The 288,358-nt window shown below is 37.2% G+C and overlaps 15 protein-coding genes, 1 long non-coding RNA gene and 3 pseudogenes across 35 annotated transcripts in view; 12 read left to right on the forward strand and 7 right to left on the reverse strand.

The window, feature by feature from the left end:
- The first annotated feature begins 1,168 nt into the window (after window positions 1-1,168).
- rs1a (retinoschisin 1a) lies at window positions 1,169-7,453 on the forward strand. Its single transcript, XM_055185141.2, has 6 exons — window positions 1,169-1,406; window positions 2,247-2,272; window positions 2,362-2,476; window positions 4,610-4,751; window positions 4,844-5,039; window positions 6,478-7,453. Exons 1-6 carry the CDS (start codon window positions 1,352-1,354, stop codon window positions 6,628-6,630), a joined length of 687 nt encoding a protein of 228 aa, XP_055041116.2. The 5' UTR covers window positions 1,169-1,351; the 3' UTR covers window positions 6,631-7,453.
- LOC129428201 (uncharacterized) lies at window positions 2,325-8,287 on the reverse strand. The gene is made up of 3 exons (XR_012373236.1): window positions 8,212-8,287; window positions 4,621-4,714; window positions 2,325-2,915 (listed from the first exon to the last, which is right to left on the reverse strand). It is a non-coding gene; the product is annotated as an uncharacterized lncRNA (long non-coding RNA).
- ppef1 (protein phosphatase, EF-hand calcium binding domain 1) lies at window positions 7,624-27,295 on the forward strand. Of its 6 annotated transcripts, none has more exons than XM_073876140.1 (20): window positions 7,624-7,825; window positions 7,908-8,873; window positions 9,316-9,389; window positions 9,594-9,725; window positions 14,920-14,952; window positions 15,954-16,081; window positions 16,197-16,257; window positions 20,445-20,614; window positions 20,716-20,830; window positions 22,374-22,420; window positions 22,575-22,741; window positions 22,886-22,922; window positions 23,079-23,228; window positions 23,366-23,719; window positions 25,033-25,218; window positions 25,326-25,468; window positions 25,546-25,652; window positions 25,733-25,896; window positions 26,633-26,717; window positions 27,096-27,295. In XM_073876140.1, exons 3-20 carry the CDS (start codon window positions 9,380-9,382, stop codon window positions 27,293-27,295), a joined length of 2,289 nt encoding a protein of 762 aa, XP_073732241.1. In that variant the 5' UTR covers window positions 7,624-7,825; window positions 7,908-8,873; window positions 9,316-9,379. The 6 variants fall into 6 exon arrangements, with proteins under 6 accessions (XP_073732241.1, XP_055041102.2, XP_073732243.1 ...); XM_055185127.2 differs by having other exon boundaries at window positions 9,607-9,725; XM_073876142.1 differs by lacking the exon at window positions 14,920-14,952.
- Window positions 27,290-38,768, forward strand: LOC129428193 (uncharacterized). Its single transcript, XM_073876139.1, has 9 exons — window positions 27,290-27,430; window positions 29,041-29,200; window positions 29,340-29,513; window positions 30,173-30,328; window positions 31,220-32,596; window positions 34,192-34,317; window positions 37,212-37,334; window positions 37,514-37,648; window positions 37,875-38,768. The coding sequence occupies exons 2-9, from the start codon at window positions 29,137-29,139 to the stop codon at window positions 38,030-38,032; spliced, it is 2,313 nt and encodes a 770-aa protein (XP_073732240.1). The 5' UTR covers window positions 27,290-27,430; window positions 29,041-29,136; the 3' UTR covers window positions 38,033-38,768.
- Window positions 38,769-40,383: 1,615 nt separating this feature from the next.
- On the forward strand, window positions 40,384-41,840 carry LOC141369483 (UDP-glucuronosyltransferase 1A6-like). The gene is made up of 2 exons (XM_073876144.1): window positions 40,384-41,479; window positions 41,730-41,840. The coding sequence occupies exons 1-2, from the start codon at window positions 40,583-40,585 to the stop codon at window positions 41,823-41,825; spliced, it is 993 nt and encodes a 330-aa protein (XP_073732245.1). The 5' UTR covers window positions 40,384-40,582; the 3' UTR covers window positions 41,826-41,840.
- Window positions 41,841-42,148: 308 nt separating this feature from the next.
- Window positions 42,149-44,779, forward strand: LOC129428200 (UDP-glucuronosyltransferase 1A1 pseudogene; annotated as a pseudogene).
- Window positions 44,780-44,913: 134 nt separating this feature from the next.
- Window positions 44,914-65,125, forward strand: LOC129428195 (UDP-glucuronosyltransferase). 4 transcript variants are annotated; one of them, XM_055185134.2, is made up of 5 exons: window positions 44,914-45,880; window positions 60,496-60,627; window positions 61,057-61,144; window positions 63,715-63,934; window positions 64,018-65,125. In XM_055185134.2, the coding sequence occupies exons 1-5, from the start codon at window positions 44,960-44,962 to the stop codon at window positions 64,295-64,297; spliced, it is 1,641 nt and encodes a 546-aa protein (XP_055041109.2). In that variant the 5' UTR covers window positions 44,914-44,959; the 3' UTR covers window positions 64,298-65,125. The 4 variants fall into 4 exon arrangements, with proteins under 4 accessions (XP_055041109.2, XP_055041110.2, XP_073732244.1 ...); XM_055185135.2 differs by lacking the exon at window positions 44,914-45,880 and adding an exon at window positions 48,986-49,923; XM_073876143.1 differs by lacking the exon at window positions 44,914-45,880 and adding an exon at window positions 51,363-52,325.
- On the forward strand, window positions 45,913-48,008 carry LOC141369484 (UDP-glucuronosyltransferase 1A1 pseudogene; annotated as a pseudogene).
- LOC141369569 (UDP-glucuronosyltransferase 1A4-like) lies at window positions 54,512-55,643 on the forward strand (annotated as a pseudogene).
- Window positions 65,126-68,095: 2,970 nt separating the features above from the next.
- Window positions 68,096-76,255, reverse strand: cflara (CASP8 and FADD-like apoptosis regulator a). 2 transcript variants are annotated; one of them, XM_055184439.2, is made up of 12 exons: window positions 76,137-76,255; window positions 74,274-74,346; window positions 74,032-74,188; window positions 73,627-73,867; window positions 73,403-73,508; window positions 73,183-73,318; window positions 70,206-70,258; window positions 70,056-70,119; window positions 69,895-69,947; window positions 69,732-69,810; window positions 68,992-69,496; window positions 68,096-68,860 (listed from the first exon to the last, which is right to left on the reverse strand). In XM_055184439.2, the coding sequence occupies exons 3-12, from the start codon at window positions 74,066-74,068 to the stop codon at window positions 68,731-68,733; spliced, it is 1,404 nt and encodes a 467-aa protein (XP_055040414.2). In that variant the 5' UTR covers window positions 74,069-74,188; window positions 74,274-74,346; window positions 76,137-76,255; the 3' UTR covers window positions 68,096-68,730. The 2 variants fall into 2 exon arrangements, with proteins under 2 accessions (XP_055040414.2, XP_055040413.2); XM_055184438.2 differs by having other exon boundaries at window positions 73,627-74,188; window positions 76,137-76,254.
- A 2,016-nt stretch (window positions 76,256-78,271) lies between these two features.
- On the reverse strand, window positions 78,272-83,648 carry tmem169a (transmembrane protein 169a). Of its 2 annotated transcripts, none has more exons than XM_055183184.2 (3): window positions 83,296-83,648; window positions 82,771-83,095; window positions 78,272-80,147 (listed from the first exon to the last, which is right to left on the reverse strand). In XM_055183184.2, the coding sequence occupies exons 2-3, from the start codon at window positions 83,006-83,008 to the stop codon at window positions 79,513-79,515; spliced, it is 873 nt and encodes a 290-aa protein (XP_055039159.1). In that variant the 5' UTR covers window positions 83,009-83,095; window positions 83,296-83,648; the 3' UTR covers window positions 78,272-79,512. The 2 variants fall into 2 exon arrangements, with proteins under 2 accessions (XP_055039159.1, XP_055039160.1); XM_055183185.2 differs by lacking the exon at window positions 83,296-83,648 and adding an exon at window positions 83,187-83,288.
- A 124-nt stretch (window positions 83,649-83,772) lies between these two features.
- On the reverse strand, window positions 83,773-87,945 carry pecr (peroxisomal trans-2-enoyl-CoA reductase). The gene is made up of 8 exons (XM_055183182.2): window positions 87,771-87,945; window positions 87,367-87,500; window positions 85,901-86,066; window positions 85,597-85,678; window positions 85,287-85,383; window positions 84,866-84,976; window positions 84,343-84,454; window positions 83,773-84,189 (listed from the first exon to the last, which is right to left on the reverse strand). Exons 1-8 carry the CDS (start codon window positions 87,880-87,882, stop codon window positions 84,104-84,106), a joined length of 900 nt encoding a protein of 299 aa, XP_055039157.1. The 5' UTR covers window positions 87,883-87,945; the 3' UTR covers window positions 83,773-84,103.
- Window positions 87,946-88,396: 451 nt separating this feature from the next.
- On the reverse strand, window positions 88,397-172,953 carry map4k3a (mitogen-activated protein kinase kinase kinase kinase 3a). 4 transcript variants are annotated; one of them, XM_073876146.1, is made up of 34 exons: window positions 172,692-172,953; window positions 161,470-161,527; window positions 142,556-142,646; window positions 136,862-136,926; window positions 134,519-134,574; window positions 134,291-134,338; window positions 132,365-132,407; window positions 131,984-132,056; window positions 131,399-131,530; window positions 128,922-128,984; window positions 128,455-128,536; window positions 128,172-128,288; window positions 118,378-118,456; window positions 118,056-118,114; window positions 115,028-115,114; window positions 106,746-106,804; window positions 102,273-102,311; window positions 101,596-101,664; window positions 100,803-100,854; window positions 99,482-99,647; window positions 98,623-98,711; window positions 97,754-97,795; window positions 97,503-97,587; window positions 97,016-97,095; window positions 95,072-95,132; window positions 94,699-94,816; window positions 92,907-92,965; window positions 92,712-92,815; window positions 92,286-92,457; window positions 92,110-92,178; window positions 91,936-92,028; window positions 91,720-91,790; window positions 91,564-91,619; window positions 88,397-89,766 (listed from the first exon to the last, which is right to left on the reverse strand). In XM_073876146.1, the coding sequence occupies exons 1-34, from the start codon at window positions 172,779-172,781 to the stop codon at window positions 89,679-89,681; spliced, it is 2,715 nt and encodes a 904-aa protein (XP_073732247.1). In that variant the 5' UTR covers window positions 172,782-172,953; the 3' UTR covers window positions 88,397-89,678. The 4 variants fall into 4 exon arrangements, with proteins under 4 accessions (XP_073732247.1, XP_055039151.2, XP_055039155.2 ...); XM_055183176.2 differs by lacking the exon at window positions 115,028-115,114 and adding an exon at window positions 125,188-125,262; XM_055183180.2 differs by lacking the exon at window positions 115,028-115,114.
- Window positions 172,954-177,255: 4,302 nt separating this feature from the next.
- Window positions 177,256-187,668, forward strand: tmem178a (transmembrane protein 178a). 2 transcript variants are annotated; one of them, XM_055184788.2, is made up of 4 exons: window positions 177,256-178,123; window positions 181,203-181,316; window positions 184,478-184,615; window positions 185,303-187,668. In XM_055184788.2, the coding sequence occupies exons 1-4, from the start codon at window positions 177,712-177,714 to the stop codon at window positions 185,542-185,544; spliced, it is 906 nt and encodes a 301-aa protein (XP_055040763.1). In that variant the 5' UTR covers window positions 177,256-177,711; the 3' UTR covers window positions 185,545-187,668. The 2 variants fall into 2 exon arrangements, with proteins under 2 accessions (XP_055040763.1, XP_055040764.1); XM_055184789.2 differs by lacking the exons at window positions 177,256-178,123; window positions 181,203-181,316 and adding an exon at window positions 182,224-182,525.
- Window positions 187,669-191,180: 3,512 nt separating this feature from the next.
- slc8a1a (solute carrier family 8 member 1a) lies at window positions 191,181-238,754 on the reverse strand. Its single transcript, XM_055184484.2, has 10 exons — window positions 238,372-238,754; window positions 234,001-235,858; window positions 209,547-209,653; window positions 207,214-207,234; window positions 205,399-205,416; window positions 201,981-202,049; window positions 200,429-200,556; window positions 198,362-198,461; window positions 192,514-192,786; window positions 191,181-191,915 (listed from the first exon to the last, which is right to left on the reverse strand). The coding sequence occupies exons 2-10, from the start codon at window positions 235,818-235,820 to the stop codon at window positions 191,539-191,541; spliced, it is 2,913 nt and encodes a 970-aa protein (XP_055040459.2). The 5' UTR covers window positions 235,821-235,858; window positions 238,372-238,754; the 3' UTR covers window positions 191,181-191,538.
- Window positions 238,755-250,828: 12,074 nt separating this feature from the next.
- On the reverse strand, window positions 250,829-253,551 carry LOC129428245 (myelin and lymphocyte protein). Its single transcript, XM_055185226.2, has 5 exons — window positions 253,361-253,551; window positions 253,120-253,240; window positions 251,886-252,053; window positions 251,329-251,463; window positions 250,829-251,222 (listed from the first exon to the last, which is right to left on the reverse strand). Exons 2-5 carry the CDS (start codon window positions 253,207-253,209, stop codon window positions 251,148-251,150), a joined length of 468 nt encoding a protein of 155 aa, XP_055041201.2. The 5' UTR covers window positions 253,210-253,240; window positions 253,361-253,551; the 3' UTR covers window positions 250,829-251,147.
- Window positions 253,552-255,285: 1,734 nt separating this feature from the next.
- pgap4 (post-GPI attachment to proteins GalNAc transferase 4) lies at window positions 255,286-257,622 on the forward strand. The gene is made up of 2 exons (XM_055183542.2): window positions 255,286-255,445; window positions 255,644-257,622. The coding sequence occupies exon 2, from the start codon at window positions 255,823-255,825 to the stop codon at window positions 257,011-257,013; it is 1,191 nt and encodes a 396-aa protein (XP_055039517.1). The 5' UTR covers window positions 255,286-255,445; window positions 255,644-255,822; the 3' UTR covers window positions 257,014-257,622.
- Window positions 257,623-258,948: 1,326 nt separating this feature from the next.
- Window positions 258,949-270,392, forward strand: tpcn3 (two pore segment channel 3). The gene is made up of 19 exons (XM_055183540.2): window positions 258,949-259,518; window positions 259,912-259,994; window positions 260,087-260,201; window positions 260,588-260,716; window positions 261,671-261,787; window positions 262,217-262,335; window positions 262,750-262,851; window positions 262,981-263,107; window positions 263,245-263,452; window positions 263,562-263,706; window positions 263,844-264,029; window positions 264,723-264,787; window positions 264,955-265,042; window positions 266,112-266,181; window positions 267,726-267,945; window positions 268,079-268,169; window positions 268,269-268,382; window positions 270,024-270,136; window positions 270,267-270,392. The coding sequence occupies exons 1-19, from the start codon at window positions 259,405-259,407 to the stop codon at window positions 270,389-270,391; spliced, it is 2,331 nt and encodes a 776-aa protein (XP_055039515.2). The 5' UTR covers window positions 258,949-259,404; the 3' UTR covers window position 270,392.
- A 144-nt stretch (window positions 270,393-270,536) lies between these two features.
- ttbk1a (tau tubulin kinase 1a) overlaps window positions 270,537-288,358 on the forward strand; it is a 42,823-nt gene continuing 25,001 nt past the window's right edge. Inside the window, exons 1-8 of one of the 6 annotated variants that reach the window (XM_055183536.2) lie at window positions 270,537-270,959; window positions 272,005-272,263; window positions 273,007-273,098; window positions 279,240-279,392; window positions 282,190-282,337; window positions 285,009-285,082; window positions 285,832-285,972; window positions 286,597-286,701. In XM_055183536.2, coding sequence (XP_055039511.2) covers window positions 273,096-273,098; window positions 279,240-279,392; window positions 282,190-282,337; window positions 285,009-285,082; window positions 285,832-285,972; window positions 286,597-286,701 — 624 coding nt within the window. In that variant the 5' untranslated portion in view covers window positions 270,537-270,959; window positions 272,005-272,263; window positions 273,007-273,095. Of the gene's footprint in view, window positions 270,960-271,306; window positions 272,264-273,006; window positions 273,099-279,239; window positions 279,393-282,189; window positions 282,338-285,008; window positions 285,083-285,831; window positions 285,973-286,596; window positions 286,702-288,358 lie in introns of those variants that run through there. The other 5 variants (XM_055183534.2, XM_055183535.2, XM_055183538.2 and 2 more) reach the window with 5 other exon arrangements.

Consider the following 288,358-nt stretch of genomic DNA (forward strand, 5'->3'; position numbering starts at 1 on the left):
CACAGAATAGATTAAATGTATCAGATTTCTTCACAAACTGCTGCAGAAGATGTTTGGTTATTGATTATTATTGTTATTTAGCAATGACCAGAAGCTATAAGCTTTTGGTTTTGTAATATTGTCAGTTCACCATTGAATAAGACGTGTAGATATTTGCATAAGAATGTACGTCTCAACTTCAAACCACAAATAAGGCCCGAAGGTCAGTTTGCATTTAGTCTTTCATTGCCGTTGAAAACAGATCTCTTTTATTCCCAGTTAAACATTTTGTTCCAAAGCAGTTTTTGTGCCAACAAAAGTCATTGTGAAGTTGTGTGAGGTCAAAGTTGTATAATCTGTCAGGAACAAAAACGTATATTCTAGCAAATTAGAAAAAGATTTGTCTGTCCAAGGTTACAGAGATGTAGTTTTAAGGACGGACTCCTGAGTCTTTCATAGTTTGTTGTCAAAGAGAACTTTTTTATATTTAAGTTTCATTTTAAGATTCTTTGTTCCTTTAGGTGTTGGATCGAGTCACAAAGATTTGAAGTCAGTTCAAGTTGTTAAACCCGCGAGTCTCTTATTGCTGAACTGCCAACACAATTCGAAATGTGCAGATCCAACCCCTAACTCGTTGTTCTTGATATAATTGAAGTAAACAAAACTGTTTACTGTCCAAAAATGTAACCAATCAGGTTAAAGCACAACTCTTGCCCCAAGCCCTGATTGGAAGGATTATTTATCAAAATCCATTGCTTTGCTTATATATTGGCTCTGTGAAGTAAATTTGATTAGATTATTTTTTTCAAACAATGCGTTTTAAAGGGTATGAGTGGGAAACAGACTCTAATGTATGATTTCAGAGTCTGACACCAATATAATTTATATTTATATTCTAATTTATATTTAATAACAATTAAAATAATGTCTACCCAGCTATGTCCTGTTAAACAAAAAGCTGTTATTTTAGCAGTGATTACAATAGAAACTCTTTAAAAAGACAAACAACCAATAACGGTGACTAAAGGATTTGACTATTGAGACGTTGATCCTGTCCCAACAAATAACATACTGTATGTGATATCAACAGATTGGGATATTGAATTGAGTTAATTGCATTCATTGAACCATTAAGTGGGTCACAGAAGGTGACCACCCGGCTTTATGTAGTCTGGGATCATTTGGCTATTCCTCTCTTTTTAACAGACATGGTTTGAACTGGGATGTGAACGATGCCAAACTAGCTTTTTGCAGTATAAAAGGAGGAGCTTTGAGATAAAGAGTATTAGATGAGGCCATTAGTGCTCTGTGGATTACAGTAATCCAGCCCCTTTAATATCGGTGCGGTCCACCACTCGAAAAATAAATCATCATGGAGTTCAGACTGCAGCACATGTTACTGTTGGCCATCCTGCTGGTGACTAAAGGTATGTGCTATTGAGTTACGTTATTTTCAGCAACTCAACATTGTTGCATATAAAGAGTGTGTCAAATGAGTGATGAGCAGTGCATTAAAATGATAAAATATGAAAAGTAAATGTATATGTTTTGGTATACACTGTAAAAAAAATCTGTAGAAATTACAATGTTATTGCAGCTGAGTTGCCAGTAATTTACTGTAGATTTAAATTTATGTTATTTACTGGCAAGAGTCTGTTCAAAGTTAAATAAATTTTAAACATTAACAAGTTTTTATCTTTAAAGAATAAAACTATACAATAACATCGTCATGCAAAGCATTCTGGGAACCAGAAATCATCATCAACCTTTTTCTGTTTTTTTGCTTCAGATTTTGTTTCCCAGAATGTTTTGCTTGATGCTGTTTTTTTAGTTTTACTCTGTAAAGACAAAGACTTCAATGTTTAATGTTCATTTAACCTTGAACAAAATGTTGCCAGTAAAAAAACATAAATTTAAATCTACGGTAAGTTACCGGCAACCCAGCTGCAATTTCTACGGATATTTTTACAGTGTAAGCTTTGGAAATGATACTTCAGTTGTATTAATATTTTGTGTATGGTAAAAAATTTGCTGTAGTTATGCAGCTGGTTGCCAGTAACTTACTGTAGAAGATAAAGACTGAAAATGTTTCATGTTCATTTAACTTTGAACAAACTGTTGCCAGTAAATAACATAAATGTAAAATCTACAGTAAGTTACTGGCAGCTAGCTGCCAGTAATACTGTAATTTCTACAGATTTTTTTTACAGTGTACTTTAAAACATTACAGTGTTTCACCATATGTACATTTTCTGCATCTTGTCCAGGTTTTGTTGGGCTTCAGGCTCAAGAGGTAAATGTAAATATTTGATATTGCTACTATTGGTGACAAATAAAAAGGACAATTTTACCATAATTTACTCTTGTTTACTCTGCGTTCAGGATGGCAATGAGACATGGGCTGAAAAAACTTGCAAATGTGATTGTGATGAAGATTCCAAGCTGCTTTCTAAAGGTTTTAGATCCACCTGGGCACAGGGTATGGTCTGCATGCCAGGTGAGAAAGAATACTGTATATAGATTTTTCTAAATCAGACTTAGAAGCACATCACCAATTTCGTGTGAATAATGAGAGTAATTATGTAAATGAGATCCTGGTTTGTTTTGCACTCCATAGTATAAAACACAAACATCAGTTACACAACATCAGAATGAGACTTTGCTCCTCTTTTTGAAAAGAGATGGATTAGTTAGCACTAGCTGGTGCCCTTTGGAAACAAGATGGCAGGGCATGTGCGAATGAGCTGGCACCCGGACAAGCCCGTGCCTGCACCTGAGCACAAAGTCATTAATCATTTGGTTGCAGTTTCACCTGGGCCATGTGTGCCATCGCTGCGTCCCAATGGCTCACCACCACAGGGCAGACACGCTCCATTAACACAAAAACCGCTTGTGCTGAGAGTCCTCTGAGACAAATGTGGTACAATCAAATGAAACTGGAAAAAAGAGAGAGAGGGGAGAGCAAGAATGACAGAGCTGAACAGAGCGTGGGTTCATAATCCCATTAGTTCCAGTAGAAGGGGACTGTGATGTTAAGATTAGAAAGACAAGAATAGGTTCAAACTGTTATGAAATGTTAATGATAATTTATTACAATTAAAGGTTTTTTGTTATTTTAAAGGAACGGGGTATATAAACATAAGGGTCATACAGAAATGGTGGAATTCTGGTGATGGAAATCAGCTTATATTAAATTCTTTCAAAACACCAAAAACTTCTATAATAGAATGAATTAAGTTCTCAAATCTATGAATACTCAAAACGGGGGATCTTAATCTATGTTTATTTTTTATTAAATTTTAATAAAGAATCCATGATGTTGTATCTTCGATACCTGACAAAAAGAGAATATAATAATAATTAATAATAATGAATATGATAAAACTTATAAACTTAAACATTTTTCCATCTTGTTTTGTTTGTATGCTTTTATGTTGGTCAGTTAAAGGAATAGTGCTTAGGAAGTACTCATTAGAGAAGACACCAATGACGGTAACACCAATGACGGTAACACCAATGACAATTTACAGAAAAAAACAAACATTTTTAAAAAATGGCTGCAATTAGCCATGTGCTATTTCATCAGAGATGTAACAATCACATACTTATTCAGTATAATGTATTTATATTTACTCCAGCTATAAAAAAAGAGTAACACTAATGACATCCAAAAAATCTTATCTCAAAATTCTTAGATATATCATATTTTAGACAAATAAGGTAAGACATCTCACAAACCTTTTGCCTTCCTCCACTGCACTTCGTCCACTGACCTCTTGCCCCAAGAAAAACTTCAAGAGCTGATGCATTGTTTCAAAATAAAAGTGCTTTGGGTAGGGTAACACCAATGACATAAATTTGGGGACAAATATTTATTTGATATTATTCATATTAATAGTGTATTTTTTACCATTTCAGTGTTGTAGTAAATTCATACAGGGTTAAAGGTAAATGTAAATTAGATTTGTTTTATTAAAAACATGGTTTTAAATAATAAGTACACAGTTCAACTTCCATGTATGATCAAAGGGACAGGGCAATTTTCAGGACCGGACATTTAAAAAAAGTTTAAAAAAAGGAAAAAAAGAAAATTACATAAATAAACTCTCTCATCATGTTAAGGACAGTCTATATTTATTAAATATATATTATTATGGGATTATTGGGTCAAATTAAATGATTAGGGGGTCTGCAAAAGCAAGGGACAAGCATTTCCACCTTTTTTTGTAGAATGACCCATATATTAAAATGGTTAGAGATGGACTGTTATGTAAAATAAATGATAGGACTAGAGCTTAGGATGGAACGTAACCATCTGTCAACCTAAAGTCTTAACGGATGTTGTTCTTTCACTGTGTAAATTAAAGCTTGGCTTTTGGGATTGTAAGATAGATTTATTAAAGTCACAAACAGAACAGTTCTGGATTTAAAAAGCTCCTGGCTTAATGCTTTGTCCATTTCACCTTAACACAGCATGGTAGATAAATCTCTCTGATCCTGTGATTACTGTTTCATTAAGATGACTTTTGTTAAATACTTCTGTCCATAGAGTTTTGTAATTCAGAGCTGGCTTTATAGTGACAATGAAAACCTAGCTGATTTACATGACGCTGATTGATGTGATTTTCAGAGTGTCCTTACCATAAGCCCCTTGGGTTTGAGGAAGGGTCTGTGACATCAGATCAAATCAGCTCCTCCAATCAAGAGCAGTATACGGGCTGGTTCTCCTCCTGGACTGCAAACAAAGCGAGACTCAACAGTCAGGGATTTGGGTGAGTTGTTTTCATTTCTCTGTAAAGGGTTGCCTTTTTGTAAATGATGGATTTTTATAGTCTCTCTGTCACTCTTGTCCTTAATCTCTTAGGTGTGCCTGGCTGTCTAAATTTCAGGATACCAACCAGTGGCTGCAGATTGACCTGAAGGAAATCAAAGTGGTTTCTGGTATCCTGACCCAGGGGCGCTGTGACTCGGAGGAGTGGATGACTAAATATAGCGTGCAGTACCGCACCAATGAGAAACTCAACTGGATCTACTACAAGGACCAGACTGGAAACAACAGAGTATGAAAATAACCCTCCCCCATATATATATTTATACAGTGAGGAAAAAAAGTATATTTCTCCCATTTAGAAATCATGAAGGGGTCTGTGGTTGTCATCTTAGGTACATGTCCACTGTGAGAGACAATCTAAAAAAATTTTATCCAGAGGTCACAATGTATGATTTTTCAACCATTTATTTGTATGATACAGCTGCAAATAAGTATTTGAACACCTGAGAAAGTCAATGTTAATATTTGGTACATAGCCTTTGTTTGCAATTACAGAGGTCAAACATTTCCTGTAGTTTTTCAACAGGTTTGCACACACTGCACGAGGGATTTTGGCCCACTTCTCCACACAGATCTTCTCTAGATCAGTCAGGTTTTGGCCTGTCGCTGAGAAACACGGAATTTAAGCTCCCTCCAAGGATTCTCTATTGAGTTTAGGTCTGGAAACTGGCTAGGCCAAAAAAGTTCTATTTTGGTCTCATCTGACCATATGACTTTCTCCCATGACTCCTCTGGATCATTCAAATGGTCATTGGCAAAATTAAGACGGGCCTGGACATGTGCTGGTTTAAGCAGGGGAACCTTCCGTGCCATGCATGATTTCAAACCATGACATCTTAGTGTATTACCAACAGTAACCTTGGAAACGGTGGTCCCAGCTCTTTTCAGGTCATTGACCAGCTACTCCCGTGTAGTTCTGGGCTGATTTCTCACCTTTCCTATGATCATTGAGACCCCACGAGGTGAGATCTTGCATGGAGCCCCAGTCCAAGGGAGATTGACAGACATGTTTAGCTTCTTCCATTTTCTAATGATTGCTCCATCAGTGGACCTTTTCTCACCAAGCTGCTTGGCAATTTCCCCCTAGCCCTTTCCAGCCTTGTGGAGTTGTACAATTTTGTCTCTAGTGTCTTTGGACAGCTCTTTGGTCTTGGCTAGTAGTTGGATTCTTACTGATTGTATGGGGTGGACAGGTGTCTTTATGCAGCTAACGACCTCAAACAGGTGCATCTAATTTAGGATAATAAATGGAGTGGAGGTGGACGTTTTAAATGCAGACTAACAGGTATTTGAGTGTCAGAATTCTAGCTGATAGACAGGTGTTCAAATACTTATTTGCAGCTGTATCATGCAGATGGATGGTTGAAAAATCATACATTGTGATTTCTGGATTTTTTTTTTAATAGATTATATGTCTCTCGCAGTGGACATGTGCCTACGATGGCAATTTCATCCCCTCCATGATTTCTAGGTGGGAGAACTTGCAAAATGGAAGGGTGTTCAAATACTTATTTTCCTCAGTGTGTGTGTGGCAAATGGCAAGACCATCTATTGCAGCCTTACACTTTTTTGTCTTTGTATTTTAGTCCTTAAAATAAGAAAATGCTTGCTAAGTCATCCAGTTGCTTATAGTTTTTGGATTTTAGTTGATTGTCTCTTCTTTTCAGTTGTTCTATGGGAACTCTGACAGTTCATCAACAGTCCAGAACCTGCTGCGTCCACCTATCGTAGCGCGTTACATCCGTATCATACCACTGGGTTGGCACACCCGCATCGCTATCCGCCTGGAATTACTACTTTGCATGAATAAATGCACCTGATCCAGTGGATGCCAACAATGCAATACCCAACTATTCCCTGCACTGCCCCTTTTCTTATACTCCAACATGCCAAAGTGAAAACTACTGCCCTGTGTTCATTTTTTTATGAACAAACAATGTGTTACTTTATATGGAAGAAATAAGATGAATTAGAATATGTTAGACTTTCACTTTGTGATAATGATCTGTTTCATATATTCTACAACAAAAAATATTTCTTGCTATTCAGTTGCTATTTGGCAAATAGAAAGGGTACCCATTGTTAATAAAAAAACATATGCTGGGTTGTTTCAACTCATGGTTGGGTTAATAACAACCTAGGCTAGCATTGGTTTATTTATAACCCAACATGTGTGTTCTGTCCAATATATACCCAGCATTGGGTTAAAAATAACACATTGGGTGTGATATTTTTGTGTGGTTTGTAAAGGTAATGTAGAGTAGTTTATCCTCACTGTCACCAATTACCTGTTGCATTTATAAGCCTACTTTGTTTACCTGTGTTCATGGCTTACCTGAAAAGTTATGTCCTTGAATAAAGAAAGTCTTTGTCATATAAACACATATCTAAAGCGACATACATTCAATTTATGTTTCCCAAGTTTATGTTCCCAATAGTATATTTATTTAAACACAGAACACACCACTGCCTAGCCTATATCTTATGTTTTCTAGTAATAAATTCAACTGTAAGTATCTGATGTGAATGACTGGTTCACAAGGCTAACAAGAGTTATGATGTTTATTGAACAAACTGGATTAAAATGCTAAATAAATAATGCAAACAAAAAATGCTGATTTATTAACATGATAACTGGATTCTAGTATATAAAACATCATGTCTAATATGTATTACTCATTTCAACTGACTGCCAAAAGCATACATAAAATTTTAAAATAATAATTATTATTTGTTCATTGTTCATAATAATAATAGTTTAATTTATTAATTATTTAAAACTGGCATCTCCGTGGACAGGATGTGACGTCACAACATGAGCATACGCCAGCTTGTTAGTCATTAAAGAATTGATTACACATACTTTAAAATGCGAGGTTTTTATAGCATTATTTGTAGACTACTCCGACCATCATGAAAGCTCCTGGACTTACAACCAAACGGTGCACGGCATCAAGAAGCACGATTTCAAAACCCAGAGGCCATGCCACGTTCATGTACGCGATCCGACAACAGGTGTGTTTTAAGAACGTTCATGCTAGAGAAAATCCTTTCAACTTGAATACAAAGATTTATGTACAGTTTCTGTCATACACAGACTGACTCGACGGAAATGAGACGTGTAAATGACGGTGTAAGCAGATATTTTCTCCAGAGAGTGGGGTCGGAAGCGTCGCGCCTCTCTTGCTTTGGCCGCCACCGGACCGTCACGCGCCGGGAAGTTCAGCAGGCCTGGAATCAACTGAGACGCCGGAGAACTCCAGCCGCATTGGCTGGTGCTTGAACTTTTGTTTTAATTGATGATTTTACTGTTTTAACGTTTAAATATTTAACTATTAAAATAAACATTGTTTATAATCTGTGTTTTAAATTTTTTTAAGCTTGCCGCGTGCGTTACTCACGTGTTCATTTCAAATAGAAATAAGCATCCATGTGTCCTTTTTGATGGGAAAACTCATTCATCAAGTGTTTCCTTGACAACAGCGCGCATGCGCACGAATCCAGCACTACATTAGTTGTTAATCCAGCAGTGTATCAAATGTTAGTATTTTACGGCAGTTGTCTTAAAGTAAAATAGAAGCCGAAATACTTGCTTTCTTTTTTAAAATGCATTGCGAGAACTTTCCTTAAAGTGACAGCGCAGGAATCCAAGAGACATTTAACAAAAGCAAGTCATACGCAGTTCTTTATTTATTTTTTGGACCATAGTGTTGGAAGCTGAAAGAGTGAAATATCTGAGATAAACGAATGGCTATTTTTAACAATAAGCACCGCAAACAAATTCAGTGTTTTGTTTTGGGAAGACCCTAAGCCTTTTTTCTGTTAGTATAGGCTGGGCGTGACGATGCCTGGTGCCCACAGCTGATTCGCAAGCGTCAGTGAACGCGCAGGGTGCGCGTTTCAGTCACGAGCTCCATGACACCTGTGGTGCTTCATCGCATCCGTTCACGTGTATAAAAAAGACTGATTATTTGTTTTTATCTTCAGCATCTCATTCCATTACGTCGTTATTTCCTTACCTGTTTGCACGCGCCATCGATATTTATTGATGAATCACGGAAAGGTAACTTTTTTTGTTTAACTATGTATTCGTAGTTGTTGTATGTGGTTCATGATATTTAAGTTCCTGTTGAGGGGAATAAATGACGTTTTAGGTTTCTGTGTTTGTTAAAAAAACAAAGATATAACCGTGTTATTTGTAGTAAAACCATATATAGAAATCACTAGAAACCATATAACCACGTATGTGTCGTACCGATAATACTAATGTTAATCGATCCACAAAAACCCTGGTTACTATAATTTACTATAATGAAGCAATTGATAATTTTCATAAGGATATATATAGATGTAAACGATACATTTGGAGTTTGACACGCCTTAAAATTAAGCATCACAGCGGAGACAAGAGTTCAGTTAAGCTGATTTTAAAATACACAATGTACTATTTGCAAAGTAAATTTACTTAACGTTGTGAAGATGATATGCAACAATCTGTCTCCTAGAGAGATTGATCAGTGTTAAAAGGGTCTTTTGAATAGCTCTTAAGGAGGCAGATTAAAGTCCAGGATGATCTGCAGTATCTTCTGTTGCTTTATTCTAGAACAGACAGAATGTGACTGCTTTAATTCCCAAACAATGTGCCTTTTTTCTCCTGCCATTTCACTTCATTATGAATCTAGTATTAAAACTGGACTAATGGCACTTTTTAATTGGAATAAAATGTAAGGTTTATTTCATTCATATTAGCTAAGCTAATACAGTTTTGGAAACAACCATTTAGTGTTTTTGCACAGGTTTTTCTGGATGCTAAATGAAGAGGAAAACCAAAATAATTTGTCAGATTCAAGAAGTGGCATCATGGGATGTGGCACATCCATTGCTGTTGAGAGCCAAACACGACCCTCTGAGACGGGTAAATACAGATTTTTTTATGTTTCAAAGCTTTTATAGGCTTTCAAGTCCTTTGCACATAAAAACAAAGTTCACAAAAAAATAAAATAAAAATGGACACACTGTTGTGTTGTTCCAAACCTGTATGATTATCTTTTATGGAACACAGAGATATTTACAGAGGTTGTTTTTTAAGTCACCATGAAACGGAAGTAGCAATTGTATTTCAACATACAAGTTAAAGGCGGGGTGCACGATCTCTGAAAGCCAATCTCTGAAATCACCTAAACAAACATGCCCCTACCCCAAAAGAATCTGGACCTTCTTTTGATAGACCCGCCCGATACGCGACCCAGGCAACGATGTCGGTTAGTAGGCATACCCCTTACTTCTGATTGGCTACAAGTGTGTTTTGGTACCAAGCCCGACTCCCTTTTCCATAAAGTTTTTTTTTTTAATCGTGCACCCCTCCTTTAAAAGGTCTTCTGAAATTAGAAAAAATGTAGGTGGGAGTTAAATCTTGGTTTCGCCCATTGATAACTGATTGGATCGTTGGAAGTTGGGCCATGTTGCTAATTTGTAATCACCACAATTTTTCCCAGGCAGAAACAAGGCTGCGTTCCATTCCAAATTGTTATGCCTTTCACTCACAATCTTCTTGTTGACTCGTCCCTCGTTAAACTTTCCTCGTCCACTTCTTCACAAAGTGGAACACACTTTTACATGGTGGCGAGGGTTCCCTGAGGGAAAGTGCTTAGGGACGTTTGCAAAAGCCTGTCGAAAATTGAAGTGGACCGCACCCTGTGCTGTGTCCAAATACTCACACTTGTGATCTTTGCACTTGACTACTTGCTGTGCATGTTTCCTTCATTTGGCCCAAGTGTTCTAGTGGGTGTGAAGATCTCAAGCATGCATGTAAAATTATTCACCAAATGGTGCACACTTAGCCAGCGTAAAAATGTCAAACCAGGTAGCAGCAATTCAGCAATTTGCACTAAACATATTCATTTTTTATTTACTTTTAATTTATTTTTAACATTAAGTGTTTCTCTTGATGGGATGATGGGATACATTTTCCTTGAATACCCCTCTGAAGCGGTATTCAAGATAGTGTGGGTTTAGTGTGCGTTAAGGGCACTGCACTTTGCCAGTTTTAAGACATGGGACAGCCTTGCTCACTTACTTCCTGTCGCATCCACGCACTCTCAAGTTGCCAAGAACGCAAGTGTGGGTATTTGGACACAGCTCAAGTCTCTGATAGCCCTGTCCTTATGACAGGAAGGTAAAAGAGGGTGTTTCGAGGAGGGGAGGAGGTTAATGTTTTTGATGATAAATTAAGAGGCCACATGAATAAAAAAAAAAAAATGAAGCGCACAGAAAAGTCATTTATAAACAAGTACAATATTCCATAAAAACTTTTAAAGGGATAGTTCACCCAAAAATGAAAATAATGTCATTAATGACTCACCCCCATGTCGTTCCAAACTCAGAAGACCTCTGTTCATCTTCGGAACACAGTTTAAGATGTTTTATATTTAGTCCAAGAGCTTGTTGACCCTTCATTGAAAATCTACATACTGTATACTGTCCATGTCCAGAAAGGTAATAAAAACATCATCAAAGTAGTCCATAATGCATCACTGGGTCAATTAGAATCGGTTGAAGCATCGAAAATACATTTTGGTCAAAAAATACCAAAAATTACGACTTTATTCAGCATTGTCTTCTCTTCCTCAGTGTTATCCTCAGACATGTTTGCAAATGTTTTCTTTTCAAACTTACAGCGTGCGTCTCTCTCAGACTGTAAAAGAAGCTTGGGCGAACACAAACAAACAGCTGGGGCACACCAGTTAACACGTCAGCCACGTCGTACGTCAGCTACATCACTGCAGTCACGTGACTTCAGTCTCGTGCACGCGGTTCACAACAGAACTGAAAGAGAAGACAATGCTGAATAAAGTCGTAATTTTTGGTATTTTTGGACCAAAATGTACAGTTGAAAGAAAAAGTATGTGAACCCTTTGGGCTTACTTGGATTTCTTCATAAATTGGTCATAAAATGTGTTCTGATCTTCATCTAAGTCACAACAATAGAGAAAAACAATCTGCTTAAACTAATACCGCACAAACATTATATGTTTTTATTGAACACAACATGTAAACATTCATAGTGCAGGGTGGAAAAAGTATGTGAACCTTTGGGTTTAATAACTTGTTGACCCTCCTTTGGCAGCAATAACCTCAACCAAACGTTTCCTATAGTTGCAGATCAGACCTGCACAACAGTCAGGAGAAATTTTGGACCATTCCTCTTTACAAAAGTGTTTCATTTCAGCAATATTCTTGGGATGTCTGGTGTGAATCACTCTCTTGAGGTCATGCCACAGCATCTCAATCGGGTTGAGGTCAGGACTCTGACTGGGCCACTCCAGAAGGCGTATTTTCTTCTGTTGAAGCCATTCTGTTGTTGATTTACTTCTATGCTTTGGGTCGTTGTCCTGTTGCATTGTCCATCCTCTGTTAACTCTTTCCCCGCCATTGACAAGATATCTCGTCAATCAAGAGAAAACGCTTCCCCGCCAATGACGGAGGCCCTTCCGCAACTTTTTAAAACCGGAAGTATTGACCTATGGCAAGCTGCTGCATGTCCGTGTCTGTTTTAATGATCGCTCTGAATGGGATCTCTATGAAAAGTCCGTCACAAAAATGGAATTATATCTGCTTTTTGCTCAAAATGTGGTGTTTTTGCAGAAACCTACCCATATTCAAAAGCTGATTACAAAAGAACTACTGAAGGTAGGATGAAACGTTTTTTTTTGTTTGAAAGCAGAGGGTCTGTTCTTTCATTTGGTATATTGTATGTTTATATATTTGAAGAAGAACATTTTATGGAAGGCATTAAACTTTTGTGAAAATCATGAAAAACGCTGGCGCTGACTGGCAACTTTTATAAACTTTGGAATTCATTTTTCCATCGTAGACAATAATCCGTCCAGGGCCTGAGGCAGCAAAGCAGCCCCAAACCAGGATGCCCCCTCCACCATATTTCACAGTTGGGATGAGGTTTTGATGTTGGTGTGCTGTGCCTTTTGTTCTCCACACATAGCGTTGTGTGTTCTTTCCAAACAACTCAATTTTGGTTTCATCTGTCCACAGAATGTTTTGCCAGTAGTGCTGTGGAACATCCAGGTGCTCTTTTGCAAACTTCAAACGTGCTGCAATGTTTTTTTTTTGACAGCAGTGGCTTCCTCCGTGGTGTCCTCCCATGAAGTCCATTCTTGTTTAATGTTTAACTTATTGTAGATTTGTCAACAAAAATGTTAGCATGTGCCAGAGATTTCTGTAAGTCTTTAGCTGACACTCTAGGATTGTTCTTCACCTCATTGAGCATTCTGCGCTGTGCTCTTGCAGTCATCTTTACAGGACGACCACAGCTAGGGAGTGTAGCAACAGTGCTGAACTTACTCCATTTGTAGACAATCTGTCTTACCGTGGACACATGGACATCAAGGCTTTTAGAGATACTTTTGTAGCCCTTTCCAGCTTTATGTAAGTCAACAATTCTTGATCGTAGGTCTTCTGAGAGCTCTTTTGTGCGAGGCATGGTTCACATTAGACAATACTTCTTCAGAGCAGCAAACTCAAAACTGGTGTGTGTTTTTTATTGGACAGGGCAGCTTTAATCAACACATCCAATCTCATCAGATTGATTGGACCCCAGGTTGGAGAAGTCATTAGCCTAGGGTTTCACATACTTTTTCCACCCTGCACTATGAATGTTTACATGTTGTGTTCAATAAAAACATGGAAACGTATTATGTTTGTGCGGTATTAGTTTAAGCAGACTGTGTTTCTCTATTGTTGTGACTTAGATGAAGATCAGAACACATTTTATGACCAATTTATGAAGAAATCCAAGTAAGCCCAAAGGGTTCACATACTTTTTCTTTCAACTGTATTTTCGATGCTTCAACACATTGTAACTGATCCACTGATGCCACATGGACTACTTTGATGTTTTTAATACCTTTCTGGACATGGACAGTATACCGTACAAAGATTTTCAATGAAGGGTCAGCAAGCTCTCAAACTAAATATAAAATATCTTAAACTGTGTTCCGAAGATGAACAGAGGTCTAATGGTGCATTTACACCAACCGCGCTAGAGGCGTGAAGCGCGAGTGATTTCAATGTTAAGTCAATGTGGAGACGCGTTGACGCGCGTCAGGAGGTCCCGCGGCGCGGAATAGGCGTTCGGCGCGGAGCGGAAGACGCGTTTCCGCCTCATTCGCGCGTGAAGCTCGCGCGAAAGGCGCGAATTGAGCGTTGTGCGCGGTACGCGCGAATGGTGCTTTTGTGCATTTTGCGGTTCACGCGAATTTGCGGCTGACGCCCGAGTTGAAAAATTTGAACTTTGGCGGAATTTCGCGCCGCGTTAACCAATCAGGAGCCTGCCTGCTGCTGTGGTGGCAGCCCCGCCCAGAGTCACTCATTCAAGCAGTCACTCGGAGCTATATGACACAAGTTCTTATTTCTATAGGATACAGGAATAAAAAGGACCTCGCTTTGAAGAGTGTCAGTAAGGACTTTGGGCAACCTGGTAAGTTGTAATACACACTTTACTTTTGAGTTAGGTTACGTTTATCGACCCGCGCCGTTTTTTTCCCCCCTATAGTAAGGTTACCCAATACAAACTGGTAACTCAACATCATGCACAATCAACATCAGTCATCTTGCAAACAGACACTCGCACAGCAGTTGCCCCTCCCACAAGAAGAGGAGTTTGCCTCGGACGCGCGTCAAATGCTTGCTTTTTCCGCGCGTCTTCTCCGCTCTACACGCGCGAATGCATTCAAAGTGTTCAAGCTGCAAACTAGGCGCGGTAGACGCGATTTTGACGCCCAAAACGCGTTTGGTGTAAACCCTGCATTAGAGTTTGGAACGACATGAGGGTGAGTCGTTAATGACATTATTTTCATTTTTGGGTGAACTATCCCCTTAACTTACACTGCTTTCTGCAACTTTGCTCTCTTTATTTATGTTTTCCTATATTCTCCAATAACATTAGCCTGAGTTGATTCCTGCTCTCTTTATTTATGTTTTCCTATATTCTCCCATAACATTAGCCTGATTTGATTCCTGATTTTCGTCTTTATAACTTTCTGTACTTTTTAAGGCTTTACTCAAATTATTTAATTGAATTACCTCTTACACAGATCGCTCCATCAAGCAGTCCAGCCCAGCTCTGAGTAAGGCATTTCTTCAGCATCTGTCATCAATGTCTGTGACCCATTTGTGTTCATAGTCAAGTACTAGTTGACATGCACCATTTAACTATTCAAAACAACATTTTGTCACAGAAAGGAGTGGACATAGTGTAATTTGGGGGTGCAATTGTGTTGATGGTGGAATACAGAACTTAAAGGTGCTATAAGAAAAATTAAAACATTTGGACTAGAAAAACAAAATATTAACTGACAGATTTCACTGATTTAATTCAACTGATAAAATCTCACACCTGCTTCAAAGTGTACAAAAATGGACCAAATTTATATTCTGTGATTAGTTTAGATTTGCCAGAAATGTTGTATTTCACTACATATTTAAGTTCAGGTGCACAAATGTTCAGGTGTCCATTTGTTTAGATAAATGAATGAGCAAATCTCTTGATGTTCTCAAACCCAGCTCACAATTGCTCCATATGTTTGTATTTGTAAGTAAAGCATTGTCTTTGACGTCTATGCTCCGTTCATTCTCCTCATTTGCTCTTTGTACTTCTTTAATTAGCACCTGTGATATTGACCCCCTGAGATGAGGATTATTTTTAGCAGTGTCTTTGCACACAAGTGTTCTGGAAGGTGTAATTGTCCCTGTGCCAAGAGTCACTTAAGCATGATGTGCATTAAAGCATGATGTTAACATGGCAACTTGAATCTAATATGACAAACAAGAACAAGCATCAGTACGTTTTTGAGTTGATGCTTTGCTATTGTATTTTATTTTTTTAGATAATATACGCTCAAGACATTTCTGAATCCCTCTGGAACTAATGAGCAATTGCATACATAAAGTTAGATGATATAAATAGATATAAACTATTTGTAGTCTTATGCTGCTCAAACTGCTGTTTTGGTGAATCCACACCCCCATTGCATCATAAACATTCCAGTTATTCTTTAACAACTGTGGTTACACAGCTTATAGACATGTGTTCACACTAGCCACTTTTTTTGTATTGTATGATCTTTAGCTATAAAAGCTGCCAATTTGATCCAGCGTTGGTACAGACGGTATGTTGCTCGTCTGGAGATGAGAAGACGCTACACGTGGAACATCTTTCAGTCCATTGAGTATGCAGGTGAACAGGACCAGCTACAGGTATTGACATATGTGGACTGCCCACAAAAATATGAATTTTTGGAAAAATGCGTAGTCTTTGAAAAATGTTTGAAAATCAGTTTATCTGATTAAAACCTATTTTTAATATTTATAGCTGTCCAGTTTCTTCACTTTCATGTTGGACAACTTCACGCAGGTGAATGAAAATGGACCAGGTAACAAAATTGGAGTGTTCAAAATGTATCTTTTTTACAGGGAAATTTAAACCTATGGTTTATTTAACCCTCAAACAGTCCTTGGGTTCTAAATGACCCCAAACGACATTTCATTAGTTAAAAAGGTTCCCTTCATCTCAGAGATATACAAATTTTGTGACTTTTCCTAAATTATCTATATTTATTGGTACATACACAAAAACTGGGCTTGATTTGGTTGTTCTAAATGTGAAAATTTATTTTATAAATCTGTCCCTTGGGGTCAATATGACCCCAATTGAAAATGAATGGGAAATGCAAATAGACACAAACACTTACACTCAAATTTCTGTGGCATTTTGTAAAAACGGACATTTCAAAATGCATCAAAAACTACAAAAAAAATTACTATTTGAAATATTTATTTTTAATGTCCTTTCTAATATTTATATAAACATAAATTCACAAAATGTATCACTAAAGTAGTGATGTAAGCAGTTCCCCATATCCAGTCAAATGAATGGGTCTCTATGGGCATTTGCTTGTCGAAATGATTTAATTCCTAAACTGTAACTCTTTTATGTTTTTTTTTCTAAAAACCGGTGGCTGAATTCATCATCTAACACCTATATCAATAAAAAACAATTTAAATCAAATTTAGATCAAGTTTATGTGAATTTTCATAAAAATGTGAAATTTTTCAGGCAAGCAAATGGTGTAGTTGAGGAATTTAGGTACAAAAGTACTTCAAATCTCTCAAATCACAGCTTTATCATATAGATGAGAAGTAAACAAAAAAAGGATATATTATTTGTATTGTTGACAATGTATATTATTCTTAAAAATTATGCTTTCAATTTTGGGGTCATATAGACCTCAAGGGCCAGTAGTGTAAACAGAAAACGAAAAGCGTTTGAGGGTTAAAGTAGTGATGTAAGCAGTTCCCCATATCCAGTAAAATGAATGGGTCTCTATGGGCATCTGCTGGTCGAAATGATTTAATTCCTAAACTGTAATTCTTTTGTTTGTTTTTTCTAAAAACCGATAGCTGAATTCAACACCTAACACCTATATCAATATCTAAAAACTATTTAAATCAAATCCTGATCAAAATTCATGTGAATTTTCATAAAAAGTTGACATTTTTCAGGCAAGCAAATTGTATAGTTGGGGAATTTAGGTACACAAGGACTTTAAATCTCTCAAAACACAGCTTTATTGTATAGATGAGAAGTAAACAAAAAAAGGATATATTTGTATTATTGACAATGTAGATTTTTCTTAAAAATTATGCTTTCAATTTTGGGGTCATATAGACCCCAAGGGCCAGTAGTGTGAACAGAAAACAAGGAGCGTTTGAGGGTAAAAGTAGTGTCTGCATAATATAAAATAAAAAGATGGTTTATATATAATTTCATTGTTTTATTATCATTTCAATTTGGTTGTCCCTTATCACACTTTTAGAATGTCCACAGAGCATTTGATTTTGATCCAAACAGTCTCTCTCTCTGGACTGTTGTACACCCATCCTTTCAGTGATTCCAAAAACCTATGGATGCAGTTGCTTAGCAACCTTGGGAGATCCCCTTTTGAGTGCTGATAATGCAGAGAGAGAGAGAGAAAACGATGCAGCATCCAGCCTCCGCAGGCAGCTGCTAAAACTACAGAATTACAGAACACAATTAGTGCCAGCTTTAGTCAAGCAGAGAAACAAAACCCAAATGAGATCCGAGGGAAGCAGTAGACATCTCTCACGAGACAACACTCTCATATTGCAGAATGCATAGAATGTCAAGACAGTGGTTTTGAAGAGCACCCCTAGCACTGAAAACAACACTGCTGCAAATATTAAATTGTTTTACTCGACTGTGGCTTCTGTAAAGCTCCTCGCTTAATTGTGTGATAATGCTATGTTAACTGAAGCTACAGCAGGTTTAGTCATACTGATTGGACCTTAGGTGCCAGTTATTCATGTTGTTGGATATTTTTCACGTTCAAGCCACTGGTTCTTTTGCGTTTTCTTTAGTAAGAGTCTCAGTGAGGTTTATGAAGGTCTCAATGAATTATGGAGTGCTCCTGTAGTTTTATTAGTAGTGCATTGAGATGGCAGTGCAAAGGTCATGGATTTGATCCCACACTGTCAGCAAAAAGATACAAAAGCTGTCACTGCAATGGTACTCTTTAAAAAGATTCACTACGTATGTACAGCAATGTATCTTTGTATCTCTGATGTATTACTTTGCACCCTTTAGGTACAAATGTGTACTTTTTGAAAGGGAACCAACATCCCAGTGACAGCTTTTGGACATTTTGTCGAGAGTGCAGCGAATGAAGATACTGATTTAATGCATATATGGGTGATTCTCACGAAAACTTGGTTTTAAAAATGTCAAGCATGAAAATGTAAAAATTGCTTAAATTTACTTTTTTTCCCACCAGACATTGAAAAACAAAGTCTGGAGTAAATGGGAACATTAATTTAAAAACTTTTACTTATCATTTAACACTTTAACATAATTTAAAAAATTTGTATTAAAAATTTCATTACCGCAACAGTCAGAAAACATCAACACTGACTTATTTTCAAAATGACATGACAAACCTGAAAGAACATAATTTGGAGATTCTGCACATGCATTTAAAATCAAAGTATTATGCTTCTATTAATTAAATTAACATTTAATAAGCATCTGTTGCGGTAATGATAATCAAAATGTCGTGTAAGCATTCTGACAAGACAATATTTCAAGTTAACTGTAAAAAAATGATCTTACCTGGTAGCCATCTTGAAGTAACTGGTCCATGTGCTTGGTCACTCAAAATCAAACTTTATTAAAATTCTGTATGTGTGCTTAAACTGTTCTCAAAAAGTGTTGCGGAGGATGAGAACATCAGGTATGGACACATCATTTTCCTAATTTTTCTTCATTATTATTATACATGAATATTTAGTAAATATTTTTTCTGTCATCTAAAGTAGTCTAGCAAAACATCCATTTACTTTTTTTCTTAATATTTTTGTGTTAATTTGATTAAATTACAACATAACGCATGTTCAAACACAGCCGGACACATTGCGGTAATGAGAATTTCAGCAGAAAATGAGATAAAATTTACAATTATAAATTCTTATGTTGAAATCACAAATTGTGCAAGGTAGAACACAGTATTGTGTTAATTCTGATGCTTTTTAATGTTACTATATTACACATTTTAAAGCTAAAATCATTAGTGCCGTGGTGTTTCAATGGTTTCGTGAGAATCACCCATATAGATTTAATGCACTATAAGGCGCTTTGGATAAAAGCGTCTGCCAAATGCATAAATGTAAATGACGTATAGTGTAGAAGGGTACTTCTTTATTTTTGATATTCAAAATCTAAGTGGAGCAATCGTTGTATGTTGTGTGTACCGCATACGGCAATCAAGGCTTTGTATTAATATATTGTCTTGGTAGTATTTTGAGGGATGAAAGTATTTTGATACAGCCACAGACAAAATAAACAAAGTGCATACATTTTTTACATACTAGTAAAATGAATATTTAAGATATGTCCAGATTTGTGCGCTGTTTATGTGAGCCCAAATGGAGATCAGTACAGCTTGTTTATTTGTAACAGAGAATGATATCGGTCCAGGACGAGATGATGTTACATTTATTCTCTTTCAATACAAACATCTGTTTCTGAATTCAAGTCTGTCTGCATAAATTCACGGTCAACGCTGCAAATTTACATTTTCAATAATGACACAATAGGCAGGCAGTCCTCAAATCCCTGTGCAGGGCAAGACACTAGAACAATGTACCATTCCTAAATTTGCATTTTGTCCTGTGTGCTGGGTGTTTTGATGGGAAATGCTGATAAGCCTTTGATAATAGACTTTAGGTTGAGAATTAATCATTTATTTAATAACTATAAAATGGTTGATATTGGCTGTCCTCCTGTTTTCATGTTCTAGCCACATCCCCAGTACTGCCTAACAACACAAAACCTTTTGATGTTCTAATATGCGTTTTGTGATGCACATAATTTTTTTTATAAAGCTACTGTTTTTCTGTCTCATTTACTCTTACTGGTATAAGAGATTTAGTTGAAATAATTTAATGAAAACATTTTATTCAACAGGCTCCATTATGGGGATATTGGTATGGAAGATGCATTTAACCATTTATTCAATTATTTGAAGGCAACTATTTTTTCCCCCAGACTTAATCTCTCACCTTTTGGACTCTGTGGTCGACCCTTTAACTGAGGAGGTCAGACAGCTGAAGTACGAGCAGATTGTTGTGCCAGAGTCATACAGCGGTCCTCGTATCTCTTTCCCACTGAGTGTGACTGATACCAATGCCCTGCTTAGTGCCTTCAAAGAGGAGCAGGTACAACAGTATAAAACATTCACTAATATGAGCCAAAAGCTTAAATGATCTTTAAAATGCATTCTAAATTGTTCCATAATCTAAAACTTTCTCATTTTCAGACTCTTCATGGAAAATATGTGCTGCAGTTGCTATACGAAACAAAGAAGTTTTTAAAACAGATGCCGAATGTCATATACCTGTCGACGTCTTATGCAAAAGAGATTACTATCTGTGGTGAGATACTAGATGTTTTGTAAATTACTAGAATGGTTAACTAACCAAACTATACTTTAAAAAATGCTGGGTTATTTTCAACCTAGTTTGGGGTCAAAACGGGACAAACCCAGCCTTGTGGGGTGTAATTTAACCTTTGCCGAGTGGTTTAAAGGAAAACAATACCACTTTTCAATATTTTACTATGTTCTTACCCCAACTTAGACAAATTAATACATATCTGTTTTTTTCTTCAATGCATGCACTTAATCTTTGTACAGTGTGTTGTGAATGTGTTAGCATTTAGCTTAGCCCCATTCATTCCTTAGGATCCAAACAGGAATTAATTTATAAGCCACCATCTTAATCTTTACACGAGTAAGTATGGTGGCACAAAATAAGGTCAAAGTGCTGCAAAATAAGTGCTCTTCCACCATACAATATAGTTCTCATTTTTTATCCGCCACGTTTTGTTTTTGTGCCACCATACTTACTCGTGTAAAGCTTAAGTGGACGCATTGAATAAAGATGGGTATGTTTTAATTTGTCTAAGTTAGAGGTAAGAACATAGTAAAATATTGTTATTGTTTTCTTCCTTTAACTAATTGTATAGTATAATTTTTTTTTTGATTAATTTAACCCAACTGCTGGGTTGAAAATAACCTGTAAGTGTTTTTTTTTGTTTGTGTGTGTATATAAGGGAAAAGGGATAATCAGATTTCTTATGCAATATTGATTTAGGTTCAAATAAATGTATAATGTGATAAGAAAAAAATGAGAAAGGCTAAAATAGTGCACGAGTTTCAGATAAAATATACAGTTTATACAGTTTGACCCAGAGTTGGGTCAAAAAGGGAAGAGCCTAGCGGTTGGGTTAAATTATCCTGAAAATTGTATCCCAACATAGCTTAAATTGCAACCCATTGGGCTCGTTCCTTTTTGAGAGTACATTTATATTTTACATTTATGCTTTTGGCTGATGCTTTTATCCAAAGTGACATACAGTGCATTCAAGTTAGACATTATTATTACTATACATTTTATCAGTCTGTGTGTTCCTGGAATCAAACCCCAAACCTTTTGCGCTGCTAATGCAATGCTCTAACAATTAAGCTACAGAAACACTGTGTATATATCAAATATTTCAACAGAATGCTGTAATGAATCAAAATAAATATTTTATGATATTGCATATCAGTCAAAGCAATAAAGTTTAAAGAATCCCACCTAGGATGAATTGCAGCAGTTTGCGCTGTGTAATTAAGATTCTCAATATGTTTGAAATATTGCATGAGAAATAAAGATGGCAAAATGAATGTTCGAGTGCTTACTTATTTTGCACTTCATAAAGCTCTTCAGTTTACCTCAATGGGCTTTTTACAGACAACCTGCACCATTTCCGACTCAACAGCGCTCCAGATTCAATTAGTACAGAAAAACATGCATTAACAACTGAATGTTGGAAAACTCTGAAAGATCTGCACATCGTAACATTTTGAATGGTCTTATTTTGCTTTTTTAATCACTAATATCAACATCAGACTTCTCTTTTTTTCTCATTCAGGAGATCTTCATGGTAGACTGGATGACTTACTGCTTATATTTTACAAGGTAAATGCAGATTTATTCTACAACGGTAGAATATAATTTCTTTATATATCTTCAGGGGTAATTTACCTTTGAAATGCCAGGGGAATGAGTTCTTTAGTCGCCTATGACGTCCAAGGTTTTAATCACATTTAAGTTATATTGCCTTATTACCCAGAACGGTCTGCCCTCTGCTGAGAACCCCTACATATTCAATGGAGACTTTGTGGATCGAGGAAAGAAATCTATAGAGATTATCATCATACTATTTGCCTTCCTGCTGCTCTACCCAGATCACATGCATCTGAACCGAGGGAACCATGAGGACCATATCATGAACCTCAGGTAGCGTGCTAAATCTCCCGGTTAAACAGAAATACACTTCCTACATAAAGACATGGAGTACTGTGTAATGAGGCTTGTTTGTTGGGGTCTGTTCTGTACTGCATTAACACCAGAAATTGCATTATAAAATATATTTTCATGCAGATATGGATTCACAAGAGAAGTCATGCAGAAGTACAAGGTACCGTTTATCTGTGCAGTGCACATTAAACATTAAATCTCAAAATTAATGTGGAGTAATTTGTCAGTTGCTTGTAAATTGCACTTCTGGACGTATGACATCACTGCCCCCTTTTGGCCATTTATAGAAATGCATATTTTTTTGTTGTTTTGATAGAAACATGGCAGGGAAATCCTACAGCTTCTACAAGATGTATTCAGCTTACTTCCACTGGCAACTGTCATTGATAACAAAGTCCTTATAGTTCACGGTGGCATATCAGACACGACTGATCTGGACTTCCTGAGCACTGCAGAAAGACATAAAGTAAGGAATACTTCAAATTCTCATAATTTACTCACCCTCATGACATTCCAGATATGACTTTTTTTAGTTCAACACCGAGTACTAATACAATTTCTTCTTGAAGTCAGCAGTCCTGATAACATGTCTTAACTTTACAGGTAAAATCTGCTCTCAGGCTGCCCAAACGCAGCTTGGATCATCTGAACGTTCGGTCCTGCAGTCGCAGCAGCAGCAGACAGAGCGGCAGATCCAGGTTGGGCAGTCCCTGCTCCACAGGCCGAACCAGCCGCGCATCCCACAGGATGAAGAAGCGTTTCACCAAACAGGAGAGCTGTTCTTCATCATCTTCTTCTTCCTCCTCTTCTTCTTCTTCGTCATCTAGAAACACTCCTCGTCGTCTTCCTCCACCATCCCCCAGTCTTCCTTTGGAGGTGCTCCAGGTCCCTTTCCTGGACTCCTTTGTATCTTTAGAACCTCCTGAGCCACCCAGAGAGGAGCTGGAGTGGAAACAAGTAAGTTGAAACTGTTCCCAATATACCATTGTTTAAAAGTTTAGAAACATGTGACTGAAATTTTTCTCAAGATAAAAAAAATCAGATAATTTACTCACCCCCACGTCATCTAAGATTACCTTATACACTCACCTAAAGGATTATGAGGAACACCTGTTTAATTTCTTATTAATGCAATTATCTAATCAACCAATCACATAGCAGTTGCTTCAATGCATTTAGGGGTGTGGTCCTGGTTAAGACAATCTCCTGAACTCCAAACTGAATGTCAGAATAGGAAAGAAAGTGATTTAAGCAACTTTGAGCTTGGCATGGTTGTTGGTTCCAGATGGGCCGGGCTGAGTATTTCACAATCTGCTCAGTTACTGGGATTTTCACGCACTACCATTTCTAGGGTTTACAAAGAATGGTGTGAAAAGGGAAAAAAATCCAGTATGCAGCAGTCCTGTGGGTGAAAATGCCTTGTTGATGCTAGAGGTCAGAGGAGAATGGGCTGACTGATTCGAGCTGATAGAAGAGCAACTTTGACAGAAATAACCACTCGTTACAACCGAGGTATGCAGCAAAGCATTTGTGAAGCCACAACACGCACAACCTTGAGGCGGATGGGCTACAACAGCAGAAGACCCCACCGGGTACCACTACAATTTGCACGAGCTCACCAAAATTGGACAGATGAAGACTGGAAAAATGTTGCCTGGTCTGATGAGTCTCGATATCTGTTGAGACATTCAGATGGTAGAGTCAGAATTTGGCGTAAACAGAGTGAGAACATGGATCCATCCCTTGTTACTACTGTGTAGGCTGGTGGTGTAATGGTGTGGGGGATGTTTTCTTGGCACACTTTAGGCCCCTTAGTGCCAATTGGGCATGGTTTAATGCCACGGCCTATCTGAGCATTGTTTCTGACCATGTCCATCCCTTTATGACCACCGTGTTACCATCCTCTGATAATATCCTTCGGATAATGCACCATGTCACAAAGCTCGAATCATTTCAAATTGGTTTCTTGAACATGACAATGAGTTCACTGTACTAAAATGGCCCCCACAGTCACCTGATCTCAACCTAGTAGAGCATCTTTGGGATGTGGTGGAATGGTAGCTTCGTGTCCTGGATGTGCATCCCACAAATCTACATCAACTGCAAGATGCTATCCTATCAATATGGGCCAACATTTCTAAAGAATGCTTTCAGCACCTTGTTGAATCAATGCCATGTAGAATTAAAAGAGGGTCAAACACAGTATTAGTATGGTGTTCCTAATAATCCTTTAAATGAGTGTATGTAACATGTACTGTTTTTCTTTACAGATTGTGGATATCCTCTGGAGTGACCCTAAAAATCAAAATGGCTGCAGTCCAAACACCTTCCGTGGTGGGGGCTGTTACTTTGGGCCCGACGTGACGCAAGCACTTCTGCAAAAACACGGCCTCTGTCTGCTCATTAGATCACATGAGTGTAAACAAGAGGGCTATGAGCTCTGCCATAATGGACAGGTGAACACTAAAACCTTCTTGAAAACACATTTTGTGATCTCATTACACTGGACCACACGTCCTACGTATCTTTAGTTGTTATGATGCATGATATTTTTTTTTTTAAGGTTATCACTATTTTCTCTGCCTCTAACTACTATGAAGAGGGCAGCAACCGTGGAGCATACATCAAACTGGGGCCTGAAATCGTCCCTCGTTTCTTCCAATATCAAGTCAGTCGCTGCACCAGAAAACTGACTCTTCATCAGAGGTACTTCCACATCATTAGTCTGTCAAGTTTTTATGCAGAAGTATGCCATCTTGTGATAATGCCTGTATGTGTTTCAGAGTTCGTGCGGCGGAGGGATCTGCTCTTAGGGCTCTGAAAGAGAAGCTCTATGCTCACCGCTCTGAGCTGATAGCTGCCTTTCAACAGTATGACATAGACAACACAGGTAGGCTTTGTTTTCATTGCACCTGTGTGTCATTTGAGTGTTAAACTCGATTGTAATTTGTTTCTCTTTGTCTCCCGCAGGCCGTATCTCCATTAGCGAGTGGGCACAGGTGGTCGAGTCTATTTTGCGGTTGGATCTGCCATGGAGAACCCTGCGTCCTCGCCTGGCCCGTCTTGGGCCAGATGGTGACGTGGAGTATGAATCATGCTTTGAGGATATCAGCCCTGGAGAACCCATCCCTCCGGTTACTATCTTACTGTATTTTGGTCATATTTTCTACTGTTTAACTCTTTCCCCGCCATTGGCGAGAATCTCGGCAATTAAGAGAGAACATTTGCATTAAAAAAAATTCCTGATGAATTTTTATGTTAATCTGCAATACCGCGATTATCATAGATTTATGAAACTTACCCAATTTATGAAAAAACTGAAGCCAAAACGTTATTTACTCATTTTAAACTCTATCTATGTTTTGATAATGGTTCTGAATCTGATCTCTAACAAAATTTCTTCACAAAAATGCCATTATTTCTGCTTTTTGCTAAAAAAATATTTTTAAAGAAAAATACCCATAGTTTATAGGCAGAGAAAAAAAATGTGGATAGAATGAAATTTTTCTTTGTTCTTTCATTTGATATATTTGTATGTTTATATATTTTTAGGAGAAAATTTTCCTGGAAGGCATTTTGTGAAACTTTTGTGAAAAATCACAAAAAATGCTGGCGGGCCACTTTTCAAAAAATGGCTGGCGGGGAATGAGTTAAAAATACATGATGACCAAAATAGCAGATTTTTTAAAAACATTTTTAACATTATGAAGTATATTGTCATACTGCCTATAGATAAAGAAATCTCATATATTGCCATAAACGTGTGTTTTAAAGATGACAATATATCAGATTTATTTGAGTTAACATTCAATATTGTTTATCAGTTGTAATCACATTTTTGTTTTATATAATATTGATTTTTGGTTTTAGGTGACACCAAACCTGGCTGAAACTCTTTATAGGTACAGAACTGACCTGGAGATCATATTTAACATCATAGATAAGGATCATTCAGGTACTCAGCACTCTGTTTCTTATAATCTTACTTGTACTTTAAAGGGATAGTTCACCCCAAAATAAAAATGAATGTTGTTACAAACCTGTATACATTTCTTTATTCTGATGAATACAAAGACATTTATTTTGAGGATCGTTTGTATCCAAATCGATCATGAGCCCCATTCACTTTCATAATCGGAAAAGAATACTATTGAAGTGAATGGGGCTTCTGATTGTTTTTGTTTCAAACACTCCTCAAAATATTTTTCTTTGTATTCATCAGAACAAATGTATACAGATTTGAAGCAACATGAGATTGAGTATATAATTTTTGGGGGAACTATCCCTTTAAATATGCATGTGATCCAAACCTATTTTCCACCTGTATTTGTAGGTCAGATCTCCATCGAGGAGTTTCGTCAGACCTGGAAGCTCTTCAGTTCTCATTTGGGGGTGGCTGTGAATGACCAGTCCATAGATGACATGGCTAGAAGCATTGACTTCAATAAAGACGGCAGCATTGATTTTAATGAGTTCCTGGAGGCTTTCAGGCTTGTTCATAAACTGGATGTCAAAGAGCAACAGCAGGGTTAATACTGGATGCGCAGCTCACAAGGCAGACTCTACTAATCATCATCATCTTTATTTTCATCTTTAATCATAAAACCCTATGGACAAGATAGGCAGTTACTCATAGCATGACTTTCAAGGATTTGTGTTTTTCAAAAGGTAAAGAGTTTTAATCTTACTAGCTTGTGTGAATCAAATGTGAAAAGGCTTTAAAGGTGCACTAGATGTAGATTTTTTGCGGCATTTTCCCTCCCTTTTGAAATGCATAGTGAAGCTAAGGTAGCCGCCACAGGACAAACATGTCATCGTCTGAGAGAATGTAGTGACAAAACGTGCTATGTAGAGCAGTTTGTCCATTCAGGGCTACTGTAGAAACTAGGGTTGTGCTGATAGACGATAGTATCGCGTGTCGACAATGGACAGACATATCGCCAATAGCAGGCTTTCATGACGATAGTTGGCGATGGTTATTATTATTTATTATTATGATCATCATAGTTTCACATTAACATGCACAATGCATGCTTTTCCTCGCATGAAAAGGTTTGTGGGCTTCACTTTGCGCGAGAGAGTTTGTTGAGACGCGCGATCAGCGGATGCAGCGTTGCGGACCAAAGCGCAAGTATGCTCGTTGGCCTTTGCACATGAGCTCGTAATGCGCGCGCCTTGGACTCTTGCTCGGACCTGAATGCATTCGGCATGGACTTCTAGCGAAATAAACAAATAACACACAAATAAATGAGTAAACTACTATCTCACAGGCTGACGACAGGACGATCTTAAAATGGGGCATATCACCCAACACTAGTAGAAAGATGTCAGCGCAAAATGGCGAATTCCATGCAAGGGGACCCAAGGTGTATGTAGATAAAAACTGCTTATTTTAAGATAATAAAAACATAAGTTCATTATGTAAGGTCTTTATACACCACTGATAATATATTATATTGCATTTCTGTCAAGAGATCTTTGTAAAAGTTACACAATGCACCTTTAATCATAATATTTTTTGAGTGCCATGAAAGACGCCTATAAATAAAATGTATTATTATTATGTAAATATATGTTAAAGGTCCGTTCTTTCTGTGTTTTTAAAGCTTTGTTTGTGTTTACAGTGCGCAATATAACGTGTTCATGTTTCACTTGTAAAAAACGTTGTATTTTTCACACAATTTACTTATCTTTATAGCGCTGTTTTCACTGTCCTCAAAACGGGCTGATTTCTTTCTTGTTCTATGAAGTCCCTCCTTCAGAAATCGAGTATCGATTGTATTGAGTTCTGATTGTGTAGTTTGTTTAGTGTGTTGTGATTGGATAGCAGCTTAGCTTGCCGTTAGCTTAGCTGGCGACTGACGTATTCCTGTGGGCGGAGGTTAGTCAAAAACTGTTGTAGTGACGTCATTAAAGCAGGAAGTAGAGGGCTGTAGTCCAAACCGACCGTTCGCTGTAGGCTTTGAAAGGGGAATTCTGTTAAAGAAAATATATCGTCTGGCAGTGAACTTTGACCTTTATCATTTTACAAGTATTATTTATGGTATTATAGCAACATTACACACTAACTAGGGTTTAAAAAATGGGATCAGAAAGAACATGACCTTTTAATTTTACATTTCTTGACTACTTATGTGCTATAGTAAATTATATGATTTTTTATATACTCTGGTAAACAAGCACAGACTTTGCTGCTAACACACTCCTTGTGCCTGTGTCTCCTCCCTTTTCCCGTTCCCCTTCTCTCCCCTCTCATCCCTCAATTCCTTATATTGCAGACTTTCACTAGTGTCAGTGTGCCCGAGTGATCTTTACCTCCCGTCTGACACTCTGGATTTCAAAAGCCTCTTTTATGCAGTGAAACTTGCTCAATAATGCTGGCTTGGAGAGGTGTGGTGCTGTTTATATTTTTGATTCAGCTCTGGACATTAACTCCAGGTAGTATCACAATTTTTTTGCATATGGACTGATGGAGCTCCTAATGCTTTTACATGAATACAAAAGTAAATAATTTGCTTTTGCAGTCTTGAACCAAACCTGTAGTTTTAGGTTATTGTTTTGGTTATTCTTTTGTTAGGCTTTGCTGATAAAGGCTGCAGTGGTTTTCGGCATTTGGAAAATGGACGTACGTTTTTCCGGTACGGAGGACTGTATGTTACCTTCACTTGTAATCCAGGGTTCAGGATCCATGGTCATCGTACTAGCAGCTGTGTGTCTGGACAGTGGGCCAGAAACCCACCGCTGTGTGTGGGTCAGTGAATATTTGTGTTTGAACGATGTTTCAGCACTCAAGAAATATCTCACATTCACTGTATGAATGATTTTACAAAGAAATGTATACCAGTGTGACTGCAATAGTACCAAACTTTATATTAAGCTATAATTTAATATACAATGTAATACAATATTTGATTGCATGGTAAAGGTTGTGTGTAATGGTAACTAAGTTGACAGAAGCACTGTGCACCCAATTATAGCACTTATCATGAAAATCTGACTTTTTTCATGTTTATGTCCCCTTTAAAGATTCTGTGTTGATCTTTTTCACATTTTCTTAGTTTTGGTAAACCATTTTCTGCAAGCATGTGAAAAAATATCTCATTGAAATCTGGCTCCCTTTATGATGTCAAAAGGGCATAATCCACCAACTTAATCTGCACTATCCAACCACGACACTGCCATTTAGTGCAGAGATCAACTCATTTGTACTCTAAAGGACACACCCAAAAACGGCACTTACAAAGTGGCAATTTTAACATGTTATAATAAATTATCTATATGGTATTTTGAGCTACATTTTCACATACGTACTTTGGGGATACCAAAGATTTATTTTACATCTGTAAAAAGTCTTGTGAAATGTCCCCTTTAATACATTATTCTTATGCTATATATTCCTCCATACCCCAGCGCCAGGATGTTCCAGCCCTGGTGATCTCTTACATGGCAGTACTGTTGTGTCTCATGATGGATCTCTGGCCTTCTTCCGCTGTGATGCCGGATTTAATTTGTTTGGTTCTGCATTGCTCTACTGCAAAGGAAAAATCTGGAATGGCACCAAACCTGTCTGCAAGGGTATTGTCCGGTTTAATCTCTATGAATTCATAGAAATATCATATCAGTGGTGGCTCGTGACTGCTACTCCGAGGGTCGCTAATTCAAAATTGTTCGAAGTGTCATGTGTTGCTTGCATTTTCAAAATATGTGATTGTTGTGTGATGTAAACCATGTGTAGGGTGGCCATTCGTGCCAGTTCCGCCGGACACGTCCCGAACATGTTTTCGGGTTCGTTCTCCGGAAGTCGCGCGCATACGTCATCGAGGTTCTCAAATTTCAACTAAAATACATTAGAAAATTACGATTTATTTATTTTAAGACATACAATCATTGTAGTTTCATTCTTTCCTTGAAATGTAACGGTTGTTTTTCTGAAATTAAACCCGAAATATTAAACCTTGATGACGTATGCGGTCGACCAACGCGACTTCCGGAGAACGAACCCGAAAACGTGTTCGGGACGTGTCCGGCGGAACTGGCACGAATGGCCACCCTAACCATGTGCATCACGGGTTTTGTCAAAACAAGTGCCTGCTGCACACGCGTCAAAATGATAATGTGAGTATCTGGCAAACGCGAGCGTCTCTTTTTTCATAAACCCTTTAGATGCATCTGCAGCAGTCACTTATTTTGACAAGAAATGTGATACACACAGGATCACTCGACACGCAGAACACATTTTTTGAAAAAAGGAACCACACACGACGAGCTACATACATGTTGTGACGAACTTCGCATCGAGCGCCCTCGAAAAAAGTCACTGGCTGCCACTGTATCATATGACTTTTGTATAGTTAACCATAAGCCACCATATATTTTGACCTTCAAATAATAATTTCAATCATGCACTGGATTTGTTTTGTCCATTACCCTCATTAAATATGTCATTGCTTTTTGGTTTCTGCAAGGTTGCTGATATCATGAGTGTTCATCTGATGCAAGAGTCATTACATGAGGGCCTTGAAGCTCCTGTCAGCTTAAAAGTTCACTTGCATAGCCATTTAAACACACCTGCAGTCACTGCTCCCAAAGACGCCTTTCTCAAATCAGCATTGCTTGGTGTTCCTCACATCAAAGTTAGCTTTACAGGAGACAAGCAGGAAAGTATAAAGAAAACACTGGAGAAAAAGCCTTCAAAGAAGCTATGGTCTGACACAACCTTAAAAGGTGAGAAAGTAATGGTTGACATTCTTAAGGAACCAATTAGCAACCTTGAAAACGCTATGGATCCAATCAGGAATGTTAATCTTTCGAAATCTCCTCTGGTGGAATCTCCCAACGTGACCACAATCATCTCCTCTTATCTTGCAAGTACTTTTCATAAATCTTTATCATTAAACTCTGCACCCATGCCAACTGGATTCACTATTCCACTGATGGACACTCAAGAGTTAACAACAACTCTTACTGATGCACCATACATAGAAAATGAGAAAGACCTTCGGTCCACTTTTGGAACAGACAAACCATCTCAAAAACCATCAGTCATTTCATCTGTTGAGACTTTACCAACTAATTCTTACTGGACTGCATCTGCACCAAACATCAACACATTGGGCACAAATGTGTCCCCTACAGATACAATACAGTCTTCACATGAAGCCACCACTGAAGGTTCTCTTACTCCAAGCTCTCTAGGCTTTATGGTATCTAAACATGTTTCCTCCACACACTACCTCATGTCTACTGCCCAGAGCACTGTTTCATCCAGCTGCGGAGGACTCTGTGATCAAAGACCTGAGCTTCGGGGGACGCCTTCACCACTAAGATCCAGTGCACGTACATCACCCAGCCCAGAGGTGTTGACCATAACCACCCAGCTCGTGTCTAAGCTGCCCCTAAAGGTAGACACAACTGTGGATTCTGTAACAAATCATACAGAAATTTTCAAAAAAACTTTATCAACATTCCCTACTAAGCCTAATCTATTACGCCAATTTCTAAGAAACATTACTTCATTGACAAGCATCGTTTATCAGCAAGGAAATGAGAAAAGTAATCATAGTGACCCTAAACAGCTGATGCTTGATTCTCCATCATGGAAAGATCTCGAAATTCCAAGATTTCCAACCAGGAAGCTTCGGCCGGTGTGCCCGTACCCACCCTTGCCATCTCATGGAACATTTTACTTTCGGTCAATAAGGAATCCTACAGCGTTTCAATATAAGCATTATATCCAGTATGCCTGTTACCCTGGATATACTTTGACCAATGGTGACGTCTACAGCTACTGCCAGCGCAATGGAGAATGGAGCGGCAAAACACCTCTTTGCTTAGGTAAAATATGCCATTAATTAGATTTGACTATATGGAAATAAACAGGCTGTGTCCCAGTCCCAATTTACATACGGTCCGCCCTAAACATTCTCAAAATTATGTCTAAAAATCAACTATGTTGAAATGAGTATCCTTAAAGCACTTAAACAGTTTTTGCAAAAATATGTGATTTTGGAAATATTCAAAGGCTTTGAGCAACCTCTAGATATTGTAGGAACAATTTGCACAGTGTGTTTTTATTGATATCCTAACCAATGTTGGGGAAAGTTACTTTTAAAAGTAATGCATTACAATATTAAGTTACTCCCAAAAAAGTAACTAATTGCGTTACTTAGTTACTTTTCATGAAAAGTAATGCTTACGTTACTTTTTAGTTACTTTTGCGTTACTTTTTTTGGCTAAGTCTTGATCTCTTTCAGGCCTTGCAGGTGTTTTTATGACTGAAAAGTTCTGCATTCAGAAATTGCATATTTCATAACAAAACTGTCGAGCTCTTGCCTGACATCTCAGTTTCTGACTCAAACTGTTCCCACACAGGCGTGTACGCATAATGTGACTACGTTAAGTTTAATTTAGTACATTTTTTATCGATTTTAATTAAACAAAAATTTTTAGTTTAATTTTCACATTAATATTTGAGTTACCTTTTCAAAAATGTAATGCAAGTTACTGCATTACTTTTTCAAAAAAGTAACTCAAATATTAACGTGTACATTTAAAAAGTAATGCGTTACTTTACTCGTTACTTCAGAAAAGTAATATTATTACGTAATGCACGTTACTTGTAATGCGTTACCCCCAACACTGATCCTAACACATTTGGGGGTGAGAGTTAAACATAAAAAAATTGATCCATTATAAGGACCACCCTAAAGCAGATGAATTGTTTTGGTGTGTTTATTGTATTGAACTTCTCTGAATTGGGATGTTTAAAGGGTTAAAAATGCTTTAGCGCGTTTTCTGTTTCCTGTCTTTCAACTGCATGTTCATCTCTGTATCGTTCTACCAGGCTCATTTCCTCTCTGTGCAGGTGACAAATAGAAAGTTACATGACAACAAAATAGCTTTAAAGTGCATCAGACACATCTGGAAATTTGTTTTTACACTGATGGATGTTACTGTTTTGACCTCAGCTGGTCTGTTAAACACATTATCAGTTAAAAAATAAGCATGATAGCATCTTGGTATATTGAATCGGATATTAAGTACAGTTTTAGATACAGTAGCTTTCATTCACTGCTTTAGTTAGCTGTGTTTGTACGTTACAAAGTAATTTTAGGAATCTAGTAGGCCTACACGCTGTTTGTTGTCTACAAGGTTTATTCAGTAAATTGGAGAAGGATTCAGTCCCTAAAGACCACTGCGATTTCACTCTTAACAGTGAGCAAATCATGTACCGTCCATGTACAACCAGTACTAGGCCTTCTGTATACCCACAAACCATCAGTAAATCTCAAGACGCATTCATTGATACCAAACCAGAAACTTTACATTAAAATAAAAATATATAATGTAAATGCTGAATGATGTTTAATTTAATAGAAGTTTTAAAGTATGATGTCGCGTACTGACAGCTTCATTGTCTTTTGTTGCAGCATTGAGTCCTTGCTCCTTAAACAACGGAGGATGTTCTCAGATCTGTCAGGAGGATGGACAGAACCGAGCTCAGTGCCTTTGTAAACCAGGATTTCTCTTGCTGGAGGACCAGCGCACCTGTAGAGGTGAGAAAAGTCCCATATACACATTTAATCTGTTGGCTGTGTTATCAACATTACCACTGTACAGGGAAGTCTGACTTCAGAAAACCATTCAGACATCTAGACTCCACTGATTATAGGTTTTCTGTTTAAGAAATAGCGCATTTCTTTCTTCCTTTACAATATTATGGTCATGACACTGTGTTTAGGGTTTAAGTGTCTTTACTTTTGGTGGATATATGGTTCTGGTAACAAACCAGCTGTGTTGTGTGGATTCAGCCCTCAGTTCCTACAAGACACTCACGTATAACCCCAGGGCTTTGAATTCTTGACCTATAGCACGATATTGTTGTGTTTTTTGGGGTAAAAGACAAGCTACAGCATGTGTGAAAGATTTATACTGTTTTTTAAAGGTTATCCAGCATACACATGAGAATGAAAATAAAACTTGTATATGGTATAGACGGTTTCATCGGACGCACGTGCGTTGACGCGATACGCGTCGGGATCCGAACTTCCGGTTTCGTTTTTTTTAATGGTCTGACTAGTTGCTAAACTGATCTCTTGAACAAATGCCTCGTCGAAAATAACAAATGTTTTCTATGTGTAATCTCTTTGTTGTTTTTTTGCTTGTTATATAAATAAACTACGTTTAAAGAACTTTGTTGTTATTTATTCTTAGCGGAGTTTACCGGAAGTTACGTGCAGACCACGGCAGCCGCTTGTTTATGTTGTTACTGCTGAAACCGTCTATAGTTAAGAGTCATTTTATGATTACACTGTCAATTAGCTGTCAATGGGACAGTATCATGTACCTACCATTTAGGTACAGATATGTATATATTTGTTAACAATATGTGCCCCTAAGGTACTACTATGAACTCTATAGGTGCAAAGGTGTAGTCTTTGATGTGGTACTGCCCCAGTGACGGCTAGGGACCATTTTTTTGACCAGTTTTTCTGACAGTGTTTGGGTCTGATCATGTTTGTACTGCAAATACCATACATAGTCAAACTACACAGTCACAGAGCTGTATGTTCAGAACTGATACTGATAAAAATACATAATAATAAAAACTAGGGTTGCATAAGAATAAAGATTTTTTGTTCATGATATTTGTGTGTACTATGTATAATAACTGTATAAATAAATAACCACACACATGCATGTATATATTTAAGAAATGTTTACATGTGTATATACATGGGTGATTCTCGTGAAATTTGCGAGGTCATGAAACATTTTGATAATAAAAGTATATGCTATCAAAATAAGAAGCATACAGTTACAAACATTCTTCATGTACTATTTTGCACATGATTTCAAATGACATCATAAAACAACAATTTTGTTGTTTTTTTCCACATTTAAGGGGAAAATTTTCATTACTGCAACATGACTGGATTTGGGTTCTTTGACATGGAAATATTTATAATTAAAAAATCTAAAAAATTAAAAGCTTCAGTGCATGTTATACTATAAACATTTACAGTAAAGAAACATGTGGTATTTGATGATCATTGGTAAATGTAGTGACAATAATAAGGAATATAAATGTGTCCAAAACCAATTTTCTCATCCTCACTCATTGTTTAAGCTCTCAATGAACTAACATTTTCAAAAAAAAAAATTGTTGGAAAGGACATAATTGACTGTGACACTCAAGATGGCTACCAGTTCTTATTTTTTCTTTCCAGATAAAAGTAAAAAAAAAAATTGTCATGGTACCTAGGCAACTTTTTAGTTCTCATTACCGAAACATGAGTTTGTACATGCATATATTTAATGTAATATCATGTTGCGGTAATGATAATTTTTGATAATGATAATCTAAAAAAATGTAAATAATCCTATAGGAAATATTTTTTAAATCCTCTAAAATTAATGATTGTAGTAAGTTTATAAGTAGAAATATTATATGTGTGAAAATTGGCTTCTTAAAAGATCTGATGCATGGACACCTTCTAAATCTGGATTTCGTGAGAATCTGCCACATGTGTATATTTATATGTAATTTAAAGCCTATTGTATATAAATATAAATACTTAATATATAAATATATATATTTTTCTGAATTATACATGCATGTGGGCGTATTTATATACATAATTATTATTCACAGTTCACACAAATATATGACGTAAACAAAAACCTTTGTTCTGCAATAGATTAATTGTGATTAATCGTTATGCAACCCTAAAAAAAAAATTTAGACTTACACGGACATTTTTATGATCCATTTGAGTATGAGCATTTAATCTTTTGTCAACATTATCTGTATTTTATATGCAAGACATCTTAAATGCTTGTGTTTTTGTATGTCAGTGAAGAAGATTAGGCAGTTTATGGAATATTTGAAGGGATACGAATCTAAAGGAATATCATTTAAAATCCATAACTGCTTAAACAGATGCTTTATTTCCTGACAAACCGGATTTAAGTGCACTTAGTTGGACAACTGTGAAATATTATGGCCTTTACTTTATAGTGACTCTAACGTATCTTGTTCGGACATCTTTTCAAAAGTTCATGTACATAAAATCACACTCTCACTTTTGCCTGTGTTGCCGGTGTATGAATGTGTGAGTGAATGGGTGAATGTGAGGCAATATGTAAAGTGCCATAGGTCTATGAACGCGCTATATAAATGCAGTTCATTTACCATTTTACCGGTTGTAAACCACGCCACAGAGATAGAAACACGTTTTCCAATATTTAATTCCAATTTTATTGGTATAACTGTTACTGACGTGTAAATGCTACATTAGTGTGCATCAAAGAATCATACATCTGCATATTATTGACAGCCTTTGTCATTTTTTTGGAGTTGTCTGCAATGCATAAATGTGTTCATGTATGCACATGTTACTTTTTGTTGTGTGTGTGCATGACAAGTGTATGTCTGTGGTATTTTTAGATTTGGACGAGTGTGTAGAGCAGCTGCACCTGTGCCAGCAGGTCTGTGAAAACACATTGGGCTCCTACAGGTGTAGTTGTAATCCAGGGTTCCAGCTCTCTACAGACCAAACATCCTGTACTAGTGAGTAAATCGTTGTCTGGTGTGGTATGAGTTACAGGAGGATTACATGGTCTATTCATTTTAATAAAAAAAGGATGAAAATAAAATGTTTGCTCTAATAAGCTCTAAAGAAACTTCAGATCTGCATGGAACAGTTTTGTAGTGTACTGTTAAAAGTTTTTTGTGTGTTTTGGTTTTAGACATAAACGAATGTGAGGAGATGCATGAGGAAAAGTTGCATAGCTGTGAATGGAAGTGTGTGAATCTGCCAGGTGCACACAGGTGTATCTGTCCTAGGGGATATAGATTACATCTTAATGGATACCAGTGTGAAGGTCAGTGCACACATTCACGCTTACATAGAGTTTTCAAACACTGTCAGTTGAGCTATAGTAACACTGCTGTTATGGGTTTGTGTTTTGAAATTGGTGGAATAACGTAGGACATTTCAGATAAAAATGTCTGATAAATGCACAAATGTCATGCATACAAATATTTAAATGTTTACAGTACAGAAAACAGTTCTGTATGTTAATGTCTTTCTGCTTTGATCTCTGTCAGATATGAATGAGTGTGAACTGAACAACGGTGGTTGTTCGCACCACTGCATCAACAACAGAGGCAGCTACAAATGTACCTGCCCAGAAATGCACCGAATATACCCGTACAACCAGAAACGCTGCCAGCCAGTACAAACACAGACCAGCTCTTTACAGTAATAAGAGTTAAAGGCGGAGTGCACAATGTTTGAAAAACGCTATCGAAAAGGAGACGGCCGACTACCAAAACACACTTATAGCCAATCAGCAGTAAGGTGCGTGTCTACTTACCGACATCCTTGCCGGGTTGCGTATGTGTGGGGCGGGTCTTTTAAAAGAAGGTCCAGATGCTATTGGGGTAGGGGCGTGTTTGTTTAGGTGATTTCAAATATCAACATTGGCTTTCAAACATTGTGCACTCCGCCTTAAAACAAGATAAATCAGTATCTGTCCTTAAAGTATTTAACTTAAGTTATTATAAAAATAATACAATAATAAAATATATTGTAATTATTCACTTAGTTTTTATTAAAGTGATGTTGTTGTTTTTTATTTATGCACTGATGACTGAGAAAATCCTTGTTCTGCCTAATCATGTAAATTATATATATACATTTATAGTAATTAAAATGTCAATACCCAACCTTTGTTTTCTTTACATCTGTGATTTTTGTTTATTTTGTCTCCTCCTAATTTAAATTTATGAAAGAATTAGCTTTATGTCAGAAATGTACAATGTTATGGATGCTTTTAATGTAAAATACACCATCTGGCATATCGACTGAAAATAGGGCACCCATATAATTTTCAAACTTAAAATTACAAAGGGACACTGGACCTAACGGACGCGCGCACGCGTCTAAGACGGCAAGTCACATGGAGGACGTTTCTCAAATGAAAGGTTGCAACATTCGGAGGTCGCATTTGTCTTTATGCGTTATCAAAATTGTCTTACTTCAGAATATTATCAGTGATTAAGTTATTCTTACCTAATCGTAAATTATTGTAATATGCTTAACAATTGCGAATGTAATTATGCCGCAGCGCCTCAAGAACCGACAGGTGGATGACGTCAAAGTTCCGCGAGAGCAATTTAAAGCAACACCAAAGAGTTTTTGCTCTTTGCTCCCCCTACAGGTTAGAAGCGTAATTGTCCATTACCCACTGTCATAAATACTGAGCCATAGCTGGCTCTGATTGGATTGTAGGTCTGCCGTAAAGCAAGTTTTTGTAATATTCACTCGGACTACAGGACCGCTACCCGACGGTTGGAAACTTCTTTAGTGCGGTTTTGGCCGATAGAGGGCTGCAAAGCGAATGTGAAAGTGCTGTTCACCCTGTTTAGAGTGGATGAACGACTGAAAATGTTTTGGAAGCATTATTTTAAAGGTTAAAAAAAACTCTTACAAGAGTCCTACAGGACTATTTTAGTCACGTAACCGTTTGGCGGGCAAAAAAGCGGCAGTTGCTAAATGTCTCCCTAACAAGATGATTCGTTAAATCAGGTGTGTTAAATAAGGAGACATCTAAAACTGTTTGGGAGGGCGTCCTCGGACCAGGATTGGGAAACGCTGATTTAAATAATCCTAACTGGACAGAGGCACATATGTTTATGACACAAAGTTCACAAATTCCTCTTCCTTTGGGGTTCATCTTTGTAGAAGCATAGCCCTGGAGTATCTCCTCGTCGGTTAATGCATTTTATTGCGATTGTAACTCGACTCTACGCATGCTTTGGAGACAGATGTGACGCGCGCGTGCTCGAACAGGTGAGGCTTGCTGTGTGAACAATTGATTACTGGCATGCTGTGTCGTTAGAGGAATTGAGTTTAAAGCATGACTTTGCAAAACAGCATTGAGTTTGAAGCATGACTTAACAACACAGCTCAGTTAACTGCCCCTCTAACTTACCTGCTGAATACAAATTCTAATGGTTTCCATTACAGATATATATATATTTTTTTTTACAATAAAAAAACATTACAACATAACTTATTTTAGTACAACTTTGTTATCTGCTGGATGGGAACCAATAAAACATTCTGTACCAGAACCCAAACCCATTAACAGAATAACACCTAAACCAGCATAGTTTACATTAAAAACCAATATACAATTCCCATTTTAACCATTAAATCCATTAAACTTCGGTGATGGTTTCTGTTGGTTTTAGCAGGATTGTTGCTCACTTTTATTCAAACTGCTTGCTAAATTATAACAGAACAATGTGGCTTGATCCAATTTGTTTGCTTGTGTTATACAATGTATGTAATATATGAGAAAGTATGGGCAAAATCTGTTTAATTTGAAATGTGAAGACCACATATCCCCCCTTCTCTCTCTGCTTGTAGGCAAATTCAGGCTGGAGGTAAAACACGACAAAGGTCATGGATCTCAGCCAATAAGGCAAAAGATGAACAGGACTTTGTACCTAAATCCTTCAGTGCTAGGCTATGATTAGTCATTGTGATCACTGATTGTATTTATTGACACACTTCCCCTCCATCTCAGCTGAAGTGCCTACTGTAAGTGGTTACCAATGTACAAGTTGCCTGTTAACTTGTTTTTCTTATGTTTACTTTTTTGAATGGTCACTAAACTTGCAGATCTAAGTCTACTTTGGTAATCCTGCCTGGAATTCACTCAAGGCTTAATCTATTTATTTATTTTTGAAGCACATTGAAGGGGAAAGAAGCAAATAGATTACTGCAAGACCTGCACTCTTTAGTGATGTTTAAAACTGGTGGCGTGAAGATGAAATTGAAATTGGCTGTGTTTTTGGGGCACTTCTTGGTCGCCTTTGCATCTGTTGGAGAAAAGACACAGCCTGGAAAATCTGGTTGGACTGGTAAACTCTTAGTGGTTCCCATGGACGGAAGCCACTGGACTGGCGTCAAGGCTGTTGCAGAAGAGATGGGCCGCAGGGGTCACAAAGTGACGGTGGTCATTCCAGAGGTCAGTATACGACTTGGACCCGGAAAACACTACACTACCAAAATGTTCCCGGTTCCATATGGACAGGAAGAACTGAAGCAGCTCCAAGCCCGGAATGCTGCTGTGAGCAAAGAGCTACCTTTCATGGAGAAGATCACCACCAGAATCAGTAACATGATGAGCTTTGTGGATTTCCTAAGAGTCACAGCTGAGAGTCTCCTGTTTAACAAAGAGCTGGTCGATTACCTGAGAAAGCAGAACTTTGATGCCGTTCTCACCAGCCCAGCTGTGCCAACTGGTGCCATACTGGCTTATAATCTCTCTTTACCCGCCGTGTATATGCTACGAGGCCTACCCTGTGGACTAGACTCGACTGCCACGGCCTGTCCAGAACCTCTTTCTTACGTCCCACGGTTCTTTACAAAAAGCTCAGACCGGATGTCTTTCCGCCAACGTGTGCTAAACGCCTTAGTTAGCATTGTGGAACCTGTGCTTTGCAAAGTGACATACTGGTCTAGTGAGAACATGGCATCTCGTTTCCTACAGAGAGATGTGAGTATCACAGAGATCCTGCGCAGTGGTGCAATATGGCTAATGCGGTATGATTTCACCCTGGAGTTTCCTAAACCAATGATGCCCAACACGGTCCTAATAGGGGGAATTAACTGTGCAGTGAAAAGCTCTCTAACTAAGGTAAGTGCAAGAATAAATGCATACATTTTACAGCTAAAGTCATGATCTGTACATAATGTAAAGAACAATCTGAAAAAATATAACCTTGATATCTTTAATATTTGAGTAAGATCAGATTGAAATCAAACGTTGATGCTCCTGATGTAAGAATTAGATTGTGAGGCTCCTGTTGTGGAAGTCCCTGAACGGGTTGCTTTTAAACTTTATTAAATTTTCAAGTCAAAGCTAAAGTGGTGTCTTTTTCTTGTAGATAATTGGAAAGCTAGAAAATAGCTATGTTAGGGAAAAACTGCCGAATCATGCGTTGCAGGTTAGTTTTATCCTTGAACAAAGTTCAAACATATAGAACAAAGCCATGAGGGAATGGTGTCTTGTTTACATTGGCGTTATTGTAATCATTACCCTGACATGTCTTGCAGCGGACAACCAGTATATCGGTCAAAATTTTTTTTGACAGATTTACTTTGTACAAAGACATTTGCTTTCTTTTGAATAATGCATTTAAGCCTTTCTAATAATACTATAAAATTGTTCATTGGTTTAAAAGATCCCTCCCACCTTTCATAATAAGCCACTAACAGGTTGGAAGGCAGTCTATGTGCCATTGCTTTACTTGCGCTCCTTACGATAATAACTGTTTAAACATTCATTTAAACTTTTTGAACACACACTAGTAAGACAAACCAACAACACACAGATGTAAAGTTGCGCAGTGGCAGACGGACCTCTATGCTGAAAAGATGGACTACAGAGCATTTTTATATCTGGTGGTCAGTTTAATTTGTTTTGCGGCGCTGGAACAGACTCACGCTGCTGGGACGAATAATTGGACTGGGAAGCTATTAGTGGTTCCTCTAGATGGAAGTCATTGGACAGGGCTAAAGGCTGTGGCAGAAGAAATGGGCCGCAGGGGTCACACAGTAATCGTGGTGATGCCAGAGATCAGCATCCGTATGGGTCCAGGTAAACACTACATCACAAAAATGTTTCCTGTCCCTTACAGCCAGGATTTTTTCAATCAAATGATGGAAGAAAATTCTCATCATGTTACAACCTCAGAGGATTCCCTCCTGATGAGCGTTGTGTCAAAGGTGAACCAGATGAAGAAAATGTTTGAATTTGTGGCCTCTACAGCTGAAAGTCTCCTCAAGAACCAGGAGTTGATTGACTTCCTAAGAGAGCAAAAGTTTGATGCTGTTTTAACGGATCCAGTCTTGCCAATAGGGCCCATACTGGCGTATAATCTTTCAGTACCGGTGGTGAACATGTTAAGGGGGATGCCGTGTGGCCTTGATCCTAGAGTTATATCTTGCCCCAGCCCTCCGTCTTATGTCCCACGCTTCCATACACGAAACATAGATCGTATGACCTTTGGTCAGCGTGTGGTTAACATGCTAGTAACTATGCTGGAAGTGCCGCTCTGTAAGATTGTGTACGGACTCTTTGAGGAAATACAATCCAACTTTATTCAGAGAGATGTGAGCTTGATGGAGATCCTGAGCAGTGCTGCTGTTTGGCTGATGCGGTATGATTTCGCCCTGGACTTCCCCAAACCATTGATGCCCAATATGGTGCTTATAGGGGGAATTAACTGTGACATTAGAAATCCACTGACAAAGGTAGGCTACATTGTGAAGATCAATCACTATTAAATTATCACCTGATTTCCCTTAAAACCATTACAACATTTCTTTATGTAGTGTGCTTTGGGTCTTATTTCCATAGGATTTAAGTATGGTCCCATCCACCAGATAAGATCCCGTTAATAGAACCCAACACATTACCAGTAAAGTTTCATCAATTGTGCATAATGACATGTGCAGCAACTGCATAGAGTTAAGTCTATTTCGTATTTTTCAGTAATAGTTATTTTGGGAAAAATGGGAATAATTGCACTGCAGGCTGATTTTAGGTATGCCCTAAATTTTTTGCTTGCACTCCTAAAATTTTCAGTCAGGGGCTACAGTGCTCCTAATAACAAAAGTTTGTCTGGAGCCCTGAATGACTAGACTTTTAAAATATTTTTTGGGGGGGCAACTAAACACCAATTTTTCAATTTGAACGAAGGCATTTGAGAGCTGTTTCGAAATATGTTTCCGGACTCCGACATAGCAAAATCCTTAGCTTTAGGCAAGGATAAGACCGCTTACATTATCAATTATTTGGTATGGAACCTCTTTTTTGAATGCTCACACACATCAGACGGCCGCACAGCCTCAAGCACCGACAGGCGTATGACGTCAAAGTTCCGCGAGAGCAATTTAAAGCAGACTCCTCCGTATGATTTCTCGAATCGCTCTCGCAGTGTTTGACGCCATCCGGCTGTCGTTTCCTGCGGCGCCGCATAAAGTCCTACAAGCCTATTTTAGTCACGTAACTGTTTGGCGGGCAAAAAAGCGGCAGTTTACATTGCGCTTTCCAAATGTCTCCCTAACAAGGTTAAATCAGGTGCGTTAAATAAGGAGACATCTAAAACTTTTTGGGAGGGACCAGGTTTGGGAAACACTGATTTAAATAACCCTAACTGGGGACAGAGGCACCTATGTTTTTTTAAAATTCCTCTTCTTTAGGGGTTCGTCTCTGTAGAAGCATAGCCCTGGAGTACCTCCTCGTCGGTTACTGCATTTTATTGCGATTGTAACTCGACTATCTACGCATGCTTTGGAGATAGATGTGACGCGCGCATGCTCGGGAACAGGTGAGGCGTGATGTGTTAACAATGGATTACTACTAGCATGCTGTGTCATTAGAGAAATTGAGTTTGAAGCATGACTTTGCAAAACAGCATTGAGTTTGAAGCATGACTTAACAACACAGCTCAGTTAACTGCCCCTCTAACTTACTTGCAGAAATAACTCCTACAAATTCTAAGGGTTTCCATTACAGATCGTATTGTTGTTTACAATAAAAACCATTACAACATTACTTATTTTAGTAGCTTACAAATTTATGTTATCTGCTGGATGGGAACCAATAAAACATTCTGTAACAGAACCCAACCCATTAACAGAATAACACCTAAACCAGAGTATAGTTTACATTAAAACCCAATATAAAATTCCCATTTTAACCATTAAATCCATTAAACTTCGGTGATGGTTTCTGTTGGTTTTAACAGGATTGTTTCTCACTTTTATTCAAACTGCTTGCTAAATTATAACAGAACAATGTGGCTTGATCCAATTTGTTTGATTGTGTTATACAATGTATGTAATATATGAGAAAGTATGGGCAAAATGCTGTTTAATTTGAAATGTGAAGACCACATATCCCCCCTTCACTCTCAGCTTGTAGGCAAATTCAGGCTGGAGGTAAAACGAGACAAAGGTCATGGATCTTAGCCAATAAGGCAAAAGATGGGCAGGACTTTGTACACAAAGTCTACATTGGTAATCCTGCATGGAATTCATTCAAAATACAAGGCTTAATCAATTTATTTATTTTTGAAGCACATTGAAGGGGAAAGATGCAAATAGATTAATGCAAGACCTGCACTCTTTAGAAATTTTTAAAACTGGTGGCGTGAAGATGAAATGGACATTGGCTGTGTTTTTGGGGCACTTCATGGTCACCTTTGCATCTGTGGGAGAAAAGACACAGCCTGAAAAAACTGGTTGGACTGGTAAACTCTTAGTGGTTCCCATGGACGGAAGCCACTGGACTGGCGTCAAGGCTGTTGCAGAGGAGATGGGCCGCAGGGGTCACAAAGTGACGGTGGTCATTCCAGAGGTCAGTATACGACTTGGACCCGGAAAACACTACACGACCAAAATGTTCCCGGTTCCGTATGGACAGGAAGAACTGGAGGAGCTCCCAGCCCGGAATGCTGTTGTGAACAAAGAGCTACCATTGTTGGAGAAGATCAGCACCAAAATTAGTAACATAAGGAAATTTGTGAACTTCCAAATAGTCACAGCTGAGAGTCTCCTGTTTAACAAAGAGCTGGTCGATTACCTGAGAAAGCAGAACTTTGATGCCGTTCTCACCAGCCCAACTGTGCCAACTGGTGCCATACTGGCTTATAATCTCTCTTTACCCGCCGTATATATGCTACGAGGCCTACCCTGTGGACTAGACTCGACTGCCACGGCCTGTCCAGAACCTCTTTCTTACGTCCCACGGTTCTTTACAAAAAACTCAGACCGTATGTCTTTCCACCAGCGTGTGCTAAACGCCTTAGTTAGCATTGTGGAACCTGTTGTCTGCAAAGTGTCATACTGGTCTAGTGAGAACGTGGCGTCTCGTTTCCTACAGAGAGATGTGAGTCTGACAGAGATTCTGCGCAGTGGTGCAATATGGCTTATGCGGTATGATTTCACCCTGGAGTTTCCTAAACCAAGGATGCCCAACACGGTCCTAATAGGGGGAATTAACTGTGCAGTGAAAAGCTCTCTAACTAAGGTACGTGCAAGAATAAATGCATACATTTTACAGCTAAAGTCATGATCTGTACATAATGTAAAGAACAATCTGTAAAAATATAACCTTGATATCTTTAATATTTGAGTAAGATCAGATTGAAATCAAACGCTGATGCTCCTGATGTAAGAATTAGATTGTGAGGCTCCTGTTGTGGAAGTCCCTGAACAAGTTGCTTTTAAACTTTATTAAATTTTCAAGTCAAAGATAAAGTGGTATCTTTATCTTGTAAATAATGGGAAAACTAGAAAACAGCTGTTAGGGAAAAACTGCTGAATCATGCGTTGCAGGTTAGTTTTATCCTTGAACAAAGTTCAAACATCTAGAACAAAGCCATGAGGGAATGGTGTCTTGTTTACATTGGCGTTATTGTGATCATTACCCTGACATGTCTTGCAGGGGACAACCAGTATATCGGTCAAATTTTTTTTTGACAGATTTACTTTGTACAAAGACATTTGCTTTCTTTTGAATAATACATTTAAGCTTTTCTAATAATACTAATTGTTCATTGGTTTAAAAGATCCCTCCCACCTTTCATAATAAGCCACTAACAGGCTTGAAGGCAGTCCATGTGCCTTTGCTTTACTTGCTCTCCTTACGATAATAACTATTTAAACATCCATTTAAACTTTTGAACACACAGCAGTAAGACAAACCAACACACAAATGTAAAGTTGCGCAGTGGCACACAGACATCTATGCTTAAAAGATGGACTACAAAGCATTATTATATCTGGTGGTCAGTTTAATTTGTTTTGCGGGCCTGGAACAGACTTACGCTGCCGGGACGAATAATTGGACTGGGAAACTATTAGTGGTTCCTCTAGATGGAAGTCACTGGACAGGGCTAAAGGCTGTGGCAGAAGAAATGGGCCGCAGGGGTCACACAGTAATCGTGGTGATGCCAGAGATCAGCATGCGTATGGGTCCAGGTAAACATTACATCACAAAAATGTTTCCTGTCCCATACAGCCGGGATTTTTTCAATCAAATGATGTCAGAAAGCTCTCATCATGTTACAACCTCAGAGGATTCCCTCTTGATGAGCGTCGTGTCAAAAGTGAACCAGATGAAGAAAATGTTTGAATTTGTGGCCTCTACAGCTGAAAGTCTCCTCAAGAACCAGGAGTTGATTGACTTCCTAAGAGAGCAAAAGTTTAATGCTGTTTTAACGGATCCAGTCTTGCCAATAGGGCCCATACTAGCGTATAATCTTTCAGTTCCGGTGGTGAACATGTTAAGGGGGATGCCGTGTGGCCTTGATCCTAGAGTTATATCTTGCCCCAGCCCTCCGTCTTATGTCCCACGCTTCCATACACGAAACATAGATCGTATGACCTTTGGTCAGCGTGTGGTTAACATGCTAGTAACTATGCTGGAAGTGCCGATCTGTAAGATTGTGTACGGACTCTTTGAGGAAATACAATCCAACTTTATTCAGAGAGATGTGAGCTTGATGGAGATCCTGAGCAGTGCTGCTGTTTGGCTGATGCGGTATGATTTCACCCTGGACTTCCCCAAACCATTGATGCCCAATATGGTGCTTATAGGGGGAATTAACTGTGACATTAGAAATCCACTGACAAAGGTAGGCTACATTGTAAAGATTTAATTTGTTTTTATAGTAGAAAAATTAAACGGGTGATTGGTGCATAAATAAAAATAATTACAGTGTTTGTAACTTAAAGACACAATAGAAAACCAGTATCAATAAAATCCAGTTTAGAAGTAAATGTTGTTCCAGAAAAATCTCAACGGGGGTCACTGTTGTCTCTCTTATAATTGTGGTTTCCTGATGGTGAACATCAGCCTAGTTCAGTGTTGCATCTGGCAGAGAGGGTTTGAGGAAAATAAGATATTTGTGACCCTGTCTGTGAAATGCAGACTAAAGTCTTATAATCTAATTCTGAGATTAAGAGCATAAAAATTTGATTCCAAGGTTATGCTTTCACAGAATGTTCTTTATATTATTATTTCTATGTAAAATAAAGTTTTTATGTAGAAAACTGTAAATCTAAAAAAATGTCTTTAGCTGGGTTTTCACACGCAGGGTCACGTTAAAACCCACACTCTCTTTTGCAGTTTTGCTTTGACCGGGTCACTGGCCTTATTGGGTTATAAAACATATATTGTTGTATTTTGGCTCTAGTTTTAGTTGTGCTTAACATTTGTGTGTGTGTGTGTGTGTGTGTGTGTGTGTGTGTGTGTGTGTGTGTGTGTGTGTGTGTGTGTGTGTGTGTGTGTGTGTGTGTGTGTGTGTACTTATCTATACTTTTAATACAAATTGATTTCTTTATGTAGTGTGCTTTGGGTCTGTATATACTCTGTAGGAGGTTAAAACAAGCAAATAAATCTCCCAATGGGGTAAAAAAATAAGAAGATTTTTTAAGAAAATGTTACTTATTTCAAGATTATTTTTATACCCCATTGATTTAATAATTTTTAGATATTTGTACTGACAACAAGACAAAAATACAATGTAAGAGAGTCATTTTTTTAAGATCAGATTGAAATCAAATTTTGATGTTCTTGAGGTCAGAATTAGATGATGAGACGTAAGCCTGGATTTCACAGACAGGGTAAAAATAATTTTACAATCTGAAATGTAAACTATTTGTGCAGACACTTCCTGGTGTGGAAGTGGCCGAAAGGGTTGCTTTTAAACTTTTATTAAATTTTCAAGTCAAAGCTAAAGTGGTATCTTTATCTTGTAAATCATGAGAAAACTAGAAAACAGCTCTGTTAGAGAAAAACTGCTGCATCATGGTGTTGCAGTTTAGTTTTTCCTTGAACAAAGTTCAAACATCTAGAACAAAGCATTGAGGTGCAGCAGACAACCAGTATATTCGTCTTTTTTTTTGACAGATTTACTTTGTACAAAGACATTTGCTTCCTTTGTATACTTTTGAATAATCAATTTAAGCTTTCTAATACTAGAAAATTGTTTATTGGTTTAAAAGATCCCTCCCACCTTTCATAATAAGCCACTAACAGGCTGGAAAGCAATCTATATGCCATTGCTTTACTTGCTATCTTTATGATAATAACTAGTAAAGCAACCATTTGAACTTTTGTACACAGTAAGACAAACCGACACACAGATGTAAAGTTGTGCAGTGGCAGGCGGATAGCTAAGCGAAAAGATGGACTACAGAGCATTTTTATATCTGGTGGTCAGTTTAATTTGTTTTGCGGCCATGGAACAGACTCGCGCTGCTGGGACGAATAATTGGACTGGGAAGCTATTAGTGGTTCCTCTAGATGGAAGTCACTGGACAGGGCTAAAGGCTGTGGCAGAAGAAATGGGCCGCAGGGGTCACACAGTAATCGTGGTGATGCCAGAGATCAGCATGCGTATGGGTCCAGGTAAACATTACATCACAAAAATGTTTCCTGTCCCATTCAGCCGGGATTTTTTCAATCAAATGATGCAAGTAAATTCTCATGATGTTACAACCTCAGAGGATTCCCTCCTGATAAGCGTCGTGTCAAAGGTGAACCAGATGAAGAAGATGTTTGAATTTGTGGCCTCTATAGCGGAAAATCTCTTCAATAACCAGGAGTTGATTGACTTCCTAAGAGAGCAAAAGTTTGATGCAGTTTTAACGGATCCAGCTTTGCCGATAGGGCCCATACTGGCGTATAATCTTTCAGTACCGGTGGTGAACATGTTAAGGGGGATGCCGTGTGGCCTTGATACTACAGCTACAGCTTGCCCCAACCCTCCGTCTTATGTCCCACGCTTCCTTACACGAAACATAGATCGTATGACCTTTGGTCAGCGTGTGGTTAACATGCTAGTAACTATGCTGGAAGTGCCGCTCTGTAAGATGATGTACGGACCCTTTGAGGAATTAAAATCCAACTTTATTCAGAGAGATGTGAGCTTGATGGAGATCCTGAGCAGTGCTGCTGTTTGGCTGATGCGGTATGATTTCACCCTGGAGTTCCCCAAACCAATGATGCCCAATATGGTGCTTATAGGAGGAATTAACTGTGACATTAGAAATCCACTGACAAAGGTACATTGTAAGGATTTACTTTGTTTTTATAGTAAAGAAATGAAAGAAGGGATTGGTGCTTATATGAAAATAATTACAGTTTTTTACATAAAGACAAAAATAGAAAACATGAAAAAAATGATATCAAGAAAATTCAGTTAAATAAATAAAATCCAGTTTATTGGTAAATGTTATTTCAGAAAAATCTCTAGGGGTCACTGTTCTCTCTGTTGTAGTTTCAGGCCTGAAGATAAACATCAGCTTAGTCCAGCTGTTAGTGTGCAGGAAGGGAATGATAAAAATATATTTTTTACCCTGTCTGTGAAATTCAGGCTTAAGTCTTATAATCTAATTCTGAGGTTGGAAGCATCAAAGTTTGATTTCAATCTGACATGACCTTACTCAGTCAATAATAAAGAAATCAAGGTTATCATGGTTTTATGTAAAAAACAGTAAAAAATGACTTTAGCTGGGTTTTCATCACTGATAGCTATAAATGACTGGATTACGCATAGAACGCTTTATGTAACAGCGAGGTAAAGCCACCGGAAAAGTTCGAGCTGCCATCTTGCTATGCCATGCGTCATTGACTTATCATGATCTAAATTCACCCAGTTTACAGCATATAAGTCACACAAGATTAATTTTTAAGATATGTGTACGTAAATTAATTGTTACTTCGGATGTTATTTGCAATGTTTATGTTTTAATGAGGCAGGATAATGAATTTATAGAAAACATAAGGTGAGTGTGTCTGCTGCATTCTGTTGTAACGACACAGGTGTAAATAAAGTTTTTTGACATTAAGAACACGTAGGTTCCCATCCGCCAGATAAGCTCCCACTAATAGAACCCAACACATTACCAGTAAAGACCCACAAAGACCACTATAATTTTCATTAAAGCCAATGCAATTCCCATAAGAACCATTAAATTGAAGGTTTGAAGGTGTTTGCCACATCAGCATTGCATCTGGTCTTCAGCCTCTTGATAATCAAAACTTTTAGTCACAGGGTGAATATTAGGCATGTTTGCCGAGGTCTAGTTGCAGTTGATAAGAAGGTCTAGTGTACTGGGGTTCTTTTTATACACAACTGAGACCTAATTGATCCATTATTAGTCACAAGTTAAGCTTATATAACACGGCGACAACACTTTTGTCTTTGCAAAAATGGACTCAATGGGCTTTGCCAAGCTGTGAATATTAGAATACTTTTTGACAGTTTTTGCACTGAAACATTATTACAAAAGCTGTTGGGATTCAAATTAGCCATTTCTTGAAAACAAATCTTGATTAGAAATATATTTTAGCGGCACTTTAGGTCAATTTGTACACAAGCGACAAGACTTTTGTCCGGGAGTGTATTTAAAAGATCCCTCCTACTTCATATATCTAGCCACTAACCGACTGAAAGCCAATCTATGTGCCATCAGTGTCCTTGCTATCTATTTGATAATAATTGTAAAAGCAAGCGTTTGAACTTTTGCACACACAGCAGTAAGACAAACAGACTCAGAGGTAAAGGTGCACGTCGGCAGTAGGACAGAAGAGCTTTACGTTAAAAATGGCCTGCAGAATATTTTTCTATCTGGTGGGCAGTATAATTTTGCTGAAACATACTGAGGCTGCTGGGACAAATGATTGGGCTGGGAAGCTATTAGTGGTTCCTCTAGATGGGAGTCACTGGACAGGAGTAAAGGCTGTGGCAGAAGAAATGGGCCGCAGGGGTCACACAGTAATCGTGGTGATGCCAGAGATCAGCATGCGTATGGGTCCAGGTAAACACTACATCACAAAAAAGTTTCCTGTCTCATACAGCCAGGAAATGTTTAGTAAAATAACAGCAGAATATTCTCATCGAATGACAACGTTGGAAGATTCCTTTGTTATGAGCGTCGTGTCAAAGATGAACCAGATGAAGAAGATGTTTGATTTAATGGCGTCTACAGCTGAAAGTCTCTTCAAGAACCAGGAGTTGATTGACTTCCTAAGAGAGCAAAAGTTTGATGCTGTTTTAACGGATCCTGTCTTACCCATAGGGGCCATACTGGCTTATAATCTTTCGGTACCAGCAGTGTACATGTTAAGGGCGATGCCGTGTGGCCTTGATGGTTGCCCCAACCCTCCATCTTATGTGCCACGTTTTTTTACACTTAACACAGATCGTATGACCTTTGGTCAGCGTGTGGTTAACATGTTTGCAACCATGTTGGAAGTGCCGCTCTGTAAGATGATGTACGGGCCCTATGAGGAAATAACATCCAACTTTATTCAGAGCGATGTGAGCGTGATGGAGATCCTGAGCAGTGCTGCCATCTGGTTGATGCGGTATGATTTCACCCTGGAGTTCCCCAAACCAATGATGCCCAACACGGTGCTTATAGGGGGAATTAACTGTGAAATAAGGAATCCACTGACAAAGGTACATTTGTAAGGATTTCCTTTGTTTTTATAGAAAAGAAAAGATACTAAATAGAGAACATTAATAAAATAGCTAGATATTTGTGAATGTGTAAATTGGACTGGGGTCACTCCCTGTTAAACAAGTTGCAGTCCTGCTGTTAGTGTTGTCTCTGACTGGGAGGGAGGAAATGATAAAAATGAAAATATTGTAACCCACACTGTCTTTTGCAGAAATTTGCATCTGGCTTTGACTAGGTCACTGGCTCTTACTGGGTTATAAAACATAAGTTGTTTTACCTTGGCTCTAGTTTTAGTAGTGCTTGGCATTTGTGTGTGTGTATATACTTACTTATACTTTAAAAAACAAACTGGTCACCAAAATTGAGTATTTTCTAGACATGTTGCTTGCATCATAGTGTTGCGTTTTTTTATTCAGTACAAGTGACCCTGGACTATAAAACACCAAAAGATTGTAAACTTTGGAGAAGCGTTAATAAAAAGGATTTTGAGCAACACAAGCACCGTCTTGTAGGCGACCATTGTTGTTTTGGGTATCCTCGCACAACGTGCTGAATTTACACAGGCTGTTGCGTCATCTTTATCACACCACAAGACATTATTTTAAGCCAATCTCCAGGTCTAGCGGTACCACTTTTAGCATAGCTTAGCGTAATCCATTGAATCTGATTAGACCATTAGCATAGCACAAAAAATGGCTGCAGCAGGCGCAATGATATTACGCAGCGCCTGAAAGTAGTCCCCTGCTATTGAAAGTAACCAAGGGGACTATTTTCGGGCAGTGTGTAATATCATTGCGCCTGCTGCAGGCATGTTACAGAAGCAAAGTCTTTGATTATTATGCCAGAATGAGAGTATAGTTCCTAGCCATCTCGGCCTAAAAAAATGCAACTTTTAATTTTCTGTCAGTCTTAATATGCAATGTAACTACAGAAGAGTCAAGTTTTAAAATACAAAAAATATCGAAACTCTTTGATTAATTTTGAGCGCGATGCTAATGGTCTAATCAGATTTAATGGATTGTGCTAAGGTATGCTAAAAGTGGTACCGCCAGACCCGGAGATCAGCTGAATGGATTCCAAAACGGTAAAAATTAAATGTGTAACTCTAGGGGAGCTGGAAAATAAGCATGTTTTTTTTTTAAAGTGGAGTGTCTCTTTAAAAGGTACTAAGATCTATTTGTAGTTAAAACCATTATTTAGTAGGCTATATCACTATTGACTATCGCTCGTTTTCTTTAAAACCATTTCTCTGTTGTATTTTGAACGTTATTCCAGGAGGATTTAAAGAGACAAAGGTCTTGGATCTCATCCAGTTAAGCAAAAGAGACTTTGTACCAAGTCATTCACTGACTGTCTTTGTGGTTGTATTGTAGGTATTGAGACTTTTCTCTCCATTTTATAGCGACTAAGTGGTTACCTTTGTATGTTACAAGCTGTTAACTCATTCTTTCAAGAATGGTAGCTAAACTGGCAGATCTAAGTACTTTGCAAATCCTGTGTGGAATTTTTAAAGAAAATAAGGAATAATGTAAAGGAAAAAAAAATCACCTAGTAGAGACACAAATCGAGGGCTGTAAGATTAATCGTCTTTAGTGATGTTAAAATTAAGACACACTGCAAAAAAATGACTTTCTTACTTAGTTATTTTTGTCTTGTTTTCAGTAGAAATATCTAAAAATTTTTAAATCAAGATGTGTTTTCTTGATAAGCAAAATGACCTAAGAAAATAATACTAGTTTTTAGACAAAAAATATACAATTTAAATGAATTTGTGCTTAAAACAAGCAAAAATATCTGTCAATGGAGTGAGAAAATTTTACTTAAAAGAAATCTTATTTCACAATTTTTTCTCTCACCCCATTGGCAGATAATTTTGCTTGTTTTAAGAACAATTTCACTTAAATTGTATATTATTTGTCTTAAAACTAGACTTATTTACTTAGGTCATTTTGCTCATCAAGAAAAAGCATCTTAATTTAAGATTTTTTAGATATTTCTACTGAAAACAAGACAAAAATACTAAGTAAGAAAGTCATTTTTTTGCAGTGCACAAAGATGACGTTGGCTTTATTTATGGGGCACTTTAGTTGTCCTTGCATCTGTGGATCTATCCTTGAACTGCTTTGTTGTATCATTGAACATAGTTCAAACATCCATGGTTACAATGCTCTATTGTCTAATAATAATGGGAAAACCAGTTGTTGAATTATTAGCAAATACAGCGGTAAAACAAATAGACACGTAGTAGTTCAGATGTATAGTTGCATATCGGCAGAAGATGAGAATAGCTTTGTGTTAAAAGATGGACTGCAGAGCATTTTTTATGTGGTGGTCAATATAATTTGTTTTGCGGAGCTGGAAAAGACTCCGCTACTGGGAAGAATGGTTAGACTGGGAAACTATTAGTGGTTCCTCTAGATGGAAGTCACTGGACATGAGTAAAGGCTGTGGCAAAAGAAATGGGATCACACAGTAATCGTGGTGATCCCAGAGATAAGCTTGCATGTGGGTCCATGTAAACATTACGTCACAAAAAAAGTTTCCTGTCTCGTACAGCAGGGATTTGTTTAATCAAATAACAGCAGAATATTCTCTCCTGATGAAAGGTGAACCAGATGAAGATGATATTTGAATTTGATCCCTTTACAGCTAAAAGTCTCTTCAAGACCCAGGAGTTGATTGACTTACTAAGAGAGCAAAAGTTTGATGCTGTTTTAACGGATCCAGCCTTTTACAATAGGGCCCGTACTGGCATATAATCTTTCACTATCAGCCATGTACATATTAAGGGCGATTGATGCTACGGCCATAGCTTGCCCAAACCCTCCATCTTATGTCCCACGATTCCTTACACGAAACTTGGATGGAGATCCTGAGCAGTGCTGCTGTTTGGCTGATGCGGTATGATTTCATCCTGGACTTCCCCCCAAACCGATGATGCCCATTATGGTGCTTATAAGAGGAATTAACTGTGAAATAAGGAATCCACTGACAAAAGTACATTGTATGGATTTCTTTTATAGTTTTTAGCTAAAGAATTTAAACAAATAAGTAATTGTTGTTTATATGAAAAAAATTACAAATAAAAGAGAGAGCGTATGTTTTACATAATACAAATATATAAAATCCAGTTAAATAAATAAAAATCCAGTATTTTTCAAAATGTTGTTCCAGGAAACTCCGACAGGGGTCACTGTTCTCTCTGTCTTGTAGTTCCATGCTTGAGCTCAGTCCAGCTGTTTAGTGTTGTGTCTGGCTGGCAGCGAGTAATACAAATGTTGTGTAACCATATTGCAAGAGTTTGCACGAGGCTTTAAATGGGTAACTTTGTCTTACTTGGTTATACTCTGGCCCTAGTTGTAGTGTTCGGCTTTTGTTTGTGTGTATTATACTTTGAATACAAAGGTGCGTACGCCTCTGATCTTTAAAGATAAAAAACTTTTAATTCACAAATGTAATCGATTTTATTATCATTACTTCTAAGGTGTTTTCCAAGTCACAAAAACCGTCTGTGTGCGGTAGAACTTTGGTGATTTTACGAGTGGTTTATTCTGTCAAAAGCGCCTGTAAGCCTGTGTCGAGTTTTTAAACAGTACAGTATGTGTTCCGGCCTGCAGGTGGCACTGTTGACAACACAAAGTGATTGCATCGGGATTAAAAAATGGGAATGTAAAAAAGAACAGACACAAAGTAAAAGGCTTGACCAACAGGAAGAATGAAAGAGGAAATGACAGGCAGAAGTGAAGGGGAAAAAACCCACCAAAAAGGTGGTTAAAGATCAATCTGGACAACTAAAGGACTGAAAGCAATTTTCCATAATTAAAAATATTTGCTGTGTTTGTGGGGTCATGTTCTCATTCCATCTGATCCTAGGAATGCCCCTAGAATTTGGGGAAGGGGATAAGAATATACAATTTGTCCAGTATAAAAGACATTAGGTTTATGGAAGTAAAACATGGAAGCGTGCGTGCGTGCGTGACTGTGTGCGTGCAAAGGTCTGTGCGTGCCATAAGTGCTTGCGTGCAAAGCTGTGTGTGCGTGTGCATGTGTGTACCATAGTAAATTCAAGTAATTCAAGATTTTCCCTGTTAAAAGAAAATCTCTGTTAGTAGATATACATTCAAACCCCTACAGTCTCTCATTTCCGCTACAGATGAGTAATTTCTATGACATCATTCTTCACTTCAATTTCTCATCAGATTCCTGTGAGGTAAACAAAATAACCCCTGATTTACTGTTTCAGTTAAAATCACGGCAACACATCAATTAAAGCTATGCATTTCAACACACTTTAGTTTTTTATGTTTTAATGTAAACATGTTTTAATTTCTTTAAAGCTGCAAAGGTAGTACATGCAATTAGCAAATAATATGGGTACCACGCACAGTTGTTATTATATTTATTAAAGTGTAATGAGTTGTTTTATTGAATCAAGTATGTACAGTATGAACAGTATGTTGAACATGGAATGTGTCGTGAGATACAATGACCACATACAAGATGAAAAATATGCTGTGGATGTTAGACTGTTTTGAAATGGTTCATGAATGCTTCTCGCACGCAATGCATGAAGTGTGTCAGGTTATCTTATTAGCATAGGGAGATGGGAAGGAAAGGAGTGGTGAGCTTCTCACGCGAGCTGGGTTTGAGGGGAAGTGGGGGGTGTAGGTAGGAGTTGTTATTTTTGACCTGAAGCAGGCAGACTTCGGGCTTTTCTGAAATTGCTGTTGTGTTACTTAGTGATGATTGCAAGACTAAACTTTGACCCGTTTTACAATACAAGACAGATGATAGATATCAGATAGACCTCTTCAGAGCCTTTTGGAAGTATATAAAGATGAGATTTTGTGACTTACTAAAGATTTTTTAATAGGATGTTGTGTAACACTGTCCTGGCAGTGCAGAGGACTTTCTCTTTCAGGAAATGTTTTTCTCGTGAAAAATTGGAAGATTCACATGAACTCATTCCCTCTTTCTTTTCTCTCTCTCTCTCTCTTGTTTCTCAGTCACACACGAGAGAGTTTAAACACAGCCCATTTTTTGGGGGGAGGAGTTTGTCTCTCCTTTTCTTTCAGTGCTTGTGTATGGTCTTAGACAGACCCAGTAATGCTGAAGGAGGGTTTGGTGTGGGGGCTCGGTTCAGGGCTGCTGCTGCTTTGGCTGGGCGCCTGGGTGAGGCCTGTTCAGGGTGGCCGGGTCCTGGTCATGCCTGTCGAAGGCAGCCACTGGCTCAGCATGAAGGTGTTGGCCACCCAACTGGCCAAGAGGGGTCACGACCTCGTAGTCCTGGTACCTGAGACTAACCTCTTGATCAAGAGTTCGGATCTCTTCCGGACGGAGACCTTCCCGGTACAGATTTCCCAGGAGCAAATGTCCACCAGCTTAAGAGGATTTCAAAAGGACGTCTTCGAACGTAGCCCTGCACTGTCCGACATTTTGGTCCAAATGGAAAGGTTGATGAACTTCACGGGAACACAGGTGCAATGTTGCGAGTCGCTTCTTTATAACGAACCTCTGATGGAGAAACTGAGGAAGGAGAATTTTGAGGTGCTGCTCACTGACCCTTTTCTGCCATGTGGGCCTATTATCGCCACGGCACTCGGTCTCCCTGCTGTCTACTTCCTGCGAGGGATGCCTTGCGGCCTTGACATTTTGGCCTCACAGTGTCCTTCTCCTCCATCGTTTGTACCTCGGTTTCACTCGGGCAGCACTGACAAAATGAGCTTTGGAGAGCGCGTTCAGAATTTTATCATGAGTGGCGTGGAGATCGGCCTGTGTAAAATAATGTACGGCAGTTTCGATGAACTTGCCGCAAGATACCTGAATGTGGACGTGACGTACCAGGAGCTCATCGGCCGGGGAGCTATCTGGTTGCTTAGATACGACTTCACTTTTGAGTACCCCAGACCTCTCATGCCAAATATGTTTTTCATCGGAGGCATCAATTGTGCCAAGCACTCCAAACTTGATGCAGTAAGTCAACAGAAGTACACATTTTGGATCTCTGCTTTTAATTCGTCAGGATGAACAAATTATCTTGTTGCAAAATATACTTTTTTCATAGGGTCTTGTCAATGTAACTCTGGCTTTTTACTAATATATATATATATATACAGTATAGTGTTAATATACTAGTTTAGTTAGTGCATCCTTATGTGAACTAAAATTAAATAATTTATAAAAAAAATCATTAATTAAAAAAGTATTTAACCTTAAATTGGTAAAAATTAAGTTAACTTAAAGGGACATTCCACTTTTTTTATAAATGTGCTAATTTTTTAGCTCCTCTAGAGTTCGATTTTTGCTGTTTTGGAATCCATTCAGCTGATCTCCGGGTCTGGCGCTGGCACTTTTGGCATGGCTTGGCACAGTCTATTGAATTTGATTGGACCATTGGCATCGCGCTAAAAAATAACCAAGGAGTTTCGATGTTTTTCCTATTTAAAGCTTGACTCTTCTGTAGTTACATTGTGTACTAAGACCGGCGGAAAATTAAAAGTTACGATTTTGATATTACGCACTGCCCAAAAATAGTCTCCTTGGTTACTATCAATAGCAGGGGATTTTTTTCTGGCAGTGCGTAATATCATTGCGCCTCTAGTAGCCATTTTACATCAGCAAAGTCCTTGATTATTAGTTCCTAGCCATATCTGCCTAAAAAATCACATCTTTTAATTTTCTTGGTGCACGATGTGACTACAGAGGGGTCAAGTTTTGGATGGGAAAAGTGTCGAAGCTCTTGGTTATTTTTAACGCAATGCTAATGGTCTAATCAGATTCAATAGATTGTGCTAAGCTATGCTAAAAATGCTAGTGCCGGATCTGGAGGTCAGCTGAATGGATTCCAAAACGGTAAGAATCAAATGTTTAACTCTCTGGGAGTTGGAAAATGAGCATGTTTTCAAAAAAAGTGAAATGTTCCTTTAATTTTAATGTCAAATTATTTTTGTTGACATTACTAAATAGGCATTGGATATGTAGTTCCCAGCAGGCTTTGCATGCAGCCCCATTTGGAGAGTAACTTTTGAAATTAAGTGTTTTTTTATGCATTTTTTAAGTAAAGTGAAATATGTTTTAGTATTTTTAGTTTTGCTGTTACCATCATGCAGAAAGGTGCACTCTCAGAAAAAAGGCACAGATGTGGTCACTGCAACCTGCATATCTTTAAAAAGTACATATTTGTAACTATACAGTATTCGTACCTCAAAGGTTTATTTAATTTATCTCACAGGTACATACTGGTACCTCATAGGTGTGTGTGTACCTGAATGCGTGTGGTGCATGTGATTAGGTTGTGGAATGGTCAGTACTGAGATCAGTCTGTTTATTTGTTCATAGGAAGTCATTTGTCATATCAGCAAATTTAGGTTCAATTTTAGCCTTGACATTGGTGCTTTGCCCTAACATGAAATGTGTTTATCTACATACAGTACAGATATAACCAGTAGTAATCTGACTCTTTTCTCCAGGGTACCGATGGTTGCCTAAGGTAACATTGTGCGCCTATGGTATTCTTGCAAACCCCTCCTTCTGTTTCTTTGTCTTTGTTTGTTTTCTTGCTAGCCACCCTTCCTTCCCAGAGGACAATACCTAGAATTCTACTATAGCCTACTTTTTTTTATCAATATAATGACTTTGCAAACTATACAGTGCACAATGGTTTGGTACTTTTTATACCATTTACACTAAATTACATTGCATTTTGCAAATCTGAAACATAAATAATGAAACTGAACTAGCAACATTCTTGTTCCAGTTATATAATCTGGAAAGTACATTTGGACTTTTTTGGTATTGGGTGTATGCGGTTACAAACCCTGAGACATAATTTAGGAACGATACCAAGCATTTATTATCTTAAGCAGAAGGAAGTAAGTATAATAGAGAAAGCTTTAGCATAGCGTGCTAAGATTGAGGAGTGGTGATCTTAGCCAATCACAAGAAGGAAGATGTAATGCTTATTTAATAATGACGGTTATGATAATAGTATAATAACATAATGGACACATTATGAGTAATGCAACGAAGGGAAAGTCCAAATATTTATAAATGTTTTTGCAACTTTTCCTTGAATTGTTTCTGTGCAATGATTCAATGTCACTCCTCAAAACGTGAGATTTTATTTAAGCATACAGTAGTTTTATTAATCATCTTGTTTTCTCTGTGTAGGAGGTGGAGGAGTTTGTGGAGGGTTCAGGAGAAGATGGGTTTGTGGTGTTCACCCTTGGTTCCCTCATCGCCTCTATGCCAAAAGAAAAAGCGGAGATCTTCTTCAATGCTTTCAGTATGATCCCACAGAGGGTGAGAAACAATTTTAAGAAATATAATGATGCCCCACATCCCAAATCAGTTATTTTAAGGAACCAGAAGTTTAAAATAGTAATACAAAGCCTGATAAGCTTTTTGAGCAGTACCTCCCGTGCAAGCAGTGTGGTGCGTGACACGAGCCCATTCCCATCATCTCCCAGTCAAGGATGTGGTTTTTTATAAACCCAGTTTGGCCAGTGGTTTTTCCAGCATGTTAAAGTGTAAATTAAGTGAAGGTTGCACGCATAGCTTTAGCTAGAGGCAGAAAAACATCTGGATCCCATTATCATGGGTGAGGCGGTGCGATAGTATTTCAGTAAGACAAACAAAATTTTCACTGTCGCTTTTTAAAAGTCATTACCTAGCCATGTCCACAAGTTGCTTTGGATTAAAATGTTCTGTTGAATGGCTCAATCTCTTCAGGTTCTTTGGCGGTACACGGGCGAGATCCCTGAGAACGTACCGAAAAATGTCAAGCTTATGAAGTGGCTTCCACAGAACGACTTACTTGGTGAGTTCCACATGTTTAGTGTTTTGACGGCATGATTTGCATTAAGGTGAAGGTCACGTACGTTATACAGTCAAATGCATATTGAGCACAAAAAAGTTATAGGCTAGCTAAAAAAATAAAAAATTGGCCTGGTTTTTGTATAACTATGTCACCAAGTCAGGGTAAAATGTTCCACCTGGAAAAGTTTTTGAGCATCGACTCGTGACTTCTGAATAAGGAACTTTTGATTTGTTTGGAAATGAATTTGTCTTTTTTTGCTAAAGCAGTGTTGGAATGAATTACGGTGAAATTCAGCAGGGCTTATCCCTTATTGCCAGTCACAAATTCCTGCTGTTTCAACACCGATCAGTAAATGAATAACACATAAGCAGCTTTTGTTAAACAAACTGTGTAAAGTCTCATTTGTTTGGCATGTCAGGTATAATTTCAGTGACCGGAGAGTAAAATCCATTCAGACGCATGATGTTAGCCATAATCCTATTAACTTCAGTTATATTTGCATTGAACCCACCAGCTTTACAGAGTACTGGAAAATTATTTTAATATTTTAATGAAAGAATTAGGATGCTCTGACACATTAGGCGTCTTTTGATTCCTTTGTATTCGAGTTTAGAGTCGAGTCTAGTTTTCACAGAAAAAAAAAAAGTTTGTGATGTTTTTACTTAAATCAAGAAAAAGTTGTCCGCCAGTGTGGTAAGAAAAATGATTTAATTCAAAAGATTCTTCTTACCCCATTGGCAAATATTTATTTACTTGTTTTATGCAACTTTGTACACTCTTAGAACGAATGTGTTAAAAAGAATCCACCAATCTGTGTTATTATTGAAACAACACATTTTGTGTTACTTTTAACACATCTTGTGTTATTTTTTAACACAAAATCAACACAAAGTGACACATAATGTGTTAAAATTACAAATAATGTGTTAAAAGCTTAACGCACAAAGATGTGTAAAAAATTAACACATCCTTTCTATGAGTGTAGTATTCAGATTTTTCCGAAATCAAAAATAATGTGTGTGCCGTTTTGCTTTTTCAAGGGTGTGTTTACACTTGTAGTACAGTTTTCTTGGTTTGTTTGGTCCAGTCAGACCTAAAAAACTTTTAAAAATCGTTTCCAAAATGCCTAGTGTGTTCACACTGGAAAACTCACAAAAGAGCTATGTTTATCTATAAAAAGAGTCAAAACGGAATTCCTCTATTATACATACAAATAAATATATAATAAATAGGGCCTACTCTTTCTATGTTAACAAATTGTGTGAGTTTGGGGGTCGCATCTTGTTATCACTTCCTGTTTTTGATTCATTTTATTTTGTTTGGTATGCACCAAGATTCAAGTGGCAGAGTTCACATGTACTCAAATGACCATTAGAGATTTTAGGCCGGCGGCTGGCGTATGTTTTTAATTGTTTCCAATTGAAGCGTGGTGTTTTTCAAAAAAGCCAGCTGCTGGTGTTTTTTTCTGCACTCAGCCAAAGAAAGCTGGCAGTCAGCAGAAAAAAAGGGGGCGTGCACACTGAGGGCTTTGGTTGCCGCCGAGCACCGGCACTCGGTGCGGAAAAAAGGTTTATTTGAAAAACGCAGCGCTTTACAAAAATACCAGCAGCTGGCCGGTTTTCTCCATGCTGAGCCACGGCACTCCGTGTTTTTTCGCGTTCAGCGCTGTGCGTCGAGATTTTAAAAAAAGTTCAACTTGGGTGAAATGCTTAGGTCGTCAATGTCACTTCTCACTCACCTGTCCAATCACAGTGGAGGAGGGGCGGGACAAACATCACAACAACCAACCAGCGCATCGTTCAACAACTGATAAACAAAGCAGAAGTATCATAGCAACCAACGCGCTTAGCAAAAAAAACCTGGCAAGCGCCCATAGTCGGCATCTATTTTATTTACATAAATGTTTTTTATGGAATCCATTCAGCTGATCTCTGGGTCTGGCGGTACCATTTTTGGCATGGCTTGGCATAATTCATTGAATCTGATTGGACCATTGGCATCACGCTAAAAATAACCAAAGAGTTCGATGTTTTTCCTATTTAAGATGTGACTCTTCTGTGGTTGAATTGTGTGCTAAGACCGACAGAAAATTAAAGTCGCTATTTTCTAGGCCGATATGGTTACGAACTATACTCTCATTCTGGCGTAATAATCAAGGACTTTGCTGCTGTAACATGGCTGCAGCAGGCGCAATGATATTACGCAGCAGCCGAAAATAGTCCCCTAGCCATATCTGCTTAGAAAATCACAACTTTTAATTTTCCATCGGTCTTAGTATGCGATGTAACTACAAAAGAGTCAAGTTTTGGATGGGAAAAATATCAAAACTCTTTGGTTATTATTTTAGCGTGATGCTAGTGGTCTAATCATGTTCAGTGAATTGTGCTAGGCTGTGCTAAGAGTGGTACCGCCAGACTTGGAGATCAACTGAATGGATTCCAAAACTGTAAAAATCACATTTTTAATTCTAGGGGAGCTGTCCCTTTAAGTATTTTGTCCTTGGTTAAATCTAACAGCCACTTCAAAACCAATGCATCTAATCCAAAACTATTTTTTGTAATTTCTTAAAGGTCATCCTAAAGCAAAAGCCTTCATCACTCATGGTGGAACGCATGGTATCTATGAGGGCATCTGTAATGGGGTTCCCATGGTGATGCTTCCACTTTTTGGTGACCAGAATGACAACGTGCACCGCGTTGCGTCTCGAGGAGTCGGAGTGATCCTCGACATCCACGAAATCACCTCGGAAGCACTGGTCGATGCCCTCAACACAGTTATTACCAACAGCAGGTTAGAGTTTGACATGAATTTTGGTGTTTATGTTAATTTTGTCAACTTTTCGGACTCCTTACCTTTTTCGCTGTTTTCTGCAGCTATAAAGAAAAAATGAAGAAACTGTCGGCTATACACAACGACCGGCCCATACAGCCCCTGGACCTCGCAGTCCACTGGACAGAGTTTGTTATGAGACACAAGGGTGCGGATCACCTGAGACCTGCTGCTCATGACCTGAACTGGTTGCAGTATCACAGTCTAGATGTGATTGGCTTCCTGCTCTGTGTCGTGCTGATTGTAACCATAGTGTCATTTAAATGCTGTGCCATGTGCTGTAGAAAGTGTTTCAGGAAAACCCAGAAGAGGAAGGCAGATTAATCATATAGATATGAAAACTTAAATACTGGTGCTTATAAAGTTTTTTTAGAAAAGTGCTAAAGTTGTGAGAATAAAACTTGATTTCCAGTATTTGAGCCAGCCATCTTCTAACGTTACAGGGATCGCATTTCACTATTGTCAAGCAGTTTCACTGAACACACCAGTATGGATAAATAAAGCTTTGTTGTGGGCGTCAAATGCTTTCAGTAAGAAGAAGAATTACAATAATAAAAAGCTGTGAAGGAGAACACAACTGTATTGATTTTTATTATTTTTAAAGTTTTCTTATTCTCAATGTTTTATGTTTTTGATTTTCGAATTTAAGTGTAGTGCAAGCCATATGTTAAATAATGATGATCTATTTACTCTCCATACTCACACACTACAACTACTGTACTGTATGTGGGACCAAATCTGTAACGCACAGCTCTGGACTGCCAAAACCCTTTGCATGGTAAAGTTGAGGAAGATTTTATTGGCAACACTGAGGTCAATGGCAAAATGGTTGCTGTTGAGCAACAGGAATGGGTTTAGTCCTTTAAATGCGAGCTCCAATTGAAACCTTGAATTGTCTTTAATGGAAAGGGAAACAAGCTCATTCAGTTTTAAGCTATTTCTGCAGTAAATTCAATGCACTGATTTTTTACATCTTTCCCTCGGCACTGAACTTTGCTCCAATGCATAATAATATTTTGCTTAATGATCACCATGAATTAACTTTTAAAAGAAAACGTTTTTTAGCTTCTTACAATGTTAAAAATTACACTTGTTGAACTGGAAAAAGGAATAAGCTGTAAAATGTTTGATTAAAAACCACAGAAATACAAACAGTTTTATTGTCGTTTTTCTTTAATACTAATAAGAGAACAGAGTCATATGTTTTAGCATGTTATTTGTGTGGTTGGAAGCTGGAGGAATAACAATGGTTGTAATATTCGGTGTTTAAATTTAATGCAATATCAGGTAAAAGAAAGTGCGCTAAAATACACTTTCAAGTACTATTTTCATACACTAATTTTGCACTTTGTGCAAAAAACAAATAAGTCTTTAGTACTTTTTAAACTGATATTGAAATAAATGGTGTCTCAATGCAGAGTTGGGTATGTTTTTAAAGGGATAGTTTACCCAAAAACTTCTTTCTTACTCTCATGTTGTTACAAACCTGTTTAAATTTCTTTGTTCTGATGAACACAAAGGAAGACATTTTGAGGAACGTTTGCGACCAAACCAATCAGAAGCACCATTCACCTCCATAGTAGGAAAAAAAGAATACTATGGAAGTGAATGGGGCTTGCAAATGGTTTGGTTACAAACATTCCTCAAAATATCTTCCTTTCATCAGAACAAAAAATTAATACAGTTTTGTTAACAACATTAGAGATAATGACAGATTTTTCATTCTTGGTTGAAATCTCCCTTTAGTTCACTTTAAAATGAAAATTCTGTAATTATTTACTCATCCTCATGTTGTTTTAAACCTGTATGAATTTCTTTTTACTGATGAACACAAAAGAAGATATTTTGAGAAATGATGGTAAACATACAGCAGATAGTGACCATTGACTTCCATAGTAGGAATAAAAAAGTATGGTGGAATTTAATGGGTACCGTCAACTGTGTGCTTACCATCATTTATTTTCTTCATCATTTAGCACAATACTTCCATAATATTTTTGTCCTACTATGGAAGTCAATGGTCACCATCTGCTGTGTGTTTACCATCATTTCTCAAAATATCTTCTTTTGTGTTCATCAGAAAAAATAAATCCATGCAGGTTTAGAACCACATGAGGATGAGTAAATGATGACAGAATTTTCATTTTAAAGTGAACTATCCCTTTAAGTTCAAGTAATACCGGTAATTAGTATACTTTATTCAACTGCACTGAGATATTACCAAAGTAGAATTATACTTTTAAATAGTGCAAAGGTTATACAATACAAATATACCATTAGGTAGCACAAAATAACAATGTAAAATATAGGCTACTTGCTTTAAGTATATTTACTACATTTTTACCTGGGATGTCTAAAGTTTAATTTCAAAGGAAATTTATATTTTTTAATATTCGATGAGTCCTGTTTGAAAATGTATTGGTTGATTTTTCTATTACTAGTTACTAAAAAGCAACTTAAAATATGACACCTATACTGTTATGGATATGCAAGATTAAATGTACTTTAAGCGCCCCCTGGCGGACAAAAATAAGACAGCGGTTAAAAAACATCTTCCCTCATCAATACACATATAACGTTTTAAACTATAAATTAAAATAGCTCATTGGCATTCATAGTTTGTGTATAATTAAAAGTGAGAGAGAAAATATGCAGTTTTGTTCACGAGACAAATGCATTTGGGTGATTCTCACAAACTTTGACTTATGAGGTGTCATGAAACTTTTTGACAAAAAATAAAATAAAAAATGCAAAGAGTGAGTATCAAAATAAGAAGCATACAGTTACAAACATCTCTTCACGTACTATTTTACACATGATTTCAAATGACATCATAAAAAACAATTTTTTTGTTTTTTTCCACATTTAAAGAAAAAATTTTCATTACCGTAACGTGTCCATGACTGGATTTGGGTTCTTTGACATGGAAATATTTATAATTAAAAAATCTTAAAAATAAAACGCTTCAGTGCATGTTATACTATAAACATTTACAGTAAAGAAACATGTGCTATTTGATGATCATTGGTAAATGTAGAGACGATAATAAGGAATATAAATGTGTCCAAGAAAAATTTTCTCATCCTCCGCAACAATTTTCAATCATTGTTTAAGCCCTCAATGAACTAACATTTTCAAAAAGAAAAAAATTATTTTCAGATATAAGTTGAAATTTTGTTTGTCATAGTAGACAACTTTTTAGTTCTCATTACCGAAACATGCATTTGTAAATGCATATATTTAATGTAATATCATGTTGCGGTAATGATAATTTTTTATAATAATATTCTAAAAAATGTAAATAATTATTAGGGAAATATTTTTTAAATCCTCTAAAAATAAGGTTATAGTAAGTTCAGACCATAATCTTATATGTGTAAAAAAAATGCTGGCTTAAATGGCTTTTTTTATCGAATGTTGGACATCTTTTAAAGGGGTAGTTCACCCAAAAATAAAAATTCTGTCATCATTTACTCACTCTCATGTTGTTACAAACCTGCATACATTTCTTTGTTCTGATAAACACAAAGGAAGATATTTTGAGAAATGTTTGTAACCAAACCGTTCGTGGACCCCATTCACTTCCATAGAAGGAAAAAAGAATATTATGTAAGTAAATGGGGTCCAAGAACAGTTTGGTAACAAACACTTCTCAAAACATCTTCCTTTGTGTTCATCAGAACAAAGAAACATCTACAGGCTTGCAACAACATGAGAGTGAGTAAATGATGACACAATTTTTATTTATAAGGCTATTAACAAAAAGCAATACAATGTGTAATATAATGTTCTGTTTAATTCAATTTTAAGAATGTTTTATAAAATACATTTTTTTGGGGGGGGGGGAGACGAAGGCCAGTCCACCGTACACAAGCCCTCACAGCGAAAAATTTGAGATCCACTGACTTGAGTAATAATAAACAGCATTACTCAAATGATCTAAGTCTTTGCAAATGACTCAGCATATCCGTAACAATGGACTGTAAACTTACATAAAGTAAAAAGAAACGTCTGGCTGTTGAGAAATGAACAATGACTCTGCATTGTTTAGAAAGAAAGTTAAGGAAACTGCTGATTGATGTCTGTAAATGTTAAAAAGACGTAGGCCATATAACAACAGTCTATACTGATACAGAAAACTGCATCACTGATCTTTATTAACACAAACATTATGCAAAATGGTATATCTATTAGACACAAAGTTGGATTTGACTTTTAGTATATCATCAAAATAAACCTGCACATGAGAAAAAGATGTTACTAATGGTGCAAGCTTGTTTAACTAATTTAAAGACAGATTAAATATATAGTATATATTGATACAATTACATTGATTTAACTGGTCACAGACAGACAGATACGATTACGTAATATTACATTTTAATTTGCAAATTATATATCCTTTTATAAATTCGTGAGAAATACTACATAAAAGGGATCAGCCACTAAACTACTGTAAGGTTAAGTAGTTAAATAAAAATGATAACAGACCATTTAGATTATTGTACAAAAGAAACTTCAAATCACACGATTTACTATCAGTCTTCAACTTGAACTTCTCCATAACTTAAATAAACATACATAAATAAAGCTGCACCAATAAATAAGTATAAAACATTCAATGTGTTATGGCAGTTTGTAGCTCTAGCTTATAACAACTACATCACATGCAATTAATAACATTATTAATTGCATTAAAATAATGATATAAAACTGTGAAAGAAAGTGAGAGAAGTGTTGATGGTGAGAATAAAGCGTTAAATGTAAAGTTTCTTTCGTAGCGTGTGTGCGGGTGGTGACACATGATATGTTTTCCCAGGGTTTTGCTGATTGTGACAAGTAACGTCTCTGTTTACAGCCGTCATAACATCCAATAAATGCATCCTCCTGCAGGTGGGAAAAACAAAATTATATTGAAATCATAAAACATAACGGATGTTTCCATAACGGAGGCTTATATACTTATATATCATTTTTATACTTGTTTAATAGTAGTGATTAGTAATATGTTGTCATACCTCCCACATCCCCTCAGCAGTGCAGAGCTTAACGCATGCAAATAAACCGAATGATGTCCAGAAGATTCCAGAAGCTTTTCATCTGCCGTGCAGACGCTCCAAAGCACATCTGCAGACACCGGAACTGTTCTTGGATCCAAAGGACAAGAACACGACGGCCCATCTGTCTCAAGGAACTCATCATCCATTGAGGATCTTTGCTGGGTCTCTGTAGTCCGGTAGATCTGGGTAAAGAAAAGTTTGGGTTTGCCACCCAGTAATGGACACTGGACTGGGTTGAAAAGCTGTTTGAGATCCTCCAATCTGATGCCTGAGCCACGAGAGTCATTCGCTAAGATATGAGTGTCTGTTCCCCTGCTAATGATGCAACAGATAAAGCTGCTGACTGCGTGAAGGGACCTGTGGTGGACCAGGTCTTCCAGGGACTTCTTGGTTTCATTAACACTCAGGTGAGTGAGGAAGATGACCTTGAAACCCAAACGATTGAATGTCTGATTTAACATCCCTAAAAAGACAAAGTAGATGAATTAAGCACAAGGTTTCACAATTACAGTGGTGGTATGCAAAAAAAACAGACCCCTGACTGATATTTTAATCACATGATTTTTTTTAAATTCAGGGGTAGAGCATGGGATTTTTTTTAAACCGGTTCACTGAATGATGAATCATCTGTTTTTATTACACTCATTTTCTTTATCACACAACACAACTTTCTCTTTCACACACCATAACACACGCACCTCCATCAAAGCCAACACAGTCAATGATCACACACAAGCCTTTCCGTTCAGGATTTATTTGATACTCCTCCACTCCAGCCTAGCACACATACAGACAGAGAAATATATTAATTATAATCCGCCTTTAAAGGGAACAAAACAGGAACGAAGGGCTGAAACATACCTGTGTGTGTTGGCTCCTTGTTTCAGGCACTGAAAGCTTTAAATTTTTAAATTCTAAAAAAACAGAGTAACATTTAATGTTATTCATAGTCTAAATCAAAGCAACAAGCAAATAAAAATATATATAAAAATATATATAAAAAAAATATAAAAAGCACTCACGTTGAACATGACATTGCGGTTGTCTTATTTGGTTAAGAGAACGTTGACATCGCACTGGGATGTACTAAAACGTCAAGAAGAAACAACACAATAATGCTTAGTACACAATTATCATAAATTGTATATATATAAAAATCAGGCATGTCTTACTTTAGGGCAGTGCTGGTTTGGAACCTTAGGGGCTGCACATGATATATTTTGACCTGAAGAAATTAAAAAAAATTATATTTTAATATGAATTATTTTATATTAATATATTAATTATTAATGTATCATGGAATAAGTCATGGCAGCAACACCCTACAGCCATGACTTATTTACGATACAGTAGTAGCCTCGAGTACCTTACTGCTTTTATAAAACAGTTAGTACACAATACATAGTAAAGCAAAAAAAAAAAAAAACTTTTTAAAGCCTTTATTAAGCTACAAAAAAACAAAAGTACCACATGGTGCTGCGTATTGATACACTGGGGTGATTTCCCAGACAGGGTTTATCATAGTTTCAGACGTAAATGCATGTTTGAGCTGCCTTAATTTAAAAACACCTTGCACTGACGCATCTTAACATGTATCAGTGCTATTGTTTTGTCTCAAGATGCACACCAGAATTAAGGGATGCATCGAAATGAAATTTCTTGGCCGAAACCGAAACAAGAGGAAACCAAAAAGAAGCACAGAAAGAAATAATGCCAATTATTAGTACCATTGCATTTATGGTTATGACTGTGTACTAACTTTACTAGGTGTGTGACGGATCACAAAACTCAAGGTTCGGATCACATTACAGTTTTTGAGGCACGGATTGGATTATTTTTTGGATCAGCAAAAAAGGGGTGGGAAAAATCTAATAGTAAATAAAGAAATTACAAACATTTATAAAAAAGAACCAAGTTGCACATTAATAAGGTCTAAAATTAGCATTAGGTACGGAAATCGAATCAAATGAATAATAACACTGTCTTTATTGCATAAATTAAATATGATTTTTTTTAGAGCTACAGAAAGGATTTTTTCTTTGTCTTTGTGTCATTAATGTTAATCAAACAACCAGACTTAAGTAGGTTAATTGGGGTTACTGTCTCTTTAAGAACAAATAAGCACAGACTGGTTTCTGACTCTAATCTATACATACACTTAAGACATCTTTTTAAACACACTTTTGTTTTCTGTTTCCGTCATCACAACATTTCTTCAGTGTTTTTCCCCTGATAAAAGTCTTTCGGCCGAAAACCGAAAATGCTTTTTTTTGGCGGCCGAATATTCGGTGCATCCCGACCAGAATTGTTTTTTGTATGGTTTGTTTGTAAAAACTACTTAAATGTCCTAATATATCTAAGGCCTAGTCCTGGATTCATCTAAACCTTGTCCAGGAAATCCCCTAAATCATTAGGTGCATAGTTTTTAACTCTGTTTTATGGTAAATAATACACAGCTATTATCCAATCAGAAGCTAGGACTGGAGTTGTTTTATAAATAAAGGTCTATTTGAATGAATAAAACTGAGAACTATACATGTTTACATATGAAATGATATGACTAGAAACATTTGGAAACATTCTGGTTGGTGTGGTGCAGTAACCTAGTAACCTAGTCCAGAAACATTTTTAGTTATACTGGTTGAAAGTCTCCTCACATCCTGATAGCAATCACTATGCTAAACTGTCTAAATGTATTTTTATAAATATATGTCATGTGTTAAAGGCGTAGGACCTAAAAGTTCAACAAATCATTGATCTCAAACTGAATGCAATAATTGGACGCATGCAATTTCTGCTCCTCTACTTTGAACGTGTTTTGCATGCAACTGCGCACCCTGTTCACACAGACATCATATCTTATCAGCCTGGATCACCAAAAAGCAAAAATCCCAAATTAACATTGGTAACTTTAGTGCTTTTTTTGTTGCTAATGTAGTTTGTGTACCTTTACGAATTAGCGTAACAATATTTATGTTTTCAAAATGACAAGCAAACTACTGCGTCTAACGTTACACAACCGAAAATGTGCTGTATCCCTTTCCGATTTAAACAGTTGTTATTTTTAGTTATTTTAGTAATGTTATTCACTTTGTCTGGTGAATGAGATGTGAATGGGCTTCTGGTCTGTACATGTTCATGTATTTTGTAGGAGGCGCGACTTTGGATGTCGATTTGAATTAGGGAGGCCATATGTGCCATCATATGTGCAGGATTTTGGGTGCGTCCTCCGGAAGTCTCATTGGTCGACCGCATATAATCGAGGTATAATATTTCAGGTTCTATTTCAGAAAAGCATTACATGTCAAGGTAAGAATGAAACTACAATGATTGTACGTCTTAAGATAAATCAATCTTAATTTTATAACGTATTTAACTGAAGTGTGAGAACCTCAATGACGTATGCGGTCGACTAATGTGACTTCCGGAAGACGCACACAAAATCCTGGCAAGGATGTGTCCAGTGAAAATGGCATGAATGGCCACCCTAATTTGAATAGAGGGTGTGATCACGATATCATTGCTAGTAGACTAAACTTTTCAAAATCCTGCACACTGCCTTTAAGTGGCTGGTAACCATTTTGAAGCCCCACATTTCTTCATATTGAAAAGAAAAGAGGTCTCTTAACAGTTTGCACAGCGTTTTTGAAATGCATGTTGCAATGGCTGAGATTGCTTGAGTTTAGTTTATTTAACATATTTGTTACAGCAGGTGCAACCAGTTTTTTCCGATGCAAAGTTCACTAACCCACTCTATTATCTAAATTAGGCTTTTGGCGGATGCATTTGTACAGGTACATGCTTTCCTTTTAAATCAAACTCACAAACTTGAAAGAGATAGCAACAGGCCAGCTGAGTCTCTTAACAGTTTGCACAAGGTTACTAGGTTACTGCAATGGCTGAGGTCTCTCGAGTTTAGTTTATTTAACATCTTTGTTACAGCAGGTGCAACCAGTTTTTTCCAATGCAAAGTTCACTAACCCACTCTATGGTTTTATTTAAATTAGGCTTTTGGCGGATGCATTTGTACAGAAACATGCTTTCCTTTTAAATCGAACTCACAAACTTGAAAGAGATAGCAACACGCCAGCTGAGTCTCTTAACAGTTTGTGCAGTTGAAGCAACAAAGTGGTTGCCGAAATGACTGACCTCTATTCTGGTAGGCCTGAATCCTTTTGACAAGGTCCATTCTGCGAATGCTTCTGAAACACTTTTCCACCAGGTCTAGCTTATCGCAAGATACTTCGTCTAACTTCTCCAACTCCACCACCACATCTAGAAAACTCTTTTAAAAAATATAAACGCAAACTGTCATCACAAGTTTCAATAAAAACCTTCTGATAGCTTAACATGATTTCTCTCTTCTTACCGTTGCTTTTTTCACTTTTTCTTTGGGCAATGTGTTGCTTAGGAGAAAAATAAAGGATTGTAATTCCTCTTTATCCAAGCCATCACTTACATCGACCATCAGAACCCTGAATGAAATGGTTCGGTAGAAATAAATGTTCAGGTTGGTTAAACTTACACTTCAGGTAAAGGGATGTTTTTTCCCTAAGAACTAAATACACAATTTACACTACATGGATAACTCACCTGTAATCTGACAGGACTCCTCCTTTCTGTAAATTACCTTCTACTTGTTGCCTGTTTGTACCGAAAACTTTCTTCAAGATATCATAGCGCTTTAGTCGAAACATTAATTCCATCAATAAAGAATTCCCATCTTGGGATTGGCCTTTCTGTTTGGCAACTTCCAACAAAGCTCCTCTCAAATCCTCCACACAGCTGTTGGTGAACAAATCTGTACACAGATACTCCAGGGTCCTGCGCTCATCTTGACTGAGAGATGCGGTCACATTGTTAACCACTATAGAAAATCCATCCGCCATTTCAATGTATAATCCTGTATAGGTTGTAGCTTATTTGAGCAATACAAGCAGCATTTTCAAAAGTTTGGAGTGGGTTGTTTTACACATTTTTATAACATTTATCACGTACATAGTAGGTCTTGTCGAGCAATACATTTTGGATACATTATTTTTTGTCTTTTATCTTATGAAGTGTAATAAGGTAATATTCATCTTTGGATGGAAAAGAATCCAATGTAGCCTCATTCGTCAGGTTCTTGAAATCAAAAGCCACTTTGGGTTTACATCTGCAATTGATAAAGACAACATAAATATAAAAACACATGCAGGGTAAATGAAAACACATGGAAGATTACCAAGAGATTAAATCACCTTTATTGTCCTTTGATGGAAGGGCCACATGTTCTGGTGGTAGTGCCTGTAAGAAGGCTCCTTATGAGGAATCCTGAAAGTGAACAGAAAGTGAATGACATCAACATAGAGACGTAATAAATCATTTTGAAACTGCTCTTATTAAAAAAGCACCTAGAAAACTCAAAACAGTTTTATGTGGACTTTTGCTGTATACACGAGTATCCCAGCAAACACAAAACATTCCCATAACTTTAGTTTTTTAACTTTTTTGTTTTTTGCAACCATAAAATAACGTTTCCATTATGTTGCAGGGTGGTTAGTTTAAAATAACCTAAAAAATAACTTATACAGAACGTTCTCTAATCATTTTTTGGAACAACAAAAAAACGTTCCCATAATGTTGCAGGGTGGTTCTTTTTAAAATAACCTTAAAAACTTAGAACGTTATCCAATGGTTTTTATTTATTTTTTTGGAACCATAAAATAACGTTCCCATAACGTTGCAGGGTGGCTATATTTAAAATAACAAAAAAAAAACTTATACAGAACGTTCTTAAATGGTTATTTTTTATATATATATATATTTTTTTAGGATTATTAAACCCATTATTCCCTTTGTGTGCACGTCTAATATGCGCATGCTCCTATGCACGCGCTTACCCTGCGCTACGCATATCTGCTTTCTTTTGTGCTCAGCAAAAATATCGAATTCTTTCTTGATTTAGGATCTTAAATATGTGAGAAGGAAAATATATTTGAGTTATTTACAATGGATTTGACACATATATGAGGAGAATTAAAAAAATGAAAACGTGAATGAAAAGTATTTATTTTTACCTCAGAGCTACATCAATAAAAGTATCTGTGGATTCTCTACAGAATGTTTTTAATTTTTCCAGAGTAATCTTGATGATTTAAAATTAATTGTAAACACTAAAAAAAACAAATACATGCTTTTCACACGGTCCAGATCATCATTTAATGATTATATGATTAAAACAATAAATGGTGTAGAGCTTGAGAGGGTTGCTTCATATAAATATCTTGGTATTTGGCTTGATGAAAAGCTGACCTTTAGTAGCCTACTCATATTGACAGTCTTTAAAAAAAACTAAGACCTAGATTGGGTTTTTATTTTTTGTTTAAAGAGATGTTTTGCTGCCCGGAAAGTACCTTTTTTTTAATCAGTATTGGATTATGGTGATATCATTATATGCATACGCCTTTGAGTATTTCAAAAGGATTGGATACAGTTCCTCATGCTGCTCTGCGATTTGCTACCGGTGCAAGTGCTCGCACACATCATTGTATCTTATATGAAATGACAAAATGGAGTTCATTGTATTTAAGAAGAAAGAGACACATTTTTGTTTTAAAGGCACTGTTGGGGAAGTTACAACAGTATAGTAGATTACTATAGTGCACACATGACATGAATGACTGCCAATTATAAAAGCGAAACTAAACTTAAGGGGATATCCAGATGTGGTTACACTTTAATTTTATGTACCTTAGGGTGTTGTAAGTTCTGTAATGCAAAGAGCTTGTCTTTTGTAAGCTGTTTGTCAAGTGACCAAACTATCCAGTTTACACCAACCAGCGATATTTTTTACGTCGTCAAAAACACATACAATAGTAAAGTTATGTGAATTAGCACAAAAAGGTGTCCACATGGTCGATCACCACCTGTTGAATAAATTGTTGTAACACATAATTGAAGCGTATTTACTTTTGAGCATGGACATATTTTGCATGCGTCTTATTTAGTAAAACGGTAACAGCGTAGCGAGATGTTAAAATAGCAATAGGCGGAGATGAAGGACAGAAGACCTTACAAAACACACAGACAGCGAAGAGTAGTATTTAGAATGTCGTATTTACCGATTGAGACGTTTGCTTCCATCTCCTACGGCCCTCGCCCTTGAAAGGAAACGAAAGTATGAAAAGTCATTCCAAATAGGCAAGCAACGCCCACTAACAGGAAGGTACTTTCCCACACTTCCGATTAGAATACGCCCAATTTTACTTCATGTGTTGAATGAAAAAATAGTTATTTAATTAGAATGTACGACAGGAAACTATATTATGCTATGTATTATTGACTATACTAAATTGCTAAAGTGACTGTAATTTACTTTAATATGTAATATAGCACGGTAGTATCGAAGATACTATCTAAAATGCTATAGTAAATACTAAAGTTTACTACAGTATCATGTGGGTGATAGGGGTATGACAACAATGTACTTTGAAACGACACGTTTGACGTGCCAACGGTATCGATTGTGGTCATTGTTTAACTATTTGCAGTGTACTCAATCTTAAGAATGCTTCTACTGACCGGTTATTAAAGGTTGTAGCTGTAACTGAATGGCTGGGAACTCGCCTAAAAAGGTCAATTAAAATGTAAGATATGCAGATGACAAAAGAGGGTTTGGCAAATCAGAAACACACGCCTTTAAAGTTATTTGGCAGCTACTGCATGAGTGTAAGACCATTAACAGTTGTGACCGTGAGTACAAATGACGAACAAGAAAAAAATCTTTATTTAAAATTGTCTAATGAATCAATCGCAGTACACACCCTGCGCAAATAACTTAAGTGTGCAAACAAAACAAAGGTCATGCTAAAAAAAACAAAGTTTGTGCTTTCAAACCATGTATGCAGAAAAACAGTCTACTTGAAGACAATTTTATTCAAGTGTTGTTGATATTTGGAAGTTTAAGGCTGGACAAAAGGAACACAAAACGATTCAAGTTCTTCTGCTGTAGTGTTAAGTTGATAAGTGTCAAAAATGTAGCACAACTCCTAGAAAAGCTACAAAAGGAATTGAAACAAAAGGAATATAAATGTGTAAAAGATTGAATCTTTATCATTGCAATTTTTCCACTAAAAAAAGGTGGGTTACATCAAATCTGCTTACATGCAGATTTAGTACAATATATCCGATGAATACATATTTCAGAAATACATTAAATTATGCAGCTCAGATGCAAAAACCTCTGGTAACATATTTGGTCATTTCATAAAGTCACAGCAATCTAACATTATATGACAGTATACATAACAGATTCGTTAAGTCTGGTATATGGAGAAGAGAAACCACACGGTCAAGTTACTGATGTTGCAACTCCTCAGATGGACCGTGAGAACAAGACACCACTTCACAAAAGTATGCAAATCCAGTATCCATCTATAGGAATTTCCTGTTTAAATGATTTGAAGATATAAGATGACGCCCTTGTACACTAATTTGCAACTTAAAGGGACACTACACTTCTTTTGAAAATATGCTCATTTTCCAGCTCCCCCAGAGCCAAACATCTAATTCCCACCGCCCTGAAATCCATCCAGCCGATCTCCGGGTCCGGCGCCAGCACTGTCAGCACAGCTCAGCACAATCCATTGAATCTGATTAGACCATTAGCATCGCTCCAAAAAACAACCAAAAAGTTTCAATATTTTTCCCATTCAAAACTTGACCCCCCCGCAGCTACATCGTGTACCAAGACCAACAGAAAATCAAAAGCTGCGATCTTTCAAGCAGATATGGGTAGGAACCACACTCACAAACCGGCGCAACAATCATTGACCTTGCTGACAGCAGGCGTAGTGATACTACACACTACCCGAAAACAGTCCCCTTGGTTACTTTCAATGGCAGGGGACTATTTTCGGGCAGTGCGCAACATCACTACGCTATGTTACATAAGCAAAGTCCTTGATCATCACGCCAAAATGAGAGCACAGTTCCTAACCATATCTGTCTAGAAAATTGCAACTCTAATTTCTGTCAGTCCTAGTACACGACGCAACCACAGAAGAGTCAAATGTTCAATAGGAAAATCACTAAAACTCTCCGGCCACTTTTCAGCACGATGCCAATGATTTAATGGATTGTGCTAAGCCACGCCAAAAGTTCCAGCGCCAGACCCGGAGATCAGCCGAATGGATTCCAAAACAGCAAGAATCAAATGTTTAACTCCAGGGGAGCTAGAAAACCAGCATAACTTCAAAAAAAGTGAAGTGTCCGTCTAATGTGATACTACAGTGCCTGTGGTTTTTAATGGCTAAGATCCTTGTGAGCACCATTGGAATACCTGTAAAAAACACACAACAAAGCACAACACTGTTTCAATACTAACACAACAGTTCAGTGATTTGGGACTCACACCATGAGTAAAATATAATACTGTAATAAAACTTTCCTGTGCATGAAAGAGAAAGTACACATAGTCCAAGGGTGTAGATTAGGAATGAACATTGGGAAGGTTTAAATGCCAAATGTACACATTTTCATTCATCTCATTTATATAAATATTGGAGAGTTACCTTTTACTCAACCATGCCTTACTTTGTGTAAAATGTTACGAGATTAAGAAGCTCACGTCTGAAAATATGAGAAAAGCTGCGAATGAGAACTGTACTAAGAGTATTCATGTAAAAAGTCATCCATTACTTTTTGAAAGCCAGAAGAGAGGAATTTGTAAGAGCAGAAACTCTGCTATCAATCCACGCATGACACGCTGTGGGCGGAAGTTAAATACCTCAGATACCTTACCGCTTACTAAGGAATTACAACACAATGCAAGTTACTGGGATGATGACACAATGAAAGAGAGTAACACAATGCCTCATTTCTCTTTTTAGTGGTCGAAAGCTACTTTAAAAAAAAAAACTTTTAGCAGTAATCAGTGTTCCTACTGTATTGATTTTGTGAGAGTTTGCAATATAATTCTACAATACTTCATTTTCCTGAATATGAGATATTAAAATAATGCACGCAACCCATGCAAAATTGGGTCCCACTGTCACACCCTAGCACAATATTTACAAAATGAAGATTGATTATGTACTTTGAAACATCTGTGACATCCTGTCCTTTACCACAGAAATACAAAGTTTATTTAACTAAGTTCGGGAGGAGCATGGTCATGTGATCCAACTAATCAGCGCAAAGAAAGCGCAAACTAATCACCTCTGTCCCGTGACAGTTTTGCAGCATCCCTCCTCCACCCCATCGCCTCACTCTCAGCTAAAATTCCGAGCTCTGAGCCCTCCCATTGGACAGCATGCCAAATATGCTTTATCTCATTACATGTCAATGTGAGCTTGTGAAACTAACAGTGGAAATCTACAAGGTTACAGCACATTTTTGTGAAAATCCTCATCATGCCATAGATGCTATCGATACGAGTTTAAACTGGAACATTCTTTTAAATCATAAAATGTTATTCCATAAAAGCCTTTATCCACTTTACAGAGAGGAAGTCTGCTCAACATCCTCCATCCTCTTTCCCTGGAGTGTCCCAGAGAGAGTGTCAGAATCCAGGAGCTCAACCACATTGTAGGGCGCACAGTCCTCCAACCCCAGTTTCCCACACATCCACCCACAGAATCCCTTTTCGAGGTCTCTCACCGCCAGCCACCACTCCCCGAACACCCACGAGAGCTGGTTCACAGCAGCATACACCCCCATACAAAAACACAAAACCACGATGAGCACCGGATATAACAAGATGAGCAAAGGACACAGTGTGATCTTGTGCAGAAAGGTGCGTTCTTCGTTGTAAACCAGGAAGACGTTGTACCAGGTGAGCGTTCCATAGTAAAATGACGTGATGAAGGACAGAACAAAGATGAAAGGAGAGCAGGAAAGACTCCAGAGGAGAACATGGGGACCCTGGCTAAGCCCTAGCGCGCAGGGTTTTTGCTTAGCTTCGGCGACCCCGTCACACTCCGCATCTAGACGCTCTTTGGAACGCGCCATGTCTCTCAGCTCTTTGTCAGTAAGGGTCATATAGATGTCCACCATTTGGCCTTTCCGCTTTCCTCGTGTAATAGTGCCAGTCAGGGTCACGAAACGGCTGTCAGGAGGTACAGGTTCCTCTTCTGTAAACGACATTGAATTTGGGAATATTTCATTGAGAACACTTTGAGTGATCAATATATGGGGAAAATTAATCAAAGTATTTGCCAACATATACAGAACCGCTGCTTTACAGGGATAGTTCATCCAAAAAAAATATTCTGTCATCATGTACCCACTCTTGTGTTGTTACAAACCTGTATACATTTCTTTGTTCTGATGAACATGAAAGAAGATATTTTGAGCAATGTTTGTAACCAAAGCGTTCGTGGGCCCCATTCACTTCCATAGTATTCTTTTTTCCTTCTATGAAAGTGAATGGGGCTCATGAAAGGTTTGGTTACAAACATTCCTCAAAATATGAAGAGTTTGGTTTCAAAACGCAATGAACGCCATTTAAAAAAAATTAGTTACCGCCAAATTCAGTATTGTATTAGGTTAGTATTTAAAAGTAAATTCTTAATTTTACGCAAAATCCGATATCCGCCGTGTTATTCTGTCATCTTTTCTGCCTTTTTCCCAAAACGCGATAAACGCCAGTCCTCCTTCTTTGCAGAATGCAATAAATCCACTCAACAAATCACAGCACACCATTCCACATATTGTAAACAATAACCCCCCAGTCACATTAGCTACAAGCGACAGAGACAGAGCGACAGGCTACCATTCATTTTAAATGGAAGTGGCCGTTTGCCAGCGACAAGCGACGAGCTCGCCGCTGCGCGAGCAAGGCGGGGCCAAAATAGACAAGCAGGCTATTTTATGCAAATGCTGAGCAATGCGACAAAGCGACTCCCAATCGGAGTGAAGGAGCAGCGTGACGTAGGTCTGTGGTCGAGTCTGAGAAAATAATTCAAGATGGCGGAAAATGCGTACTTATGTATATATCTGATAAGTTTGGCATTTTATCTCATATATTTTGTTACTTTTATCGAGAAATAAATACGTTTAAATCCAAAAACACCGTTCTTGTAACTTAACAAAGTGACTTTTGATACCGCTTTTAGAAACTAGCCAAGGAACGCCCATCAAGTGAGTGCGTGTCGCTCGGTGTCGTTCACTTTTCGAGCTAATGTGACTGTAGGGTAATGGTGGCACGTTGAATACACACGGAATCCTAGTTTTTTTTTTTCTTTCTATGTTCTACTATGTACTTCATGATCAACAAACAAACAAAAACAAAATAAAACTTTGGATGGCATTGAAAAACCTGTGGTGGTTTTCTGTGGCAGGTAAGAAACTTAAGCCATCAAAATCGAATAATTTACGCGAGAGGCAATCGGGAGAAGGAAAAATGCTGGCTGTTGCTTGTTCTTACACGACTACATCCATTTCATTTCATTTTTTATTTATTTGACAGGGACAATGCAAACATACATAGTGTCAAAGCAAGCTTGTCACTGAAGTGCTGCATAAAAAGTTTATAGCAAATACTAATTTTATAGCAAATGCTAATTTGCTATAAGCTTCTGTCATGCTAACACATTGACCCACATTGAGGGGATCTTATGAAAAACTTTCTATTATTACATTCAGAGCCAACGAAAATAGAGCAGGACCAAAGCATTTAACAGCTGATCGCTGTCAAAAAAGATCAGCGACGACGACAAAAGGATGACAGCAGCAATGACAGTGTTCTTAATATGACAAAGTAAGTGTTTTGATTAATGCCATTAATGTTTATTTTTTAATTAAGTGTATACCACTAGTTAACTAAATAAATATAAAATGGCAAAGATAAATGCACATTTATATATTGATTCAATAGATGTATAGCATTTTGGAAAACAAATTGGATTTATTGCATTTTGTGGAGGTTTTTATAATAAATCTTTGAAAATCAAATTATGTATTTGAATTTCTTATGTTTTTATAAAGATGCTATGTGAAAGTTTGTAACAGAAAATAGTGGTTTTTATCTTGTCACTTTCTTGGTATAGAAAACACATTTTTACCCAAATTAGTCAAAATGGATTTATTGCGTTTTGGAATTCTCGTTATCTTCCTTCGTGTTCATCAGAACAAAGAAATTTATACAGGTTTGTAAAAACATGCGAGTGAGTACATGATGACAGATTTTCATTTTTGGGTAAACTATCCCTTTGAATTAAATTACACTCACTACTGAGTTTTGAAATGCTAATATCAATATCATGAGATATTTCAATCATCTCTCAGGATATTAAACAACAAAATTGTTTGGGAATACTTGACAGAAACATGTTGACAGCTGACTATATAAAAAAAGGTATTGTCTCTAAATTTAGTTAAACTTTGTAAATTTGCAGTTTTTATATTATTACCTCCCTAAGATGCTTTACATCCCATAAGCTTTTTTGTTTTCCTCACTGTTGTAAATCACTTTGAATAAACGTGCCAGATAAATACCTTAATGTAAATGTAGAAAGCCATATAATTATACAGCTCGCCAACATATTGCCTATGACCCATAAATTAAAACTTAAGTTAAAACTCTTTCAGCATTAAAATAAGTTCATTAATTGCCCCAAAAAATCTGCAATTCCATATTCTGGTTAGAAAGCACATGCAATATTATGGTGGCTTTATCCTTTTTATGACAATGCCTTATGAAGTACCTAATAAATGAAAATTATATATAAAATTCATGCAAATTTGTGTCTTCACCTTCTTCAAATGGAGCACTACAGGTCCCATCCACATCTGCTGAGGTTCCCTCTCCAGCATCCTCAACCTCCAGATCAGAGCGGTAGATGATTTCTTTCTTCCTCTTTTTCTTCTTCCTGCGAGTGGTGGTCCCTTCATCCTCAGTTAACCTCTGCAGTGTATTCACTGGGGTCTCCTCTGGAGTCATCCCATCATCCAGCTCCATACTATTTGTATCTGCAGATGCAGCTTCGGTCATGGTTATACCACAAACCAGATTCCTCTATAATATGTATGATGCTGACAAAGGCCCCTTTAAGATGATGACGTCTTCTTATGCCGTCTTCTACAATGGGAGAAACATCATCAATGTTTGTCATATGTGTTACTTCATGGTATTTTACTGCATGCAACATTTCCTTGAAAATGCTTATGACCTGGTTCTGTTGTCCGGTTCATCTCAAGTCACCGCCCGCCCCATGTTTACTATCTGCCTTTCATTCACAAGAAGATTGATTTAAAATGCACGGTGCGGAGCACACTTACCTTCCATCCATTGCAAAAAAAATGTTTGTCGCTCGTCTATTCTACACAACTAGTGATTTTGCTCGTCTTTACCACGTGTAACGTTGGGTTTATTTCTCGGACACTGCCCCACCGGGTTACGCGCATCCCCCTCTGGCCGCTGAATAGAAATCTTTAGCCAATCAGCGTAGACAATCTTTAGCGTACGCATGCGCATTCCATGCAGGGCTCTGCCTGGCAACTGGCGATATGCAGGGAGTCTACATTTTTAATCGAGTGCAAAACACTTGTCAGCAAAGCTGATTTATAATTCATTCATAATTACAACGAGATAAAAATACTAATTATTTAATACTGCAGTACTAGGAAAAGCTCCCTCAGCGTTGCTATGGCTTACGGACACGTGCTGTGATTTTTTGTGTACTTTTCTGGGTTACCATGTAAATCAATCCCATGCAAATACATGACTGTGAAAGTAAAATAAATGTACAACAAATCTGCCTAAATTACTTTATTGTCAGGTCAACAGCAAAGTCATGCAAAACAATGATTTTTTGTAAAATACAAGTTATTTCATTTTGTGGATATTAAAAGTTCTAACTGTGTTACATTTGTCCTTATGCACAATATTACTACATGTATATAATATTACATATTTACATGTATATTAAATTAAAGAAATAGTAGAGTTAAATCACGCAATGGTGGTGATGATGAAATTTAGTGGGCGTGCCACAGTCAAGTGTTGTAATTCAAAACATCAAAATATTTGTGGTCCAACCACACAGTTGAAATAGCAGCTGTTTCACACAGTCATATACAGTATGATTCACAGTTTAGATTTGGTCTTGTTCATAATTTCCCTTAACACGTCTGAATTTTCTCCCTCTGGTGGCTCTGGCCAAGCACTGTGGTCTGATGAAAGAGAGACAAATGGAAAAAGAAACTGTTACATTCTTACAAAATTGTAACCATATAAATGCACCAAGTGTTAGGGACTTTCAACATTTTTTTGGAAACTACACAAAAGGATAAGGGTACAGGATGGTTGGTGTTGACAGTGAGTACCTGGGATTTCCCATAGAGTATTGTAGAGGCTTTGCCCGGCATCCACCCTCAGGGTTGCTCCATTAATAAAGGAAGCAGCTGGTGATAGCAAGAAACATACGGCAGGAGATATCTGATGGTAATGATTGACATTAAGTAAATAAAGTTAGAGAAGAGAGTTAATAATATACCCAATATACTCAAGCATGAGTACAGTATGTAAAACAGCAGAGTGCATACACAACAATTCCAGCTACCATCATAAAAGGAAAACTTACAAGTACTAGTTTATTACTGCGTCAGCTAAATCTTTTGTACTTTAGATAAGGAACTCTTCCAGGATACAATGCAGGATTCACACAGACAGGATGTTTAAAACTGCTAACAGCTGCCACCTACTGGTGTATTTAAAACATTAATGTTTATGATGTGTATGTGCATTTCTGCTTTAAGTTATTGTATTCGCATGTGTGTTTCTGTGATAGCTGTAAGTCATGTGAAAAGATACAGGGATCTGGTATTTTTAGCGGTTTTCAAAGTTTACCTCTTCAGGAACACCAAGTCTTTTAGCAGGACTGATGGCCACTGACATCTTAAATAAAGCAGGACCAAATTCTTTGTAGTTTTCCATTGCAGTTTTGGAGATGATAGTTCCCTGAATTGAAAAAAAAAACAATAGCAGAGACACACTCTTCTTTAATAATTTAACTGAATGTTTCTGGTCATTGTCAGATGAGCAGAAATTTCATTTCAAATATATTTACAGTACTTGACATTCCCATTTTAAATTACTTTACTGTATATCTACTATTAAAAAAAATTGTGCGTCTGACATGTTTTCTCGTAAACAAAGAGTTTTTTATATCAAGCTCTTATGTTTAGGGTCAGTAATTTCATTTTAATGGCAATGAAAAGGTTATTAGTCACTAGTCAGTAATTAAAACAGTTTTTAAAGTGGGACTAACCGGCGCCACAGAGTTGATCCGGACCCCACTGGCGGCCCACTCAATAGCCAGACTCTTGGTCAGATTATCTACAGCTGCCCTGGCGGCTCCTGTGTGCCTGATGGTGTCATCAACCCAGAAGTTTATCACAACAGTGTTAAATTTCTAGAGTAATTTCAGGTTATAACAGTAATTTATCTTTGAGATTAGATTACATAGTGAAGCAATGTTTTTTAATGAAACAACTACATAGAGTAAATGCTAAATAAACATATGCTGCAAACTACACAAATACTTTTCCATGTAAACAATTTTTAAATAATTGACTCACGCCATTCCAGGAAAGCCTTTCCACATGTCGGCAATAATGTTAACAATTACACCTCCATGGTCCCTCATCCATGTGTTGTATGCTGAAAATCAAAAGCAAGTAGTGATATAATCATTTTTAATTTGGCAATTCAGGTGGACTTTGCAGAATATTAATTTAGTGCTTTTCTTGTTATAAATCTGCTTGTTGCCTAAACATAAAGTAAACATAGAATCAAAGTAAACAGTGACTTTTAGACACCTATAACCTGCTGCATACGAGCAACTAGGTGTGTCTTGTAGCCTACATGCCATTTATGTCGAACCTTCTTTGCAGCATAAGAACGTTCCGGTGAGGTTGGTGTCAATCACAGCCTTCCAGCCTTTAGCACTCATCATGTTCACTGGACTGGAAAACTGTCCACCTCCATTATTCACCAAAAAGTCAATCCTCCCATGAAGCTTTAGAGTGGAGGCCATTAGGTTCTTCACCTGTCAAAAATAAGACATAAAACATAACCAACATGCACATGATTTACTTTACAAAAACATGTTCGTAACATGCTTTTTTAAGACATGGCAATGTTTGTGACAACGTATGGCAAGTTATGTTATGGCAATGTGTGGCAAGTTACGTAATGGCAAGGTGTGACAAGTTACGTAATGGCAACGTGTGGCAAGTCGCGTAATGGCAACGTGTGGCAAGTCACGTTATGGCAACGTGTGGCAAGTCACGTTATGGCAACGTGTGGCAAGTCACGTTATGGCAACGTGTGGCAAGTCACGTTATGGCAACGTGTGGCAAGTCACGTTATGGCAACGTGTGGCAAGTTACTTTATGGCAACGTGTGGCAAGTCACGTTATGGCAACGTGTGGCAAGTCACGTTATGGCAACGTGTGGCAAGTCACGTTATGGCAACGTGTGGCAAGTTACGCAATGGCAACGTGTGGCAAGTTACGTTATGGCAATGTGTGGCAAGTTACGTTATGGCAAAGTGTGGCAAGTTACTTTATGGCAACGTGTGGCAAGTTACGTTATGGCAACGTGTGGCAAGTCAAGTTATGGCAACGTGTGGCAAGTCACATAATGACAACGTGTGGCAAGTTACGTAATGGCATCGTGTGGCAAGTTGCGTTATGACAACGTGTGGCAAGTTACGTTATGGCAACATGTGGCAAGTAGTGATGGTCCCTTTTGAGGCACCACTTCATGAGGCTTCAAAACTTTTACGAATCTTTTGTTTTGAATCATTGGTGGTTCGGAGCGTGTATCAAACTGGCAAAGCCACGTGATTTTAGCAAATGAGGCTTCATTTTCATAGCTGTTTTGAAACGTTTTGAAAAGCCGATAATACACCACTTGATCAAATAGCCTGTGCGTGTATTTTGGCAGTGGTTATAACGTGTTAGATTACACTTTTAATTATGGCTTAATTAAGTAAAAAAAATTTAAATCTTGCGATTATTTTGTTTAAAAAAGTGTCAAATTTTTTGGACAGATCTGCTTTTACCCTATTTTGACCAGCAGATGTCGCCAGCGTGTGGTGTTTCGAACGCTTTGAAAAACTGAATCAATTTCAAAGCATTTGGTTCAATTGATTCAAAGCTTCGAAAAGCTTTGTTTCTCCCATCACTAGTGCAAGTTACGTTATGGAAACGTGTGGCATGTAAAAAGCATAAATACAGAAATTGATGTAACTGCTGAAAGCCAGTAGAGGAAGGATAATATTTTAATGCCAAATTTGTAATGGACTGCTTTTTTGTCAAATTGGAGGGTAGCAGGACTGTCACCTCTTCTTCATTTCTGATGTTGCACTGTATAGGTGTCACTTTTGCTGGACTGGATGAAGGGATTTTTTGTGCAAGCTCTTCAGCTGCTGATGTTAGACGCTCAAGCTTTCTGGATGAGATGACCACACTGCATCCTATAGCATGAGTGAGAGACAATAATCTGTGTATTAATGGGGCATGAAATTTAATTTCAAACATGCATTAATAGATCTATACATTAATACATATAAAATACACTAGAAGATAAAACTTAAGTTACAGTTAAAATACTGATTGAAAGAAAAATTAACAATAACTCCTGTGTTGCTCAATATCTGGACTAAAGTTCATTGTGAGGACTCTGTTAACCTGAGAGAGTCAGTCCAGGATGAAAGACAACTTCAAAAGTCTCTGTAAATTCATACCTAACTGCAAGAGCTCAGATGTAATAGCTTTTCCTATTCCAGTTCCTCCACCAGTAACGACCGCAACTTTGTGGTTGAAAAGACCTGCTTTAAAAACACTGGAAGCGGCCATGTCTGACAGCGTGAAGCCTGGCGAAAAGCTTTCACTGCGCTGAAATATTTCAAAATAAAAGTTCTTGTCTGGCGTGAGGGTTCCCCTTACTTTGTTGAAAACAGGTGGCTGACTGGCTGGTCACGTGAATTAATTTATCACACTGAATGAATAAAAGACACACAAAAAATGAATAAAAGACACAGCAAATCGCTTCCAAAATACGTACATTTATCGTAATCGCTGTTACTGGCAGGGACGGCAGGTCACGTGACCTGTCAGTGGAAGCTCTTGCCAGCCATCTAAAGATTAAAACTCCTTTTAAAAATCTTAGCAAATTCTAGAAAATTTGTCCTGTCCCAATATTACAGTTTAATGCATTTTATTAATTTAAGTTAAGATTTCTTAGTACTTTCAGTTCCTTTATTAATAAAAAAATACTTTAATTGCCAAACATGCATGTGTTACAAAATTAATATAATATATAATAATAATAATAATATCATAATTCCTGAAACACATTAATAATGACATATTTGTATGCAAAAACAAAGTGATTTTTATTTTACAATATGTACACAACATGACAACTAAAGAAAATACACTTTATAAACGTGTTAACTTTCAATCCCAGATAAACAAAAGGACAGTATTATTTTTCTTGCGATGGAATTTCTTTACTCTTAAAAACTGTTCTGACACATGGATGTAATACCATGTTGCTGAATATTAACATTAATTCAATATTCCAAAAGTCCTGTAAATAGTGTCCACAGCACTCATAATACAAACAAACAAACACAACTGGATGCAGACACTGATGTCAACTACATGACAGTCTAGTAGTGGATTTCCATTCAGTTCGATTTATTCAAAAACACCTTAATGATTTATTGCTTATTAGAGTTATATTGTATGCACATTTACAGAAAATGCATGTGAAAAATCTGTAATTATTTGCATGGATTTAAACAAACACATAAACATTTTAATAACATTGTGCAAATTTTAGGCGAGTGCATACCACAGAGTTAAAAACAATTATGAGGGCCACTGAATTAAAAGTTGCTTAATAAAAACAGCATTTGGCTTTATATAAAAAGATTATGTTGTGTAAAAAACAAACAAAATAAAACAATGTTAAAAAGACAAGTCTTTAAAAGACGGGCACTTCAGCTTGGTGATTCCTAAACCATTGCATAAAGCAAAAACAAATGATCTGGCCCTAGAGGTCATTTAAAGTAGTACCCATTCTCTCATAGATAATCTTACAGTTCTCTTTACAACAGCTAATGCTGTCACGAACCTGTACAATGTATACTGATATCTACACAACCAATACAAAGCGTACAACAATACTATATCTGTATGTACATTAATTAAATACACGTCTTAAAGCACTTGTGTGGTTAGCGTCAATTGAGTGTAGTGACTAAAACAAACAAAAACCTTGATTAGGTTTGATACCAAATGAGCATGTATTGTATATGTGCGTGTTTTAGGTCAAATAAATTAAACCCATTAAAAGAACTGCAAGAAGCCAAGCGTTAGGCATCTAAACAGTTAGGTATGAAAGTGCATACTGTAGTAAAACATGTGGTCACTTTTCTGTCTCTGTTCTCAGGGTTACGATTATATCTGCTCTGCTGATTCCGTATAGCCATTCGAGTGTCCACACCTCTGTTGTCCTACAACTGCAAACTTGTTGTGGTTCCTCTGACAGTCAGACAGTTGTTGTTGTTGGACCGTATGAAACCAAAGGCTCTTAAAATGTTGAATTCTGGCATGTAGTGTTTATATACCAAGATGCATCACATTCAGTAGCTGTTTTCATGGCCTGCGAGGATGTAGAGATTGCTGTCTGCTGTGGGATTGTCTGTTGGCCGACTCTCCAAAACCACCACTCTATAAAAAGTAACATTAAAACAAATGATTCACCTCTGACCTGATGTCAATGTAACGTCCCTCTCACACATATACCTTGCATTAAAGTGACAGTTCACCTCTTTGTTCTATTGATCACAAAGGAAGATATTTTGAAGAATGTGCAGATCTGGGCACCATTAATTTCCATATTATTTTTTCGACTATGGAAGACAATGGTGCCCCAGATTTGCTTTGCTACAAACATTTTTCAAAATATATGTGTGTTCAGCAGAACAGCAATTTATACGTAACTCTTTCCCCGCAAGCGTTTTTAACTTTTTTCCCACCATTGACAAGTTATCTCGTCAATTAAGAAAAAACATTTGCATAAAAAACATGTTTCTGGAGAATTTTTGTGTTAATCTGCAATACCACAATTATCCACTTACCCAATTTATGAAAAAACTGAAGCCAAAACATTTACTATTTTTAAATTCTATGTATGTTTTGATAATCGTTCACAAAAATGCAATTATTTCAGCTTTTTGCTAAAATATAGATAGGATGAAAAGTTTTCCCCTTTTTGTTTGTTTGTTTCAGAGAGTCCGTTCTTTTATTTGATATATTTGTATGTTTATATATTTTTAGAAGAAATTTTTCCTGGAAGGCATTTTGTGAAAATCACAAAAAATGCTGGCGGGCAATTAAAAAAAAATGGCTGGCAGGTAATGAGTTAAAAAGAGTTGACAGCATTTATATATATATATATATATATATATATATATATATATATATATATATATATATATATATATATATATATATATATATATATATATATATATATATATATATATATATATATATATATATAAACATACAATATATCAAATTAAAGAACAGACCCTCTGCTTTCATCATATCTCCTTTTCATATCATTTTATTAAATATTTTTTTCAAAAAGACAACTGAGATAATTGCATTGTTGTGAAGGACTTTTATTTGAGAGCAGATTCAGAGCGATGATCAAAACATAAATGGAGTTTTTACTGTTTGTCATTTTTGAATGCTTCAGTATTTTATAAGTTGGGTAAGAGCGCCACCTGGTGAATAATAGCGGAAATATGGATGGCCATAAAAGCTCGTCATTGGCAGGTAAGCGCTTCCTCCCAATCGACGAGCCAACTTGTCAATGGCGGGAAAAGGGTCAAGTGTCAGTCAGAATTTTTTTGGGGGGTGAACTATCCCTTTAACTCTTTCCCTGCCATTGACAAGTCAACTTGTCAATCAAGAGAAAACGCTTCCCTGCAAATGACCAGAATCTCTGGCTTTCCGCTATTAACCACCATGTGGCGCACTTCCGCAACTTATATAACCCGAAAGTAACGCCTCACGTGAAAGAACACGCCTCTCCATGTATGTTTTAAGGATCGCTCTGAATCAGATCTCTATCAAAAGTCCTTCACAAAAATTGAATTATCTCAGCTTTTTGCTCAAAATTTGGTATTTTTGAAGAAACCTACCCATATATTTGAAAGGTGATAAAAAGAGGACTAATGAAGGTAGGATGAAACTTTTTTTGCTTAAAAAGCAGAGGGTCTGTACTTTTTATTTGATATATTGTTTGTTTATACATTTAAAGAAGAACATTTTCTGGAAGGCATCAAACTTTTGTGAAAATCATCAAAAAATGCTTGTGCTGGCTGGCAACTTAAAAAAAAAATGCTGGCGGGGAGAGCATTTAACATGGATTGACATCACCATTAAGTGTATCATTAACAATGTTACAGTAACATTTACTACTCATAATTATTTTGTCACTTTTTTGCTTCTTACCTGTCTGAACCCAAAAGCCTAAATATTCTTGAGTTGTCAGAAATCTCCTGTGTAATCTAAAATAATATGGACAAAATGATAAGATTAAACCAGTACTGTATGTAACACAATGCTATATACAGTAGTGCCAGTCAACAGTTTAATCGCTGAACTTGCCTCGTTGGATTTAAAACTGCGTCCTTGCATACCATGTCTCCAGAAGGCCAACACACTGTCTTGAAGGCAAACTAAATAGGATAGATGCACAAATAAATTTTTATTGTAAATATTGTCAAGTCACAACACTTTGCCCAAATACTTACAGTACAAGCTTACTGATAAATGCAATAGCCATTTACTTCAGGTTATTTTTAATGTACAAGGATCTCATACCTATTGATTCAATCTGGAAGTTAAAAGTCAATTCTGCAGATAGTTTTCGACTGGACTTTAACCGGCCTTGTAAATTGACTATCTTAATGCATCCTGTAGAGAAGAAAATAAACCACTGTTGTTTTAGAAAATGATTTTGCTGGGCAAAACATTAGTGTTAATTTCGATACTTACTGTCTAGGCAGACCAAAATTGTATCTCTCTCCAGCTGTGTCACATGAATTACACAACTCTGAGGGGTATCTGAAACCACAACAATACTTTTTTTTAATCAAATATTATTTAACACAAAAAATTTAATTAACCAAAGCATTGTTACCAGTGACAATGTTTTGGTTTATAGCACCCACCAGAATTAGCAAACCAGTTGGATGTTGAGTTGGGATTGAGGGTCTCAAACCGGACCACCTGGTGCAGCTCTGTCCCTTTGCTCACGGCTATGCAGATAAGAGGATACTGATGCTCTGGAACCACCAGCATTTCAAATATCTCCAGCGGACACGGCAGGGGAAAGTCTATATTCTGCAGAGGAAGTAAAATACAATGACTAAGTGCATCCTTTGGAACAGCGTGTGTGCGAAAACGCATAATGAATGCCAAGTCAAGCAATTTCATTCCTCATAGTCTTTAAATGTAAAATCAGCAATTTCAGTCTAAAAGGAACATTAATTAATAAGTAACAGTGTGGTGTAAATGCTATATTTCTCTCCACATTATAGTTTGTTTTTTGTGTAATATTGAGAAAAGCATGATGGGAAATATTCTACTGAACATACCTTGACCAACATGAATTTCTGCATGGGCTCCACCCACTCGAAAAGGACGATACTGGACTGGAAGGCACCACACAGGTACTTGTGACCCGTATATGGATTCCTTACTAAGATGAGTATATATATATATATATATATAGGAGTTAGGTGTTTAAAAAATACAATTCAGAAAGCGAAGCAATTAGGGGTCACACTCACCTACACAGCACTTCTGACAACCCCTGGTTTCAGGGATCTTATTGGACACAGAGAATTTCCTAAAGGGAATTTAAAACAACATACTGTATGATAACAGACCAATAAACAGCATAAGCACAGGCAATTATAAAAGATATTAAAAATAACAATTATGGGGCACAGCTATTATATGAATAGGGGACATATGGCCGCTCTAGTGATGGAAGTCCCGCCTTCCAGTAAAAAGAACCAATCATCAATCGATAAATACTGATGGTTCTCTGGAGGAGGGGCTCTGTACAGTCACGCGAGGTGCTTGCCAACCTTAAAGGATTAGTCAATTTTAAAAAAAAATCCACATAATTCACTCACCACCATGTCATCCAAAATGTTGATGCCTTTCTTTGTTCAGTTCAGAAGAAATTTTTTTTTTGAGGAAAACATTCCAGGATTTTTCTCATTTTAATGGACTTTAATGGACCCCAACACTTAACAGTTTTAATGGTCTTATCTAGCGATTTTTTGGCAAGAAAAATAAAAAATATGCACTTTTAAACAGCAACTTCTCGTCTGTCTCCGGTCTTGTGACGCGCCAGCGCGACCCCACATAATTGCGCAATGACGTCGAAAGGTCCCGTGTTACATATATGAAACGCACATTTGCGGACCATTTTAAGCAATAAACTGACACAAAAAAACATTTATTAGTATCATTCGACATACAACAACGTCGGAACGCACCTCTTTTCGCCACACTTGTAAACACTTGACGTATTACGTGAGGTCACGCTGGCGCGCCACACGACCGGAGGAAGACGAGAAGTTGTGTCCAAAAGTATTTTTTATTTTTCTTGCCAAAAATGACAACCGTTTCACTAGATAAGACCCTTATGCCTCGTTTGAGATCGTTTAGAGTCCTTTGAAACTGCAATTTTAAACTGCATTAAAACTGTTAAGTGTTGGGGTCCATTAAAATGAGAAAAATCCTGGAATGTTTTCCTCAAAAAAAAAAACACACAATTTCTTCTCGACTGAACAAAGAAAGATCAACATTTTGGATGACATGGTGGTGAGTAAATTATCTGGATTTTTTTAAAGGTGACATAGAATGATTGAACATAGTATTTATCCTTGTTCTGTAATGTGACATGTAGACAAAACATTTTTTGTTTGGGTTTGTAATGCCTTAGAAGCTTCCTAAAAACCTCTCTCAGATAGCTCTATTAGGGTGGGGGATTTTAAACAACTATTTGGCTCCCCCTACTGGCTTAACTTGCAATCTCTTTACTCATTGGCTGACTTTGCTGCCACTCAAAAAATTTAGCCAATTATTTTAAAGTGGAGGGGCAGTTAGATGCCTGTTATGTCATAAGCATCAGTTTTTCAGATTGGGCTGTTTTCTGGCTGACATTTCTAAAAGAGGAATTTCTATGAGACTCAGATGTTTAGCATGTTTAGCACTTTTTGTATGTTTGTGAATGTGGGTAGACTACCATTATTCAACAAAGACAAGGTAAAAATGGGTTTTCATTCTCTGTCCCCTTTAAGAAAATTGACTAATCCTTTAATAAGTGTTTTTGATAATTGTTGGTCAGAAATGTGTTGTTTACCGTAATTGTGATTTTAGCATGCCATTTCAGGGGTGTCTGTCTTTACCCATTTAAGTAGACAGGACTTTAGTCTTGCATGACTTAAATTGCTGCAAACATAGCAACCAAGTGGCACGACTTCCCTAAAGGCACCTTGATAGGGGTCGCATTCATTTATAACCTCATGGCCATTCAAACAAACCAAAACAGTCTTAGACATTTACCTGGGGATTATTTTATCAGGCAGTCTATGTGTTGGTATGGAAACAGGGAGCTTCTGCATGTGTCGAGCATGCTCAAACAAACCCACCAGACTGTGCGAGTACAAATGAGATGCTTTTCCTGAAGAAACACAATGTTTTACTCTTTTAAAACACACACACAAAACTTTTTACACTTTGACAATAATTGTTAACTTATTAAATGAGAAAGACAAGATAGACTTGATCATATACGAATTATATTGTCACAAATTTAAAAGTAAAGCTTAACCAAAATCAAAATATCGTGCTAAAAATATAACAATTATAAAACATAAAAATCTCACAGACTTGGATGTAAATGCTAAATCTGTACTGTTTTCAAAGCACAGCTCACCAGTTATTGATAGCAGGGTGTTGCTCATGACATACAGCCAAGTACATCTCCGGGGGAAAAGCTGCGAATGAAACAAAAATAGCTTTAGTAGAGACAAAAAGAAGCATGTTACACTCAGACAATATAAAGACAGAGAAAAAGGACTGTTGCATAATGCTTCAATTTCATTTTAAACTTTAGCACGCCTGCAGGAAATATCACTGTAGCCCAAATCTCAACATAATGGAATCAGTCTGGGGTTACAGCATGACACGGCAGTAACTGAGCTTACATCCAAGCACAGTTAACAATATTGTCAAATGACAAATTCGCTGACTCTTCCCTGAATTTCACTGCCAACAAAGCTGAATTTCCATGACCTATGTCCAGGATGGTGTAAGCCTAGATAATGTAGTGTAAACCTCGAATTCATAAAAATGTAGCTTAAATGTGTGCAATAAATAAACAGTGCCAATAAATAGCTGTTTAAATTGTAGTCAGCGGAGGCCTTGGTCAAAAGAAAAAAATCCCTGCCTTTCAATGTCTGTAAAAACCTTTTAAAATTCCATGATTTTCCTGAAATTCCATGACCTGTGGGAACCCCGTATATACAGTAGTGGCCAAAAGTCATTTGCATAATATTTGCTTTTAATGCTATCTCAGGATATATTGAACCATTAAAATACTATATGAGGTGTATGGACAAAATACTAAACCTAAAGGATTAGTCAATTTTCTTAAAAAAAAATCCAGATAATTTACTCACCACCATGTCATCCAAAATGTTGATGTCTTTCTTTGTTCAGTCGAGAAGAAATTATGGTTTTTGAGGAAAACATTCCAGGATTTTTCTCATTTTAATGGACTTTAATGGACACTTAAAATTGCAGTTTCAAAGGACTCTAAACGATCTCAAATGAGGCATACGGGTCTTATATAGCGAAACAATTGTCATTTTTGGCAAGAAAAATAAAAAATATGCACTTTTAAACCACAACTTCTCGTCTTCCTCCGGCTGTGTATTTTGTGTAATGACGTTGAAAGGTATTAGTTACATAGTTAGTTACATATATGAAACGCACATTTGCGGACCATTTTAAACAATAAACTGACACAAAGACATTAATTAGTATCATTCGACATACAACAACGTCCGAACTGTCCTCTTCTCCACACTCATCCATGACCTCTTGACATGATGGCGTATTACGTGAGGTCACACTGGCGCGTCACAGGACCGGAGGAAGACGAGAAGTTGTGGTTTAAAAGTGAATATTTTTTATTTTTCTTGCCAAAAATGACAATCGTTTCGCTAGATAAGACCCTTATGCCTCATTTGAGATTGTTTAGAGTCCTTTGAAAGTGCAATTTTAAACTGCATTAAAACTGTTACATGTTGGGGTCCATTAAAGTTCATTAAAATGAGAAAAATCCTGGAATGTTTTCCTTAAAAAACATAATTTCTTCTTGACTGAACAAAGAAAGACATCAACATTTTGGATGAAATGGTGGTGAACAAATTATCTGGATTTTTTTTAAGAAAATTGACTAATCCTTCAAGGTATTTTTTAGCAAAATAATTTGGCAAAAAGGCAGACCACTGCGTATTAGAAAATCTGGGTTTAGTTTCAATATAGTTCACAGGTAATAAAGCATACATAGACTACACCTTCATCTGTTATTAATATTTGTCCATGGTCTTCATAATTTGTGCATGTGTATTTTTAACAGAGTCTGCTTACATTTTTCTCACATTTGAGCTTCAGTTTATAATCCAAACACACCAATGCAACACACATACAACATTTTAACATATCTTTAATAAAATATTTGAACTGCGAACAAAGATGTATGTCAAAAGTTGGACATCACTACTGTACATATACACAGACACACAAAAAACTGAAATTTGTTATACTGTGCGGTTTAAGTAAACAACAATTTTAAAATAAGCAAATCTCATACCTGCTCCATAGATGTCTCGTGAAGCTCATTAAGGTTTAAAGTGTAAATCCCCTCCTCTGCTCCAAATATAATATATTGGTCTGAAATTTGTGAACAGAGAAAGAAAAACAACAACAGATGTGTCAGAGGCAGAATCAGCATGTTCCTATTGACAATATTAAAGGGATAGTTTGCCCAAAAATGAAAATTCTGCCATCATTGACCCTATAAACCTGTATGAGTTTCTTTATACTGTTGAACACCAATGAAGGTGTTTTGATAAATGATGGTTTGAACACAGTTGACAATTCCCATATGACTTCCATAGTAGGTAAAACAAATAAAGAATAAAAAACAGAATAAAGAAACTCATACAGGTTTAGAGCAACATAAAGGTAAGCAAATGATGACAGCATTTTCATTTTTGGGTGAATCTTTCCTTTAAAAGTAGGCACTGTACCAGTTCTTATAATGAATATATCATATGTCTAATAATAACTAAGCTCACCTCTCGTGTCAGGGTTGATCCAGGAGGTAGCACAGTGTATTTTTAATGGACATCCGTTAAAGACCTTAGAGAAACATGCTCCCATCTGACCACACATAAAGTTAGATGCAGCCAGATTACTTATACATACATTACAGACACTTACAGTTCAAAATATTAGTTTGACCAAAGAGAACAAATTAAACAACCATAACACCAAAAATATGTTCATGAGCCCCACAAAGCAAATACACTTTGATGTGTCAACTTACATGAACCTTTGGAGTTGGAGGGAGACCATTGCTGATGGGTTTCTGTGTAAAAATCAAATAAAGAGTTAAACTTAAATCGTTAATTTCCTAGAATAATAAGGAATCTATTTTATTTTAATTTTCTCAACAAAAAAAAAATTAGAGACCAGTAGAGAGACCAATCCAAAATTATTTTCAGTTTTCCAGAATATACACTATTTATCGGTTCACAGTTTAGGTAAAAATACTGTTTTTGTTTCATTCTGTAACTGACATTTTCCTCAACATCCAAATAAAAATATGGACAAACTGGTAAAAATAAAAAAATGTGTTTTTAGACATTTTGAATAGCGCAAAGAAAGCATGATCAATTGTTTAAACAACACAGTATTGATGTTTTAACATGTATTTAAGAAGAATATAAAAATTTATATTTAATGGATTAACTCTAATTTTTTGTCTCTCTCAGTCTTTTACATTAACGTTAATGGCCGGTTGCACAATTTTACCAAAACACACTTGTAGCCAATCAGCAGTAAGGGGCGTGTCTACTAACTGACATCATTGCCTGGGATGCGTATGTGTGGGGCGGGTCTATCAAAAGAAGGTCCAGATTCTATTGGGGCAGAGGCGTGTTTGTTTAGGTGATTTCAAATGTCAACATTGGCTTTCAGAGATCATGCACCCCGCCTTTAAGTGATTTTTGTTTTTTTCTTTAGCTGGAATTTTTAAGAGCTGTATTTTTAAACCAGTTTTACAATACACATTACTGTCACACAAAGAAAACACACTTAAAAACTGTTATGCATGGTATGTGTCATATATTCTACATCCAAGATTAATTGGTGTTACAACAATCCCTATTTAAAATCACTGGAAAGAAGCCATACTGGTAAATCTTTCTTGTCCTTTGGTATAGGAACAGCAGGGGGCATTGTGGACTGTATCTCTGTCGACGATGAGTGTTCAACTCCATTGCCTGTGTGTAAAAAATAAAAAATGCTCACATCAGGGTTTGAAATTTGACTTTAAATAATATAATAAAATCATAGCAGGCAACCAACCAGTGCCTATATGACTACACAGATACTGTATGTGTTTTGAATATACACTGTCAGAATATAAAAAAAAGACTTTCACCTTTTTAAAATTACTAATATGTACTTCATTTAGGTATAAATATGTATAAATTTAGGACCAATATGTACCTCTGAGGTGCTAATATGAACCCTTTAGGGGCAAAGGTGTACTTTTTTGAAAGGGTACCGCCCCAGTACCACCTAGGGACAATTTGTGACTTTTTTCTAACAGTGCACACAACTAATACTGGTTTCTAAAGTTAAGAATTGTTAGTACTATTACACATATATTATTACTCAATAGAAACTAGAATCTAAGACATTGCAACCAATGACAGGAGAACAATGAAAAGATTACATGGGTGGAGTGGGTGACTCATGATGTCTAAAAGTGGGTGTGACATTTTGACATGTCGACACCATTGAAAGAGTGACAGGTGATCTCACTACAGGCTGACTAAAAGGACACTTGAGGAAAGTAGCTACGACTACCAAAAAATTTAATGACTTTAAATCACTATGCCTGTCTTACTGTCTCCTTCCTCATAATGATCTTTCTCATCATCCTCATCTTCAAACGAGACCTGTAGCTTCTCTTCGAACTGACTACATATCCCAGCATCCCTCTGGGCTTCCGACAGGCAATGCTCTTCCTGATTAGTCTCATTACCTAAACTGCTGAGCTTGTGTGCGGGCAGTCGAGGAGGTGGAGGTCGGGGAGGTACGTTGCCAGAAGATCGACTCGGGCTCTCGGTCCCTGGGCAGCGCTTAATAGTGCCTTGGTTGCCGTCATGATCAGCAGAGGGGCTTTGATGTGATCCGGGGGTGGGCTTTGGCTGGAAGAGGTCGAACAAAATTAGTATCATGCTAACAGCTTGGTTTGGATCGATACTGTGATTACCGATACAAGTGAGAAAAAGTCTGGCGGTTCACTGATTTCCAATCAGCTTGACCTGGTTCAGATAAACTTACAGTACAGTCAACGGATGTGTATTTTACTTTGATGATAAATGATTTCAAACAAACAACCAATACTATAATAATTTTTTGTTTAAGCCTTGTCATGTGCATTTAAACTTTTCCCTCACCTATATATATAAAATCAAACAATAACACAGTAACAACCACATTTTATATATAGTTTACATTCACCTAAAGGATTATTAGGAACACCTGTTCAATTTCTCATTAATGCATTTATCTAATCAATCAATCACATGGCAGTTGCTTCAATGAATTTAGGGGTGTGGTCCTGGTCAAAACAATCTCCTGAACTCCAAACTGAATGTCAGAATGGGAAAGAAAGGTGATTTAAGCAATTTTGAGCTTGGCATGGTTGTTTTTGCCAGATGGGCCAGTCTGAGTATTTCACAATTTGCTCAGTTACTGAGATTTTCACGCACAACCATTTCTAAGGTTTACAAAGAATGGTGTGAAAAGGGAAAAACATCCAGTATGTGGCAGTCCTGTGGGCGAAAATGCCTTGTTGATTCTCGAGGTCAGAGAAGAATGGGCAGACTGATTCAAGCCAATAGAAGAGCAACTTTCACTGAAATAACCACTCGTTACAACCGAGGTATGCAGCAAAGCATTTGTGAAGCCACAACACGCACAACCTTAAGGCGGATGGGCTACAACAGCAGAAGACCCCCAGGCTACAATTTGCACAAGCTCATCAAAATTGGACAGTTGAAGACTGGAAAATGTTGCCTGGTCTGATGAGTCTCGATTTTGTCACTGACCCTTATAGATGCTATCCTATCAATATGGGCCAACATTTCTAAAGAATGCTTTCAGCACCTTGTTGAATCAATGCCACGTAGAATTAAGGCAGTTTTGAAGGCGAAAGGGGGTCAAACACTATATTAGTATGGTGTTCCTAATAATCCTTTAGGGGAGTATATATATATTATCACCAACCGATTCATTTATAAGGATCTATTATTAGATCCCAGTTAAGTCTTAATATATAACCTGTATTGGATACCCACCTTGGGGGGAAGTGGAGGAGGAAAAGTAGGCCTCATGGTGGAGCTTTTCTTGCTGAGACAAATCAGATATCCAATTAGAGGAGTCACACTGCTAATCATTTATACAAATTATGCAACTAATAAATAACATTTGAGGACATTAACAGGATGTTAATAGACCTCTGTGATTGGTTTCATCTGACAGTGCTTTAGGAACATCAGCAACGGGGATATAATAGCCGGAAACATGCAGCATACAAACATGCAATCAAATGAGTTCAGTGTAGACGAATATGAGTCTGTCACCACCGAGATAGAGAACCAAGAGTGTAAAAGTAATGCAAAAGGCATGTGAACCAGAGGACTTATGGCTAAATTTAGTAGCTGCATCAAATACAGCATTGCCAAAGAAAGAGGCATATAGTTTATAAAAGTAACATATTTTTAGTAATTTACATATGTGTGCAAAATAATATTTTTTATGACGGTCACAAAATATTATACAAAAAATAAAGTTTTAAATAATGTATAGCTTTCATCCTAGATGCTGATTGTTGATAAAATCATCTGTTCGCATTTGAAATAAAACCTCATTTTTTAAGTGTACTTAATATTATGTATGTCTTAAAAGCAACAATACACCTGTGCCTATTTCTAAAATTAAACAACCCCTTGCATTATACATTACTCTGGTGGTGTCTATCAGTAAAACCTGCATGCTCATGCTAATACAAGTTGGCACTGCATCATGCTTCTGAAATGTTTTATGCTATAGCCGCTGAAAGAAACTGGCTGTAAAATCATACAAACTTACTGTTGCAATTCATCATCATGATCATCATCTTCACCCTCATCATCATCCTCCAAATGAGCCTCATGCCCCCTAATAAGGGTGAAGAATGTTGTGGTGCTCATTCATTCAGATTTACAATTTAAAGCAACACTTTGTTTGAGTGCCCATGGGTGAAATCAAGAACCAACCATTTAAAAAAACACCATTTAGTGACATTTAGCTTAAAGATGAACACTCACAACAAAGTGTGACAAATTTAATTACATGACGTTCCCCGAGACCAATCTGGACATGCATGTGGCGTTTAAAGCAAACTTCATTTAAAAGGGACTAAGTGCTTAATTTTTTCCCCTGAGAAATGGAAAACTAATACTGTGGCAAAAATAACACAGATATCCAAACACAGCCATTGCCAAGCAAATCAGCTTTTGGTTCCACTCGGACAAGCACAAAAGGGCAAGGTTAGGTCACATCAAATATTGATCAGATGAAAAACCAGCTATGCGGAGAGACAGAGGAAGGGAGGGAGGAAGGAAGACAGAGAGAGAGAGAGAGAGACAGAGAGAGAGAGACCGGTAGAGTTTGACAGAGCAGCAAAAAGATGGATAGATAGGAAGAGAAGGAGAAAGGGAGAGCGGAAGTCAAAGAAAGATAAGAGATTCAGAAGTGAAGGACACTAAAAAGCAACATCATCGTACCTCTGTTGCAGCTCCTCTTCAACAGATTTCAAAAGACTCCTGTTGTGAAAAAAATAAAAAAAATCAATTATTGTAAATAACATAAAAAAATCAATTATTGTAAATAACAAAAACCTTTTTTAAAAAAGGTTCCTATAGTTAACCCATGGTCACCAAAAACCTAGCCATAGATTTGTGACCATAGTATAACCAGGGTCCTGGTAAGCTGTAAAAATGTTAACTTAAAAATATTGACACAACTATAATATAAAAATATAATAAAATATATATATATATTAAAAGCTTTTTTAAGTTAACTAATATTTTAACTCCAAATTTTAAGGCAACCAGGTAACTTATACTGTAAAAAAATGCAGCACGTCAATTCAACCTACTATTTTAAGTTTTGCCCTGTGATAGGTTGATATAACTTATAAAGACAAGTTGAAATTGTTTAACTTAATTTGTTAAGTTAAAGAAACATAAAAATATGTTAATTTCACAAAAATGCTGCATTTTTTACAGTGTACTCTTTAATAAATACAAAATTTAATAAATGCAAAATAACATGGTTGCTACACATAAAACCACAATTAATTTAGTAAGAAAACTGCAAAACTCTACTCTAAAAATACAGGGTTATTTTTAAACCAGTGTTGGGTCAAAACGGGACAAATCCATCCCGCTGGGTTGTAATTTAAACAAAGCTGGGTGTTGTTTTAACCAATTTTCCGATCAAATATAAACATTTTAGGGGTTAATGTAATTAAAATAATCTAGCATTTTTGAGTGTCTGATTTTGACACCAGACAATTACTTGCTAGAAAACGTATAAGCATGATTTGCATATGTTCATCCCTTTGACAATGGCATGGTTTTCTATCAATGGGTAGGTATGCGTGATAATTTGCATGTGATATCATGCACATCTCGTCAGTAAAGCCGGTTCCTTGATTAGTACACTGTAAAAAATACTTTGCTGCCCTAAAATTTTTGTTAAATCAACTTGAATTTACAACTCGTCATTTCAACTTACTATTATTTATCTTAACCAGAGATGAGTTGTTATAACTACAGGTGAGTTGTTATAACTTATAAAATTAAGTTTACTTTTTTCAACTATATTTTATAATTTGTGACAACTCATCTCTGTTGACATGACTTGTAAATCTGAGTTGATTTAACAAAAAATTTTAAGGCAGCAAAGTATTTTTTACAGTGTAGTAAATCGCCATCAACTGGTATTCAGATAGAGCAGCATTTACTACAAAAAACCGTAGTTCACGGACAAAGCTGGGTCATTATCGTCCGCGATAATTAATGTGAAATTGCCCCCATTATCATTGAACACTTTCTGTAGTAAATGCCGCTCCATCTGAATGCAGCTGATGGCGATTTACTTCTTATCATGGAACCGGCTTCACTGACGAGATGTGCCAACCACATGCAAATTATCACGCATTCCTACTAATGGGTCACATTATCATTCCTCAAAATTTACAAACCATGTGACCATTTCCAATAAACTTGCTGGCCAACATGCAGTTCAATACAGACTGTATGTGGAACTCCATGTTGAGACGATAAACAGATTTATAACACATCAAGGGATCCATTAGTCTTTATTGATTTTAGCCTAAATAAACAAGCATTTACTGCTAATTTGTCTCTGATGACCCTGGGAAACCGTCCAATGTACAGTTGTTAAATGTTCAAAGAACTTCTGTTCCCTAATGTCTAGAACCGCTGTTTAGATGTTGTTTATCTATTCGGCTCTTCAATTATTAAACAGTAAGGTGTGTTAAACTGGAGAGATTCGAAATAAATCTGTATAAACTAGACTCAAATGTAACTACAAATTTTAGAAAAATAATGTGTTATGTAATATAAGAATTAGCACTTTAAGGACTATAGTATATGGATGCTGTGCATTGAATTATTTGGGCTATTAATCTGCAGCGAGTAATAAGAGGTGACGTACATCAACACCAGGCTATACATTTGAATTAGAGCTAGAATTTGAACAGCCATAAAAATCAATAGATATCACTGCATGTGGCTATTATGCAATTCTTGTAAATTCAATGTGATACTGATATTTGGCCTCAAACCACCCTAACCATAATTACTGTGGGAGCCAGGCATCTTTAAAACCACTTTGCACCTTGCAAAAGAAAAATACAGTTTTTTTTCATAATGCCTAGCAATCCCCTACGATATATCACAATAAAGCACATATATAGAATAAGATTGTGCTATTGTTTGGAGCTTCTAGCAGGGAGATACAATTTCATCTATTTGCTTATTAACGTTTAAACACAAATCTGGGTCATAAATAGTTTTATGGGTCAATGACGTGACATTAATTATTTTGTATCTGTATGGTGCAATTAAATGTAAAAGGGTTAAAATTTCAAAATAAATTTGCAGATAATTTGCATACATTCTCTTTTTTGAGGACCAAGTCAAAAATATCTGGTTTTATTTAATTTTGAAAAAATATTTGGGGGATAATTGCAGAAATGTCAATGTGGTGTAACTGGTCTGTGTCAATACTAGTATTTCTTTAAATGAAAATATAAATATATTCATAAAAAATGTGGAATAAAATATAATCAGCTAGTTTAGTGTAATATGATTTTATTTTACATGCATTTTTACATAATTTGTCAAAGATTATTTAAAAAACAGAGCTGTTTTCAGCATATGTCAGGACAAATATTACAAAAACGCATTAAAATTTACATTTAGAAATAACTAATAAAATATTTACATTTTTTCATGATTACGCTTACTTGCCATCAAGGTGGATAAAATATTTAATATTTCTCATTCTTTGGCGCAATTGGCGGTTAAACCATTGGACATTTTAAGGTCCATTCAGCCTTTCATAAAAATGATGCAAATGTAATTTTTTATTGGACACTATACACTATGTGCATTGAAATAAACCTGATGCATGCTTTTATAACAAGTTTTTAAAAAAGAGTTTTCTCATCTTGCCAAACCATTTTTGTCACTGACCCTTATACAACTGTAAAAAGCATTAAGGCACTCAAAGCCATGTTGTATTTGCAATACAACGATGGCTGAATGGATCCTACCCATACTACAGACTGTAAAAAATATGGACATCACCTGTAGGTTTGTGAAGAGCATTTTTTTAAAGGCCAAAAAGGCGGAGCTTGCCGTCACCATCATGGCAGCGCGTCACTCCTGGATGACCGAAAATCGGCAAAGAGAGCGGGACGTGGGTGGACCTAAAGTGACTGGTTGCTAAAACCACGCCCACCTAGCTAAATATGCGTGGCAGCAGAGGCAATTCACCTGTCACTCAAGCGGTCAAGCCTTTAATTATGCAAAAATGATTTTTGAAAAACACTTTGGAAAAGAGAGTCGGGCCGAGTACCAAAACACACTTGTAGCCAATCGGCATTAAGGAGCATGTCTACTAACCGACATCATTGCATGGGTTGCGTACCTGTATGTGTGGGACGGGTCTATCAAAAGAAGGTCTAGATTCTATTGGGGTAGGGGCGTGTTTATTTACGTGATTTCAAATGTCAACATTGGCTTTAAGAGATCATGCACTACATGCACTGCTATGCATTACAAAAAAGAAATTTTTGATCAGCATGTGTTCCCTGGGTTCGAACCTATGACCTTTTGTGCTGCTAACGCAATGCTTAACCACTGAGCTATACAATGTTAACTGTCTACAGGCATGCGTTGGCATGTGCCGACTGAATGAAAACCGATTAGCATCCGTACACTGAGTGGGAGTCTCCCGAAAGTATCCAGAGCCCATCTGTTGACAAGAGCTGAGAGCAACACCTCTGAACACATGCATAGTCCCTCACACAAACACAGAGCAAATGCTTTCACTCCATCTGTCTTACTCGACCTTCTGTTCGCTACATGGCAGAGATAGTGAACAAGGCAAAGGGCACGTCTATTGTAAGAGTTACGGTCTGCATGTAAGAGTCACGGTATTGGGTGACATGTCACTATTATGTGTCTTTACCTCTGCATGAACTCATTTATGAATACAGTAAAGCAGGTTTGCTATTCAAGAAGATTCAATGCATTTGTCAGCTGACACATGATGATGCGACAATAATCCTTTTAAACAAACAACTCTATGCCATCCGTCAATCACAGCATAATAGATTCTAGCGAGATTTAATGGAAATGCGAATGCACAGTGTACAGAGCTATCTTTAGGCTTTCATTAATAAAACTAAAGCGTCTCTCTCCACTAAAAATTTTTGTTTTATGGCATCGCTGTAAAGAACCTTTAAAGCATCTTTATTTTTTGTTACATTTTTATTTAAGTGTAGCGTTAATGCTACTAAACAATTTATTTATAGCCGTGTTGACTTCTATTTTATGTTTGCAACCATAAAGCTGTTTTTATTCACTATGCAACAGATGACGTCAGCTGCATATCAAGTTAAATGGCCGGCTGTACTGTACTGTATGTAACAAACTTACTTGTTTCCTCCTAGGAAGGAGCTTTTTGGAGAACCCTGCCCATAATCCATCTGTAGATCCTGAAACAAAAAGAAAGGAAGTCACACATTCATGAATCTTAAGCTGCATATTATACCGAACGTAAGTATGAACACACAAAGCTTTGGCTATTTGTCAGTGATAAAGCAACATTCATGCACGTGTCAAAAAACACAATGAAGAAAAAATGACATGGTGTTGGCACAGCATATTCAGACACACTAAACTCAAGGGTCTTTGTTTGCAATTAGTATTGTTTACTAGTTATCCACACATGCATTTGGCACGTTAGTGGATTATTAGTGAATGGAAGGATAGAAAAATGATAAGACTTTATACAAAGTGTAACTGTAGCTTAATATCAGCAAGCAAGCACAAAGAACTATAAATATATAACTCAATTCAGTGTATAAATTAACTGGGGAGATAGGTTGTATTGTTTGAGGTAAAAATGGTCTTCAACTTACACTATTATTAACACAATTTTGCTATGCGTAAAGTCAAAAACCAATAAAACCAAACTCCACTCAGGTCTTCTCGGGTCCGAAGAAATGTTCCTGAACTGAAATGACCCCGATCACTTTTTACATGAAACCGATGTTCATAAATATATATTTTTTTTTTAAAGACCTGAGAAAACCCTGACAAAATTAGACCCGAGTCTGACCTGAAATTTTTTTGAACCTGACTGGAACCGAATTTAAACAGCACCGACATGTATGCAGTCAACAGCGAGCACGCACCAAAAAGAAACCCAGGTGGCCCTCCAACCAATTTGGGTCGCTGCTCTATTTATTTTCATTTGTTATCTGACGACGACATCAAGCTAACCGCTACAGTCTGCATTTAAAATTGATTGACAGGTCTGGCTCAACCTACCGCCAGCCACACAATGTCACAAGTGCTCTTGGCAAACAGATCGAGGGTTGTAAAAGGACTCGATGCACATACACCAGATAGTTTGGGTCTTCTCAGGTCCGTTCTGCAAAAACGCATTCATTTCAATTTACCCGAGGCCGCTATTATACCCGACCCGTCTTTGAGGCACATGTGAAACTTTTAGACCCGAACCTGCTCTGGTCTTGGGTCGGACTTCAGGTTTTCAGATCTAAGTGGACTTGTGAAGACCTTTAATATAACAAACCCACTCGGGTCTTGGGTCAGACCTTGGGTTTTTGGATCTAATGGCACTTTGCCATTGCATAGTACCCCATGGTTTGGGAGCTTTTCCACTGGGTGCAGTACATAGTACCCGATACTTTTTTTAGTACCACCTCGGTCGGGGTTCAAAGCGACTCGAGCTGATACCAAAACGTGACGCGAAAACACTGTAGATCACTGATTGGTCTGAAAGAATCGTCACTATCAGCATTATCGTTATAATGTAAAAGATTAGCTTTACCTCAGTGCTAGCAGCTTGTGCCGTCTCGAGCTCTGCTGTAAATTCCCAAACTCCATTTTAGCGATGAAAAACATCCACAGGTTGAGAATCAGAAACACCATAATAGTTTTTTTCCAGACTTGCAGTTTGTGGTGGCACATGTCCACATATATGCTTAAATGCAACTTAAATGAGGCTCAGCAGAGCGCGTCGACCGACGCCACGGGTGTTTGTACAGAAGCTGTCATGTGAGACAGAGGTAGTGATAAACACGATGTGCAAACATCTATTTGTGGAGGGGCAATTTTAATTTTGTGGCGGACTGAGAAATAAATGAATGTATGGGAATGTACAATGACGCTCTCACTTGTATGATGTCACAGCAGTAGGCAGCGCGAATATAACGACACGCCTATAATCCCTCCCACTCCGAAGTGTTACTAAACTCGATGGAAAAGCTAACCAAGTCAAAGTGAGGTGAGCTGACCTGACCCAAACCAAACCGTGGGGTACTATGCAATGGAAAGTGCCATAAGTAGACATGTAAAGACCTCTACTATACAAAGCTCTTTTCTATACTGAAATACTTTTAATAGTTTGCTATTTTTATGATGATAAACTAAATGTTGATTCCAAGAGATCTGCTGGAAGATTTTAATTCAAACTGTTCATGTTGTATTCTTAATTAGAGCACTGTGGGTGGACTGGGCCATGTGCTATCTCCACTCCCACTCACCAATATGATCATTCAAACAGGCAGAGACTTGGAATAACTTGATGCTTATGAATTAATATGATTCTAAAACATAAGCAGCACTTTTTATATACTGCACTGCACGTCAGAGTTTGGAAAGGGCAATATGAGAAATGTCCATGTACAGTATTCGTGACATGCTTCGTGACATGAGTCATCCAAATTCATACATCACTGTATATAAGCCAATGACAAATACAGTATATGTACTGTAAATACTATGGGAAAGAGAAAAAAATCATTTTAAAGCATTGGCTTTATTTAAACTCACAATAGTGCATAAAAATGATCAACAAGAATTAATATCTTTAGTTACAATCTTCACTTAAATATTTTTAGGATAGAACTAAGATTGGGCTCCATTTAAAGCGAATGTGCGAAACAAATTGTGTAGTATCAATTATTTACATCAAACTGAGATGGTTCAACTGCAGCCCTCTGCAAACTCTGCATTACATTGTGCATACCTGAAAACATTAGGATTTGAAAAAACAGGATATTTCTCAAACCCTAACAGCCCCCCTCCGTTTTCACTATTACACAAGGGAATGGATGGTTATACCTTGTATCATGTTTTTGTATGGCTCTCTTGCATCTGTTATACAAATAAGAGTCTTTATCAACACGCAAAGTTATCAAAAATGCACACCATCCAAATGTGCGAGTTTGTATACGCGGGGAGTGAGCGGACTTGTGGACCCCCCCTTTCATTACTAAGCAAGAGTATGGATAGGTACATTGCAAAAAATTACTTTCTTTCTTAGTATTGTTGTCTTGTTTTCCGTACACACTGCAAAATAAATTTTGATTAGCAAAAAAGACCTACGAAAATAATTCTAGGTTTCAGACAAAAAATACAAAATTTATGTGAATTTGTGCCCAAAACAAGCAAAAATATGCCAATGGAATAATAAAAAATAAGTTTCTTGAAATCAGTTGACTTTTTTTTCATAAAAACTTTTTTCCTTGTTTTAACCACAAATTCGCTTACATTTTATATTGTTGTCTAAAAACTAGACTTATTTTGCTAGGTCATTTTTTTTCCATAAAAACTTGGCAGTTTTTTGCTTGTTGTAACCACAAATTCGCTTACATTTTATATTTTTCTCTGAAAACTAGACTTATTTTGCTAGGTCATTTTGCTCATCAGGAAAATACATCTTAAATTAAGGATTTTTAGATATTTTTACTGAAAACAAGACAAAAATACTAAGTAATAAAGTCATTTTTTTTGCAGTGTGTACTGAAAAAAAAGGCAGTCTTGAAATAAGTTTACTTTTTCTTTAACATCACTGCAAATAATTGTTCTTAAGAACAAATTCTTAGTTTTTTTGTCTTGTTTTCAGTAAAAATATCTAAACATTCTTAGACGCTTTTTCTTGATGAGCAAAACGACCCGGTCTAGTTTTTAGACCAAAAATATCAAATCTAAGTGATTTTGTGCATAAAACGAGCAAAAAAAATCTGCCAACGGGGCAAGCAAAAAAATCTTGAACATGTTTCTTAAACACTAAATTCAAGAAAAAAATCGAGAAAAATTTGCTTACCCCATTGGCAGATTTTTTGCTTGTTTTATACAAAATCACTAAAATTTGATACATTTTGTCTAAAATCTAGACTTATTTTCTTGGGTCGTTTTGCTCATCAAGAAAAAGCGTCTTAATTTAAGAATTTTTAGATATTTTACTGAAAACAAGACAAAAATAACAAAAAAAAATTTCTTGAAAATAATTATTTTGCAGTGAAATAATTCAAGAAAAATTATGTAACATTTTCATACACCATTGGCAGATTTTTTTTGCTTGTTTTAAGCACAAATTCACTTAAATTTAATATTTTCGGTCTAAAAACTAGACTTATTTGTTTAGGGCATTTTGCTCATCAAGAAAATGCATCTTGATATAAGAATTTTTAGATATTTGTACTAAAAACAGGACAAAAATACTAAATTAGAAAATCCTTTTTTTGCAGTGTATATCTTCGTTTGTATGGCTCTCTTGCATCTACAAGTGACTTTTTATACACATAGGTCAGAGACATTGCATTCTTTAACACCTTCTGAGTTAAGTATTAAAGGACAAACAGCAGTGTTTCCCTACATGCAAAGTTACAAAAAATGCACCCCTGGCCACACGCATTAGCCAGCACATTCAAATGTGTGAGTTTGTGTACGCTGGCAGGTGGATGTGCACGCTAAATGCCCGTGGCGGTTATAGCTTTGCTATCCTCTAACCATCGCCGGGAAGCTTTTCGTCTTGGGTTAGTGGTGGGGGTTGTTTGAGTGATGTGTTACAGATATACTGCTGACTGCTTTACCGGAGGTGAATGTAGCAAACATCAAATACGGCCAGTGGAATTTTTTATAGATTACAGACTAAAAATACGTGAGAAATACGGTAAGCTACTTAAATGGGATAATGGCGGAAAAGAACGGTAAAATACGAGAGAATCCTGGCCCAAACGGGAGGGTTGACAGGTATGCATTTTGACAGGTTTTGACAATCAAAGCTAAAATGTGCGGCACAAAGTGAAATTATCTTATAGTGATAATGACACACATTCATGTGATACACACATTGAGGAACAACACAAGGTTTGATGACCTAGACACAAATTTTCCTCATACAGCAGGTCTTGTGGTATTTAGGTTCAGAATGTTCATATGAAAGTTTTCAAACTTTCATATTATACATTAAAAATTTCATCTGATAATTAAAGAAAATTAGATTTTTCTTTATATAACACGTATAAGGGAAATGCTCTATCCTCTGCTCCATGAGGACTTTAGGGAAGAGTACAAAAACTGCCGTCTCTATTAGATAAAATGTTCAAGGAGAAGATTTTGCATTGTAATAATGAAGTTATTGTTGATTACCATCTGTTTCTTCAAGTTCTTCTCTCTCACCTTGATTTGACCATATCTCTCTCGCCCACTGTTCCCTCCCCTGCTCTCTCAGGAATAAAGCTCTTAGCCATGCACAACCTCATTGATTCCCCCCCCAAAGATTAACAAACCCAATTTGCTTTACGCAGCAAAAAGTCATATCCTCATTCACCGGGCTGTCGTTCTGCTGATGAAAGCCTTTTCTGTAAGAGTGATTGGGACAGAACGTAACAGAGCGAGGACGAGTAAAAGCCAACAGAACATCCCAGACGATTCGCTTCAGCGCTTCTGTCATACTTTTCCTTCATCTTCCTCCCATTTCTCTCTGTGTTGGGTTCCTGCACGTCCTTTCATATGCAGTCAACGATACAGATTTCAAGCATGTGATTGGATGTGCCATCTTAGTGTTGGTTTCAGACCACATAGAGATGTCACTCAAAAAATCCTCATTCCCCCAACAAACACGCAAAACAAATTTTTTGGACAGGCGTTACAATGAGGGTCTTTTTTAAACCTGGCAGATGTTGAAACTGTGTTGGTGCACATTGAGTCGTGGTGCTTATGGGGGGTGATAGGGTTCGAGTCCAGAAAAAGGAACTGCAATCTAATGTGGCATTCACACCAGACGCAGAAGAGGCGGCAAGCGCGAGTGATTTACATTTAAGGTCAATGCAAAGACAAGAATAGCCATCCTGCGGTGAGGTACGCGCAAATGACGCAGTGCGAATGCAAAACTCTCTAAGTCAAGGGTAGGCATTCCTGGTCCTGGAGGGACACTGTCCAGCAAAGTCCGGCTCCAAACCCAATCAAACACAACTGAATGTCATTTTCAAGTCATCCTGCAAGAATTTTCAGGTGTGTTCGATTAAGGTTGGAAGTAAATTTTGCAGGACAGTGGCCCTTCAAGACCAGGAATGCACACCCCTGCCCTAAGTGCATGCAAGCTTTTTTGGCAAAAATCCATTTCTTTGGACAATACTTAGTAAACGGTTGCAAAACCACTTAAGATGCAACTAGAAACATTGCAAATGATTAAAGTTAGAATTCAAAAATAAAGAAACTGAAGCACATTGGGTGGTGCTGTGATGCATGTGGCTGCCACATTCGGGTTGTATTCAGGTACAAGTACTCACAAGGGACCAAAATTTGAATGTGATCCACGGTCGTTTTACATTCATCTTCCATGTACTTTGAGGGAAAATTGACGTTGGGCTTAATGGATTCTGCCAACAAGCAGATTTGAAGCAAATGTATTTGATGAATGCATAATACATGCCAACAGATTCGGATCTTTATTTCTTAGGTAGCATTTATCAACTTTTGCATCTGAGCTCTTTATATTATGATATGCATTCTGACAATGATATAAATTTACTCATACTGTAGGCATTCCTGGTCCTGGAGGGACACTGTCCAGCAAAGACATTGATATAAGACATTGATAATACTGCACACCTTATTTCAGCCAATGAAATACGTTTACAAAACAGATACCAACTACCAACAAAACAAACTTTAAGGGCCGGTTTTCCAGACAGGGATTAGACTTGTCCTAGACTAAAATAAATGTAAGAGCTGAACTGAAAACAACTTGCACTGACTTATCTCAAAATACATGAGTGCCCTTTATTTTGCCTCAGAATGGACACAAGCAATGTTTTTAGTAAGGCATGTTTGTTAAAACTAGTTATATTTCCTAATTAAACTAAGTCCTAGTCCTGGCTGAAGCTAATCTCTGTCCGGGAAACCACCCCCAAATGTACTTTAAAGGGACACTCCACTTCTCTGAAAAAATTCCTACTTTCCAGCTCCTCCAGAGCCAACCACCTGATCCCTACCGCTTCGGAATCCATCCAGCCGATCTCCAGGTCTGGCGGTACAACTTTTAGCATAGCTTAGCACAAAATACATTGAATCTGATTAGACCATTAGCATAGCGCTCAAAAATAATGAAAGAGTTGCGATATATTTCCTATTTAAAACTTGACTCTTCTGTAGTTACATTGTGTACTAAGACCAACAGAAAATTTTAAGTTGCGATTTTCTAGGCAGAAATGGCTAGGAACTATACTCTCATTCTGGCGTAATAATCAAAAACTTTGCTGTCGTAACATGGCTGCAGGAGGAGCAATGATATTACGCAGTGCCCAAAAATAGTCCCCTGCCATTAAAAGTTACTAAGGGGACAAGTTTAAAATAGGGGGAAAAAAAATTTGCGCGATGCTAATGGTCTAATCAGATTCAACGGATTGTGCTAAGCTATGCTAAAAGTGGAAGCGCCAGACCCAGAGATCAGTTGAATGGATTCCAAAACGGCAAAAATCAAATATTTAACTCTAGAGGAACTGGAAAATAAGCATATTTTCAAAAAAGTGGAGGGTCCCTTTAAGTGGTTCACACTGAATTATTTGGAGATTTTAATATGTATGTAGGGTAAAAGATAAAAAACAACCTCTAATCAGAATGTATGAGGAATATCAAGGTCTTGAAAGTACTGTAACACAATAAGGTGGTGGGATATATCATTATGGCACAAACGGACCAATGGGATTTTGTCCCAGCCACAGAATTGCACCAATTGCTCAAACAAACCCAGTGTGTTGTGTTTGTTAGGCAAACTGTCGCTTGCTGCAACTATGCTTTCTCCCCCTGCACTCGTGCAGACCTGCATCGCACTTTGGTTTAACCGTCCCTGTGGGACATGCACAGGCACTCTCTTATTTTCCCCCTTTTCTTGTTTTTCTCACACTCCACCCCACTCAACATCCATTCCCACTGTCTAACCCTAATCTCTCTCCATTCCCGTTCGCTCGCTTTCAAGATGTGTCTGATTGTGACAGGGCCTAAAAATAAAGCCCCTCAAAGGCTTTGACTGCATAAAATGCTTTGCTTCGGAGTTTCAAAGTGCTTTTGATTACTGAAAAGCATGCCGGCGAATCAACTTTGAGGAATGTGACTTTAAATGAAGCTGGAGGCTGCAATACCCAAACAAAATAATTCAACACAGAAACTTGGCTTGACAGACAGAGGCTATAACACTGATATTATATACAGGTGAGCTGAAAAGACACAAATGGCCGTGATCTAAATTTGACAAGGCAAAATGAATGAATCATGACATAAATAAAAGAAATGACATTTACGAATGGGTGATTGGATGATTGTACTACACAAGCGTGGCGAAGCGTAAAAGATGCTAGAAGACAGGGACGCGAAGACAGAAAACAGAATTGATATAAAAATACCAGATTAGATCTTGCAGTGTAGTATATTTCTTCGGCACAGTCCAAAAAATCGTCAGTGTCAAGATGTTTAGTAGAAGGACCAAGAACCTTAAGTTAATCACACACGTGGTGTCCATGGAGTTTTACAAACAAAATGAACTATGGGTGGTGAGATGGAGGTGTTGCATGATGAGATGTTACCAGAGGTCATCCCCAAATAACCGTTTAAGGCCTATAGGTTAACATGAAAATCCACAAAATTGCTGAAACTGGAATGGCGGAGATCAAAATGAAGGCCATTTAGAAATTCAATGTTTAAACAGTCATTAATTTAAACATTATGTTAACCAGTCTTTATAGTCATTTTTGTGATTTACTGTTTTCTTCATAAAATATTCATAAACAAAGTACAACACGTTGTGTAAAAATATGACCTTTATATACACTGCAAAAAATTATTTTCAAGAAAAAAATTCTTAGTATTTTTGTTTTGTTTTCAGTAAAAATATCTAAAGATTAATGCTTTTTTTTGATGAGCAAAACACCCCAAGAAAATAAGTCTAGTTTTTAGACCAAACATATCAAATTAAGTGATTTTGTGCATAAAACAAGCAAAAAAAAATCTGCCAATGGGGTAAGCAAATTTTCCTGAATTTTTCTTGAATTTAGTGTTTAAGAAAATTGTTGCAAGATTTTTTGCTTACCCTATTGGCAGATTTTTTTGCTTGTTTTTTGCACAAAATCACTTAAATTTAATATTTTTGGTCTAAAAACTAGACTTATTTTCTTGGGGTGTTTTGCTCATCAAGAAAAAGCATCTTAATTTAAGAACTTTTAGATTTTTTTTACTAAAAACAAGACAAAAATACTAAGAACATTTTTCTTGAAAATATTTTTTTTGCAGTGTATTTAATATTGACTAAGATAGGCCATGTTAAACATTGAAATTAAACATTGACGCTTATAATCGAATAAATACATTATGAGACTTTAGCATAATTTTACACATATGGTCTCAAATGTTGCTAAATAGTTTGAGAATAAGTCACATTACACTGCAAAAAATGATTTTCAAGAAAAAAATGTCTTAGTATTTTTGTCTTGTTTTCAGTAAAAATATAGAGAGGGTCTTGAATTGGGATGCTTTTTCTTGATGAGCAAAACGATCCAAGAAAATAAGTCTAGTTTTTAGGCCAAAAATATCAAATTTAAGTGATTTCGTGCATAAAACAAGGAAAAAATCTGCAAATTGGGTAAAAAAAACCTTGAAAATTTTTCATAAACACTAAATTCAAGAAAAATCCAAGAAAAATTTGTTTACCCCATTGGCAGATTTTTTGCTTGTTTTATGCACAAAATCACTTAAATTTGATATTTTTGGTCTAAAAACTAGACTTATTTTCTTGGATCTTTTTGCTCATCAAGACAAAGCATCTTAATTTAAGAATTTTTGATATTTTTACTGAAAACAAGACAAAAATACTAAGAAGTCTGTTTTTCTTAGTATTCTTGTCTTGTTTTCAGTAGAAATTTAAGTGAATTTGTGCTTAAAACAAGCAAAAAAAAAAAAACAACTGCCAATGGAATAAGAAATTTTTTCTTGAATTTACTTAATACAAGAAAAATTCTGCAAAAAATGTCTTATTCCATTGCCAGAATTTTTTTGCTTTTTTAAGTACAAATTTGCTTAAATTTGATATGTTTTGTCGAAAAACTAGACTAGTCTAAGGTCATTTGCTCATCAAGAAAATACAACTTGATTTAAGAATTTTTAGATATTTCTACTGAAAACAAGACAAAAATACAAAGTAAGAAAGTCATTTTTTGCAGTGTGCACTGCAAAAAATGATTTTCAAGAAAAAAATTCTTAGTATTTTTGTCTTGTTTTCAGTAAAAATATCTAAAAGTTCTTAAATTAAGATGCTTTTTCTTGATGAGCAAAACAACCCAAGAAAATAAGTCCAGGTTTGAGAAAAAAAATATTAAATTTAAGTGATTGTGTGCACAAAACAAGCAAACAAAAATCTGCCAATGGGGTAAGCAAATTTTTCTTGAATTTTTCTTGAATTTAGTTGTTAAGAAAAATTTTCAAGATTTTTGCTTACCCCATTGGCAGATTTTTTTGCTTGTTTTATGCACAAAATCACTTAAATTTGATATTTTTAGTCTAAAAACTAGACTTATTTTCTTAGGTCGTTTTGCTCATCAAGAGAAAGCATCATAATTCAAGAATGTTTAGATATTTTACTGAAAACAAAACAAAAAGTTTTTTTTCTTGAAAATCATTTTTTGTAGTGTGAAAATAAAAGAGGTTGTGAGTTTTTATGTCCAAGTACTGCACATCAAAACCATTGGAACCAGGTTTGTTTTACACTAATAAAGATTCTCATATTGTGTAAATAGCAACACCATGGACATCTATGAGATGCTATAGTCGCTGCATTTTGTATAAATTATAAATTCACAATAAAAAATTAAACCCTCGCAAGTTGCAGCAATTAAAAACTAATTCATTCTTTAAAAACAGCAGGCAAATGTGATGTGAGGTGTTGTGAAGTGAGATGACATCATAAGCATGATGCTACGATGGGAATCGACATTAATTTGATGGCCTGCTGTTAAAAGATGATCTGGTTTATGAATTGAAGACAAATCCAGTTACAACATGAGAAACCCTGAGTGCTCAAGAGAGACAAAGATGAGTCAACGCTGCATTTTTCCTTGCCGCTTAAAGGAAGTCTTATTGATTAGATGCCACAGAAAGCTGCATCTAACCTTTCAATTATCACAATGGTGAAAGTGTGAGACGGACGTCTCGAATGCATAACAGTCAGACGTGTTGCAGGAGAAAACAGAGGATTGAGACGTATGTTGGGAAAACGTTATGTAACTGAAAGTGTCTGCATATAGGGGATATAATTCAGAAGTGATGGCAGTAGTGGTTTACAAATTTTTGCTATGTTGTGGGCTGTGATTGGCTGATCTGTCTAAATTTTGAGCGATTACACAAAGACTCAAAAGCGAAGGGCGATAAGAAGGTAGTACTCACTGGTTCATGATGAGGTTTCGTCTCTGTGGTCAAAGGAGGGTCAAACTTCACCTGACCGACTGAATAAAAAAAAATACATACATTACAAAACCATTCAGTGTATTGTACTAAACTGAAACAGCTAAACACAAATAATCATTGCAAGTTGACAATACAAGCTGTGGTTTGACACCAAAGCACTCAGATACAAACAGACAGATTCATATACAGAAACATTTTGCAGCAGATTGATGTATTCAATGAAGGAGTTCACTGAGGCGTGTTTAGGAGAACAGGAGTACCTGTCAGGTGCACCCCTGGGAAAAATCCAACAAACACTCACAGTTAATCTCTGACAGGGTCTTTCCTTCCCGACTGTTACGGCTAACCGAACGAATCCGATGTGGAACAGACACAGGAGGCTGAGGAAAATACAGAAGGCACGAATAAAACACCAGCACATAATAATGAGTAAAACAAAAGGTTATCCGAGTCTAAACTTGTTAGTGCTGTAACAACCACTTCAACAAACCATCAACCACAGGAAAGCCCACAACTAAGCAAACTTACATGACTTTCGAATTGAACGGCTTTTTATACTCCAACAACATTAAGCCAAAAAAGGGCAGAATGCGGCCGTGTCGATATCGGGCATATTAGTGTGCCATTCTTAGCAGATCAGAGGCCCCGGTTAAGATAAAAACACACCATCAGCAAGACCAGCACACATCAATACATTTAAGACAAGAGCTGCTTAAACGCTTACACTTCAAATTTCCAGGGACTCGGTGCCAGGGACTCGGTGGAGGGCGAAAACTCTAGAGGCTAAAAATACATCACCAGGCATAGCTCTTGGATAACGGTAAGGGTCATAAAGCCAACCCTTTGAATCCCTGTATCTGACAGTGCTGTCCTGTCTTACTGCGGCCCGAGAGAAAATCATTACGGCCTACCGGTTGCCCGACAGCTGAGTCCCTGATGACTACCTAGAAAAGTTTGCTGTCATTCATTTACCACAAAACACCTTTCATAACTGCTAATATAAGGGTCAATGATAACAACAGATGGGAGATCTGAGATTATAAAGATGAGATCTTAAAAATGTCATCTTTGTATTTATGTTGGTTTTAAACATTTATATACTTTGTACAAGACTCTAAACAAGTGGTGTAACTAATAAACTGTATATAAATACTTTATAATATTTTTTCACATTTATGCATTTGGCAGAACCTTATTATCAGTATTTGTGCTCTCTAGTAATTGAACCCATGACCTTTGTGCTGCTAATGCAATGTTCTAACAATTGAGCTACAGTATGAAATACAAGCACATAATACACATGAATGTCTATAACCTGATCATTACATAGAGTTTCACTTTACTCCAACTAAACTAAACAAAATGGACTTTTTACGAAGTCAAAATGAAGAGTTTAAATCGCAATAAATTAATTTTGAATAATTTCAATAAAAATGTGTTTTCTATAGTGACAAGATGAAAACCACTTTTTTCTGTTACAAACTTTCACATAGCATCTTTATGTTATAATAACATTAGAAATTCAATTCCATACTTTGATTTTCAAAGATTTATTATAAAAACAGATTATTTTTTCCGCAAAATGCAATAAATCCATTACAAGTTTTTTTCAAAATGCTATAAATCTATTGAATCAATATAAAAATGCGCATTCATCTTTGCCATGTTATATTCATTTAGTTGACTAGTGGTATACATTGATAAAAAAACATTAATGGCAAAACACTTACTATGTCATATTAATAACACTGCCATCATCCTTGGGATGTCGTCGCTGATCTTTTTTGACAGCGATCAGCTGTAAAATGTTTTGGTCCTGCTTGATTTTCATTGACTTCCGAGTAAAATAATGTAAAGTTTTTGATAAGATACCCTGAGGTCAATGTGTTAGCATGACAGAAGCTTGATGCTCTCCTGTGAGAACAACCAACAGCCCGAGTGGCTTACGTTTCTTCCCCGCCACAGAAAACGACCACAGGTTTATCAATGCCATTAAAGTATTTTTTGTTTGTTTTTGTTTGTTTGTTGATCACAAAGCACAAAGTAGATGAGGAAAACTAGGATTCAGTGTGTATTCAACGAGCCGCCATTGTTGTTTACAATGCGTGGAATGGTGCGCTGTGATTGGTTAAGCGGATTTATTGCATTCTGCAGAGAAGGAGGACTGGCGTTATAACAGAATACCATGCCGGATGACAGAATAACATGCCGGATATCGGATTTTGCGTAAAACTAACAATTAGATTCAAAAAGATAAAATACTGAATTTGGTGGTAAAAATTTTTTTTAAATGCCGTTTATCGCGTTTTGGAACCAAACTCTTCAAATATACCAACACCCATAGCATTTTCATGTTTTTTAAGAACATAAACAACTAGATATTAAAGTTTGAAGACAAACTTTATGTTGGCTTGAAAAAGCGTAGCTTGAACGTTTAAAACGGTTTGACAGAAGTTTAGTTTAGTAGGCTATCTGGCTGTTAGAATGTTTAAGTATGAAGGTAGCATGATTTAGCATGATGTTAGCATGACTAGCATGAAGCTAACATGATGCTAGCATGATTAGCATGAAGCTAGCATGATGCTAGCATGATTAGCATGAAGCTAGCATGATTAGCATGAAGCTAGCATGATGTTAGCACGAAACTAACATGATTCTAGCATGATTAGCATGAAGCTAGCATGATGCTAGCATAATTAGCATGAAGCTAGCATGATGCTAGCATGATTAGCATGAAGCTAGCATGATGCTAGCATGAAACTAGCATGATGTTAGCATGATTAGCATGAAGCTAGCATGATGATAGCATGATTAGCATGAAGCTAGCATGATGCTAGCATGATTAGCATGAAGCTAACATGATGCTAGCATGATTACCATGAAGCTAGCATGATTAGCATGAAGCCAGCATGATGTTAGCATGATTAGCATGAAGCTAGCATGATGTTAGCATGAAGCCAGCATAATGCTAGCATGATTAGCATGAAGCTAGCATGATTAGCATGAAGCTAGCATGATGCTAGCGTGATTAGCATGATGCTAACATGAAGCTAGCATGATTAGCATGAAGCTAGCATGATGTTAGCATGATTAGCATGAAGCTAGCAAGATGCTAACATGATTAGCATGAAGCTAGCATGATGCTAGCATGATTAGCATGAAGCTAACATGATGCTAGCATGATTAGCATGAAGCTAGCAAGATGGTAGCATGATTAGCATGAAGCTAGCATGATGCTAACATGATTAGCATGAAGCTATCATGATTAGCATGAGGCTAGCATGATGCTAGCATGATTAGCATGAAGCTAGCATGATGTTAACATGATAAGCATGAAGCTAACATGTTGTTAGCATGATTAGCATGAAGCTAGCATGATGCTAGCATGATTAGCATGAAGCTAACATGTTGTTAGCATGAAACTTGCATGATTCTAGCATGATTAGCATGAAGCTAGCATGATTCTAGCATGATTAGCATGAAGCTAGCATGATTCTAGCATGATTAGCATGAAGCTAGCATGATGCTAACATGAATTAGCATGAAGCTAGCATGATGCTAATATGAATCAGCATGAAGCTAGAATGATGCTAATATGAATTAGCATGAAGCTAGCATGATGCTAACATGAATTAGCATGAAGCTAGCATGATGCTAATATGAATTAACATGATGTTAACATGAATTAGCATGAAGCTACCATGATTTAACATGAAGTTAGCAAGATTTATTATGAAATTAGCATAAAGCTAGCATGAAACTAGCATGAAGCTAGTATGACTTAGCATGAAGCTAGCATGAAGCTAACATGACCCAAATACCCAACCCCCATTTCTCTATGATGTTCAGATGCAGAGATATAAGGCTTTGTTTATTATGTTGCTAGGGTGATCATATGTGGTTGCTAGGGGCGTGGCTTAATACCTCAATAAGAATCCTAAGAGACTGATTGGATGCCTGAGTAAAATGAGCCCACCCCTATGTCACTATGACACTCTGGTGCAAAGATATCCATCTGGGCTTTTTATAATGGTAGTCTATGGGAGATGTTGCTAGGGTACCCAAAATTGTTGCTAGGGGCGTGGCTTAATAGCTCTGGGACGATCCTAAGAGACTGATTGGATGACTAAGTAAAATGAGCCCACCCCCATGTCTCTACGACACTCTAAAGTGAAGATATTCCATCTGGGACGCTTTTATTCCCTTATATGGGCATGTTTCCTGTCCCATTATAAGTCAATGGGGATTTTTGGGGGCCTCTTACACCCCAGGGGTACAGCTTACACCCCATTGTGATGTATGTTCTTACACAGCCTGTCAGACTCCTTAGATGTGATAAGTCACAAGTTTCTACAAGTTTCTCACTCGCAGCTATGACCCGTCAAAGTTTGTCTCAATGTTAAGTCAATGGGAATTTTGGGGTCTTTGAGCGCCCCGTTTAGGAATTCGGAAGGTCCCATCAGTTAGAAAAGATATAGCACACTAAGTCAGACCAGTCTGAAGGTCTGACCTGAGTTTGGATTATGTAGAGTTAAAGCTCTAGGAGGAGTTAGAGTCAGAAAATTTTGGATCAGAAGAATAATAATAAGATATAAGTTTAAATAGCATTTCAATAAGTTGGCTTTCACAAGCCAACTTAATAAAGACAAAGAAAAACTGACATCAGAGAGAGAGAGAGAGAGAGAGAGAGAGAGAGAGAGAGAGAGAGAGAGAGAGAAAGAGAGCTTCAGGACACAAAATGGTAGCTGAAGGACATCCTTCACTCCAGATTCACGGCGGCTGAGCTGAAGTAGATGTGATAAAGAGAGATAAGACAGAAGAACAGACGTATGACCTTCAGACAACAAGGACACAGTAGGGCTCTGAAATAGAAACAGACAGCATGCCAAACACTGCGTCCTTTCCTGAGCGGACGATGTAATATTCTTGCACACCTCTCAGCTTAACTGGATCACCTAAAAACGCTATTAAAACATTATCTGTGCTTTCTAAAATACCTAACCAGCACTGCAAACACATCAACATTATATGATGAGACTGGTAATACTAAACCAATGGGGTTGTGTCTGAGGACTGTCAAGAATCATAAAATAATTATCTTAACAAAAAATAGAAAAACTTAATTATAAACATGTAACAAGTAACACTATTAAATTATACCGTAAAATACTACTCAGATCTTTTGATAGAGCAGCTGCAAATTATACTCTATAATGCAAAATATGGATTTGTATAAATTCAGATTTTTTAGTTACGTTTTTTTTTAAGAACATGTTTTGGGGGTAAAACATGACCTGGACGTATTCTTTACCGGTTCATATAGATTTTCCCTAATTTTGGATATAATTTTATGTTCCATTGTTACATTTGAAAAATGTGCTTTGATGTTTTATTATACACTCGAAGCAAACCTCAGCATAAAAAGATCTGACAAAAAACTGTTGGTAACGGATCTATGAACAGCTTCTGAAGCAAGCTTCCATTTCCTAAACCAACTCCTTTAGGGATTAACACCCTGATCACAAATCAGACAAGAGAACTTCCTTAAACATCCTTGGGTACACTTCGGTAACACACACACACACACACACACACACACACACACACACACACACACACACACACACACACACACACAGTATAAAGACACTACAAACACACCCATTTCAGCTATGAGCACACAATTTGCGTAAAGAAGAAAACACACCTCATGCACAAACAAGTCTGGCTAGGTTATAACGAAAATGTGCTTAATAATAACCTGTTTTTACAATAAGGTCTCATTCATTAACATTAGTTAATGCAACAACTAAAATGAACTAAAAATTAGCAACATATTGTTTTTTGTTCTAAGGCTAACAGATACATCACATTGATCTTAAATATGTAGTACTAAATTGAACATAATGTGACCCTGCAACGTGACAACCCAGCTAAAGTGATATGTTTGTAATATATTGTAATAATATGTTAGTGTTTTCCACATAAAATCATTCTACATAATTTAAAGATCATTCAGTGAAAATATAACCTTGGTATATTCAATATTGACTGAGTAAGGTCATGTCAAAAATAGAAATCAATGTGAAATTAATTATTAAAACTTTGATGCTCCTAATCTTTACCCTTTAGCCTTAAAGGATTAGTCAATTTTCTTTAAAAAATCCAAATGATTTACTCACTACCATGTCATCCAAAATGTTGATGTCTTTCTTTGTTTAGTCGAGAAGAAATTATGTTTTTTGAGGAAAACATTCCAGCATTTTTCTCATTTTAATTGACTTAAATGGACCCCAACACTTAACAGTTTTAATGCAGTTTAAAATTCTCGTCTTCCTCTGGTCCTGTGACACGCCAGCGTAATACATCACGGGTAAGAGGTCACGGATGACGTATGCAAAACTACGCCCCAGTTTTTACAAGTGTGGAGAAAGAGGACCGTTCCGATGTTGTTGTATGTCGAATTATACTAATTATTGTCTCTGTGTCAGTTTATTGTTTAAAATTGGTCCTCAAGTGTGCGTTTCATATTATGTAACATGTGACCTTTCGATGTTATTACGCATTTACGTGAGGTCACACGGGGGTGTGACAGGACCGGAGGAAGAAGAGAAGTTGTAGTTTAAAAGTGCATATTTTTTATTTTTCTTGCCAAAAATGACAATCTCTAAACTGCATTAAAACTGTTAAGTGTTGGGGTCCATTAAAGTCAATTAAAATGAGAAAAGTGCTGGAATGTTTTCCTCAAAAAACATAATTTCTTCTCGACTGAACAAAGAAAGACATCAACATTTTAGATGACATGGTGGTGAGTAAATTATCTAGAAAATGGACTAATCCTTTAAGACGTTAGCCTGGATTTCACACACAGGGTCAAATATTAAGATTAAGAAATGCATAAATGCTGTATCGTCCTATGTATTAAACTTATGGTAACAAATGGAACCTTATTGTAAAGTTTTACCTATGCTAATATACAAAAATTATCAAACTAAATAAAAACTTAGTTAACAACATCATCACATTAACACTTAATAATTAAAGAGATCTTTAGATGATGCAATGCACCCTATGAGATGCTCAAACACACACTCAAACACATCCCTGGTACCTTTCTGCGAGCTGCAAAGCGGAAGACCCGACGAGAAAGAGGAGAGATGGGCAAAAACAAGCCCCTGTATTTAAACTTCAGGAGCAGGAAGGAAATAAAAGGAAGAAAAGCGGGTAAGGATGATGGATGGATGCCTGGGGAAATGGGTAATACAGTGAGGGATGAAATGAGGGGCCTTAAAAAACATCGGTTTTCATTTTCGCTGGGGGACTGTGAAAGAAGCCGTGTGATTTTACAAATTACTTCTCGGTAAAAGCAGCCCTGTGGCACCAAGCACAATAGGAAGAGATGTCAGCGTATAAACCCACAACACTCAACAGATGGTCATAATGAATGAGAGAGCGTCATTACAAAGGTTAGACAATTAAAACCTCATTCAAAAGGCTGACATGCTAAACATGTACATGTATGTTACTTCTGCAGAGGTTGGCTTCGGGTACCTCCTCAGAAAGCTTAAACCCACCATAACTAGTGCTAATTTTTATATTCATGTTTTACAAATGTGACCCTGGACCACAACACCGGTCATAAAGCTGCATTCAGACTAGCAGCGATTAGCTGTAGCAAAGCGACGCAATCTCATTGATTTCAATGGAACATTGGCAACTTCCGGCGACACGAGCGACAGTGAACATTGGCGACTGGATGGGGTGTGTCCAGTCACGTGACTAAGTTGAGAAATTTTTTATTTTATGCAAATTATGAGCGACTTTTGGGAGCAATGAGAATGAAGTCATCCGTCTCTCGTCAGTTATTGGAGTGGACAGTACTCATTTTTTTTTTATGACAACCAGATTTAGAAACGCCTCTTTTGAAAGAGACGAATGATACACAGTGACATATAATGTGATTGTACCTTAAGGATTCATTTTTTGAAACTGAGATTCATACATAACCTGAAAGCTAAAAATAGAAAAAATATGATTTTTATCGATGTATGGTTTGTTAATACAGTATAATATTTGGCCGATATACAACTAAATCTGGAATTTGAGGGTGCAAAAAAATAAAAATGTTGAGAAAATTGCTTTAAAGTTGTCCAAATGAATTCCTTAGCAACACACATTACTAATGATAAATACATTTTTTATATATTTCCGGTAGAAAATTTACAAAATACCTTCATGGAACATGATCTTTACATTATATCCTAATGATTTATGGATTAAAAATCAACAACTTTGACCCATACAATATATTTTATGGCTATTGCTACAAATATATCCATGCTGTGTTTTGTGCTCCAGGGTCACAAAAATAATATGACAGTTCATAGTATTTTTATCTCATTACAACTACAAACTACAACGGTTTTGTACAAATTAACAATAACAGTCCCTGTTCGGTAGGATTGCGGCGGAATAAAACTGTTACACTTAAGGGCGATTTATAGGCGTAGCCTATCCGTAGCCTGTGCGTAGCTCTGCGTAGCCTGACGTGCACCCCGCAAAAAAAATTTCGGCGCGTCTGTTCTACGCGGACCGGAAGCGCTGTGATTGGTCCATCAGAACCCCTCCCGTCAGGTAAAAAAAACTGTGTCATAGGTATTTCTGTTTGCGACGGTGAAAACAAAGACGAGCCAAGTTGAGGAGTGATTTAACACAAACAGCAACAAAAGTCACTTTTTATTTACTTCCATCATTGCTGGTCTTCTCAAATCATACACAAACAAGTTGCTGTTTCTTCTTCGTTTGTGGGTTAACTTGCCAAAGCTTCTTCTCTGACGGTCGCGCTGCTACTGTGGTTACACGCGTGGATACTGCTTACCAGCGGTTTGCGCATGTGTTTGCACGTCGACGCGAAGGACGACGCAAAAGTATAAATGAAAAACAATGCGGAACCTACGCCGTCGCGGCTACGCCGTAGAACCTACGCACGACTATAACGAGCCCTTAAACCCTAACTAACTAGCATGGTCAGGGTTTCCCACAGCACTTTGCAGTTCGGGCAGCCCGCCTAAGCTTGGAAAACCCTACCGCCTTAACCAAGTCGTCCTAAAAAAAAAAAAAACATTTTCGCTGCACAAAAGGCCGTCAAGGGCATCTCAGAGAACAGGGCGGACGCGCTTCACACCGCAAACAGGCACGGCGCCACATGGCCCAAATAAGAGAAAGACATGGTCCATCACTGTCTGGAGGATAACTAGCCAGTTGATAAAACATCCTTGAGAATAGCACGGACGCGCTTCACACCGCGAGCGTGCACGCGCGCCACACGCCGAAACGGTCCATCACTGTCTGGAGGATAGCCAGTTGATAAAAGCGTGTCCGTGAGAACTGTAAGGGAACTTATGTTTTGGGTTTATTTAAGCCTGTTATTGTATTAGTCTATAGTTCTTGCAAATTTAATGTTAGCTAGCTGGTAATTTTGTTGTTTGAGCAACCTGCTAGCTAGGTTTTACGTGCCTGTTGATTTGATATAATTGTTGAGCGCTCTTGCTCACGTTATTTATGTGCATTATTTACATGCTACAGTAGTTACACTCCTTTAAGATAATTAATAGTGGGAAATAATCAGTTTTTACAATCTTCATGCCATCTATCATCGTTCGCCAGACCAATCTACAAATCTGCTTTAGTTATGTTTATTAACCCTTTAGTTTCACTTCATAACGCAGCTATAACCGTTAGAGGTTATCTGTTAAAAACATCTAGTATGTGTTCATTTTCTGTCATAGTTTCTTCAAAATTAAGTTTTATTTAAGTGTTTTTAATAAAAATATTTTCATTTCCATCATGACATGTACGCCCCACCCCTTTGATTGCCGCGTACCCCGGCAAATTTTTCAGCGGGAAACCCTGATGGTGATAGAAAATTGGCTTCTGTTTAAGAACTCATGAATTCCGTTTGTGAGACTGTGAAAATTCAGTTCCTGTTCTGTCAGAGACAGCTTTCTGAGCTCCTTTTCTGAATAATAGTCCCAGAGGAGTCTTCATGAGATAGCTGTGATAAAACTGAGAATCACGCAGGGAGATATACTGTACCTCTGGCTCCGGGTCGTCATCATCCAGGTCCGTGTAGGACGAGTGATCAGGATTATTGGCTTTATCCAAGAGCTCTATCGCCACGATACGACTCAACGGTTGAGACACAAAGGGGTGCTAAGGGGTGATGTGAGACAAAAAAAATCATTTATTGAGTGTGTATATATGTATGTACAGAATAGTACTTATTTTACTAAATAAAAGTTAACTGTGCAAATTAAAAATTACATTTTAGTAATAAATACCAAAGACAATATAGCATTTTAACAACTACAACATTTACCTGCAGTAACTTGTCAGCAGGCAGCCTTCTCTTTGGATTTTTTGTCAATGCCAATTTCACAAAGTTGTGAAAATTATTGCTCCTTGAAAACATAGAAAATGATCTCACACCATAAATCTCACACAAATCGAGAATCACAACTGCGAGTTGTTAGCTCTGGATGCAATTAAGCTAATATGATTTAACAGAGCTGCAAGGTAATACAGAAGAAAGCATTGCGCAGACAACCTGACCAGATTCATAATCAGCCAAGATAAAAGAATGTCAAGTCCAACCTCATCGAAATTCATATAAGCAACTGTTTAGGGCAAGTGCTTGGACCCAATTTCGCTGGTGATTAACGGAATTACAACCATGTGAAGGAAGAAATGTGGATATGAAACTCAGAAATCCCTCTTGGTTTTAAGGATTTTACACACCAAGATAACCTACTAATTAAAACCTTGACATATTTACTGATCACATACCATTTAACTTTATCTTTTAATTTGGGGGGTTGAAAGTTGCTTTTTGTCATCAGAAACAAAGCCCTGGGGGAGAGAAATAATGGGTTGATGAGAATTGTGTGTAAATTCGATTAGTCCAACTCATTAAATATTTCATATTCTGCAGTGTGAGAATTGGAAATTATCAATTGCAATGAAAATGAAAAGTTATTCAAATAACAAAGCGAACAAATACAAGTTTACTTTCATTAAAACATACCAGAAAGTACAATTATATTACCTGGAATATTGGTGAATACACCGGAAAAAAAAATTATTCATTCAATAAACTAATTTTTTTTAAGGTTAGTCAGTCCCTTCAAATAAACGTGATTATGCGATCGCATGATTTAACGCATAATCAGCCAAAGCCCGCATATTTATGCTGGGGATGCATTTTTTCAAATACGTCACACTTTCGCAGCATACATTGGAGATTTCCGTGCGCAAAATATGCCGGGCTTGCATGATTTCATAATCTCAGCTTTTTCGTAGCAAAAATCACATATATCTTAGCAAAAAGTTGAAAAATTTTGCATTTACCTCACACAAGAGCAGCCATGTCCCCTGTTGCAATGGGAACGTTATGAAGTGACATGATAATGTGACGTGAACATAATTGAAAAGCTGTTAAGCTTAAACTTGCAAGTTCCTGCAGTTTTTGCAAGCAGGGCTGTAATGATTAATCGTGTGTCCCATTAAAAATGCCTGTCTGAAATCGATTGTGAATAGCAAGGCTACGATTCAGTGTTTCATGCACAGCAAATTTCATCGAATATCTTAAGAAAATGCGAAGCAAAAGACCAAGGATTTTTGGCGCAACAATTACAAAAAAACTGTGTTTTTCTGGAAGGACTGGTAAGTGGTTGCAATCAATTTATTTAAGCTACATTCAAACAAAAATAAATAAATAAATAAAATAAAAAACTTTTGTTTGTAAAGGCAGGATAGGCAGGAATTATATAAAAAACTTTTTTACAAATTTGTTTAAACTGTCTTTATATACCAATACATAATTAAAATGTTAGTACTCTGAAAAAGAGTGTCTGTAGACCTCTCACGACAGCTAATTATTTCCATTCGGGACGAAACAAATGATTGGCTTGCGCGACTATCACTCTCTCACGCGACCATGGCCACCACCCCTGTTGCTACAGGATCTGCCCAGACATGCGCACACGCGATTGATTTGAACGTGCACGAGGCACTCTAGGAAGAGCAAAAGTACGGCAGAGAAAGAGCATTCAGAACTCAAAGTACCTGCATATGCAGTCAGCGAAGGCAAACAAGGCAAAAAAAGGAATAAACGAAGAAATCAAACGAAAGTAAATATCGCATGGCTTTTCCTCGTGTCGACGATGTGGTAGCGGTTTTGTCTCCGGAGTGTAGTCCTCATCAGAGTCAACAATGCTTTCATCATGGAAACTCTTCCATGCAAAACACTGTATATGTTATGAATCTTACACGAAATTCGCCTTCATCACAGTGTAACACTGATGGTAATGAAAAACGTGTATCAATTCAACCTGTTTTTAGCTTTGTCTTATAAATATAACTAGCTCGTTTGTTACCGAATCAAACTAAATATATTTTAAACTTTACCAGTATCAATATGCTAGCTTAATAGTGAGTACTAAAAGCCATCCTATTTGTTTATATTCATAGTGATAAAGTTAGGTGTATTATGACATGATGTTACTACATGCACTGCACCCCGTCCTCTCCGCTCGTCTGAGGTAAATGCTTCTCCCAGCAGAGCCGGTCGACGTCACGCGTTCATGTGTTTTGGGGGCGTGGCTTTAGAAGAAACCCAGAACGGAGGGGGTGGAGTGAATGGAAATAATTAGCTGTGTTTAAAACAGTCGTGAGAGGTCTACAGACACTCGACTCCCATACTCTCCTTCTACTTATGTATTAGTATATAAAGACAGCCCAAACAAATTTGGAAAAAAGTGTTTAGACTTTTTTAGACTTAAACCTGCCTACTCTGCCCTTAAATGTAGCCCAAATAAACTAATTGCAACCACTCACCTTAAAAATTAGAGTAAATTGAATGAATAATTTCTTTTCAGTATATATAGCAAAGTACCATGATATTAACACCAACCTCTTTGCCATATTATCACCACAGCACTATTTAAAGAGGTCAAGATAAAAACAAGACATTGTGTTTCAACCAGAGGTGACACCGCCACGCGAGTTAAAAGTGTGAGAGGGTTCTGATTGGTTGTGTTTGTTTGACTCCTAACTAGACGTGACGCAACATGACTTCAGCGATAAACAATCCGTCCGCCCACAATGTATGCGAAAAATGGACACGTCCATTTTTCGCATACATTATGGACAGACAAATTGTTTATCGCCGAAACCACACCACGTCACGTCCAGTTAGGAGCCAGACACAGTGAGACATTCAACAGAGTTCTGGAACAGATCCATACTGCTAATTAAACTCTGACCTCATCGGATGAAGGTCAAACATGGGAGGCTGCAGTTCAGCTAGTTCAATGGCAGTGATGCCCACAGCCCAGATGTCACACAGGTGGTTATACCCTCCTTTCCTCTCCACGGCAGCCACCTCTGGGGCCATCCTGTTGGCACAGGTAACACAAATCATCACTAATATATTCAATAACACGCCTTAACTGAGGGTTATTTGAGCTGTGGAAAACCACGAGTATCCCTGTAGAATAAAACTGAACGGATTAATGATGATGGTCGGGAATTAATAATAAAACACCTTTGGGTAGGTGGACCACATTTTAAAGTGTTATTAAATGTTTGTGCTCACAACACTTAACACAAATTCATTTCTTAAAGGAATAGTTCACTCAATAATGAAAATGCTCTCATCATTTACTAACTCTCATGTTGTTACAAACCTGTATACATTTCTTTGTTTTGATGAACACGAAAGAAGATATTTTTAGGAATGTTTGTGAGCCCCATTCACTTCCATAGTATTATTTTTTCTACTATTAGAAGTAAATAGGGCTCACAAACTGTTTTGTTGGAAAACAACAAAGGTGGGAAAAACTGTTTACCAATAAGGAGTTCCAATGAAGGATTTTCTTTTAGCAAGTGTGGCTGTGATTTGGGCTGATACACCAAAATCAGCTGTATAGACAAAGAGAGAAAGAAAAGGATTTCTTTACTATACATACAGTACCAGATTCTGTATAACATTTTAAAGCCTTTAATAATCAAGTTAGCTTATAAGTGATGAATTTTGAGAAGTGTAATGCTACAGCAGATTAAATGTGCAAACATAAGGTGCCACTCTCAGTTAGCAACACAACACAACACTATCAACACGTTGTTAATGATTTGAGCTGAATACACAATAAATTATAGCATGCAAAACTTGTCAACAACTTCTTCCTATAAAAAAAATGGCGAAAGAGAATGAAAGCATTTTTTCTTACCTAGCTTGACGTAACCATTGTCGGTCAATAATATATTGGCCCCCTATTTCAAATGAAAGAACACATTAAAGAAAACTATAACATAAATAAAACTGTTACTATTTCAATACATGGCTCGATGGACTTTGACTCAATGGTTTTAGAAGTAAAAATAGACTTTTATCTTTTATCTGCAAAAATTCCTCTCTTTTAACAACTGCTTTTATCTTTCAGAGATCTCACACTTTTTTATGATGTTACAGCAGTAGGCAGCGCAAACATAATGCCACGCCTATAATCCCTCCCACTCTGAACTGGTACTAAACTCAATGAAAAAGCTATCAAGCCAAAGTAAGGTGAGCTGACACGACCTGACCCATGGGGTACTAAGCAATGGAAAAGCGCCATAATATGCGCCCTGTAGGTACAAAAGTGTACTTTTTGAAAGGGTACCACCCCAGTGATAGCTTTTGTATTAGGGATGGACACGAATAATCGATTGCTCGAGTACTCGAACGTGGCATCAACGATTGATTATGAAAACAATGGCCGTGTGAGTTTATTTTTTTATGGTTATGGCAGCATTTGGATATCTGGTTAGTGTTTCAAGCCCCTGTGGTAGAAAAGACTGAATGCGTGTTTGACGTTGACGTAAGCTGCACAGACTGGCGTATGAGATCAGTACCATGCATGATTCAAAAGCTTCCTATGCGCACTCATGCCACGGCAACCCTGCTGATCCGCGCAACGCTGTGAAACCGAACACACCTCACATCACTGAGGCACTATGGTTTTAAAAGAATGCAGTAATATTCAGATTCACTTCGGTAAGACAAAAAAGTGCGTCATACATAGAAAGCGTTTTAGTTTGTGTTTATTAACCCTTTAGTTTCACTTCATCACACAGCTATTCCTAGAGGTTTCTGTTAAAAAACATTAATAATAAATTCATTAATAATCTAGTATGTGTTTATTTTTCTGTTATAGTTTATTCAAAATTAAGTTTTATTTGAATTTTTTTTTAAATAATTTTTTTTTTCAACATGACACGTACTTTGATTGCCCTGGTCCCAGTTAATCGAGTATTCGTTTTTGGATTAATCGAAATGAAAAAAATACATACATGCCCATCCCTATTTTGTACCCTTATTTTTGAGAGCATACAAATGTCAAATAATTTCAAAACACACTTTAAAAAATCAATTTCTTTTAAATTTTTAGTTACTCTTCACATGCAACTTTCACAAAGTAAAAGCTGACAAGAGTAGAGCTGCCTAACGATTATTCGTGACTAATCATTTTCAGAATAAAAGTTTTTGTTTACATATTAAATGTCTGTGGAATGTGTATAATAATTATGTATATATAAATGCACACACACGCATGTATATATTTAAGAAATATTTGCATGTGTATAAACATTTGTATATTTAAATATAATTAATATTATATATAAATATAAATATTTATTATATCAATATATTTTTCCTTAAAATTATAAAACATGTGTTTGTATTTTTATATACATAATATTTGTTGATGTACTGTTTATAATAATAATGTAAACAAAAACTTTTATTCTGCAAACGAAAAGTCATGACTAATCATTAGGCAGCACTAATACAGAGCAACTGCAATTATTTACAATTATTTTATCAACACCCTTAAAATGGTTTTAAATGTGTATATGTTTTTGTTTTTTAGGGAAAGAGATATATACAGCCTTTTTGCTTACAAACTAATTTTTTGCTCAAATATTTTTTCTTATATAGCAGTTTTCTTGGGTCAACAATTGCAAACAATTTTCTCTGGTTACAGGAACTGATCGGATTGGCTGACACACATTCCCTAGGTTATATTTTATGCTGTCAAAATAACCTTATCTTTTGTACATTTTAGTGAAATAGCAACAAATAGCTAGAATCTATAAAAATAAATATATGATACCTTTATGTCTCGATGCATCTTTCCTTTGTTATGTAAATAATATAAACCCTGAGAGATAAACAAATGTATTAGAAACAACACATTGCAATTCAAATAATCCCCAAAAGCACAGAAAGCAAATAGTATGAAGGACCTGTCAACATGTCAACATTAAAAATTCAAAAGCAGCATTCATGGTCACAGTGGACTGCTGTGTTTGTCAAAACAAAGTCCAGTAAGTGGGCTCACCTGCAGGGTTTCTCTTGTTACATATGCTATTTGTGATTCTGTTAGTGGCCCAGTAACTGTGGAGACATATTTAGTTCACATTAGCATTAATCACATCTAAAAACACATCTGTGAACAACAAAATGAAATGACCTTTTAGTAAATCAGCTACAACAGCTTGGCCTTCAAAACAAATGTAATGCAAATGTCTGAACAATATGTCTGATGTTTTAGAGTCACTTAGTGGCTTGTCACATTAACCGAAAAATGCAACTTCTGACAGTTGAACTATATGGTTTAAAGCGAGAGCTTAAATACATGACAACTTATCCTCATGGTGCCTTATTGGAATGAAAGTTTAAACAAAAGCGCAATGACAAGATTATCAAGCAAGACGTGAACAATATAGAGCAGTTACATTGTTCTTTGACTGCATGACAATCTTACATTTCCAAGCCAATTTTCATGTACAATACAGAGCTGAATTATCTCTTTTAAACAGACAACTAATGAGTATAGCACACTCTGTATCTTCAACAAAGAAAGGTCAAAAGACACGTGAGGGTTTGAGAATCTCATTTGTCAGTTCTCTGAGCTGTTTTAAGATCTGCACATCAGCGTAACTGAAGTTTGAAGTTTTTGAGCCTGTGTGTTTACCGAAAGGAAAATTCTTGGCCGAAGAAAACGAAAAACTCAGCCGAATGCCGAACAACCGAATTTTTTTTTTCCTAATTATTTCGCCAATTTTCTCACAATTAAAGTTACATTTTCAGAATGTCCTTTTTACTATATTTCTTTCAAATTATTTAACAATTAAAATGTTTGTCATTATAGGGCCTTTTTACAAATGGTCACTTCTCTGATCAGATAGATCTATAGATAGACTTGTTAAAACTGTTCCATTTACATTCGACCACATAAATGAGTCTTAACTAGGGTTGGGTACCGAAAACCGGTGCATCTTCGTCCTTCTACGACATGAGATGGAGAGCTTAAAACTCTTGTTCTCCGTGCTTGTGAATTCAGCAGATACCCAGGATCGCAGCTGTCGCGTCTTTCTCATACGCTGTGTGATGTTCAGGATGTCTTGATTTTAAATTATAAATGAAACTTGTAGTTTTTACGTCTTTCTTGGACACTTTAAAATGCTTTTACCAACATGTTTGCTCACTCTGCACTGGTAACGATCTAATCGCGTCATCAAAGACCTCATTTTTCGGTAAAATTTATTTGGAATTTTCACTAGTTTTGGCTGCCGAACATTCTGTGCATCCCTAGCAAAAAATTAAAATTGCTTATGGTGTTCACACACCAAATGTGGGGCATCGTGTTACTAGCTCTAGATTATTCGCGGGATTTAACGTCAATTAAATTCAAGTTGAATATTTTCAACTTGGGCGAAGACGCGTTTGAGGAGAATAGTGCGTGCTTTCATGGCAAACGTGCCACGCATATTGCGTCATTCGCATTGCCCCACGCAAGGACACGTCTGATCGCATTTTGCATTGACTTTGTATGTAATCTACTCGCGCAAATCATTAAACTCGCGTCTTGTGTGAACCCACAGTAAAACACTACCAACATACAGGTTATTTATTAAAATCGGTATCATAATCGGCTAAAAATCATGGCTAGTTCAGGAGTTATTTAAAGACCTGTCTGATCCGATCTGGTCGGCCTCGGCTCTAATCAGTCCGGTGACCCTGCAGTCGAATGTTACTGTGGCAGCAGGGGGTTAATGACATGGGACGTGGGCCTGGGCACTAAGCTAACATGTTAGCGCCATAACACCATCTAACTGGTTAGCCCCCCTCCCGCGCACGTCCTCCGCACTCCCACCCCGAGCAGAGGCGTTGAGAAAGAACCCACAGAACTACCGACAGCTGCCGTGAAAATGAGCTCTAATGATCTGACAGGGCCACTCTGCTGAGCTCGGCTAAATTTATCTCCCGGGAACACAGACAGAGAGAATTTCCAAAAGCGTAAGAAAAGATTTATATATTTAGGCCATCTGTCAAGAATCAAATCATTAACTGGGGAAGATAAAGTTTATTTACACAAATGACTATTTTCCAACCATTGTCTAAATTTTGTGGATTTCATTATATAAGGTTTGGACAGAATAAAGAAGAAAGGGCACATTGCAATGCAGTCATGCCATGCAATTCATTTGCAGGTGGTATTATACAGCATTTTGTAAACCTTTAAAAGGACAGTAGCATTCAGATGGCCAGCTAGGCTACAGGAAGACTGAGATCTTCATGAGGTCTTTAAATGCACTTTCTGCTCTACTGACCGCTAAGTGAATTGTAGCCTGAGTTAGCATTGAGGGATAATTGTTTACCTTGATATAGTGTATCTTACCGTGATATATATCTTGCAGCGAACCTCCCCCACAGTATTCCATGCATATCCATAATTTATCCCTCCTGAAAAGCCAGAGAAAGAAAAACACCAACAAATTATATTTCAATCGATGCATCTTGAAATAGTTCCCTGGCAGCCCCAGAGGGAGGCTGAGAGGATGCACTCTTTTCTGGGTCATGACACAGCAACCAAGAGACACAGTAATAACTCACACCATCCTGCTTTTATAAAAAAACACCCTTCTCTATTCCTGCAAGGTGTCACGCACTAATGTCTAGACTCATTTTATCCAGCTTCTCTGTCTAGCACAGACAAACCACAATTGGGCCGTCTTTAGTTATAATGAGGAAAACTACAACATACATTTTTGCTAAGGGGGATTTCAAGCAGGAGTATGTTTAAATTTTTACTTGTGGTTTGTCAAACTGCATAAGACAAACTGTTTATCAAAATATACTATTAACCACAAAGAATAATGTAGTATAATCCAGGATGCAAACCACTACTTTAATCGAACCAAGAGAATCTGTGGGATTATGGTGATAATAGAAAATAATTTTGTCTCATTCCTCAGTTTGGAAAAACAATCAAAAATTGTGTTTACAGTAATGTACACATACTTCCACGAACACTTAATGCTTGATAGCACTATGAATATAACGTTCAATTACTAGCCAATAGAAATGATTTGTACAGTATCACTTATATACTGTACTTCTTATAAATACTTGATATGCTTGCCGAAGTAAGCCTATAAATCTAACCTACAGACAATATTTTCACAGTTAATATCACTAATGTACATTTAAAGGAAAACACCACCGCTTTCCAACATTCCACCATGTTCCTACCTCAAATCAGACGAATCAATACATACCCATCTTTCTCAATGCATGCACTTTCAATCCTTGCATATTGGATCCTTTGGATCCAAACATAAGTTTTATTTCGTGCCACCATACTTACTCGTGTAACTACTATGTAACAGTCTTTAAATAGGGAAAACACGGAAGTGTTTGGTGGCTTCTAAATTCATCCCTGTTTGGAGCCATAGGAATGAATGGGGCTAGGCTAAATGCTAACACATTCACGAGGCGCTATACAAAGATTAAAAGTACACGCACCGAAAAAAGATAGGCATGTATTAGGGGTATGACGAGACACGTAATCTACGAGACAAGACGAGACACGAGTTGGGTTCACGAGAACGAGACGAGATTTGTACATTTTTTAAGAAATCCTCAATGATAAAATAAATGAATAGGAAAGTGAAATCACATTATTTTTAAATGTTTTAACTAATCAAGGACTGTCCCCCTAACAATTATTTTGCTAATTGACAATGTATTTTCATATTTTTGGTAATAATAATAGACCCAATTTAGCAATAACCTTTAAAATTACATAATAATGACGATGCAATAATCATTTGTTCAAATAAAGTATCAAAACAAGTAAACACAGTAATAAGTAGCCTTTGTAATAAAAACCAGCATTATGTATTATAACAAATGCCTGCTAATGGACTTTTGTAACTTTCACTTTAGAATCTAAACTTTAGCTGCTTACCTTTAACCAAACAACGTTTAAATCCATTTAAATCTTTAATATTTGTCCAATTCGTTACAACAGAAATGATATAGCCACTTTTATTCTTGATCAAGAACATGCAAAGATAAAATCATGTAAACTCTGAGTGGGTTTAATCTGCTAAGACACTTCTGACACTGATCAACAGATAATCGCAACACGTAGACGAACATTATTGGAAGCCCAAACAAAAAAGCACACGCAGTAAAAGACTGAATATAAAATGCATGCACACTGCACTGGAAAAGGTTTAGCCAGAAACTTAACTTTATGCTGACAGTGACCGTTTCTCAAACAGAAAGCTGCATCCTCCGGAGGTCGCATGTGCAGCCTGCATACTAGGGGTGGCACGGTTCACAAAACCCTCGGTTCGGTTCGTATCACGGTTCTATGGTCACGGTTCTCGGTTCAGTACGGTTCTTGTTGTTATTTTTTCTTTTAATTTTTAACACTCCAGAAATGTATTATCTTATTAATGTATTAATTATCCATAATTTAGGATACAGTATTAAAAAAGTTATATCATGTAATCATGCACAAACTGAATTTGACTTTAAGCACATTATTGGGACCATCTCTGAGAAAAGCCAGGTGAGATTTTGATACAGCAAGAGGGAAGACATTTTCATGATTTCAACATGCTTTTCATTTATTTGGCAAAAAAGAGAATGTGTATTGCCATCTACATGAACTTATGTGCCTTTTTAGCACACAAAAATAACTTGCATTTATCAAAATGCCTACTTCAGTGTAGCTCTAAGATTTATTACTGAGAGGCTGCTTAAATACTGCAGAGAGTATATGTGGATGAGAGAGAAACATAACGTTTATACCTGTTATATTTAAATAGGTCTCTTTTGTCCACTTTTGACTACTTCTGTCCTGATTACTTTAAGGGGCAGTTTATGAAATAAGATCGCGCAACTTTCACACGCTAGCAAAATGAAACTACGCGGAAATCAGCCGCTTTCGTTTTATCAATGAAATGCTAAAAATAGCGCTGAATACGAAAAGACGTAAAACAGTGTTCATTACCTCAGATTAGATAAATGGTCGGAGAGAAGGCTGTCGCGTGTGGTTGTATCTATTGTTTTATTTCCGCTGTCATCATAGGTAACATAAAATAAAAAAATGTTTCCACACACCAAACTTATACGACACTGGGGCATCCTCCAACTCTGGGCAGACTTCCATTTCTCTCCCTCTTGCCATTTCTACACGTAACATGACCGGCAGCACTCACTCTCCACAGCAGTCACCTCTTCTTTCGCGCTATTCGCGAAAGGGAAACACGCTATCTGGGGTCACATACAGGGCATGAGGCTACATTGCGCATGCCATGAACCGTTGAACCGTACGGCACACACGCGCTCCGAACCGAGACAAGCGAACCGAACGGTTCGGATTTTTTTCATGAACCGTGCCACTCCTACTGCATACGTCATCAAGCCTGGTTTATTTCAGTTAACATAGCATTACATTCGTAAGTCATACGCATATTACAACAATTTACCATTAACTTAATATAATAGTAAACTTTATAATTGTTAATATTTTGTAATAAGACAGTCTTTATGAAGTATGCATTCTACAAATGCGACCTCCAAAGGATGCAGCCCCCTATCCGAGAAACGGCCAGCATTTCACCTCCCTGAGAAATCTTACATCTTCGCACGAGATCTTGTCACACCCCAATTCATCTAAGTTGAGGTAAGAACATAGTAAAATATTGAAAAATGGTGGTGTTTTCCTTTAATGCACTGCTTCTCAAATTGGGGGCCGTGGAACTTGGGGGGCCGCAATACACTCTAATTGACCCAATGCTGGGTTGTTTTAACCTAACTGCTGAGTTATTATACCCCATGGTTGCATAACAACAACCCAACATTGGGTAATTTTTAACCCAGAGGTGTGTTCTGTCCAATATTTACCCATTATGGGTCAAAAATAACCCAGGCATTTTTAGAGTGTAGGATGCCAGGGAGTCCCTAGTTTTATGACCTTTGTATAAGTGCTTGGTGGTGTTTTTGTGGTAATTATTTTTGTGTATTTAATTTCTTTTTTCTATGTACAGCGCTTTGCTGAATTTAGCATAAATTGTGTAATCAAACTTAAGAAAGGCTACCAAGCAACAGAACTACAATGTATAGGGAAATATAAGTTTGAGATTGTATTATGTGATTCATTTTTTTTTTTTTGGGGGGGGGGGTCACAAAAAGGATGAGCCCAATATAAGGGGGTCCCATATTTTGGAAAGTTTGAGGACCAATGATTTATGTAGAGAAAAAAAGATTCTGTATATTTTCATGTCTGTAGCCTATCATCTTTAATAATACATATTGACTGTAAAGCTGCTTCGGAAAACTACAAAATTTTGAAAAGCACTATAGAAAAAAACCTTAAAACTTTAAATTCTAACTTGCAGCAAATCATGAAAATGTGTTCATTTAAGTCATGGGGCTGTATATCTGCCATACGTACCATGCCTGATCAATATTAAAAGTAATATTCAAGTTTCCCCCCAAATTTAATTAAGATATAAAACCCTGCATTTGATGTGAGGTCTACGCTTGACTGGTGGCGCAGGTTTAAACAGAAACAGAGGTGCTTAATCATTGGGGCTCTTTCTGTGGATCAAACAATACAGCCCAACGTCTACTAGGGCTGCACGATAATGAGAAAATATGCGATATGCGATAGTTCTGTTGGTGGGTGCGATGGCGATATGCCTTGCGATATGTCTTACTTGAAATTATTTTTTTATTTGCTTTTATTTTAGCATTTAGATATGCAATGAAATAAAGAGGTAATGCATATTCTTAAGATGTAATTAAACTATGCTATACATGTGACAAAAAACTATGTGTGACCATAACGCAGTACTTTGATTTATTGAATATTATTAAATATTAAACCACTCCAAACTCTCTTTCCTTTCTCTTTGACATGAACAAAGCTGAATGAACTTGTGAATATGACCCCCTTTAAAGGGATTTATTAACATTGTGAGAGGTGTAGAAAGACTAACTTTATACAATAAAATGTATAGTATATTAATGATAGACAATGCAGGTCTATGGATTATAAAGTTGATAGGTTTGTGTAGAAGCAGTAAAAGTGCCTCTCTTTCTATTCCTCTGTTGCAGATTAAAAGAGCTTAATCCGTCATTATCTTAGATTCAAAAGTATACTCTATGTAAAGTATGTAGATTCAGCATGACGTGATGTTTGACAGTTTGAGCTGCTCGTTCAGTACAATGGGCTTGGCATTAACATTGGTTATTTGCTACCATCTTTGTAGCAAACATTTTAGATATAAAAAGACGGTTCATTGATAATAATACTATAAACATGGATGGGAGAAAGAAAGTGCACCGCGTGGCCGTCACTTTATATAAACAAGAGTAAGTTTTCATCGCCATAGAAACCAGAGGCACGCTATAGTGCGTTAGCAGTGACTCTTCACGGCCGTCTCTGATCGACTTGGGTTTAAACAGACCCGATACCTGAAGTAATTAAAATGGGACCGAGTCGGACCCGACTGACCTTTCAAAATATAGACTCGTGTCCTTCCGTGAAGACCTCTAATGGATACAACTATGATCAAGTTCAGGAACATGGAAGGATACATATGTGACACTGAGCTTTGCGTCGCACCTAATTCATCGAGAAACAGAAAGCACGCGAACGCACAGCGAACTCATCAGAAAAGACACGACATGCTCGCATGCATAATGTCATTATCACGGACAAAAAAAGACAAAATTTGATGCTAAATATACGTGGGCAGTTGTTAATATACTTGAGAGAGCCGCCCAAGTAAAGTAAGTGTGTGGGAACCACCTTCTGATCGGTGTTATTTGGACGATCTAAGCATGCAAAACACAAATGATAGACACGTAAAATAAATGCAAGTTATCGCAGCTCCCTGCGATATGCATATCGCTTACACAGTTATCGCGATGGCGATACATTTTCGATATATCGTGCAGCCCTAACGTCTACTCAACAACCTTAGACAGAAATAGGAATTTACTTACAGTAGCAGGAAAGAGAGAGAGAACTGTAAAAGTGTGGTCAGGAGAGAGGTTAATCTTATACCTTAAGTAACTACCGAAATAGGCCACAATGTTGGAGTGCTTGCAGTCCTTCATCATGATTATTTCCTGTTGAACCACTGCAAAGTCCTCGCCTGTCAAGGAAAGACAGAGAGAGAGGAGGGGTGAGAGAGAGAGAGAGAGAGAGAGAGAGAGAGAGAGAGAGAGAGAGGGAGAGAGAGAGAGAGAGAGAGAAAGAGAGGGAGAGAGAGAGAGAGGGAGGGAGAGAGAGAAAGAGAAGGGGCAAGGTGAGTGTGTAAACATGGTTAAGACATTCCCAGCGGACAACAAAAGACAGACGGTTGTGCCGATGAGGTGTCAGGTCAGGACATATTTTAAAACGAGTGTAGAGGTCAGCAAACTTAAAGTCAAAAATCTTTTAAGGTGGATTAATTCAGCTAAATTAAACCACATTTTCCTATGCATTTTAATGACAAAAAGCAAATCTCCCACTTCACATGTATAGTTTGGTACATGAATAAAACCAGGAACGCAAAACAAAAAAGATGCGGAGTAAAATCTATTCAATGATTGTCAATGTAATTTAAAGCATACCTACTATGCCACAGGCTTGGCATAGCAAGGCCCACAAAGGCAGTTCTGCTGTATGTAAAGAAATTGGTAGCAATAATTCATACTGTATAAACAAAACATCAAAGGATCACTGGATGTTAATCATGCATAAGATGATGGGTTGGGTGAGGTGCTTATGTACATACAGTACTGCCTATACAGCACTGAGCTTGTTAACATTCAGAGAGCATCTGATGCATCTGTATGACTTTCCCCTACTGCTGATGAAGAAATCAGTCAACCCATCTCTTATAAAATGGTGTTTACAAAGCAACCTGCAGCAACGATCTTGAACACAGCAAACGTGTCCAGAAATGCAAGAAAGTTGAGAAAAGTGACGTTATGTGACCTTGTCTGTGGAATCCAGGCTAAAGTCTCATAATCTGATTATTTTGAATATTAGAGATATCAAGGTTATACAAAATGTTCTTTACATTATGTAAAATGATATTATGTAGAAAACAGTAAATCAGGAATATATGACATTAGCTGGGTTACAGGCAGGGTCACTTATGAGAAGATGCAATGTGCTGACTGAAGAGTTATGTCTTCTGTCGATACTGTGTTGGCTAGATCGAAGTTCATGACTGAAATGATAAACACCTTTCACCCAAAAATTGACTTTTTTCATTTCATCCCAGATGTTTATAACTTCCTTTCTTTAGCTGGACAGCTATAAAAACATCCATTATTTTGTGTCCGTATTTAGGTCTCAACATGTTAAAGCTTCATACATCCATCATGCAAGTAATGCAAGCACATACATCCATCATAAAAGTAATCACAGAATTTGATAACTTCAAATCTTATTAGCTCTTGCAGTCACAGTGTGTTATTTTCAAACAAGCGTTGGTTCAAGATAGAGCTGCAACTAACGACTATTTCTTCTGTCGACTAATCTAGCGATTATTTTTCAGATTAGTCGACTACTCTAACGGTTATAACGGTTATTTTTTATTAATAATATAGTGTTCTTTTTTATTAGCTATTTAATCTGTTGGATAATCTGTTTTTCTACTCTCTGTCTGATCTGACAGTCATTGTTTGTTTTATTGTATTTTAACACAACTGAATGCTATTTTCACATACTATCAGACATATAGCTGTCCAAATTGAAAACATCTTGCACTGACATATCTTAAAATACATCAGTACCCTTAGTTTGGCCTCAAAATGCACACAAGTAATGTTTTTAGTAAGGCATGTTTGTTTAAACTAATTATATTTCCTAATTAAACTAATGTCTAGTCCTGGCTTAAACTAATCTCTGTCCAGGAAACCACCCCAAAGACTATTAAAATAGTGACTAAACATGACCCAATAACCTTGTGTTTAATCCAACCAGCTGTTACTTTAACTACTAAATTACTAAAATCTTGATTTATAAACGCGACATCGCAGACAATTCGGCGCAAATTAAAAAATTGCCATTACACAGAGTTACTACAGAAGTCATGCGCGGGCATAAGGAGAGAGAGAGCACATAGAGAACCAGTGTGTGTGGGAAAACACTGCTAACCTTTCATGATAAACTCGAATCAGTCGTCTTCTCTGTCAGTAACATCTGACGTTTACTTGAAAATGCAAGTACACAGAGGAATCCGCATGGAAAACACAGCCAACGTTTAATTCTTTTACTCCGTGTCATGTATGAGAGGTGCTGTCTAGGGGCTTCACGCAGAGAGAGAGAGCACGCGCGCACAAGAGAGGCACCACCCAGCGCTCACAACAATAATATGAACATAAAAATGTAAATGTTGTGGCCATTGTTGATTTTGTGGCGCACACAAACAAATCAATGTATGTGAAATACTGCCAGGAGCAGAAGCCGCCATTACGCGAGGTGAATGTAAACAGCGTAACGCGTCAACGCATTTTACGCATGTCGACGTATTTTTGTAGTCGACGTGATCGATGACGTTGACGCGTCGTTGCAGCATTAGTTCAAGAGACAACAGCCGTTAAGTTGAAGTGTTTGGGTTGAATTAGGGATGCATAACGATTAATCGCGATTAATCTATAGCAGAATAAAAGTTTTTGTTTATATGATATGTGTGTGTGAACTGTGTATAATAACTTTGTATAGATAAATGCACACACACATGCATGTATATATTTAAGAAATGTTTACATGTGTATATACATTTGTATATTTATGTGTATAATTTATATTATATATAAATACTTAATATACAAATATATTTTTTTTTTAAAATTATACATGCATGTGTGCATATTTATAAATACATAATTATTATACACAGTTGACTCACATATATGATGTAAACAAAAACTTTTACTCTGCGATTAATCGCGATTAATCATTATGAATCCCTTTGAATGAGTCGAATTACAATTCGAATTAGTTAAATTACAATCCAATGGGCTGGGCTTGTCAATTTTTGATCCAGATCTGGTGTGAAAAATAACACAGTATTTTTTAGCGTGCATGAGACTCAAGAACCAATGACATTAAGTTTTCAACATATCTGAAATTAGCACTTTATTTTGGTTTTAATTTCATTAAATAAGTAAAAAAAACGATAATCGATTTCTCACACACTTATCTTTACTGAAGACATAACTAAACCAAATTAGATTGCTTGGATTACTTCTAAAATGGATGTACATTATGTGCTTTTCAAAGCCTCAGCATGTTGAGTCCTGGCATGAGGGTAATTTTTAATTTTGGGGTTTACTGTCAGGAATTTCACTCTTCCATGTGATAGTACAGTATCCACATACAGGAACGTTATGGATGGAAAACTGTACACCAATGGTTCCAACAGCACAGCAACATGGCGATGCAATCACTGTAAGTGTGTATGGGAAGTAATTGGCAGTATTTAGTTTGGGTCATGATACGTTATCTTATTTAAAAGGCAGATTTTTTCAAAGCTCAGTGAAAAAGAAAAGAAAATGAAAAGAAGAGGCTTTCAAACAAAGCCAGACAGTAAACATATAAAACGCTGGATGCTGATTGAGTGATGTGATGTCAGCTGATCGGTGAAGAAGGCAAATCACCCATAATGCTCGTGTGGGGGCTTCTGCCTCGACTCTATCTCAGCTCTTCTTGATCTCTGGCTTTGGACTTTAAATGTGTGTGTGAGGAGAGAGCAAAAGAAGGAGAGACAGATTATGAGAGATGGAGGAGAGGCGGAGAGAACAAAGTCACTTTGTTGTGACTGCTTGCTTAATGATGGAAGCTGCAGGCTCATTAAAAGTTTTTTTTCACCATTTTTTTCTTGTTCTCTCCCACTGACACCAGCTACACATTGAAATCCCTTTGACTCCCACATAGGGGAGAAAAGATAAATATTGCCTAACTATTAACTTGCATAAATCACCATTTCATTGAATTGCCCATGCTGGGTGCTGACTCCAATAAAAGTTGATTATTAGAGAGTTTAAAAAATATACTATAATATTAAAATGATTTTTTTTGGTTGTGGTACCTCAACAATAAAACAGTTTTCTAGACAATACCATGAGGATATAAATTAAAAAATAGTTTGAAGCAGTAATTTGTTTATACAAATGAAGGTAAAAACTTTCTCAGAAAATATTTTAATACCATTAGTGAAACTATTTTTAACCAAATGGTCTCAAAGAGATTTTAAGTGGATGTATGAAGTCAGTTCCCCTCATACCGCTGCCCTGGGAGAGTAACCAGAGGTGAAGTACATACTATTAACAATAGACATCATCCACATAGGTCAATGCAAAGATAGTCTTACATATATAAGTGTGATTTGTCTAATACTTTCTGGAGCCACTGTATCAAGTGTTAACCGTAAGAAATACTCTTACATTTATAAGTGTGATTTGTCTAAATACTTTCTGGAGCCACTGTATCAAGTGTTCGCCATAAGAAAACTGAACTATAGTACCACCAGTGTACTACTTTTAGCAAACCCATTTTTTAAAGGCAAAATATATGTAATCAATCTGCACAGTGCTGTATGCTGATGTAGTAGTTTTTAACAACTATCACATTAATCTGTTGTTGCTTATATCAAGCAAAACTATAAAAAAGACACCTGCTTGTGAACTAGTGTTAACTTCGTGACCTCAGAGCAATTCCAAGAAATATTTTCATTATCTAATATTTTCATTCTGAACCCATTCTAGACTGAGATAAGTTTTGCATAATGTCCTTTAAGTGCAGATCTGTGCAAAGACGTTTGTTCCCCGAGGAAAGTGTGAAGTGGCAGTGCAGGGTTCAGGTGACACACACTTCCTGCAGGGGTTGAGCGATCCGGTAAGAGCTCCGCTGAGACGTGGTGACATTTCTCCGTGCATGTGGGGCAGATAGCAGCGAGAAACAACGGGAGATACTGACTCTGAACTCCTTTAGGGGAAATGTAAGCATCTAGCCTGAGATTCAAAGTGCAGGCTCCAGCAAGTATGATAGTAATTGTAACACAATTCTTAGACTGGGTCTTATGGTCATACAGCAGGGCTTTAAGGCTAAACAGGTCCTGTCAAGCATTGGCCAGTCAGTTTTACTGCTTAGACAAAAAAACTGAATTTACAAATTATCCTGTTTAAAAGTTTACACCCTTCAGTATTAATACACTATCAATAACTGCTTGTTGACAATGCTAACATTTTACATCAACTCTGTGAAGAAGAACTTAAATGCAAAGCATTTTTTATACTGGCCTGGTAAGGCCATTGGTTCAGGTTTTCGCTTGCTCTGCCAAAATTTTCAACAAAAAAAAAAAAGATTTCAGTGTCACATATTTAAGGTTGTTTTCACATATGTTGGTGCGTACCGTGGTGCGGCCTCGGAGCGCACCAAAATACATTGTATCATTTTTCAGTTAGTGCGGTCTGTGTTCACATATTATTTTTTTTACTGCACTCGAAATGCCGCACCGTACACCACGTGACAACGGTCAGCGCTGTCATTGGTCTCTGACAGCTCTTACCGTCTCATGACCACCCCCACGTTTCCACGACAACCAGCCTGACAGAGAGAGCGCAGCTATCAAGATGTGGAGATAAACAATGCACGTCTTTGCGAAGTTTCTTTGCTTTAACGCGAAATTGCGCAGCTGTTCTATTAAAGCCTTTCTCACGGAGCCGTTTAAGCCCGTAATGTCACTATTTGTGTGTGGAGGACAGCAATGTATTTATAAAATCATCAGCTCAAACGTAAAGGAGACAGAGAATCTCTGCAATGGACCAGGATTGGCTTGTTTGTTGTTAACCCACAATATAACACCCGGCTCACGTCACAACGGAAGCCCAGTGGCTCAAACATGTGGAGAACTTCCTGTATTTGGTTCGGCCCGAGGTCCGGCAGTGTTCACACCACAGGTGGGTCGCACCAGAGTTCGGCGACAGCCGCTCCGAGACCACCTGTTTAGAGCGGTCTCGGAGCGGCCGTTCACACTGACCCAAACGCACCGTACTCGGAGCGACACGTCATTTGGGCCGACCTAAACAGTGTATATGTGAAAACACCCTAAAATAATCATTCAAAAGTCAACTTTAGTTGTATATTTATACATTTTATTTATCATTTTTTAAGACAATTTCCAATTTTAAATGTAAACTCTTATTTTGAAATTTCACGGAAAACACACAACAATGTCCAATAAGCAAGGAGAAACTTCACTGCTGAGAACATTCGCGACACATTCTCAACGCGTAGCATCGTGTTGCTCGCTCTAGATTACTCGCGGGGGTTTACTTTGTCATGCAAATTTTCACTTGAGTTGAATATTTTCATCTTGCGTGAAGGCAAGTTTGAGGCGAATAGCGCGTGTTTTTGCGGCAATGACACCGCCCAATTGGCGTCATTTGCATTGACGCGTCTGATTGCGTCTTTGCATTGACTTTGTATGTAATCAACTCGCGCAAATTGTTGAACTCGCGTTTGGTGTGTAGGCCCCATTAAAGGTGCAAAGAATGCCGGGAAACCAACTTACTTCAAGGATTTAATACAAACCGAAGACTGATTCACATCTATCACTAAAGGCAACAAACAGACAATTTAAGCATAAGAAGCAAAACATAATATTAGGAAATGTATTAATTAATTAATTTATTAATTAGGATTAGTGTATGTACATGTTTAAGCACAATCATTTGTGTATTTTCAGTTATTAATTGGTCTAGTGCAGAGGTGCCCAAACCAGAACAATGACCTTTAATTTGCCTGTCATGCCACGCGAGATAAGGAAAAAGGATAATTTTTGGCCGGTCATGCCACGCGAGATAAGTAAAAAGGATAATTTTTGGCCGGTCATGCCACGCGAGATAAGGAAAAAGGATAATTGTCATTGTTCATATTTCTAATTAAACATTTTCTAAATTGTAACATTTTTTGTTTTTTCCGCGTTGGTTTTCATTTCTACTTTTGCTTCGTCCTCCGCGTCGACATGCAAACACACGCGCAAACCACTGGTAGGCAGTATCCACGCGTGTAACCACAGTAGCAGCGCGACCGTCAGAGAAGCAGCAGCTTGGCAAGTTAACCCACAAACAGAAAAGAAACAGCAACTTGTTGTGTATGATTTGAGAAGGCCAGCAATGATGGAAGTAAATAAACAGCGACTTTTGTTGCAGTTTGAGTTAAATCACTCCTCAACTTGGCTCATCTTTGTTTTCATCGTCGCAAACGGAAATACCTATGACGCAGTTTTTTTACCTCACGGGAGGGGTTCTGGTGGATCAATCACAGCGCTTGCGGTCCGCGCAGATCTGACGCGCTGTTAAAATTTTTGCTAGGTGCACGTCAGGCTACGCAGAGCTACGCACAGGCTACGGATAGCCTACGCCGTAACTTACACACGACTATAAATCGCCCTTAAAGCGATGCTTTGAAAAAAGAGTCACAAAAAGAAGGTAAATGAAAGTACAGCATAAAACACAATGAAAATTTTTCTCTGTTTGTCATAATTTGTTTATTAATGATTAGCCTAAAGCACCATCATCTTTTGACTGCTTATAAAATTATAAATTCAGGGCAACTTTAATTTTAATATAGCACAGCAACATTTACTTTTGGCCCACGGCCCTCATTCAGGTTTGATTTTTGGTCTTTGGTAGAAAAAAGTTTGGGCACCCCTGGTCTAGTGTTTTGATTCCTCTTAGTTTAAAAGTTTGAGCACCAAGTATGTAAAGTTAACGCAGGATCCTGTATAGTGTTTTTAAGTGTCTGTCTTTAGCCAGACAAGCAAAAGTGTGCATTGATTTGAGAATGGCCGCTTAAGAGACGCTCTCGAAAAAACCTTGGCTCCATTTCTGTGAGGGAGTGCAGAAGCCCATCTAGAGGTCTGGTATATTTCCCAACCAAATTCCATTACTGTACATGGACACAAGCAAGCAGAGCTACAGATAACAGATCTTGTTGAGGACAGACAGTGATTAACGTTTAAGTCTGTGTTTACCACCAATGGAGGAAAGGAATGACCTTTTATTACATTTATACTAATACACGAAAAATACGATGTTTGCCAGATTTGTTTCACGTGTACATTGATAGATTTGACAATATTTTCTACGTACGTCAGTTCTTTCACTGCTACCACCACCACCAATTGTTGTTGCATTGCAATTGGTTGCATACTTAAAAGAAAGTATTGTCAGTAAACCAAAATGCGTGATTTGGCGAAAAAATGCATAGATAGACGTTACGTGAACATATTAAAGGACAAGTTCGGTATTTTACACTTAAAGCCCTGTTTTCAGATTGTTTATGGTGAAATAGAACGGTTTTGACTGAAATTTCGACATATGCGGCTGCCCCCAGAATTTTCGGGTGTTTGTATTTCACCTCCCACCTCTACAATGGGTGTACAGGTGCACTGGAACAATCCTTCCTAAAATGCATTAAACTTTAATTTACAAAGACGTGAAACTCACCGAGTGGTCCGGGGTGTTCACACAAAAATCGCTGCAAAATACGCATTCCAACAGTTTTATCATAGTTTTTGCCAACTCCATTGACTTGTATTAGATGTGCTGTGAGGTTACGGTATTACTCCACCGCTGGGAACTTTGTTTCTATTCTTGCAATTGGCAATGGCGGATTAGCGCCACCACCTGGGCTGGAGTGTCTATTATTAAAGCTCTCAGCGGAAGAATGTACGGGTGTGAGGCATTTGGAAAAAGAGGTCCAAAAGTTAACAACGAATGCTAAAACACCTGTTGGAAAGCATCTTTTGCAGCGATTTTTGTGTGAGCATATCAGTGAACACCCCTAACCACTGGAAGGATTGTTCCAGTGCACCTATATACCCATTGTAGAGGTGGGAGGTGAAACACAAACACACCCGAAAATTCTCGGGGCAGCCGTATATGTTGAAATTTCAATCAAAACCGTTCTATTTCACCATAAACAATCTGAAAACAGGGCTTTAAGTGTAAAATACAGAACTTGTCCTTTAAGAGTGAAATTCATAAGTGAAATCAAACTTTGATGCTCCTAATCTCATCATTAGATTATGAGACATTAGCCTGGATTTCACAGACAGGGTTCCAACAGGCCAAAAACAGATTTCCCAAACATTTTTAGTAAACAGCACAGTCACAATCCTTCTGTCAAACAGAAAATAATCAGCATAATAATTCTGCATCTGAATAAACTGTCAACAAAGCATGTCATTGCGCACAGAAGTAGGACATGTTTGCGCTCTTGGGCATGTTTGTAGGTGCTGGAAAGATACAAAGACTGTCAGAAACGGGCTCTCAGCTGTCACTCTATTAAACATGCGTGTCAGCGCGCATATGTGTGCGCACGGCTAACAGTTTTAGAGATGTGACAGAATGCAGTGTAAGTGTTAAAGTGAGAATGTGTACGTGTTTACACGCATTTACATCTTTGGGCAGGATTTAAAGTGGACATGAGCGTGAGAGATGGCTGATTGGTGTGACGGTTATATTTACTGAAGGCAGCTTGGTTTCACATCACCTATTTAACATGAACTCTGTCCCTATTAGCACTTATGTCCCTACACAACAGACATGATTTCGGTCTCATATAGCTTTTGCTATATGAAGATAACAGAGACTTAATTTAGAAAAACTATTTATATAGTATCCGAAAAAAATGCTGGGTTATTTCAACCCAGAATTGGGCCAAATAGGGACGAAACCAATGTAAATTTAACCTATGCTGGGTTGCTTCAACCCAAAATGCTAGGTGGTTTTTCCCCATTGTTGGGTCAAATATAAACATTTTCTGGGATAATTTAACCCAAAAGCCGGGTTCGTCCCTTTTTGACTTAACGATTGAAAATCGAAACCTAGATTTCCTATGCAACATTAAGCAACTCTATTCTATATCTGTAAGGCTGTCATTGGCTGATAAAGATCGTCACAGCCATTGGCCGAAAGTGATTACAAAAAGGAACAGCTTTAAAGGGGACATTTCACAAGGCTTTTTTAAGATGTCAAATAAATCTTTGGTGTCCACAGAGTACGTATGTGAAGTTCTCGCTCAAAATATTATATAGATATATTATATTATATTATATATAGCATACTAACATTGCCACTTTGTAGGTCTAAGCAAAAAAGTGCTGTTTATGGGTGTGTCCTTTTAAATGCAAATAAGCTGATCTCTGCACTAAATGGCAGTGCCGTGGTTGGATAGGGCAGATTAAGGGACGGTATTATCCCCTTCTGACATCACAAGCGGAGCCAGAATTTCAGTGACCTATTTTTTCACATGCTTGCAGAGAATGGTTTACCAAAACTAAGTTACTAGGTTGATCTTTTTCCACATTTTATAGGTTGACAGAAGCACAGCGGAGCCAGTTATAGCACTATAGCACAAGGAATAGTCAATTTTCTTTAAAAAAAAAAAATCCAGATAATTTCCTCACCACCATGTCATCCAAAATGTTGATGTCTTTCTTTGTTCAGTTGAGAAGAAATTATGTTTTTTTTTTTTGGAAAACATTGCAGGATTTTTCTCATTTTAATGGACTTTAATAGTGCCCAACACTTAATACTTAACTCAACACTTAACAGTTTTTTTTCAACGGAGTTTCAAAGGACTATAAACGATCCCAAACGAGGCATAAGGGTCTTATCTAGCGAAACGATTGTCATTTTTGACAAGAAAAATAAAAAATATGCACTTTTAAACCACAACTTCTCGTCTAGGTCCGGTCGTGATGTGACAGCGTGACCCCACGCAATACGTCATGACGTCAAGAGGTCACAGACGACGAACGCGAAACTACACCCCAGTGTTTACAAGTGTTGATAAAGAGGACCGTTCCTACGTTGTTGTATGTGGAATGATACTAATTAATATTTTTGTGTTAGTTTATTGTTTACAATGGTCCGCAAATGTGCGTTTCATATATGTAACAGGTGACCTCTCTACGTCACTACGCATTTATGTTAGGTCACGCTGGCGTATCACAGGACTGGAGATAGACGAGAAGTTGTGGTTTAAAAGTGCATATTTTTTATTTTTCTTGTCAAAAACGACAATCGTTTTGCAAGATAAGACCCTTATGCCTCGTTTGGGATCGTTTATAGTCCTTTGAAACTTCGTTGAAAAAAACTGTTAAGTGTTGAGTTAAGTATTAAATGTTGGGCTCTATTAAGATCCATTAAAATGAGAAAAATCCTGCAATGTTTTCCTCAAAAAACATAATTTCTTCTCGACTGAACAAATAGAGACATTAACATTTTGGATGAACTGGTGGTGAGTAAATTATCTGGATTTTTCTTTTAAGAAAATGGACTATTCCTTTAAACATGGAAAAAAGTCAGATTTTCATGAAATGTCCCCTTAAAAATTTATATTTTTCTAATTTTCCTATAACTGAACCTAGAGGCTTTACTGCTAACATGCAAATTACAAATAAATCACTTGTGTCTGACTAAAGCTTTTCTAGGAAAAACTGTGCATACAAATTCTGTGAGATCTCTCGTGTCTTTTGGTCCATGTTCTCCCACGTTCTAACTTCAGACCTCATACTTGAGAACCATTTGCATGTCAGCAATATATTTGTCTAAAGATCTTTGTTGACTGTAAAACAGCTGCGCCTGTGATGCAAGAAGTCTCTATACAGCAGCCACACACCAACCCACACCCCCACCCCCCTTGCCAACACATGCATTAAACACACATCTGACTCCGCAGTGACTCGAAGTTCTGGCACTTTCACTCCCGTTACATCTAGTGACATTTCTAAGGGCCGCCGACCTCAGAGCCCATGCATTTTAAATGAACGCCCGCTCGCCCGCAGCGCCTTGGTGCTCCCAGCCGGCTAATACCGACCCCCCTCCACTCCTGCACCTCCTCTCCTCCGCTTCCCTTTACATGCCTTGCGGGAATCAGAGCCAACAAAGACATAGCATCCAAACACACACACCCAACGTCCCCCATCCGAATAGCAGCAGTTTTAAAACCTTGTGTCTACATGGCCAGCATTCTGACAAAAGAAAAAACTTTACTGATTTGAGCCTATGTGTCAGGACTCAGGAGCGTGCCTGTGATCTCCAAATATGCTAGCTGGTAACTACTAGTTATATAACCGTTCAACAAATCCCTTTTGAACAAATATGCTACTTTTCTATGAGCTTTATGATTTTGCCTGGCTGACAATAAAACAGACAAAAAAGTCTCACTTATGAACCGTTCAGACTGCCAGCACCTTTCTCTCTGTGTCGCCAGTCGCTTTCAATGAGGACGTTAGGAGGCATTACCAATTTTGTTTGTCATAAACAAATGAATACCATCCACTGCAGTAACTGACGAGAGACGGATAACGTGATTGGTAACCTCATTGGTAGTTGCTGCCTAAAGTCGCTCATCATTTGCATATAGCTATCTTCTCAACTTTGTTGCATCGCTGGACACGTCCACTTCCTGTCACAAATGATCAGGGGGCATGTACATCTAAGCGGCACAAAACGCCACGCAGACGCCCACTGTAGGCGCTTTCCAGCTTTTTTTCAGCTGAGCACCTTAGTTGCTATGATACTGCTGCTTTGTATATCAGTCGAATGATGCACTGGTTGGTTGTTGTGATGTTTGTCCCGGCCCTCCTCCACTGTGATTGGACAGCCGAATGAGAAGTGACATTGATGAGATGATTGTTTTCCCCAAGTTGAATTTTTTTAACTTTCATCACTCAGAGGTGAAAAAACGCAGAGAGCCGGCGCACAATGTGGACAAAACCTGCCAGGTGCTGCTGCTTTTGAAAAGCGCTGCTCTTCCTTTAAAAACAATTGAAAACATATGCCGACTGCTGGCATAAAATGCTTTGGTGTGCACTAGGGTTGTGCCGTCAGACGATAGTATCGTGTATCGACGATCGTCAGACATATCGCCAATAGCAGGCTTTTATGACGATAGCTGGTGATGGTTATTATTAATATCATCATAGTTTCACATTAACATGCGCATTGCATGCTTTCCTTGCATGAGAGGGTTTGTGGGTTTTACTTTGCGTGAGAGAACATGTAACGTGAGCAGATTCCTTCTTGCATGCACCTGGATTTAACCTCTAATGGAGCGACTGAAATTCCACAAGGGGGCCTATTTCTTCCTCAGACGTTGCACAATAAACGTGACATCCGAATATATTCATTATAAATCGTGAATGAAAAGTGAGATTCGAACGGATGTCCGTTAGTGAACTAATTGTATACACTATTTATATCGTAATTTGGTCAGAAACGTCAAGATTGTGAGATGAACAAATCGTTTTGGATTAAAAGGCTTGGATAATCCATTTCCTTGGACTTTTGGGGATTTATGAACAATTTCATCGAAGCGGATAAAGGGAAGATTTTGAAGGCAAGTAAACATCCTAAATCGGCGCCGCCCGATTCAGGTAACTAACAACTACATTACAGTTTTATGACTGCTAAAAATCATATTATGCTTTGTGTGTGGGCTTAATGGAATCCTGAAAGTCTAAGCTTTCAAATGATGTGCCGCATGACCGTATATTTTAAAGATTTAATGCTTCAAAGTTACAATGACGTAATGCAGCCTCACGTGGGAGGGGGTGTACCGTGTACGGCACAGTGTTCCTTATCAGGTTAATGTTGTCATCTTGATCTGTTGGCATCGGTTTTAAAAAGGTTGCGGTCATGACAGTGTTGCCCTTGCTTCTTTTTGTCCATCAATCAAGTGACTTGTCATAAATGAGTAAAAAATGAACAAATAAGGACGATAGGACGAACTTAAAATGGGGCATATCACCCAACACTAGTGTGCACACCTGCTTGGACATCGCCAAGTTTCCACTGAAATGAATGCGATAATGATGCTCTGCAACTGCTAGACAATGGCGGTCTGAACTGGGCCTTACAATGAAGAATGGAGCTAGCCCATATCTAGAGATCAGAAATTATATTTTTGTAGCTTATTGCAAGTAGAGCATTGCATTGGCAATGCAGATGATAAGGGTTTAATTTTAAGGGACCACAGATACTGATTTAAAAAAAAAATTAGCCTAAATTGACTGCAAGTCGCTTTGGATAAAAGTGTAGATCAAATGCATAAATGTACTGTAACTTTAAAGAAGTCACTGAAGTAAAACCTTTGTGAAGCTTTGTGGTGGGCATACATCAAAATTCTCTTTTCAAATGTATAATGACTGAGCAAATAAATAATCTGATACAGAAAGTCAAAGTAAAACACAAGACTAATTGGCAATAAATGTTTTCATCTTTTCTTCTACGTCCAAGGACATCAAAGTTCAAACTGAAGCAGAAAAGTGAAATTGTAGATTTTAAGTGTCCACCTCTGGCTCAGCGAAGAACATTTTACCTGACCGCACGTCTGCCAATATGCAGCTCAAACTTGTCACAGTGAATAAGCTGTATGGTGGTTGACATTAAGAGGGAAGGAAAGGCAAGTAAGTGCTTGCTCATGAGGTCACCCTTCTTTTTATGGTGTAAGAATAGCCTTTGCTGTTCAGCAGTACACCGACGCAGGTGCCCGAAATCACACCAATGTTTGTGCACACCAAGCGTCTGAACACACAGTTACTGTAGCTGTGTGTGCCTGCATACAGTATTTGGCAACGCACACACAGATAAGATTTGAAAAAGACACCGAAATTGATTGCCTCTGCAGGCCTTTCAAAGTGGCAAATCGCTGCTTTCTAAAGTCCAATTTCATAGATTCATCAATTTTGAATGAAACATACGAGAGCTTTTCCACACAAACACAAATAATATCAAACTGCCTCCTGGTCAAGGTGTCGTGCGCCGAATGTAATTCTTTCGACAATCAGCGCATCTCAACACACAGATACGCGTCCCAAGATGCCCCACGCACAAGCTCTCCCCAGGTTTCTGTGTTTGTGTCGGCATGTTTGTTCGCAAACAAATTTATCGGGTCGTTTTCAGATGACCTCCTGTTGATTATGTGTAACTAATGAGCCAAAACTCAAAGACATGTCCTGATCCCTATGGTGCTGTGAGAGAGTGAGGAGACCCATCGGGATTAAAACAAGCATGTGTGCGTTTCCTCCCCCTGACGCTTTGTAAAGGCCAGCTCAGAGACATTAATGGGTAAGAACAGTAAAAACGCCTTTGCGGTCCAATGCGTCAGGAATACAAGTCGCATGCTAATAAGAACTGCAAATTGATGTCGAGGTGGAACAAAATACAAAGACATCAACATAAAAACACATCAGATGGACAGCGTTGTTAATATCTTTTTCTAATTAGTCCGTATTTTTATTGATTTGCTTGAAAAGTAAAGGTAAATCTGGGACTAATAATTGATTTGTTTGCTCAACTTGGCAACACATTTACCATGCAAACCAACACAATTATCAAGACATAATAAAAAATGGTCCTCAGGGGACATCGTGGCCAATAGGGGTGCACCGATATATCGGCCGATGATGCTTGCTATGTTTCTCAATGAATTACGCTGAAATGCCACTACATACAAAAGCCAGGGGGCGCTCTCGTGCATAAACTCAATGTGCGCTGCAGACGAGTAACTATACACACGCTATGATACACAGCTCCAGGAAATGGCTTAAGGATATATTTATATTGCTGTTTTTCAAACCTTTTCAGGTAGTTTCATGATAATAAAGAATTTGTATAATGATTATGTTTGACGAGTGTTGCTTTTTCAAATGCATGTTATAAACCAGTCGAACAGTGATTTCAGATTAAGATTCGATAAAGACTTACTGATCAAAAGCCGTAGTACATGAAATAGCTGTGAATAAAATCAGCTGTGCGATTCAGTATAGTTATCGGCCACATATTATATCGGCATTTATCGGTGCACCCCTAGTGGCCATCGTACACTTACGAGGAACCAGTTGCCTTAATTCGAATGTTGGGACAACAGCGGCGCATCGCTGACAGCCAATGGCAGATCTGTAAAGTGTAATTTTAAATGTATTCTCAGTTTATCACACAACATAATTTTTTTTTATTAACCACCCAACCAAATTTAAATGATGGAAAAATGGCAAGTAAATAAAATAAGTTGGATCTTGAAAAAATAGCCAGTGTTCTCTGCTCTCAAGCAGTGGGGGCGTGTCCATTGTCTGCACTGAAACCACACCCACTCGCAGGAAAGATGCCTTCTTTGTCAACTTTCAAACACAGCAACAACCTGAATGAATGCTCGCGGTTGTGTTAGGCCGGTGACACACTGGATGCGTGGCGTAAGCGTCTCAGCTGCGTGGCGTGTCCGTTTTTAATTCGGCTTCGGGCTTGCAGACTGCCTGCATGAGACGCACGTCTCAGGCGCAGCCCGAGCGGAAAACGCGTGCTTGCTAGAAATAGAACCGAAGCCTATTTTTCACGCAAGATGGAAGCGTTTCCAGGCAAAATAGAATAGCAAAATATGTTTATATTTCATTTTGTACACAAATACATATTAATTAATGACATTTTGGTGTTTGAAAGTCTATAGGTTGACATAAATTCAGATACAAATGTCATTTAAAAAATACATAAATAAATAATATCCATTTTAAAATATTGCACCTGTCAAATAGTCATTTTTTTGCCGTCACGGTGTGCTTTATCAGTAGGTGTAGGCGTAGGTTTGTGAAAAGTTTGAATCGTTGTAGTGAAGACAAGAGCCTGGTCTTTCTGCGGTATCCCTCTGTGTAGCGCCGCGTCAGGCACGGTTCTGGTGTGTTAAGACAATGGTTTTCAAACTGGGGGCCGTGAGATGGTGCCAGGGGGGCCCCAGTTTTATGAAATACATTAATTTATTGAATTAATTTAAGTGAATTCTGTGTAATTTAATCTAAAAAAAATAAGGCTACTAACCAAAAGCACATTTTGTATAATTTAATGTTTTTTTATTAAAATGTTGAATTTTAGAACAGTTTTTTGTCACAAATTTTCTTTGGGGGGGCCGCAAGGAATGCACTGTACACAAGGGGGGCCGCAGGCTGAAAAAGTTTGGGAACCACTGTGTTAAGACACAGTTTACGTGACACAGCTGAAACGCAGCTGAGACGCAACAGAAACGCCACGCTCACGCCACACATCCAGTGTGTCACCTGCCTTAAGAGGCGGAGCCATGGGCGGTGGTTCAAGTGTGTTATCGAGCCACCGTTTTTTCTTTACAGGGACTTAAAAAAATAACCTGATTTAGACTAATGGACATTTGTAGGTTTTACGCTAGACATGCGGTATGATTGAACTGCAGTTATAACTAGCATCTTACATCATCCATCTTACATCCATCATCCATATCAAATTTATAACATTCCTTTCATCCATAGACACTCATTAGACAGATCTAACCCAATACAGACAGACAAAAAAGATCGAGACGTACCATGCCTTCTTTAAAAATGCATAAGTTGTTTTTCCACACACTTTGACGATCAAGTTCCTGCAGCTTAATCGGTAGAGCACTGCGTTAGTATCGCAAAAGGTTATGGGGTTCGATCCCCAGTAGTGGTAAAATTTACACTTTGTAATGCACAGTAATTCGCTTCGGTTAAAAGCCTCTACAAAATGCATAAATGTAAATATAATGACCCTGCTAATGGCGTTGCTCTAATATGCACCAAAAACTAATTGTGCAGGCATTGTTGTGCGTGTTTCTCGGCTGTTTCAAGTCTGGACAGGTATATCCAAAACACTTGGACTATATCACACTTACACATCTTAAACACAGCTTAACAGATCTCTAGCAAAGCAATGCGGCAGACATGGACATTCACATACAAACATTCACTTATCTCGACCTGCAGCGGAGAAAGCAAAGTGCAAGGCCTCCAAAACCCCCATATCATTCTCTCTCTCTCTCTCTCTCTCTCTCTCTCTCTCTCTCTCTGGAATGAGAGGCATGTGGTAATTACTGAGGCTGAAAGCTGACTAATGCACTCGCTCCATCTGCATCAACGCATGTGAGTGGTTGCTGAATTCTTGGTCAATGTTTAAACCTTACTGGGCAAAACAAACAGGCCTACGGGTTTAGTGCCATAAACGAAAATTATGTAGTTTAACTTAGTAAAACTTGCTTAGTCAAAAGCCCTCAGAAGAAGATGGCTGTGGCTTGTGATTTGTTTCCTCTTTAATCCCAAACCAGTCGAAACAGTTTGAGGTCTGCTATTGTTCCTGCAATTACTGCTGGCACAGCAAAACGAATCACAAATAGATTCGCTATAAAATCAAAATGAAATTCGCACTCCACTAGTTTTTCTTTAAGCCAAAGGATGTCATTCATCAATCCAGGCGACTCATGGATTAAACGGGTACATCCTTTACCGTCACACTGATATTCAATATTGTCAAACCGTATCAAACCCCAGACCCCATTTGATGTCTTCCCCCGCTGTTCCCTGTATTTTCTATTTCAAAATCCTTTCGACTGACTTGAATCATCAGGGTTATCCTTAATCAGAGCATTAACACCTTCAGTATACATCTGGAAAGGTGGATTGTATTTCTACTCTTAAACATTTCACACCACTCTAAAGGGCCTAAAGCACTTGGTGTCATTTCTGCATTGAATTAATGTAAGTGAGAGGATGTGTGATGCACATGTAAAAAAATTACTCAACACCAATAAGGCGAAGAAGCAAATAACACACTATGATATTACAAAGATTAAATATTGACTGATAACAACATCACTTTATGATTCATTATTTATAAAGGAAGTTGCTTTTATCTTAAGCAACTTACAGTACTGCGCAGATACAGTAAGTGCACTAGTCAAAAGCGTTATTATAAATTCACAGCCACTCTTTGCAGCGCTCAAACCTACAACCTTTATCTTACCAATCTTCAGCTTTAGCTATAAAGCCACATCATCACCCTAAATAAGTAAAAATCCTGCACTGAGAGAGAATATGATCACATAGACTTTGTCACTTAAATAGGAAATGAATGAAAGATTCTCACCTGGCTCCAGTTTGATGACCTTAATGGCTGCCAGCTCTCCTGTAGAGACATTACGCGCCTATAGGAGAAGAACACGAGAACATAATCAACACTTATTCTGGTGTTAATAACTGTGATCACTGCTGAAACATTTCAGAGGTGATTAGAGAGCATGCAATCGGCTTGAAAGCCAACATTACTATTGACTGACCAATTATTAGATTGTCAAACAAGGCTTTAGCTAAATGGTATACACATGCAAGTAGTGATGGGGCGATACATCATCCAGCCTGATAAATGAATTGCTTGGTTTCCCGAACAATGCTTATCTTCTTCCATTGGTTGATCAATCAGAAAATACCACCCATTGGTTGAACCAATGTTGCTGCGTCAGCCAGGACGGTGCATCTCCAGATTGAACCTATAATTTTGGCACTGCTAATGCAATGCTCTTCCACTGAAGTTCAGGAACACTAAGAAAGAAATATGCTAAATAAATCTAATTTAAATGGTATTATGTACATTATATCAGCAATTTGTCGGCCTGCAAAGACTACAGTTGGTATCATAAATGGCTGTTCTCGGTTGACTACTACAGATATAAGGTAAGCATTAGGGTTGGAATTCAAATGGAAGTATAACGCATTAGCAACGTGCCATACAGACTGTGAATACTGACAATTTTCTGCTGGTCAGTGATCATAGAGCAGAATGTTTTTTTTTCTGTCTTTCACAATTCTGAACATTCACATGGACCGAGTCCCAAATATTTCATGATTCAGAAGAGATTTTCAACACATCTAAAGCACAACACAAACACTGACCACTTACAGATACAAAATAGAAAAACACTACAACACATTTAACAACCACACAGATGGACCGACTAATTTTGCAAGTCGAAACACTGTCTTTTGGTCCACTGTGAATTATTCAATTATTCAAGTTGTGACAGCAGGAAAACATTAGACCAAATTAGCCCCGAATTCAATTAAGATGTCAAAATGGTCAAAGTATTTCTGTTTCCTTCACCTAGCAACACTGTGAGATCTGTAAAAACACCAGGGTGAGGGGTAAACTGACAAGGCAGAGCATGGCCGGCAACATAACACTAGTGGACAAGAAAAATCAGGCACAAAATAACATCACAAAACAGTCAAATGACGCCCACTTAATCAGTTGATTTGAGATGCAGGCAGCATTTTTCAGTTAATGACAACAAGGAATTATTGCACCAACCTTTCAGTCATAACATTCATTCAAGATTGACATCATTCTATACCACATTTAATTCCAATACGTCTTAATGAAACTCATTTATTCAGGTCTAAACCAAACATCAGCACGGCTTTCGAGTCAAGTCGTGTGAAGAATTTTAATGCATGATCAATGATCGGTCTCATAAACATTTCCCTGTGGAAAACAACGCAGCATCCAAAGCGATGCTGCAAAACACTGATGCAAGAAGAAACTGATGCAAAGTCAGAAGCTATATCTTTGTATAGATCATCTAAAGATTCACTTTTGAGATGTCAAAAATGTTAAAACTCAAGACAGTTTATATTTCTGTTGCGAAGCGCTTTGAAGAAAATCTTGATGAATGCTTTCAACGAGAAGATATGAAGACCTGAAATCAGACCTACACTGTAAACACGCGGAGCGTATGGTATGTCACATTGAGGTGTACGAGATGCATGAAACGTTGGGTTGTGTCAGCACGTTACATCAAATCTTTGCTTTGAATTACCAGTGCAAAAATAAAAAAAAACACAGCCGTGAAAGTAAACAACTAACAGTATTCTTATATCCCATAAGCTGGTAATAAACAAATTGTTTCGATTTGAATGATCTGGGCGAGAAAGCACAACTTACCAACGTCTATGGTAAAGGCATGCAGATTAGTACGGATCAATAACTTCATCAAGCATCCAGGCACGGTGCTCAATAGCTTGTGATTTAAAATGATGCGTGGATGATGCTTTGTAATGAGCCTGCAATTGGCCCAAAATAAAGGTAAAAGCCAAAGATCGTGGGAAACAACACATAAAAGCAAGTTTGGAACTGTGAAAATGTGAAGAGTACAACACATCCGTCAAGGTACATTTACCAGGGTCAACCGAGCCAGAAACAACTCACACAGCGTGCGACTTGACTTTAACACCTCACAATTGCTTCACTGAGCTGTCGAATTGTAATAATTGGTTGAACCCTAACTGCAGAAACCTATCACACTACAGTTCATAAAGTACTTTGGTATTAAAACCTGCTATGTAACCCTCCAACTTTCCACATACTTTTGAATGCCCTTTTCCCCCATCAGCAGAGCGACAGCCGAACGCTCCACCTGCACAGGTGCAGCACGCAGCGGGCTGCGAGCGGCTGCCATGTCAGGTAATTACAGAGAGGGGGGATAAATCACTGCAAGCTTGGCCCCCAACCAGCCGAATCTAGGCCAATCATATTCTGCACTGCCTGGCGAATTTGATGCCTTGTATTAACAATTTACCGTGCCAATGCAGTACTGACCTACGATAAACAACCCGTTTTCCTCTCTAATGTCTTTTCTGCACCGGTTTTATCAAACATTTTATCCGATTCATTATTCATGCTGTATTGCAGTTAAACGCAGAGTACATTATGCACCAAGAATTCTAGTGCATGCTGACAGGAGCGTACCTGAGTGTGCTATAGCATGAATATGAAACTACAGTACAAATGAGACTATGGCCTGTTTAGAGTCTACCATCAACAAACTAAATCTTAAGTATTGGAACAAAAGAGCTGATAATCAGTCATACAAAATGTAAAAAACTGACAACACAATTAAAGCACTTCAATGAATGAATAAGAATAAGGCTACATTTATATTTATGCATTTGGCAGACGCTTCAATTACATTTTATCAGTATGTGTTTTCCTTGGGATCAAACACATGATCTTTTACGCTGCTAAGGAAATGAAATACCAGTTAAGCTACAGGATCAACACAAGCTACAGGAATTGAGACAAGAAATGCATTATGGTCCTGACCGTGTACAATATAAACAATACGTATAGCATGAGCTATTTAGAATGTCTTAAAGGTGCAGTGAAATGCAACATAATATACATACCTAAAATATCTTACTACACTAAGCACCAACTGTTGTTTTATTAACTTAAAATTAGCTATTTTTTTTCTACATATACCGCGGGTCCCCTTACATGGAAGTCACCATTTCGTGCAGCCATGTTTCTACACTAGCCCTAAACAGACAAACTGCTCTATAGAGCGAATTTTGTCCTTAAGTTGTATAAGACAATAACATGTTTGTCCTGTGGCGGCTCCCGTAGCTTCACTACGCGTTTCGAAAGGGAGGGGTGTACTGTGGTCTAAAGCCGAATAAATTTTTCTTCATCTATCCTAATTTTTTTATATACTGTAACTGTTGCGAATCAGTGCTGCCCTGACGGCCTGGTAGAGAAATAGTTTGAATAAGAAATACTTTTTATTGCGTATGTGCTGGGGAAAAAAGATATACCCGCCCTTTTGATGTTGGTTGCAATTCACAGTCTCACTGCAAGGTGCCGCTAAAAACATACACAGTAGACCTTTAAAATAGGGAAATAGTAAAAATCAGTAAAGGAATAGTTCACCCAAAAATGAAAATAATGTCATTAATGACTCACCCTCATGTTGTTCCAAACTCGTAGACCTCCGTTCATCTTCAGAACACAGTTTAAGATGCATTATATTTAGTCCGAGAGCTTGTTGACCCTTCATTGAAAATCTATGCACGGTATACTGTCCATGTCTAGAAAGGTAATAAAAATATAATCAAAGTAGTCCATGTGACATCAGTGGGTCAGTTAGAATGTGTTGAAGCATCGAAAATACATTTTGGTCCAAAAAATTGCGGCTTTGTTTAGCATTGTCTTCTCTTCCGCATCTGTTGTAAAGCGCATGCTCGCTTAAAGTCACGTGACTGCAGTGGATGATGTGTTATCCTCAGACATGTTTGCGAAGTTTTTTTTCCAAACTTACAGCTGGGGCGCACCAGATAACTAACATGTCAGCCGCGTCGTACGTCATGACTTTAATCTCACGCATGTGCTTCACAACGGAACCTGAAGAGAAGACAATGCTGAATAAAGTCGTAATTTTTTTTATTTTTGTACCAAAATGTATTTTCGATGCTTCAACACATTCTAACTGACCCACTGATGTCACATGGACTATTTTGATGATGTTTTTATTACCTTTTTGGACATGGACAGTATACAGTACGTAGATTTTCAATGAAGGGTCAACAGGCTCTCAGACAAAATCTGAAACATCTTAAACTGTGTTCTGAAGATAAACGGAGGTCTTACGAGTTTGGAACGACATGAGGGTAAGTCATTAATGACCTTATTTTCATTTTTGGGTGAACTATCCCTTTAAGACGTGGTCTGTGAGCTATAGTTTTCCTGTGGAAAACTGGTAGAGCATTGCTTTACAAGTTGAAAGATCATGGGTTCGATTCCTAGGAAAGATGCATACTGATAAAAATGTTTAGCTTAAATGCACTGCAATTTGCTTTAGATAAAAAGCATCTGTCAAATGACATATTTGGTCCCATATGACAAGAATCGATGCTTTGCGAGTACAAATCATTACAAACATATGGTCGATTGACTGTCCATTTCTGCCTAATCAGTCTGGCTCTAATTCTGTAACCAAACATAATTAAGTAAATCACATTCTTGTCCAAACAAAGGTAGAATGTCAGTCGCTTACACTCACTATGGGAGAATACAATTTCCCCCGTGGCTTCATTTGTAGGACAGTAGATTACTTTGTCATGTTGCTGTGTATTTCTGCTTACTCATTAAAAGGATGCGAGGAGGTTGAAAGTGCATTGGTTTCCAGAATCTGGAGAAATCTCAAGGCCACATAAGTAGGCTACATGGCAAGGACGTTCTATTAAAAGAATCAATGTTATCCAGTTTGTTGTGAATTTCAAAAAAGTGTGAAGGCATAAAACTCATGAGACTGGCTTGAGTGCATTGACCTCAGCTTTGCGAGATTCCTGTTAGGGGGTCTGGGGAAAAAGATTCCGGGACTGTGTCTGTTCCGGCTAATGAATCTTGGTTGTTTTCCTTAGAATGTCCAAACAAAGATCTGACACCTCCCTGAACAGACAGTCGCAAAAACAAGGTGGAACAGGTACAAAAATCTTACACAATGATTAATGCCTGAAGGACTTGGAGAGGGAGACTGAGCCGAAAACACATTTCAAAATCCTCACAGTGATGACTGAAGGTGTCAGAAATCGTAAAACTGTATATAAACATTATGTCGGCTTATCATTCATATAGAAATGTGTGAAATGCTGCATATACTATCCTCTTTAAATAGTGGGGTTGTTTAGACCCATGGTTGGGTAAAATATGGACATTTTCTGTTAATTAAAACCAACTCTTGGGTCTGTCCATACTTTACCTAACCATGGGTTTAGGGCTGTCAAACGATTAATCGCGATTAATCGCATACAAAATAAAAGTTTGTGTTTGCTTATTGTATGTTTGTTAGGGATGTAACAATTCAACCGTGTCCCATTAAAAATGCCTGTCTGAATTCGATTCTGAATCGCAAGGCTGCGATTCTTTGTTTCATGCACAGCTTGTGCGTGTACTACGGCATTTGGTCAGTAGGAAGTTCTTATCAATTTAAAATCATGATGAGTCGGACTCGTTTATAACGTGCATTTAAAAAAGCAACACTCGTTAAACAAAATCATTCAAAATATTCTTTATTATCATGAAAATACCTGAAACAATTTGAAGAACAGTGATATAAATATTCCTGTAGACAATTCCTGGATTAGCATTTGTAATGCTACTTCTTCTGTGGCACAAAGGGAGTTTCTGTACGGGAGCGCCAACTGGCATTCGGATGTGCCTGGATTTCACCGTAATTCATTCAAATTCATTTATTGAGAAAACGCGCATTTGCACGGTTAATCGTTACACCCCTAATGTTTGTGCACTGTGGATAATTATTATGTACATATAAATACACAAACTTTCATGTATGTATTTAAGAAACAATTACGTGTAAATATATATTTATTTATATTTGTATATAATTTATATTATATATATAAATAAATAAAAATATCTCATATAAAAATATATCTAAAAAATTATTTTCTTAAATGTGTACATGTGTGTGTGTATTTATATATAAATAATAATTACACACAGTACAAACACATATAATATGCAAACACAAACTTTTATTTTGTATGTGATTAATCGCGATTATGCGATTAATCGTGATTAATCGTTTGACAGCCCTACATGGGTTAAAAAACAGACTTATTTATATTTACTGTTAAACTGTAAAAAAAGGATTTGTTGGTTCAACTTAAAAAAGTAAGTTACCTGGTTGCCTTAAAATGTTGAGTTGATTTGACAAAAAAGTTTTACAGTGTACTGTAATATCAATATTCCAATAAATTTCAGTTAACACATATCTGAGCATATTTGTCAGGACTATTGAAAGTCAGGAGTTGCAAACATGTCCCAAAGCTGACCGTTACCAATCTCTGAAGCACGATAGTGTTACAGGATGGAGCAGTGCCCAGTTGTTGAAACAGGTGAATAATTAATGATCATTTTTTCCCGACAAAGTCAATTCAGAAATGCCCTCACATCAGCAGCGCCGCAGGAATCCGCACGTAGCAAATCAAGGAAATTCAATCATCTTGAATTTCATCCTGTCCGAATGTTTTCACAAACATTTAGATCCCTGAACACTATTTCTCATGATCTAAAGGTGATCATTCCCATTAGAAATCACAGGATAAGTGTTTATCCGTCTTTGAAAGGAACTCGAGATTTCCGTAGCGTGAAAAGTAAATAGGATTAACCTAATAGAGGGGGAATTGTAATTTTAATCCACCGTGAAACCCTACAGGCAGGTCAAATCAATGCTTTAGGGTCAAATACCAGAATTTCTTATCAAAGTCCACCTTTAAAACCTAAAAGCTAAAAATGTAAGCTAATACGACCTGATCTTACCAAACCATGTAGGTGCAATGATATTAAGGTAATTTTATTTGCAAAAATGCAAGTAAAAACTGAAACCAAACCTCTGTGGTCAGAAATAAATAGATTTAGTTTTGCTGACATGAACGAACATCCACCTTTTTGCTCAATCCCTTGCATTTTACCGTCTGGACTGGCGTCAGCTTGTATTCAGCCCCACGGAGAGAAAGATCTACTGTTTAGACTGACCCGGCCTTTCGAACAAACTCACGCAGCGAAAAGCCAAACTCCTTGCGAGAGAAAGAAACTGGTGTCTTTAAAGGAGGCCAAAAGTGAAACAGCAACACAGAGTCGTGTGATAGATGAGCTTACACAACCATCTATCCACAGCAACCTTCTGAAGGAGAAGCAATGCATTCTGTCTGAACCGGACAAGCATGGACCATTTCAATAGACTTCTCTCTTTTTATATTTGTCTTACTATCTTTACACAATGGCACATTTATACTTTCACACACTGCATGCAACGATTTCTCAAACTGTTAACGCCAAAATGCAATCAATACAAAACCACTATGAGAATACAGAGAAGCAGAACTATCAAAATAGCATCACCAACATTTGACACATAGCCAATATAAGCTGATCAAACTGGGTAATTAGTTATATCCTTAGACCAATGCAGCAGGCCTTTTGTTCAATACTTACTTTCTTTGCCCAATCAATACTTTACATCTCTGTATGCTTTCAGGCCTTTTAAAACCCATCAGAAGCAAGCCGACATTAGATTTACTTCAAACTGTTAGGAAAAACAAGCATATCCAGTAGACAAACAAACACTATCAAATGCCTGTTGCATGGTATTTTAAGAGCACCTATTGTCTGATTCACGATTTTACATTTCCCTAGGTGTGTAAGTGTGTATTAGTACATGTTAACGATATGCAAAAGGTACATACCCCAAAGTAAACGATGACACGAGTTATCGTCTTTCACGTAAATCTATTTTCTTGGACTACAGCAAACACATGCATTGTAGGCAACAGTTTACTTCCTTGAATTGGTGATGTAGACAAGACCGACATTATCATAATCCTCACGTTGCGGACTCAGCCTGTAAGTTAACTCCTGATTGCATTGTGCACAAATCTTTCAAACATACTAAGGAGCGTCACATTTCCAGCTGACGTCAGAGGTATTCAGACCAATCACGACATACAGATTAGCTGGCCAATCAGGGACACAGAGCTTTTCAAATCGATGAGTTTTGTACATGAATCCATGCGTTTTAGGAAGAGAGTGAAATCTGGACTGGAGCTACAAAAATGTATAGTATGTGAAAAATAAAGCTGCACGGTTTGGGTAATTTTTCCCATTGCGGTTATTGATGCTAATATTGCGATGTGCGATTGCGATTATACTAAATGGTATCATGAGTCAACTTGATGGGTTTTAAGGAAAATCCACACACAGTTTAACTAAAATTTGTATTTGTAAAACTAGAAATGTTTTCGTATTGCCACGTGATGTAGCAACTGCTCAGTGTCAGTAATCCTAAATCCAAAATACCGCCATACAACAGACATAGAGTTTTTTTTTACTACCAGATCACTGTCAACCTCCTCTGCATCCATCTTTGCTCTGGTATAAGTGACGACGCACACCACACACGTGCATGCCACACGTGCACTGCCTTTTTTGTTCGTTTTTCTTTCTTTTTTTAAACAGCAAGGAAAATCATCAAACTGTTATTAGAAAGTTTGTGTTAACAAGTCCACACATTTTTTTTTTATATATAATTGCAACATTTTGCTGTCATATAATCGCACAGGCTGACATCGCGATTGCGATGCGATTAATTGTGCAGCACTAGTGGAAAATAATGTGTTTTTAACCATAAACCACGCAAACATATTATACCAAAACACAAAATAACGTTGTTTTTTTATCAAGACCGAATAAGCATGGATCCATATACTGACACACACATCTGATTCTTTCTTAACTTTAAGACATTAACTGACTGTTTTTATGAGAATACTCGTCAAAACTGTGGGTTTTGTAGATAATTTTGTGTGCATATGTGTCCTGTCAACGATTTTGTGTTTGCGTGCTTTTAAAACGCGCGTCTCCGTGCGAGCACTTATGAGTGTGTGTCTATACAGTATAACAGCTCACTTTAACATCTAACTGCACACAAATGTTTTAAAATTGCTTGAATGTTCACATATGCAAGCTTTAGAAACGTGCAAACTAATGACTTTTTTATATAAATAGTTATTTCTGAATGATGTGTATTTGAGCGATCATTACAGAGATTATTATCATTAATGCATGATTTCTTTGGCTTTTACGCAAAAATATTTTGTGTCTCTTCTGACTGGGTGGGCCAGCCGTCAATCTGAGTGAGCCAGTGGCACCCTGGCCAATATGTAGCCCCGACACTGGGTCTAAGTACTCACTAGGGACCCAAGTTTAAAGGGACACTTCACCCATTTGCATTAAGCTTTGTATAGTTAGAACTCCAGTCATGTTTTGGAATGGTCGGGCATCATTCCCTCTGTTTCCCCTGAGACAGGAGAAATATGGAATTCAGTGTGGCACTTCCTTCTTTCAATGATGTAAAAATCATCATTTTGCATCATTGAAAGAAGGAAGTCCTATATCTTTTCTCAATCAAATAGGCACCAAATTCGAAATTTATGTTACATTTCAACTACAAATATGATACACTTTTAATAAAGATGAATGTTTCCACGGGTGAAATGCTCCTTTAAATGTTTAAACGGTCGTCTTACATTTGCCTTCTATGAACTTTGAGGACTTTGCTAAAAAATCAACGTGGCGTTGAAAGAATTCTACCAACAAGCCAGAAATATTTCTGAATTGTCTGAGGCCGGGAATAAGTGGATATGCAGTGAAAATATTTGGTGAATGTATAATACATGCCGAGATTCTGCGAATTTTATTATCTTATTTTTGAATGAGGTGGCATTTAGCAGCTTTTGCATTTGATCCCTTTATATATAAGTATGCCCAATTCCTACACTGTTACATTTGGTCTACCAAACTTAAATATTCAGTCACATGCTCGATTACAGCTGCTTATCTAAGAAAGCAACACAGCGAACAATTGCATATCTGTAGCTGTCCTTACAACAGACAGTAGCCAACGTAATCTGTTATCTGCTATCTAAAATCCATTCAACCAGCACAAACAGAATTGAACTTAATCCCATTACATGCTATGTCAGTTAAAACACCTTTTCAAAACTAGCATATGGCTCTGAAGATCTGCGGATAAAATTCAATCTATTTTTATTGTGTTCATGTAGCTTAATTTGTAAAGTATTAAATTGGGAACGGTCAAGGGTTAGATTTCCAGGTAACACACATTCTGATAACAACGGATTCATATCCGTCATTTTAGATAAAGTGTCTGCCAAATGCATGCATGTATTAATAAAAACAAAGCGTGTATAATATGTAAACAGTTAAGCATTTGGCCAACTTTGACCACTTAACCCCTGAGTGACAGGTGAAAGTCTGATGACCTACATCTTAAGCCTCTTTCAGATAAATCTACGGATTATCCAGCACATTTCACACCACTTGTAAACATCTTTCAAGTCAACCACCCCAAATACAACAGCATCTCTGATCAACTGCCCCATCCTCCTTTTTCCACACCGTTTCTATGGCAACTTCAAACTTGCGCTGACATCACAAGGCCTGACTCAAATTTATCGCTCATATTGCGCAACTTTCCAACCAGAAATGGGAGCAACATCGTAACAAAGCCTCACAAGTGTTATTCGTACACAATCTATCTGACAATCACAATTGCGAGCATACAGTAACTTACAGCAGCTGGGAATAAAACCAACAAGTTGTCATAAAGCTTGGGGCCTAGTTTATCCAAATGTAAATAAACGCTAAATTAAGGATTGTGGGTTAAATAACATACATGCGGTTAAATAGCAACAAATAGTAGTGTTTTTAGGATTTTGACAGCTCGGTTTTTTTGATGGTCTCTCGTGTTTTTAATTTTGACTTACGATCTGATGGTTTAGTCTGAAGTGATCTAGTTCAGAGAAACACAATCTTCATTTCGAACTAATTTGAGCACGCGTTTGTCTTATACTTGCTTTAGCTAATCTCTTAGACCCTTTAAACCAAACTACGTTGTCCATTGGAAAGGCCTTGTTTGTATAAAAATACATTTTTACCTTGTAGACATCCCCGTAGGTGCCGCTGCCTATTCTCTGGATAAGCTCGAAATCCTCCTGCGGATTTCTCCTGGACAGATCGAAACTCATCGCGGGAACTCTGATCTCTTGCTGTCAGTGTTGGGGTTTTTTCGGGGCCCTGACACAAACTGAGCTGAAGAAAATAAACATACGGCGTCAGAAGAAAATCTCAGTACCAGGTTCTTGACTGTAACTTTAACATGGCTTCCCGTGAGCTCCTGTGCGCATGCGTGACGCTGGTAGCATGGAGAATGTGTGGAATGGAAGAATGAAAAGAGGAGGGAGGGATGGGTCAAAAGACTAAAGACCAAACAACAACTTCAAATCTGCTACTGAAGAGTTTTTTTTCCACACAAAATAGTGTACATTAGTGTGTTTATATATATATATAGTTAACATTATTGTTGTTGCGGTTATTATGAGTATGATTATTATTAAGTGTTATTATTTATTAAAATAATTAATATTTATTATAATAGTAACTATTAAAGAAAAAGTATTATTATATTATTATTATTATTATTATATAATAACAATGATGATGATAATAATAATAATTTTAATAATAATAATAATAATGCAGTCTTTTAACTAGTTTTTTTATTTTCTTGTTTTTAGGGGTGAGCATGACAGTAAGTTGAACTGTTTTTTTTTTAGATTTAATATCAGATTTATTATTTGGTCTACAGCAGAGCTAGTCAACTGGCGGCCCGCGGGCCAAATGGGGCCCTCCAATCATCTTTATCGGCCCGCCGGTCATCTTTGTGTGTACTGTACATGACGGAAGGAGACTTGGAAAGGGGCTGCGTGGGGTGCTAACCATCTGCGGGTGCATAATTTTCTGATACAATTTAAGCTTTGAATGCATAAAAAAACTTGCGCGATTACACCGCCGATCAGAAGTGATGTATTTCAGTGTGCTCCAATCAAAACACTGTGTGCAAGGTCAAAATTATGAATCCTTTTTTGTTTAACTTTATCAGTAACACTTGAATCCTTTAAAAACGATAGATTACGGATAAGTAAATTATTAAGTATAAATATATTCATAGATTATAGGCTCTTCTTGAAATTTCATTACGACTGCCACTAGGGGGCGAACTCCGACAACTGTGTCCAAATGTAGTGTACAATGGAAAGGCGTTTTGGCCTATATATCTTTAAAATGTTAAAAAAGAAAACATGAAGTGCAATTTTAGTCATTAGGAGGAGACTGGCCATATGTTGTGAATACTTGAAATGAAAGTTAAACAGTTATTTTCATTTTGAAAATGCATGTTTTTTAATATATGACCTATAACAAAATATTAACAAAAAACAAAAAAGCTACAAAAACAACATAAGTTATAACACATATAATAATAATAATAATATATACAGTACTGTGTAAAAAGTCTTAGGCCACCATGCCACAATTATATTTGTTGTTTTTATTACATTTATTACATTCAATATCTGGTAAGAAAGAAATACAAATATTATTTTCAATAAGAAAGGCCTTAGAAAAACATATATTTTTTATAAATATATGTATATGCTATTCTGTACAACTGGCTCTTTATAATTTATTCAATAATTTACAATTTTTATCTTTATAATTTATTAAAAATGTGCATTTTTTAAATTTGTAATTTTATAATTATTTTTTTGCTGTTGTACGTATAATGGAGCTTCACAAATAAGAGAATAGTTGCAAAAATGAGGCACACTTGATTTAGATGAGTATATCATTTTTACCAGTGTGTTGTTTTATGCTTTTGCATGATTTTGTGAGATACACACACATCAGTTTGATCTCCATTGCCCTCCCATATATCTCTCCAAATATGTGTCAAATCACATACAGATGACAAATATACAGTTGTCAAGATTCTCCATGTGGTTGTGAGAGAGCTGTCTAATACACAGCTATACACATCTCCCTCCATCTTCTTCTCTTTCACTGCAGACAGGATTGTGATTCAGCGCTATTTATTTCCAAATCACAGAGGAGAATGTGCCAAGAGTGAGCTTCCGAACACATTTGTACTTACACCATGTGGATGCTATGAAGGTTTTATGAGCCATGACTATTCAGACTAATTTATTTCTCAAATGCCAGGCACACATCCAGGATGCAATTTATTGACAGATTATTAAAGCATGAACTGGCACAGATCAAGGTCTCAGCATGATGGCGGTTATCAAGGAACCAAAGCACATACAGTTGACCTGTATATCTAGAAATGGTATTATTGTAATATTTATGTAATGTAAATATTTAGTATTTATGATGCGTTTGAAACAATTATCCTAAATGTCATTCTCAATTTTCTATCTCCCTCTTTTAGATGTTATGTGTAGCCTATCATATATTCATATTTGTATGTGTATGGCTTGCCTACAGGGCCATGTATTATTTTTGTAAAAAATAATAATACTATATAGTCTGACATGCTAAAAATATCTGAAGTGGTACTCGGACTTGAATTACAACATCTGGTTTGTATAAGAGATTAAAGGTTGGTGTAAACCATTGTGTCTATGAAGAGACTTCACTAATATCTAAGGTTTATGTGTTTTATACACTCACCTAAAGGATTATTAGAAACACCTGTTCAATTTCTCATTAATGCAATTATCTAATCAACCAATCACATGGCAGTTGTTTCAATGCATTTATGGGTGTGGTCCTGGTCAAGACAATCTCCTGAACTCCAAACTGAATGTCAGAATGGGAAAGAAAGGTGATTTAAACAATTTTGAGCGTGGCATGGTTGTTGGTGCCAGACGGGCCGACGAGTATTTAACATTTTTCTAGGGTTTACAAAGAATGGTGTGAAAAGGGAAAAACATCCAGTATGCGGCAGTCCTGTGGGCGAAAAAGGCCTTGTTGATGGTAGAGGTCAGAGGAGAATGGGCCGACTGATTCAAGCTGATAGAAGAGCCACTTTGACTGAAATAACCACTCGTTACAACCGAGGTATGCAGCAAAGCATTTGTGAAGCCACAACACGCACAACCTTGAGGCGGATGGGCTACAACAGCAGAAGACCCCACCGGGTGCCACTCATTTCCACTACAAATAGGAAAAAGGACTGGAAAAATGTTGCCTGGTCTGATGGGTCTCGATTTCTGTTGAGACATTCAGATGGTAGAGTCAGAATTTGGCGTAAATAGAATGAGAACATGGATCCACCATGCCTTGTTACCACTGTGCAGGCTGGTGGTGGTGGTGTAATGGTGTGAAGGATGTTTTCTTGGCACACTTTAGGCCAATTAATGCCGATTGGGCATTGTTTAAATGCCACGGCCTAGCTGAGCATTGTTTCTGACCATGTCCATCCCTTTATGACCACCATGTACCCATCTTCTGATGGCTACTTCCAGCAGGATAATGCACTATGTCACAAAGCTCGAATAATTTCAAATTGGTTTTTTTGAACATGACAATGAGTTCACTGTACTAAAATTGCCCCCACAGCCACCAGATCTCAACCCAGTAGAGCATCTTTGGGATGTGGTGGAACGGGAGCTTCGTGCCCTGGATGTGCATCCCACAAATCTCCATCGACTGCAAGATGCTATCCTATCAATATGGGCCAACATTTCTAAAGAATGCTTTCAGCACCTTGTTGAATCAATGCCACATAGAATTAAGGCAGTTCTGAAGGCAAAAGAGGGTCAAACACAGTATTAGTATGGTGTTCCTAATAATCCTTTAGGTTAGTGTATATGAACATGGATAGGTATTACATTTCTCTGCAGAAGCTATAGATAAAAAAAAAACAAATCTTCCTTTGTTTGGGGACATCCACGTTTGAAAACCATGAAAATATTCATATTAAAATAAAGATTTAAAAAGAAAATATATAAAGCATTATAAATATCTAAGCTTTTATAGCGGTAGTGCACTCTAAAAAATGCTGGATTATTTTCAGCCCAACACTGGGTCAAAAAGGGATGAGCCCAGTCTGCTGGGTTGCAATTTAACCCATAGGTTGTTTCAACCCAAAATACTGGATTATTTTAACCCAATGTTGGGTCAGACATAAACATTTTCTGGGTAGCTGGGTTTGTCTCTTTTTGATCCTCTTTTTGGTTATTTTGAAAATAACCAAGCATTTATAGAATGTATAGGTTAAGGTATAGAGTAGCCTATTTCTATTTGCTTTATGTACAACCTATAGAAGTATATTAAACTTTGATTTGAATTATTGGCTCTTACAATTACTATTATTACTGATTTGAATTATCCTAAAAAATGTTCATATTTGACCCAATCATGGGTTGAAACAACTTAAAATGTGTGGGTTAAAACGACCCAGCAAATATTTAAACCCAATGAATGGATATGTCCATATTTTACCCAACCAGGTTAATAATAGAAGTATAAAAGTGTTCCATCACATTTTAAATTTGGCATTCGTAATAACAAATATAAACATCTTTATTTCTAGAACAAATTTTGCGGTCTAATCAAGGTCTTCGGCTTGTTTTCCCTCTTTGCATGATGGACCTCTGCTGCATTGATTTTGGCTGCTCAAACTGTTGTGATCACCATCGGCAGCATCATCATCATCATAACATTTCAGTCGAGCGCTTGCCTGTCTCCTTGACACACCCTTCGCTATTGTCGGTACAGCGCGCGAGCGACAACCTTGACATTCCCACACGCGCGTTCAGTTGCACGGTGAAATCTTGTTCTGCGTGGATCGTTCTCAGCGATAGATCATAGGAAAGAGAAACAAAGCAACTAATGCGGTGAAAGGAAGATGCACGAACGCTGAACACAGTGCAGGTAAACGCGCGCACGCACGCCCATCGCGCATCCCCATATAGATGCCCGTAGTACCGCACACGGGCAAACTCCGCTTATCCACTTGTTTTTACTCGTACCGCTGTGGATATATGACAGATCCCGGTGCATTGTCCCGGGGAAAGAAGTAAGGAAAGGCATGGAAAAGTACGACTGGTGCTGAGTGAGTTAAGCTGCTGGTTTTGCGCGGATGTTGGAAACATGGAGAGACGGGCTCTCGTAACGACGATCAGCTTGTCCATGAGCCTGCTCGCGCTCATGCTGCTGGTCACGGCGATTTTTACCGACCACTGGTACGAAACGGACACCAGGAGGCACAAGGAGAACTGCGACCGGTACGGCTCGGAGTCCAACGACCAGAAGAACAGGGAGATGCCCATCTATCACCTGCCTTTGTTGGACGGCGGGAATTCAAAGCGCAACCTGGCTCTTATGAAGCCCATCCATGTGGGGAGTCGCGAAGAGGAACTGCTGGAGAACTGGAGGGCGATTTTGGGAATGGGCATCCTGGAGACGGAGTGCGGGCGCCCGCTCTTTTCCACCTACTCTGGACTTTGGAGGAAATGCTACTTCCAGGGAATGGACAGGGATATTGACAAACTCATTTTGAAGGGTAAGATCTCATGGAAAACGCCAAAGAACCACAAAGCACCAAATGTTTGGGTAGTTTTGGATGCTTGACAGATCTGCCGTACTGTAAGTGGGCTGGTGTTGGGTTTGTGGGTGATTATGATGGTGTGTATGGTGTATTGCGTCAAAAACATACAGTAGGTGAGTGTGGGTGAATATTTAGCTTATGCAGACTCGTTTCCTGGAAGAAATATTGATTTAATCCTTTTTGTACTGACACTTATCCGAACTTAAGGTTAATGGGCTTTTTGCTGACACTGGTGCTTGCCATATTTTTTTTCTTTCGTTCTTGACCTGTTTATGCTAAAGCACTTTCTGCCAATCAATTTCATGCATGATATATATCAAAGATTTCCCAACCAAGACAACTGTTTCTCAAAAGTTTCTGTCGGAAAGTCTCAAGGTGAGAAAAGACACAGGAAATGTGTGATGATTCCAAGTCGATACAGATTACTGAGATCTGATCACGTCAGGATTAAAAGCGGAAGCTGTGTGCCACCTTGCATTTAAATCAAGCCCAAAGTCACACAGATCACTTGACCTTCAGTTCCCAGCCTTTGATTTCTGACACAGTCTATTACACTGAGTCCCTGAATGAGCCCATCAAAGAACACGGGCACTCCAAAGAGCTTCTTATTATCAGATATGAAAACTGAGTTGAGGGCACCATGGCAACCAAGAGATTGAAATTCACTTTAATTCAGTTCACTTGATGATAGGAAGTATTACGTTTATTAGGAGCCTACTCATTGGTGTATACTGAAAAAGAATTAGTGTTTCATTTTATCACAAGGCAAGGTTAATACATTGGGTGTGACAAAATATTGTGCTGGGACAAACCCAGCCGTTGGGTTAAATGAACCCAGAAAATGTTTATATTTGACCCAACAATTGATTAAAACAACCCAGCATATAGGTTCAATTACATCCTAACATGTGGGTTTGTCCCTTCTTGACCCAATGCTGGGTTGAAAATAACCAAGTTAAAGTGTAAAAATTGTAACATTTTTCTATCGCAATCAATATGAAAAATTAAAATGTTGTGGAGAAATGAACTGATCAAAAAGCTAGGGAATATTTATTTTAAAGGGATAGTTCACCCAAAACTGAAAATTTTGTCATCCTTTACATACCTTTAAGTAGTTTCAAACCCATAAAAATGACTTCTACTTGTTTTCTGCTAAACACAAAGGAAGATTTTTTTGTAACCAAATAGATCACCATTCACTTCCATAGTATTATTTTTTTCCTACTGTGGAAGTCAATGGGGCCCCAGATCTGTTAAAAGCATTCTTCAAAAAATCTTTCTTTGTGCTCAGCAAACACAAGCAGTATGGAGGACCACAAGAGTCATGCAAAAAGTAATAAAGAACTTCAACATTTAATAACTACCTAGACAATAAAAATAGCAATTAATAGATTTGTTTAAAAATCATTAATTAATCTATAAATAAATAGACAAAGTTACAAAAAAATCATAAAATTTTATTAGGCAATAAAAAGTGAGATTATAAAAATAACGTAGAAATGAAATATTAATTCATTAATAAATAATTATTTTCGCTATTCGATTTGCTTTTCGTTTTAGCCTCTCTATTTAGCTTTTCCATGACTCCTTTGGTCCTTGCAAATGGTCAAACGAGAAATGCAAATTAGCTATGGCCAGGTGGATGTAACAAGCTCGCTGATTGGCTCTGATTGTACATCATGCGCAGATTTATAGATCTCGGATGAGGACCCAAAGAGTCACGGAAAAGCTAAATAGAAAGGCTAAAATGAAAAGCGAATCAATAGCGAAAAGAATAGGAGAACCATCGGTAAAATGAAAAGAGAAATGTTAAACGGAAATGCTCTTTTAAATATTTAATTTCTACATTATTTTATAATCTCACTTTTTGTTGCCTAGTGAAATGTTGCATAATGATTTTTTTTGTAACTTTGTCTATTTATTTGTAGATTGGTTGATGAATTTTTGGGCAGATCTATTGGTTGCTGTTTTTGTTGTCCAGGTAGCTATTAAATATTGAAATTACATTTTGCGTGACTCTTGTAGTCCTCCATAAAGCAGAAGTCATTTTTACAGGTTTGGAACAACTTGAAGGTAAGTAAATGATGACACAATTTTCATTTTTGGGTGAATTATCCCTTTAATATTCAATGAAGTACAGCATGAGTGTTCCTGTAGCAGCAGCTCAAAAAGTTGTGGATTTGATCCCTAGAACACACATACTGTACTGATAAAAAGTATACATTGTTATTCATAGTAAGTTGCTTTGGATTATTGCACTTATTTTAGTATTCAATGAATTGCCCCATTTCAACTTAATATCTCTGTGAGAAAACTTATTAAAGTCATTATTTCTAGTAGGCAGCTGGCTATTTGTCTAGCTTTCATGCTGGCTTGGCTCTGAATTACATATAGTTAGTTGATTTACATTTTAATTTCATCCTCATAATCCAGTGCAGGATTTCAGAACTGACATTTTTTAAAAGCGACTGACATGGCACGTCATAGATATCGCTGCGTCCGAAACGCCTACTTCCATACTACATAGTAGGCGAAATACACGGTTTCGGACGCAGCATATGTCTCCAGCTTTCTGCATTTTTACTGCAGTCTTAACACAGCTCTCAGAAGTAGCTCACAACACCATCCAAATCTGTGTGGTGTGGTGTGAACCCAGGCGGAAATAATACCAGAAGGTCACTCTGTCGGGGAGGCTAGAGCTCCAGCAGTGGTTGGCTCTTTACATGTACTGGTCCTGGAAAAGATAAACAAAACAAACAGAGTGAAGAGCACCAATGCTAATAAGGCCAATAAAAAGCGGATTAAAGTACAGAGACATACTGTAAAAGATATAAAAAAGGAAACAGATTAAAGTGAGTCACTTTGGAAATGAATAAATGTACTTATGAACAGCTAGTATCCAGTCAACACTATGAAGAATAACCTCGAGGGCAAGCATGGTGAAATCATGATGAAATATTTCTAGAGGTGCATTTGAAATACAGAATCAGTACTTTGATCAGGCATGTTAAATGAATCTGTGACTCATGTGCAGGTATTGCAGAACGATGCACGTCCGTCAAATATCATTTCTCCCAACCCATAAGACTCAGGAACATCCCTCTCAACCTGACAAGGACCATCCAACAGGACGAGTGGCACCTCTTACGTAAGTCTCCCGAAGCTTCCTCAACATCTTGCACAGCTCCCGATATGCCTTATGCCATGAATATTAAGCAGCACATCCAAGCTGAAGTTAAGTGGGTTTTGGATAGAGAAAACCGTGCAGATTTTTACAGGTACAGATGGCTTATGGGAACCATTCCCATTTCTCTTTAGGCCCAAACTCTCAAGGCTGCCTGTGTTATTAATAGCGGTGTAAATGTTTGCCATGACAATGATTTAATTAGATGAACATTCTTTTAAATTTTGAAACTCACAATTATTGTTCACAATCATTCATGGCAATTCATACATATTTTACAAGATGGTTAATTCATATAAATTCGTTTTTTTTCCCCGATTTGCTTTGGCGCCGTGATGCTGGGTTTACGGGTGGAGTTTCATCACTGTATATTTCCTAATTATTCTACACCTTGTATACAAATTCCTGTGAGATCAGGTTGAGTTTATCAGTATTTATATGAAGTTAGAAGTATAGTACCATTTTTATGCATACGCGAGGGTGTACAGTGAGCGTGGCACAAATTACGTAATCATAATAGTATGTGCGCACTGCACGCGCACAGCTGGATTTTTGTAACTTTGCATACTTTGACCCCGTAGGTTGTGCATAGGTCGATCCAGTGGTTTGCCACGAGGGCTTAAAACGAGTTAGGGGAAAGGTTTGGTGTTTTGCACTTGAAGCCCTGTTTTCAGATTGTTTATGATGAAATAGAACGGTTTTGACTGAAATTTGGTTTGAAATTTGTTGTATCACCTCCCACCTCTACGGTGGCTGCATGGGTGCGCTGAAACAATCCTTCCTAAAATGCATTAAACTTTTGTTTACAAAGACGTGAAACTCACCGAGTGGTCAGGGGGGTTCACTGATATGTTCACACAAAAATCGCTGCAAGGGATGCTTTCCAACAGGTGTTTTAGCATTCGTTGTAAACTTGTGGACCTATTTTTCCAAACGCCTCACACCCGTACATTCTTCCGCTGAGAGCTTGAATAATAAACACTCCAGCCCAGTTGGTGGCGATAATCCACCTTTGCCAATTGCAAGAATACAAACAACGTTCCCGGTGCGGAGTAATACCGTACCTCACAGCACATCTAATACAAGTCAATGGAGTTGGACAAAAACCTGTTGGAAAGCATCTTTTGCCGCGATTTTTGGGTGAGCATATCAGTGAACACCCCTGACCACTCGGTGAGTTTTACGTCTTTGTAAACGAAAGTTTAATGCATTTTAGGAAGGATTGTTTCAGTGCACCTATGCAGCCATTATAGAGGTGGGGGCTGATACAACAAACACCCGAAAATTCTCGGGCCAGCATCATATGTCCAAATTTCAGTCAAAACCGTTATATTTCATCATCTGAAAACAGGGCTTTAAGTGTAAAATACCGAACTTGTCCTTTAACAATGCGCCAAGAAGTTTTGTTTGCATGTAGAATATGCAATGTTGTCAACGTGTTGTTTACGCGTCCAATATGTGCCGAATTTTCACACGTGAACAGTACCAACGCGTCCTAGATGTGTTGTTTGTACGTAGAATAGGCATTGTTGAATATGTTTTGTTTACGTGTGAAAAATTGGCCCTCATGGCCTTCCATAGCCCAAATGCATTGCATTTTGTCGCAATGCATCGAACGTTTATGTAGTTTACACATATGAGTTAAATGAACTATTGCAAGGCTGTGCCTTCGACAGTGCACATACATTCGTGTACACGTAAAAAATAAACTATACTCCGTGATTTAGGGATGCAACGATACAAAATTAAATATCATGATTGTTCGGTGGATCTGTAATTAATGGATATAATTATTTAAAATTTTCATATAAATCTCAGAATGAATGAATTTTCCGAATATTACAGCCTCTGGAATTACACACGTTTCTCATGTTTCACAAAATAAATTGTCGAAATGTGAGTTTTGTTGCTTTCAGCTTTGATGGCATTTATACTAAAAGTAAAACTTTTAGCAGATCAGTGCATTTAAAGAGCACCTATTGTCCGATTCACGTTTTTACATTTCCTTTGGTGTGTAAGTGTGTATTAGTACATGTTAACGATATGCAAAAGGTACAAACCCCAAAGTAAACGATGATGTGAGTTATCGTCTCCAACGTAAATCTCTTTTCTTGGACAACAACAAACACACGGATTGTAGGCAACAGTTTACTTCCTGGGATTGTTGATGTAGACAAGATCGACATTATCATAATTCCTCCGCTTTGGACTCAGCCTGTAAGAATACTCTTGTTAGCTACCGAATCTTTCAAACATGGTAAGAAGCGTCACATTTCCGGCTGACGTCAGAGGTATTCAGGCCAATCACAATGTACAGATTAGCTGGCCAATCAGAGCTTTTCAAATCCATGCGTTTTAGGAAGAGAGTGAAATCTGGAGCTACAAAATGTACGGTATGTAGAAAATAACGTGTTTTTGTAAACCATAAACCACGCAAACACATTCTATTATACCAAATACACAAAATAATGTCGTTTTTTAGCAATAAAATAGGTGCGCTTTAAAGTTTTAAAGTAAACTCATCTGGTACATTTTTGACCAATAAAATTCGTTTAAATTATTTCCATGGGTTACATATGATAGGCAGTCAACTATTTGAGTGTTATGTTATTGTCCATTCCGCAATGACAATCCAGCTCATGTGTTTCGTGCTAATGCGGTTATTACATGGCCTGTCATAAATATGTAATCGTAACCTTTTCTTGCATCTTCTTGATGTGATTATGTGCCCCACAGTACTGTTTTGTGTACACAGAGTCGGTCAAATGTCATTTTCTGTTGGAAGGAATCTTATTAGCTGCTGTGATGCTGTAACTTAGCGAGTCTTGAGGGAGCCTGCAAGTCTTCATTACAGCCCTCATTAAAATGCATCCTAATTAGGTTTTTCCTCCTCCACCCCAATTCAATTTCATAACACATTATACAAACGAATGGAATTTAATAAATTGATATCTGCAAACAACAGTTGTTTGTATCTCCAGGACTTAGCATGGAGCCATAACCAGTTATTCAACACAGGGAAAAGTTTTTGAAGCCAAGGTGTTACCCGTAACTGTGTAGTGTGAGTTGTTGGCTAAGTGGGCGGTAGTCATGGAAACAGTGTGTGTTTTTCCTCCGGTCCTCAGATCTGCGGCGCATCACGGCGGGGTTCTTGGGCATGGCTGCTGCTGTGATGCTGTGTGGTAGCATTGTGGCCGCTGTGGGGTTTTTCTGGGAGGAGAGCCTCACCCAGCATGTGTCCGGACTCCTGTTCCTTATGGCAGGTACTGAAAATTGTTTTATCTCATGCTTCTTTTCTAATTTTTTGAGTATATATATATATATATATATATATATATATATATATATATATATATATATATATATATATATACATATATATATATATACATATATATATATATATATACATATACATACAGTATATATCAGTGGCGGCCGGTGACTTCTTTTTTCGAGGGCGCTTGATGCGAAGTTCGTCACAACATGTATGTAGCCCGTCATGTGTGTAGTTCTTAATTTCAAAATATGTGTTCTGCGCGTTGAGAGATCCTATGTGCATCGCGTGTCTTGTCAAAATAAGTGCCTGCTGCAGACGCGTCTAAATGGTTTATGATAAAAGAGACACTCGCGTTTGCCAGATACTCGCATAATCTCATGTGTACTCAGAGTTTACTGTTAAGGGAGTGCCTTGCGTATTTTGTGAACGTGAGTATCTCTTTTATCATGTATGGTTTTGACGCATATGCAGCAGGCACTTATTTTGACAAAACATGTGATGCACATGGTTCACATGACACAATAAACACATATTTTGAAAACGCAAGCAACACACATGACACTCCGAACACTTATTTTGAATTAGCGCTCCTTGGATGAGCCACCACTGATATATATGTTGACATGGTCACAATATTAGGATTGGGGTTAATTTTGAATTTTTCCTCCAGGAATCTTTTGCACAATCTCACTGTGCACCTACGCAGCAAGTGTCTCTTACGACCTATCCAGGAATCCCCCTTTCATCTACGGTTTGCCCAGCGATGTGGATCATGGTTACGGATGGTCCATATTCTCCGCATGGGTCAGTCTGGGCCTAACGGTGGCGTCCGGTTGTGTCTGCACGACCTACCCGTTCCTGAGCCGCACGAAGGCTCTTCGCTCTAAAACGGCCAGGGAGTCGTCTGTATGAGTGCCCTCTCGTGGCCTGGAGGTCTCATGACATTAATCAGCACTTGGCGCTTTAGCAAATGGATTCAAGTATACACTTTTCTCCGAGGAGTGTTTCGATGGGCACTTCACGCTACGGAGCAGCGTTTAGTGTGTTGTAGATTTCTGATACCTTTGTTGAGGTCTTTCGACAGAAAGGAAAACAGGAAAGTTGCATTTACTGTGTGTGTGTATTCTACTTGCCTACAAATCACACACACACATAAACACAAATTACACACAAATATGCAGTACATGTGAGATTATACTGAACAAGATCTTTAGGTATGTGTATGTGGGTTGTTACTTTTGTTGTAATACAATCATTTTTCTGATCAGGGGCACAAGGATCTGAGCCACAGTTTTTAATGCAAACCCTTTGAAATTCGAGTTATTCATTGTTGGTATTATTAAGTGGACGTCCCCAGTTTAGCAGTACATGTGCAAATTAATATGATGAACATTTGGTGATGTTGATGAGCTGATGTTTCAATCAGGCACGAACAAAATGTCATCACATCAGACAAATGTATAAAGGCATGGTTGCATATATATCACCTTTGGGTAACAGCTGGTGTCCAGTATTCGTAAAGATTGAAAAATCAAAGAGACACGAGAAGAGATCTAAGACACAGATATGCAAATTTGTGATTGGATGGGATGTCTCTGAAGTTTCAAAACATGAATCAGGCTGTCGCTGGCAGTGCAATCGTAATATGACAGCATGCTTTGAATGAATGCTCTTCAATATACCCGCCTCACTCATGAAAGGCCTCTCACGACATAATTGTCGAAAATACAATTCCTCCTCTTCCGTAGGCCTCCACTCGCCTCTACGGTCCCTTCTGGAGAAGATGAACTAATATAACATTGACAAAAGGACTGTATTGTTATATAACTGCTGGATATTGTTTTCCAAACTGAGCCGAAACAGTATCATATTCCTGAATTAGTACTGTTTGCCTCAAAACCCATATTGTGTTTATGAAAGTGTATCGTAATAAAAATATTATAAGGATGAAATAAAGATGTATGAAGAAAGATAAGTGATTCATGTGTATTTTAGTATTTTGTTATATTAGGGAGATGTATGGTGTACTGCTGTGTACTGCCACATAGGGGTTGACTGTACTATGAGACAGGGGTTTTCAAACTTTATAATGCCAAGGACCCCAAAACACACTATATTGCCAAAAGTTTTGGGACATCTGCCTGTATATGCACATGAACCTGAATGACATCCCATTCTTAATCCATAAGGTTTTATATGGAGTTGGCCCACCCTTTACAGCCAGTAGTGGCCAGTGACTTCTTTTTTTCGAGGGCGCTCAAGTTCCTTCACACCAAACTCGCTCATCCATGTCTTTATGGATCTTGCTTTGTGCACTGGTGCACAGTCATGTTGGAACAGGAAGAGGCCATCCCCAAAATGTTCCCATGAAGTAGGGAGCATGAAATTGTCCAAAATTGTCTTGGTATGATGAAGCATTAAGAGTTCCTTTCATTGGAATTGATTGTAACACTTGAATTCAATGATTTGGAGGGGTGTCCCAAAACTTTTGGCAATATAGTGTATGATGAACCATTTGATAAGGGTGATTTGTTATATATCATCTGAATAAATAAGCGCTCAATTGTTGTATAGGTTGTTAGGATAGGACAAAATTTTGCAGGTACAACTTTTTGAAAATCTGATATCTGATGGTGCAAAAAATTTAAACATTGAGAAAATCGCATTTAAAGGCGGGGTGCATGATATTTAAAAAACACTTTGGAAAAGGGAGTTGGACCGACTACCAAAACACACCTGTAGCCAATCAGCAGTAAGGGTTGTGTCTACTAACCGACATTGTTGCATGGGTTACGTATGTGTGAGGCGGGTCTATCAAAAGAAAGTCCAGATTCTATTGGGGTAGGGGCGTGTTTGTTTAGGTGACTTCAAACATCGGCTTTCAGAGATCATGCATCCGCCTTTAAAGTTGTCCATATGAAATCCTTAGCAAATGCATCTACTCACAAAAATAAAAGTTTTAATATATTTATGAATGGAAATTTACAAAATATCTCATGGAGCATGATTTTACATAATATCCTAATGATTTTTGGCTATATATATATATATATATATATATATATATATATATATATATATATATATATATATATATATATATATATATATATATATATAGTATAGGAAAAATGTGCGGTTTTGGGTGTGTCCTCTTTTTAATGGCAGTACCGTGGTTGGATGGTGCAGATTAAGAGGCAGTATTATCCCCTTCTGACATCACAAGGGGAGCCAAATTTCAATTACCTGTTTTTTCACATGTTTGCAGAGAATGGTTTACCAAAACTAAGTTACTGGGTTGTTCTTTTACACATTTTCTAGGTTGATGGGGACCCAATTATAACACTTAAACATGGACAAGTCAAATTTTCTTGATATGTCCCCTTTAATTTGTTTGTACTGCAGCAACTTTAACCATAAATCTTGTGTCATAGCAGCTTTATGTTTTCGAACAAAGAAGACTGTAATAAGAAAAACACACTAGAAAGATAGAAAGTAAAAAATTATCTGAAATTATCTGGGGACCCCTAGAACCAGACTCCAGTTTGAAACCTTGCTGTGAGATAAAAAAGCTAAATGCATAACTAAATGAATATTTATCCTTACAAAATCACATTGAACATGTTATAGTCATGGCAATTAGTTATGTTAAAATAATGTTATGTAATGCAAAACCATATAGACATAAGGGAATATATTATTGTCTGTGGCAGTGAATTGCAGAAGGTGAGCTCAACCTCTACACTGCAAAAAGTTCAAATAAAAAATTTGTAATACTTAAAAAAAAAAATTTTCAACGTAAAATATCACTTCAATGTCAATTACACTTTATGTGAAAAATGTAAGTTAAATAAACGTAATTTTTTTAAGTCGAAACAACTTTTCACTTTTTACAGTGCGTGAAATGATTTGGTCATGACTAAATATCATTGGTCTTCACTGGTGAAAAGAAAAATGCATAATACAGTTATATAAAATATTAACAAATACATTTTAGAAATTTACCAAAAAGCAGCACGTGATTCTGCTTAAATACTAACAAATTTCTTTAAATATGTGTATTGAAACAAGGCAACCGGACCAAACTTTCCATTATGACACAAGAGGGCGCCACATTATCACCAAAAACAAACTAAATGTGACCCTGTCTGAGGCTAAAGTCTCAAAATCTAATGATGATATTTGAAGCATCAAAGTTTAATTTATTAATCAATGATTTCACTTGGATTTCAATTGTTTATGACCTTACTCAGTCAATATTAAAGATTTCAAGGTTATATTTTCTCTGTAATTATGCAGCTGGTTGCCAGTAACTTACTGTAGAAGATAAAGACTGAAAAGTTTCATGCTCATTTAACTTTAAACAAACTGTTGTCAGTAAATAACAAATGTAAAATCTACAGTAAGTTACTGGCAACCAGCTGCCAGTAATACTGTTATTTAGATTTTTTTCTACAGTGTAGGCTAATTTAATGTAAACAAAAAACACAAGCTGGGTTTTTACAGGCAGGGTCACGTGTTGTTTATTCACCTTCGTTTAGTTTGGTATTTAGTAAACATTTGTACAGTATTTCTCATTCCAGATCATAAACCTTTATTTTGTTGTGCTGGGGAAGGGACGGTCACACACGCCAGTAACAAATCATGCATTACCCTTCTGTCAAGTGTGCCACAAAAGAAAAGGACTCAATCAATATGTTCCAAACAGAAAGTCATATTTTTATAAAGATGACATACTGTAAATAAAAATGAAATCTACAGGAACCAATCACTCGCTTAAGCGAGGGAAAACTGCTTTAACACATTTGTAAAAAGTACTCCTGGGAGCCACGTGACTCATTTGCTAGTAGATAAACAGTGTCAACACTTGTGTGTCAGGAAAACAAATCATAGTTACATAAAGTTTAGAAACCCATCAAGCTGAACAATTATTTAAATTTAAAAAATGTGTTAAAGTTATAATACTGACGCTATATAAGTTGGCATGTCTTTAAAAAAGGGTCTGAGTGCTCTTGTGTCCTTGGGTGGGAAAATAGACAGATATCCTGTAATCTCTATTCGAAGAGGTTTATATCACTGTACATTATTTACAATAAAAGAAGTTTCTTAGTATCACAATTATTATTTTCTCCGTACCTCTGCTTCTGTGTTTTTGAAGGGAGACAGGTGGTGGTATGTTTTCAGTTAAAAGCATAAAAAACAGTGCAGATTGAAGATAATGGATACTTGTTATCGTACAATGACAAAACTTTTTTTTCTCATAGAACCTTGTTTCTAAACACTGAGAACAAAGACAGACTAAAACTACTGGTACCTGGAAAGCATCATTGACTAAAGACGTCCAGGAAAAATATTATATACAAAATAGGACACACACACACAGGCATGCACGCAAGTCTTTTGTCTTGTGGATGTGGAAGAAAAAAATATATATTTTCCCTAAATTTATGCTTGATGTTAGATTGCATGAAAAAATATCAATATACTGTACCATGTAAAACGCAATTGAGATCTTCAAAGTGTGTCAAATTCACACTTTTATGTTTAAAACAAGAAGAAAGTCTCTTGACACTTTATAGTTAAAAACATTCGTTTGCAAGATAAAAAATTGGGTCTTTCATCACAGAAATGGCTAATCTGTTAACAAAATTCAGTAAATAGTACAAAGTTTCTGCTCATTTAAAGGAATATTCCATTTTCTTAAAAGAAAAATCAAGACAATCCACTCACCACCATGTCATCCAAAATGTCGATGTCTTTCTTTGTTCAGTCGAGAAGAAATTATGTTTTTTGAGGAAAACATTGCAGGACCTTTCTCATTTTAATGGACTTTAATAGAGCCCAACACTTAACACTTAACTCAACACTTAACAGTTTTTTTCAACGGAGTTTCAAAGGACTATCAACAATCCCAAACGAGGCATTAAGGGTCTTATCTAGCGATACAATTGTCATTTTTGACAAGAAAAATAAAAAATATGCTCTTTTCGTCTAGGTCCGGTCCACTGCGACCTAACGTAAATGCGTAGTGACGTAGGGAGGTCACGTGTTACATATATAAAACGCACATTTGCGGACCATTGTAAACAATAAACTGACACAAAGACATTAATAAGTATCAGTTGACATACAACAACGTCGGAACGGTCCTCTTTCTCAACACTTGTAAACACTGGGGCGGAGTTTCGCGTTCGTCCTCTGTGACCTCTTGACGTCATGACGTATTGCGTGAGGTCACGCTGGCGCATCACGACCGGATCTAGACGAGAAGTTGTGGTTTAAAAGTGGATATTTTTTATTTTTCTTGTCAAAAACGACAATCGTTTCGCCAGACAAGACCCCCATGCCTCGCCTGGGATCGTTCATAGACCGCTGAAACTCAGTTGGAAAAAAAACTGTTAAGTGTTGAGTTAAGTATTAAATGTTGGGCTCCATTAAAGTCCATCAAAATGAGAAAAATCCTGCAATGTTTTCCCCAAAAAACATAATTTCCTCTCGACTGAACAAAGAAAGACATCAACATCCTGGACGACATGGTGGTGAAATTATCTGGATTTTTCTTTTAAGAAAATGGAATACTCCTTTAACCTTTTTTGTGTCCGCAAAATGTTTCAAGTATAAGTAAACGCTTCATTAGCCAAAAGAGCCTCAAGATTAACACAGCAAAAGGCTCACAAGTCATTCAGTTTGTACCATTTGACCAAAATATAAAGCCACAAAGTCTCCATTTAACATTTTAAAAACATTTCAAAGATCTGCATTTCTATAGGCGTGTGCATTCATTCACACACAAAACAAACAGTGGACAAACACAACAATGCACAAGAAAACATCTACACAGCTGCTTTGAACTTTTATCGCTTGTTAGTCTTTGTCAGTTTATCTCAACTTCATCATCTGGTCCATTTAGAAACCCTTGATGATGCAATAGGCCTCCATGGAGGACAAGACGATGTACATCAGCCAGAGACTAAAAAACAAAGTGGTGGTGAGGATTTTTGGAGTCTTTGCTCCGCCCAGTTCTCCCCCGATCTCCGGCCTGCGGCGGTACATCAGGACGGCGATACAGACGAAGGCAAAGATGGTGAAAAGGGTAACGGAGAAGGCGAGCGTACCGGGGTCCACGCGGAAATACTGGCCGTGTGCCTGGTGAAAGATGGCGGCGATGGACCAGGCCAGCCCGATGCCCAGAAACACATTCACGGCGTTGCTGCCCGTCACGTTGCCGATGGAGGCGTCTGCGTATTGATCCTGGATAGCTGCAACTTTACTGGCGAATGTGTCTGATTTGAAGATGTGGTGAGAGAAAGAGAAGGAGAGAGAAAACATTAGCACCGTGTAGAAATACCATATGGCATTAATAAATGAATCTCAGGAACGTCTGTCTCATATTTCCCAACAAAACAGATAAAATTGAGTACTTTTTTCCCCTCACTGTTTTCCCTCAAATATTTCCATTACTCTAAATTTGTGACCCTGGACCACAAAACCAGTCAAGAGAGTCAATTTTTTGAAATTGAGATTTATACATCAGCTGAATAAATAAGCTTTCCATTGATGCATGGTTTGTTAGAATATTTGATACAATATTTGAAAAAATCGAAATATCCTAATAATTTTTTGGAATAAAAATTTTGGCTTACTTTTGGCTTTTGCTACAAATAACTGGTTTTGTGGTATTTATGCATTTGGCAGATGCTTTTTTACCAAGCTAATTACAGAGCATTACAAGTTAAATTATCAATGTATGTGTTTTCTGAGATCGAATCCATCCTTTTGCATTGCTAATGCATTGCTCTACCATTGAGATACAGCAACACAGCTACAGGTTTCACAAACTCATGAACTCCTTCATTTCCATTTATTGTAAATCTACTGTACCTGGCACAGAGGTTCCCAAGGCCACAAACACGACGGCCGTGACAGAGTCTTTGAGGCCGATGGTGCAGCCAAAATGCGATGCCAGGTCTCCAATGAAGGCAGTGAGGACGCCGATCATGATGATGGATACAATAAAACACGCCCAACCATTCCAGTAATCGGTTGGTGGCACAAAAGCAAACAGAACCTTCCAGAATACAGTCAGAAAATGCATGACATACTCAAAGCAAGATGGCATCTTTTCTTCACCACACTCATCATCATCATCATCGCCTTGAGGTGAGAAAAAAAGGAGAGCAGAGGAGAGAGATGTTTAATGTTTGGTTGGTACAAAAAATATCTTCGATCGGAGAACATCATGTGTAATGCACAAATCAATGTAGATGACATCAATCATCTTATACTGTAAACAAGAGCAGACTGAGGAGCAAAATGAAGTTAAAGAGCCTTAATAAAAATGTCAAAAACTAAGCAGAGGAGTTCTATAACGTGAAATTACAAATACAAATAATTCTTAAAAAAAATGGTAATCCGTGTTCGCTGACCTGTATTTAATATAACTTGTTGTGTTAGCCAGTGAAATATTATGTCTATCTCACTGTAAAAAAAAATCCATAAAAAGCTGTAAAAATCTGGCAGCTGGTGTGCCAGGAAAATACCGTAAAATAATGGGCACAATAAAATACAGAAATTTTACTTAATACAAAAATATATTTTTTTCTGTAATTTTACATTAACACTGTAAAAAAATCTGTAAAAAACAATACAAATCTGGCAGCTGGGGTGCCTGAAAAATATTGTATAATAACGGGCACAATAAATTACAGAAATATTTTTTTTCCTGTAATTTTACATTAATGCTTATGTTCAAAGATGAAGATAAAACATGAAAACTTAGCTCTATAGAAAATAGTGCTTTGACAGCCCTAATAAAGAAAATAGTACATTTTCTAGAGCTTGGGAAACCATTTGCAGCCTTGACAGTCTCAGAACAAAAAAGGTACAAAAGTCGTCACTGGGACGGTATTAAAAAGGTCCTAATATGTACCATTTTGGTACAGATGTGTACCTTTGAGGTACCAACATGATTTATTTTTAACAATGCTTTTAAAGATAAACAATCTGCATTTGGGACAGCAGACTATTATTCTGAAGGTTCTGACAGCATTTAGTGCTGACTACCATAACATAAACCAACTGCACAGACACAGAACACTCCTTTTCCGTTAGTTTGTATATTTTGGTACAACTAGACAAATATCATATAGAAAAGTGAAGAGAGGTAAAAGGGTGAACAGGATTAAGAAATTACGTAGACTAAATTTACATCTATGAAGGTAGAATTTTTTGTAATTGTAACGGGATACAACTGATTGGCTAAAGTGTGTTTTGGCACTTGGCCCGACTCCCTTTTCCAAAGAGTTTTTTTTTTTTAAATCGTGCACCCCACCTTTAATTGGCTAACTCTAAAAAAATTGACATTTATGGTTAAAAACTGTAATAGATTTAACAAAATATTACATTTAATTTTACGGCGAAATACAGTAAAATGTATGTTTTTGAAAGTAAAATGTATGAATACCCTATATATCATTTGGAGAAAAATCTCTATTATATTTCTTTTACCAGTCATTCCAGAAAAACGTGATTATGCGATCGCATGATTCAATGCATAATCAGCCAAAGTCCGTATATTTATGCGGGGGCTGCATTTTTTCAAATATGCCACACTTTCACCACATAAATTGCAGATTTCCACACACAAAATATGCGGGGCTGGCATGATTTCATAATCCCAGCACTTTCTGTGATGTAGTATGCTTGCTTATCATAGGAAGTAATAAGACATTAGTCTTTACATTAAGATAGTAGCCTAGTGAGAACAAGATTTTGGGGAATCACTTTTTTTCTCTTTTCATTCAACCGCAGTTTTTACAAGTTCCTGCAATTTCATCACATAAAATTGCATAAATATAATAAACATAAATATTGTATAAACAAAAAAAACTTTTTTTCTGGAAGGACTGTTTATGGAAAAAATATTGTTAAAAAATTCCCACAATTCCCTGTGTGAACCTTACCATTTGATGATATTTTCTCTTATTAATTATGTTTACTCTTATATTTTAAGAGTAAGTTACATTCATATGGGGGTGTTATGCTACATGTTGTTTAAATCATGTTTATAGCATTATTTCATATCGCGAGTGTTACCATGATGGTGTTTTGTGTTTGTGCAAATTACACTATGCACCAATCATCTCGATGCGTTGGCAACAATCTATGGAAAGGCCACTTCTGATAAACTTTGATTCAGCATGTGGACGTCCATTTTACCACCTGTGTTATGCTGGTAAACTGTATGTTATTAAATACAAAGCAGATTTATAATAACGGACAAATATATCAGCAAATAATGGTTAGAAATTATAAAATGTAAAAAACTTTGCTATAATGAAGAAGAAAATGCCACCTTATTTTTACCTGTTTTTACAGAGGGGTAACCTTTCGATCTCTCTGATGAAGCAAATACGGAAGTGACTTTAACTGCAATTCATCGACTGGCCACTAGGGGCTGGATCCAAAAGGGAATCAATTCCCATGTTAAAATGCCCGACTTTACAGTAGAAAATAATATGTTTACATTCTGGTACAAAAAGTGTTTTTGGTCTATATATAGCAAATTTTGCCCTTCATTACAACTATGAGGGGGTGATTTTTTTTTTGTAACTCATCCGTTTAAATTATATTAAGCCTTAAAGTTCTGCATAATTAAGGATGTGGCCACTTGAGTGACGTGTGAACTGAACAGGCACCGCCTACTTTAAGCTTAAAAAATGCTCTTCACAAACCTATGGGTGATTTCACGGACACTACGTCCATATTTTTTTACAGTCTATGATTTTTACCAGCAAAGTTGTTTACCGTCTTTTTAACGGTGGTTTTCTGGCAACCACTGCTACCAGTTTTTTACCGTAAAAACGACAGGACACGGAACTTGCTACATACTGTATTTGTTACGCAAATATTTGAGAACTGCAAAGGAAGACATCCATTCATAACTGCCATATATGTCTAATTATGATACAATTCTCAGGAACTGAGAGTAAGATCTCTCCATCAGGTCAGCCTGCACAAACAAGATCTCAGTCAAACCGCCGGAGCAAGTGTTTGTGCATCCATCTGACTTTATGCATAGCTCTGTCAGAAAAGACCAGGAAGCAAAGAGCTGTGTTGACACATTCGGAGAACTGAAAGTGTTGTGCAAAGATAGTTACAAAATATGTGTAAAAAAAGAGAGCTACGATTTGTGCTGGCTTGTGTTTGCACATGCTCATAGTAAGCCTGTAGTATGGCCAGACAATTTTGGGTAAAAAATCTTCTAGCTTAATGGTAATTGTATATTTTTAATGCTTCATGTTATCTCCTGAGGATATAAGAAATTCAGTTGTTTTCTTCTCTCTGTCATTGTGATAATTGACACTTGAGTGCAGTCTTTGTTTATGAAACATTTTTATTTTAATGGCTACAAGTAAACATTTAGCATATAATTGCACGAGTGCTTTTATTGTGTGTCATGACTGAGCATCAATTAAAACAAGCTTTTTAGAGAGATAATGGTAAAACAGCCTATTGTTTACTATCTTTCAAGCTGTCAAGTCTTTGTTAGGTTTCTTGTGTGAAGGGGCACTGTGTACAGTAACATGTTTATCATTATAGACCATTTCATCGGACGCACGTCCGAACTTTACTTCTGGTTTCAGTTTTTTTTAATGGTCTGACTAGTTGCTAAACTGAACTCTTGAAAGAACACCTCGTCGAAAATAACATATGTTTTGGTTTCCTAGGTAATCTACATACTGTTTTTTGCTTGTTCTATAAATAAACTACGTTTAAAGTACTTTGTTGTTATTTATTCTTAGCGGAGTTTACCGGAATTTACGTGTTGACCACGAAAGCCGCTTGTTTATGTTGTTACTGTTGAAACCGTCTATATGTGACCTTGTGTGTGAAATCCAGGCTAAAGTCTGATAATCTAATTATGAGATAGTGAGCCATATTTACTAAATGGGGCAAATTAACGGGAGAGCACAATTCCAAAAAAGCACATATGGGAGTGTAAATATTTGCGGATTATTTACTAAAAGGTGCAAATTAAATAACACAGGTCCATAATGACCAATGTTCAGGGTCGCAAATAAGCAGAGCTGATGAGTTGTGGGTGATCTACTAACGCCTGATGTGCTTGAGTCCAGCACCACAGACATAGCAGTGGAAAAACTCAGGGTGTTAAATCCTAGCTAACGAAGCCATGGTACACTGAAAAGAACTGAAAGACAAAATGTAAGGTTTACAGTAAGTATTGAAACGCCTGGTATTGTTTGACTTTACTTAGAGACTCCACTTTGATTTAATTCAGCAATTAAAAAATAACATGGCTTGGTAAACTATATTTTGAATAATATGTTTCGCTGGCATTCCAAATAAACTGTTAGATGTTAAAAAAAATCCTCTGCCTTGTATCATGCGCTCTCTGATGTGATGTTATTTTGCACCTATTATGCAAAATCCACTTTTGCAAGGTGTTTAGACATAATGTGTGTTGGCATTGTGTGAACACAACCACCCTACAATGAAAAAAAAATTCACCTGCTACTTGTTTTTTAATACCCATTAAACCAAAGCAATCTCATTAGACATGCCATTGTGATTCTCTTATCAATGTGAGGTCACATTTATAAAGCCCCGCCCACTTACAGTCCTGCATTACCCTCAACGAGTACTTTGTCCACTAGATACTATTGTCTTAGACTGTATTTATCAGATCTATTTTAACTGAAATCGCTCACTGTCTGATTGTAAGGAAGTGAGGAGCTGTAGCTCATTTGCATTTAACTCTTTCCCCGCCATTGACGAGATATCTCGTCAATCAAGAGAAAACACTTCCACGCCAATGACGAGTATTTCCGTCTTTCCGCAATACCGCTATTATCCGCAACTTTTTAAACCCGGTAGTATTGCCCTCTGGCAAGCTGCTGCATGTCTGTGTCTGTTTTAAAGATCGCTCTGAATGGGATCTCTATGAAAAGTCCGTCACAAAAATGGAATTATCTCAGCTTTTTGCTCAAAATGTGGTGTTTTTGCAGAAACCTACCCATATTCAAAAGCTGATTATAAAAGAAACGTTTTTTTTTTGTTTTAAATCAGGGGGTCTGTTGTTTGATTTGGGATATTGTATGTTTATATATCTGTAGAAGAACATTTTCTGGAAGGCATTAAACTTTGGTGAAAATCATGAAAAACGCTGGTGCTGGCTGGCAACTTTTTAAAAAAATGCTGGCGGTGAAAGAGTTAAAGGTACAGACATTAAAACAGCGCATTTTTGCTCCCACCCAAATAAATGATCTGTGGGGTATTTTGAGCTGAAACTTCACAAAGACATTCTGAGCACACCTGAGACTTACATTACATCTTGTAAAAAGGACATAATATGTGCCCTTTAAATAATGGCACAAATACCAGTTTATTACACGCGCAAACAGTAATAAATCAAGTTGCGTGAATCATTTAAATACCCTCCTCCCATAAATTTTCTGTCTAAAAAAGGGAAACTCCAAAATGATGGTTTGCGCTGGCGCAAGCTGTTAGTGAATCTGGTCCGAAGAGCACTGACTTCAATCTTTGACATTACCTTCCTCAGTCAATATTAAGGATATCAAGGTTGTATTTTCACAGAATATTCACAGAATTTAAAAATCACAAAAAATGACTTTAGTTGGGGTTTTACAGACAGGGTCAAATATAGTGACCTCATGTGATCGAGTGAGAGCAACTTCTTAAGACCTACCTGAGCTGACAGTGATGGCTTCTACAAACTGATCTCTCCAACTGTTGGTTCCAACCACAAGAGCCAAGTTGGTTTTCTTTATGAGTTTGTCAACTGTGCTCTGCAAAAGGTATGAAAATCATAATTTAGACCATTGCCCTCCAAAAATTCATTTTTTATTCACATCTTTTCGAACCTGTTTCACTTTGTGCTAGTGTTATGGTGTCGTCAACATAAAAATAAAATAAAAAAGACAACAGAAAGCTGTCAATTAATTTGAAATTTAGCATGAGTCAAATCAATTGCTTTTATGGTGCCTTTACATTCTTAAAGGGACACTCCACTTTTTTTGAAAATATGCTCATTTTCCAGCTCCCCTAGAGTTAACATTTGATTTTTACCATTTTAGAATCCATTCAGCTGATCTCTGGGTCTGGCGCTAGCACTTTTAGCATAGCTTAGCATAATCCATTGAATCTGATTAGACCATTAGCAATTAGCATTAACAACCGAGTTTCGATTTTTTTTCCTATTTAAAACTTGACTCTTCTGTAGTTACATCGTGTACTAAGACCGACAGAAAATTAAAAGTTGTGATTTTCTAGGCCGATATGGCTAGGAACTATACTCTCATTCTGGCGTAATAATCAAAGACTTTGCTGATGTAACATGGCTGCAACAGCCAGAAAATAGCCCCCTGCTATTGAAAGTAACCAAGAGGACTATTTTCGGGCAGTCCGCTGCAGCCATATTACAGCAGCAAAGTCATTGTTAATATAAGTACGTCGGTCTTAGTACACGATGTAAACCACAGAAGAATCAAGTTTTGGTTATTTTTTAGCGCGATGCTAATGGTCTAATCAGATTCAATGGATTATGCTAAGTTATGCTAAAAGTGCTAGCGCCAGACCCGGAGATCGGCTGAATGGATTCCAAAATGGTAAAAATCAAATTAACTCTAGGGGAGCTGGAAAATGAGCATTTTTTTTTAAAAAAGTGGAGTGTCCCTTTAACCATTTATTTATTTCTTGCAAAAAAGTGCAGGGTGTCTGTCCCTAACCAAGTAAAAACCAGGCTAAAGTCTCATCATCTAATTATGAGATTAGGAGCATCAAAGTTTGATTTCCCTCATTGATTTTACTTTAACTTCATTCTTTGGCATGCACTCAGTCAATATTAACAATATAAAGGTTATTTTTTCACAGAATGTTATTTACGTTACGTAAGTTGACGAATTTAAATAAAAAAGACTTTAGCTGGGTTTTCCCAGGCAGAGTCACATATTCATTAATTCACACTGCTTTGTAATGAAGTGAAGATGAGTAAATGATAAAAATAAATTTTTGTAGGAATGATCCCTCTGAAATGTCAATAAAAGATATACCAGAAAAAACAGGATTTAAATAAATAATATCCATTCTGATGATCAATAATTTAGCAGATTTCTCAGATTTTCCTCTAGCGGTGCCGTGAGAAATCATTTCCGAAACCTCTGGGTGGTCTGAATACAAAATCATATCCATTACAGTGAAGCAAAAGTGATTTGTTAGGGTAGCGCTCTCATTTTATTTTAATGGTTGTACTCAATATCACATCAGCAGAACATAACACATGGATTGCAGAATGCATCAGGCTTGATTCATTACAGGCCGTGCATAATTCCGTGCAATGCAATCAAATTTTCAGGATATGAGGGGCAGTCATTTGTCTTTGAGAGTGTGATGGGCAAACCAATAAACCAACTGAAACACAGACGACAGAAAAAGCAAAAATTTGAGAAATCATTTTGATAAAAAAAGGGTTGCATGTGGAACGCTGATAATGTGACATGCACCCTGAAAGGTCTTGATAATAGCTGGGCCTGCATCTGCTGTATCCGAGGAGCAATTAAAAGGTTGAATAGTCTCCAGCTGGGACTACTTCAGCAGCACAAGATACCATCCCTCATATCCAGATGCTCTGCCCTTCTCTCATTCACCTTCTGATGTTTAAAATATCATAGCTTAAACTTCAAGAAAACATGTCTGGATGGAGCTAAGCACCCGGATGGAGCATGAATACAGTTGTCAGGTGGAGCAGAAAGGGTACCTTAAACTCGTAGGATTCCTCAATGATTACTTCAAGTTTCATGTTTTCGCCCAGCGTCGGGCGACCCATCTCAGCGATACGCCTCTCATTCTTTTCTTTTGCAGTCAAGGTCTCTTCATCCCTCTCCTCTGATATATGTATAAAGAAAGGTGAAGAGAAAACAAAAGTGTACAAAAATTTAAAGGAAGGTTATTTTGAAAACAGCACGTCTTTATAAAATGTCTGTTACTGGGGCGTTACCAGTGGCGGCTCATCCGAGGGGCGCAAATTCAAAATATGTGTTCAGAGTATCATGAGTGTTGCTTGCGTTTTCAAAATATGTGTTTGTTGCGTCGTGTGAACCATGTGCATCGCGTGTTTTGTCAAAATGGGTGCCTGCTGCACATGCGTCGAAACCGTTTATGAAGGAAAGATGCTCACGTTCACAAAATACACGCAAGACACTCCCTTAACAGTTAACTTTGATTACACATGAGATTATGCGAGTATCCGAGCATCTCTTTTATTATAAACCCTTTGGATGCGTCTGCCCCAGGCACTTGTTTTGACAAGACACGTGATGCACATAAGATCATTCGACGCGCAGAACACATATTTTGAAATTAAGAACCACACACATGACGGGCTACATACATCATGTGACGAACTTCGCATCGAGCGCCCTTGAAAAAAGAAGTCACCAGCCGCCACTGGGCATTACCCTTACAAAAGGTCCTATATGTATCATTTAAGAACAGATATGTATACATTTTGTACCAATATGTACCTCTGAGGTATGCAAAGGTGTACTCAGGGGTGGCACTAGCAGCTTTGGGATGCATAAAAGAATATGATTTTGGGCGCCATATATTACTACTAAAAATTATCTTTGGGGGCGCCAATAGGATACCGCCCCAGTGACAGCTAAGGACCACTTTTCTGACAATGTGCAAGACCAGACATTTAATGATTTATTACATAAATTTAGGGTTTTATAAGATTTAACATCTTTGCAATGTAAACTACGCTATGAAGTATGGGAAAGAAATGTCGTCAGTCTGGACCTGTTCGACATGTTTTAAAGCAGACTTTAGGGTGTGGGCCTTTCTGATGTTTTAAAATTATAAAATCCTTAATGTTGTCTACAAGCACAAATTCTTAGGGTGCTTGAGAAAATTGCACCTATAGTACAGCGTGTATATATATATAGTTCACCCAAAATCAAACATTCACAAAAAAATCACAAAAGAGTATGCTAAAAATAATAATCCTATTTCTTCTGCCTATCCTTAAACAACACTTTTGTTGTGAATGCTTTCAGCATTGAACACCCTGTTTCAAACCTGAAATGAAACAGGATAAGTGCACTTCTTTCTTGTGTGTTACACTAATGAGGTAATGACCGCACCTATACAGTATAACTGCTTGCTTACAATAATTTTATGAAACTGGCTGAGTTAGCTTTCTCAAACATTATCACACTTAGACCCAGCATTAACTGTGTAATATGGAAAATAAAGATATTAATAATGAAAAGATAAAGAAAGGGATGTAAAGAAGGACAGATGGATACCTGCGATGCTGATAATGGTGGAGGGGTTCGGTTTGTCTCCACCCTGAACTTTCCGGTACACATTCCTGCCTAAAGAGCCCAAACACATTCACTCAACAATGTTAGCACAGATGCTAACAGGATCATCAAACTTTTTTAATAATGATGCACATCTACAGTAAAAGCAAATATATCAATCGAGGACAGAATTTATCCGCTTGTCTCTACCTCGCCCTTCCCTGACTTCTTCATTTATTTATAGAGGTTAAAGGTAAATAAATTTGTACAAATTTACTTCTAAATTAAATCCCTGAAATTATCAGACTATTTCTGAAAATGGTAGGCACACAAAAATGGTGCTTAATAGAAAGAATAAGCCCTATTCAGACGAAATTTGTATAATAAATTTGTAAAAATATTTGCATGCCTCCTCCGCGATAAAACGTACATATTCAAATGAAGATAAAATTGCAGTAGATGTGTAAGTTTATCATTTGAAACGTGAAAATACGCGGCACGTGTGGATAATTACATGATTGTTCACATGACCCGGATACTTTATTATATGTATGTGGAATATTGTTGTGTAACAGAATACATTTTACAATTGTATTAAGCACTTGTTGCTGCTGATGATAGACATTTTAAAGGTGCCAAAGAATGCATTGAAATAATATGGTAATTGTTATTTAATATTTACATAGAATGTGTAACTTTATTAAGTGCAAAAATGATCCAGAAATGTTTTTAGATGTCCATTTACAACCCTATGATTTTGTTCTTTGAATGAAATGGTCTATTTTTGTCCTATTTGGAAGGGTCATGAATAATAATATTGAGCTCTGCTCTGATTGCTCTGCTCTGAGGCTCATGCCAGTAGCTCACATTAATAAACAGACCTTATATGTTTGAACCTGTATCAGACAAAAACACAGATTTTTATGAACAACTAATTGTTTGAAAATTGTTAATGGACGTTTCTGAGTGTTACAGGGTTTTTTTCAGTAAGGACCTGCAAACGTAACTGTACCGTCAATAGTAGAACCAGTGGGTTCCTGACTGCTCATCCAAGGGGCGGAAACTCAAAATATGTGTTTGGAGTGTCATGTGTGTTTCTTGTGTTTTCAAAATATGTGTTTATTGCGTCATGTTAACCATGTGCATCACGTGTTTTGTCAAAATAAGTGCCTGCTGCACACGCGTCAAAACCGTTTATAATAAACGAGACGCTCACGTTCACAAAATACATGCAAGACACTCCATTATCAGTAAACTTTGATTACGCATGAGATTATGTGAGTATCTGGCAACACAAGTGTCTCATTTATCATAAACCCCCCAGACGTGTCCGCAGCAGGCACCTACTTCGACAAGACACGTGACGCACTCGACACGCAGAACACATATTTTGAAATTACAAAACACACACATGACGAGCTACATACATGTTTGCACCGGCTGCCGCTGAGTAGAACTTCAGTCTAAACGCTAGTATATAGCATTAATTAGCATGTAGCGCTAACTCAGCAGTCACAACTTTGTTTTTAACATTTTAACAACTTTGTAATTAATTTTATTGTGTAATTTAATGTTGGTGCGTAGTCAGTCAGTATTCCGTTGGGATTGCATGCAGTCTTTTGCATGCACGATGTATACATAAAAATAAGGAAACAAACGTGTTTAAGGCTCATGATATGTCATTACCATGTACAGAGCTCTTATTATTCATCTATGCCTAGGTAAATACAGTTTTTTATTCTATGGCACCTTTAAATGTTTTTGGGATTTTCTGTAGAAGAGCAATGAAAGATTGTGCCGATACTTAGTTATGAAGATGTTTAAAATGCTCGCAAAGAAAGATGCTTCACTGATGCAGAATAAATGCGAAGGGCAAGGCCATATGGGGCTTTTTAGTGGTCTAAAAGGAAGTGGAGAATGCCTATTGCATTGATCCCCTTTTTATAAACTCAGAGATCTGGATTCGAACAGGAATTTTTACGCGGGTGGGCGGAGAAAAACACTGACATTCTGGATTCAGACGGCAATAAAATCACTGACTATCCCGGTAAATGATGAATATACCTTACGTATCTACAAGAAACAATTACCGTCCGACTAGGGCTATAGCATGACTATAGCACTACTTATGGCTCTACATGCTATATAACATTTAGTGAACAACTTTGGTGCCATTTAGCACCATTTTTTAGAGTTACAACTTACACATGGCTTACTACTTTGTGCACACTAACCGACATCAATCAAAATAATTAAACACATCACTAAGTAACATACAATAGAAATAATTTAAGGTGTGTTGTGAATCACGAAAATCAGAAAGAAGCTCTTCCTGAACTTTGGTTTAGATCAATGGGCACCACCCCTGTTCCTGGATATCTACTATCCTGCTGATTTCACCTCCATCCCCAATCAAACACACCTGAACCTGCTAATCAAGCTTTTCATGGTTACCCAAAAATTAGGAGGCAGGTGTGATAAAGCAGGGTTGGATCTAAAGTAGGCAAAAAGGTAGATCTTCAGGAACAGGATTGGTGACCACTGAGGAAGGCCATCACACCCTTACCAAGCATGAGCTGCATTCATTCAATTCTTCTCCCTGTCGTATGCTAATTTTAGCTAACACTGTACTCACAGAAATTCAAATGAAATTTTTAAGCAGCAGACACTCCTTGGAGCTGTTTTTCGGATCGTTTAAAGTGAAATAGGTATTTGAAGAGTGATTGAGCATGTTGTCACAGTCAAGCGAGTGCATTAAGGGGGTTACGAATACGTCATCATAAGACAGGTTATGCATTCTCAGGTAGTAACATGTTTGCCATTAGCAATGTTGGGTTGTGCCGTTTTTGTCGCAATGTTTTTGTGATGCATTATGAAGTAAACTATCATAAAGATCAAGACACAATGACAGCTCATGCATTAATTATTACTTAAGAATCTAGTGCCATGTGCACAACTTGATAATAAGGTGCTGGTGAACCTTAATGACAATCTTGTCATGGAGATAAGTTAAAGGCTGAGTAATGTAACCTGTGAAGTTTGAATCAGAAAAATTATATTTTGTGAAGGCCACTCAACCAAAACAGAGATACTTAAATTCTGGTCTTATTTGAGTACATAAAGGCCTATCAAGTCAATTAAACACACTGAGATGCTACTTTACGTAATGTGAAAAAATGCATCAATGTTTGACTGTGCAGCAAACTGGTTACTGAACACACCCAATGTTATATTTAGTTTCAGCTCGGTGACATTTTTTAAAATCTCTTTCCATGTAGCTGCTTATCTTTCAAAGAAAAAGTTATCAGAGAAAAGATAAATGACTGAAAAGTATTTTGCTCGGTTAGCAAAGCAGGTTAGCTTAAATAGCAGAGATTGTGTTACGTATAAGCATTTTAAGTGAAATATTACTGTAACGTACCTGTCTTTATGAATCCACCTAAAACCACAAAAGAGTAAAAATTAACTCCATGGGTGAATTACATGAAATAATAGAAAATTACTACATGAATGCCTAAATAACAATGATTTACACAATCATGGCCCCAAATGTATTTAGATGCTTAAAGGAATATTCCATTTTCTTAAAAGAAAAATCCAGATAATCCACTCACCACAATGTCATCCAAAATGCTGATGTCTTTTTTTGTTCAGTCGAGAAGAAATTATGTTTTTTGAGGAAAACATTGCAGGATTTTTCTCATTTTAATGGACTTTAATAGACACCAACAATTAATACTTAACTCAACACTTAACAGTTTTTTTAACGGAGTTTCAAAGGACTATAAACAATCCCAAACGAGGCATAAGGGTCTTATCTAGCAAAACGATTGTCATTTTTGATAAGAAAAATAACAAATGTACACTTTTAAAGCACAACTTTTCGTTTAGGTACGGTCCAGCGCGACCTAAAGTAAAATCGTAGTGACGTTATGGAGGTCACGTGTTACATATATAAAAAGCACATTAGCGGACCAATGTAAACAATAAACTGACACAAAGACATTAATTAGTATCAGTTGACATACAACAATGTAGGAACGGTCCTCTTTCACCACACTTGTAAACACTGGGGCGGAGTTTCGCGTTCGTCCTCTGTGACCTCTTGACGTGATGACGTATTGCGTCGGGTCACGCTAGCGCATGACGACCGGATCTAAACGAGAAGTTGTGCTTTAAAAGTGTATATTTGTTATTTTTCTTATCAAAAATGACAATCGTTTTGCTAGATAAGACCCTTATGCCTCGTTTGGGATTGTTTATAGTCCTTTGAAACTCCGTTAAAAAAAAACTGTTATGTGTTGAGTTAAGTATTAATTGTTGGTGTCTATTAAAGTCCATTAAAATGAGAAAAATCCTGCAATTTTTTCCTCAAACTGAACAAAGAAAGACATCAACATTTTGGATGACATGGTGGTGAGTAAATTATCTGGAATTTTCTTTTAAGAAAATTGAATATTCCTTTAAAGCCACAGTCTGTAGTTTTGGGCTCTCTATCGCCACCTCTGTTGAACTATAAAATTGCATAGTAATTTTCAGTATACAGTATGTGCGTTTCAGTTCATCTGTGCAGATGAATCTGATGTATGTCATTATAGATCAACATGACAGTTAGAAGTACATCCTAAAAGACATATATCCGGAAAAAAAAAATGTTCAACATAAATGTTTTAACATATCTGTTCAGAGGAAAAAAGTAATCTCTGCTGCAGTATTTAATCTCTTCAGATGTTGAATTTTGGATAATTTAACCAAATGTCTTTGTAGCTTTTAATCCATACTTTAAAATCTACAAATTGTATTTCATCAGATAACAACACATAAAATGTAGTTTCTAAAATCAAATGCTAAGGGTTTTTTTTTTGGAACTACTGTCACTCTTCTTGTAATTCAAATGGTCCTCATTTTAGGTGGGTGTACTGTATGAAGTCTGTTGCCCTAGCAGGTTACCCATAGTTCATTATAAATATAATCTACAAACAAGTCACCAAAAACACAGTTTATCTCTTGTTTATCATTTCAAACTTCTCAAAAGTGCTTTTACTTTCTTAAAAATCCACTTAGTTCGACATTTTGTTATTTAATGCTAAGATATTCACAGTTTCATGCGTTTCCGAATGCTTTTTTGGCCCAGTACATAGAGTAACAGATAAGACTTGCATAATCACATTTGATGAGATAACAATTTCAGAAGTGAATACAGAAAAATGAGCAGAAAAAGAAAGAGACAGCTTACCAAACTCATGCAGCAACACAGCTGATGTAGACAAACGGAAGAGACGAAGCAAACAAGAAAATGGAAGAAAACATCAAGACAAAGCAAAATGAATATGAATGAATTAACTTTTACAAAAACACAAATAGGGGGGTTAGTGTGCATACTGTATATCTTTGCTTACAGTATATGTTTGTGTCCAGGTTGTGAGATTGTATTTGTTTGCTTGTTTTTATTTACTAAAGTATCTGATTGTGATTTCAAAATTCAAAAGAATTAGCTGGAATTCATCAAACATAAAAAGCTGAAAGACGTTTGTAATTTGCACTATTGAGAACATATGGGTGATTCTCGCAAAATTAGACTTATGAGGTGTCATGAAACATTTTGATAAAAAAGTAAATGCAAAGTAAGAGTATCAAAATAAGAAGCATACAGTTATAAACATCTCTTCATGTACTATTTTGCACTTGATTTCAAATGACATCATACAAACCAATTTAGTTTTTTTCCACATTTAAGGGGAACATTTTCATTACCGTAACGTGTCCATGACTGGATTTGGGTTCTTTGACATGGAAAATTTATAATAAAAAAAATCTAAAAAATAAAAAGCATGTTTTATACTATAAACATTTACGGTAAAGAAACACGTGGTATTTGGTGATCAGTGGTAAATGTAGAGACAATAATAAAGATTATAAATGTATCCAAGAAAAATTTTCTCATCCTCCACAACAATTTTCAATCATTATTTAAGCCCTCAATGAACTAACATTTAAAAAAAAATTGTTGGAAGGGACATAATTGACTGTAACACTCAAGATGGCTACCAGATAAGCAGTTCTTATTTTTCTCTAAAAGTTGAAATTTTGTTTGTCATAGTATCTAGACAACTTTTTAGTTCTCATTACCGAAACACGAGTTTGTAAATGCATATATTTAATGTAATATTATGTTGCGGTAATGATAATTTTTGATAATGATAATCTAAGAAATGTAAATAATTCTATAGGAAATATTTTTTAAATCCTCTAAAAATAATGGTTATAGTAAGATCAGATGTTAATCTTATATGCGCAAACAAATTTGCTTCAAGGGCTTTTAAAAAAAATCTGATGCTGGACACCTTCTAAGTCTGGATTTCGTGAGAATCACCCATATAGTTCACGGAAAAATCTAAATTCTGTCATCATTAACTCATCCTCAAGTTGATCACAAAGAAAAATGTGATAATAACCAAAAAGAGAACTGGGGCACCACCCACTTCCATAGTATTATTCTTTCATACTATGGAAGTCAATGGTGCCCCAGATCTGCCCCAGCAAAACAAAGAAATGTATACAGGTTTGAAACAAGTTGAGGGTCAGTAAAAAATGACAGAACTTTTATTTTTCGGTAACCATCCCTTAAATGGAATAGATATTCTGATTATTATCTATATATTATATATGGTATATGCTAATATAAACAGTCCTAAATCCCACGTTTGTTCTAGTGCAAGACATTATATCAGTGATTCCCTGTGATTTTCTCTGAAGATGAGATCAGGTTACAAAGCTAGGCGGTTAGATATTAAAGTCTGTATCTTATCTCTGCTGTAGAGAAAACAGGACTGTGCAAACTAAATCAGTAAGTATCTTCCTCTCATTATGGTTTAGTTTCTCCGCGTCTCCTCCTAGTAGTCTTAGCTAAAATCACAAATTAGCTTAAATAGAGTCAAGCTGTTTAAGATGTTTAAGGTTGTTTGAGGATAAAACTCAGCAGGAGGATGACAGTAAAACAACAGCAGAGGATCAGATTTGAAGGAGGAGCGGAGGAAAGGAAAGAAGCCAGAATAAAGGGCAGCAAAACAGAAAAAAAGGCTTGTTTCACTTTGTTTGCCATCTTTCACCTGTCCATCCTCTCCTCCTCCATTCTGGTTCCTGCAGCTCTATGAAGAAGTTTGCATGCTTGTCATATTCCTCATGGTCAAGAATTTTAACCTTTATGGTCTTCCTGTTGGGGGAACATAAAATCACATTTGAGGGTATGAAGCGTGCTTGGGTGTACCAATGAGATCTCTAAAGGCACATGGTCAGATTCCCCTAACAGCTGTGGAATGAATGGTCCAAATTCCTAAACATTATAGCTCTTTATAGTTATATTCTCCTCCTAGAATACCTGTTTGTAACGTACAGTATGCTATTTGTAATGTATGTACAGTCTGGAGAGGTTGTGGATGGACTATAAGCAACTACCGAAAAAACTGACTGCAGCAATGTTTGCATATTAACATTTCCGGTTCGACCCATAAGATGGCAGCACACAGGGGTTGATTCAGGGACGTGGGACAGAGGGGAGAAACTTCCCACCTTTTCTCTCACTCATTTCCACCAATTGTGGCTCCCCAATTTCCAGAAAGAAGTTCTTATTCTTTTCGTACTCCTCATCATCGATTATATTGATCTGAATAGTTTTGCTGAAAGAGAAAGGAACAGAGAGAGGAAAAAAGAAGAGAGAGAGAGAGAGAGAGAGAGAGAGAGAGAGAGAGAGAGAGAGAGAGAGAGCACAAGATTGCAGATGTGAGAAAAGCTCAAGGAAAGACAGCAGGTGGCACATCATGCAGTACGAACAGCATTATCAGTTTTTAGACCCATAACTACTGAAGGAAAGAAACATTTCTAAGCTTCACGAATTTCTAATGAGTTTTTAGACTAAGGTTAAAATAAATTAAGGTACAACATCAACTACACACAGCCATGCTTTAAAGGGGACATTTCACAAGACTTTTTAAAGATGTCAAATAAATCGTTGGTGTCCACAGAGTACACATGTGAAGTTTTAGCACAAAATACCATATAGATAATTTATTATAACATGTTAAAATTGCCACTTTTGTGAGCAAAAATTTGCCGTTTTGGGTGTGTTCTTTAAAATGCAAATGAGCTGATATCTGCACTAAATGGCAGTGCCGTGGTTGGATAGTGCAGATTAAAGGGGGTATTATCCCCTTCTGACATCACAAGGGGAGCCATATTTCAATTACCTATTTTCACATGCTTGCAGAGAATGGTTTACCAAAACTAAGTTACTGGGTTGCTCTTTTTCACATTTTCTAGGTTGATAGAAGCACTGGGGACCCAATTATAGCAATTGAACATGGAAAAAGTCAGATTTTTATGATATGTCCCCTTTAAAGGCGGGGTGCATGATCTCTGAAAGCCAATGTTGATATTTGAAATCACCTAAACAAACACGCCCCTACCCCAACAGAATCTGGACCTTCTTTTGATAGACCCACCCCAGACATACGCAACCCAGGCAACGATGTCGGTTAGTAGACACACCCCTTACTGCTGATTGGCTTTAAGTGTGTTTTGGTACTCGGCCCAACTCCCTTTTCCAAAGTGTTTTTCAAAAATTATGCATCCCGCCTTGAATAAGTTGCTAAAAAGTTACAGTCATGATAACTACACCTACTGCCACTACAAGGATGTGAGTTTACATGTTTTACATATCCACTATGGTATGTTGTGATAGCCATATAATGGGTTTAAAATGTATTGTTTGGGGTATGATTGTGTAATTTATGCTGCAGAACATATCATGAAAGTCAATTCAGGTAATGTTAACCATTTTATTCATGAAAACCTATTCCAAATTTCTGTGAAAACCCATAAAGGTTGGTCTGGAAACTGATGTCATGACTGAAAAGGTAGCTGAAAGATGTAGAATGACTCTCAGTTCAAAGCTATAATTCACTTTTAGTATATAAAAATGCTAAAATTATAAAAAATGACAGGAGAATATTTGGTAATGCATTTTTACTTCCCTAAATGAAACGAATGCATGAAACAGCATGCAGATGCGTTTATGCAAAGCAACTTACAGTACATTCAAGGTACATTTCATCAATATGTGTATTCCCGGGACCTTTTGTGCTGCTAATGCAATGCTCTACCAATTGAGCTACAGGGACCTGTACGTCTGTGGCAGTCTGAAATGACTCAACAATTCACAGACTGACACAATGCGACAAAAACAACAAGGACAAAAACAGATGGAGGCTTGCGGATATAAAGTGCACAGTATTATTTTGTCTGTCTGTGTATATATTATAGATTTATGTAAGTGTAAACTCACTGCACACTCAGGGATGCAGGGCATGTACGGATGCCTGACACCAAAAACATGCTGTACTGTTTTGCGTCTGAGCATATTCATAGTGAAGCTTGTGCAACAGAACCAGACATTGTGTTTACATAATGCACTGAATCCTAATATGTTCCTTCTCTTATGCTTCCTTTCTCACCCCTTCCCTCTCTCGGTCGCTGTCTACCACTATGGATAATGACACAAGCGGTCTATCAACTCATTTTATAGGCCAATCCGCAGGGCACCATTCCAATGTTTGAGTATATCCAGAGGCGCTTCATCTGCCTGTAGCAATGCTTACCAAATATGGAGGGTAAACTAATGTGAAGATAACAGTGGATACGTCTTTTACTATATTTATATCACAGGTTGCACTTCTGTCATTAACTACGTACAATGACAGACTGTATAGGGTACATGAAAGCGCTTAACTATAGTTGCCTGTTTCCGACCTGTAAATAAAAATGTAAGTAGAGTTAAATAGGTTAAAATTGTAAAAGATTTTATAGTAAACATTTATTGTTTGAATCCTTACTGTGATTTTAAAATAATTCAAACTTGAGTTAAAGGGACAATTCACTTTAAAATGAAAACTCTGTCATCATTTACTCATCCTCACGCTGTTCCAAACCTGCATGAATCTCTTTTCTCTGACGAACACAAAAGAAGATATTCTGAGAAATGACGGCAAACACAAAGTGACCATTGACTTCTATAGTAGGAAAAAATATTTTGGAAGTATTGTGATAAATGTCAATGGTCACTATCTGCTGTTTGTTTACCATCATTTTTTTTTATCTTTTGTGTTCATCAGAAAAAAGAAATCATACAGGTTTAAAACAACACGAGGACGAGTATATGATGACAAAGTGAACTATCCCTTTAAAGTGATGCCAAATGGATTGAAACCAAAAGGTGATACCAGCTTGCTTTTTACCATTTTGGCACAGCCAATGACATGAGACTGACAAGTTACAATATTTATTTTACATGGTACCACCAAAAGAAAAATGGAGAGACAGACATAGCGATAATGGATATGTTTTATGCTATGTTATGGCAAAGACTTATACTTATTGCTAATATTTTGGCTGAAAAACAATTGCCTGATTTCATGATACTTAATATTTTAATACTCTCTGGATTGTTTCAGAATTAACATGAAATATTTACACCTCCCCAGAGACATGGCCATGCCTGCCATCCCTAGCATTTCCACCAGAGTATGTAAGATCTTTAAATAAAAACAAGATTCTTTAATTGAAAAAGTGAAATTAAAGATTGCAATCAAATTTAGGAAAAAAACTTTTTTATTAACCAAGTTTCTAACTCACAATCGGTCAGTGGTACCCAAACTTTTCAGTGTGTGCCCCCCTTGTTTAGGGTGCATCCCTTCGTGTCCTCCCCCAAAGAAAATTCATGACATAAAACAATCTCAAACTTAAAATTTTAATTAAACAAACAATGCAGATTACAATAAAGTGTTGTTGGTTAGTAGCCTTATGAGGTTTGATTTATGAAAATTATAATGCATTTTAAAAAAATTCATAAAACTGGGGGCCCTCTGGCACGCCCCCCAGTTTGAGACAACTGTGTTAAGTGCACTCTAAAAATGCTGGGTTATTTTCAATTGCATAGTTGGGTCAAAAAGACAGAAACTCATCCGTTAGTTTATAAATTAACCTATTCTGAGTTGTTTTAACCCGAAATGTTGGGTTGTTTTAACTCATGGTTTCGTCAAATGTAGGGCTGTCACGATTCTCCAAATCCTCGATTCAATTACATTTTCGATTCTAAGGTCATGATTCAATTAGATTCTCAATTAAATTTTTTTTGAAAGCACAAAAAATGCTATGCCATTTTTAGACTAGACTTTTATGAAATATAATATCTGACCTTGAACCCGGAGATGGCCTGCCATGTTAGTCGTGCTGCCAGTGGAAAAATATGGTACACGCGCACATACCTGATTAAACGAAACTTCATGTCAGATTAACATTTCTGTTAGTACTTTGCACCGTAAAAATGCACCTTTATTACCGTCAGACAAGATTGTGAGACTATACCCCAATAAGTCATGTTTAAATGCTGTTTTCATAACTCTTAAGCAACTAAAATAAGTTTTTGTAAAACTTAAACAGATTTAATTTCGATTGATTTCGATTTAAAATCGTGACACCCTTAGTCAAATGTAAAAATTTTTTGGGCACAATAGGTTAGGTTTGTTCCTTTTAGACCCAACCATGGGATCGAAATAACATAGCATTTTATAGAGACTATCATAAAATATAATATATGTTTAAATAACAAGCAAAATAAAGATTTAGTTTTTTTATACAGGGGTCTCTGAAGATAACTGTAAAAACCCTACATGCTAACATTTCCAGATTGCAGCATAACAGTGTAAATTCATTATTGTAAAAAAATTACAGAATTATGGAAAATACTGTACCAAAACTAGTTTTAGCGGCTCTTCTCTTATCTGGCTGGTGATTAACCATTTAAATCTCTCAGTATAACCCTATCCTGTTATAGACAGTTTCATCGGACACACGTGCGCTGACGCGATACACGTTTGGATCGAACTTTACTTCCGGGTGTGTTTTTTTAATGGTCTGACTACTGTAGTTGCTAAGCTGATCTCTTGAAGAAATGCCTCGTCGAGAATAACAAATGTTTTGGTTTCCTAGGTAATCGATGTGTTGTTTTTTGCTTGTTATATAAATAAACTACGTTTAAAGAACTTTGTTGTTATTTATTCTTAGTGGAGTTTACCGGAAATTACGTGCGGACAACGACAGCCACTTGTTTATGTTGTTACTGCTGAAACCGTCTATAGGCATAAGTTTTTGTGACTGAATCCGCACCAGTGCTTTTTAAACCAGAAAGCTTTTGGCTGATGTTGACTGCGAGCTGGAATATTCATTAGCTGTTTTTTCCTAACGCTGGAAGACTATGACTAAAGCAATGCTAAGACGACCCATGGCTTACTAAACCTATTGACCAGATCTGATATGTAAAACTCAGACTATGACACACCACTGTGTTGGGAGCGAACACAGCAAGCCAGGAACAGACTATGAAAAACAGTGCGTTGCAGAAGATGTAGATTTTAAATGAAGTTTTTTCAGCAGATGCTGTTGTTATATGTTATTTCCAGTAAGGCAAAAAATGAATGACATGAAACAATCTCAAACTTAGAATTTAAATTAAACATAACAAAACCTATTAAATGATAAATGAGTGCTGTTGGTTAGGTAACCTTATTTTTCTGAGGTTTAATTACACAGAATTTATAATAAATTAATGTATTTTATAAAATGTCATAAAATTGGGGCCCCCACAGCACCATCTTGGAAATTGGTTATGTCATTTTCTGCAAATATTTTGTGAGATGTATGATATTCCATCATGTAAGCAAAGTCAACAAGCTGTTTTGTTTGATTGATTGATTTTATTTTGTTTATTTTTTGACTATGGTTAAATGTCTTTCAACTTTCATTGACAGCCCAAATTTTGCCTTGTTTAAGCCTAGACGTCTGGGTTGTATTTGAACGGCTATAAGACTTCTTTTAAATGCAAAATTGCTTGCTAGTACTTTCTTCAAAACAAATATTTGGTTTGATATCATCATATAATACCACAACATTCATAGCATTTTAAAGTGTGCCTTTTTGGGACCAGTGTATGTCATTACATGTCTTCTAATCCAGTGGTTTTCAAACTGGGGCCGGGGCCCCCAGGGGGGTGCGAGATAGTACCAGGGGGGCCCCAGTTTTATGAAATACATTAATTTATCGTGAATTCTGTGTAATTAAATCTAAAAAAATAAGGCTACTAACCAAAAGCACTGTTTTTTGTATAATTTAATGTTTTTTATTAAAATGTGGAGTTTTAGAACAGTTTTTTGTCACAAATTTTCTTTGGGGGGCCGCGAAGGAATGAACCGTACACAAGGGGGGCCGCAGGCTGAAAAAGTTTGGGAACCACGGACTCTAAAGCCTAGTTTATAGTCGCCGCGTCCGCAAGAGCGCATTGGTGCGCGCGGCAAAAATGACGTCAACGCGGAGTGGGCGGTCGCGCGCGTTGGGTGCGCGAGACCCCATTTCGCGTGGCGCTGTGCACGGCATTTATAGTCGCCGCGTCCGCAAGAGCGCGTTGGTGCGCGCGGCAAAAATGACGTCAACGCGGAGTGGGCGGTCGCGCGCGTTGGGTGCGCGAGACCCCATTTCGCGTGGCGCTGTGCACGGCATTTTTTGTAACTTTCCGCGCGGCTCCGCATCCGAAAATGACCGAACTCGAGGCGATTCTGTCCGAGCAGGCAAGCCTGTGACGTATCTCTTTGATAAATCCAAGCAAAACAATGTATATATTTATCTGACACTCTGGAAGTAAAGTATGGAAACTTTGCAGTTTAAAACACGAATTATTTTACATGAATCAGAATGTTTGGCTTATATTTGTATTGAATGAACCACTGGATGAGGAATAAAATATAAACCTTAAGATGTCTGTACTGTTTGTTTAGTAAAAACGTTAATGAAATGATAATGTTTAATAAAGACATATTTAAAAGATTGTTGTTTTATTCATGTTCTCATATTTATATATATCAAACTCTAATGTTAAAAGCACTAGGGTTGTTCCAGCGGACGACTTCTTCTATCCTCTTCTTTGTGTTTGTTTTTGACTTTATTGCTCGCGTCGCCGCCTGGTGGTTAAAAAAATAGTGCAACGGCGAGCGCGTTAACTATAAACGCCTCGTCCGTTTGGTGAGACGCGCGCGCGATCCGCGGAGGCTTGCGTTGCGGACCAAAGCGCGAGTATAACCAGCCCTTATCTACCTGCCTCCATGGCCGGACTTACCATTGGGCTTGAGTGGGCTTGAGCCCAGGGGCCCCGGCCAATAGGGGCCTCCGTGCCTGCTTGCGTTCGTTTGATTTGTTCAGTCGTTTTCATTTTTTATTTTACAGCCTATTGGTTGGTGCTGCATTTAATTCGTTAATATATGTCAGTCATCTTGGTGCTGAATATGACGCGCTGAGTTTACTGCTTTTGAAACTCATAGATGCTGGTATAATAGCGAATACGCGAAATGAGAGTCATAAATGAGCTTTACAGATAACGAGAAAGAGCAACGCGAAAATGAAGCGCTCCGTATGATAGATTAGAGTAGGTCTTGTAACTCTGTTTTTTCTTGTTTGTTTGTAATCTAACATGATACGCAGCATACCCACTAGGAAAGGTCAAGGATTTCCGTATACCCATTTAAAAAAGCGTGAAAATACTTAACATTGTGTGACAAACTTTTGATACTTTCATTCATAAATTGACATCTGAATCACTCACCATTCGCATGCTCCACTTGCTACTTTGGCGGGTTGAACCTCATATACAGTCGGCTATTTGATATTTGGTACATTTGACTTCATGCGGCACTCCGCGATCCGATCATTATATGAAATCAAATTATCACGGCGCAAAGGTGACTGTAAAGCAGACGGGGGTTTTCATGTGGTTCAACAACAGCCAAAAAAATGACATCAGAGTACCGCGAGAGCGATTTGAGAAATCTGCTTTCTAATCGCTCTCGCGGTACTTTGACATCATCACCAAGCGGTCTGCGTAGCGCCAAATGAAATCCAATCTGCTCGCAGTCTGCAGCTCACACTGTAACCAAACTGTGAACGAGTGGAGCAGAGCTACGAAACATAACAAAATCCGGAGAGTTAACCACGCACATATGATTATGTCAACATTTAAATCATCAGTCCAGTTTATTACTTCATCTAGAGGTGAGGATTCTCATGGCCATGTTGATGTCCTGAGGGTTTTTGATATAATCCACTAGCTAGCCTGCTGCCTACCTGTAGTTTCTCTTTCAGCATGTTTGCTTGTGCTTAACAGAATCACAGTTTAAACTTCTGAAAAGTGTTCATTTTTATATCTACGTTCAAGGTTTTAATGTATTACGTTCATATCAGACGCAGAAATTAATTAATGATCATTTTTGGTGTCTAATATTACATGATGGTCTTGTCATAATTATTAAATAACATCCTAAAATCTTTTCTTTTCACTGCACTACTTAGGCTATATGCACAAAATACGCTTGTTGATTATGTTTATAACTTTATATGGTGTGTAATAAGGTGAATGTTAATCAAAACATATAATTCTCTTCTTAAGCTAAGTCTAACACAATGATTTTAAATGTTGTTATGGGGTATTTTTTAATGTGCATGATTCATTTGGATTTGTGACATCCCTAAAAATACATGATTTAATTTTAGACTGGGCTTATGTTCTGCTATAGAGATATAGGGGCAGTTTAGTCAGGTCTTATCCTAGTCCAAGACTAAAATGCATGTTTGATCTGTCTTAATTTAAACACATATTGCACTGGTATATCTTAACATATATCATTGCCATTGTTTTGTCTCAAGACGCACACCAGTGATGTTTTTTGTAAGGTTTGTTTGTAAAAACTAATTGAATGCCCTAATATAACCTAGCAATAGGCCAAGTGCTAGATTAATCTAAACACCTGTCGGGAAACTTCCCTAAAATATAGTTCTATGATATATTTTTTATTTTAGGTTGTTTACTGTATGTGCACTCTCAGAAGATAATTTACACAAGCTGTCACTGGGGTGGTACCCTTTCAAATAGTACACCTTTGTACCTAAAGAGTGCATATAATGGGTACAAATGTACCTACAGTATATCTGTACCTAAATGGTAAATATTAGGACCCATTTAAAGGGTACCGTCCCAGTGACAGCTTTTGTACCTTTTGTTCTGATAGTGTAGGGCCCAAAATTTATTCAAGCCCAGGGGCCTCCACCCTGTTAAGTCCTGCCCTGCCTGCCTCATAATCAAAAGTAAGAAATCTTAAAATTAATGTCTCAGCATTCCACAGAAATACAAACCATCCAGTAACATTCAAAACATGACCTTGAATGTAACTTTTTTCATTTACTGCCCTGTTTGCTATCAAAGCAACAGAAATAAATAATTTACTTTTGACCTGACACAGTCTCTGTTCTGCCTCCCAGGGCATACACAGACACATTTATCCATGAGAGCAGCTGAGTTTGGGTCAGTTTCCTCTGGCAATATAAATATTTGCCCTGGGAATGCTGTAGGCCCAATGAGGACCAAAAGGGAATATCACTGAACCTCCTCTGACAGAAAATACTGCAATGCATATCTCTTAACATCTACTAATGGGTGTAAATTAAAAGGAAGCTGGTCCTCCCTAATAGTTTGCTCTCATCTGATAAGACTTTCCACTAGATGTCAGATCATGCATCTGCTCTCATACTGTACGTACAAAAGAGCATCAGTGAGGTCAGGCACCAACAATGAGTGATTACCTGGCACACAGTCGGCATTCACTTTCATCCCTGATGTGTCAAATAGGGTTCAGGACTCGGCTTTGTGCAGGCCAATCAAATGCTTTCATACCAGACAGAAGAAATTATTTTTTCTAGACCTCGCTTTGTGCACAGAGACATTGTCATGCTGGAACAGAAAATGGCCCTCCAAAAAGTGAAATCATGCTATTCACAAGAAAGTCACTGTGTGAAGTCTAATTAAGATTCTGTTCTGGTAGTAATAATAATACCTGGTAAAGCATTACATTGGCAGTGCAAAAGTTATGGGTTTGATTCTCCAAGGAACACAGATACTGATAAAAAATATATAGATTGAATGCATAGTAAGTCATTTGAAATAATTGTTAATGGGGACATTTCAAGACTTTTTTAAGATGTCAAATAAATCTTTGGTGTCCCCAGAGTACGTATGTGAAGTTCTAGCATACAGATAATTTATTATCGCATGTTAAAATTGGCACTTTGTAGGTGTGAGCAAAAAATGTGCCGTTTTGGGTGCACTAAATGGCAGTGACATGGCAGTTTGGATAGTGCAGATTAAGGGGCGGTATTATCCCCTTCTGACATCACAATGAGGGACAAATTTCAATTATCTAGTTTTTCACATGCTTGCAGAGAATGGTTTACCAAAACTAAGTTACTGGGTTGATCTTTTTCACATTTTTAGCTTGTTATAGACCTTAAACATGGAAAAGTCAGATTTTCATGATATGTCCCCTCAAAGGATTCGTCATAGTCAAATGTGTTAATTAAACAAGAGGTATCCACATTCTTAGCCGTGTAGTATGCATTACAAACAATTCAAATGTTACCACAACTCATTTACTGAAACTGTACAATGATTACCAAAACATTTAAGGTTGGTTTCCCGAACAGGGCTTATTCTTGTCCCAGACTAAAATGCATGCTTGAGCTTAGGGCTGCACGATTATGACAAAAATCATAAAACTAAACATTAAACTAAGGCCTAGTCCTGGATTAAGCTAATCCCTGTCCGGGAAACCACCACTATATATCCAAAACTAAAAAAATATAATGTAACAAATAATTATGGTAGTTATGTTGTTCGTAAACAACAAAATGAATTGGTGCCCAAACATACTGCTGAAACAAACAAAAAGGACGCTTTTGGCAATTATGCAACTGTTTCACTCATAATTGTAATCCAGATTACAATCCCTATTTGTAATTCCTATTTGAGCTGCCTTTATTTAAAACACCTTGTACTGATCTTAACATATATCCATGCTATTGTTTTGTCTCAAGATCCACACCTTATTATTTTTGTAAGGTTTGTTTGTAAAAACTACTTAAATGTCCTAATTCAACTAAAGCCTAGTCCTGGATTAATCTAAACCCAGTCCAGGAAACCACTCCTTAGAGATGGACAGAGATATCCTGTTGCAACATCAAACCTGTCACACAACCACTCAGATTTGTATTAAAAGCAACACAGTTATCAAGCAATCCATCATTTTGCATGCATTTTCATGTACTATTTTGGGTAACTATTTTATATCTTATCTGTCTGCAGAGAGGTTTTGGAGTCACTTATCTTCTCCAGGCTGATTTGTTGTATCTATCGCAGCTGTAAAATGTTTAGCAATCTTCAGAAAAAACTTCTGCTTGCGGACAAAATGACGGCAGAATAAGAGTGTCAGATGAAATGTCATGGTCTATGCTGCTGTTATCAACTAATAGAGACGGATTATCAAAGTGTGAAAATTGTCCTCAGTTCTGTCAAGCCGTGCACCTGCACAAACAGCTTGGACAAGACAAATCCTTCACTACTCTTTTTCATATAGGACTTTTCATATATGCTGTCTATCTGCATCAATTGCATTTAAAGGAACAGTATGTAAGAAATGTATATAAATTAATCATGAAATGGCCCTGATATGTCACTAGACATTAAGAAATCATTTTCATTTCAAATACTTATATCACTCACAACAGTGGTCTGGACAGGATATTGTCATTTAAAAAGTGGAGTTGCAGCCCTCAGCTGATGTTTATGTTGTCATTTTGTGTATTGGCCACCAGTTGTGTGATTGCAGTACCAGTTTTAGCCACAAGTTTTGTAATTGCAATACCAGTTTTGGCCACAATCCTACATACTGTTCCTTTAAGTACATGCGCTGTTTTTTTGGCTAATAGAATTTTTTAAATTATACAGAATAAAAAATTAAACACCAAATCAAACTAACCAAACATCTAAAAAGTGGCTTGGGTGAGCATTACAGGTCCGAAAAACCCAAAGTTCGACTCAAGCGGATTTAGGTCTAAAAAATTCACGTGGGTCTCACATGAAAAAATACTGTAGTATAATTTAGTATTTACTGTAGTAAACTGTAGTAAATTATAGTATATCAGTATTTACTACATATATCATAGTATTAACTATAGTAAACTGATAAAATGTAGTAAGTACCATAGTATACTTTAGTTCTTACTACAGTAAACTAGTGTATTCGTAGTATACTAGGATATTATAGTATTTACTAGAGAAATTTTACATTTACTATTAAGTTTACCACAAATTGCTATAGTATTTTAATACAGTTTACTTTATTATAGAATGGTTCAAAAATACTAAAGTATTTGCACTGAAAAAAAATGATTCATTGAATTTAATACATTTTTTTAAGGTAAGTGGTTGCGATCAATTTATTTAAGCTACATTTAAACAAAAGTTTTATATTTTATTTTACGGTACTAATCTTTTTTGTTTAAATGTAGCTTAAATAAATTGATTGCAACCACTTACCTTAAAAAAATGTATTAAATTCAATGAATCATTTTTTTCAGTGTGCTAGAGTAATTTATTTCATTTCCTATAGTTAGTTTACTATAAACTACTATAGTATTTTAATCCAGTTTATTGTAGTATCTATCTTTATTGTAGTATGGTTCAAAAACACTATTATTTAGAGCAATTTTACTTCATTTCCTTTAGTTAAATTACTATAAATTACTATAGTACTTTTAATACAGTTTAATGTAGTACATTTACTATAGTATGGTTCAAAACACTACAGTATTTACTAGAGTAATTTTACTACATTTTCTATGGTAATTTTACTATAATATACTATAGTATTTTTTCATATGGGAGGCATAGTATTAGCGGCCCTGGTGAAATTTAAAATGAATGCATTTTTGCAGAATGGACCCGAGAAGACCCAAAATATCTTTCGTTTGCCAAGAGAGCTTGTGACATTGTGTGGCATAGGTTAATTTTCATTGAGCCAGACCTATTAATCAATTTTGAATACACACTGTAATTGGTTACCTTGGTGTCGTCGTCAGATAACAAATGAAAATAAATGGAGCAGCGTGCCAAATTGGTTGCGAGGCCACCGGAGTTTCTTTCTGGTGCATGTGGGGCTGCAGACTGCACACACGTTGGTGCCGTTTACAATCGGGCCCAGTCGGGTTTACAAAAATTTCCACGTTTTGTCAGGTTTGTCTCGGGATGGTCTTTCTTCAAAATAAAATATACAATTTATGCACGTCGTGTTCAGGTAAAAAGTCAGTTCGGGTCAGGTACCCGAGAATAGCTAGTGAGCATCCGATGCAAACGAACAGGTTGAAAAAGCGTGTTACAATATTTGAGATATTATCTACATGAAAAACCTGTAAAAATACTTCACTTCATTGATTGTGTTTTAAGGTTCACAAATGTCTGGTCATTTTCTTTCAGAATATTATTAAATTTACAGTACATTTTCACAATTTTTTTGTGTAGACGTGCTTTGCTCTCTGTTATATTAGTTTATAACATTTTTCTCCTAATAACTAAATCTGAACTGAGTGACTGGTACAGATTTATTGTGATATGATCACGATATACACAATCCAATGTCTGGACGTTTTACGATCTGTTTAGTCTGGTATAACACATCACAGACGATGTGTTAATCCAGAACATTGTCTGTGGCATAATAAACACAGAAACATGCATGAGTCATGAAATGTTGTGATTTCTAGGCGGTGTGTAAAAACGTTATTCCCTTATTTAACCTCTGGGAATTTTGTAATTGAACTTGATCTTATTTTTTCAGTATAAAATCTTTGACCTATAACAACATGTCCAATGAAGACTTATTGTGTAAACAGTCAGATATTCGTCAGCAACACAAATTCCCAATCTAATGTGACGAAGCTAAGAGGACAGATGGCTTATTTCAAAACCAGGTTACATTCCTAATCCTTTTCTTTTTCTGTGCTCTTCACCCTAATCTGTACTTTCAATGGCTTAAGAAAAGCAAAATCTTGTTATTTTTGACTAACAAATCCCAGGACTGACAAAGAAGCTAAAGCAGAGTATTGTGCCAAAATATAGTAAACAAAGACTTTAATGCAGCATACATGTCAAACTTTAAAAGAACAGATTGCCGAATTCATAAGTCGTCATTTGCTCCTAATCTCCTTCCAAAAAAAGAGGTAATTTAAGCAATATGTGGTTAGGCAGTACGTTCAGGCTCACTTTAACTCCACCTACAGTACCGTAAATACCGCACATACAGTACTTTGTGGCTATATTACAGTAAATGTAATAATGTACTTGCAAAGGAAAAAGTCACATGGATTTGTAACAACATGATTGCTGTCCCCCAGAATAATTAATCATTGCTTAATACAGTTAACTTCTGTCACGGACTCTGATGGCATGTTGTCATTCTCATGTGAAAATACCAAAAGATTCTGTATTATAAAGCCTCTGTTACATTCATCACAGCCAGACATCAATCAGTCATTGGATTTAGTCAAAAGTAATTTCTTTCTCAGCCTAAGGGAGATCGTGGAGCAGCCGCTGCTGTGCCTGCTAATGAAAGTTCACAAATATGATTACTGATGCCAGATTATTATTTTTGGAGAGAGAGCGGCGAGTACATTATGACACTTCTATCAGTTGTTCTAGGGGTCAAATGGAAAGGCATTTCTCTCATGTCGCACGCTACTGTTGGACACCAACTTAATCATTTTCAGCCTTACGATGAACTAAAAACTGATGAACTAAAAACTGATTATGTAAAAACACACGAGGCAACTTTACATCCCAAACTGAGGTAAGCAGCTTGTGGGATCTAGCTGGAAAAATCCATTTCTCTCGAACTGTCACTCAAGCTGATGATGTCCATGAACAAAACAGGCCCGGCACATCAGCAGAGGAAGTGGAAATAACAGCACTTCAGAAAACAAGACCTATTCCTGGACGCACTTGAGAGGGTATTATTTTGAACTACTTAAATGCGTTCTGCGCTCCTCCTTAACTAACTGGAAAAGCCTGTGACAATGATAGTGACAGTGACGGTAATGAGAGATGATAATTAAAGACACACTTCTCCTCCACCCTCAGAGTAATGCTATAAAAGAATATCGGCCAGGAAGCCAGGACGGGAATAAAAAAACAATCTGTCAGACACTAAACTGATGAGAGGATAACGGTAATGGTATGTAAACCATGTTGGACTGCGGTTATAGAAAGTTATTGCCCTAATAAGCTAATGCCTCGTAGGATGATTTTCAAGTGTTGAAGCTGGAACAGAATGAAACAAAGGATGAGCTATTATGTAAGTGCAGTCAACAATATGTACATAATGTGAAGTGGTCTGGAGTGTTGGGGAGGATACTTTCACACTCCGCACTACACAGTAATGCCATAGAGAAAAATATTTTTGGCTCCTCAAAGAACCATTCAGTTAAATATTCTTAGAAGAACCATTTCCTTCATATCTTTTAATGATCAAATGAACCTTTTGTGAGGCACTTTTATTTTTTCGAGTGCAGCAAATAAAGCAACATGTCCTAAACAGCAGTAAAGGTTTTAAAGGGAAAGCAAAAATCCAATTAAAATCCAATGCAACCACAAGAGAGTTTATCTTGCACACAACAATTATTTATTCATTATTATACGACGGGTCCATTGAATGCTTGAATCTGATTGGCTGATGAAAGTTCTCAGGTGTGCAATAATTTTCTGGGAAATGCACGGTGAACATAGTTCCAGACAGCTCTCTTGACCGCATTACAGTTCCATATCACTTCGCATAGTTAACTGTAATAACGGACTAACAAAAACAACATGACAGACGATTTTCTGAGGCAATAACAGCACTGTTTAGAGAAGAACAGAGGTAGCCTCGTTCACACAATCTCTCTCTCTCTCTCTCTCTCTCTCTCTCTCTCTCTCTCTCTCTCTCTCTGTTTGTGTCTCTGTCACTCTCGCTTTCTTTTTAATAACTTCATTAATAACTGCATTAGAATGCTATCAATGGCTCAAGCCTCCATTGCCAGCTTTAAAATGATGTTTTGGAACAAGCAAAAGAGCCATTGGATGAGACACGGAAGAAATAGTCCTACTCACAATAGCGATTTAAGTACTAAAACCGGACAAATGCCTTTAAATATATCATGTGATCGATGTCTTGAGGTGTGGTCAATTATTCCTTACATAAATGGCTATATTCAATATATGGCGTCTATTGCTATATTCGTGGCAAGAACTAGTTAATCTACAGACAATTGGATCAACACAAGTTGGGGAAGGACAATTTGGTATCTCCAGTTCTCTTAACCTGTAGGCCTTTGTCCGGTGGGAGAAAACCAGAGTATGCTGGAGTAAACCCACGGTAACACAGGGACAACATGCAAACTCCACACAAAAAAGACCTCCTGATTCAGTCGAGTCTTAAACTGCACTCGAAAAATCCTGGGTTATTTTCAACCCTGTATTGGGTGAAAAATGGACGAACCCAGAAAGTGTTTATATCTGACTCAACAATGAGAAACAACTCAGCATAGGTTCATTTACGAACCCATGGGTTGAGTTCCTTTTTGACTCAATGCTTGGTTGAAAATAACCCAGCATGTCTTAGAGCCCCCTTCTCCAAATCTTTCCCTGGAAGTCCGGAGCACTGCAGAGTTTAGCTTCAACCCTGATCAAACACACCTGAGCAAGCTAATCAAGGTCTTCATGATCATAGATATTACATACATAGACTCCTCATGAGGTGCTGGAACGTCGCCGCCATATTGGTTCCGTATCCTTACTCTACGCAAGCACCAAATTAATCAGAGTCAACAGAGAGTGAAAATCGGCGCAGTATTGATACCAGATCGCATTGGGATTGCCTTTCACAAGTAAGATTGAACAATAATTTGGGTAATTTTACCATTTATAATATTATGCCATCGTAACGTTACTTACGTGTAACCAAAACCACGTGAAAATCCAGAAAAAAATCGGGGAGTTATGATTATTGTAGTTGGGGACACACCTTCCTCAGTAGAAATAAATGCAAGGGGAGCGCATTGGGGATCCATCCAAGATGGCGGCCTCGCTGATATGTCAGCTCCAAATGGCAGTGTCAGTCTATGAGGCGTCTACGTATATAATGTCTATGTTCATGATCACTAGAAAATCACAGGTGGGTAGTTTGATTAGGGTTGGAGTTAAACTCTGCAGTGCTCCGGACCTCCAGGGTAAGATTTGAGGAACCCTGTTTTAAGCCCGGAATACACTGCAGGATTTTTGCACTCCTATAAGATCATTAACTTATTACACTGTGCGACATGGATCATTTAAACTCGGGTACAACAGGCATGTAGACTGTACGATGATGACACGGAAGCTTCGGCGGCTGCGTCACACATTAGCGCAACATCACCAGCATGCGCTCGTGGTAAACAAATACCAGCGCGCAGGTCGTAGCAGCGAACACACTGTGCGGTGATCATGCCGAATTTCTGACACTGCCAGAAAACTATCGTAGGCTATCTTTGGACGCAAGACCGGGAAAACGGCCATCTTTGAACCACTCTCATTGTACGACATAGAACCACCGATGAAGAGCCACGATCACAGAATTCGTGAGATTGTTTCACGATAGCAATCTTTCGCCTGGGACAGCCAATATTCGTGCAGTTGAGTGTGGGACCTCGCAATGATTTCAATAGGGGGGAGAATGGAAAAATTTACTCTAAATAATAATGCGACCCGAAAACATATTATTTTGGCATTTATAAGCTAGAAAACATGCATAGTGGTAAAAGTCACCATTATCCAAATATTAACACAAAAAAACAGCTAAATCAACAAACAAATGAAATGATTTCTGAAAATTAACTGCTTTGAAAACAGCTGAGCTGAAAAGGTAAAAAAATACAGTACAGTCATGTAAATGACTATAGCAAATGGGCCAAAGAGCAAATCATTGACGGCATAATTAATGTTATAAAAGCTATGGGGGATTTGAGTTTTCCTTTCTTTCCACTTATGTTTAATTTTAGAGAGTTTCCCTCTTTAAAGCAAAACATGCAGATGCAGAAAACATGGTTATCCATCACTGTGATCCATTTTTCCATAGTTTGCAGGAGGACATTTCCCATCTTCCTGCCTGCCCTCGTGTTGCTGTTAGGCTGAAGTCATGGAAAATACTGAGTTTATGTTGGTGTTCAAAAAGTACAGGGAAAAAAGAAGAAAACCTTACAGTTAGATGAGAGAGAAAGAGAGAGAGCTGAGAGAAAGAATGTGTGGAACTTTTAATGTCATTTTTCCTAAAGTAAGAGCTGTTCTGACATAAAATAAATGAACCATCAGAAACACATCTAAAACCAGAACTTTTTCCCCCCTAAAACAACAACATTGCTGAATGAATGCACAATTCACTGTTTACATTCTTCTCCAGTCTCAGGGAGAAATTCTGCAGAGATTTTCCACAGTCCTAATTATAGGCACCATATCTGTTATCGTACATGAAGGGGAATAGTCAGACTTTTACATTGGCTATTGCCTCTGTGGACCCACCCAAGCTCCGCCTACAGTATGTCTCACCATCAGACATTTAAATACCCCTAAAGACCACTAAAAAGCTATGACATATTCCTTTTATTTTAATTTTTAGTAAAACTTAAACCAAAACATTTATTTTCACTCTAAAATCACTGTGTGCATGGATTTTTCATCATGAATGAATAAACTGAACTAAGCAGGCGGAAGTAATGCTAAGAGATTTAGCAAAAATTCATAAAGAACAAACTTGCCTTTAAGGGACACCGAGGGTTATTCTGATGGCGGCTGGCTTGCTCATGATCCAACTACTGATTCATGTTATCAAAAAAAAAAAACCTTTTCCATCTTTAATACAATTTTTATGACTTCCCTTAAGACGACATTCTCTGAGTATGTGACTGTCTCAATAGCACTGTTGTATTTATTTATTGTTTGCTATACATCACACTTTGAAACAAAAACATCACTGCATTGTAACCCATTATAAAGTGGCTTCCAAAAACAGTTAATTTGCTAATAGAAACTGAAAAAGACGCACGCCGCTAGCGTTTAGCATGAATGGAAACCCCTGGAAATAATTTGGATTAGTCATAGATGATCATAAGATGATATCTAGCCAAAAGGGGCGACCTAATGCGATTAATAATCCCAAGATGCAAGCAGTGATTTAATGGTGCCGCACTGCTGAGGCTCTCATTGCATTGTGAAACAAGTCACATGAAATCAGGCTGTGTGTCTGGGCATCTCTGAGCTGGCACAAGACCCTTGTGACAGAAGGCTCTCCTCCTCGACAGGGATAAAACATAATGCTCCAAAAACATACCACTAAACCCTGGAGCATCTTTCCTTCTCTTGCAGAATCAGGACATAGTCTTGGACCAATGAAACAAGAGAAACAATATAAAAGATGTGAACTCTCATTCATTCATATTGTTGAAGTGTGTTTTCTTTGTCTTTTTCTTTTATTCCTCTATGTTCCTTGAATTCATCTGGGTTCACGTCTCTTCAATTCAAAGTGTTCATACTGTAGTGTATAGACACCTAAAGTTGTCTGTCCCAGTCACATGATTAAGTTGCAAAAAATGAGCCCTGGGCAGGGGCATGAACTCTTGTATCTGCGCATGAGGAAACATGCGGATAATGTGTCCTGATAACAAAGGTCATGCAGCCAAGTGTTTTACTAAAGACCTTAACTCACCATGTTTGTGTGACAAGTATTCACGGAGTATCAATTGATTTTTTTAACGTGTTTCTGAAAGACACCCTGTTAATTTAGTTTATTTGATAAAAGCACAAAGTTTAGTTGCTATTATGAATGTACACAAATAAAAGTTGACCCTTCACAGTTTCGAATGATGTCTTACATGTGAGTTTATGATTATAAATGACTTATAAATTGCTGTGGCGGGGAAGAAACGCAAGCAATCAAAAATAAATAATTTACGTGAGAGGCACTAGGACGAAGTACAAATGCCGGCCGTTGCTTGTTCTCACACGACAGCATTAAGCTTCTGTCATGCTAACACATTGACCCAAGGGGATCTTTTGAAAAACTTTCCATTATTTTACGCAAGGTCAACGAAAATTGAGCAGGACAAATTTTTTTTACAGCTGATCGCTGTCAAAAAAGTTTAGCGAAGACGTCCCAAGTATAACAGCAGCAATGACAGTGTTCTTAATATGACAAAGTAAGTGTTCTGATTAATGACATTAATGTTTATTTTTTATCAGTGTATACCACTAGTCAACTAAATGAATATAACATGGCAAAGATGAATGCACATTTATATATTGATTCAATATAGCATTTTATAATAAATCTTTGAAAATCAAATTATGGATTTGAATGTTTAATGTTACTATAACTTAAAGATGCTATGTGAAAGTTTGTAACAGAAAATAGTGGTTTTCATCTTGTCACTTTCTTGGTATAGAAAATACATTTTTACCCAAATTAGTCAAAATGGATTTATTGCGTTTTGGAACTAAACTCTTCATATTTAAAACAAGCAAGATGGTGAATAATTTTTTTGATAGAAATCACCATTCACATCAAGGCATTTGCAGGGATTTCACAAAAAGTTTATTGATGGAAACTTTCATCCCCCGAGACTTTGTCTCCTCCTTGTGCAGTTTTATCTGAGATCCAGTAAAGCATAAGCCAAAATAAACATGCCTAAAATACTAGTTCTGTGTCTGATTGTTCGCTCTTTTTCTACAAGTCTCATTCTCTTTCTTTAACCATCACCAACACACTCACATAACCATTACTGTGCATTACAGTAGAAGCCTCACTAGCCTGGTTTCCATTACAGATTTGTGCAAAATGATATTTGCTAAATAATGATGCATTCCTTGTTATGCGACTACAACATATTTTTTTCCCTCTCGTGATAAGTCATACCAAAAATCATTGAGACGGATGTTGGTAGGTTTGGGTATACGCAGCCACTGAACTTAGCCATTAGGTTTAATTGATGAAGACGTAGGCAAGACACTTCATATGAGTTTTAAAACTTTTTTGCGAAATATGGGAGTGTTTCCATTGAGCATATTTTCTATTCGCAATTTCAATTTGCACAATTTTAAGGATAATGGAAATGCAACTAATGTTCAAAAATGACATGATGCGAAATCTACCATGCTTAGCACGAAAGTGCAGCAACATTAACATTAAAACTTGCTAATGACAAACATTAAATTCATTACTCAGCATGACAGAACCCTGTGAGGAGACAGACGGTTCACTTATGTATATGACAGCTTCCCATCCGGATGAAGCACTTAATGGTAATTCATCAACAAAATGGAAATTTAAGATTTAGTATTTTAGGACTGGTTTGTGCCCATGTGATCAAAGGGAGTTTAAGATTATCCTTGTCTTATGGGGAAATTAGTCCTATTCATTTGTACTTAAAGAATATGACAAATAGAGATAAAGATAATAGAGATAAAGACATTTCCAAAGAAACATTACAAAAGAGACATCCTTGAGTCTAAAGTATGCTTCACTTCATTTTTGGCACGTCTCATATTTACCTCAGACGTATGATTAACTCGCATTCAGATACAAAACAAAACACCTGATTTCCCAGCTTGCCAGACTGTCTGATCTAAACTATGTGGAAGTGCACAGCATACATTTGTAATTTGAAGTAACACCAAATCTTTCACAGCCAGCGAGTATCCAAACGTTTCGGAAAGGGATCCAGGGACCTGCCCTCTTCTCCAAACAAGAGACCTGTCCATATATGGAACTTCATCTCTAGACACGGCCAGATCAGCGTGGTTAAGTTTCTCACTTCAAAGCAATTAGTTTACCTCCGTTTACATTTGCGCACGTCTTCCCATTAATCAGCTTAAAATAAGCGCAAGCAACTGACCTTTTCCATTTCAACACCTTGGACCCTATTCAGAGTTGTTTATCTTCGGCTAGGTATATCTGTTATCGTTATATTCTGCCTGCCATGGAAAATGTCTGGGGAGCAGGCCACCTTGTCAAGTACGTGATCATACAATTGTGCTCCTTGCCAGAAGCTCTGGTGCTGGAGCCCAAACTCAAGCTGTGCATCGCAATGGTCATGGAAATGTAATTAGTCACACGAATGAGCTGTTCTGAACTCGAAACTTGTCTCGTTCGCCTGGTGGAAATCATGTACTTGCCTCACTCACTCTTTCTTTCTTTGTTCTTCACGCCATTCCAGCATCTATGGTTATATTATGGCGAGCCCTACTGAAAAATCCAGCTAAAACCAGCATAAGCTGGTGGTTTTAGCTGGTCTCCCAGCTTGGTTTTAGCTGGTATTGCTGGTGTAGCAAGCTGGTCTAGATGTGTTTTGGTCACTTATTAAGCTGGTCTAGCTGGATCTCTTAGGGACAACACACTAAATGCGTTTTCCCAGACTGTTATTGGAACAACACATTTTTTGTTACTTTTAACACAACTGTAACACAAAATCAACACAAAATGATGCATAATGTCATAATAATGTAATAAAATTAACACATCCGTTCTTAGAGTGCATAGAGAAGTTGATCCATACACAGGTTTGGGGAGGGGCAGTTTGGTATCTCCAATTCACCTATAGTAACTTGCATGTTTTTGCCCTGAGGGAGGAAACCGGAGTACCTGAAGTAAAGCCACGCTGACACAGGGAGAACAAAAGAAAATATTTTGATAAAGCACACTACTGACGGTTTTGGACTACGAAAAAATGACTTAAGTGTATATAAATAAATAAATGAATAAATACATAAATGTATACATAAATAAATAAATGTAGAAATACAGAAATAAATAAATGAATAAATAAATAAATGCATAAATAAATAACATGTAGTGGTGCAAAAATAATAATGATACTTTTGACAAAACAATATATTTATGTCTGCATTTATTTCTGCATTCAATGAATTACTTATTTATTTCTGCAATTATGTATTTATTTATTTCTGTATTTCTACATTTATTTATTTATGCGCTTAATTAATGACTTATTTATTCCTGCATTCATTTATTTATTTATGTGTTTAATAAAGAAACTCATACAGGTTTAGAACAATATGATGGTGAGTAATTTATGACAGAATTTTAATATTTGGGTGAAATACCCCTTTAAGGGCCACATTTGTTAAAAGCCTTTATTTTGTGCCAAAGGTTTGTTATTATTAAAGCAGATTAATCACATTGACTAATGAGCAGCTCTATTATAATTTTTTGATCCAAGTAATGAGTTTTGCATTCCAGTGTATTCCAGTCTAAAGAATTGATATTAAAAACCTTATATTTTTTGGAATATTGTGTTTTTTTATTTAAATTATTTATTTGAGAGCTTCATTTTTTGGGAAACATTAGGTGTGTTCGACTTCATGCGGCGCTGCGCAGACCGATCGGCGGCTGACTTGAAGCAGTGCATTACGGTTAGTATTTTTGTCCGACTTCAGCTGGCGCTGCAGGCACGTGACTGTGTCATATGGTTTTTAAGTACCGCGAGAGCGGTTCGAGATCAGCCGCCTGAGTTAGCCAGCGCATTTCCCGAAGAGGAGCTGCACGGGCGTAATGACGACACAGCTGTTTCACCATTGGTCGGATTCACCACATGACAACAATCACATGTGTTTCGTGCTTATTTTCACGCCCTCAGTTCCACAAATGCTCACAAATCTGTATTTTTATAACAGTTAAAGCTCTTTTCATGTAGTCGCGATGTTATATTGTGTCATCCTCATCAAAACAAAATGGAAATAGAAATGAAAAAACGTAGACCCCACTTCATTGGCACTCAAATAATTTATGCTTATCCTGAACTTCATTACCGCAAAAACAGATGATGTAAGCATCTTCAGTTCCACTCATGCTCATACACGGACATTCAAAACAGTATAATTCACTTTTTATGTAGTTTACATCTTACAAATCATGTTTATTGCGATAAAGCAAGCATACGGCACGTGATCAGCCATGCCTGACGTAAATGCCGCAAACTACAGGAAGCACAGCGCGTCCGACTTCACGTCTCCGTTTTCAGCTCCTCCCCACCTGCACGCGGCTAATCTCGCCGATCGGTTACATCCAGCCACAGCCGATGTCGAACACACCTAATCTCTCTTTACTTCCGATCACAAGCTATCTCAGGTGGGTGGGGCCTGGTAAAAGATCTCAGCGATTAGCAATTAGCAAGATGACCCGACTTTCAACGATCCAATCAATTCTAAATGGATGAATTAAAGTCCCGCCCTACCATTTTTCCTCATTTCAGAAGCCATTTCACTCGAATATAGATATACATATACAACGGGGAAAATAAAACAATCGCAACATCCGTTTCATTGTGAATTTAAGATAGAGATGCATGCTACTGCATACTGATACTTAAATAATTATATAAATATGACCATATTTAAATTTTTATGCATGTGGCAGACACATTTATCTAAAACAGCTTACAGTGATTTACAAGGTACACAGTTTATCACTAATGTGTATGTGTGTTCCCTGGCATACCAATTAAGCTACTTTTCCTTAAATAATTCATACACATGATTCAAAAAATGGGTATAAGAATATTTATACAAATAAGACTACCAAAATGACACATACTTCTGATACATGCAAGCTGGATCAATGAAAATAAGCAAAGCTAGAGGGAAAATGATAAGGTGATAAAGAAAGCAACAAGAAAGCTGTGAAGGAAAATTAGTCGGATAAAAAATCCCATGAGAAAAAATGAGCAAAGGCTGAGAAGTTTAAATCAAGAAAGACAATCGATCGTATGGCTTAAAGGGACCCTGGTAGGAAATACATTTACTGACAAATTTGCATAATGAAACATTTTTACTACACTTCTAAAGTGTACTACTTTCTCTAAAGATCACTACGAATTTGAATTTGCCATCTAACATTCAGTTCTTTACGTGTATGGGGGAAACAAACTCATTGTAACTGCATAGTTTAAAGGAAGAAGTAACACTTACGAAATCTCATCATTCTGGAACTCCAGGACTCCATGGGTATCTTCAAAGTCCTCTCCTCCACCTTTTGCCGTCCCTTGAATGGTTTTATAGGGCACTACCACAACTCCACGAGCTCCAGAGGAACGCACCACCTTAACCTCCATTGTACCAATGCTTTCACTGACATGAACCATGGGTTCCTCAAATGTGAAGATGCCAGCATGGTCATCATCAAAGATAGTCACAGTAGCCGTGCAGGGAAGGCCAAGACCAGCTAACGTTTCCACGTGATTGACACCCGGGTTCCCATTACCCGTTCCTTCAGATATAACCTTGACGTTGCTGAGATGAACCAGGAAGTGTTCATCTTCTTCAAAAATGTCATCGTCAATAATGTTCACCGTGATCTCCTTTTCAGTCTCGCCTGGTTTGAATACTATAACGCCTTCTGTGAACTGATAATCAGAGCCTGCGTTGGCAGTGCCATCCTCAGTTCGGTATTCCACAGATACGGTGCTGGTCAAGTCGCCGCCACGTCGTACCACGTTCATAGCCACGGTCCCGCAGTTTTCAAGACACTGATATGTGCCAGGGTCAAAAAAGATCTTGGAGGAGACGTCATTATCGGAGATTTCCGAGCGAAGTTCGTGGATGCCGATTGCTTTTCTGGCCTGGTCTGCAGCATGCTTCTTTAAAATATTGCCGGCACCAGTCATTAACCTGGTAGCCTGGCAGCGATAGAAAGCTCGACTTTTCTGCTGCTGGTTGAGAACTTGATAGTTGGCAAGCTCAATGAGCTGCTCCGTCTCTTTATCCGGGTGTTTCTGTTTTAGTTCCTTCAAAATCCTGGCCATTTCTTTTCTAGCTTCTTCGTCATCCATTACTTTATCTTCAATATCCACCATTCCGTCTAACAATTCCTCACCGTGAGAGTTAAGCAATCCCCCATCCATTTCAATATCTGCTTTTGACTGTAGCTCAGGCCCACCTTCTGTTTCGATGATCATCCCCCTCTGTTTTCCTACTCTGTAACGTTTGTGTACATACTTGTAGAATAGAAGTCTGCGGTCTGCAACCCAAGCAAACGTGACACAAATCGGAAAGAAGAGGAGAGTGAGAAGTCCTTCCCAGACTTCTACAATTCCTGGAGAAATCACTGCCAATATTATATACAGCCAAGTGTATGCAAAGACACTCCAAGCCGCTGTGACGAAGAAGACTCTCAAGTGTTTGACCTTACGATGCTCTCCTTCTGGTATCACAGAGACGCAGAAACCAATGATCACAAACATGTTGAAAGCCGCACTTCCTACTATGGTGTTTGGGCCGAGTTCACCTGCATCAAAGTTGTGTCCGCACACTTCAACCACAGAGAGCAGAATCTCCGGAGCTGATGAACCCAGAGCCATGAGAGTAAGATTGGATACGGTTTCGTTCCATATACGAACCGTCGTGGTTGAGGTTTCACCATTAGGCTTCTTGATGATGATCTCTTTCTCCTGAGATGTGATGACCTCAATGGAAGCCATGAAGCGATCTGCAATGATGGAAACCCCCAGAAACATGTAGACTAAACCAACAAAGTACACAGTAGCTCTGGCCAACTTATCTCCAAAAGATGGGTTCAGGGGTGTCCACATTGGCAGGATCACTCCCTCTTTACATTCAAAACTACCACCGCATGTCTCGTGTGTTGAAGATTCATTAGGAAAAGTATCCGTATCTAAGCTCGATTTGGAGCTGCCCGCAGAGGCTGGCACGAGCACTTGGGAGAAAACTATGAGGAAGATGCTGAGTCTAAGAGCGAGAGAAAAATAGGATAAAGTCCCAGACTGGCCCATGTTTCTAGTGAGGTATTTTGTTCCTGCTCTCCCTTACCCTGTGAGGAAAGACAGAAAGTAAATTAGGTTAGAAGGGATTTAGCAAGATGTCAGGATATACTGCAAAAAAAAAGACTTTCTTACTTAGTATTTCGGTCTTGTTTTTCGGTACAAATATAAAAAAAATTCTAAAAGGGGATAGTTCACAAGAGTTTTTTAAGATGTGAAATAAATCTTTGGTGTCCCCAGAGTACACTTAAACAAGGAAATAGTCAGATTGTCATGATATGTCCCCTTTAAATCAAGATGCATTTTCTTGATGAGCAAAAAAAAGAAAACAAGTATAGTTTTTAGACAAAAAATATAAATTTGTGCTTAAAACCAGCAAAAATATCTGACAATGGGGTAATGCTGCGTTCACACCAGCCGTGGTAAAGGCGTCAAGCGCAAGTGATTTCAATGTTAAAGCAACACTATGTAGTTTCCATGTAAAAATGACTTACAGCTCCCCCATGTAGTTGAAAAGCGCAATAGTGCCTGGTATCCGACACTCTTCTGCAGGCAGGGAGAGGGGCGGGGCTGTGTTTCCTACCCTCCACCGCCACTTTCAAAGTGTGCTTGTAGCAGCTAGGAGGCTGCTCAGGTTGCAGCAACAGTACAATTTGTCCAGTTAAAAGTTGTTCTATCACTGAAATAATTTTAGAGACATTATGTAAAGGTAAAAAAAACTACATAGTGTTGCTTTAAGTTGTGTTGACGCGCCTGGAGGTCTCGCGGGGCGAATGAGGTGTTTGGCGCGGCATGGTAGACGTGATTCTGCCTCATTTGCGTGTCTAGTTCATGCTAATTGAGCGTTGCCGTGGGAAATGCGCGAGTTGAAAAATTTTAACTTTGGTGGAAAAACGCGCTGTGTTAACCAATTAGGAGCTTGCTCTAGTAGTGACGTGAATACAGCTAGCAGAGTTGCCGAAGCCCCTCCCATGACGCGAAATTCCGCGTGGCTTTCAGCTGTGAATGAAGCGAGTAAACTTAAAATGTTCAAGCAGCAAACTAGACACGGTAGACGCAAATTTGGTGTGAACCCACAGTAAGATTTTTTTTCTTGAATTTGTCTTAAATTAAGTGTTAAAGAAAAAAGTAAACCTATTTCAATAATTTTTTCTTACACCATTGGCAGATTATTATTTTTTTGCTGGTTTTAAGCACAGATTCACTTAAATTTGATATTGTTTGTCTAAAAATTAGACCTTTTTTTGTATGTCATTTTGCTTATCAAGAAAATGCATCTTGATTTAAGAATTTTTGGATATTCGTACCGAAAACAAGACTAAGTAAGAAAGTCATTGTTTGCGTAAGATACATGGTTAATCGGAATAGAAGACAATTAACATTCAAATCGATTCATGTTTATTTCTATAGCGTTTTTCACAGTTTTGCATTATTGCAAAGCAGCTTTACAGTGATAAATATATAAAACCTCCTAAGACCTGGTGTGTCCACAACATATAGGTGGACATCACATTTTTGTGTTGTTTGCACCATAATATTTAATTCTGTGTAACTGGAACCTGTTGTACACAAACGTGGACAATTAAACTGCTTCATGTTCAAAGAAAAATATTTGGTTATTAAATTTATTGGTTCTTTAACCCCAAAATAGCTGAAAGAAATGAGAAAAAAAAATAGAAACCAAAGCTCGGGTCTTAGGAGGTTAATACTTATGAAAATATTAATAATACATTATTATAATACAGTATTTGTTGTTATCTTTTCATCAAATATGTCCATTTGTGATACTAACTGTAAACATATTGTCTGTAGGTTGGTAAATATAAAAAGAAAACAAACATACACTCGGAAGAAAGCTGTCATTGGGACAGTACCCTTTCAAAAGGTCTTGATATGTATTATGCATAGGTTAGATACCAATATGTACCCTTTGAGGTACTATGATGTACTCTTTAGATACAACTGTGTACTTTTTGAAAGGGTACAGCCCCAGTGACAGCTTTTCTTCCTTTATCCAGAGAGTGTAAACAAACATAGACATAAATATATCCAAATTAAAAGATTTGTTGCACATACAGAAATATAAGATTAATAGATACTGACTAAATAAAAGACCTCTTCAAATTGTTAGTTTTAGTTAGGCTACATATACAGAAATATAAGACTTATATACTAAAGTTGACAAAGGATAAAGACTGACAAAAGAAAGCACAAAGCAAGCCTGATGCACACTATGATTATCATTCATAAAAACACACACTGACACAGCATCTGGTTGACGTCTCAACACATGTGCATGTTAAACCTTTTCAAAACAGATATGCTAATGATTTTATGCTAGCAAGTAAACCTGTGAGTAATTAACAATATAGCCGATGATGATAGTCACAATATAAAGCATTGATTCTGAATGGAAAATGAGCAAAGACTTGCTGAACTTATTTGAACCCAAAGCTTCTCAAAGTTTCACCTGTTGGGATTTCGCCACTTTTCACACCATCGTGAATCCAAACACATCCACAGACCTCTCAAACCCATTCAGTGGAAATAACATTAAATGTACCTTTAAAGCCAAATGTTCTGGTGATGCACACGCCGCCACATTAGACAGACTCGCTCAACCGGTCCGTTAACCGGCAGCGCGACCGTTTACTCTCATCCTTTCCTCCGGTTAACGGGAGCAGCAAGACGCGCTTCATTCACAGCTGCACGCATACGGAGTGTGTGTGGTGGAGAGTTGTGTGTGCTACTTTCCGAAGTGCTGTAAGCATATTTTCCGCTTTCCGTACGGATTCGCGTGCCTCATTGGAAGAGGGGGGCGGGGGTCCCCTTGGACCGTGCCCCATACAGTCCGCTATACGAGCTTATAACAGACTGAGAGTACTTTTTACTATTCCCTTAAAACCCCCAAATCGTACGTATACCCTAAATCGTATTGTACACATCGTGATTTTCTACTGTTAAAGCGTTAACACTATGTGTGCTGATAAAAATGAAAATAAACATCACTGATATTTATCGTTAACTTATTGTTTAAACAGCATAAAAACGTTGGGATTTAAAAATTAAATTAAACCTGGAAATACCGAAAAATGTATAACAAATATTATAAAAAATATTTCCCGACTGACTTCTGCTTATTCTGATAAATGTGATCTTTGTCAAACTGTATGGTAGTGACAAAAAATTAACATTTATCGTTAATATTGTTTTACACAGACAGCACAGTACTTTACTGTAATTTTGTTGTTATAATGGGTTTTAAAGTCAGAGCCCAAATCTGAGATTTAAATCTAAATAAAACCTGGAAAAAGTTTTAGGACAAAAAGCAATAACAAAAAAAAAAAAACGTTTTCCAGATTTTTCTAGATTTTGCATATCAAATTTGATAACTTACATTGCCCGTCCAACGTTACAAAGCGGCAATACGCTGCCTCTCTATTGCCATCTATGTTTGAAGTAAAGCCCCTTTAGGGAAGCCTGCAAGCTTATAAAAAATTGTAAGGGGTTGATCACACCAAACGTGTTTATGGCAGTTGCAGGCGTCTTTTTGGATGATTTTTTATTTGTAGTAAGTTTACAGTTTACAGAAGTTTACAGTTGGAAGTCCATATAGGCCTATGTATAATAAAGGCTAGGGCTGCGTTCAGCCCCGACAAAACGTTGCACAACGTTTATTAAACAGAAACGGTGATGTGTTGAACGCCCTGTTGTGATGACGAAAGAGTTGCAACTACGGTAGCTGAGAGGCCATTCTTTGTGTTCTTTTTTAAATGTTTCTGAAGCCTGATGAAATCGTTATAAATGTGTGTTTAATACTGTAAAAGACCCTCAATGTTACAGTCACTGACCTTGCCGTCCAGAATGAAAGACAACATTCCAACTTGAACCCATTGAGCGAGCTGTCTCTTTACTACCGCGTGGTTTTATACATCTTGCCGCTGATTGGGCCGACATTTCTGACACACCCAACAAGAGAAAACGCTTCTAAAACCTGTTGCATTCCGTTGCACACCGTTTCCAGGAAACGTGTCGTTCAACCCGGAAACCGTAGCAAAACGTTGTGCACCGTTGTGAGATTGAACGTGCCCCAGATGTGTTACGGCGGAGTCTCTAACGTCATCACCTGGTGGCCATCTTACCACAGGAAAGTTGTAGCTTTGTGTTTTAATGATGCATGTACTTTTAAATGACCATAACTTGCTCAGTTTTCTACCGATTTTCAAATGGTTTGGTTTCTTACAAAAGTTATTAATGTGGCTATAAATCTGAATGCTTTAACATGTGTCGTAAAAAAATATTTTTTTACTATAAGTATGCAATGTCATAGGTACATCTTTGTCATTTATAACAAACCAAACCGTTTGAAAATCTATAGAAAATTAAGCAAGTTATGGTGATTTAAAAGTACCTGCACCATTAAAACACAATGCTACGAGTGAGCGAGTGCCCTGTGGTAAGATGGCCGCCAAATGCGGATATTCCACTCAAGGTCAGAGCAAGCGTCCTCTTTTTAAAGTTTCTGCTAATATTAACAGCAAAAGAGTGCTCATGCTTCAATATTTGATTGACAAGACAGCTGACTCGATGGTTGCCTAGCAATATAAAAAGCCACGCCGCACTGCACGTCTTGCGTTCCCACGCGCTTAGAACACGTTTGGTGTGATTGGCCCGTAACGCTGCAGTATGCAGGGAAGGCTACTTTATAACGAACAGATTAGAATGTAACCATAAATTCTGGCAAGAAACTGTTGCTTACTGTTGGAAACTGTAACTTACTGTTCAACACTCCGAATGGCCGCAATAGATGTCACTGATCACTACTAAGCTCGACTGGTTAAGGTGCTACACACTAGCCAAGTTGACCATTACAGGTTTTCCAATTGTAGAATACTGAAGGTTGGTATTCCTAATTAAAGTATCTCTGCTTATGTTTAAACGCAGGCCAGGTGAGTCAAATGACATCAACTAACTTTTTTCCAAAATAGTGTGCTGCAGGGATAATACATTTTTGTAGGCTAATCCGGACTCTGGTTCCCTCACAAAAAGCCGATTCATTTTTCCCATAGACTTTTGGACTATCGCAAAAAATAAGCTCTGTGTTTAACAAAAGTTTATGACACTTGGACGTTTGGTCCAACCAGTAAGAATTCATAGATTAACATGTTTATACATTTTAAAGTAAAAACTCAGCTTCTAAATTGCTGGTAGACACATTTACACTTAAAAATTAATAAAAATTTTATTTATCTGTGAAGACTTATTGGTGTCTTTAACTTTTGTTAAACACAGCTTATTTTTTGCGATAATTCAAAAGTCTATGGGAAAAATGAATGGGCTTTTTTGCGAGGGAACCAGAGTCCCGCTTACTTCCGGGTTGGCCTACAAAAATACGTCATCCCTGTGGCACTCTAAAATTCAAATAAATCTTCAAAACATGTATTGTTAATAGCTCTTAATATTTAAAATAACATGCTCCTACAATTAACAATATCATACCAATGACCTTTAGCGTAATGCTCAACCATTTAAACTATGGAAACACTAGATGTCAATGTTTTATGGTAAGTGATCATTGTAGTATCTTTAATATCTACATTATTTATGTCTGTAACTTGCTTCTTTTAAAACTGTCCACAACCTCTCCACAGCCTTGCCACACAGCTCCGTCTCTTGTCGTGATGTGTCGTCTTGTGTTAGAACAATATGACCTCAAGGGCATCCATTAGTTTGAATCATGCACAAATAGAAACATTGCAGATGCAAACCAATAAAAATGCAAATTTATGCACACATACAGTAGAGGATGTCCTACACAGTCATGCGTGATATGATGGTTTATGTAATTGATTTGATGAGTTGACTTCTGTGGAAAATGCACACAAGCAAGAGCTAAAAACATAAATCTATAAACAGCAACATCTTTCGCATGTCTAAATGTCCAAGCAATGAAAATTGATGTTAGTAAGCTGGATACTGGAAATTGTAGATGATAGGGAACAAAGAACACTCTTATTTTACCCAAGGGTTCAGGTTTTACCCAAAACACCACAGTTATTCACTCTAATTTTGCTGTTACAGTGGGTTTTAAGACCACTTTGGATATCTTTTGGATATAAGATTATATTAGTGTTAAACATATATACCCTTACCCTGTCTTTCAGCCACCGCACAAGGCCTCATTTAACCAAAGACATAATGTTCGAATTCAGCTTTCTATGAATCTTGAGGCTTGTGCCGTCGTGGCCAACTTTCACTTCACATAGCTCCAAAGCTGAACTGTGAGATGATGAGGAAGGCCTTGAGATGAAGTGAGCTCACTGTTGACTCACTGAGGTGTGTTGTTCCCACTGCATCTTCACAGACATGCCTACATCTCATGCATGACCTGGCTAACAAAAACCTCTTCACCGAAAAACAAATAAATGCATAAGCAAGAGCACGCCGTTATGGAGTCATTCTTTGGAAGGGACTCCCCAATGTGATTTCCCCAAATTTCACTGAAAGTCATAACTGCTATGAATGAGCTGCCACAATTTACTGGTCTGAAAGTTTAAGGATATGTTTTGTTACAATTGCCTTTAAAGCTTAAATTCAGCTTGACTATTTGACGCTCATCATTTTATAAAGACAAAAAGCACAACACAAAATACTACTTCTTTTCATTTGCCATTTTTGTTCATTCAAATTTTCTTGGTGGCATAACATAAAGACTCAAAACTGTTCTAAAAGTATGCCTGCAGAGCAAATTTAGCTATAGAAAATATACAGTATATACACTAAATACACTGTCCATTGCAATAAAATAACGCAAAAAATTAGCAACTTATTCACACATGCAAATGATGACGCACTACACTCCCTAAACATTTTGAATGGCCAAATTGAATGGAACAAGTTTAATTGGATAAAATAATAGCATTCAGTGCAACTTTTCATACCCAAGAGTACAAATCATAACTACTCACCTCTGTATTCCCTGTGGTGCCGTGAGAGACTGACTAGGAAGAGAAGCTGTGGCCGATAACCTGTCTAAATTTAACAGAGAGAGGCATTGTTCCTGGGCCGGTGGGCCAGCGAGTGCCTCTAAACATGGACAGCATAGTTGGGTTGCTCCTTATCGTTCTCGTCGTCTTCAGCCACTTCCATACAAGGTTGTGCTCTGAGGCTGTCACTCGCTCACCTCTTTCTGAAGCTCCACTATCTGCCAGCTCCTTGTCGTTAAGAGACACGTGTAAGATAAAGGGACTCCGCTGGCAGGTAGCGTTCTGCTGTCTGTATGTGTGGGCATATGTGTTTGTGAGTGCAAGGAATGTGCTGAGGATGTGAAAGCCCCCTTGGTGATTTTCTACAGTTCCCAGGACCCTAGTAGGAGGACGTGACATCTTCTGATCCCGTGAGATATCCTGGAAGGTTCGGAAAAGCTGGCTTACATCCTTCTTTTGGAATGAGACCAGAACAAGAAGTTGTGATGAAAATATATATGACCCTGTCTGTGAAATCCAGGCTAAAGTCTCATCATCTTGAGATATGGAGCATCAAAGTTTGATTTCATTCATTATAATTAGTCAATATTAAATATATCAAGATTATATTTTTACAGAATGTTCTTTACATTACGTACAGTAGGATGCTTTTATGTAGAAAATGACTTTAGCTGGGTTTTTACAGACATGGTTACATCTTTTATGTGATATACTGTACCCCATACAGAAACTTATGTTCAGCAAGTGAGCGGCGCCTTGTGTTACCTTCACAAACGGGCACTAAATCACGTTCCCGCTTGTTTTCCTTCCCTTCTCCCTGCTGGTGCAATAATCTTCCAATTGCAATCCGCTCTTTCAAACTCATCTCTTTCAAAATTACTTGACATGGATATTAACCCCATTTCTATCCGTTCCATTTTTTTTACATTAAATAAACTAACCACACTAAGTCTTTTTTTCTCTCAACAGTTATTGTTTTGGAATAGTCAAAACTTGTATCTTGGTATATAAGCAACTATTTGTACTATTGCCTCCCTATGACATTTCGCTTTATTGTTTTCTAATCTTTAAAAGTCTCTTTGGATGAAAGTGTCTGCTAAATGCCTAAATGTAAAAGTAAAAAAGACAAAAATGCTTGTAAACACTAAGTAGCAATGCCTCAAATGAGCTTCCTGCAAAGGTTATATTCACCTCTATACTGTACATTGGTACATATTTAATGTGTAATAAAGGAATTCAGTTGTAAAGCTTGATATAACTTCCAACTTGTGTGAAGGCAATGAACGCACAGGGTTTAAAAACCAAATCAGAACTGTATTTGGCTTACAGTTGGACACACGTTAATGCAATGTTGGATGTTAAAGTGTCATCTTGGAAAAAAATTTACGCAATTTGCACAAAAAAAGCTTCAGTTTTCTGTTCTTGTGCTTGTTATGGAGGTGTCTCAAGGTTCAAAAGAAAAAAATTAGTTGATGGAGACACAAAGAGGAAAAAACTGAGATCAAATAGTAGTCTCTCTAATGTTAGAAAATAAGCCTTTTACTGTAAAAAAAAAAAAAAACCGAAAATCTCTCACCTTACTTACTTCAAGTAAGACGAACAAAGATTTTAATACCTCATCAGTGGTTGAACATTACAGCTATATTTTGGCTAATGGCAGAGCAATCATGGCTTACATTAAGCCAGCTTTCATACTCCACCGATCTTTGATGTTGTGTCATAAAGCTTCCCAAGAAGCTAACAATGTCGAAAATATCCAGGTGTGTCACTTTCCTCAGCTAGATATTGTGTGACCAAGATAATTTGTAAAAAGACAAACAGAGATGTGTAAAAGTAAATTTACATAAAGTTAACATTTTGTAGACATCACTATTTTGCATTATTTTTACATCTTATTTTGCACAATCTCTGAAAATAAAAACAGACGTCTGCAATTCTTTCAAGATTATTTACTATTTCAACACGGTCAATTCAATCAAAAACTTTGGTTAAATACAAAGAAAACAGAATAGAAAAGGCACTTTCATACAGGTTTGTATATAAAATCAGTGATTCTCAATAACGGCTCCATAATTTTGTGAACTACATCTCTATTGTGTATTTAAATGTGACATAGAATGGTTGAACGGAGTATTTATCCTTGTTCTGTGATGTGACATGTAGACAAACATTTTTTTGTTTGGGTCTGTAATGCCTTAGAAGTTTCCTAAAAACCTCTCTCAGATAGCTCTATTAGGGTGGGGGATTTTAAACAAGTGGTTTTGCACCTATTTGGCTCCCCCTACTGGCTTAATTTGCAATCTCATTACTGATTGGCTGACTTTGCTGCCACTCAAAAATGTAGCCAATTATTTTAAAGTGTATGGGCAGTTAGATGCCTGTGATGTCATAAGCATCAGTTTTTCCGATTGGGCTGTTTTCTGGCTGACATTTCTAAAAGAGGAATTTCTATGAGACTCAGATGTTTAGCATGTTTAGCACTTTTTGTATGTTTGTGAATGTGGGTAGACTACCATTATTCAACAAAGACAAGGTAAAAATGGTTTTTCATTCTCTGTCCCCTTTAACATTTAAAGTACACCCATTTCTTTCCAACTACCTGTTTAAACACCCCTGGAGTGTGCAAAAAATCTTAAATTTTTGCTCCTCTTCTGTGAACGTGTTTTGCATGCCCTGTCCTGTTCCCGCACACATCATATGTCATCAGCGCGTTCACGTGCGCTCACCTCCCGTATGTAAACAGAGGCAAACAAACTTTCCTGCTGAATTGACAATCTGCACAGGAGCCACAAAACAAAAGACATCCCTTTTTAAAACAACAATGGCAAAAACTGTCTTAATCAGCAAAAAACAAACCCGAATTAACATCGGTAACTTTACTCCTTTTCCACACTTTTAGATGGATTCAGATATTCAGTCTTGATGAAACACTGTGATGCTTATGTAGTTTGTGTAACCTTACGAATTAGCGTAACAGTATTTATGTTTTCAAAATTATATTCAGTCTATTTTGATGAAACACTGTAATGCTTATGTAGTTTGTGTAACCTTACGAATTAGCGTAACGGTATTTATGTTTTCAAAATTACAAGCAAACTACATCGTCTAACGTGCTGTAAAACGTGCTGTATCTAAAGTACTATTTGGACGGGATTAGTTTTACATAGAGAGGTGGGGTAAAGCAACTTTTATCAGAGCTTCTCAGTGATTTTAGTCCTGTCCGAATTCTCCATGTCAGTAATCATTACGGACAATGTCAGTAAAGACGGCGACTTTTACCTTCTGTAAAAAGGTCCGGAGAATTTACCTCAGGTAATACTAATCCAGTGCGAATAGACCAGCTGTTATACACACGTAAATCGCATCATTTCCTTTTAATTTGCGGGTTTCTTTTAAATATAAAAGCGATTAAAGAAGCATTTACTTGCGTTTTAGGAGGAAAAACAAGTCAGTGGCAAGTCAGTTCCTGAATAAAACGACACAAACTTTAAAAAAAAGTCAAATTTACTTCTCAGAGGCGCGGAACCATTTATAAAACTGACGTTCTCCCCAAACTGAAATTAAACACAGTGTTTCGTGTTTTCCTATTTATTCAGAAATACTGGTAAAAAAAACACGTCAGGCCTACCTAGTTACATTAAGGCAAAAATTATGTTGTTCTATTACAGCCTATTACAGTTCTATTACTTTATGTAGTAAAGGCACAAGTCAGAAAATGTCCACGTGTCTAATTAAAGCTGGGAAAATATCTTTAATCTTATCGCAAGTTCCACTAGATCCACTATTTTTAACCATGGATCAAAACGTCAAGCGCTAGGTGTTGGAAGAGTGATTTGCAAAGTGCTTGTTCATCACATATCTCAACTAGATATGCTCCACATGTACAATGTCAGGAATAAAAGTTGTCATTGGGATATGTACCATTTCGGTATACAGATATGTAAGTTTGGGGTACCTTTTTGTATTTATGAAGTACCAATACTTTTGAAGCACTAATGTGCACACTTTAATTAAAGGTGTACTTTTTAAAAAGGTACCGCCCCAGTGACAGCATTTGTCTTTTTTGGAGAGTGGCGCTATAAAAATGATGATAGAAGCCCTTCAACCGCACTTTGCCAGAACATTACTACTATATTTCAGCAGTAACAACATAAACAAGCGGCTGTCGTGGTCCACACATAACTTCCGGTAAACTCCGCTAAGAATAAATAATAACAAAGTTATTTAAACGTAGTTTATTTATATAACAAGCAAAAAAACAACACATAGATTACCTAGGAAAGCAAAAACATTTGTTATTTTTGAAGAGAGATCAAGAGATCAGTTTAGCAACTAGTCAGACCATAAAAAAAAAATGAAACCAGAAGTAAAGTTCGGATCCAGACGTGTTTCGCGTCAGCGCACGTGCGTCCGATGAAACGGTCTATAGGAAATGTAATTCACATATAGAGGGTAGACACAACTCGAATTGTAAACAAATATCTTCATGCATTTGATTTCAGATTTTTGACGTAAATAAAATTTACGAATTTATTTACTAATGATGACGTTATTAGTAATTTTAATTGATGTTAAATAGAGTGTCCTCCAGTGACTAAAATTTAACATACTGTAGCATTTTGCAGACTTTTGCATCTATGTGATTGTGCACACTGTAAGAAATACTTTGCTGCCTTAAAATTTTTTGTTGTCAACAGAGATGAGTTGTCACAACTTATAAAATATAGTTGAGAAAAGTCAACTTAATTTTATAAGTTATAACAACTCACCTCTAGTCAAGATAAATAATAGTAAGTTGAAATTACTTGTAAATCCGAGTTAATTCAACAAAGCATTTTAAGGGAGCAAAGTATTTTTTACAGTGCAGTTATGCCAAGCTCACAGATTTTCAGATTTTTAAGGTTTCTTAACCCCCGGATCCCGGCCATATCGGGACTCGTTGCGGTCAACAAAGCTCACAGATATCACAGATGCTACTATATTTTCAAACCTGTTTGATATTATTGGCACATGATCTCGTAATGTGGGACAAAATGACATGGTGGAATTAATCCAGCCAATCACAGTACAGATGGTATAAACAGAAAAAAGATTTACCAATTAAAGTGCGATTGCTCGTCCATTGTTGAAGAAATGGCCTAATCGCTGAAATATTTTTGTAATTTATGTGTGAAAACATTTTTTTTTTTTGCTGATGGTCAGGAACGCCTGTTTACTGAATGTTTTGAAGTGTGTGCTTCTCGCCAGCATTGTGTTCTGTAGTATGCCCCCATTATGACAAGACGATGACAAACGAGAAGAAACCTTGTTGGCATAGTGTGAGCAACACAATGGTTCACACCACCACATGAAAACCCGCAACTACAGGAATTGTCCAGTTCCCACGATTTTCCTGAACATTTAGGTGTGTCAGTTTGATTTAAGAATTCCTCTTTTAATCTCACTTGAACAGAATTGTGTTTGAACTGTATTTAGCGCTCAAAAACGGGACTGACAACTTTAAGTATAGTGTAAACATGGCTAATACTGATCTACTTAAAGCAAAATAATCTGCCTTGACGTTGTCATTTTCTGTGTTAGGTTGGGCACTGGAAAATTTATAAACTAATCGTTATGGTTTTAAATATTGTATTAAATACACTCTAAAAAAACAAACGGTGCTATATAGCACCAAAACTGTTGATTTGAATCGTAACCATAGAAGAACCGTTTTTAGTGCCATATAGCACCGGTGAAGCACCGGTGAAGAACCGGTGAAGCACCTGTGTAGAACCATATAGGTGCCATATAGCACCACATTTGGTTCTACATAGCACTATATGGTTCTACACAGGTGCTTCACCGGTTCTTCACCGGTGCTTCACCGGTGCTATATGGCACTAAAAACGGTTCTTCTATGATTACGAGCAAAGAACCACTTTTGGTGCTATATAGCAACGTTTGTTTTTAGAGTGTAATGATAATAATGATTCTGTAAAATAAGAAGCAGATTTTTTTTTTAGAACACATGGCAAGTTCACACTACAGGATTGAAAAACTAAGCTGCTAAAAATTTCTGTAAAAACCTTTAACTTTGTTGCCAGTAAATAACACATTTTAATTTACAGTAAGTTATTGGCAAACAGCTGCATAACTACAGCAAAATATTTTACAGTGTTTTGATTATCATGGGATGAGTAGTGTGTTATCCAAATGTTTCAAATTTTTAAAAGTAGCTGTCTTAAACCCCTGCACTTATTAGTTGTGCAATAAATTGTGTGCTACACATAAAACAAAAGAATTTAAAGCCGCTACCTGTGTGTTATGAAATGTTTTGTTTCAATGGGCGGGTCTTACATAAATATAAAAGGCAGAGTGCATGATCTCTTAAAGCCAATGTTGACATTTGAAGGTACATAAACAAACATGCCCCTACCCCAATAGAATCTGGACCTTCATTTGATAGACCCACGCCACAAATACGCAATCCAGGCAACGATGTTGGTTAGTAGACACACACCTTACAGCTGATTGGCTACAAGTGTGTTTTGGTAGTCGGCCCGACTCCCTTTTCCAAAGTGTTTTTCAAAAATCACGCACCCCGCCTTTAATGACTCTCCTCAGAAATCTCAGAAACCGAAAATTTTGCAACATTAGGCGAAACTGCATCATGACTTAAAATCCGGTTTGATGGGCGTTTCCATCTTTGGGTTTTCATGTGCTAACGTGACACTGGTTACTTATCTTGGCCATCACAAGAATTGACTGAAGACTGAGTTAGGTTACTTGTTCATAAAAAATGTCAACGTCGAACACTGACTATGTAGCTTTAAAGACATTATCGTTGTAGAATTAATTGTGGTCACTATAAGTCACCAAAAGCCTTTCATTGATTAAGTGAATACTGTAAGCCAGATGTAACACTCAAACATTAACTAGGCTAGGGTTAGAAGTAACCTCACTTTATCAAGTGTAACATTTATGGTCAATGCAAATGGTGCACATTAGTAATTATTTGTCTAAAACATCTTGATTCTTGGAATAACTTCATTTATCCAATACACATGAATAAATTATCTTTTACAGCCTTTCTGATAAAGTTCACTGACATCATCTTATGGTATTCAGTTGTCACCCACATATGCAGAACTTAACACATACTCCCTGCTACCATTACTCATAATGTACTTCATTCCAAACCCTTAAGGAGCAGGACAAACCTGTTTTATTCTGATACAAAAGCTTGAATGTCATTTTGTTGTCAAAAAAGTCAGGCTTTTGCACATACTTTAAGATAAAGTCAGACACACCAACACAAACAAATCCAAAAAACAACTTACAAATGTAAAATGTCAAGCCAACCCAAGTAACACAAACACCCTGGACTATTATCACATTACTTCAGTACTGACATCACATCTATACATTTATACATACATATATCCAACACTGTAAAAAATTACTTTCTTACTTAATATTTTTGTCTTGTTTTTAGTACAAATATCAAAAACCAATTTAAATCAAGATGAATTTTCTCAATGAGCAAAATTACCCAAGAAAAAAGTCTAGTTTTAGACAAAAAAATACAATTTAAGTGAATTTTTTCATCAAGAAAACGCATCTTGATTTCATTTTGATTGAATTTTTTGATATTTGTACTGAAAACAAGACAAAAATACCAAGCAAGAAAGTCATTATTTGCAGTATATGCAAATACTGGATTGTATTATGACATTTATTTCTTTCTGTCCACATTTTTAAAAGTAAAGATACAGTGGCAGGATGTTAAAAGGCGGATGATTAGTTCAGAAGATTCACATGCAATCATGCAAAAACGTACGATTATTTTGATGAAAAAAACCTAAACCTGCCCCCAACCCCAATCACAGGGGGAAAGGCAAATTGTACGATTGTGGTCATACAAATTATTACGAATTAACCATCTTGGTAGACCATTGTGTTACCAATGCAGAGGTTGTGGGTTTGAGGCCCATACTGTAACACTGATGAAGTAGTATTGACATGTATGTATCAAGTATGAGATCACACTCCCCAGACTATTTATAATTTATTAGATAAAGCAAAATTACACATAAATTAAACTTGCAAGAAAAGTTTACAAAAGATATAATGCCAAAAAGGTGTTTTTAAAAAAAAAGAATTTTTACATATTAGTATATGAGAGTGAGAGGACCGGACAATCAATCTTCTTTCGCATGAAATTAAAGATTCTCTGAATGCTAAATACAATCTGTTTTCAGGTTACACTGGTACAAACATGAATTTAAAATTTCTTAAAGAGACAGCGCAGTAATTGTGCGTGGTAAAGTCTTTCATGGGTGTAGTTAGATCCAGTCAGTTGATCACAGGCGTTTTAGAAAGATTTCCATCTGATGGCTGAGAAAATTGTGTGGATGAAATACACTAAAGTGCTGACAAAGCAAAACACCTGAAATGAAAAAGAACAATAAGGCATAAAAGATGCATGTTCTGTCCGTTTTCGAGCAATTTCACAATTTTTTTGTGTTTGAACTTATAACACTACAAGGACTCACCGAAGCAGCTATATCCAGCTTGTAAGATGTTATGCCCATGTCTCCATTCCCATCTCTATAAAGTATACACCAGTAAGCTATAAGCACAGAAGCACTGAGATACAGAAGAGTCGCAAAAGCATGGTATGCTACATCCTGCGGAGAAACAACAGGAGGGAAAGTAAGACATGTAATTTCAGATTATCCAGGTGAGTGCAACATGATGCAGCGTGTGTGTGTGTGTGTGTGTGTGTGTGTGTGTGTGTGTGTGTGTGTGTGTGTGTGTGTGTGTGTGTGTGTGTGTGTGTACCTGGTAATTATCATGTTGTGGGGACCAATTGTCCCCACAAAGATAGGAATACCAGTGTTTTTGTGACCAAAAAGATGCTTCTTGAAAATGTGAAGTAGTAGAAGGGTTTCTGTGATGGTTGGGGTTAGGGAATGGGGTAGGTAAGGGGAATAGAATATACAGTTTGTACAGTATAAAATGCATTACGTCTATGGAATGTCCCCATTGAACATGGAAACCAGAATGTGTGTGTGTGTGTGTGTGTGCGTGTTTCTTATTATCCACCTACCGCGCCTGCCCAAGAACTTCTGTTACGGTGCGCCCCACAGGCAAATATCATCATCCAGAGGAAGGTCACGACAAAACAGAAAAGTGACACAGTGATCACGTATGCTTGGGGGTTGTAAGGAATGATATATGTAGATGCTATAAGGCACCATACCAGCCCACCAAAGATCTGAGAAATAGAATTAATATATACATATATTAAAATATGTTTTTAACACACTTTTCAAAATTTCAGTGCTTCTACAATTTGTATAGGATACACAGTATCCTGAAAGTGAAAGTTGAATCTCTTTAAAAAAAAATATCAATTGGTAACACCTAAAATTTTTTTATCATTATCAACTTATTTTTTTTCACTTAAAGTGAGAACATTTAAATTGAAAAAAAAATCTGTTTTTAAAGGGTTAACAATTGAATTTGAAACAATTGAAACTTTTTTTTTTACTTAATCCAACTTTCACTTTTTACAGTGCACCGTTTGTACAAAAAACTTTGAGGTATATAAATGCACATTCAAATGTCAAATTGAAGAGTTTCGTTGCAAAACGAGATAAATCCATTTTTTAACATTTTTGTCAAAAGATGTTTATTATTATGTTATCATGATATTATTTTGTTTTATGTTGCTACTTAGCTGTATGTTTTAAGTTATGAAGGTTTAAATCAAAACAAACCAACTGCAGTTGAATTGAAATTAATTGGAATGCACAACCAAAAAACGCGATTTCTGAACAATTAAAAAAACGGTTATCTCGTTTTGCAACGAAACTCTTCAATTGTAGAGCTATATGTATCCCCTTTAAATCTGGGCACACAAACACAGACATTAAACAGTAGGCATAGTAAAATACACTATAGACTATAGTACACACATTACCCCAACAACAAATTCATTTTAACATATTTTAATCAATCAAAACACTGACTAATATTTTAATGTATTTGTGTATTGCAATAATTAAAACAATAGTTTAAATAGGTTGTATTTTATTATCTTTGGTTTGACAAAAAAGTAAATATTGTGTTTGAAAAATAATTATGTATTATAAAAATAAATGAATTAGTAACCTTCATGACTACTTTAATTGTTAAACCAGTTACAAATGTTATTTAAAAAAATAAGTATTTGAACGTATAGGCTACTAAAGGTTAATCAAGTTTGGAGCTTAATACAAATTATATAAAGTCTAAGAGATCATTAAATAATTAAATTATAACGAATTAAAATAACTCACAAGTTCTGGCAGGTAGAAGATGTCGGGTATGGTGCAAAATATAGCACCTCCGCTGGGTAGGTAACCCATTTGCCCTGTATTGGATGCCATACAGTAAAGAACGCGAGCACCTGGTTCTCACCTGTCCACAGGTAGAATGAATGTGCGAAAGTGCTAGAGATTTGAGTTATAAAAGATGCTGGTAGACAACTGGAAAAACTTGTTCATCTTGATACATTTGATGCATTCCATTAAGACCCACCCTTTGCTTTCGGCTCAACCGAGTGTTGCTGTTTTGCTGGCTTGGTTGTCATTTGGGTGACAAAGTTAACACGTTTACAAATTGTTGTAGCGACCGACGCTCATGAATATTTGAATAGTTTTGTTATTGGTTTCTTATCTAGAGATAGAGTTGCATACTCGGTCAAAAGTGGGAAACCCTGGGTCCTGGAGGGCCACTGTCAGAGTTTAGTTCCAACCCAAATCAAACACACCTGAATTTCATTTCCAAGTAATCCTAAAAACTTCAATTTGATTTCTCAGGTGTGTTTAATTAGGGTTAAAACTAAACTCTGCAGGACAGTGGCCCTCCAGGAACAGTGTTCCCCATCCCTGATCTATGTAAGCTAATCTGAGGAAAAAGTTTTACTCACAATGGTTAAAAAGTAAAAACAAACATTTCTTATTTTAAAATAAAGTTTTGATAAGATTGCAAAATGAAACCGTGTAGGTTCGGGCATGGTTGATCTTCAGCGCGCATTTCTTTTGATCAACAACTCCGATAATGAGGAGTCGTGATCCGGTTACATTGGTGGGTTCAATTTTCATGTGTTTAACCAGACTACAGTTGAACATTGTGCGTGTCAGAGCGTGACACGGGTAGATTTCGTTTCAGACTTTTAAGTGTTGGTTTCTAATGCACTCCTAGGGTACCGTTAAAGTATTTGGAGTTGCAACTTGTATTAATCAATGTAGCCTATTTAATGTTTTTGTGGATGAATGACATCCATGATATTCATACCCCCATGTTGATCATTTAAACTAGCATAATAAAAAGAAGACCTGCTAGCTCTTTGTCTGTTTATACGCTGTCGATTACGTAAGAAACCGTATGTTTATGAAATATACTGTATTCAGCATCTAAAAAAATACAAACATTATAAGACAAACATTGGTCAAAAACATGTGTTTTACTGTTTATATTATTTTACTGATCAATATTATTTTCTATCCAACTTTGACTGTGTATGTACATTCACTCAGTTCACCAGTATTTACAAAAAATGGAATTTAAATACAAAAGAAAAAACAACACAAAAACAGATAGCCTATGGGCAAATATATAGGAAATGCCTTAGTAAATCGTTTCAGGTGTCAGGGGCTAAGGTCAAATTGTAATGAGTGGATCAAGTGTGTTTTAATAATGATATGTGCTTCAAACAGACGCATAAGTTTGTGACACAATAATTTACACATTACTGCCATCTAGCGACTGTGTTAACTGGAGAGGACAGGCGTGGTTTATTTGTAGCCTAACTGTCTCTGATTTGACAAGTAAAATAAAAAAAATGTGGTATTAACTACAGTTTCAACTTTGACATCACCATCTGATATTATGACTGTACTGCGTAGTACTTTTGGGAAAATGTCGTAAAATAATTTTTCTTATTTTTATACATTCAATAATATGCATGTTGTATATTCCACATCCAAATGTTCATGTGTTATTGGATGAGTAAAAAATATGTATGGTTTGTATTAAATCGAGTAATTTTTTTGGTTGTTTTTACAAAAAATATCCCTTGAATAAAAGTATGAAAACCAAAATAAATTGATTTTAACAGTAAAGAGCATTTTGAAAAACTGTGTGCATCTTTATGGAATAATTATGGATTTTTTTTACAATAAAACACGCATAATGTAAGACATGGTAAACAATAAGCAGGTTAAAATGTCTTAATGATCTATTCAGCAGTAGCCAATCCACATTCCCACAGTGTATGCTTCTCCTCCGTAAATGTAACATTACCTGTTCAACTGAAACTAATTCTTGTAAACTATATAAATTGCTCTGCGCACCTATCAACCTCTGCGCACTGTGTGTCGTAAGCAGTGCGCACGCATTATCCGTGCGCGGACGTCTACAGTGCGCGTGCGTAAGAGCAAATTTGCCCCCTAGAGGCGGCTTTGGCTATTTACTGTACTACACGGAATGCGCATTTTGTCGTGGGGTTACGGTAACAAGAAATCGCCATAACTTTTGCTTTACATTGGTTCCAGAGTACACCAGTTCTCTGCTATAATCCAAACAGTATATTTGACGAAGGGTGCCGAAATATTCTGAGAGGTAGGAACTGCTGAAACGATCAATAATTTGGAATAATAGCTATTAGTATATTTTGCCTAACGGGGCATCGGATTATTTCAGGTTTTGTTTTAGCGTCATATTAGTTACAATATTCTTAGTGCCTGACGCGTTGTTTCTGTTCATCATTGATTTTCCAAGAAGAATATAACACTGTGGTTTATATCACTCTGTATTTAGATTTACAGATCGTGCATGGAAATATCTGAAGTTTGCAAGCCTATGGCTATGCACGTGCTTTAGATGGGCGAAGTCGTTTTACTAGATGTAAATTGGGATCGCCGCACCTGTGGAACACATCAGTCTCGTGTGCCCTGAAAGTTGGACCTGACTTGTAATCTCTGGATAAAGTGAAGCAGATGTCTCGATGGAGAACCCGAACAAGCAAGCACTTTCTTTGGTCAAGCCCTGTAGTCCAAGGGCTGATTTTATGTGTAGTAACTTTTGGAGTGATAATGCCTATATGTTGCCATCGTTTATTGTACTCCTATTATTTTTTAAATAATTTTTATCTTGATTCACTGAGTGATGCAGCACTACAAGAAAGCATTGACAGAGGGCAGGAAGCTCTGCGTTTCTGGCAGGGTGTGGAGTCTTCAGAAACCCTGAAGGACCCGGAGGAAATGGTGTCTAAGGAACCGGATCTCTTAGTCACTGTTGTGACAGCAAGAAGAAGTGAAGGGTGGGACTATCACTATTTGCTTCAGGTGACACAACGGCTAATGTCTCTTCTGAAAGCGTGTGGTGATAAACCATGTGCAAAGGTCATACTCTGTGACGTCGAAAGCGGCCCTTCTTTGAACGAGGATGTTTTGCTTGTGGAAAAACACTTCCAGGTTGTTAGACGTTCTCCAAAGGAGAGGCGGAAGAACAGAGAGGCAGACAACATCTTTGAAAGGGAGAAAAGAGATTATGTTTTCTGCTTGCAAAAAGGATGGGAACTTATAAAGCCTAAAAACGTTGTTGTCCTGGAGGATGATGCACTGCCAATGGCAGATTTCTTTCCATTGGTTAAAAATTTACTCTCAAGGAAGTTTGCACTCAACACTTTGTACATAAAACTCTTCCACCCGGAGCGTCTGCAGAGATATTGGAATCCAGAGCCGTATCGGATTCTGGAATGGGTGGGATTTGGCCTGTTTGTGGCTACACTTCTTCTCATCACATTCTCTCACTGTACACCTCTCTCTTTCACGCTCTCGTTTTCTCATCTTCTCTTCCTGACTCTGTATGTAATGGCCGTGGTTGAACTGGCAGGGAGGCACTATCTCCTAGAGTTCAGACGCCTCTCTCCCCAGCTTTACGCTGTGTCACCCGCTACTGAATGCTGCACCCCGGCTATGCTCTTTCCAGGCAATGCATCGGTTCGAGTCGCAGAGTACCTGGGTCAGGCTGTCTGCGCTCAGGGTAATGCAAAAGATATGGTGCTATACAAAATAGCAAGATCGACTCCAGGAGAGAGGGCACATAGCGTTGAACCCAATTTGATCAAGCATATCGGAGCTTTTTCTTCCATCAGGAGAAACCCACCTCGACCTAGAATAATTTGATACCCAAACAAAAAGCAATTAGTGGCACTTGATCATTCAGAAATGTACACACCAAATTCTCCAAGAAAGTCAGACTTTTTTTGTATATTTGGATATGAAGATAAAGCAGATGGCTCAATGCTGCAGATCAAGCATATATGCAGCCAGAAGCTTGTGTGATGATGTGATATATTTTTCTATTTATATTTTAACACAGAAATGGTTTGTGTACTCTTACATTTGCAGTGTTTAAATTTTTGTCATTTTATGTTGTAACTTAACTTCATATTCTTGAGAGGTTAATTATTATTATTTAGGTTGTACTCTTTATTTGTGTATTACAAAAGTAATAGGCCTATTAAACCAATAATTTACATTTTGGTACCTAAAAATTGATAATTTTCCAAAAATGTGATTTAAGTTTTGGAATCTTGCTGCCTGTCTGTGGATCATAGAGTGCTGTGAAAATACATTTGAGAATAATAAGGAAAATCATTGAGAAAATTATATATTAATGCCAAATTTACATAGACATTCTGATCATTAAATTAACATTTATTTTTGTATTAAAAGTTGTATGATTTAAATTTCAATCAATTTTGAAATTCGACTTAGGCCTAAATCCATATACACTGACTTATTGGCTTGTTTTTTAAAATAAATTATTTACATAGATCGGTAGATTTTATTAAAGGATTAAGTCTATGGAGTTTATATAATATTCGATTTTCATTTGCAGTAACTAATGTTTTTAATAAAAAACAATGTTATGTGTTGTTTAACAATGGTCTGTTTTATGCTTGCTTTTTTATATTATGTATGTATATTATTTATCATTGGAAAGATAAGTTGTCGTTTAAAAACTATTGTACATAAAGAAATTATAAAGAGGTGGTTTCCCGGACAGGGATAAGACTAGTCAGAGCTGTCCAAACTGAAAACAACTTGCACTGACATATCTTAAAGGGGCCATGACACAAGATTCAAATAAATCTTTGGTGTCCCCAGAGCACATATGTAAAGTTTTAGTTCAAAATACCATATAAATAATTTTTTATAGCATTAAAATTGCCACTTTGTAGGTGTGTGCAAAAATGTGCCGTTTTGGGTGTGTACTTTAAAATGCAAATGAGATGATGAAATTCAAACACTGATCACAATGATGGTGGTTTGTTGCAATTAAAACTCAATTGTGCTTTTTTCTGCACTAAATGGCAGTGGTGTGGTTGGATAGTACAGATTAAGGGGTGGTATTATTATAAAAAGAGCTCCTTATGACATCATAAGGAGAGCCAAATTTCAACGACCTATTTTTTCATGTGCTTGCAGAAAATGGTTTACCAAAACTAAGTTACTGGGTTGATCTTTTTCACATTTTCTAGGTTGATAGAAGCACTAGGGACCCAATCACAGCACTTAAACATGGAAAAGTCAGATTTTTATGCCATGGCCCCTTTAAAATACATCAGTGCCTTTTGTTTTGCCTCAAAATGCACACAGGTAATGTTTTTAGTAAGGTGTTTATTAAAACTAGTTATATTTCCTAAATAAACTAAGGCCTAGTCCTGGTTTAAGATAGTCCCTGTCCGAGAAACCACCCCATAGGTTGAGCTGTAGTCTCTGGCCGTTTCACTACCCGAAGGCTGCAGCCTCCAGAGGTCACATATCTAGGATGCATACGTCATCAAGACTTTCCTATTTCAAAATAAAATCAATTAAATAGGTGACTATTATTTTTAGTTAATCTTAAATTATTGTAATATGCTTATAACTTGCGAATGTAATGCTCATTTAACTCAAATAAACCAGGCTTAATGACGTATGCAGCCTGCATATGCGACCTCCGCAGGCAGCAGACTTTGGATTAAGAAACGGTCTCTGTAAAATCTGATCCTGTGTTCCGCTATTTCCGCTGGATGCCGTCACATGACCGCTCAAAATACAGGACACAGCACTCTTTGTTTGAAAAAGCCAAATCAGCCATTTTAAAGATCATACGGGTGATATAATTTTCATGTTAGTTTTTTTAGTTTGTAGCTGTATTTGGTTGTAGCCGAATGGAAGATTTTAGCTATTCGAATCCCACCATGGCGAAGCCTTAGTTCGTAAATATTAATTAGCTTGCGTGACGTTTATTTGGTTCAGGGTCCAATAGAAGGCTTTGCAACTTAATACTAATGAGCCCTTGATAAATCTGATTGGTCATCATTCCTACTGGTTATTGAATATTAATTAGATGTAGCGTCGCTCTAACTTTCCAATGGCGAAGGTCTGATTTAAGAGTTTAAAAGCCAAGCTCACGTCGTAGTAGGATTTGTAAATTCGCTTCGCTGGACTTTTCAACACGGGATTTCCTGCAAACTGGATCTGCCCGCTACGTGAGGAGAGGGAAAAGTTGAGAGACAGTGAAAAATGTCGGAGCAAGAGACGATAAAGGAATCGGTTGGGCAGTCTTTATCAAAGGATGAAGATTTAACCAACGGAGGGAATTCTGTTTCCAGCAATGCTCCAGATGAGGTGACAGAGGTATGTTTGGAATGATACATTGCTCTTGAAACCTTCTGCTCAACGTTATTTTGCTACAAACTTGCTTTCGGATAAAAACATCTGTTCAGATTATGAATGGAGTGTTTGCTTTAAGAAGATAATGTTACTTTTAAATCTGGATCCCTTTTATGGAATGAGATGAACATCTGGTGTCCTGTTTGTCAAAAAACATGGGAAAAAATCTTTAACACTTAGATTACTTTAGGGTAATGTGTTGTTGCAATCTGCGTTATGTTACGTTAATTTAATGACTGAATGCACAGATCAATCACATTAAGCATTTTTACTGATATAAAATGAAATAGATGACCAGAGAAACATGTTTTATTTTCTGTATATATATTTGTCTAATGTTTGTTGATGGTGTTTTAGAAGTTTCAACTGGCCACAGTCTATGTGTCAGATGCCCAATATAACAGGAACATCTTTTTTGATACATCCCCTCAGGCTGTGAGGTAAGATCTTATACTAATGCTAGTTATTGGGGTTAATTTTAAATTTAAACTAATACCAGACTGTACTTTGTATTGTAACATATCCTCCATAGACTTTATCTGCTCTACAATCACTGGATCATGCAGACGTTGGTATATGTATTCATCATAACAAATCTTGCTCTGGCTCTGTTTGAAGATCCTGCTGTTTGGCCAGTTCCAATATGGGTATGTTTAAACATAAAGCATGGATGTAATTGGTGCCAAAAAGCAGCTTAATGTTTAATTGAAATGGTCATGGCACAATAAAATATTTATATTTATGCATTTATCATAACAAATGCTTTTATCCAAAGTTACAAGGTATACAATGCTCTACCATTGAGCTATACCAGAGCACACAGTAGATGTATATTAGCTAAGCGTGTGCAAAGTCATGAAATGTTTTTATTTTGGCACTGAAGAAAGTATGTACAGTTCATATGTTGATATTCATTCCCAGCTGACTTCTGGTGAAGTGAATTTAAATGCAAATGGTAGTTAATTGGTATTGTTGTTGTAAATCGTAGTGAAATTAAATAGCTTTGTTGTGCATATGTGTGTGTGTGTTTTAGGTAACTGCAACAATTGAGATCATATGTCTCTCCGCTTTCACTTTCCGGCTGGTACACTACGCCAAAGTCATTCCGAAAGATAAATTCTGGAAGGATCCCAAAAATATCTGCATCATAATCATTGTGACGGTACGTAGACGTGAAATCTGAAAATTTTTTTGTAAACTTTTTTCAATCAGTAAATTTCATGTAAGTGAATTTAAATATTATTCTAATGTTATAGTAACTTGTTTACTAGCGTTTTGGTTTGGCTTTATTAAAAATATATAATACCAGTTTAATTTCCTGAAGTATTCTGTCTGTGCTATGGCTTTTACATGAGAAAATGCTGAGAATGTGCTCATAACAATGTTGAGAAATGAACTTTAGCCTGTGGTTTGTCATTCTCAGCAGTTCTAACTAAGCAGAAGGCCGGATCTCCAGGAAATGTCTGTTCATTATTGACTATGAACCGAGCACTGTCAGAAGTCACACTTTTACCTAGGGCTGTCACGATTATGAAATTTGGTAGACGGTTAATTGTCTGATAAATTGTGATGATGACGACGATTAATTGCCTGTTTTAGGGCTTTGGCGATTATGATGATTAATAGTCTTTTTTATTGCTTTGACATTTAATTCTCATACATGTTTTTGTTTGTTCATGAAATAATTTTCACACATTGTTGCGATTATTTAAATTAAATCTTTTGCAAAGTTTACCTGACAGTAAATATTAATACACATAACACATATTTAAAAGGTAATTTGAAAATGAAAATATCTTTAAAAAACGAAAAATTCTTCATAAGAAATAATAAAGTGTCTGTAAAATAACTGAAAATGCAATAAAAAAACTGTCTATACAAGAACATCGCATTACACTGTCAGTTAAGGAGCGGTTCTTCAGCTCCCCCTTGTGTTTTTTAGAGAGATATGCAATCATTGCGGTGATCTGAAATCATCCCGATGAGGTCAAACAATCACAATGAGACGATTATTTAATAATTGTGACAGCCCTACTTTTACCTGAGATTTTAAGTGACACTTTTTTTTGTTTAACTTATGCTTATGATTTTTCTCTCCTTCCTTCCCATCTCCTAGCTCTCGTTCATAGATTTGACTATTTACGGGGCTCTGAAAGCAGCAGGCTACTTTGGCATCCGATGGTCGAGGGTCTTAAGACCACTTCTGTTAGTCAATGTTACAGAAGGACGACAAGTAAGCACCTAATTAAAAAATAAATTGCACCAAAACAACAAATATTTATAAACTCAATTAAAAGTTTAATTTATTTACTTAGTAGTTCTGATCATTTATTTCATTACTTCATTAGTTGTTGCATGTAAAGTTGTCAGTAGTCCTAAAGAAAATCTGTGGAATACAATATGAAATTCTGAGCTCTTTGTGAGGAAATGATTATTTGCAAAGGAGCATTTTAATCACTGAACCCCTGTATGTTTACAAAGAAAAGCATGAGTAAAGATGAAACAAGAAATTACAAATGCCTGAAATTTCCATCAAATTTAAACCTACAGCAAAATTAAATAAGTTAATAAAATTAAATAAAGTCCTCCATATAGGCAGGTGTAAAGTATGTCCCACAGAGTTTCAGTATTTAACTCTTTTTTTTTTCATTTGTGTCTGTAGCTCCGGAGAGCTTTTAGGAGTATTCGGAACGCACTACCTCAGATCTCCTATGTGTTTTTCTTATTCATGTTCAGTGTATTGGTGTTTTCTCTCATGGCTCTAAAGTTATTTGGAAAAAGGTAAATATTTAAATATCATACATAGATATTAATTTCTCATGTCCTTCTGATTATCTCATTTGTCTCCATTGAAAAAATAGTCACTTTTTAATTACAATTGGGGGGGGGGGTGAAATGGTGCCTAAGTGGCCCTAGTTTAATGGCATTGTATAATTTATCATAAATTCTGTGTAATCAAACCAACTAACAGCACTACATTGTGCAATTTAATATGTTTTGTTTAATTCAAATTCTAAGCTTCAGATTGTTCGTGAAGGCATGCACCCTACGCGGGGAGATGAGGGGGTGTACGCTGAAATGTTTGAGAACCACTGCTTTAAGCAAACTTTAAAAAATTTACTAGGGGGAATTCTTACTGACCCTTGTGTTGTGTTGTTAATATGATCTGTAAAACTGTTTGTCTTTTTTTCTTAGGGGCCTTCTCACCATTGATGGCTCTCCGTATTTCACAGACTATTTTGATATAGTTTTTGATCTGTATGTTTTAGTCACCACTGCGAATAGCCCAGATGTCATGTAAGTCATTTCTAAAATCTCTGTTGTATACATTTTGCGATGTAAGAGATTTCACTGAAACACAAATTGCTTTAGGCATGAGGATAACCTTTACAAATGCTTTTTTATTTCATTTTTTTGTTTTTGAAGGATGCCGGCATACAACTACAGTGTTTTCTTTACGATTTTCTTCATTCTGTATATTGTTATCAACACCTACACCTTCATGTCATTCTTTCTGGCTGTAGTTTACAATAACTACAAGAAATACCTCAAGGTATTCACATCATGTGTGTTTTTGCTTGATATTGAAATTTGAAATGCAGTATGATGTGGAATATTCTTATTCTATATTCTATTTTATTTATGTATTTATTATTATTATTTTTTATTTCTTTTATTTATGTTCTCCAGGAGGAGGTGCGGCAGCTGGTGAAGGCTAGAAGATTTAAGATGTGTCGGGCGTTTTCTGTGCTGCAGGAGCCCTGTGGTGAAGGTGGGGAGTCGGTGGTAACCCAGGCCAAATGGAACCACCTGGTCAAGCTTGTAAAGCCAAATATTAGTACTGGCCACCGGGAACTACTCTGGAGTGTCTTAGATGATCAGAGGAAAGGACACATAGGTCAATAAGATTTATTTAAGGAATAGTCACTTTAAGGCATCTCGACCTCAGAAATGCACATACAGTTTTGGATTTTCACTGACCTTCATCTTTCTCTTTGTCTGAGCAGGAAAGTTAGCTTTTGTCCAGTTGGCTGATCTGTTGAGTATCGAGGTGATCACAGTCAGGTCGCAAACTCATCCATTGCAGATCTGCTTTCCGTCACTGTATAATTCCTCAGCCAGCAGGTTCATACGATACATGGTTCGTCACAGGTATACGCAGATACAGTTTTGACTACTTATAAAAAAGAACCATTTTATCCATGCAAATTTTTGTTTACCTTTTCACAGATGTTATTTGACATGTTTATTTATGTTATGTGATCACTTGTCATTTTGTATTGTTTCAGAATGTTTGTGTATGTCTATGACCTGATTATTCTGGTCAATGCTGTGTTTATTGGTCTGGATGAGGAGAACCCTGTGGTGTCAAATGCTGAGTGGGGTTTTCTGGCACTTTATATGCTGGAGATCATTCTTAAACTTTATGCCACAGAGCCTCGTATGTTTTTCGCTCGACATCAGTTTTGGAACTGGTAAGGTAATGCATGTTGCCTCATGTGCTTCAGTATGGTAGAGTGAAGAGTTCAGATGCAAAACCCTCTTTAAGTGCATTAGACATGATTAGCATTTTTTATCAGGCTCTTATTTTTGAGTTCAGTAATTTGACTTATTATTCATTAATTGAGATGCCTTATTTTCAGTCATTTCATTGGTATTTTACAAATTTACTTTTAGAAGTATTTTACTGCAAAACCATCTAAGTGCATGCAAAAATCTGTCCTTTCTCAATAAATGTAGAAGGATCAAACATTGGGTTAATATCTTATTTGGTCAAAATCTTAATATATTCTGTAAACCTCCTTTAGCCGTGTAAAAACGTTTGCAACTCGACGTTCTCGTGCCGTCCTTCATCCAATTCTTCTTCTGTGCATTAGAGAACTTTGCTGAAAAATCATTATGGCGTTTAACAGACTCTGACAACAAACCTATATTTCTAAATGGCCTGAGGCTGGGATTAATAGGATTTGAATTAAATGTATTTGATGACCGTATAATGCATGCTGAGAACATTCGGTCAATATCATAATCTTATTTTTGACAAAGGTGGCGTTAAGCGGATTTTGCATCCCAGCTCTTCATCTTTGCTCTGTTATTCTCTGTCCTCTTAACATCATCTGTGCAAGGTCACATGAGTTCAATCCCATCATGCTCTGTTTCCATCACAGGTTTGACACCATCATTGTTGTGTCTGCACTTTTTGGCACAATCATTAACTCCGCACTCAAGCACTGTAAGTGAACATGTCACTATAATAATATGAAACATAAACTCCTTGCAGTATTAGATTATTACCAGAGATTCAATAAATAACGTGTTAGTCTAAGTTTAGTCCCTGTGGAATTGTATAATGTTTACATTTATGCAACCTTACTTTTTAGAAATCTATTTGTTTTTCAGCTGGAGGTTATACGAGTCGTCAGATCTTGGACATAGTTTTCATTTTGAGAGTCTTGCGACTCATACGCTTAGTGGATTCCATTAAAAGGTACTTATATTATATAAATAATTGCAAAACAAACAAGTCATTTGAAGGGAGGGCTTTGAACCAGGTTTTTTTCTCAATTGGTTCGTTCCGAACAGAAACAGTATTTTAACGTTTTCGGTTCAACCCTAAAATTGACGTTCCTGAACCGGTTAGATCAAAAAATAAAGTTCCCGAACCGGTTAATAATGTTCCATGTCAGATGTGGGACATACAAATAAGTAGGCTGATCATTAGGACATTAAATTTAAATTATTAGTCTACATGTTAATTGAGGTTACTGTCTCTTTAAGATAAGCACAGACCTGGTTTCTGCCTCTAATCTATACATACACTTAAGACATAAACATTTGTTTTTATTAGAAAAAGAATACTGTGGTATTTTGAGATCATTTTGTTTGTATGAGTTGGACTGGACACATTCAACCACATGTGCGTCTGTGCGTACAGAAAATTGCTCACTTTAGTGCCTTTTTGTGGTTAAATTGTTTAAAATCACTTAAGTGTTAACATATGCAAGCCTTTGAAACACGTGCAAATGATCAACTTTTATCCTATTTAAATTCGCATATTAATCTGCCAATCGCATGCGAGTCGAACCGTGGGTCGTGATCTGTAAGGATCACGGATTAACTGTGATCCATTACACCACTAATTAGTATTAAAAAAAAAAACTTGAGAAACTTGGTAGATATTTACCTCTTATGATTGAGCATTAGAGACTTGGGCTTGAGTAGGCTATTTGCTGTTGGCAAGCTTCTCATTTCTCCGATGAGTCAACGACGACCGGAAGTGAACTTCACCGAGTCATAATGCCAAGAAATCTTGTCAAAGAACGAAAAAAATAACGGTATTAACCGGTTACCATTATTTTAAATAAACGATTCTGTTCTGGAACATATATTTTTTGAAGGTTTCTGGTTTCGTTTCTGTTCCTTGCAAAACATCAAAAGTTTCTGGTTTTTGTTTTCATTCCGTGAACTGGTTCAAAGCCTTGTTTAAAGGTAAACATGTACTTGAAATAAACAAATAGTCATTTATATGCTTGAGTAAACAAAACCTTTCGTTTTAGATTCCGAGCCATCATCAACACACTTATTAAAATTGGACCGACTATCCTTACATTTGGCCAACTCATATTGGTGAGCATTTACACATTATTTTGAGCCTTGCACCAGGCAGGTCATCTCCATACGCACAACCGGCGCAACGTCATAGAATGTCTCTGAACATGTTCACGCCCACTTTTGGGGGAAATCAGACTAGACCTTCCATTGACTTCCATTCAAAATAGCAGAACAAAGCAACCTTCGTACACAGCCGGCAGGCGTAAATAACTTATGAAATCACTCAGATTAAACATGTTGAGGAATTATCTGTCCACCCGGCCTGCCATAGAGCACGAAAGATACATTAACATATTTCATTTGGTCAATATAAAAACATGTCTCGTTTATTCTCCCAGCATCAAATTTGTGTAACAACGCTCCCTATTGGCCAGAGGTGTCTTACCCGGACATTTACTCGTACCTCATCGAGTCAACAGGGAAGCAAGTGAATGATTTTACTTCGTATTTGAAAGTTACTTCGTATTTATTTATTATGTCTTTATATTTAGAGTAATGAGTGCACTTTTCCGTCCAGCCATACAACTAACTGGTTTAACGATGTTTCCAGCAATCACTGGATGGCGTTGTTACACAAATTTGACGCTGTGAGAATGAAAGGGACATGTTTTTATATTGACCAAATTAAATGTGTTAATGTATCTTTCGGGCTCTATGGCAGGCAGGGTGGACAGATAAATACTCGACATGTTTAATCTGAGCGATTTCATAAGTTATTTACGCCTGCCGGTTGTGTAAAAACGTTGCTTTGTTCCGCTATTTTGAATGGAAGCCAATGGAAGGTCTGCTTTTTTATTCCCCAAAAAGGGGCGGTGACGAAATTTACAGTCAAGTTCCCGGATGTGCCGGTAGTCCGTATTCCCACCATGGTAGTGCCCCACAGGCATTTATTTACTTTGTCAGGAATTTTTCTGCTTCCACTTTGTTGATAAACCTCAATTTTATAAGATTTTGATTCAAGTCAAATCAACAAACTTATATCCCAGAAAGTTTTGGACAGGCTTCATACAGAATTACATTTGAAATATACAGTAAATAGAGTACTTGGCAATCAAATATTTTAACAACATGGTAGAATCATCAAAAGTTGTTGAAAGTGAGAACAAAACTTAGTTATACAAAACATTTTCATTTGGAGTGAAGGATACATCTATCGTTCAAAATGAAAAAATCCCAGGAGACAGGAAGTGAAGCAAAAATTAGACTCGCACGTGCCTCAACGCCTTCCGACCTTGAAATGCAGCCTCTGAAGGCAGCATTTTACAGCTTTTGTACACAGCCAACATAATTTATATTTTACGGTTGGCCTGTCTTCTCCTCCTTTTATAATGTCTTTATTGCACCATACCTGTCCTCAAGGACACCCTTGTGCAATCATAGGGTTTCAAACAGGAAGGGATAACTGATTTATGGCTGCATTAAACTTCTGGTTTACCTCATCATGTTATCAGCATCCTGTTTGGTCATAATCATAAGAAGAAAAATACAGATTTTCATTAAAAATATAACAACATACTTTCATCAATTTACTAATAAATTCACTATTCTGTCCACTACAGGTGGTGTACTACGTATTCGCCATGGTTGGAATGGAAATATTTAAAGGCAAAATACAGTACTTTGAACCTAACTCTACAAGGCCTGACCAAGAGTACTGCGGAAATCCTCTACTAAAAGGCACCACATTTGCAAAACTCAACTACTGCAAGAACAACTTTAACAATGTTGTTTCTTCCTTCATTGTTCTGCTAGAGCTCACTGTTGTTAATCAGTGGCATGATATCCTTTGTCTCTGAATCATTTTTGATATTGCAACCGTAATGGCTGATGAAGCTGTATGTAACTGCATATAAATGGCTAATATCATCTAAACCGCCTGCAATGCATTGCCTTTCCCTTAACTGTGCTCCACTTGTGACCAGCGGTTTCACAGCAGTCACACATGTTTCAGCCAGGCTATTTTTCGTCGTCTTTCATATTGCGGTCGTCATTATCATAATCAAGTAAGTGACTATCCACCAGTATTTCAATAATGCAATACGAAAAAAAAAAATTGAGTAGCGAGACTAATATTATTATTATTATTATTATTATTCCCCCAGTATTTTTGTTGCTTTTATCCTGGAGGCCTTCTTAGTGGAGTACACGGTTGATAAAAGTGAACTGCAGACTTCTCTTGAAAAGAAAATTGAGGAGCTGGAACTCAATGTTCAACAGGATGTTAAAAATGCTTGACCATTTCAGGAACGTTAAACTGCTAATAAATCTATATATTTTTTATATCATAAGAGGTTTTATATACAGTGAGTAGGGTAAGTGTTGTACACCCTGCTATTTTGCAGGTTCTCCCACTTAGAAATCATGGAGGGGTCTGAAATTGTCATCGTAGGTGCATGTCCACTGTAAGAGACAATGTATGATTTTTTTTAACTATTTATTTGTATGATACAGCTGCAAATAAGTATTTGAACACCTGAGAAAGTCACTGTTAATATTTGGTACAGTAGCCTTGTTTGCAATTACAGAGATCAAACATTTCCTGTTTCACCAGGTTTGCACAAACTGCAGGAGGGACTTTGGCCAACTCCTCCACACAAATCTTCTCTAGATCAGTCAGGTTTCTGGCCTGTCGATGAGAAATGCGGAGTTTGAGCTCCCTCCAAAGATTCTCTATTGGGTTTAGGTCTGGAGACTGACTAGGCCATGCCAGAACCTTGATATGCTTCTTTACAGAGCCACTCCTTGGTTATCCTGGCTGTGTGCTTTGGGTCATTGTCCTCTTCACCCATCTTCAGTGCTCTAACTGAGGGAAGGAGGTTGTTCCCCAAAATCATGGCCCCGGTACATCATGGCCCCGGTCATCAGCTCCTTAATACAGTGCAGTCGCTTTGTCCCATGTGCAGAAAAACACACCCCAAAGCATGATGCTGCCACCCCCATGCTTCACAGTAGGGGTGGAGTTCTTGGGATGGTACTTATCATTCCTCTTCCTCCAAACATGTTTAGTGGAATTTTGACCAAAAAGTTCTATCTTGGTCTCATCTGACCACATGACTTTCTCCCATGACGACTCTGGATCATCCAAATGGTCATTGGCAAACTTAAGACGGGCCTGGACATGTGCTGGTTTAAGCAGGGGAACCTTCCATGTCATGCATGATTTCAAACCATAACGTCTTTGTGTATTACCAAGAGTAACCTTGGAAACCTTTCTTACCTTTCTTATGATCATTGAGACCCCACGAGGTGAGATCTTGCGTGGAGCCCCAGTCCGAGGGAGATTGACAGTCATGTTTGGCTTCTTTCATTTTCTAATGATTGCTCCAACAGTGGACCTTTTTTCACCAAGCTGCTTGGCAATTTCCCCGTAGCCCTTTCCATCCCTGTGGAGGTGTACAATTTTGTCTCTAGTGTCTTTGGACAGCTCTTTGGTTAGTAGTTGGATTCTTACTGATTGTATGGGGTGGACAGGTGTCTTTATGCAGCTAACAACCTCAAACAGGTGCATCTAATTTAAGATAATAAATGGAGTGGAGGTGGACATTTTTAAAGGGTCTTTGAGGGTAAGAATTCTAGCTGATAGACAGGTGTTCAAATACTTATTTGCAGATGTATCTTACAAATAAATAGTTAAAAAATCATACATTGTGATTTCTGGATTTTTTTTAGATTATGTCTCTCACAGTGGACATGCACCTACGATGACAATTTCAGACCGCTTCATGATTTCTAAGTAGGAGAACTTGCAAATAGCAGGGTGTTCAAATACTTATTTTCCTCACTGTATATGTATTTAAGGTGGAATAATTAATTTATTCTGATTTGGGGGTGAAATGTAAATCTGTGTGGTTTTGTAGGGATGGTGTGGACAACGGTCTTGTAGATGCAATGGAAAGCAGTGACAATGACTTGGGTCCTAATGAATCTGGCAAACAGAAGCCCTCCCTTATGTTCAAGATTGCTTCAAGAAGTGCGTTTCTATTTTATGCAGATATTTATACATTTAACGTGATTCGTGTATCAAGAGTTCAATTGAAATGCTATAGTATATGCAGATATGCTTACCCCATTTAAAAGTATTTTATGTTATTATTTTCCAGGATCCAGAACTGTGGATGGACTCTTGCAGAGAATGTTTGAAACTGATCTACGCCCTGAGGACTTCAACGAAGAGGAGGAACCAGAAAACATAAACTTCTCAAACCCTGTTTTTGACTCTATATAACTGACATGCCAAAAAAATCAATTTCCCAACAAAATGTAAATATATAATACAGTTTGCATCAAGGAATGTTCTTTATGTATAAAATATTTGATACACATTTTGCTATGTGGAGCACTAATATCCATCTTTTCCTGTATCTATTGTCAAAAAATGTATGTAATCAAATCTGTATATTTTTATAATAGTCTTTTTACATATTTTTTGTGTGTTGAATAAGGAAAGTACTACAACTTAAACCAAAGATATTTTGCACACACGGCTCATTTAAATTATTTTTGTACCTACAGTAAAATATGACAAAAACTTAACCGCACACTTTATGATGTAATCGATTGGTTAGTTATAATGTGCTGTCAAGTGTGCACCAGCAGAGAGCGAAATACCGTATGTAGCGCGTCAGCATCGCTCAGAGAGGAAGAGTGATGCGCGGTGCTGATGCTGGGAGTCAGGCAGGCGGGGAGGAAATCAGGGAGCATCCAGCGTCCTTAACCATGATGGAGCGAGGTCAAAACATTATTCTGACACGGGAAAAGAAGTTATGAGCCTCTATACGTGAGAAAATGAGCAGGTAATAAGCCCTTTATTGTTAATTTTCAACCTCGTTATGGCATAATATGGCTTCTGGTCTAAGGCCATGTCTTATTGGAGGATCGCTGGAGTTCAGAGGGATGCCAATGAAACTGCATCCAAGTTTAACGCAAAATGTATTTCTTAGGGACGGAAAGATGCGTTTTTCTTAAAACAAGATGGGGCTGTTTGAACCAGTGGTGGTGTTTTGTCTTCATCGTGGGATTTGTAGTTCTGTTCGTGTGCGTTGTGATCTTGTATTGGTGTGTCTCCGATTGCATCTTAACTATGGATCAGCAGTTTTATCATCTATAGACTTATCATTCATTGATTTAGTTTTGAATTCATCTACATGAAACAGCATATTGACCACGGGTGTAGCCACCATGAGGCAGAATTACGAGTCTTAATACGGTGAAGGCGTTGCTTATTAATAATAATAAGAAGAAGTCTACGCTGACGTTGCTTGGTAACCTTCCTAGAACATCCAGTCAGGCAGTCTAATTAATATTCATAACTCAAGCCTTCCCCACGGTAGGATTCGTTAATTGGTCAGTTTACCAGCAGATCAAGTATTTCAGCCAATAAAGTATTTCAACGTCATTTCTACGTCACTTAGTTCGTAAATATTCATGAGTGAAGCTTGTCCGGTCTGTAGCGTCGATGCGTCTTGAATGAGTTCAGTGAGCGTTGCGCGTCCTCTACAGATAGTGAAGAGTCACTGCATGGATGTTTGACGCGCTGCAGTGCGACAAGGATGCGCGACAGTTGCTTTATTGTCATTTATTAATCTCAAAGCATTTACTTCCTGGATAGAATAACATTTACGTATATATCTTTTTAATTATCTCGTCTTTGGCGGTTTGCATCATGCTGCTCTCTGAAGCCCGTCCTAGTATATACTGCGAATTCAAGCACACATCACGTGTCATTTCTGTATATTTGCCATAACCTTGGACTCTGGTATGCGTAAACCGTTTGCATGATTGATATGTAATAGGCACAATGACAATGAGATAACCAACTAGGTGTTTTGTGGCTTTCAGCTTCAATGGATTCATCGGAGCGATTGAAGAAGGCTTTGTTACGTGCATAAGTTACATTGTAACAGATTGTCTTCGCGTTTAAAAATTTTGATCACACCTGAGGGGATTTTTTTGCTCGATGGACCGAGAATAAGAGGCGGAAATCTGGTGCTTTATGATTTTTGAAAAGGTCCCATCTGATGGTTTGTGTCACCGTGTGGTCCCAAATGAAGATTTCAAAACGACGGAAGAGACTGACTTTTCATAGTCTCTGTGTCAGGTAGGGCTTTAAACAGGGGTTTGCTTTAATTTTCTTTTTAATTAATAGCATGCGAAATAATTTGGAGTAAGGATTGCAATGAAATGTAGCTCTTTCAAAGTAACGTTACATTCAGCCATAAATTGGGATATTTATTTTGTGCACATTTCCTACAAACTTTACTCCACCTTTGTGATATATGCATTAAAAAGCATTATGTATGTTTACTGTCCTGACTGGCCCAAGTGTTGTACTGTGCTGTATTGTGTATATGTATCTGTGTCCATTTCACTGTATTGCACATCAGTGTGTTTGTGTTTTCTTCAGTTCACAGGGCTTTCGTAATCGTGATGTGTTTTAGTAATGTCAAAGTCATATATTTCCTTTTTGCGCATCAGCTTATGATTCAATAACGCATGTATCACCTTTCTCTGGGACATTGAGTGCATACTGACCTTTGTGACATTCATCCTTATGGATTGAGTTTCTGTCTGACCATGCTTTCCTTAAGATGGACGGTGAGTCTTACAATAGTCAAATAACAGGAAGTGCTTCCTTTTAAAACATTAAGATAGGGCCATTACTTTCAGCGTGCCAAATCCGGCTGCAGCACAGACCAAAAAACAAAACGACAACAGACACAGTTGTCATGCCGTAACACACGGTGTTTTAAGCATTGTGTCTGCTTAAACTGCTTGAAACCATTTGAAAACAAGAATTTGACAAGTATAACAAATCTCTCTTTTGTTTTTTCTGGCTTGTAGGCTGGCAAAGGAGGGTTTTGGCGTCGACTAAATTGGTCATTTGCAGGATATTTGTCAGAGACGTAAGGTTTTTGAAGAGATTTGTGAACATGGTGAGAGAGTTACACCGTTCCTATAGCTCCCTTCTCCCTTTCTTGGAAATGTGGCTGCACTTCACTTTCTCAGAGTTTGATCACAAAATGGCTGTTGTTGACGCTTCCCTTCCCTGGGATTCAGAGGAATTTGAATTATACTTTATTAAATGAGGTGACCTGAATGAAATCCCCTCCGCTTTTCACTCACCGTAACCTCACATCCCATGGGTCCCCTGGAACGAAACTGACTTTAGCAGATATAGCGGGAATACTGTACGAGCAGTGCGATTGAACGCTTTAGCTGTTTCGCCATCATTTCAGCCTGTGCGCGAACAACACCCTTAAGGAACTTTTCTTGCTATGTTAGTTAGTCGCTAATAAAGCTGAGGGTAGTTGCTTTTTTAGAAACTATAGAAAATCTGTAGACCTAAGGTGGATTTGATTTATTGATTGAACATTGCGATAGCATTTCCACACCTTGCAGACCTATATTTTTCTTATCTGATTACAAAGATTGTCATTTAGTGTTAAAATTGTACAAATATCCCAAATATGATTGTAATGGTAAATAAGTATTGTCTTTTACAAAATATGTTGAATTTCAGAAATGGCAACTAGAGAAAAGGGCATAAAATGGATTAAACACACATTAAACATAAATTAATATAAAAACCCATGTTTTCAACCCATGCTTAGGTAAAAAATGAAAAATTCCAGCCGTTCGGTTTAAATTGACCTCTGCTGGGTTGTTTAAACTAGAGGTCGACTGATTATCAGCCTGGTCGATTATCAACAACGATATAAAGCGTTTTAAGGATGTCGGTATCTGTCATTTTCGAAACAAAAATTATTTCGGATAAAATAATTTAATTTGAAAATGCGCTATTTGACATTGATTCACTATTCTGTGGTCTAAAGCAGGGTTTTCTCAAATGGGGTTTGCAACCCCCTGGTGGTTCGCACAGGGGTTTGTAAGTAAATCAAAATAAATCAATTACAGTCCTTCCAGAAAAGCTTTTGAATGATGTTCACGTCACATAATCACGTCACTTCATAAAGTTCCCATGGCAAACAGGGGACATGGCTGTGCAACATGCAACATTTTTCAACTTTCTGCTAAGATATATATGACTTTTTGCTACGAAAATGCTGGGATTATGAAATCATGCAAGGAAATCTGCAATTTATGCTGCGAAAGTGTAGCGTATTTGAAAAAAATGCGGCCCCTGCATAAATATGCGGACTTTGGCTGATTATGCGTTGAATCATGCGATCGCATACTCACGTTTTTCTGGAGGGACTGCAATTACAAATAAATCATAAAATGTAAATAAATAATTAATCCAATAATGAGTAATAATAATGACAACCATGTAAAATACACCTTAAAACTTAAAAAAAAAAAATAAATGTTTTTAAAGTAAACCTGCAAATATGCTATTAAATTACTGAAATATTTGCTTAAAATTTCAAAGGGTATTAATTTAGGTCAAGGGGGTTCGGCTGATAAAAAGTTTGAAAACACTGACCTGATTTGTTGGGAGTCACAAAACTTTATATGTTATTATTGTGATACTTTTTCATGTTAATATTATTATTAACAGTTCTCGGAATGAAATATATGTTTGAAATAGTGCTGGGCGAAGATTATTCTTGATTAATCGCATACAAAATATTATTTTAGAGTAGGCATTAGGCATTAAACTTGATGCTGGCTGGCAACTTTTTTTTAAACGCTGGCGGGGAAAAGGTTAAGGGCAAAGATTAATCGTGATTGATCGCGTACAAAGTAAAAGTTGCTTTTTGCATGGTATGCAAGTGTGTGCTGCGTGTAATTATTATGTATATATAGATACACATACATTAATGTATGTATTTAAGAAACATTTACATGTATGTATGTATGTATATATATTGTAGGTGTGTGATATAGCTATATGTCACACGACTCTGAGAGCGATATTGCTTTTGTACAACAGTTCGACGGCACACGTTTGAAAAACGAAAACTAGAAAACAACAACGGAGTTATTTTAAAAGCCTCTTTGTTTGAGAACTACTTAACTACTTCTTCCGCCATGGATTTGAGAGCGGCCAGAATGACAGGAAACACATTCGGCTGCTTTGATTCTCATAACAACTCAATTAACGGAAAAGCCGTTTCTTTTTATTACCGTTTCTTGGTCACAAGGTGTAGTTTTAAGAGTAGTTCAGTCGAGAATGTATATGTATTATATTTAAATCTGCAGTCGATTAGTAAAGATAGCGCCTGTTTAAACGTTTGCTTAGTGAGATTCAGTACGAATGAGAACCAAAGCATGAGCGGACGTTAGTGTTCACTCGCCCCGCTGACCACCGCCCTCTCTGGGCTAAATCTCTGACAGGGATTCCCTGGCTCTAATGTCGGCCTTGTTTGTTTTTGATCGTCAAAATGAGATCAAATCAGCAATATTTGGTGTCATGATCAAACTATTACTTGTTTTTTTTATTCATATTTAGTGTCTTTTGTGTTGTTATTGTTTTGGCGCGAGGTAAAAGTGAATAAAACTATACTTGTATAATGTTACTTTTGCGTTCCAATTTACTCTTAACGCGATACGAGCACTCGATTATTATTAAACTTCGTTCTTGTCAGTACTATATAAAACTGTTTTTTCAGAGAGATGTTTTTGCATGCTGCTTATAAATATATCAGTGGCGATATCTCATAACATGTTTTAATAGTCACGTCACGATAAAATAAATGATCAATGTCCACATTTAAAAGCTGCTGTGCTTACCTGCAGTTCCACAGTGTTTTCGCGTTCTGAAAAGAGATATAGCTCCAGAAAATGAGTGTTTACAATCCTCTTTCCAAGTGTCCACACGACGTGACAAGACATTAATCCCATTAAGTTTAACGAAACATCCAAGAGCGCTGATCTTTGACGGAATAATAACTTACGATTGGGATGCACAGACTGACTTACGAGCTAGTGAACTAATGAGACACACGGAGCGTGATTCAAAACAGCGCGTTTGTGTGTGTGTCCAGGTCTGTGTGTGTGTGCAGTTTCTCCATTCAGAGATGAGCCTGTTTAGAGGACCTCCATTCACTAGGTGGCGGAATAATACCAAAGGTGAAGCGGTTACAGTGCCGTTATCAGCACAATATCGCATAGCTCTTAGCCGATCAGATTCGAGAACCAGAAAGAACTGTTGTATAAATATATATTTATATTTATATTTATATTTATATTTGTATATATTCTGTATTATATATACATTTAAAAAAAATTATATATATAAAAAAATCTGAAATGTATGTATATATGTATGTGAGTGTGTTTAAATATACATAATAATTACACACAGCAGCACACACACATATATTACGCAAAAAGTAACTTTTATTTTCTATGAGATTAATCGTGATTAATCTTTCCCCGTAACCTTTTCCCCGCCAGCGTTTAAAAAAAGTTGCCAGCCAGCACCAAGTTTAATGCCTTATGCCTTATTTAAATATATAAACATACAATATATCAAATGAAAGAACAGACCATCTGCTTTCAAACAAACAAACTAAAACGTTTCATCCTATCTTCACTTATTCTCTTTTATCACCTCTCAAATATGGATAGGTTTTTTCAAAAATACAAAATTTTGAGCATAAATTGAGATAATTGCATTTTTGTAAAAGACTTTTGTTAGAGATCAGATTCAGAGCGATCCTCAAAACATACACAGAGTTTTGACTGTTTTTGAACTATTGGATGATTTAGTGTTTTATAAGCTGTCTAATGCTACGTACACACCAAATGCGGGGCATCGCATTACTCGCTCCAGATTACTCGCGGGATTTAACTTTGTGCATATGCGAATTTATCGCTCGAGTTGAATATTTTCAACTTGGGCGAAGACGCGTTTGAGGCGAATAGCGCGTGTTTTCGCGGTAAACGCGCCGCCCATATTGCGTCATTCGCATCGCCTCACGCGAGGACGTGTCTGATTGCGTCTTTGCATTGACTTTATATGTAATCTACTCGCGCAAATTGTTGAACTCGTGTCTGGTGAAAACCCACAGTAAGAGCGCCACTTAGTGGATAATAGCGCAAATATTGATTGCCGTTAAAACTCGTCATTGGCATGGAAGCATTTTCTCTTAATTGACGAGATAACTCGTGTTGTCAGAGCCCTTGTTATTTTTCATTTTGATATTAATTCTCATTTTTAAACCAAACATATATATCCATTCAAAAATATTGTTATTCGTCTACTTGATCTTTAATAATGGTAACCCTGCCATTGGCCCTGAAAAACACATATCGGTTTAAACACATGGTTGTGTCAAATATGGACATTTTCTAGGTTAATTTAAACCCATTTAAATGTTGGGTTTTTTCATATTTGACATCACAATGCTCTGAAGACATTGGGTATAATAGTCACTATACTGCAGCTAGTGCTCAGTTACTGCAGAGTGTGGAACTGCAGGCTTATTGAACTTCAGTTGTATCTCCGTGTTCAGAAACCAACGCATAGTGATTAAACTCTTCACTGCTCACATTCTTTTGCCAACTCATGTGAATTTGGACCACATGAGATTTTGCTTTAACAACATCACACACGTGGCGTCACTACTTGTGTTTAGTATAACCAAAACACATATCATCCTTGTCATCATTGTCGGCCACCTATTTTACTGTAGTTGTTTTTCACAAATCTCCTCATGAAGGTTACATAAGTACAGGTGTCTGTAACTTGGCACATGAGTTGGCAATATTACGCTCTCTCACTTTCTTGGCTGAACTATGTCTACCTATTGTCATAGCGCAGTTTGTTCCTAGTTTCTCCGTAGAGCACTTTTCTAGGATGCTGCATTGAAGAATACTGCAGTTCATGACGGATGCTGGGCTGGGCATGAGTTAGCTGTACTGAATCTGAGCAGAGCTGGGCCCTGCATGTTAAAACAAACCAATGGCGCTGCATGCAGAATAGCATGTTATTGGGTTCTAACCTGCATCTTTTCTTAAACAAAGTTTAATAAAAGAAACCACAGTAAATCGTGTTTTGGAATAAGATTTCTTTAAGTGTATACAGTACATGTATTACTTCACTGCAGAATGGCTGGTAAGAGGCTGATGTTTGAAATTGGTTTTGAGGTAAGAGTTTATAGGGCAGTCGTATTTAATTCAAGTCCTTGAAAGTCAACATGAAACCCTGCATTTTTTTGCCTGTAGGGTGGAAATAGATTTTGAAAAGTGGGCTTTGTAGGAGGGTGGTTGAAAATAAAATAAAGAGGTTTTTGTGACATCATTCGAATAGGAATGTTGTTATTAGAGGTAGAGTGATATACAAAATAAATTAATTCACCAATTTTGCAAGGTTTAAAATGGAGTTTAAAAATGCCAATTTTGATTTCATGTTGACTTTACAAGTTCATTGACAATTGCAGTAACTATTCAAGAATGAAACTGCACTCCAGAGTTGAGAAACATTATTTTTAGACTTAGCAAATTGGTTATAGGACAGTACTTAAATACTGCTGCAAAATGTAAGCAATTTTTCAGTAAATCCTGAAATTGTTAATAAATATTTTAGGTGCTTTTATTATGACTTTTTATCAGTGATTAAGTTTTACAGTTTTGCAAAGGAACATATTGTCCCATGTTTAGGCTACCTTTATATATGTAAATAGCATGTGCTTAAGAAATATTTTCACTTTTTTTGAGGGCTTGTATGTTGACTTTCCATCCACATGTTTCCTAGACTTGTCCTACCATATTTTTGTGTCTTTATGCAGGTATTTGGGTAAAAAAAATATGTGGGTCAGCTTAGCAGACCTTTACTGTCTAAAATAACATGCTATATCTCATATAACGCCATGAAAATTACAATCAGAATAAGAATAATGTCAGCCTTTTGCCTTTATGATTATAAAAGTATTCATAGGAATAAATTGTCTTTTTGTAATAAAAGATATTTTACTTCTTAACATCCTCGAATGTTTAATGAATAGAAGGGCATTCCAAAGCTAACTGCTTTTTTGGAATGTCGCTGTTTGTTGGCCATTGCATGCAGAAGCCAGCTCGACTGACCAATAGCACGTCAACAAGATGCCAATAGTGGCGCCTCGGTGTCAAATGGGTAATTTAACAATACTCCTGGTCGTTTTCCACAGCTAAATGGCTCATTTAAGCTGGGGGTTGCCAGAGTGGTCTCAGGGTTGCAGTGCCTAGCACCAGCTCTGCAGGATAACGGCAACATGAACGGCAATACAGAGCAGCAGGACATTCTGCCCCCTAACTGCATGGTCAAAGAGCGATGGAAAGTGGTACGTATACCAAAATATGTACACATGGAGACACACGAGTATAATGCATGCACATTCTGCACAATGGAAATTACTCAAATATTTTGATTGTCATAAAGCCAGGCAAGTTTCTAGGGTTTCTTTTTCTAGTGTACGTTTACATTCATGCATATGGCATACACTTTTATCCAAAGCGACTTACAGTGCATTCAAACTGTACATTTCTTTTGTGTCTTCCCTGGGATCATAAAAGATAAACGCATAAAGGGACACTATTTTGAAAATAGGCTCATTTTCCAGCTCCCCTAGAGTTAAAAGATCTAGATAATTTACTCACAACCATGTCATCCAAAATCTTGATGTCTTTCTTTGTTCAGAAGAAATTATGTTTTTTGAGGAAAACATTCCAGGATTTTCCCCATTTTAATGGGCTTTAATGGACACCAACACTTAACACTTAACTCTTTTTTACAACGGAGTTGGACTCTAAACGATCCCAAACAAGGCATAGGGGTCTTTTCTAGCAAAACGATTGTCATTTTTGACAAGAAAATAATAAGCACTTTTAAGCTACAACTTCTCGTCTATCTCCGGACCTGTGATGCACCAGCGCGACCTCACGTAATACGTCATCACGTCAAGAGGTCACGGATGATGTATGGGAAACTACGCCCCAGTGTTTACAAGTGTGGAGAAAGAGGACCGTTCCGACGTTGTTGTATGTGGAATGATACTAGTTAATGTCTTTGTGTCAGTTTAAAATGGTCCGCAAATGTGCGTTTCATATATGTAACACGTGACCTTTCTACGTCACTATGCAATTACGTGAGGTCGCGCTGGCACATCATAGGACCGGAGATAGACGAGAACTTGTGGTTTAAAAGGGCATTTTTTATTTTTCTTGTCAAAAATGACGATTGTTTCGCTAGATAAGACCCATATGCCTCATTTGGGATTGTTTTGAGTCCTTTGAAACTCCGTTGATAAAAGTTAAGTGTTAAGTGTTAAGTGTTGGTGTCCATTAAAGTCCATTAAAATGAGAAAAATCCTAGAAAGTTTTCCTCAAAAAACATAGTTTCTTCTTGACTGGACTATTAAATTATCCGGATTTTGTTTGTAAGAACATTGGCTAATCCTTTAAACATTTGATTTTTACCATTTTTACCAGGTGTGAGAATTCATTCAGCTGATCTCCGGGTCTGGCGCTACCACTTTTAGCATAGCTTAGCACAGTCCATTGAATCTGATTAGACCATTGGCATCGTGCTGAAAAATGACCAAAGAGTTCCAATATTTTTCTTATTTTTAACCTATTGAAAGTTACCAAGGGGACTCTTTTCGGGTGCTGCGTAATATCATTGCGCCTGCTGCAGCCATGATACGGCAGCAAAATCCTTGATTATTATGCCGGAATGAGAGTATAGTTCCTAGCCATATCGGCCTAAGAAATCTTGGTACACGATGTAACTACAGAAGAGTCAAGTTTTAAATAGGAAAAAAATCCAAACTTTGAGTACGATGCTAATGGTCTAATCAGATTCAATGGATTGTGCTAAGCTATGCTAAAAGTGGTACCGCCAGACCTGGAGATCAGCTGAATGGATTCCAAAACTGTAAAAATAAAATGTTTAACTCTAGGGGAGCTGAAAATGAGCCTATTTTCAAAAAAAAGGAGTGTCCCTTTAATCTACAGTGCCAAATATCAAGCCTTCCCAGACCAAAGCCTTAGACATTTCTTCTGTTGAGTTCTTCTGTTATTTTGACCTCATTTTAATCTACTTTTCCAAACATGGCCAATTGGGGTACCTTGACAAGTGAAAGGTCACTAGTTGTGAATCGGCACATCACTACAGGCGTTTTACTTTACCAACACCAATACTGGCTTGTAATGGCACTGTCCTTAACCATGCACAAGCAAAATTTCACAAAGCATTCTAGCATGCACAAAACTGATGGTGGAGAAGCAGCTAAATGCCATGTTATGTAATAATTATGTAAATGCACGAAAGCTTGAGGCTAATGATGTAGGCATTTACAGATAAACTGTATGTGTGTGTGTATAGATTAAAATAGTGTAGAGTGAGCTGTTAAGATTATGCAATTGCTCTTTTCAATAACTGGGACTGTCTTGTCAAATGACATCACAAAGAAATAAAATTCCACTATTCCCAGTACTTGAGAGATTATATATTCTCACATGACTGCCCAATTCCAGTGTGAAAAAATGGGTTTGTTTTCAGGGCTGAGAGCAACATGACAGTCAGACAGAATGATTTTTGACAAGCTATCTTTTATTTAGCTATTCAAGGTCAGGACAACAAAATGGTTTTCTCTGTTGTCTTAAAATGTTTAGCCATTGTATGGATTTGTCATTGTGACTAAATTAAAATGAGTAATGTTAGCTGACTAATGTTTGTTCTGCAGTTGGACAAAGCAGTCTGATCTATATTTTTGTCTCGATTTGTAATCTATAATCACAGATTATTCACATTTCCAGTATAAGGCGGATACAAACAAGTTTTTTTTTTACAATATTATTTATTGATGAGTTTCCCAGATCATGGTTTTAATAAATGTATTGAAAGGTCTCAAGTAAAGTGCACATCTTACAATTATTTAGTTTAAAATTACCGTACAGATTAATTTTTATAGCATATATTCAATTTCAGGGATGATAAGAAACATTCATTCTTTTTGAGTTTGTACATATTGAGGTTCTTAATAATATGACATTTTTGACAAGAGTTTCTCTTTAAATCAATACCAAATGACATTTTAAAAGCCCTGCAACATCCTGTTATGTTCCTCTGATGTCCAGTTGAAGAAGATTGGAGGAGGGGGCTTTGGGGAAATCTATGAGGCGTTGGATCTGCTGACGCGGGAAAATGTGGCTTTAAAAGTGGAGTCAGCTCAGCAGCCCAAACAAGTCTTGAAGATGGAGGTTGCAGTACTAAAGAAACTGCAGGGTAAGAAATGCTCATCTGTTTGGTTTGAACATCACACTGACACTGACAGAACTTAACTTAGTTTGTTCAATAAAATAAGGATATGTCCTTAGAAATATATAAGTGGCCATTTGCTAATGTGCAGAACATTAAATCTAGAACGTTAAAAAGAAACGAAATGCTTATTTGTATATATTGTAAATATGTGATTATTTTTAATTACTAATATTTCATCCAGTTTAATATATACATTATATAGATACATACATATACATATACATATATATATAAATATATAGATAGATAGATAGATATAGATATATATATAGATATAGATATATATATATATATATAGATATATATATATATATATAGATATAGATATAGATATACTCTCTAAAAAAACAAACGGTGCTATATAGCACCAAAACTGTTGCTTTGGATCGTAATCATAGAAGAACCACTCTAAAAACAAACGGTGCTATATAGCATCAAAAGTGGTTCTTTACTCGTAATCATAGAAGAACCATTTTTAGTGCCTTATAGCACCAGTGAAGCACCTGTGTAGAACCATATAGTGCTTTGTAGAACCATATGTGGTGCTATATGGCCCCTATATGGTTCTACACAGGTGCTACACAGGTGCTTCACCGGTGCTATATGGCATACAACCCCAAAACAGAAAAAGTTGGGACACTGTAGAAATTGTGAGTAAAAAAGGAATGGAATAATTTACAAATCTCATAAACTTATATTTTATTAACAGTAGAATATAGATAACATATCAAATGTTGAAAGCAAGATACCCCGAAATGTCATGCCAAACATTGGCCCACCCCGGACCCCATGAGAGCCACACATTCCAAAAAAAGCCGGGACAGGTAGCAACAAGAGGCCAGAAAATGTAAATGTACATACAAGGAACAGCTGAAAGACCAATTTGCAACTTATTAGGTCAATTGGCAACATGATTGAGTATAAAAAGAGCCTTTCAGAGTGGCAGTGTCTCTCAGAGGTCAAGATGGGCAGAGAATCACCAATTCCCCCAATGCTGCAGCGAAAAATTGTTTTCTGAATTTCTCAGAGAAAAATTGCAAAGAGATTGAAGTGATCATCATCTACAGTGCATAATACCATTCAAAGTTTCAGAGAATCTGGAACAATCTCTGTGCATAAGGGTCAAGACCTGAAAACTATACCGGATGCCGGTGATCTTCGGGCCCTAAGACAGTGCTGCATCACATACAGGAATGCTACTGTAATGGAAATCATAACATGGGCTCTGGAATACTTTCAGAAAACATTGTCGGTGAACACAATCCACCGTGCCATTCACCGTTGCCAACTAAAACTCTATAGGTAAAAAAAGAAGCCATATCTAAACATGATCCAGAAGCACAGGCGTTTTCCCTGGGCAACGCTCATTTAAAATGGACTTTGGCAAAGTGGAAAACTGTTCTGTGGTCCAACGAATCAAATTTTGAAGTTCTTTTTGAAAAACTGGGATGCCATTTCATCCGGACTAAAGAGGACAATGACAACCCAAGTTGTTATTAGAACTCAGTTCAGAAACCTGCATCTCTGATGGTTTGGGGTTGCATGAGTACGTGTGGCATGGGCAGCTTACACATCTGGAAAGGCACCATCAATGCCGAAAGGTTTATCCAAGTTCTAGATACATATGATCCCATTCAGACGTCGTCTCTTTCAGGGAAGACCTTGCATTTTCCAACATGACAATGCCAGACCACATACTGCATCAATGACAACATCAAGACTGCGTAAAAGAAGGATCTGAGTACTGAAATGGGCAGCCTGCAGTCCAGATCTTTCACCCATAGAAAACATTTGGTGCATCATAAAAAGAAAGATGCGACAAAGAAGACCTAAGACAGTTGAGCAACTAGAAGTCTGTATTAGACAAGAATAGGACAACATTCCTATTCCTAAACATTGGTCCTCCTCCAGCTGTTTCTTATATGTACATTTAAATTTTCTGGCCTCTTATTGCTACCTGTCCCAACTTTTTTTGGAATGTGTAGCTCTCATGAAATCCAAAATGAGCCAATATTTGGCATGACATTTCAAAATGTATAACTTTCAACATTTAATTTGTTATCTATATTGTACTGTGAATAAAATATAAGTTTATGAGATTTGTAAATTATTCCATTCCTTTTTTACTCACAATTTCTACTGTGTCCCAACTTTTTCTGTTTTGGGGTTGTAGATATAGATATATACATACATACATAGATACATATAAATGTACTACCCTGGATGTACCCTATGTTAAATGATGTAATTTGTATGCTGTATTTTTCATGCATTTAGTTAAAATTTATGATAACATGAAGACTGAGCCTTGTTTTAAAATCATTATGACAGCATCAGAACAAAGCATATGCAAGAACAGATGCACGTCACACTACACTAGCATTGTGAACAAAGTGGAAGTAACATGAACTACGTGACCAAGAACAAGTGACGTGCTGTAGGACAAAAAGCTACACACACATGACTCAGTTTAGCCATTAGTCATCATCAGAAAGAAGGTCATTGTTCATAAATATAAGTTACATAATATTCGTGTATCAGTTTTCGTGTATGTTGTGAACATATATGTGTGTGTTAAATATGTAACTTTTGTAGAAATCACCTGTCCCTGATAATATACTGCTCTGTTTTTCAGGTAAAAACCATGTGTGTAAATTCATTGGTTGTGGTCGAAATGATAAATTCAACTACGTTGTCATGCAGCTGCAGGTAAATGGTTGCCATTGCATTTGGTCAAACATTATACTGTAGTTCCTGCTCAACATAACAGCTCATAATCCAAATGCATTTTAAAAATCAATGGACAGTAGAGATTATATGATATGCAGTATGTATACTTATTTAAAGGGTACATTTCACAAGACCATATTGAGATGTCAAATAAATCTTTGGTGTACCCAGAGTAGATATGTGAAGTTCTAGCTCAACATATTGGATCATTTATTATAACATGCTAAAATTGCCACTTTTTAGGTATGAGCAAAAATGTGCTGTTTTGGGTGTGTCCTTTAAAATGCAAATGAGCTGATATCTGCAATAAATGGCAGTGTCGTGGTTGGATAGTGCAGATTAAGGGGCGGTATTATCCCTTTCTGACATCACAAGGGGAGCCAAATTTCAATTACCTATTTTTTCCACATGCTTGCAGAGAATGGTTTACCAAAACTAAGTTACTGGGTTGCTCTTTATCACATTTTCTAGGTTGATAGAAGCACTGGGGACCCAATTATAGCACTTAAACATGAAAAAAGTCTGATGATAAGTCCCCTTTAAATTATATCACTACAGAATGTATTGTAATGCGGTGTATGTTTGGATATCCTATACTTATCATGTAATAAATTGCAAGTCATACTGGTTTCTCTCTTATGCTACCCAAAAACCCAATTTTGAGACATCATGACTGCTTATGTAATTGTGATGTGAAAGGTTTTCCACTCTTTCGTTGTGGCTCTTAGGGCAGAAACCTGGCAGATCTCAGACGAAGTCAGCCGCGTGGCACCTTTACCATGAGCACAACCCTTCGCCTGGGAAAACAGATTCTGGAGTCCATAGAAGCTATTCACTCTGTTGGGTTTCTGCACAGGGACATCAAACCGGTAACCGCATAGTAGTTGTGTATAGTATATTAAAGAGCACCTATTGTCCGATTCACGTTTTTAAATTTCCTTTGGTGTGTAAGTGCGTATTAGTACATATTAACGATATGCAAAAGGTACATACCCCAAAGTAAACAACGACGCAAGTTATCGTCTCCAACGTAAATCTCTTTTCTTGGACTACAACAAACACACGGATTGTAGGCAACAGTTTACTTCCTGGGATTGGTGATGTAGACAAGACCAACATTATTATAATTCCTCCCGCTTCGGACTCACAGCCTGTAAGTTAACTCCTGTTAGCATTGCATTGTGAGCGAATCGGAAATGTATTTAGGCCAATCACAACGTACAGATTAGCTGGCCAATCAAGGACACAGAGCTTTTCAAATCTGTGCGTTTCAGGAAGAAAGTCATATCTGGAGCTACAAAAATGTACGGTATGTGGAAAATAATGTGTTTTTAACCATAAACCACACAAACAGATTGTATTATAGCAAATACACAAAATAACGTTTTTTAGCAATGGAATAGGTGCTCTTTAATAAATAACCCAACACTATGTTTAATTCTTTGTAAATGATAATATTTAGTTTATTAAGGATGTTTGTGTTTTCTTCGCAGTCAAATTTCGCCATGGGAAGACTGCCTTCAACATACAGGAAATGTTATATGCTAGATTTCGGACTCGCGCGACAGTATACCAACACCAATGGAGAAGTCCGACCAGTATGTTATAAATTCATTCTATTCCCGTTTCATTTGTTGTAAATTAATTGAGTTAATGGTGCTCATTTGTTGTTTGGCAACCAGGAAGCTGTGTAAAATTAAATGTTGCAATGAAGTTTCTGGCAATGAATATGAAGAATTCTGACATTCTATATTATTGATTACTGTGGCACTATGAAACAGAAAGGTCTGGTTTTATTATGAAGTGGATGAGATTTATATGAGCAGTAAAGCTTTTTATTCAGTGTAAGCGTGCTGGCTGAATGATACTGTAGCTGAAGCCCAGGAGAGGTTTACAGAGCTCCCTGAATCTGGCAGCCTGTTTCCTGTTATAGATCTTCACGAGGAGCTCTTCATTTCGCACATGTTCCACTCTCTATTTCTCTCTACGTGCAGGTTTTAGTGCAGTGATATGAATATTTAATAAGACTGTATGCATCAGTGAACAATGCCCCTAGGCTTGGCCTGAGATGGTGTAATATTTTCAGCCCATCTCTCTCTCTCTTACTCTCACTATCACTCACTTTTTTTTTTACCACATTCTCTCTTGCCTTTCCTTTCTGTACAGCTGAGTCAGCTGCACTTATTGATTCAAGCAGGAAGCTGTCTCACTTTCTGTCTTTCTACCTCAGGCTCTGTCTGTCTGTCTGTCTTTCTCTCTTTCTGTCTGTTTCACTTTTTGTCTATATGTTTCAATCTCTGTCTGTCTTTCTGTATGTCTGTTTCGCTTTCTGTCTATCTTCCTCAGTCTCTATCTGTCTGTCTGGCTGTCTGCCTCAGTCCATGTCTGTCTGTTTCTATCTTTTTGTTTCACTCTCTGTATGTCTGTTTCACTCGTTGCCTAACTCTCTGTCGGTCTGTTTCACTATCTGTCTCACTCTCATTCTATCTGTCTGTCTGCCTCACTATGCCTGTCTGCCTGACTGTGCGTTCAGACCGCCACCGGCGAGAGTGTCAAAGTGGCTGGAAGTCATTCATTTTCAATGAGTGCCGGCGGCGAGCAGCGGCGCGTCGCGTCATGTACAGCGTGAGCGTCGAGGAGAGTTGAAATCAGCTCAACTTTATAGTAATGAGATATGACGCGGTTCGGCGGCAACCAATCGGAAGGCGGAAATGTTCGGCGAGAACCAATCGGAAGGCGGAAACCTCCGCCTGAGAGGAGTTCAGAGATTGCATTCGAGCGTCAGATCGTCCACTACACCTTTTCTTTAGCGCCGTTGGCAGGGCAGTCACGGCGCATTCACACGGGCCGTAAGCGTTAACGCTAAACGGAAGGCTTGTCTGAAGCGTGGCCAACAGCCTATCACAGTGGCCGCTACACATACTCCGTTCTTCCATAAACGTAATTGGCTGGCTCTACCTAGGTATTTGCATAAGGCAATCTGATTGGCTGAAGCACGCGTTGCCGCTTGAAAAGTTGAGAAATGTTCAACTTCTGCCGCGAGCAACGGCATTTACGCAGCGCCGACGGATCCACAATTCAGTTCGGCAACGCATGACGTCACCCATTAAAAGTGAATGGGAAGCGTTAACGCTGACGCCCCGTGTGAATGCGCCGTCAGAGCTTTTATTGACGCTCTCGCCGGTGGCGGTCTGAATGCACAGTTACTATGTCTATGTCTGTCTGCCTCACTCTCTGTCTGTCTGTCTGTCTGTC

This window comes from Misgurnus anguillicaudatus, chromosome 14 (genome assembly GCF_027580225.2).
Source record: "Misgurnus anguillicaudatus chromosome 14, ASM2758022v2, whole genome shotgun sequence".
NCBI lineage: Eukaryota > Metazoa > Chordata > Actinopteri > Cypriniformes > Cobitidae > Misgurnus > Misgurnus anguillicaudatus.

Bases quoted from the DNA above. Each gene is read 5' to 3' on its own strand.
- LOC129428193 (XM_073876139.1), top strand. From the start codon at position 29,137: ATGCTGGCTTGGAGAGGTGTGGTGCTGTTTATATTTTTGATTCAGCTC. The intron at 32,597-34,191 runs GTAAAATATGCC...CTTTTGTTGCAG, and splicing joins CAAAACACCTCTTTGCTTAG to CATTGAGTCCTTGCTCCTTA. The intron at 37,335-37,513 runs GTGAGTAAATCG...TTTTGGTTTTAG, and splicing joins AGACCAAACATCCTGTACTA to ACATAAACGAATGTGAGGAG.
- ppef1 (XM_073876140.1), top strand. The intron at 14,953-15,953 runs GTAAGGCATTTC...TATGATCTTTAG, and splicing joins GCAGTCCAGCCCAGCTCTGA to CTATAAAAGCTGCCAATTTG. The intron at 20,831-22,373 runs GTGAGATACTAG...TTTCTCATTCAG, and splicing joins AAAAGAGATTACTATCTGTG to GAGATCTTCATGGTAGACTG.
- cflara (XM_055184438.2), bottom strand. From the start codon at position 73,922: ATGGCGGATGGATTTTCTATAGTGGTTAACAATGTGACCGCATCTCTC. The intron at 73,509-73,626 runs GTGAGTTATCCA...CATTTCATTCAG, and splicing joins GGAGTCCTGTCAGATTACAG to GGTTCTGATGGTCGATGTAA. The intron at 68,861-68,991 runs GTATGACAACAT...TCCCACCTGCAG, and splicing joins CTGCTGAGGGGATGTGGGAG to GAGGATGCATTTATTGGATG.
- pecr (XM_055183182.2), bottom strand. From the start codon at position 87,882: ATGGCCGCTTCCAGTGTTTTTAAAGCAGGTCTTTTCAACCACAAAGTT. The intron at 84,455-84,865 runs GTAAACTTTGAA...CATTACCATCAG, and splicing joins GACTTGGTGTTCCTGAAGAG to ATATCTCCTGCCGTATGTTT. The intron at 84,190-84,342 runs GTACTCACTGTC...CTCTTTCATCAG, and splicing joins TACTCTATGGGAAATCCCAG to ACCACAGTGCTTGGCCAGAG.
- LOC129428245 (XM_055185226.2), bottom strand. From the start codon at position 253,209: ATGGCATCCAATACAGGGCAAATGGGTTACCTACCCAGCGGAGGTGCT. The intron at 252,054-253,119 runs GTGAGTTATTTT...TCTATTTCTCAG, and splicing joins TCTTCTACCTGCCAGAACTT to ATCTTTGGTGGGCTGGTATG. The intron at 251,464-251,885 runs GTAGGTGGATAA...GTTTCTCCGCAG, and splicing joins GAAGTTCTTGGGCAGGCGCG to GATGTAGCATACCATGCTTT.
- LOC129428195 (XM_055185134.2), top strand. From the start codon at position 44,960: ATGCAAGACCTGCACTCTTTAGAAATTTTTAAAACTGGTGGCGTGAAG. The intron at 45,881-60,495 runs GTACGTGCAAGA...TTCTCTGTGTAG, and splicing joins TGAAAAGCTCTCTAACTAAG to GAGGTGGAGGAGTTTGTGGA. The intron at 60,628-61,056 runs GTGAGAAACAAT...CAATCTCTTCAG, and splicing joins TCAGTATGATCCCACAGAGG to GTTCTTTGGCGGTACACGGG.
- pgap4 (XM_055183542.2), top strand. From the start codon at position 255,823: ATGTCTCGATGGAGAACCCGAACAAGCAAGCACTTTCTTTGGTCAAGC.
- map4k3a (XM_073876146.1), bottom strand. From the start codon at position 172,781: ATGAGTTTCGATCTGTCCAGGAGAAATCCGCAGGAGGATTTCGAGCTT. The intron at 134,575-136,861 runs GTAAGATACACT...ATGTCTCCACAG, and splicing joins GCTGCAAGATATATATCACG to TTACTGGGCCACTAACAGAA. The intron at 92,816-92,906 runs GTGAGTGTGACC...TACTCATCTTAG, and splicing joins TTGTCAGAAGTGCTGTGTAG to TAAGGAATCCATATACGGGT.
- tpcn3 (XM_055183540.2), top strand. From the start codon at position 259,405: ATGTCGGAGCAAGAGACGATAAAGGAATCGGTTGGGCAGTCTTTATCA. The intron at 259,519-259,911 runs GTATGTTTGGAA...ATGGTGTTTTAG, and splicing joins CTCCAGATGAGGTGACAGAG to AAGTTTCAACTGGCCACAGT. The intron at 262,852-262,980 runs GTAAGTCATTTC...TTGTTTTTGAAG, and splicing joins GCGAATAGCCCAGATGTCAT to GATGCCGGCATACAACTACA.
- rs1a (XM_055185141.2), top strand. From the start codon at position 1,352: ATGGAGTTCAGACTGCAGCACATGTTACTGTTGGCCATCCTGCTGGTG. The intron at 2,477-4,609 runs GTGAGAAAGAAT...TGTGATTTTCAG, and splicing joins GGGTATGGTCTGCATGCCAG to AGTGTCCTTACCATAAGCCC. The intron at 5,040-6,477 runs GTATGAAAATAA...TCTTCTTTTCAG, and splicing joins ACCAGACTGGAAACAACAGA to TTGTTCTATGGGAACTCTGA.
- tmem169a (XM_055183184.2), bottom strand. From the start codon at position 83,008: ATGACCGAAGCTGCATCTGCAGATACAAATAGTATGGAGCTGGATGAT. The intron at 80,148-82,770 runs GTGAAGACACAA...TGTCGTTTACAG, and splicing joins TAGTGCTCCATTTGAAGAAG to AAGAGGAACCTGTACCTCCT.
- LOC141369483 (XM_073876144.1), top strand. From the start codon at position 40,583: ATGTTTAAAACTGGTGGCGTGAAGATGAAATTGAAATTGGCTGTGTTT. The intron at 41,480-41,729 runs GTAAGTGCAAGA...TTTTTCTTGTAG, and splicing joins TGAAAAGCTCTCTAACTAAG to ATAATTGGAAAGCTAGAAAA.
- tmem178a (XM_055184788.2), top strand. From the start codon at position 177,712: ATGGAGAGACGGGCTCTCGTAACGACGATCAGCTTGTCCATGAGCCTG. The intron at 178,124-181,202 runs GTAAGATCTCAT...ACTCATGTGCAG, and splicing joins TGACAAACTCATTTTGAAGG to GTATTGCAGAACGATGCACG. The intron at 181,317-184,477 runs GTAAGTCTCCCG...TCCGGTCCTCAG, and splicing joins GGACGAGTGGCACCTCTTAC to ATCTGCGGCGCATCACGGCG.
- slc8a1a (XM_055184484.2), bottom strand. From the start codon at position 235,820: ATGGGCCAGTCTGGGACTTTATCCTATTTTTCTCTCGCTCTTAGACTC. The intron at 207,235-209,546 runs GTGGGAAGTTTC...TGTCTACATCAG, and splicing joins GGAAATGAGTGAGAGAAAAG to CTGTGTTGCTGCATGAGTTT. The intron at 200,557-201,980 runs GTATCCATCTGT...TACATATATCAG, and splicing joins CACCATTATCAGCATCGCAG to AGGAGAGGGATGAAGAGACC.